The sequence below is a fragment of the Callorhinus ursinus genome, unplaced genomic scaffold (genome assembly GCF_003265705.2).
Source record: "Callorhinus ursinus isolate GAN/ISIS: 27379988/994484 unplaced genomic scaffold, GSC_fseal_2.0 scaffold3, whole genome shotgun sequence".
Classification (NCBI taxonomy): Eukaryota; Metazoa; Chordata; class Mammalia; order Carnivora; family Otariidae; genus Callorhinus; species Callorhinus ursinus.
The window spans coordinates 28,767,515-29,015,204 of record NW_027397065.1 but is presented as its reverse complement, the minus strand read 5'-3'; the positions used below and the strand labels follow the sequence as shown (position 1 = coordinate 29,015,204).

At 42.7% G+C, this 247,690-nt stretch overlaps 7 protein-coding genes, 2 long non-coding RNA genes and 1 other non-coding gene across 20 annotated transcripts in view; 5 read left to right on the top strand and 5 right to left on the bottom strand.

Moving 5' to 3' along the window:
- Positions 1–4,164: 4,164 nt before the first annotated feature.
- On the bottom strand, positions 4,165–50,536 carry LOC141371880 (uncharacterized). Of its 2 annotated transcripts, none has more exons than XR_012377170.1 (4): positions 50,308–50,536; positions 45,033–45,162; positions 18,451–18,595; positions 4,165–5,018 (listed from the first exon to the last, which is right to left on the bottom strand). It is a non-coding gene; the product is annotated as an uncharacterized lncRNA (long non-coding RNA). The 2 variants fall into 2 exon arrangements; XR_012377171.1 differs by having other exon boundaries at positions 4,165–4,593.
- Positions 50,537–50,722: 186 nt separating this feature from the next.
- SIMC1 (SUMO interacting motifs containing 1) lies at positions 50,723–139,037 on the top strand. 2 transcript variants are annotated; one of them, XM_025867007.2, is made up of 10 exons: positions 50,723–50,994; positions 89,673–91,127; positions 95,269–95,501; positions 96,235–96,304; positions 106,811–106,965; positions 114,063–114,215; positions 116,065–116,193; positions 129,283–129,439; positions 129,545–129,629; positions 138,219–139,037. In XM_025867007.2, the coding sequence occupies exons 1-10, from the start codon at positions 50,866–50,868 to the stop codon at positions 138,479–138,481; spliced, it is 2,829 nt and encodes a 942-aa protein (XP_025722792.1). In that variant the 5' UTR covers positions 50,723–50,865; the 3' UTR covers positions 138,482–139,037. The 2 variants fall into 2 exon arrangements, with proteins under 2 accessions (XP_025722792.1, XP_025722794.1); XM_025867009.2 differs by lacking the exons at positions 50,723–50,994; positions 89,673–91,127 and having other exon boundaries at positions 95,460–95,520.
- A 103-nt stretch (positions 139,038–139,140) lies between these two features.
- Positions 139,141–167,384, bottom strand: KIAA1191 (KIAA1191 ortholog). Of its 4 annotated transcripts, none has more exons than XM_073889730.1 (9): positions 167,169–167,384; positions 151,603–151,715; positions 151,257–151,343; positions 148,493–148,671; positions 145,196–145,322; positions 143,015–143,139; positions 141,023–141,129; positions 140,686–140,828; positions 139,141–140,566 (listed from the first exon to the last, which is right to left on the bottom strand). In XM_073889730.1, exons 3-9 carry the CDS (start codon positions 151,282–151,284, stop codon positions 140,358–140,360), a joined length of 918 nt encoding a protein of 305 aa, XP_073745831.1. In that variant the 5' UTR covers positions 151,285–151,343; positions 151,603–151,715; positions 167,169–167,384; the 3' UTR covers positions 139,141–140,357. The 4 variants fall into 4 exon arrangements, with proteins under 4 accessions (XP_073745831.1, XP_025722796.1, XP_025722795.1 ...); XM_025867011.2 differs by lacking the exon at positions 167,169–167,384 and adding an exon at positions 152,782–153,007 and having other exon boundaries at positions 148,493–148,687; XM_025867010.2 differs by lacking the exon at positions 167,169–167,384 and adding an exon at positions 152,782–153,007.
- LOC112820490 (U6 spliceosomal RNA) lies at positions 155,635–155,741 on the top strand. Its single transcript, XR_003207160.1, has one exon. It is a non-coding gene; the product is annotated as a U6 spliceosomal RNA (small nuclear RNA).
- A 166-nt stretch (positions 167,385–167,550) lies between the features above and the next one.
- On the top strand, positions 167,551–175,413 carry ARL10 (ARF like GTPase 10). Of its 2 annotated transcripts, none has more exons than XM_025867006.2 (4): positions 167,551–167,826; positions 168,487–168,688; positions 171,755–171,930; positions 173,293–175,413. In XM_025867006.2, the coding sequence occupies exons 1-4, from the start codon at positions 167,644–167,646 to the stop codon at positions 173,464–173,466; spliced, it is 735 nt and encodes a 244-aa protein (XP_025722791.1). In that variant the 5' UTR covers positions 167,551–167,643; the 3' UTR covers positions 173,467–175,413. The 2 variants fall into 2 exon arrangements, with proteins under 2 accessions (XP_025722791.1, XP_073745841.1); XM_073889740.1 differs by having other exon boundaries at positions 167,551–167,904.
- Positions 175,414–178,624: 3,211 nt separating this feature from the next.
- On the bottom strand, positions 178,625–182,689 carry NOP16 (NOP16 nucleolar protein). The gene is made up of 5 exons (XM_025867005.2): positions 182,443–182,689; positions 182,240–182,348; positions 180,893–180,962; positions 179,112–179,218; positions 178,625–178,903 (listed from the first exon to the last, which is right to left on the bottom strand). Exons 1-5 carry the CDS (start codon positions 182,547–182,549, stop codon positions 178,760–178,762), a joined length of 537 nt encoding a protein of 178 aa, XP_025722790.1. The 5' UTR covers positions 182,550–182,689; the 3' UTR covers positions 178,625–178,759.
- A 99-nt stretch (positions 182,690–182,788) lies between these two features.
- On the top strand, positions 182,789–183,764 carry HIGD2A (HIG1 hypoxia inducible domain family member 2A). Its single transcript, XM_025867004.2, has 2 exons — positions 182,789–182,990; positions 183,351–183,764. The coding sequence occupies exons 1-2, from the start codon at positions 182,837–182,839 to the stop codon at positions 183,515–183,517; spliced, it is 321 nt and encodes a 106-aa protein (XP_025722789.1). The 5' UTR covers positions 182,789–182,836; the 3' UTR covers positions 183,518–183,764.
- A 1,948-nt stretch (positions 183,765–185,712) lies between these two features.
- Positions 185,713–205,451, bottom strand: CLTB (clathrin light chain B). 2 transcript variants are annotated; one of them, XM_073889743.1, is made up of 6 exons: positions 205,061–205,451; positions 199,279–199,325; positions 191,152–191,269; positions 190,805–190,916; positions 189,013–189,066; positions 185,713–186,163 (listed from the first exon to the last, which is right to left on the bottom strand). In XM_073889743.1, exons 1-6 carry the CDS (start codon positions 205,245–205,247, stop codon positions 185,992–185,994), a joined length of 690 nt encoding a protein of 229 aa, XP_073745844.1. In that variant the 5' UTR covers positions 205,248–205,451; the 3' UTR covers positions 185,713–185,991. The 2 variants fall into 2 exon arrangements, with proteins under 2 accessions (XP_073745844.1, XP_025722787.1); XM_025867002.2 differs by lacking the exon at positions 189,013–189,066 and having other exon boundaries at positions 205,061–205,446.
- Positions 205,452–220,652: 15,201 nt separating this feature from the next.
- LOC141371877 (uncharacterized) lies at positions 220,653–228,504 on the bottom strand. Its single transcript, XR_012377167.1, has 3 exons — positions 228,378–228,504; positions 222,128–222,219; positions 220,653–221,182 (listed from the first exon to the last, which is right to left on the bottom strand). It is a non-coding gene; the product is annotated as an uncharacterized lncRNA (long non-coding RNA).
- Positions 228,505–228,601: 97 nt separating this feature from the next.
- FAF2 (Fas associated factor family member 2) overlaps positions 228,602–247,690 on the top strand; it is a 78,806-nt gene continuing 59,717 nt past the window's right edge. Inside the window, exons 1-2 of one of the 4 annotated variants that reach the window (XM_025867000.2) lie at positions 228,602–228,733; positions 232,338–232,449. In XM_025867000.2, the coding sequence (XP_025722785.1) occupies positions 232,369–232,449 (81 nt within the window). In that variant the 5' untranslated portion in view covers positions 228,602–228,733; positions 232,338–232,368. Of the gene's footprint in view, positions 228,734–232,337; positions 232,450–247,644 lie in introns of all 4 variants that reach the window. The other 3 variants (XM_073889700.1, XM_025867001.2, XM_073889695.1) reach the window with 3 other exon arrangements.

Sequence of the window (247,690 nt, the reverse complement as noted above, 5' to 3'; positions counted from 1 at the left end):
AGAAAGAAAGAAAGAAAGAAAGAAAGAAAGAAAGAAAGAAAGAAAGAAAGAAAAAGAAAGAAGAAAGAAAAGAAAAGAGAAAAAGAAAGAAAGGAAAAGAAAAGAAAGAGAAGGAAGGGAGGGAGGGAGGGAGGGAGGGAGGAAGGAAGGGCAGGCTTGAGTCTACACCAGGCACAAATTTATTATAAAGAAAGATCCATAACAGAACAGATTAACGAGTTGGACTTCATCAAATTTCATGCACTGTTCTTTGGAAAACACTATTAAACGAATGAAGAGACAAGCCACATATGGAGGAAAAATGTTTACCTGACAAAGTGTTTATCTGATTAAAAAAAACTTTAATCCAGAATTTATATTTAACTCTTAAAACCGAATAAGAAAATAATTCAATTTCTTAAATGGACAAAAGATTTGCACACATCTTCCCAGAAGGTTATATGGATAGCAAATGAGCACACGGAAGATGCTCGCCAGCATTTGTCATAGGGGAACAACAAATTAAAGCCAGACCTATTAGAATGGAAAAAATTAAAAAGAATGATCATGGGGCGCCTGGGTGGCTCAGTTGTTAAGTGTCTGCCTTCGGCTCAGGTCATGATCCCAGAGTCCTGGGATCAAGTCCCACATCGGGCTCCCTGCTCCGTGGGAAGCCTGCTTCTCCCTCTCTCACTCCCCCTGCTTATGTTCCTGCTGTCGCTGTCTCTCTCTGTCAAATAAATAAATAAAATCTTTAAAAAAAAATAAAAAGAATGATCATGCAAAAAGTTTGAAAGACTGTGGAGAAACTAGTAGAAATATAAAAGGGTAAAAACTCATTGGAAAACATTTTAGCAGTTTCCTAAAAAGTTAAACAAATATCTACTATACGATCAGCCATTCTACTCCATGGTGTTTAAAAAAAAGACAAGTAAGTATTCATACAAAGACTCGAATACAAACGCTTATTACTTCTCTCAGTCCTGAGCACCAACCAAAAACCTGGAGCCTATACTCAAGAAAATCTGGATAAATAAAGAGACCAATGGATGGATCAAAAGAGAAGTAGACTGGGGGTGCCTGGGTGGCACTGTCGGTTGAGTGTCCAGCTCTTGGTTTTGGCACTGGTCATAATCTCAGGGTTGTGGAATAAAGCCCCACATCAGGCTCCACACTCAATGGGGAGTCTGCTTGAGGATTCTCTCCCTCTCCCTTTGTGTCTCCCCGGCTCATGTGTGTTCACTCTCTCTCTCTCTAAAATAAATAAATATTTAAAAGAGAGAGGGAGAGAAGTAGACTGGATGGAATCAGGGACACATGATGGGTAGGCAGAAAAATAAACAGAAAGATGAATAAATTTGTGGACAAACAATGGTGAGTTGAATGGAGTAATGAATGGACATAACAAATGTACAAAAGGATGAAGATTAATGGGTGGACAAAAAGATGGACAAGAGAGGGCGCCTGGGTGGCTCAGTCGTTAAGCGTCTGCCTTCAGCTCAGGTCATGATCCCAGGGTCCTGGGATCAAGCCCTGCATCGGGCTCCCTGCTCAGCGGGAAGCCTGCTTCTCCCTCTCCCACTCCCCCTGCTTGTGTTCCTGCTCTCTCTGTCAAATAAATAAATAAAATCTTTAAAAAATAATAATAAAAAAAAAGATGGACAAGAGAAAGGTAGATGGAAACATGGAAAGATGAATGGATGAATGAAGAGATATGCATTGGATGAATGGAGAGACATATGCATTAGATGGATGGATGGACCAATGGACAAACAGTTCATAAGCACTTCAAGGGCAGACTGTTCCTTGATTATGTTTTTCCAGAGCCCACAAAAGGACAACGCATAAGTAGTTAGATACCCAGTACACATTTTTTGAATGAATGAATGAATGAATGAATGAGGTACTGGGTTATTATGGAAAACGTTTTGAACTAAGAGTCAGAAGATCTGATTTCCATCTCTGTATCCTCCAGTTGTCTATGTAAACACGAGCAACTTAACTAAACACCTTCAATCTACTCTTCTGTAAAATGGGTAGACTGGATTAAATGATTTCCAAGGTCTTTTCCAATCACTCTGTGTTCCCTGATTTGAAGCTGCCCAAATCTAAGACAAGGCTATGGGATAGGAGGAGGAGTCACAGTGAAGCAAATATGTGTTTATTTACAACTCATCCTAATGCAGAGCAGATTCCAGATCCCTGCCAACAATGGGGGAGAAAAGTTAACACACTCCAGATCAGATTCTGTGCAAACTGTCTGGCCGGGAGCCTTGTGATGGAAATGAAAGACAGGCTGATAGTAGAGCCTGAGGGGTAATTAAGAAGGTTACTGTGAGGGTGTACCCTCCCCCAAGTTGAAAGGAAGGAGGGAAGGGCCAGACCTCACAACACCTCCCAAGGCCCTTGGCTGATGGCCAAATGCACTCTATCCAGAAGGATGGTTGTTTGTTCACAGAGCACGTGGCCTGTCCTGCCAGAGTCACACCTGGACTCCTAACATGCTCTGGAGTACTAATTGTGCCAAGAGCACATCCATCATTAGTTACAGACTGGTCTGTGCCAGGCACTGTCTATGTATCACCTCATCACTTCTCCCAACAACCCAGGGCGGGGGGGCAAGAGCGATGATCCTCACCTCATGGAGGAGGACAGCGTGGCCAGTAAGTGGCAGGTGGAGAACCTGAACCCAGAGGACGTTGGCTGCCTGTCTGTGGACAGCCGCCCTGGAACTGGTCAGGTAACAATGCAGAGACTTCAGACTTCATGCCACACCAGATTGCAGTGACACCTGCTGGAGCTTGCCTGATCCCTCTGCAGTGTGCTTTCACACTCATTCAAGCCTACAGTGTGATCCATCACTCCCATTGTGTAGGTGGGGACCCTGAGACTCAGACTGACAGGTGAGTGAGCCAGCCACGGTCACACGACTTGTGAAGGGTGAATCTGGGATTCCCTCTCAGAGAACTGGAGTGAGGGCCAGGGCTCCTAACTAGTGGATTAATCTATTCCCATGGGGTAGCTGGAATGGACATCTGTGGATTTTGCCTAAACATCCATTCTACCTACCTCTGGTAACAGCATCTGAATTTTCTTGAGGAATCACATCCAGCACACTCCACCACCCGCCACCTCAGTCCACGTGATTTGGGTGGTACTGATAGGCCTGGCGGGGGTGGGGTGCAGGGGAGGAACGCAAAATGGAATAGTCCCCCTATTTTGAACTGGCAGAAGAACAACTGTGGTTCACCCTAGGCTCTCCTCAGCTGCAGGGCCCAGGTCCCCATGTTCTGCTCTGCCTGTGCCCTTGAGAAATAAACACAGCTGCCAGAAAACAGGACGCTTCAGCTATGGCTAATCCTCAGCCACAAGACAAGCAGGAACTCAGAGGTGCCCTGCGATGCAAAGTGTTTTCCAAAAACGTCAGCAAATACACAGAGCAAGGAGGGAGGGGAGAGCACACTGCAAATACACAATCAGGCTTCAGAGCATGAATAAAGGCTGAACACACAGACCAGCGCCAACCTTCTGGACGCCCACCTCCCACTTCCCTGCGGCCTTGCCTCCACTGCCCTCTAGTGGCCAGACAGGGACACGCCCGCGGGTTTAAACGGAGTTCCCAGGGCAGGAAGGAGGTAAAGGGGGGGCTCCTGTGAGGGAGGATCACAGGGCTTGGAGCCTCCCAAAGAAACCAGATCCCGTCCTCTCCATCCCTCAGCCACTGGCCTCGTTCAGCCTCTCCTTCACCTCTCCCTGGCACCTCTGCAACAACCTCTCCTCACTGGTTTTGATAAAAATAATAAACAGCCTAGCGAATGCTGTGCTGAGCGCTTACACACATTATCTCTGAATTCTTACAACACTCTCTGGAGGTGGGCAGTGTCCCGCCTAGAGATGAGGAAACACACAGAGGCTCACACGAGTTAGGAAACTTATCAAATGCTACATGGTACCTACAAGTGGAAAAGAGTACTGACCACTGATGGGTTGAGTTTTTTGAGGAAGAGAGGGATAAAACATTCTGAAATTGATTGTGGTGATGATTGTGCAGCTCTGTGAAAATACAAAAACCCACTGAATTGTATTGCATGTGTTAGCTTCCTATTGCGGCTGTAACAAATGACGCCTCAGCGGCTTCAAACAACACCAATTTATTCATTCATAGTCTGAAGGCCAAAAGTCTAAAATCAAGGTGTTGGCAGGTCTGTGTTCCTTCTGGAAGCCCAGTGAGGCATCTATTTCCTTGCCTTTTCCATCTTATTGAGGCTGCCTGTACTCCTTGGCAATTGGCCTCTTCCTGTATCTTCTGTGTATGTCACTTAAACCCCACCTCACATTCCACCTGACCACCTTCTCCACAGCCCAGAACACGGCCACCACCTCTGCTTTGTTCCAAGCTGCAGCACCCCTTCTCACAGGTCCTCCCCCCGACAATCACCCCCTCTGTATTCAAGACTTGCACTGAGTCCACCTCCTCTCCCTTCAATCCTTTCCCAGGCTTCTCTGCTAACAGGAGCTTTACCCTCCTCCTACTCTTACTTCCCCCGCTGGTGTGCACGGCTCTGAGGCTCCACGTGTCCACGTGCACACATAGCCATCACGGCCCCGAACAGACTGCAACAGAAAGCAGATGCAGTATTTCTCCTCTGAACCCCCCACCACGCCCGAGTGTGACAGAGAAGTCTCCTCTCTTCATTCCCATCATTGCAGAGTCCATGATGAACGGGGCTCGCTCAGCTCCGGCATTTAGAGCCAAGAAAGCTGACAGACCACTGCCACGTCTCCGCAGCCAGCCCGTGTTCTCCTTAGAAGCTGCTCCTCCTTGAGGAGAAGGGATGTGCTAAGCATCTCCTGCATGCCAGGGGCTGTGCCGGACCCTTTACAAACATGTCATGTCCTTTGATTCTCCAAACAACCCAAGGAGAGGAGGATTTGCCATCCGCACGTTATGGATGAGGAAAGTGGACTCTGAACCATCACTGCTGGAACCGGATTCAAAGCCCGTTCCGCTCACCCACGAAGCCAGCCTTCTTTTCACTCTATTGCAGGGTCAGAGGGAGCAAAGAAGGCAATACTTACCCACACATAGGTGTTTCTGAGTGTGCAAGGCACTTCTAGGTGTGCGATCTCTACTCCCCTTCTGAAAGATAGGACTTACCTTTTAACCCTGTGCATGGGCTTTTTCCCTTCCAAAGAAGGAAGACATTTCGAGGTCCCTTTTGTGATTAAAACCCTTAGGGAGTAAAATACATCTTTGAAACAGGAAAGGGAGTAAGGGCTTAAATAAAAGGCCACTGACACATCACACCCAACCAGCTCATAATACACACACACACACACACACACACACACACACACACACACACTCCTCTAGTACCGCCCAGAACTGGTCTCTCCTGCTTCTTCTGCTGGTATTCCACACTGCACTCTTCTACTGAGGAGAGCTTATCCTGCTCTCCTTGGAACTTACTGCTTCAGGCTCACTGAATGTCGCTGCCTCTGGCTAGGACTCTGCCTCTCTGCTCTGGTCTCCCAATTGCCCACACCAGGCCCTCTGCCAGGATCCCAGTGACTCAGCTTCATCCCCACACAGGTTAGCATGAAGGAACTAATCCACAAGGCACAGGCATATATCTCACACCTAATATTTGAGGTTTTATTCATTTATTTGAGAGAGAGTGAGAGCAAGAGAGGACACACACACAGAGGGAGAGAGAGAAGCAGACTCCCCACTGAGCAGGGAACCCAATGTGGGGCTCAATCCCAGTATCCTGGGATCATGACCTGAGCCAAAGGCAGATGCTTAACCAACTGAGCCACCCAGGCGCCCCCCTTACATCTAATATTTGTCATGATAAATGGGTTCATCCTTCCCTGGATTTTAGGCTACAAAGATACTTGGGTCTCAGCAAAAGACTAGGAATAACACCAAAAAACAAAGCAAAATAAAACAAAACAAAATGCCATCCTTCCTAGCTTACTAGCTAAAAATTTAGAGGAGAAATGATAGGATATGCCTAGGGTGACCAATCAATAAATAGCCAGATGTGGGGTACCTGGGTGGTTAAGCGTCTGACTCTTGATTTCAGCTCAGGTTGTGGTCTCAGGATCATGGGATTGAGCCCTTGTCGGACTCCATGTTCAGCAGGGAGCCTGCTTAAGAATCTCTCATCCGCCCCCTTCCTGGGCTCTTTCCCTCTGCTCCTCCCTCCTCCACCCCCCCCCCCCCCACTGCACACTCTCTCTCTAAAAATAAAATAAATGAATAAATAGCAATATGTGACTGTAAAGAAATTGGACAACTGACCAAACTGTAGAGTTCTGAGTCTGAGTCACTGTATAGCATTTCTCTGGCAGAGCCTCAAGCTCCAAACTCTTTCTTGGCTGCTCTCGAGGGCTGCATATCAAGCCACCTAGGATTCTGTAGGCAAAGAAAGAGGTGGTGGACCCTGACCCTGACAGCCACAAGCTGAGGCTTTCTTCACTGATGTGTGTATTAATAATTTTCCTGTTGGCGGATGCCTGGGTGGCTCAGTTGGTTAAGCAACTGCCTTCGGCTCAGGTTGTGATCCTGGAGTCCCAAGATTGAGTCCCACCTCGGGTTCCCGGCTCAGGGGGGAGTCTGCTTCTCCCTCTGACCCTCTCCCCTCTCATGCTCTCTCTCTCTCTCTCTCTCTCTCTCAAATAAATAAATAAAATCTTTTAAAAAATGTTTTTTCCTGTTGCTATAATTGCTCCTTTAGTTAAAGGTGATGGATCTCTTCTTAAGTGACAAGGGACAAGGTTTGCTACTTTTGCCAATTACACATCCAGAAAAAGAAAATAAAAGAATCCATATTGATGGGAAATTGCTGTTAATAGATCAAATAATACCTGGACCAAACCCTTGAAACCACCAACAGAATTAAGTCTGCAGAAAGCCACATAGCCCATAGTTAAAGATTATTGGGAAAAAACACAGGATGCTTTGCTTAAGAGAATGACAATGTAGCCCAAGGGAATAAGAAATAAAATAGGCTGCACAGTCATCATAGTCACAAAGGTGAAGGGCCTCTGTGCTTGCTAACAAAAATAGCACACATTGCTGAGATGTTTTGCCAACCCAACAGGGAAAGGAACCACTCACCACCCGACCACAATCTTGATGAAACAAAATACACTAGCACCAGAAAGACAAGTCAATCAATCTTGAAGTTTACCCAATCTCTGGCCAATCAGAAGAACCCATGACCCCAAGCCCTTACCCTTGACTTTTACCCTTAAAAATCCTCATTTGCAAGCCATTGGGGAGTTTGGGACTGTTCTGGGAGGTGCCACACCAATAAATAAGCCTATCTTTGTGTACTGCAAAAGCTCAGTGTCAGTTTGTTGTTGTTGTTGTTGTTGTTTTTTAAATTGGCTTGCTGCTCATCAGCAAGACAAACTCTCCTTTGGTTTGGTTACACCCTTTGCATCTCCCAGTGCCAAGGGGATATACACAGAAATGCAGCAACAGCAGGCATCAGAATGGTGGATAACTGCAAAAGCAAGAACAAAGGGGTGCCTGGGTGGCTCAGTCATTAAGCGTCTGCCTTAGGCTCAGGTCATGGTCCCAGGGTCCAGGGATCAAGCCCCACATCTGGCTCCCCGCTGAGCGGGGATCCTGCTTCTCCCTCTGCCTGCTGCTCCCCCTGCTTGTACGTGTTCCCTCTCTCCTGTCAAATAAATAAATAAAATCTTTAAAAAAAAAAAAAAAAGCAAGAACCAAAACATCTCAGTTTCCTTTCATTGACCTTTCACAGAAACATGAGAATAAGTGCTCCCCCAACATCTGAACAGCAATATCCTGCCAACATAAAGTGGTAGTGAGCTAGTTTACAACATTCTTCAGGAAAGGTGGGAAGGAGCTGTTCTCAGGGCAGGAGCAAAGTCAGTACTCAGCCTGGAGACATGGCTCCAGAGCTCACTAACCTGGGCCAATAGTCAACTTCTCAGAGCCATGGTTTACTCATCTGTAAAATGAGAATGGCCATACTTGCAGAGACAGCTTAGCGCATTGCAATAGAAGAATACAGACATTTGGGGGCACCTGTGTAGCTCAGTCAGTTAAGTGTCCAACTCTTGATTTTGGCTAAGGTCATGATCTCAGGGTCATGGGATCAAACCCCATGTTGAGCCCCACGTTGAGCCCTGCATCAAGCTCAGTGTTGGGCTCCATGCTCAGTGGGGAGTCTGCTTGAGACTCTTTCCCTCTACCTCTGCCCCTCCCCTCCATGCTCTCTCTCTCTCAAAAAAAAATAAATCTTTTTTTTAAGATTTTATTTATTTATTTGACAGAGAGAGAGAGACAGCGAGAAAGGGAACACAAGCAAGGGGAGTGGGAGAGGGAGAAACAGGCTTCCCACAGAGCAGGGAGCCCTATGCGGGACTCAATCCCAGAACCCTGGGATCATGACCTGAGCCGAAGGCAGCCACTTAACCAACTGAGCCACCCAGGGGTGCCCCAAAATAAATCTTTTTTTTTTAAAAAGAAGAAAATGATTTTAGAGAAACCTGATTCTGAATACTGTCACTTACAGTGTAACCTTGAGTTACTGAATTTCTCCAAAGCCATAAAATGGTGATAATAATTGAGTTTGAGCGAGATCTGTTGGGACAAATGGGTAGCAGCTTATATAAAGTGCTTATTACAGTCTGAGCACATAAGACATGCCCAATAAATGCAAATGATCTATTAACAGTTACTGGATTTTGCTTATATTTTGGCTACAATAATTGCTTACAATTGTATTGAATACTTCCCATGATTTATCTTATCATACTTGCTTTGTCTACCCCTCAAAAGATTTTTATGAAGATAAAACAAACCAATATATATTTTTATATGCAAATATGAGCACAGGAAAAGTCCTAAAAGGATATACACTAAAATGTAGTGGTTATCTCATAGAGCTATGATTTTTGTCTTATTTTTGCTTACCTTCCTTTTCAAACTTTTCTCAAGCTTCACTTATGCATATTTTGGTTTTGGTTTCTTTTATATGCCAAAATGCTAAAAAATAAACAAACCTACATGACCATTTCTTTTGGAGGTAAGAGATAACAAAAGCTTTGCTTTCTCTTAGGAACTGGTATGTGTTTTTCTTTTTATTTATTTATTTATTTTAAAGATTTTATTTTTAAGTAATCTCTCACCCAACATGGGGCTCAAACTCACAGCTCCAAGATCAAGAGTTGCATGTTCCACTGACTGAGCCAGCCAGGCACCCTGTATTTTTCTTTTTAATAGTAAGAGTTAGCTAACTGGCTTATACCCTCTTTGCTTTGCCAGGGGAACTCAAAGCCAAATTTTTATTATTTTTTTTCAGAGCCAATTTTTTAATTCAATCATTCAATTAGGTCCTTAACTCTTTGTATACTTCTCTTCAATTTCTCTGCCTGCCCCAGTTTTGACTTTCTATTCTAACTTGTATTTATCTTACCTTGATTTTATATTTCTTATTTATATTTTACTACTTTTCTCAGTGTTTATCATAAGCCACCATAAACCCCTTATAGAATGAGTCCTGGTATATATACACACACATAAACAACTGATAACTTTAAGGATTGCTATAGCCCATGTACTTCATTTCACATTTCATGCATTCCACAGAGTTCTTGGTTACAACATTAATGACAGAATTATAGTAATCTTTAAACTCTATTTCTGATATAAAAAAAAATGTAGGGGCATCTGCATGGCTCAGTTGGTTAAATATCTGACTTTGGCTCAGGTCATGATCTCAGGATCGTGAGACTGAGCCCTGCATGGAGCCCACTTAAGATTCTCTCTCTCTCTGCCTCTGCCCTTCCCCCTTGCCCCTCTCTCTCAGTAAATAAATAAATATAAAAATTTTTTTAAAAATGCAAAACCACGGGCACCTGGGTGGCTCAGTTGGTTGGGCGACTGTCTTCGGCTCCGGTAATGATCCTGGAGTTCCAGGATCGAGTCCCACATCAGGCTCCCTGCTCAGCAGGGAGTCTGCTTCTCCCTCTGACCCTCCCTCCTCTCATGTGCTCTCTCTCTCATTCTCTCTCAAATAAACAAATAAAATCTTTAAAAAAAATAAAAAATTAAAAAAATGCAAAACCACAAAATCTCCCTGTAATGACAAAATTTTAAAAAGCCTTAGAATTGGGTCAATTTTCCTCACTGATATGAGGAATTCTTAATCTCAGGAAACAAACTGAGGGTTGCTGGAGTGGTGGGGGTGGGAGGGAGGGAGTGGCTGGGTGATAGACATTGGGGAGGGTATGTGCTATGGTGAGCGCTGTGAATTGTGCAAGACTGTTGAATCACAGATCTGTACCTCTGAAACAAATAATGCAATATATGTTAAGAAAAAAAAAGAAGAAGAAGATAGCAGGAGGGGAAGAATGAAGCGGAGTAAGTTGGAGGGGGAGACGAACCATGAGAGACGATGGACTCTGAAAAACAAACTGAGGGTTCTAGAGGGGAGGGGGGTGGGGGAATGGGTTAGCCTGGTGATGGGTATTAAAGAGGGCACATTCTGCGTGGAGCACTGGGTGTTATGCACAAACAATGAATCATGGAACGCTACATCAAAAGCTAATGATGTAATGTATGGTGATTAACATAACAATAAAAAATTTTTTAAAAAAGAATTGGGTCAATTTTATTAAATGCTCAATTCTCAAAATTATATATATTATATATTTTATATTTCTATAATTATTAAATTTATATATAGTGTATATTTTATAACATATACAATTTTGAGTATATCTTTTTTAATTTTAAAAACTCCACACTTATGCCTCCCCTTACCTACCCACTCTACTAAACTTTGATACATGCAAGCAGTAGCAAGCCCAACAAAATCACTTCTGAGGAAAGACGTCAGAGGCACTAATAAAACCACTCTCTCAAAACCCCGGAATAGAATTTCAAGTGGTCCTCAATCAGAACCTAATGCTGCAGCCGGCCAATCATCCCACAGTAACTTTATGCCACCGTTCTCAAGCGAGGGGCCTCCCTCAGGCTGGGGAAACAGGAAGTTGGCAATTTCCTACTCCTGGAAAAGATATTCAGGCAGCTAATTTATAAATACTTAAGATGCCCACCAACTCCAAGAGAACAGATCAAATAACACAAAGGAAGGCCTCTACAAGCACCTTTTCTCTCTACATCAGGGCCTCCCATCAGGAGTCAATAGGAAGCCCAAACAGCTTCACAGTCCCTGCTGCCCGAATGCTGCCATATTTACTATCTTTGTCATCACTGGCAAACACCAGCAGAGGCCTTTTGGGGTGCCAACGGGCACCATGGTCAGAGACCCACACTACATTTCTCAGCTTGTCTCTATGGAAATCAACACAGAAAAACCAATAAATTATGTTAATAATAAAAATGTGCATTAAGTATTTGCCTACATTAACTGATTTAACCTGCTTAATAACTCTATAAGATAGAGACAACATTACTTCATTTTACAGAGAACACTGAGACAGAGAGAGAGCACAAGCCAGTAGGTGACAGAGCAAGACCTGAATGTAGGCCAGTTAACTTAAGAGCTTATGCTCTGAACCCCGATTCTCTATTTCCTGGGAAAACAGTAAGAGCAGCTGATGTTTGTGAAGCACCCCTTATGAATCACATTAATTCTATTTTATTGAATGCCAATGACAACCCAGAAAGGCAGTTTTCTTTTTAAATTTCTAACTGCAAACAGTAGAATTAGCTTTTTTTCATGTATAGTTCTATGAGATTTTAAACATGCATGTATTTTTATAACCACTGCCACAGATAGGATATAGAATAATCTCAACCAAGGAAAGAACTCCCTTGCAGATAACCCTTTGTATTCAAACCCCTAACCCTAACACCTGGTAACCACTCATCTGGTCCCTGTGCCTGTATTTTTTCCCTCTTCCAGAATGTCATACTCACAAAATATTATGTAACCTTTTGAGACAAGGTTTTTTCACTTAACTAACACACCAAAGATTCATCCATGTCATTGTGTGCCTCGATAGTTCATTCCTCTTCATTGCTAAGTAGTATTTCACTGTGTGAATATACCACAGCTAGTTTATCCATCCACTGACAGACATTTGGGTGGTTTCCAGTTTTTGACAACTGTAGAGTTACTCTGCTATAAACACACATACACACACACACACACACACGTGCGCGCGTGCACAGAGATGTTTGTGTAAACATAAGTTTTCATTTTTCTGGGATAAATCCCTAGAAGTAGAATTTCTAGGTCACACGATAAATATATGTTTAACTTGTTGAAACAACTGCCAAGCTGTTTTCCAAAATGGCAGTACCCTCTTGCATTCCTACGAGAAATGTGTCCCAGTTACTCAGCATCAGCACTTCGTGTTGTCAGTATTTTTTAATTTAGCCATTCTAATGAGTATGTAATATTTCATTGTAGTTTTAAACATTACTAATGATGTTGAGCACCTTTCAGTTGCTTATTTGCCATCTTTATATCCTCTATCCTGAAAAGTCTGTTCAAATCTTTTGCCCACTTTTTAAATTGGTTTGGTAAAGTTTTATTGAGTCTGAGAGTTGTTTTTTTTTTTTTAAGATTTTATTTATTTATTTAACAGAGAGAGACAAAGCAAGAGAGGGAACACAAGCAGGGGGAGTGGGAGAGGGAGAAGCAGGCTTCCCACTGAGCAGGGAGCCCAACACGGGGCTCAATCCCAGGACTCTGGGATCATGACCTGAGACGAAGGCAGACACTTAATGACTGAGCCACCCAAGCACCCCGACTTTTGAGAGTTCTTTATGTACTTTAAACAAATGATTTTTCTTATGTGTGTTTGCAAATATTTTCTCGCAATATGGGGCTGGTTTTCTACTCTCTTAACAGTGTTATTGCAAAGCAAGAGTTTTTCATTTTCACTAGGTCTAATATATCAACTCTTACTTTATGGATCAATAATTGTGTTACCCTATCTAAGAAATATTTACCTAACTCAACAGGAAAAAGATTTTCTGCTATATTTCTAAGAGCTTCATAGTTTTCTCTCCTACACTTATGTCTATCATCCATTTGGAGTTAATTTTTGTAGGCAACAGAGGTGTAGGTCAAGGCTCACCTTTTTGCATGTGGATAGTCCAGCACCATTTGCTAAAGACTGTCCTTTGTCCATTGGACTGCCATTGCACTTTTTTTTTTAATTTTTTTTATTGTTATGTTAATCACCATATATTACATCATTAGTTTTTGATGCAGTGTTCCATGATTCATTGTTTGTTCATAACACCCAGTGCACCATGCAAAACGTGCCCTCCTCAATACCCATCACCAGGCTAACCCATCCCCCCACCCCCCTACCCTCTAGAACCCTCAGTTTGTTTTTCAGAGTCCATCATCTCTCATGGTTCGTCTCCCCCTCTGACATACTCCCCTTTTCTTCCTCTGCTGTTATCCTCTTCTTTTCCTTTTTTCTTAAAATATGTTGCGTTATTTGTTTCAGAAGTACAGATCTGTGATTCAACAGTCTTGCACAATTCACAGCGCTCACCGTAGCACATACCCTCCCCAATGTCTATCACCCAGCCATCCCATCCCTCCCACCCCCAACCACTCCAGTAACACTCAGTTTGTTTCCTGAGATTAAGAATTCCTCATATCAGTGAGGTCATGTGATACATGTCTTTCTCTGATTGACTTATTTCACTCAGCATAACTCCCTCCAGTTCCATCCACGTCGTTGCAAATGGCAAGATCTCATTCCTTTTGATGGCTGCATAATACTCCATTGTGTATATATACCACATCTTCTTTATCCATTCATCTGTCGATGGGCATCTTGGCTCTTTCCACAGTTTGGCTATTGTGGACATTGCTGCTATAAACATTGGGGTACACGTACCCCTTCGGGTCCCTACGTTTGTATCTTTGTGGTAAATACCCAGTAGTGCAATTGCTGGATCGAACGGTAGCTCTAATTTCAACTGTTTGAGGAACCTCCATACTGTTTTCCAGAGGGGTTGCACCAGCTTGCATTCCCACCAACAGTGTAGGAGGGTTCCCCTTTCTCCACATCCCCGCCAACATCTGTCGTTCCCTGACTTGTTCATTTTAGCCATTCTGACGGGTGTGAGGTGGTATCTCATTGAAGTTTTGATTTGGATTTCCCTGATGCCGAGTGATGTTGAGCACTTTTTCATGTGCCTGTTGGCCATTTGGATGTCTTCTTTGGAGAAATGTCTGTTCATGTCTTCTGCCCATTTTTTGATTGGATTATTTGTTCTTTGGGTGTTGAGTTTGATAAGTTCTTTATAGATTTTGGATACTAGCCCTTTATCTGATATGTCGTTTGCAAATATTTTCTCCCATTCTGTCGGTTGTCTTTTGGTTTTGTGGACTGTTTCTTTTGCTGTGCAAAAGCTTTTTATCTTGATGAAATCCCAATAGTTCATTTTTGCCCTGGCTTCCCGTGCCTTTGGCGATGTTTCTAGGAAGAAGTTGCTGCGGCTAAGGTCGAAAAGGTTGCTACCTGTGTTCTCCTTTAGGATTTTGATGGACTCCTGTCTCACGTTTAGGTCTTTCAACCATGCCATTGCACTTTTGTCAAAAATCTGTTGATTCTATGATTTTATATTGTATATATATTTCACTTGTCTATATGACTTTCCTTTTACTAATATCATGCTGTGTTGACAACGTTGCTTTACAGTATATCCTAAAAACAGGTAGTGAAATCCTCCAACTGTTTGTTTTTCAAAACTCTTTTGGCTTTCTAGTTCCTTTCCATATAAATTTTAGAATCAGCTATATCTACAAAGAAGCTGTCTTAGTCCTTTCAGGCTGCTTTAACAGAATATCACAGACCGGGTGACTTACAAACAACAAAAATGTATTTCTCTCAGCTCTGGAGGCTGGGAAGTCCAATATCAAGAACCTGTAGATTCAGCGTCTGGTGAAAGCTGCTTCCAGTTTCATAGACGGCTGTCTCTTTGCCGTGTCCTCACGTGGCAGAAGAGGCAAAGGAGCTCTCTGGAGTGTCTTGTAAGGGCACTAATCCCATTCATGAGGGCTCCACACTAATGACCTAATCCCTTCCCAAAGGCCCCACCTCCAAATACCATCACACTGAGGATTAGGTTTCAACATATGAATTGTGGGAGAGTTGGGAGCATAAATATTCATTATATAGAAGAAGCTTTCTGGGACTTGGGATTGCTTTAAATCCTTAGGTCAGGGGCGCCTGGGTGGCTCAGTCGTTAAGCGTCTGCCTTTGGCTCAGGTCATGATCTCAGCATCCTGGGATCAAGCCATTGGGGCTCTCTGCTCAGCAACAAGTCTGCTTCTCCCTCTCCCTCTGTGATCTCTCTCACTTTTGCTCTCTCTCAAATAAATAAATAAAATCTTTTTAAATCAATCAATCAATCAATCAATCAATCAATCTTTAGATGAGTTTAGGGAGAATTAACAATATTGAGTCTTCCAACTCATGAACACAATATGTTTCCATATTTGTCCAGGCTTTCTTTAATTAGTGTTTGGTAAGGTTTTAATTTCAATCTCACTATATAAATAAATAGGTGATTTAACTAAGGTCATACTTTGTAGTGGAGCCAACATTCTGAAATAAGTTCCATCTGCCTCCAAGGACATACTTCTTTCCACTAAACCACACTGCCTTGCAAATAGATTGTTTTTTACCAATATTTTATTTCTTTGGTTCATTGAAATAATATATGATTTTTCCCCAAGCTATTACTCCTTCAGCTGTTTTTTATATCAGGTTTATGATTAAAATTAAAATAGAAAAATGTTTATAGTATGCTGTTAAGTTAAAAAATGCAGGATATAAAATTTTATCTACTATATGATCCCAACTACATCAAAAATACATATACAGAAAAAAATTAAAATATATTAAAATGTTTAATGCTTCTGACATAGGCAGGCCAGGTCGAAGGATCCAGAGCAGGTCCCACAGAACCAGCCAAGAGGATACTTGGTTTCCCATAGGATAGAATCAAATACAAGCCAGGAGGAAGTGAGAGCAGAGTTTATTGAATAGCTAAGTGATAGAATATAGCAGACAAAGTGGCTGGGAGACTCAGAAAGGGAGAAGTGAGTCTCCCTGTCACTTGGGGTTAGGGGTTTATATTGGAAAAGGATCCAGGGTATGTGTTCCTTCAGGAATCCAGGGTAGGGTCCAATCAAAGGCAAATGTCAGGTGAACAATAGTTGTTATTCCATAAATCACCGAAGTTAGGGGGTATTGACACCCATGTCAACTGAGGTTTGTTCAAAGCTAATGTCCTGGAACATGCTCAGGACCTGATTCTTCTTAGAAGTTATCAGGTGTATGGGGGCCTATGACAAAACTCAGAGAATGATTAACTTTCTTGCATCCACCTCAGAGTGGGAACATAGCTTCTTTGGTTTACTCAGATGCAAGATGAAATATAGAACATAAGTAAATGGGGCCTAGCAGAGAAACAGTAGAGATGGAGCCTTTCCAAAATGGAGTCCCTTCAGTTTCCCTATCTCAATTCTGAGTTATAGAGCGGTGGGTAATTGTTAATTTCTTCTTTATATCTATCAGCATATCTAAATGTGCTACAATGAGCAAATATAATTTTTTTTGCAAATATAATTTCTACTACTTAAAATAACATATGAAGACATGCTCACTGCACAAGATTGATACAAGAAAAATGCTTTATCTGAAACTACTGAGATGATCATGTGGGTTTTGACCTTGATTTTATTAATATGGTATTACAGTGATTGATTTTCATATGTTGAACAAACCTTGCATTCCTGGGATAAATCCCATTTAGTCATGGATATAATCCTTTTATACATTGCTATTTTCAGTTTGCTAGTATTTTGTTGAGGATTTTTGCATCTAGATTCACAGGAGAAATTGGTCAATAGTTTTCCTTTCTTGTGGTGTTTTTCTCTGGCTTTGGTATCATGTAATACTGGCCTCATAGAAAGAGTTGGGAAATATTCCCTTTGCTTCTATTTTTCAGAAGAGTTTGGGAAAAATTGATGTTAATTCCTAAATGTTTGGTAGAACTCACCAGTGAGGCCATTTGGAAGTAGGTTTCTCTTTATGGAAGGTTTTGATTATTAATTCAATGTTTTTGTTGTTATACGTCTATTCAAGGTTTCTATTTTTCCTTGAATCAATTTCAGTAGTTTGCATGTTTCTAAGAACTTATCATCTACGTTAGTTAATTTGTTGGCATACAGTTGTTTCATAGTATTCCTTGTAATTCTTTTTATTTCTATACTGTCAGTAGTAATGTCCGGAATTTCATTTCTGATGTTAGTAACTTGATCTTCTCTCATTTATGCTTGGTCATTCTAGCTAAAACTTTGTCAACTTTGTTTTGAAGAACAGACTTCTGTTTTCTTTGTTTTCTTTATTGTTTTTCTATTCTCTATTTCATTTACTCCTATTACTCATTAATATGTCCTCCCTTCTGCTTACTTTGGGTTTACTTTGCTCTTTTCCAGTTTTTTAAAGTAGATTAAGTTATTGACTTGAGATTGTTCTTCTTTTCAATATAGATATTTACAGCTATAGATTCGTCTCTAAGCAATGCATTAGCTGTATCCCAACAGTAATTAACCTTAAATATAAGAATTTCAAGTTTTTTATTATTAAAAATTTTTAAATATAGTTTGAAATTTTTTAAGAGTATAACATTCCCTAAAACAATAAAGCCGTATTGAAAAATAAAAGTCTGAGGGAATTCTTTTGTAAAATGAATACTCTTCTCTCAATTTTCCATTTTCAAGTTCTGTTTTGTTTTAGAGTTGTTTTTTTTAAGCAAAGCATAAGTATTTTGATAATTCCCTAAATTATGTGAGGAATATATTTGTTTAGGTTTATATATAGGAAAAAAATCAAACAAAATACACATTACTAGAGATGGTCTATAGATGATGATACCACAGGTAAGTCTTCATTTCTCCTACTCCTCTGTATTTAAAAAATGTCTTTATAATGGAAGAATTCAGTTATTAAAATATAAAATATTTTTCATAAATAACTTTCCTTGATACCTGATACTTTTCAAACTCTGCTCCCTTATTACTAGCAGTGACAGTCATAACATAAACCTGTCTTAAGGAGACAAATTCTTTCATGCTAATGCTGCTGAAGTAGCAATGTGCAGAGATGAAAACATATGACTCTTGGTAAGTCCTGATGACCAAGGATGAAAGATACAAAGTTCTCCTTAGGGTAGTGGGGGTTTCAGTCACCTGTCTCTATTCCAGCAACATCAATAAAATGATCTTCTGATGTTGATGCCTGAATTTTCCCATCATGGCTAAAATTGATGGTCCTCACAGACCAATCCGGCCCATAATACAGGGTGCAAAAAGGACACATTAGAATTCCTAAGGCATAAAGAATTAGAAGAAGGCATCCAGGATAGAATAAAACTAATTATCCAATAAATAAAGTACTAGCAGATTTGCTTACCTAGAAATGCTTTGTACCACACTGACTCATCCACATCCCAGAGGCTGACCAAAGTATCTGCACTTCCTGTAGCGAAATACTTCTCCATGGGTCAAACCACATAGGAAGAGCATTAATGGACTGCACAGGCTTTGGTGCTATGTAGCTGAAAAACAAGACAGACAGCAGTAAAAGGGCTGTGACACTAAGAAGATAATAAGAACCCCTGAAGAAAACCAAAGTAAAACCAAAGAACCCCTGAAGAAAACCAAAGTAAATAGAACAAATACCAAAAACCATAATTCAAGAAAGCTTTACCAAAAAAAAAAAAAAAAAAGATTTCAAGCTACATATTGAAAGAGCACACCACTTACCTGAGAATGTGAACCCAAAACAACCAACATCAAGGCATAAACTAATAAAATTACTAAACTTTAGGGACTCCTGGGTCGCTCAGTCAGTTTAGCGACTGACTTGACATCAGCTCAGGTCATGATCTCAGTGTTGTGAGATCAATTCCCATGTTGAGCCCTGTGTGGGGCTTCACACTGGGCGTGGAACCTGCCCAAGATTCTCTCCCTCTCCTTCTGCCCCTCCCCCTGTTCGTGTTCTCTCTCTCAAAAAAAAATTTACTAAACTTTAAAGGAAAGGCCTTTTAGCATCTAGGCAAAAAAAGCAGATGTTTTTGAGGGACAGTATTAAACTACCACCAGAATTTTTGACAGCAACACTTTATGCCCCGTATCTATGCAGGAAAAAAATTGAGAAACATGTTTAAGATATACAAGGCGAAAAATGTGAGTCAAGGACTTCTATATGCTGCAAAACTTATTTTCAAGTGTAAAGGGCACAAATGAACTTTATTAGCAATAAGGAAGAAGTCAGGGCGCCTGGGTGGCTCAGCTGTTAAGCATCTGCCTTCAGCTCAGGTCATGATCCCAGGGACCTGGGATAGAGCCCCACATCAGGCTCCCTGCTCAGCGGGGAGTCTGCTTCTCCCTCTCACACTCCCCTTGCTTGTGTTCCCTCTCTCGCTGTGTCTCTCTCTGTCAAATAAATAAATAAAATCTTAAAAAAAAATAATGAGGAAGAAGTCAGGGACTATGATCCCCATGAGGCCTTCCTGAGGAATCTTATCTGGAACTTAATTTGAGCCTCAATAAGATTAATAATTAAAATAGAATAAAACATGGGGCGCCTGGGTAGTTCAGTCCATTAAGTGTCTGCCTTCGGCTCAGGTCATGATCCTGAGGTCCCGGGATTGAGTACCATGTTGGGCTCCCTTCCCATGGGGGAGTCTGCTTCTCCCTCTGCCCCTCACCCAGTTTGTGGTCTCTCTCGCTCACACTCTCTTTCTCAAATAAATAAATAAAATCTTTTTAAAAAGATAAAATAGAATAAAACATATTAAATATGCTTAAAGACATGAGTTCATAATACATTTTTTTAAAGATTTTATTTATTTATTTGAGAGAGAGAGAATGAGAGTAGAAAGCACAAGAGGGAAGAGGGTCAGAGGGAGAAGCAGACTCCCTGCTGAGCAGGCAGCCCAATGCAGGACTTGATCCCGGGACTCCAGGATCATGACCTGAGCCGAAGGCAGTCGCTTAACCAACTGAGCCACCCAGGCGCCCCATAATACGTTTTTTAAAAACTACCCAATCATATTCGGAGGTGAGAGAGAGAAAATTTCTTACCTTGAGAACTGATAAAGAGAAAGAATCAAACATTTATCTAACCTTTCGAAACAAAATGCACCACTGAGTAACCAAATAGGAGGAAACATCTATATATAGAAGCATTCCTACAAATAAATTAAAAAGAAATTTAAAAATTATATAGATATAGCATGTCATTATTTTGCAACCCCAAATTAATGATCTAGGCGGTGAGCACTAACAATTGCAAGCATCACACACACAAAAAGAGACAACCGGACATAACAAGCCTCTGATAAAAGTAGATAACATCATCTATAGTTTGCCAAAGGGATTAAAACTAAGCCTGATCAAGCCTCTAGATATAGCTGCCAATGTTCAGAAAGCATCTAGGAGAGAGGAGCATGTCCGACCACACCAGAAGTATCGACTCTCTACAGGTCAAATGGTCTGGGTTTTTCCAAACGTAAATTATAAGGAAAATAAAGTGACAGAGGAGAAGCTTGTAGATTAAAAGAAGTTGACTTTGCTATCCTAGAGAAAAGGCCAGAGCTATCGCCTTCAAAGATTCATTCAAGATAGTCCTAGTCAGGGACGCCTGAGTGGCTCAGTTGGTTAAGCGTCTGCCTTTGGCTCAGGTCATGATCCCAGGGTACTGGAATCGAGTTCCACATCAGGCTCCTTGCTCAGTGGGGAGTGAGCTTCTCTTTCTCTCTCCCTCTGTGCTCGCTTGCGCTCTCTCTCTCTCAAATAAATAAGTAATATCTTTAAAAAAAGATGGTCTTTAGTCAGTAGAAGGGAACTACCATTTATGGATCACAAGTATGAGTTCAGCACATTCACCTACAAATTTCCCCTTTAGTCCTTACAATAACTGTCAGATACATTTTTAACCCCATTTTACAGATAGAGAAATGGAAGATAAGAGGGACTAGTCAAAGTTTCAAAGCTTTTAAGTGGAAGAGCAAAAATATGTCATGCAGTTTGACCCCAAAACCGCTTAATCTTTTACACAGGCATTAATCATTCACACATCGTATTCAGAATTTTTTTCTATCCACCATGAGCTATACTTTTCTTTATTCAATAATTTTTTTAAAGATTTTGTTTATTTATTTGACAGAGAGAGACACAGAGAGAGAGGGAACAAAAGCAGGGGGAGTGGGAGAGGGAGAAGCAGGCTTCCCACTGAGCAAGGAGCCTGATGCAGGGCTCGATCCCAGGACCCTAGGATCATGACCTGAGCTGAAGGCAGACGCTTAACCACTGAGCCACCCAGGCGCTCCATTCTATAATTTTTTTTAAAGTAGGCTCTACAACCAACATGGGCCTTGAACTTACGACCCCGAGATCAAGAGTCACATGCTCTACAACTAAGCCAGCCAGGCACCCCCCTTCATTCAATAATTTTTAAATGGACTCATTTCTTTTACTTAAATAAATTTAGCTAATCTTAAGTAATAAATTCAATGACTTGGGTATATGTTTTTTAGTAACCTTGAAAATACACCCCCAATCTAACAGCATTTGTCACACACTCCTCTATCCCTTCTCAGTCCTACCCTCTTATTCACCCCAACCTTCTCCTCACCACAGTCTCTACCCCTCCCCTCTCCCCATCCCTACACCCTCTCTCTCCTTACTCCTCCTACTCCCCCCTCCTCATTCCCACCCCCTCCTCACCCCACCCTCTTCTGCACCACCATTCTCTCCTCATCACCACACTACACTTCTCCATCACCCTTCTCCTTGGCCTAGGCTGAGCCCTGACAGCTCCCCCAAAAGGTCCTTGTCCCCCAAGAAGACACAGACCATTTTGTTCAAGGACTCCAAGGCAAGGCAGGGTCAGTGGCAGCATACACCCTATGCCAGGAACTCTCATGTCTTGCTGTGGATGCAGAACAGCTCAAATCTTGAGCACTTAGCAGGACAGGCTTGAGATCACTGAGTTCCAGGGGCCAGTGAATCTGGACTGCTCTGGCCCAGAGATAGGATCCCACTGCTGCCAGGACCACCACAAGGAGCACCTCGTCAACAAAATCACTGTGGACCATGGCCTGTTCTCTGGCTGCCTCCATGTGAATGCATGTGCCCAGAAGTGAGGCAGTGAGGCGCCCCTCTTTTCATTTTCTTACTTGTGTCTTCTGAAACACCAATGTTGCTGCAATTGGTTTTTCTGGATGTTATACCCTTATCAGATATAAATGAAGTCCAACATATCTAGTTTTCTTTAGTTGTTTGTGCTTTTAGTGTCATACCTAATAAGCCTAATCCAAGGTCATGAAGATATTTTCTTCTAAGAGTTATATAGTGTTAGCTATTATATCTAGGTCTTTGATCCATTTTGAGTTAATTTTTGTGTATGGTGTGAGATAGGGGTCCAAATCCATTCTTTTGCATGTGAATATCTGGTAAACACATTAAAATCAGTTACATCTTGGGGCATCTGGCTGGCTTATTCAGTAGAGCATGCAACTCTTCATCTCAGGGTTGTGAGTTTGAGCCCCATGTTGGGTGTAGAGGTTACTTTAAAAAAATAAATAAAATCAGTTATATCTTATATATTGGCAATAAAGAACTGGAAAATAAAAATTTTTAAATATCATTACAAAAGCTCACTGACATGAAATAATTAAGTATGAACTAACAAAACATGTTCAAGATAAAACTACAAAATGCTGATAAAAAAATTAAAAGGCTTACATAAATGGAGAGGCATACCATGTTCATGAATTGCAAAACTGAACATAATAAAGATATCAATTCTCCCAAATTGACCTATAAATTTAACAGAATTCCAATTAAAATCCCAGCAGGAATTTTTTCTGTAGATATAGACAAGTGATCCTAAAATTTAAATGGAAAGGCAAAGGAACTAGAAAAAGAACAAAATAATTTTAAAAAACAAGTACAAAGTTGGAAGAATCATATTATCCAATTTTAAGACTGATGATATAGCTACTGTAATCAAGACAATTGTACTGGCAAAGGAGTACACACATATTTCATGCAGCATATTTTCAGAAGTAGACCAACACAAATATGGCCAGCTGATTTTTGACAAAGACACAAAAGCTATTAACAATGAAATGATAGTTTTTTTTCAACAAATGGCATTAGAACAATTGGACATCCATATAAAAAAAAAGAATATCAACCTACACCTTACACCTTATACTAAACTAATTCAAAATGGATCATAGACCTAAAACCATACAACTTTCAGAATAAAACATAGGAGAAAATCTTCATGATGTGGAATTAAACACATAATTCTTGGTGATGACTCCAAAAACACAATTCACAAAAGAAAAAGTTGACAAATTGGACTTATTAAAATTAAAAGCATTGGGGCGCCTGGGTGGCTCAGTCATTAAGCGTCTGCCTTCAGCTCAGGTCATGATCCCAAAGTCCTGGGATCAAGCCCTGCATCGGGCTCCCTGCTCCACGGGAAGCCTGCTTCTCCCTCTCCCACTCCCCCTGCTGTGTTCCCTCTCTCACTGTCTCTCTCTCCATCAAATAAATAAAATCTTTTTTAAAAAAATTAAACTAAATTAAATTAAATTAAAAGCATTTGTTTTGTAAAAATACTGTTTAAAAATTAAAGACAAGCTATAGACTCAGAGAAAGTATTTGCAAATAACATACTCAAAAAGGATGGGCTTATCCCCAGAATATATAAAGAACTCCCAAGACAAAGCAAAAAGAAAACAACTCTATTTAAACATGGGCAAAAGACTTGAACACACACTTCACTAAATAGGATACACAAATAGAAAATAAACACATGAAAAAATACTCAACATTATATGCCATTAAGGGAAACATGATTTAAAACCATGATGTTTCATTGCATATCTATTTGAATGACTAAATGAAAAAGTAGTCTCCCTTCCTCTCCTGTTACCCAGTTCATCAGTTTTTCCCAGAGACAACATTGCTACCAAGCTTCTGGCAACCTTCCCAAGAAATTCTTTTACTACACGGTCACATATGTGTGGTGCATGCATGCACACACTCACGCACACACTCACACACATACAGATGGTGGGGTACTGTACACCTTGTGCTCTACCTCACTTTTTTCACAGTATAATAAATCCTGGAAATTGTTTCCTTTCACCACATATACATCTGCTTCCTGTTTTTAATGGATGCATAGTATCACAAAACATGAATACACTATAAAAATCTTTTTCACTTCATTCAACAAACTCTCATAACAGATATCAGATATTCAACATCTTGTAAGTAGAGTTTGGATTATTTTTCTCTGATATCATGAAATTGCCCTATTTTTCTTTTTTTTTAAGATTGTATATATTTATTTGACAGAGAGACAGAGAGCACAAGTAGGGGGAGCGGCAGGCAGACAGAGAGGGAGAAGCAGTTTCCCCGCTGAGCAGGAAGCCCAATGTGGGGCTCGATCCCAAGACCCTAGGATCATGATCTGAGCTGACACTTACCGACTGAGCCACCCAGGCAACCTTGCCCTATTTTTCTGCCCTCCGATACTCTTTTAAGCTATTCCTGCAAGTTATCCTTATATGATTTGAGACTGTCCCATCCAGCAAAATCTCTTGGTCCTGCAAATGTATACATTTCACAACCCATTCACTTGTAGGAATCATTTCTAAAGGTGTTCAATATTCACAGACTTGGCTGAAGATGGAAAGTTGGTCCATTTCTCCATGCTGTTCTCTAAGCAATTTGTTCCTATTCTCATTTCATAAAGAAGGCATTACTTTATGTTTGAATTAAAATGATACACATTGAAATGGTACCATAGTTAAAATAATAAAGTCTCACTATAGGCAGAAAATAGAAGCAATACAATCCCCACCTCACCTCCAATTTAAAACATCTGCCACGAATTACATAATTTCAAAACTAGCAGGCCAGGTCAATTGCATACTGTGCTTACATAGTTGCCAAATTGGGCATCCTTCCAGCTGGCAAAAAGAAAAACTATAGCTTTTATGTGCTTTGGAAAATTTCCCCAAGTTGAATTTTCACTTGTCCACTTTACATTCACTTGTTACTGTAATGTAATATCATCTCTATGTTCCATAACAGTGTCCTTTAAATACTTTGTTAGGTAATAATTCTGATTACAGAGCTATGAAAGGTGGCCCCCAAATGTGAGAGATGATAAAAAACCTTAAGAGGAAGACCAATCATCATAATATACTATACTGACAATTTAGAAGAGTACACTCTACTAAAGAATGTAAATCATGCTAAGAAATTTTTAGAAATCAGCGTTAAAACAAAAACAAGTGACATCAGTTATTAATTTAGAAATGGACAAGTTTTGAATTATATAAAAGTTTTAGATCTATGTCCCCCTCATAAAAAGAACCGGCCTTGAAATTCCTTTGAAATTTTCATCTCTGGTCTGGGTCTTAATAGCTGTGAGACACCCGGCAAGCAACTTAACCTCCCAAAGCCTCAGTTTTCTCATTGGGAAATGGGGATGATATAATAGGATTTGGTTCATGGAGCTCTCCTGAGAATTACATGAGATAATTCACATAAAGTGCTTTTTGAAGTGATAAAAAAAAAGAATAAATAACCAAGAAAGGCTCACAGTAACAGTAGTGGTAGTTTTGTTGTGGTTTATTTCAAAACATTAGTTGGATTATTGCTCCCTCAGACCTGATATAGCTACTTTATCTAGGAGCTAAAACCACCAGTTTCAATAAAAATCAGAATAGGGGTTTCCTATTGAGAGAAGTGGGTTGAATACTGACTATAATGAGGCATGAAAGAACTTTCTGGGGCAATGGAAATCTATATCTTTATTGGGGTGTTGGTTGTCAAATTTCATTGAATTATACCCTTAAGATTAACACATTTCACTGCACGTAAACTTTCAATTCAATTTTTAAAAATTAGCATCTTAAGTTAATGACTGCCTTATTGTGGGAACAAAGGCACCACTTCTTAGTGTTTAGCAGGTAAGAGAAATTATTTTTGAGGCCATGCAAACAGAAAACTGGTTTTTCTTCCTGGCCTAAGACTACAAAGTCCCACAGATGGGAGAGCTGCAGAAAACAAAGAAAAGTAGAAGCAATGTAGTAGCTTCAAGCTCCACACCAGCTTCCTTATATCTAGGTTTATGGCAGAGGGAGAAGGCAATGAAGTGCCAACTGAAATCTGGGGGACCCAAGAATAAGATACATGTACCACCTCCTGTCTGGCATTTGAGAGTAGTACCGTACAGATGCCCCCTGTACCAGTGGACAGGGGCATGCAGTCAGGGAGGTGGGCATGGAGTCAGGGAGACTGATCGGGTCTCTAGAGGCTCCCAGACTGGTCAAGGCAGAGATGACAACAACAGTAACAAAACATTTGAAGGCTTCCTATGTTCCAAGTACTTTTCTAAGGGCTTTATATGTATGTATCTCAGTTAATCCTCTCAGAAATCCTATGTAAGTAGATACTATTATTATTCCCTTTTTACTGATCAAGAAAGCAAGGCCAGGATGGCAAAGAAATTTGATCAAGGATGTATAGCTAATAACTGGTAAAACTTGGCTGCGTGTATGCAGATCCCTCTATCCTCCAACTTTTCTTTTCAAAATTGTTTTTGCTATTCTAAATCATATTAGAATCAGCTTGTCATTCTGCAAAAAAAAAAAAAAAAAAAAGCCTGCCAGGATTAGGGTTGCATTGATTCTATAAATCAATTTGAAGAGAACTGACATCGTAATAGTATTGAATCTTTGAATTCATGAATATAGTGTATTTCTCCATTTATTTATGTCTTCTTTAATTTCTCTGAAATTTTACACTGTAAACAGTGTTTTCAGTATACAGGTCTTGCACATATTTTGTTAAATTTATCCCTTAGTATTTCATATCTATTGATGTTACTATACATGATTTTTTTACTTTTTCAACTTCAATCATTTATTGCTACTATATAAAAATACAATTAAATGCTCTTGAGATATAATTCACATACAATAAAATTTGCCATTTTAATAGAATATAGCTCAGTGCTTTTAGTATATTCACAAGGTTGTGTAATCATCACCACTATCTAATTCCATAACATCTTCATCACCCCAAAGAGAAGCTCCACCCATTAGCAGTTGTTCCCCATTTCCCCCTCTCCCAGCCCCTGGCAACCACTAGTCTGTTTCTATTTCTATGGATTTATCTGTAGTATTAATTTTTATGTATTGACTTTATATCACAAGACCTTGCTAAACTCATTTATTATTTCTAGAGTTTTTGTAGATTTCTCTGGATTTTCTACATATATGTTCATGTTGTCTGAGTGACTGAATATACAGACAACAGCCAGACCATATATAACAACAGAACTCTGACCCACAACCCCTGCAGCAACAACTCTAAGAAGCCAAATTACAACCTCTAAAGCAATCAACCCAGAATAGTCAGAACTTGATCAGTGACTGCCAGCGTCCCTATTTTTTGACACTGTTTCCAACTCAAGACCAATCAGAAAAATACAAACATGCTCCCCAAACCATCACATAAGATGCCACTTCTAGTTAACCCACCTCTAGCTTCCCTATGATAATGCCTTCAATCAGTACAGACTTGAAGCTTTCCCTTTTAACTATAGGCTTTCATGCCCCCCTACCTGACTTTGAGCCTCTGCCAAAGGCAAGTGTTAGTGGCTGTCAGCTATAACAAACTCTGAATAAATCGCCTATTTTCACTTGGGTGCTCTTCATTTGTGAATAAAGACAGTTTTACTTCTTTCTTTCCAATTTGTGACCCTTTTATTCTTTGCCTCGCTTTATTACCCTGGATAGGACCTCAAGTATAATGCTTAATAAAAGTGGTGAGAGCATCTGGGTGGCTCAGTTGGTTAAGCGTCTGCCTTTGGCTCAGGTCATGATCCCAGGGTCCTGGGATCGAGTCCCGCATCAGGCTCCCTGCTCCTTGGGAGCCTGCTTCTCCCTCTGCCTCTCTCTCTCTCTCTCTGTCTCTCATGAATAAATAAATAAATAAATTTAAAAAAATAAAAAATAAAAGTGGTGAAAGCAGACATCCCTAGTTTGTTCATCTTGAAATATTAAGGTATTTTTAACGAAATTAAACTGCTAGAGTATTTAGACTTCTTTGGATATATTTAGAAGTATGGTATAATAGTTTTATTTTTAAATATCAATATATGCATGTTAATAAATCTTTTATAACCATTTAAACTTATGACGAAAAAGGTTAAATGTCAACTAAAAATTGGGCAAGGAGTTACTTAGATGTTCGAAATTCTTTTATAGGGCAGTGAGCAAAGCTTGAAGCAGGCTTCAGTAAAAGCCATCACTGAATCTGGGGGAGTGACACTGCCCAAGTTTGTCAGCAGAGACTGACCAAGAGGTCTGGGGTCCAACTTGGACTAGCAAGGAGTTGTCTACCATTATACAGAATGAGGGTGCAGAGTCAGAAATTAAAGAGGTATTAAAAATAAATAAAATTACACTTTATGCACACCTGAGATTGTGACTGAAATTTAAATTAACATTATAATTATAATAATTATTATGATAATTAGAGAGCATGGAGCCTTCTACAACAGATGCTGTGTTTTGAAAACCTCCCGCTGTGGGGGAAAATTACAAATAAGAAAGAACCTTTCCTTAGTTGGCACAATTCTTTCTCTCCCTGGGCATTACCTTACTAACTAGAACTGAAGAATCATATTTGCAATGCTAATACCTGGCCCTGGGGAAGGCCCACAGTTACCCATCTGGCCTATTTAAAATTTCTAACTTCCCAAACCAAAACTGCCCAAGTGTCAGCAACAGTTCCCGGTAACCAAAAAGCAAAGGTCCCCCAAAAAGAAAAGCAACCACTGTAGGCTGGCATCAACTTAGATGGGAGTCATGTCTGCCCACCAGTTGCAGAGATCCATCTGAAGAAATAGCCAGGGACAAGGCAGGAAAAGTGCCCAGCCCTCATCTTCCCCGAGGAAAACATATCTTACCAAAACAAGCCACATTCTGCACACTTGGAGTACTAGGTAGAGTCCCCCAGTCCCCAGGGAGCTGGAGTAGGGATTTGGAACAAAATCCAAGAACCCTCAGATCCCCAGGGGATCCAGATCCTGGGACTGCTCAAGTATGGAATTGGGCCAGAGGGGTTCCAGTTCAGTTTTAACCACTGACTCTTTCAGCATCTTAGTCCTTTCCCTGGTAGGAGGCATCCCAGACTGCATTTCCAACCCTGATGAAAAGCAGGATTAAAAGCGGGGAGATGGGGAGCTATACCCCCTAATGAACTCTGCATTGGCTCCTGATTAGGCTGAGTGGTCCGCAAACAACTGGAGGTTCATTACTGACAATAGAAATGGCACTGGAATTTGTCAGGACAAGAGCAGATGGGCTTTTCATGAACTAGCAATACCAGCACTAACAACAAGACTCAGTTAAATAAACAAATAGTGTGATACAAATAATTTCAGCAAGGTCACAGGTTATAAGATCGGTATGTAAGAATCAATGGTTTTTCTACTTAGTAACAATGAACAATCTGAAAATGAAATAAAGAAAATAATTCCAGGGACACCTGGGTGGCTCAGTCAGTTAAGCATCTGCTTTCAGCTCAGGTCATGATCCCAGGGTCCTGAGATCGAGTCCCATGTCAGGCTCCTTGCTCAGCAGGGAGCCTGATTCTCCCTCTGCCACTCCCCCTGCTTGTGCTCTCTCTCTCTGACTCTCTGACAAATATATAAAAATAATAAAATCTTAAAAAAATTTTTTTAAAAGAAAAGAATTCCATTCACAATAGTATCAATAAGATAAAATGCTTAGGGAATAAATTTAGCAAAAGAAATGTAAGATTTGTACACTGGAAACTACAAAATATTGCTAAGAGAAATTAAAGAAGATTTAAATAAATGGAGAGACATTCCATGTTCATGGATTGGAAGACCCAATCTTCCTAAAATGGCAATTCTCCCTCAGATTGATATATACATTTGATACAATCCTATCAAAATCTCAGCCGCTGTTTTTGCAGAAGCTGACAAGATGATCCTAAAATTGATATAAAAATTCAAAAGACCTAGCATAGTCAAAACAATTTTGAAAAAGAACAAAGTTGAAGGGTTTACAGTTCCCAATTTCAAAATGAATTCTAAATCTGTGGAAGTCGAGATCATGTACTGTCAAAAAGATAAACATATAGGTAAGTGGAACAGAGTTGAGAGTCCAAAAATAAACTCTTACATTTATGCTCAGTTGATTTTCAACAAAGGTGCCAGAAAAATTCAATAGGGGAAGAATTTTATTTTCAACAATAATGCTGGGGCACTAGAATATCCACATGCAAAAAGATGAATTTAGGTCCTTATGTCACACCATTCACAAAAAATAACTCAAAATGAATCATAGTTCTCAATGTAAGAGCTAAAACTACAAGATTTTTAGAAGAAAACATAGGAGAAAATCCTTATGACCTCGGACTAGACAAGTCCATAGATACAACACAAAAAGCACAATCCATGGAAAAGAAAAATTTTATAAACTGATAAACTGCATCAACATTACAACTTTTTTTTTTTTTTTTGCTTAAGAAGATATTATTTAGGAGTGCCTGGGTGGTTCAGTCCTTGAAAGTTGGCCTTCGGCTCAGGTCATGATCCCAGGGTCCTGGGATGGAGCTCCTCATCAGGCTCCCTGCTCAGCGGGAAGCCTGCTTCTCCCTCTCCCACTCGCCTTGCTTGTGTTCCTTCTCTCGCTGTCTCTCTCTGTCAAATAAATAAAAAAACCTTAAAAAAAAAAAAAGACACTATTTATTTATTTATTTATTTTAAATTTATTTTAATTCTTCAGGAGGGTATGAAAAAGAACTTGATGTAGCCAGGAAGTATGGCGGGGGGAGCTTCCCTGACCCAGGGATACTTGTGCTGAGATCTACCATCAAGGAAAGCATTTCAGAAAGACTCCTATAAAGACTGTGGGGCAAGAGGGAATGTGGCCCATTAGAAGGGCTGAAAGGTCATTATGGCTGAATTTCAGCAAGTAGGGAGTGGGCACAATGAGACTAAAGATGTATACTGTGATAAGTGGATGCAGCGACTGGTAGGTCATACTAAGAACTTGAGGGCTTCATCAAGTATCCATCAATTGATGAATGGATAAAGAAGTGAGATTAAATATATGTATGTACACACACACACACACACACACACACACATGCACACACACACATACATACACAGTGGAATATTACTCAGCCATAAAAAAGAATGAAATCTTGCCATTTGCAACCACATGGATGGAGCTAGAGAGTATTATGCTAAGCAAAATAAGTCAGTCAGAGAAAGACAAATACCATATGATTTCACTCATATGTGAATTTAAGAAACAAAACAAATGAACAAAGGAGAAAAAGAGAGATGAGCTGAGAAACAGACTCTTAACTATAGAGAACAAACTGATGGTTACCAGAGGGGAGGGAGTGGGGGGATGGGTGAGACAGGTGATGGGGATTAAGGAGGGCACTTGTTGTGATGAGCACCAGGTGATGTACAAAAGTGATGAAACACTATATTATACACCTGAAACTAATATAACACTATGTTAAATAACTGGAATTTAAATAAAAACTTAAAAAAAAAGAATTTGAGGTCTTCATTCAAAGATTGATAGGAGACCATTAAAGACTTTTAAGCAGAAAGGAAACATGACCGGATTTGTGTCATGTTTTTAAAAATACTGAAAATACCTCTCAGGCAATAATGTGGAGAACAGACTAGAGACAGGCCTACAGTACAAGTAACGAAATGGGTTTGGAAGCTACTGTAATAATCCTAGCAAGAAAGAATGACTTGGATGGCAGAGATTCACAAGATATTCAGAAGTTAAAAATAAACAGTCTTGGTAATTGATAAGTATGAGTAGGGAGAGGGAGGTACCTAGATGGCCAAAAGCAAGTGGACATGATAGTTATAGTGCTCTTCACTGAAATAGGAAACACGAAAAGAAAACCCAGTTTTGAGAGGAAAAATAGTTTGTTCTTGGAGTGCAGAGATTGAGGTGCTTTGGGGATAATCAAGAACAATGACGAGCAAATAGTTGGATATATAGGTGAATAGTTCTGTGGAAACGTCTGGGCTGGATGAAGAAATTTAGGTGTCAACGGCATATTTACTGAGAGGCTGGGTGAAAACCCTTGCAAAAAGAGAAGATTAAAAAGAGAAGAGAGCCTAGGACTGGATTTTAAAGAGCACAGTGTTTAATTGCTTGTAGAGGAGAAAGAGCCTGCAAAGGATTCTGGGAAGTTAGGTAGGAGACTTTGGAAATCAAAGGGAAGATGTTCCAGAGAGGGAGAGGTCAACAGTGTCAAATGCTGCTGAGAAGTCAAAGCATTCTTTAGACTTAACAAATGGAGGTTATATGAGCTATCTATTGCTGTGTAACAATACCCTAAACTTCAGCAGCTTACAACAACAAATGTTTATTAACTCATACTATTTCTGAAAGCCAGGAAACCAGGAGCTGCTTAGCTGGATGGTTTTGGCTCAGAGTTTCTCACAAGGCTGCAGTCAAGATGTCAGGCAGGACTGCAGTCATCTGAGGGGCTAATGGGGCTGGAGGATCCTCTTCTAGGATGGCCCACTCAGAGCTGGCTTCCTCAGAGCAAACAGTCCAAGAGAGAGAGGTTGAAGCTACAATGTGACTCAGCCCCAGAAGTCACACATCATCACTTCCAGCATATTTGATGCACCGGAAGCAAGTACAACCCACACTTAAGGAGAGGAGGATTAACTCTACCTTGTAAATGAGGAATAAAGAATTCGTGGCCATATTTTAAAACTACCACAGATGTCGGGTGACCTGAGTGAGCACTTTATCTGTGGAGTATTGAGGGACAGATTGGAGTGGGTTGAGAAGTCAATGTGAAGCCAGGAAATGGAAGCTGCTAATGTAGATGACTCTCTCTGGAAGTTTATGAAGGAGACAAAAGAAATGGGATGGAAGCTAGAGGAAAAAGTGAGTAGAGTGAAAAGAAAGTTCAGGTTGTGGCTGTTTTTAAGGTGGGACAGACTTACTCATGTTTAAGAGCATGGGAAGGACAGAGATGGAAAGGAGTAGCGGGATACACAGGTAAGGGAAAGAACATGTGAGAGTGTAAGGTTTGAGGACGATGGGAGGGAACTGCATGCAGAGCATAGCTGTAGAGCTCAGCCTTAGATGTGATGAGAAACAGCACATCTGGGGCACCTGGGCGGCTCAGTTGGTTAAGCGTCTGCCTTCGGCTCAGGTCATGATCTTGGGGTCCTGGGATTGAGCCCCACATCGGGCTCCCTGCTTGGCAGGAAGCCTGCTTCTCCCTCTCCCACTCCCCCTGCTTGTGTTCCTGCTCTCGCTGTCTCTCTCTCTCTCTCTGTCAAATAAATAAATAAAATCTAAAAAAAAAAAAAAGATAAGAAAAGAAACAGCACATCTAATGCCTCAGGAGGGCAGAAGGAGAGGATGGATGTAGTTGTGGGTGCACTGGAGTTTGGCTTGGGGAGGATGAGGGAGTTCCCATCTGATGGTTTCAATTTTCTTTGTGTGAAAAATAGCAAGGTCTTCTGACCTTGCTATTGAAGGGGGGTATGAAGGGGGCTAGAATAGTCAGAAGGTTAAGGAGAGTAGTAAATGTGACATAAATAACTGTAAAGAGTGGGAAATCAAATTGATTAGAAAAGTGGAGAATCACGCAGAAGTGTTGAGGGCTGATATGATGTTGCTAATCATATTAGTCTGCTGGAATTACAAGGAAATCTCTTAAAAGGGAGAGCAAATGGTATCAGATTAAAAGAGAAAATCATGCGGCACCCGGCTGGCTCAGTCTGTAGAATATACCACTCTTGATCTCAGGGTCATGAGTTCAAGCCCCATGTTGGGCATGGAGCTAACTAAAAAAAAGTAATGAATAAAAATAAATAAATAAATAAATAAATAATAAATTTGTTAAAAAAGAGAAAATCATAACCTCAAATTTCCAGAGGAAAAAAACTGAAACAAAAGGTGAGAGCAACTTAGAGTTTCTCCAGCCTAAGAGGCAGGGGATGTGCAGAAATACGAATGAGACATGGTCAACTAATAAGGTAAGTCTTCCCAGCTTTTGTCAAGCAACTGGCAGTAAGAGAAGTGAGTATCCGTATAAGAACCTAAGCCAAAGAGGCAAGGCATTGCCATGCCCATGATAATAATGTGGTTGTCCCCAGTTCCAGTTCTAGATATTAAAGAATATTCCCCACCCAGCATCAAGTCCAAATTCTTTCCCGAAATTACTGGCAACAAGATGTGATAAATAGATGCAGCACTCACATGTGGGCTAATAGGGAACTTCAAAAATTAAGATGAGCACCCAACCAAGAATGACAAAACATTTGAGGAATGTTTTAAGATCAAAAATGGGTGGACGCCTGGGTGGCTCAATCGTTAAGCATCTGCCTTCGGCTCAGGTCATGACCCCGGGGTCCTGGGATCTAGCCCTGCATCGGGCTCCCTGCTCCGTGGGGAGTCTGCTTCTCCTTCTCCCACTCCCCCTGCTTGTGTTCCCTCTCTCGCTCTATCTATCTCTGTCAAATGAATAGAAATCTTAAAAAAAAAAAATGAGAAACACCACACCCCACAAAAGAGAGAAGTAACACCTAAGGAAACAGAGTAGACCAAACAGAACATGACTTAGTTCTTCTCTTCTGTGAGCCAGGGGGAAGAAACTGGCTCAGGGTGTCTTACACCTGAAACCCAGCTTCAAAATTCACAAGTCAAGAATTTGCCTCTTTTGTATTCTGGTTCTATTGTGACAATCTTCCTTAAGGCAAAGGATGACTCAGAGTCTAATCATCTGAATAGAGAGTTACATACTGGATAAAAACACATGGGTTTAAATATCAAAATATTTTCCCAACACACCAAACAAAAGATTATGTTATATATGTTACAATGTTAATGTAACAAACAGTAGAATTCAAGATGGAAAGCACTAAAAGGAACAGTGATATTTCATATCAGTAAAAGAACAATTAACAACGAAGTACTGAATTTTTATGTATCTCAAATCAGAGCTTTTAAGTAAATAGACCAAAATCTAATATAAATGTCAGACTTCTGAGTTAAGAGGATGAATTTTCTCTCTTAATACCTAATGAAATGAGCAATAAATAGTACACACATGTTGTCAACATTAGCCAAACTGGACTGGTGGCCAAGAAAATAACCAGAAGAGTCTGGAGCAAATGGAGAGGTCCACCTTCACTTGGCTCCCAGTAGCATTACTGGTGAATTAATAAGATCCTGAAGATTCTTGCTAATGGCATCAAACCTGGAGTGATCCAACTCAAGTAAGATATTTTACCTCTTCTTTAAAAAAAAAAAATTTATTCATTTGAGAGAGAGCACATGTACATGAGCAGGGGTGGGGGCAGAGGGAGAGGGAGAAGCAGGCTCTCTGCTGCACAGGGAGCCCAAAGTGGGGCTCTAACCCAGAAGCCTGGGATCATGACCTGAGCAGATGCTTAACCGACTGAGCCACCTAGGCACCCCTCTTTTACCTCTTCTGACTAAGAAAGTAGTACATATGGCTCCTGGAGAAGAATGGGGAAGGTAAACAATGGGACTGACTCTTAAACAAAAGGGAAAATTTCAGAACTACCCACTGAACTGGAAGAATGTCCCAAAGAAGAAATAGACAATAAACATTAAAAAGATTGTTTAAAGCCCACTGACCAAAGGCCTCTAGGAAAATATCCATATAAAAAAGTTAGATTTACCCTCCTATAGCAAGGGACAAAGTACTCCAGAGGAACTGTAGAGGCCTCAGCAAGAGGACCTTGGAAGGGGCTTCTCACAGTATTGGGACTTGTGCTGGATTAGTCCCAGAAAAGTTAAAGAAGTAGGGACCAGTTATGGATTGAAGGTTGTCAAAAAGTTGGGGCAATTTAGTGGCTGGATATCTGAATAATTTTTATCTAGGAAGTATGAGGATTAAAGCAAAGCAAAAGCTGTCATTGGTAAAGGAGCAGCTGTGACTCAGTTTAGTCAGAAGTGGGGGATGTTTTATTGTTTCTATGGTTGCAAAGTGGTCTTTCTCTGTCTTGTTCCAGAAATGGTCACAGAGTAGCCTTGTGTACATTTTATTTATATTCTAAGTATTGGGTTTTTTTAAAAAGATTTTATTTTTTTATTTGAGAGAGAGAGATAGCATGTGAGAGACAGAGCATGAAAGCTGGGCGGGGGGGGGGAGGGGCAGAGGGGCAGAGGGGCAGAGGGAGAAGCAGGCTCCGCACTGAGCAGGCAGCCCAACTCCCAGGGATCATGACCTCAGCAGAAAGCAAACACTTAACTGACTGAGACACCCAGGGCCCCTTAGTATAATTTATGTTCATTTGGTAACATCATGGCCTGGCTGCTAGCTGCCAGCAAGGGAGCTTTACACTTTCTCAAGAAAATCAACCTCCCTAGTAGTAAAGTAAATACGAACTATCAACAAATATCTTTTTTCATACATCAGATTGACAAAAATAAAAAAGTAGTAATACCCAGTGCTAAGGGAAATGTAAGGAAATAGGTTTTCTCATACATTATATATAGTGTGAATTTTTATAGCTTTTATTATTATTATTATTACGGAGAATTTCAACCGCATATAAAAGAAGACAATGGTATAATGAATTCCCATTATATCAGCTTCAATCCACTTCTCTCCCTCCAGTACTTTTCTGAACCCAGTTACTTCATCCACAAATATTTCAGTATGAAATCTACCATTATCACATCTAAAAAAAAACCCCACTCCTTAATTTAATGAAATACCTAGTCAGTGTTCAAATATCCGATTGTTTTATAAATATACTTCTTAATTTTATAGTTTACTTGAATCAAGATCCAAATAAGGTCCACACGCAGCTTTTTAAAGTAATATGGCATAATACATTTAAAACAAAAAATATAGGGGCGCCTGGGTGGCTCAGTCAGTTAAGTGTCTGACTCTTGATTTCAGCTCAGGTCATGATCTCAGGATGGTGAGATAAAGCCCTGTGTCCGGGCTCTCTGCTGGGTGTGGAGCCTGCTTAAGATTCTCTCTTTTCCTTTCCCTCTGCCCTTCCTCCCACCCCGTTACCTCTCTCTCTCTCAAAAAAATAAAAAATAAATAAAAATTTAAAATATATATATGTACACACACACATACCCTCTGATCTAGTGATCCCAGTCCCAACAATCGAAGAACAAATCTATGAGAGTATTTATTGTGGCCTTGTTCGCAATAACAAAAAACTTGAGAACAACTTAAAAGTCCACCAGGGGAAGAATTCTCTATTGATGAATAATGTGGGTGTCTGTAGTATGGGTAACTATGTTGCTGTTAAAAAATCAACTTGGATCGGGCGCCTGGGTGGCTCAGATGGTTAAGCGTCTGCCTTCACCTCCGGTCATGATCCCAGGGTCCTGGGATCGAGTCCCGCATCGGGCTCCCTGCTCCTTGGGCGCCTGCTTCTCCCTCTGCCTCTCTCTCTCTCTGTCTCTCATGAATAAATAAATAAAAATTTAAAAAAAAATCAACTTGGATCTGTAGTTAATGATCCAGCAGGCTGCCCTGATGAATTAAGGAAGAAAGGGTGTAACTGAGAAATATATATAGTTTATGATCTTGCTTTTGTAAAAACAAATGACAACTCACAACCTTTGATGTATATTTCATACAGTTATTTCTATGTGTATATATGTATCTGTAGATCTTTTCCACTAGGCTTACATGGTTATGGAGAAAAATGTGTGGGCTCACATACTTGCACGAACATTGGGTACATGATGGTGGGCAAGGAAAGAGCTTGAAGCAAGGAAAAACAAGAATAAAAACAGATTAGGGGTGCCTGGGTGGCTCAGTCGGTTAAGCGTCTGCCTTCGGCTCGGGTCATGATCCCAGGGTCCTGGGATGGAGCCCCGCATCGGGCTCCCTGCTCAGCGGGGAGCCTGCTTCTCCCTCTCCCTCTCCCTCTGCTGCTCCCCCTGCTTGTGCGTGCTCGCTCTCTCTCCGATAAATAAATAAAAATAAAATCTTTAAAAAAGAAAAGAATAAAAACAGATTAGCAAAATGGGAAAATATTTATGGTATGGTATATGTTAACAAAGATAAAAGAAAACTTAATTTAAATGGTAGATTTTTATCTAGGATTTTTTTTTCACAAGAAAGTAACATTAGGAAAAAACCATTAACATTATTAACATTATATGTGTGTGCATATATATTCATAATAATCAAATAAATGCATGTTAGAACAAAAAAATGAGAGCAAACCAATTTTTGTCTATTTAATTTGTCTGTCAAAAATACTAATGCAGGGACGCCTGGGTGGCTCAGTCAGTTAAGCGGCTGCCTTCGGCTCAGGTCATGATCCCAGAGTCCTGGGATTCAGTCCCACATCAGGCTCCTTGCTCAGCAGGGAGCCTGCTTCTCCCTCTGCCTGCCGCTCCCCCCGCTTGTACTTTCACTCTCTCTAGCAAATAAATAAATAAAGTCTTTAAAAAAATACTAATGCAGAAAAGTTCTGTTCATATAATTATGTTGTACAAAGTGGTGTTGATGTAGTTTTGGAATGTTGGTGAGGTCCAGAGCCAACGGCCAAGAAAGAATTCTTGAGACGTCTTTGGTGCAAAAAAAGGTGATTTTAATTAAAGCATGGGGACAGGACCCGTGGGCAGAAAGAGACTGCTGCCCCAGGGTTATGAGGGGTGGCTGATTATATACTTGGGAGTTGGGGGAGGTAAGGAAAAGGGAGGTGTACAAAAGGACTTTCATATGCTAAAGAAGATTTACAGGATACTGGAGGCCTTGCTATTGTCAAGCTAAGGTTGTTTTTCCTTCTAGTAAGGCACTAACATTAGGATAGTTGAGAGCTTTCTGGAGGAATGTTATACTCCTTCTATTACAAGTCCTTGTTAATAGGCTGCAAGTCGTAAAGAAACTTAATTTTGTTTACTTTCCCTTCTGCCTCTGTTTCCCACAATACCCATAGAAGGGAGGGTGATGTTAGGGCTCCAGAAAATTGAGTTATATGGGTCTCTGGAAGTTAGGCTAATGATAAGAATGCTTTTTCCTTGTAAATCGCTAAGACTTTGGTAAACTGATGGAGACTCATGTCTTGCAGGACTGTGGTCTCTATCAGTTCACCATTCGTTTTTCCTTCCCTTAGCTTTAGGGCAGCCAGGAGGGCCTGAGGAATGTTAAACATATCCCACTCTTGGGGGGAGGAGGTTGCAGGGTGTCAGCTTGTGCTTTGTCCTCAGCTTGCCTTCTGCTCCCTCATCAGTGTGACTCACTTCATTTCCTTCTTAACTTTGCAGATACCAAGGCAGGCCTCATATTTGGTCAAAATTGCCCAAGCAATCCTGGAATGCCTAGTTTAATGCAGTGTCACCTAATAAACCCATAAAACTAAGGTTGGCATTGTGGTCATGAATGCAATTTGGTCTGACTTGGTGTACTAATCCAATTATTACTCTAATCAGAAATGTACATTTCTTCACTCTGTATTTTCTACTACACTAACTGTTAATGAACAAGTTGTTAGGTACAAAGACAAGATTTATGCAATTCATCCTCCCCCAAATCACTTCCTACGTTATTCTAATTTAATGGATTGCTTTGTTGCACAAGTTCTTTTGAACTCAGCTTCCGCAGGAGGCCACCAGTCCTATAGGTAAGCTGACTCAAGTCTCCCACTACTTCCCCCCATTCAATTTAAATTAATGAATTACCATAATGCCAAATGTTCCTTCAAACAGTATGCACCACTCAAATAATTGTAAACAGAAATGTAAAGCTAACATCAAAATTGCATGGCCATACAAGGATTCAAAATGTGCTTATAATTATGTTTTAATACTATTACTCACTTGAAAATTACAATTTTTTCCTTTTTTCCCTTCAGAGAATTTGCAGACTCCCAGGAGATCCAGACACCAAATGGAGAAGGAGATTTAGGATTTTAAGAAGCTTATTGATGAAAGCGGCTAGGATGATAACATCACCAATTAGTCTTTTCGTTCAATTCTAATTTAGAGCAGATTAGCCTTGCAATCAGGAGCCCCTGGTTTCTTTTTCTTTTCTCCCACTCCCCAAATTGGACCACTTCCCCATCAAGCAATGCTATTTTGAAATTTTTAACAAAGAATTTGGCTTTCAATCAGCAATTCTACTTCTAGAATCTAACTCAAAGAGATAATTGATTCAGAGCACAAAGATGCAAGTACAGAAGTTGGAAACTGTAACATGATGTTGTAAACATCCTAACTGTTCATTATTGGGTAACTAGTTGAATACATTATCCAAGCAATGTAATATTACCTTGCTCAATAATACCTTATCTATTCACACAAATTCTACTGATAGCTATTAAAAAGATGAACAGTCTAGGGGGAAAAAATAGTAAAGATGTATGAACATTTTCAAGGAAAAAACTACAAACAGTCAATGAACATTTGAAAAGTATCTCAACTTCATGCATAATAAATGCAAATCAGAACAAAATAACAATTTTAACTCATTTGATTGGCAACAACTAAAAAGTTTGATAACTAATGCTTGTGGAATTTTAGGAAACAAGCACTCTCGAACACTTCTGTCATAATGTTCTTTGGTGCAACCTTTCTGGATGATGATTTGGCAGTTTCTACCTACACGTAAAACACATACACCCTTTAACCCAGTCCCCAGTGCTTAAGACTTTCTCTATGGATATGCTGGCAAGCCTTGTTAAGGTAAGTACAAAGATGTTCTTGCAACATTACTGGTAATAGTAAAATCAAAACTGCATAATAAACAAACAAAACCCTGAAAACAACCAAAATATCCACCATGGGGAACTGGTTAAATAAATTGTGGCATATCCTAACAAATGACTTTTTTTATGCAGGTGTTAAAAAGATATATTTACCTTACAGTTAAGAAATGATCCCCAAAATGTATCAAATGAAAAAAGCAAAGTAAATAACTCTATATAATAATGTGATCTTTTTTGTGTTAAAAAACAAACAAAAAAGAGAAAGAAATACAGATATGTAAGTAATTTTGTATGTTTTGAAGGATTCACAAGAAACTAATAAAGGCATTTGGCCTTGGGAAGACTGAACTAGAAAAGGGAGGGTGGCTCTCAACTTGCACTCTTTATTTTGTAACTTTTTGTAGCATGAATTTGTTAATCTCATAGATATGTTTCTTTTAATTTTACAAACTGTTCAATGTAGGATATCAAGGTTGAGAGAATGTGATACACTTTTTTGTTTGCTTCTTTGTGCTTTTCTATTAAATAAGAAGAAACACGTCATACTATTTTAAAAATATTATTATGAGCCAATAAAATGGATACTGTAGATCTATAGTCACTGACACAGCCAACTGTAAGGATATATTTTTTGAACTAAGAAAGCCAATTGCCATACAATGTGCATAGTATGATCCTGTTTGTGTAAAATTGTGTGCACCTGTGAGTATTCACCATTCAGAGATGTCTAGAAAGATGTTATCCAAGTGGTGATGTGGTTACACATTCTGTTTTATAACCATTCTAAATTGCTTTAATTTTCTCAAAATGAGGATGTATCATCTTTGAACAGAGAGGATAAAACAAAATTTTTATGAAGATTTTGACATCTACTTGATTATCTCGGCAAATTAGAAACAAGGATGGGAACGGGGAAAGGATAAGAAAATTATTTAAGTTATGTACAACAAGAGGCTGCCTACTAAAGCAGTCCAGTGGAAAAGCTAAGAGTGATCCGAAACTGGGAGATTATACCTGGAATCCAGCAGGAAGGACAGAGTGTTCGCTAAGGCATGGGAGAAACCTGAGCTGGCTAGCTGTAGTATAAACAAAAGTGATCCATAGGCACTGACCCTGCCATATAATGAAAAAAAGAAAAATGACAGAAAATGACAACCTTTGAAAAATGTACATCCACCAAAAAGAAAAAAAAGTCCCCATTAATAAGGCAGAAAGCCCTACTGCTTAGAACATTTTTACTGCAAATGATGGTTTCAAATCTCCATGCTAAAGCAGACGTGCTCTCTGGATAAAGCTAAAAATATATGTCATTTTGCTAAGGACATATGAATATAAGCAAATATACATAAAAGCTCTAGAGAAGGAAACAGAACCAACAAAGAAGGGGAACTGGGATCAGGATGGAGGAGGTGGTCAAAGGAGCTTTTAACATAGTCCACAATGTTTTAATTTTTTGATAAAAGGAAAATATTCACATATTTTTATTGTAATAACATATAACTAAAATGTACTATCCTAAGCACTTTTTTTTCTTTTTTTTAGGTAGGCTTCACACCCAGCATGGAGCCCAACGCAGGACTTAAACTTACAACCCTGAGATCAAGACCTGAGCTGAGATTCAGAGTCGGACACTTAACTGAGGCACCCAGGCACCCCTTAAACCATTTTTAAGTGTAAAATACAATGGCATTAGGATATAGTAACAATATTGTGCAACCATCACCACTATCCATTTCCAGAACTTTCTCATCTTCCCAACAGAAACTCTGCACCTATTAAATAACGTCCCATTCTCCCTTCCCCTAGCCCCTGATAACTCTATTCTATTTTCTATTTCTATGAATTTGCCTTTTCCCGTTAGCTCATGTAAGTAGAATCATACAATACTTATCCTTTTGTGACTGGCTTTTTTCATTTAGCATGATGTCCTCAAGTTTCCTCCATGTTGTAGCATGGGTCATAATTTCCATTAAGGCTGAATAGAATTCTAAATTGTTTATCCCTTCACAGGTTATTTCCACCTCTTGGCTATTACAAATAACATTGCTATGAAGATAGGTGGGTAAGTATCTGTTTGCATCCCCACTTTTAAAGCTTTGGGGTAAATACCCAGGAGTAGAATTGCTGGATCATATGGTAATTCTATGTCTAACTTTTTGGGGAACTGCCAAACTGTTTTCCACAGCAGCTGCACCATTTTACATTCCCACCACCAATGAGCAACTGTTCCAATTTCTCCACATCCTTGCCAAAACTTGTTTTCCATTTTTTTAAATAATCGCCATCATAATGGGTGTGAAATGGTTTTGATTTACATTTTCATGTATTTTTTCATATGTAAGTTTTTAATTAAAAATTATTTTTAAAAAGAAAGGGATTGAGATTTGTTTTCTGCATTCACAAACTAGGGCTGCTAAGCTCTCTGAGAAAGAAGCAATGCCTAGCTTGCTCAGTTTCAGCCCCAGCCCCTAACAAGGTGCCTGGCACCCAGTAGGCACTCAGGACTACAAGTTTCTCCTGCCATCCAAAACTGGAGTGCTCTTGTGAAACCTTTCATAAGCTGAAGTGGCATAAAGCAAAGAAGCAATTACCATTAATTCATACGAAATTTTTTGAGTGTTCCCAGACCCAAAAAATAACCTCTCTTAGGCTTTTCCATTACCATAGGACACATCTCACTAAGAGTTAACAAAACAAATTGAGAGAAAGCACAGATGCTCACAGATACAGTTCAAAGCTACAGTGGCTTGATGCTGAGATACTGAGCCTAGTTGCTGGGGATGGAGCTTGGCAGGGCAACTCTCACTGCTGGGGGAGCATGCTGCCTCTATCATGGCTGGCAGCAAAACAAATACCGAACACTGTTTGCTTTTTGCCTTTTTTCATAAGAATGAAAATCCTCTTCAGATTTCTTTTGGTTAGCGAAAACAGATACTAATGTAGGTCTTCCATAAAAGCAAAGTGGTATAATGTGAAACTTCCAAAACGTGGGACTATTCATTGGATGAATAAGTGACTGCATTAGCCTCTCAATGTATATGGGATTGATGTATGAGTTAAGGGGAATAAGTCTATGAAGAAGTATCACCTTGAAAAACACACACAAATACTATTCAGCCATAAAAAAAGAAGGAAATCCTACCATTTGCAACAACATGGATGGACCTTGAGAGCATTATGCTACCTAAAGTAATTCAGGGAAAGACAAATACTCTATGATCTCACTTATGTGTGGAATCTAAAACATTAAACTTATAGAAACAAAAAGTAGAGTAGTGGTTGCCAGGTTTGGGGGTGTGTGGAAATGGGAAGCTATTAATCAAATGGAACAAAATTTCAGTTTTAAGATGAGTAAGTTCTGGGCATCTAATGTACAGCATGATGACAACAGTTAATACTGTATTGTGCTTGAAAGTTGCTATGATAGGAGAGCTCTACTGTTCTCACTATAACAACAACAACAAAATGATAATTATGTGAGGTAAAGGACGTGTTAACTAACTTTATTATGGTAAACATTTCATAATATATGTATCTATCAAAATATCACATTATACATCTTTTTTAAAAAGATTTTATTTATTGGGGCGCCTGGGTGGCTCAGATGGTTAAGCATCTGCCTTCGGCTCAGGTCATGATCCCAGGGTCCTGGCATCAGCCCCGCATCAGGCTTCCTGCTCAGCAGGGGGCCTGCTTCTCCCCCTCCCTCTGCTTCTCCCCTGCTCATATTCTCTCTCTTTCTGTATCTCTGTGTCTCGAATGAATAAATAAAAAAAACCTTTAAAAAAATTTTATTTATTCATTTGAGAGAGAGAGAGAAAGCCCAAACAGGGGGGAGGAGCAGAGGGAGAGGGAGAAGCAGACTCCCTGCTGAGCAGGAAGCCTGATGCAGGGCTCCATCCCAGCACCCTGGGATCTTGACCTGAACTGAAGTCAGAAGCTTAACTGGCTGAGCCACCCAGGTGCCCCAAAATATCACATTATACATCTTAAACTTATACAATGTTATACGTCACCTATAACTCAATAAATCTGGAAAAAATAAGACAAATCACCCAGAAAAAAAGAAAAGAAAAATACATACATATACTAGTTTTTGAAAAAGACACCATCATTTTGGAAGCCTTGGGTAAACAAAATATTTCAAGACAGATCCAGGATGACCAAGCAACACTACTTACAGTTTTAAGAAAAGCAGCTTCAGGGCCAGTATTCTTCATCTGGGTTGTCAGATAAGGACAGGGTACTTTTCAAGTATACTCTTATTACACAACCAGGGACTCTGTGTTTCCTGAGTTGCAGACAGGATGGCTGAGGAGAAAGATATATACAATCAGAACACTGTTGTACCCCTAAAGTCCGATCACTTTATTTATTTTTAGAGAGAGAGAGCATGTGCACTCAAGCTGGAAGGGAAGGGCAGAGGGAGGGAGAGAGAGAATCTTAAGCAGACTCCGTGTTCAGTGCAGAGCCCGATGCAGGGCTTGATCTCACACCCCTAAGATCATGACCTGAGCCAACATCAAGACTTGGAGGCATAACTAACTGAGATACCCAAGTGCCCCAGTCCTAATCACTATTTTTATGATCGAAAGTTAGTTACTAATATTAATCACTTACCATAAATTCTGTAACAAAAAGAACTAAAAATTTTTTCCAATTAGTTCATATATCCATGGATGAATATTACTTTTTATAGATGGCAACCACCCATTACTTCTCCCTAGCTGAAGAAGACAGGGCATTCAATTCGTTCCCCCGTTCCCTTCCCACAATTTGAAAGTGCAGCAAACTACCTCTTCCCATTCCCCAAGCTGAAAACTTGTCTGAAAATCTCTGAACCACTGACTTGAATGAGCCCCTATTGTCCTTGGGCATGAAGGAAGGGAGAAAAGAGCTAGTTGGTGCTGAGACAGGAGCCATAAGGATGAGAGCTACCTGCATTTCCTTCCTTCTTGCATTAAGCGTGTAAATTCACCATGTGAGTCAACTAGACAGCGCAGAAGATCCCTGAGGCTTGAGGCTCTTGCTGGCACTCCCCAAGAAGCCCTTCCAGGCAAGGATCCCCCCAAAACAAAAAGCTATATATTAGATTGCCGCTGGCAGGGACTGGTGGGGACCTGGGAGAAAGAGGTTGATAGTGACTTTTTCTAGGTTGGGAAGTGCATAGGGGAGGCCCCAGAGAGCAACTGTTCCCAGTCCAAGTAAGACTGCTGGCATCTGGGCTCCTGACACACTGAGAGAACTGTTACTGAAGTAGCAACAACCAGCAGAAAGAGAACAAACAACTCTTCCTGGACAGTCTTGCAGAGAACATTCTCTCTCCTCCTCCTCATCCCTACTTGGGAGGAAACAAGAGCCAAGGGGAGAGAAGGGGACATTACTACCCCCTCCACTAAGGGCTATTATAACCACAAGTCTACCTGCACAGAAGAATAGGAAGAGCTGTGAATTAAATATGAGATTAAAGATTTTAAATGGGTAAGCCTAAAACATAATACTTGGAAACAGTCTGTATTAGTTACTGAAAGTGACTTCATAGTTATGGGACCAAAGTAGGATATTCTTTTTTTTTTTGTTTAAGATTTTATTTATTTGAGAGAGAGACTACAGGGGTGGGGCAGAAGGGGAGGGAGAGGGATAAGCAGACCCTGAACTGAGTGCAGAGCCCCACGTGGGGTTAGATCCCATGACCCTGAGATCATGACCTAAGCCAAAATCAAGAGTTGGATGCTTAACCAACTGAGCCACCCAGGTGCCCCTAGAGTTGGATGTTCTTTTTTTTTTTTAAAGATTTTATTTTATTTGACAGAGAGAGACACAGAGAGAGAGGGGACACAAGCAGGGGGAGTGGGGAGAGGGAGAAGCAGGCTTCCCGCCGAGCAGGGAGCCCGATGTGGGGCTCAATCCCAGGACCCTGGGATCATGACCTGAGCCAAAGGCAGACACTTAACGACTGAGCCACCCAGGCGCCCCATAGAGTAGGATATTCTTAAGGGAATTCACTGTCAGAGACCAAGAGGATTTCTAGAGACAGTGGTAATGGTTATTGGAGAAACAATAAAATTGTTTCATATTTATATCTCACTAGTTAAGATTTCTCAAACTGGTTATTGTCATAATTTATAATTATTTATTAGTTTATTGTTTGTCTTCCTTATAAACTATAATCACCATAAACCAGAGACTATGTCTACCTTGTTCACTACTGTACCCCTTGAGTACAGCATATGTGCTTGACAAATCGTTAAATGAAGATTCCTTATCTTTTTTTTTTTTTTTAATTTCACTTGTTCATCTGACAGAGACACAGCAAGAGAGGGAACACAAGCAGGGGGAGTGGGAGAGGGAGAAGCAGGCCTCCCACGGAGCAGGGAGCCGGATGCAGGGCTCCATCCCAGGACCCTGGGATCATGACCTGAGCCGAAGGCAGACACTTAACGACTGAGCCACGCAGGCGCCCCAAAATTACTTATCTTTTAAAGACACAAACTGAAATATCTCTAGAATAAACAGTGTAATGTCTTGGATTTACTTTAAAATAATTCAGGAAGGTCGGGGTGAGAGAGTGGGTGAGAATATAAGTGGAATAAGATTGATCATTCTTGAAGCTGGACGATGGGCACACAGGTTTCATTATAATCTTCTCTCTCCTTTTTTAAAAATATTTTATTTATTTGATGGGGGGAGGGGAGAACAAGCAGAGCAAGCATTCTGAGACAGGAGCCATAGGGAGAGGGAGAACCAGGCTCTCCACTGTGCAGGGAGCCTGATGCGGGGCTCAATCCCAGGCAGGACCCTGGGATCATGACCTGAGCCGAAGGCAGATGCTTAACCAACTGAGCCAGCCAGATGCCCCTTCTCTCTCCCTTTTTGTTAAAAAACTTTTTAAAATTGTGGGAAAATCATAATTCACTCTCTTAATTTTAAATTTTTTCTCAACATAATATGAAAACATTCAAATTTACATTAAAGTTAAACATCTATATACTACCATGTAGATTTGACAATGTTAACATTATATTTGCTTTATCTATATCTATCCAATCCACACATTCACCTATCTTATTTTTGATGCATTTCAAAGTAACTTAAAAACATCAGTATACTTCATCCCTTCACTATAGCATACACATGATAGAGTTCAAAATTTTTTCCCTGTCTTTTTTTTTAGGGTAAAATTTACTTACAGTGAAATCATATATTTACTATATATAACACTTAACTTATATATATATGTATATATATAATCTTTATATTTAAAAGTTTATAGTGTTATGTTTGTGTTCCCCTAAAATTCTAACCCCCAATGTGATAGTATTTGGAGATGGGGTCTTCAAGAGGTAATTAAGGTTAGATTAGACATGTAGATGGGGCCCTCATGCTGGGATTAGTGGCCTTATAAAGAAGAGAGCTCTCTCTCTTTCTCCCCCTCTCTCCCTCCCTCCCTCCCCTCTTTCTCCCTGCATGCACCCACTGGGGAAAGACCATGTGAGGATATAACAAGAAATCTGCAACCTAAAGAGAGAGGAACCAAATTGGCCAGCACCTTGATCTTGGACTTCCCAGCCTCCAGAACTGTGAGAAAATAAATTTCTATTGTTTAACTAACCCGACTGTGTCATTTTGTTATGGCAGCCTAAGCCAACTAAGACATAGTGTTATTAGGAAGCCACTAAAGGCGGTTTGATTACATATTCTCTTAAAAATCACTTTGGCTGAATGTGGGAAAAGGAAGGAAAGAGGGCAAGAATAGATGCAGGAAGATGAGATAGGAGGCTGCTATAGTAGGCTGGGCCAGAGGTGGTCTTAGCTTGCCTAAAGTCATAACAGTAGAGGCCAAAATAAGTGAAGGGGTGCAAAAAATATTTAGGAGATAAAAAGAGACAGGACTTGTTGGTGAGAAAGAAGTAGAAATCAAGCATCATGCTCAGATTTCTCACTTGAGCATTTGCTGGCTGGGAGTACCACCATTCATTGAGATAAGGAACAGAGAAGAAGAAACAGGCTTTTATTTGAGGGGACAGGGATTTGGTTTTAGATGTATTCAACTTGAGATGCCTCTGAGGTTTGATACACATTTGGATACATATATCTGGAGCTTTGAGGACAGGGCTAGAGATAAACCTAGGGAGTCATCGGCATGAAAAATATCATTTAAAGCCACAGGAATAGTTGACATTGTGTAGGAAGAGGTGTGTGAAGGTGGCCTATGTCAGACCTCTGAGGAACATCAAGATTTAAGGAGTGAGTAGAGGATCAGGAGTCATCTAAGAAGACTGAAAAGTAAGAGAGGTGCGGAGTCACAGAAGCCTTGAGAAGACGGTGTTTCCAGAAACAGGGAGTTAGGGGCACCTGTGTGGCTCAGTTGGTTGAGCGGCTGCCTTCAGCTCAGGTCATGATCCCGGAGTCCCAGAATCAAGTCCCGAGTCAGGCTCCCCGCTTGGCGGGGAGTCTGCTTCTCCCTCTGACCCTCTCCCCCTCTCATGCTGTCTCTCACTCTCTCTCTCTCAAATAAATAAAACCTTGAGAAAAAAAAAAAAAAGAAACAGGGAGTTAAATAAACCAAATGCCTAATGGCATTTGGTGAAGACAACTTAATGAATCCCGTCACAACAGGGATGATTTTAGCAGTTTGACCAGAACTTCTGAAATCCATTGGCCGTAGACTCCTCGCCCACCAGACCAGTGGTTTTCAATGCATGGTCCCCAGAATAGCAGCATCAACATTACCTGGGAAATTTCAGAAATACAAATTCAGAGCCTCATACAGACCTACCCCATATTTAGAAACTCTGGGGTGGGGCCCAGCAATCGGTGTTTGAACAAGTCTTCTTGGTGATTGTGATGCTCTCTAAAGTTTGAGAATCACTGCACTAGACCCTGCTTAGGTAGCACCTGACAACCATTCCTTTGGGAAACAATCCCTCTTCGGATTAATACAATTTCCCATTGGACCTGTCAACACATATACCAAGTTGCTGGAGCATGAGCAACAGGATTTTTGTCAATAACCCACACTTATCATAACACAGATTCTATCTTGATTTTAATGTTCCTACACTACAACCAGCCAACTACACCTACCACTTCTCCCTCTATGGGGTATATCTTTCTGTTTACCTTTATAGCTTTGCTCATTCATAACATCTAATTATTCCTGGCGTGTGCTACCTCATGGCTTCTCATTGTGCATTTTTTCAAGTTTCTGATCCTGCTACCAACTGTACAAGTGTCTAAATCTCACAGTGTAAATTCCTGAGTGACACAGATTGTTGGTGAAACTGCCAATTGGTACAACTTAGGAGTAATTTGGCATCATTTATCGAAACAGCAGAAACATCACCTTTGACCCAGTAATTCCACTTCTAGGAATTTATCCTACAGACGTACTGCACATGTGCACAAGGAAGTGGGGCCTCTGTGCCCCACTTGGCCACAGGCCAGGCCACCTACCCTCAGTCAGTCGGGGGCTCCTCCACCCCGTCTGTCGGAGGCCAGGTCCCTCCCCTCAAGGGCAGTTAGTGGACGCGGGCTCAGTCAGAGGCCTGCTCACACCTCACTTCACACTTGGGTCGGTTGGAAACAGGTGGGGAAGCCCTCGCAGTCTCAGCGTCACACAAACACGCCCGCAACACAGGCCCAAGCCGGCTGCGACTTGATTTTTCTCTCTCCTTTTTTCCTCCCTAGGAAGGGAGGACGAGTGCCCCCTGGCCCCGCCTAGCACAGTGCCCGCGGCCCTGACCCGGCCGCCCGCTGCCCGCGGCCCGCCGCCCGCCGCCGGGGGGCAGGCTCAGGAGGAGCGAGGCGGGGCGGGGCGGGGCCGGCTGGAGGGGGCGGGGCTCGGGGCGGGAAGGGGCGGGGCCGGCGGGGTGATGGCTCCGGTTGTCGCCGCCGCCGCCGCCACCGTCGCCGGCGCCGCCTCAGCAGCAAGAACCGAAGTCGCCGCCGCTACCGCCGCCGCCGCCCGGGTCGCCGGCCGCCCGCGTGCTGCCTCGGCCGGGGCCCGCAGCCATGGAGGACTTCATCGTGATCTCGGACGACAGCGGCTCCGAGAGTTCCGGGGGGGCCCGCTCGGGCAGGGCGCGAAGGCTCCGCCGGGCCCTGTCCCGGACCCCCGGAGCGCTGCCCCGCCGGACTGTGGTGAGTGAGCGAGCCGCCGCTCGCCAAGCCCCGCCGCGACGGGAGTGCCGCCCGCATCTTCGCGCGCTCCCCCCCCCGCCCCGCCCCGGCTTGGCCCCCTGTCCCCTGCGCCCCCGCCTCCCGCCCCTTGGCGCCTCACAGCTGCAGCCGCTTCCCGCCTCGCCGTCCGCCGGCCTCTCCCGCCCTGAGGAGCGCCGCTGGCCCGGGCCACGGCCGCCGGGCCTCCCGGGCTCCCCGCTCCAGCCTCAGCTGGCCGGGGCTGGCGACTGCGGCCGAGCACATGGACGGCGTCTGGCGCGCCTGCGGCGGGGGGTGCGGGAGCCCGCTGCAGGCGGCGGCCTCAGGCCGGGCCGCGGGCTCCCTTGGACCCGGGGTGGGGGGCGGGGGACTGCAGGGACGCGCGGTCCTGGGGGCTGTCCCGGATCTCGAGGCAGGGCCGCGGGAGCGTGTAATTGTTTGGCCTGTGGTGGGTACAGATGTGTGCGGGGAGGTAACAGGAGCCTGGGCTGGGAAAGAGGGAAGCGCGGGCCTGAGCCTGAGCCAGATGGTGGCCGCGCTCCAGGGCCTGGCAGCCGAGCGAGGGGCCCGATTTTGGAGTTGTGCAGGAGGGCGATTTATTTCACTTAGCAAACATTTACCAAGCTCTAAAGGAATAGGAAGGGAAATATCTTGCTCTGTTTCTTTTTCCCTCGAGCCCCTTAGTCTTTGTCCTTCTTCCTGAGATGGTGAATGAAATATCTATTGTCCCTGCCTTTCTAGAATCCTCCACAGATATTTACTGAACCCCTAATGTGGGCTAAATGTGCTAGGCCCTGGAGATACTAAGGAGAACACAACATCCGTGGTCCCTCTCATGGAAGGTGATATATTCAACAAGTGACTATTGAATATTCAAGGGGTGGGAGGTGGACAGGCTTTCTCTCTATCAGAAGACTCTCAACATCAGACTTCAGCAGTCTTCCCAGCCTCCTATGGCCACACCCCAGAAATAAAAGCATTCTCATGCTGGTGTTATTTGTATAGATCTGTAACCAAGAATTTAAGGAAGACACCTTTCTTCATATGCAAATACTCCTTCAAGACAAATCTCCTAGCTTCTGCTCCTCCAATCCCAGCTAGTTTGCAGTCCCTGAGTCTCCACTGTGAGCCCCTTCTGTGTCCCAGGTATAATGCTAAATGCTAGGTGGTCATTACAAAATGAATGGCATGCAAAACCAATTAACTTATAGTCCTGTGTAGCCATGGTTCAAGCATGAAGGATTCTCAGTAAATCTCAGTTAAGAATTTAGATGAGATGGACAGAAGAGATTTTCAAAGTAGAAGTGAGCCAACTTGGTAAGTGAATAGCAGTGTGTAAGACATAATAGACCCACAGTAAGTGTTTGTTGGATGAAAGAAAGAAGGAAGAGAGGAGAGAGAACAGTTCAAATGGATGTTTGATTAAGTGAGAGCAAGTACAAGAGTAGGAGCAAGCTTGAGGCAGAAGGGATGCTGCATTCAGTTTGGACCTCAGAGGAGAGGACTCTGGGACTCTGGAGAAAAGTCAGGACTGGAGAGATTTGGTAATCATCCAAGTAGAACAGAGCGCTGAGGGCCGAATTGTGACTGAGATCAGCAAGGAAAAGACTAAAGGGAGAAAAAAGGTGGAAGGAAAACATACTGCAGAATAACTAACAACTGCCTTTCCTCCTAGTTCTTCCTCTTTCCTATTACTTCTTCTCTTCAATCCTCCTTAAACTTTGTCCATCTACCAGCTCCTTTTCCTCCCAGGTACTGTCCCAACTTCCCTCATCCTGGCCCGGCTCACTTCTTCAAGTGCATAAATGTCATCCTTATCCCAGTCTGTGGTGTCTCTTGTGGCCCTTCACACACATACAGGTGTGTGCTCAAACTGCTCCCCTCCCCTATGACTACCCAACCAAGCATTTTCATCTTGAGCCTTTTGATAGTACCCAGTGTAAATCTTGCTTTTCCATATATTTACTCCAATTTTCTTAAAAACTCCAGGCTCGTTCTCCTTTTATCATTCTTGCAAATTAAATAGGGCAGTAGGATAACCATGTAAAAGATCAGAGGCATTAAGAGACTTGCAAGGTTAAAGCCTAAAGCTCCTTTGTCTAGCTTTCCCTGAAGACCCTGCGGTCAGGGAGGCCTCTTCAAATCAGGATCTCCCGCATAGCAGCTGCAAGAGCTTTGACAAGTTCTGTCACCTCTCTCAGCTTTTGCACTTGAGAATGTTGATACCTGGCAGGACCATTAGAAGGTTTTTAATGAGGCAACGCAAGGAGAATGCCTAGTATCAATGATAGCTTTTGCTACACTTTGTGTTATTTTTCAATAAAGCCTGACCTTCTCAAGCTTGGCAGGCAATGAAATAAAAGAAACAAGTTCTATTTATTTTTTTTTCTTTTTTACAAATATTGACTGAGAAAACAACTTGCTTAATTCAAGAAATCAGAAAACCATCTACAATACTGTAGTTAACATTTCTGAACTCCTGATTTTAAACCTAAGCTCTAGTCTTCATTAAGTTTATGAGGTGTGTCTGTGTTTTTCATAATACTTAATTGCTTTTTGTTTCCCATTTATAGAAGCCGAACATGTTCAGATAGTTTTTGTTGACCTAATTACAAAAAAGTTTAGAAATATGTGTAGAAGAAAATTAAAATTCCCGTTAATCTCACCATCCAAAAAACACCAACCAGTGTTGACATTTTGAAGTATGTCTAAGATTTTATTTATTTATTTTTAGAGCGAGAGAGAGAGCTGGGGAAGGAGCAAAAGGGAGAGGGAGAGAATCCCAAGCTGACTCCATGTTGAACTAGGAGCCCAACACAGGGCTCGATCTTGGGACCCTGAGACCATGACCTGAGCCGAAATCAAGAGACGGTTGCTTAACCAACTGAGCCACCCAGGTGCCCCTACATGTGGGGTTTTTTAGCTTGCCTTTAATATACTTTTTATCTCTTGCTGCACCAATAAATACATGCTTCCCCAATATTTTTTTTAAAGATTTTATTTATTTATTTGACAGAGGGAGAGAGATAGCGAGAGCAGGAACACAAAACAGGGGGAGTGGGAGAGGGAGAAGCAGGCTTCCCGCCGAGCAGAGAGCCCAATGTGGAACTCGATCCCAGGACCCTGGGATCATGACCTGAGCCAAAGGCAGATGCTTAACGACTGAGTCACCCAGTCGCCCCCCAATATTTTTTTTTAATAAGGAGGAACTTTTTTTTTTTTAAAGATTTTACTTATTTATTTGAGAGAGAGAGAAAGAGCATGAGCAGGGAGGAGGGGCAGACGGACAAGTAGGCTCCCTGGAACGGGGGCTTGATGCCAGGACCCTGAGATCATAACCTGAGCCACCCAGGTGCCCCTCCTCCAAAATATTTTTAATATATTTCATTGAACAGATTTATAATTATATTTATAACTTCCTATTAAAGGATATCATGCTGACATTTCTAAATTTTCTTTGTCATAAACAACACAGTATAAAGTCCCTCATAAGTAATCTTTGTACCCTTGTTCATTTGCTTGTTTAAGATAAGTTCCTCTTAGAAGTGAGAGTGTGAAGTCAAGAGGTATGCCCCCTTTGATTGCTTTTGATATATATTGCCAAATTTCCTACAGAAATTGTGCGCCAATTATATTCTTACCATACTCTTTTCTCCACTACCTAGTCACTCCCAGATATTGTCAATTTTTTTTGGTAAATATTTACTGAACATTACTATATGCCAGGCACTTGTAGGTGCTAAGAATACAGCTGTGAATAAAACCAAGTCCCTGCCCTTATGGAGGTTCTGTTTTGGTTGGGGAGACAAACAGTAAACAATCACATAAATGTAATGTCAGACAATATACAGAGTGTTAGAAAGAAAAATAGGCATTTTTGTTCTTTTAATCTTTGCTGATATGTTAGTCAAATTCTGTGAGCTGTCCTGGTTTTAATTTTTTTCTTTGGTTGTGAGTCATTCTTTCAGTAAATACTTATTGAGCACATGCTCTGACCCTGGGGACCAGAGGTAAACAAGGTAACAACGGACCTACATTCTAGGGGGAAATAAAACTAATAAACAACTATTAAATAAGTGAACAATGTAATAGTAACTTGAGTGGAGTTGGGAACATTAGATGTGTTTTCAAAGAAGGCCTCTTTCTGAAGAGTTAATATTTGAGAACAAAATGACAGAACAGATTTGTTATGAGAAGATCTAAGGGAATTAGGTAGCAAAGGGTGCAGCAAAAGCAAAGACTTGGTAGTAGAAATGGCATGACTAATTGGAGGAATCGAAAGGCCAGTGGGGCTGGAATGTAATGAGTGGACAACAGAGTCCTAAAAGATTAGAAATAGGTGGGCTACATCATATAGGGTCTTGTAGACCACAATAAGGAGTTCAGATTTCATCCTTATGTAATAAATCTTTGAAGGGTTTCAGGCAGTGGAATGACATAATCTGATTTATATTTTAAAAGGTGACTTTAGCTACTGTGAGAAGATAGGACTGTAAGGAAGATGACCATATAATTCAGTATCCAAATGGGAATCCTTTTGCAAATGAAATGAGGCGCTGACTGGAGGGGATGTCAAGCAACAGGTAAAAACTGGAACTGTCCCAAACAAACCAGAAGTATAGCCACCTTCCTGTAAGAGGACCAAAGTAGAATCAGGGAGATCATTTTTTGAGGTTGCTGCAGTAGTCCAGACCAAAAATAATTGTAGCTTGGAATAGAGTGGGCTGGGATACTGGAAGGATTTGGTAGATATTTAGGAAGTAAAATCAAGTCCTGAGAACTTGGATGGGGATAGTGAGGGAAAGGGAGGAATCAAGAATGATGCCCTCGTTTTGGCCTGAGCCACTGGATGCATGTTGTTGTCATTCATTGAAATGAAGAAGACTTGAGGAGGAATGGGATTGGAAGAAAGATTCAAGAGTTCTGTTCTGAAGGTGTTTTAAGTTAAGATGCTCATGGAATAGCCAACTGGAGATGCAAGGTATATTGTTTGTATTGAGTTGGAGGCCAGGGGAGAAGTTCTGACTAGGGACACAGATTTGGTGTCATTGGCACATAGATTGTATTAAAATCATTGATCGGGATGAGATCATCTAGGCTAAGAATCTACAAGAGGAAGACCATCCTGAACCCAGGGATAGGGCACACTACAGTGTCTACCTCAGGCAAGGGAAGGAGGAGCAACTAGTGAGGTCGGAGATCAGAGTGTGAGCTGGACATCTCCATCACCAATAGATATGTTGGAGATAAATATATTTATATATATATATATAGAGAGAGAGAGAGATACTGTGTGCATGCCTGTAAAAATTACCTATTCTTCTATTGAGGTGTTATTTGTAAATTTTCCTTACATAGTAAAGACTTTATGGGTTGAACTGGGTCCTCCAAAAAGATATGTTGAAGTTCTAACCAGCACTACAGAAATGTAACCTTATTTGGAAATGAGGTCGTTGCAGATGTTATAATTCAAGATGAGGTCATACAGAGTAGGGTGGGCCCTTAATCCAATATGACTGCTGCCCCTATAAGAAGACATGAAGACAGAGGAAGAACACCATGTGACAGTGGAAACAAAGATGGGAGTTGCAGCTGCAAATCAAGGGATGCCAAGGATTGCTGGTGACACCAGAAGTTAAGAGAAAGGCTTGGAACAGATTCTCCCCTAGAGACTTCGAAGGAGCATGGCACTGCAGACAGCTTGATTTTGACTTTTAAGCCTCCAGAACTGTGAGAGGAAAAATTTCTGTTGTTTTAAGCTAGTTTGCAGTAATTTGTGCTAGGAAACTAATAGAGCCCCCTGTGCCATACACATTACTTTTTTCCCCCCACTTTTGACTTATTTTGGTTCCTTACAGAAGTTTTATTTTCTTTTTAAGATTTTATTTATTTATTTGTCAGAGAGAGAGAGTGAGCACAACCAGGGAGAGTGGCAGGCAGAGGGAGAAGCAGGCTCCCCGCTGAACAAGGAGCCCAATACGGACTCCATCCCAGGACCCTGGGATCATGACCTGAGCTGAAGGCAGACACTTAACAGACCGAGCCACCCAGGCATCCCTTTACGGAAGTTTTAAATTCTTATGTAGTCAGTCCTATCACTTTTTTCCTTAGAAAGGCTTTCCTCTTAAGATTATAAAAATATTTTTACATTTAATTTATTAATCCACCTGGAATTAGTTCCAAAAAAGGGATAAAACAGTAATCTAATATTTTTCTTTCCAGATGGTTAGCTATTTGTCCCAACATTGTTTATTGAATTTTTTACTCTTTCTACCCAGTGGTTTGAAATATTACCTTTATCAAATGGTAAATTTTATATATTTTTATGTCTATTGTGGACCTTCACTTATGGCCTTGGTACATGCTACTTTAATAATAAGCAGAAGAGGAGCTTAGAAGAGCCTGGCTAGCTCAATTGACAGAGCACATGACCCTTGATCTCAGGGTCATGAGTTCAAGCCCCATGTTGGGCATGGAGCCTACTTTAAAAATAAAAATAAATAATAATGATAATAAGAAGAAACTCCTCATTGCTCTTTTTAAATTTTTTTTTTTAAGATTTTATTTATTTATTTATTTGACACCGAGAAGCGAGAGAGAGACAGAGAGCAAGCACAAGCAGGGGGAATGGCAGGCAGGGGAAAAGCAGGCTCCTTCCTCAGTGGGACTCAATCCCAGGACCCCGGGATCATGACCTGAGCCAAAGACAGCCACTTAACCAACTAAGCCACCCAGGCGCCCCTCTTATTAGAATATTTTGACTAGTTTTTGTATATTTATTCTGTCAGATAATTTTAAAATCATTTTGTCAACTTCCAGGCAATTTCTACTTCTAAAATTGGGATTACACTAAATTTAGAAATCTATAGTTTGTGGTATTTTACTTAATGAAGTTTTATACTTTTATATATGTATTTGTGCATCTTTTATCTTTATGGGTTTTTTCTTTGTTTTATGTTTAGAGAGATATTTGCTGTCCTGAGATTACTCTCCTTTTATTTCCTTATTGTTCCTTTACCATCTCATTCTTAACATTTAGGTCTTTAATTCATCTAAAATGTTTTATATGGTGTGAAGTAAACTCACCATTTTCCATATACCATATTGGCATATTTCTAAGCATCAAATCTAAGATTTGCTTTCAACTTTTTTTTTAATGAGATTTTATTTATTTATTTGACAGAGAGAGACACAGCGAGAGAGGGAACACAAGCAGGGGGAGTGGGAGAGGGAGAAGCAGGCTTCCCACGGAGCTGGGAGCCCCATGTGGGGCTCGATCCCAGGACCCTGGGATCATGAGCCGAAGGCAGATGCTTAACTGACTGAGCCACCCAGGCGCCCTATATTTGCTGTCAACTTAAGATAAACAGCTTTTTAGGAAAAAAGAAACTAACACATGAAATGTGAGACCAACTATTAGATGCACCCTGATTCTAGATGTTAGAGTTTGTAATATATGATGTTAATCAATTGTCTGGGAATAATTTCTCAAATAATTATCTTTTCTCCACTATTTGAAACACATTTTTAAAAAAAGATTTATTTATTTTAGAGAGAGAGAGAGCATGCAAGCAAGCAGGGGATCGGGTGTGCAGGGGCGGGTTAGAGGGAGAGAGAGAATCCTGAAGCAGACTCAGTGCTGGGCATGGAGCCTAACTCGGGGCTCATCCCAGGACCCTGAGATCATAATCTGAGCTGAAACCAAGAGTCAGCCGCTCAACCAACTGCACCACCGAGGCACCCCTTGAAACACATTTTTAACACCAAATTATTTTACACACTTATGTCTGTTTTTGGGTTTTCTTTTGTGTTGCATTGATTTCTCTATTCTCAGTGACAGATTTTTACTGTTTTATTTTTTGCAGTTTGATAATAATTGTTGGTATCTAATAGAGCAATTACCTCTCCTTATTTTCTTGGTGACTGTGTCCATTTAGTCCTCCAAAAGAATTTCAGAATCATTCTGTCAAGGATTACATTAGATCAGGGTTTCTTTGGGTCGGATAATTATTTTCTGTGGGAGGTTGTCCTGTGCACTGTGGAGTGTTTAGTAGCATCTTTGGTCTCTGCCCACTAGATGCCAGCCAGTAGCAGCACTTCTCCTCTCCTGTGACTTGTGACAACCAAAAATGTCTCCAGACAATGCCAAATGTCTCCTGGAGGGTAAAATTGCCACTGGTTCAGAACCACTACATTAGATTTATAAGTTAATTTAAAAAGAATTAATATCTTTATAATACTGTCTTCCTAATTAGAAGCATGGTTTAACTTTCATTTTATGGGGTTTACTTTTTGGCAATCAGTAAAACTTTCTTTGAATCCTGTGCCTTTCTTATCCTGGAGCTAGTGTTTTGATTCTGAATAACTGGTTGCCACATAGGGTTGAGCATATTAATCATGGTGAGCCTCACAGAGTAAGAATAGCTGGCATTTATGCCAGGCAGCATGTTAATTAAGTACTTTGCATGGATTAACTCATGTAATCTTCACTGCAGCCCCATAAGGTTGATACTGTTATTATCCCTGTTTGATAGATGAAGAATCTGAGGTAGGGTCAACCACGTGCTAACTGGTAGAGCAAGTTTACCACCACTAGTCTCAGTCTTGAAAATCCTGGGGTGAACTTGCTAACCTCTTACCAGGTTTCCAAGGGCACATCCTCTGGAGATGCTGGAAATACATGGATAAGTTGAAAAAAGCAAGTTACAAAACATAATTCTATTCTTTAATGTGTCATTTTGTAAGAATAGACCCATTGGGGTTTTTTAATCCAAAAAATATTTTTTAAAACTCTATCATGTACTTTAAAATATTTTTTTAAAAATCATCTTCTCTTTCTCAGTCCCTTCCCCCAAATATAAGTTCACTTTTGGACACAGCCATATCCCCAGCAAGTAGCTTAATGCCTTGAACAGAATTAGGTGCTCAGTAGCTATTTATTCAAGGAGAAACAGAATTCTTAATTACTGGTTTTCTAAGGACTCTTTTTCTCCTGGTAAGTTTTGTTACGGTTATGTCAAAATAACCCTCTGTAATGGGAGAGCCAAGGGATAAATATGGCACCTATCCCAGGCTAAATTTTTTTTTCCAGACTAGTAAAGATTTTTGGAATGAAAAATATGTCTATGTCTAGAGTAAAAGGGAAAATTCACCTACATTTTGAATTTAAAACATCAAATGCCAAACTAATTCGAATCTTAAATCAAGGTCAGCTCCCATGTAAGCCTCCATTAACAGCTTTATTAAGATATAATTCCATACCTTACATAAAATTCACCCATGAAATTCCCTGAGTTGTTTAAGCCTTACCACTATCTAATTTTAGAACATTTTCCTTACTCCAGAGAGAAACCCTATACTCTCCAATGGGTTCTCTTTGTTTTTTGTTTGTTTTAAGGTACTCAATCATATCATTTCAAAAATAAAATTTCCTCATTTTAAATTATAAAAAGTATTTTAAAGTTTTAAATAGAGGTAAAAAAAAATTCAGGGCATCAGAAAAATAACCCACCCCTGTCCATTGCTACTCTAGAGATAACTAACAGTTTTTGTGTATTTTTCCAGAAGTTTCCTCTGTGTATACACAAAAATACATAAATATCTAATGGAGTTAAACTAATTTTTTTAACCAGTAAATATATTTTAGGCATTAAATACATAAATATATATATTTTTTAGTACCTTGGGGCACCTGGGTGGCTCAGTCAGTTAAGCATCTGACCGGCTCAAGTCATGATCTCAGCGTCCCGGGATAGAGCCCCGCATTGGGCTCCCTGCTGGGCAGGGAGTCTGCTAGTCCCTATCCCTCTGCCCTTCCCCCTGTTCGTACTCTTTCTCTCTCAAATAAATAAAATCTTTTTAAAAAAAAGAAGATGATAGCAGGAGGGGAAGAATGAAGGGGGGGAAATCGGAGGGGGAGACGATCCATGAGAGACTAAGGACTCTGAAAAACAAACTGAGGGTTCTAGAGGGGAGGGGCTGGGGGATGGGTTAGCCTGGTGATGGGTATTAAAGAGGGATGTTCTGCATGGAGCACTGGGTGTTATACGCAAACAATGAATCATGGAACATGAACATGGAACATGGAACTACATCAAAAACTAATGATGTATGGTGATTAACATAACATAATAAAAAAAAAATCTTTAAGCTGGGGTGCACCTAGGTGGCTCAGTTGGTAAAGTGGCTACCTTAGGTGCAGATCATGATCCCAGAGTCCTGGGATCCAGCCCCATATCAGGCTCCCTGCTGAGCAGGGAGTCTACTTATCCCTCTCTCTCTGCCCCCCGCCCTGCTTGTGCTCACTCTCTCTCTCTCAAATAAGTAAATAAATAAATAAAATTTAAAAAAAAATAAAATAAAGGGACGCCTGGGTGGCTCAGTCATTAAGCGTCTGCCTTTGGCTCAGGTCATGATCCCAGAGTCATGGGATCGAGTCCTGCATTGGGCTCCTTGCTCAGCAGGAGCCTGCTTCTCCCTCTGCCTGTAGCTCCCCCTGCTTGTGCTGTCTCTCTTTCTCTGACAAATAAATAAATAAAATCTTTAATAAATAAATAAAACTTAAAAAAATATATTAGTACCTCACTCAGACTATTGCCCATTTTGCCTACAATGTTATTCCTAGTGCATAGCATGATTCCTGACACATAGTATTCATTCAATAAATATATTATCAGCTGCATGTTATTCTAATAGTCTAAAAAATTACATAATTTATTGGACCAGCCCCTTACTGATTTTAATTTTTTTGCTATTACAGACTATGACGTGATGCGCTCTCTACATGTTTGTAAGACAAGTTCCTTACAGTGGAATTTTGGAGTTAAAGAGTAATATGTATTGAGAGACAATGGACTCTGAAAAACAAACTGAGGGTTCTAGAGGGGAGGGGGGTGGGGGGATGGGTTAGCCTGGTGATGGGTATTAAAGAGGGCACGTTCTGCATGGAGCACTGGGTGTTATGCACAAACAATGAATCATGGAACACTAAAAAAAAAGAGTAATACGTATTTATAATTTTAATATATACCATTTTTGTGGACATAGTGTCATTCTTTATGGGATTCTCGTATTGGAACCCCACAACTATGTTTGCAGAACTCCCACCTTTGGAGATACAATCTGTTTCTTCCTAAAGAAGCTGAAATGCCAGATACATTCTCAGTCTTCAGTCTCAGACACCAGTCAGATATACTTACTCCAAATTTTAAATTGGAAACTGGTCACGGGAAGAAGCAGAGTCGGTGCACTCCATTTTGGTGAGATGGCATCAGCAATGAATGACATGTGGCCATTAAAAGGTTCTGGTGGCAGGGCATAACACTGGTGCTGCTGGCCATACAAGCTGGGGTGTTTATGCCCAATGACCATGATACTGGGTTATTCAGTTGTGCAACATGGTTTGGAGCACCAGATTTTGGCTGTGTAGATTCCAAGCTTGGTTTTTAGGCTTTTGTCTGGATTCTAGGAACTATCCATTATCCTTTAATAAGTTCCTTTTGTGGTTAAATTAGAAGGGGTTTTGGGGGGTTTGTTTTGTTTTAGGCTTGCAGCTAAAATCACTGATTGATATATAGCCACCAGATTATACTTCCAAAAGGTTATAACATATATTCTAAGCAAACTGTATATGAGAATACCTGTTTTCTTATACTGTGGCCAACCTGGATATTACCAAACTTTTTAGATTTGTGCCAGATCTAATAGTTTAACATTTCAATTGTCTAGAATTTTGCAGAAAGGAAAAAGTCTTCTTGAATGGTTAGTTAGTTCATTTAATACTGTCGAATTATCTACCCAATTATATGAAAAACTACTTGTGTCATAAATTAAGCTTTCAGATAATTTGGACCTATTCTCTGTATATTTTATTTACTCTAGCTCTGTATTTTATCTTGATATTTGGTAGGGCAAAGCCTCCTGTGATATTGTGATTTGTAAGATATATATATGTTTGATTATTCAGGTGACAAAATATGTATTTCTCATATATATTTGGTTTTCATCCATGGTTCTTGGCTCAAGGCTCTCAAAACCCTTGGAACTCCTTAAGTGATGAGAGCTTAAAGGTGTTCTTTGTTGTTAATGAGATGACATTTGGAAAACACCTAAGGATGGGGCTGGTTACCAGTGAAGCCAACCATGTGATTAGAGGATTGGAACTTTCAGTCCCACCCCCAGACCTCCAGAGAATAGAGAGGGCCTAGAGATTGACATCAATCACCAATGACCAATGATTTAATCACTTGTGACTATACAATGAAGCCTTCATAAAGACCCAAAGGATAAGGTTTTGAAAGCTTCTTGGTTGGTGAACTCATAGAAGTGCTGGAAGAATGGCACACCTGGAGAGGGTTTGGAAGTTTGTGGAACTGAGCCCTATACCTGTGGAATCTGATTCTGTCTCCAGGTAAATAGTGTCAGAGTTGAGTTGAATTGTCTGATAATTGCTTGTTGGTGTGGGGAAGCCTTTACAGAATGCAGTAGAATTGGATCCAGGAACCCTTTTCACCTCCTCACTTATCTTTTGTTTTCCCTTATAGTTTTTTGTGTTATTCTTGACCCTTTTCTCTCTCAGATGAACTTTTGAGTCATCTCATCCATTCCTTTTAAAAATACCATTGGAATTTTGCTTGGTATTTATTGAATTTATAGATTAATTTGAGGAGAACAAACACTTTTTTTAAACTTTAAAATTTTTAGGGGCGCCTGGGTGGCTCAATCGTTAAGCATCTGCCTTCAGCTCAGGTCATGATCCCAGGGTCCTGGGATCAAACCCCACATTGGGTTCCTGCTCAACGGGAAGCCTGCTTCTTCCTCTCCCACTCCTCCTGCTTGTGTTCCCTCTCTCACTGTCTCTCTCTCTGTCAAATAAATAAATAAAATCTTTAAACAAAATAAACTTTAAAATTTTTGTTACAAAAGTTACATGAGCAGACAATCTGAGTAGACCTGTATCTATTAAATTGAATCAGTGATTAATAACCTTCCAAGTCAGAAAGCACCAGGCCCAGATGGGTTCATTGGTATATTGTACTAAACATTTAAGGAAGAAATTATACCAATTCTCCATAGAAGTTAGAAGCAGAAAATATACTTCCTAACTCATTCTGTGAGGCCAGCATTACCCTAAAACCAGATAGACATTACAAGAAAACTATAATATCTCTCACTGAACATATGCAAAAAACCTCAACAAAGAGGATGCCCGGGTGGCTCAGTCAGTTGGGCGTCTGCCTTTGGGTCAGGTCATGATCCCAGGATCCTGGGATTGAGTCCCGTATTGGGCTCCTTGCCGAGCGGGGAGCCTGCTTCTTCCTCTGCCTGCCGCTCCCCCTGCTTGTGCTCGCTCTCTCTCTGACATAAATAAATAAAAATCTTAAAAAATTAAAAATAAAACTCAACAAAGTATTAACAAACTGAAGCCAATAATGCCTAAAAAGAATTTACATCATGATCAAGAGGAATATATCCTAAGTACACAAGACTGGTTCAATATCTAAAAATCAATTAAGAGGGGGAGGAGTTAAGATGGCAGAGTAGTGGAGGGGACCCTGGGCTTGCCTCATCCCTTGAACACAGATTAGCTTCAAAATATCTTGAACAACTAGGAAGTCGATCTGAGGATTAAGAGAACAATCTGCACAATTAGAGAAAGAGAATGTGGTGGCTGCGAGGTTCAAGATGTGAATTGGGGGAGAGAAAAACCGAGGTGCCACAGAGGGTATGGGAGCCCTTTTCACAGAGGACAGGGAGAGAGGGGGAGAGAGAGAGCAGCCCATCAGGTTCGCAGAAGAAAAACACTCCTCTAGGACCATTAACTGGGGAATCGAGAGAAACTGACTATGACAAGTTTTTTGCAAACAGTAGAGCTCAAATTCAGAGGTTTAAGAAATCTGTGCCATTCACTGGAGTCAAGTTGGGCAGGCAGTGGTGCTCCTGGGGAGAGGAAGAACAGAGGCCCAAGAGCAGACAGCAGATAGTTTTGTTTGGGGATCTCCTGGGTCACACTGGGAGAGAATGTTCCCCTTCCTGGAGTACATTTGGAAGAGGGTATATTGCCTCTCCTAGTACAAGGGATCCAGCAGGTGCCATTGAGCAGCCATTCAACAGCAAGGGACAGAGGCACGTGCTGAGGGCAGATAACCTGGTCACAGCTTTTTGCTGTGCTTCACCATAGACTCCAGGCACCTGCATGGCTTTGCAACTGCTTTTCTGGGACGGTGCTGGGTGCATTGCTAGGAGGGTCTCCTCCCAGGGAGGGGAGTGGGTTTGCACCTTTGCCAGGTCCTTTAAGATTTGGAATTTTGAATCCCAGCCATGTGCCAGAGATAAAATACAGAATTGTGGCACCAGGCATGCCAGTGCCCCATCACAGACAGGTGGAGGGCAGGGATCAGAGGCTTGGGCCACAGGAGGAGAGATTGTTCACTTTTCTGTGAGGGCTTCCTGACCAGCAGCAGCCTCGAGTTCTCCTCCCCAGCTGAGAGGATGGGGTGAGACTATCTTCCATCCTCCCTTCCACCAGCACAGTTGGTCTTCAGTGAGCAACACAGCGCCCCTAGTGGAAGCTGGAGCTGCTTACATCAAACCCACCAAACCCTGCCCTTCTGTGCCCTGCAGGGACATCTTTACTAGGGCAGGTCTGACTGTGAGCCAGCACAGCAGACCTCTCCCCCAGAATACTAGAATGTGCCCCGCATGTACCAAGTCTACTGATCACAGAGTGCTCCAAAGAGTAGACTTTAGTTCTGGTGGAAACAGGACCAAGCTTTTCCTTTTTTTTTTTTTTAAGATTTTATTTATTCATTTGAGAGAAAGAGAGAGAGAGCAAGCACAACCAGGGGGAGCTACAGAGGGAGAGGGAGAAGCAGGCTCCCCACCAAGCAGGGAGCCCTACACAGGGCTTGATCCCAGGACCCTAGGATCACGACCTGAGCCAAAGGCAGACACTTAACCAACTGAGCCACCCAGGTGCCCCCCCACCTTTTTTTCTTTTTTCTTTGGAATCAGACTTAGAATATTGTGTTTGTTTGTTTATTCCCATTTTTCATTTTTTGGCTCAGTCATCTTTCTCTCTCTCTCTCTCCCTCTCTCCCCTTCCCCCTTCCCTCCCTCCTTCCCTCCCTCCCTCCTTTCTTTTTCTTTGGGATCAGGCTCATGGTTTTTTGTTTGTTTGCTTGTTTTGTTCCTTTTGCTTTTCTTTCTTTTATTTTTTGGACCAGGTTTGTTCGTTTTCTTTTCTTTTTTTTTTTCTTAATCGGGCTTATCTTAACAAATCAAAGCACACCTAGTTAAAGGCCCAAACACTCCCCACTGCAAGCAAGGAAGAACTCTGCAGATGACTGACCTGTGGGAAAGAGCAGCCAAACACAACAGCAGAGTTCATACAACATACACCAGAAACACTTCCTGAAGAGCCAGGCCCTGGACTGTGTATGACCCCTTTTAAATATAGCATTACTCACAGGAGGAGTATCAATACATAGCAAGCTTTCATAACATGCAAAAGACAGAAACTTAACCAAAATGACAGTATGAAGGAATTCTCCCCCAAAAGAAGGATCAAAAAAAAAAAATCACAGCCAGGGACTTGCTCAAAACAGATATAAGCAATATATCTGAACAAGAATTTCTAAATTCTTGTTTGTCAAGAGTCATAAGAATACTAGCTGGGCTTGAGAAAAGCATAGACACCAGAGAAACCCTTGCTACAGAGATAAAAGACCTAAAAACTAGTCAGGCCAAAATTTAAAAAAAAAAAAAAAAGTATAACTGAAATGCAAAACTGATCTAATCACAAAGAAGATGGAAGAATCAGAGGAATGAATAAGTGCTATAGAAGATAAAATTATGGAAAATAAGCTCAAAAGAAGGAAAGAAAACTATTAGATCATGAATATTAATATAGAATAGAGACTTAGGAAACTCATTGCAAAAAGTGCAACAATATCCATATGATAGAAGTCCCAGAGGAAGAGTGGGGGGAGGGGAAGGGGCAGAAGGTTTATTTAAACAAATTATAGCTGAGAACTTCCCTAATCTGGGGAAGGAAACAGGCATTCAAGAGAGGCACAGAGAACTCCCCTCAAAATCAACAAAAACAGGTCAACACCAAGACATATCATAGTGAAACTTGCAAAATACAAAGATAAAGAGAGAATTCTGAAAGCAGCTGGGGACATAAGGTCCTTAACCTACAAGTGTAGACACATAAGGTTATAGCAGCAGGTTTGTCCACAGAAACTTGCCAGGCCAGAAAGGAGTGGTTAATTGGAAAAAATGTGCAGCCAAGAATACTTTATCCAGCAAGGCTGTCATCCAGAATAGGAGAGATAAAGAGTTTCCAAGACAAAAACTAAAGGAGTTTGTGAACACTGAACCAGCTCTGCAAGAAATACTAAAGGGGACCCTTTGAGCAGGAGAGAGAGACCAAAAGCAACAAAGACTGGAAAAGAACAGAGACAATCTACAGGAACAGCAACTTTACAGGTAATACAGTGGCACTAAATTCATATCTATCAATAATTACTCTGAATGTAAATGGACTAAATGCTCCAATCAAAAGACATAGGGTATCAGAATGGATTAAAAAAAAAAAAAAGACCCATCAATATGCTGATTACAAGAGACTCATTTTATTTATTTTTTTAAAGATTTTATTTATTTATTTGACAGAGAGAGACACAGCAAGAGAGGGAACACAAGCAGGCTTCCCGCAGAGCAGGGAGCCCGACACAAGGCTCGATCCCAGGACCCTGGGATCATGACCCAAGTCGAAGGCAGATACCCAACGACTGAGCCACCCAGGTGCCCGAGACTCATTTTAGACCTAAAGACACCTCCAGATTTAAAGTGAGGGAGTGGAAAACCATTTATCATGCTAATGGACATCAAAAGAAACCTGGATTAGCCATACTTAGATTAGACAAACTAGATTTTAAACCAAAGACTGTAATAAGAAATAAGAAGGGTACTATATTATATAAAGGGGTCTATCCAACAAAAAGATCCAACAATTGGAAATATTTATGCCCCCAACTTGGGAGCAGCCAAATATATAAATCAATTAATAACAAACTTAAAGAAACTCATTGATAATAATACAATAATAGTAGGGGACTTTAATAACCCACTCACGACAATGGACAGATTATCAAAGCAGAAGATCAACAAGGAAACAGTGTCTTTGAATGACACACTGGACCAGAGGGACTTAACAGATATATTCAGAGCATTTCATTTTAAAACAGCAGACTACACATTCTTTTTGAGTGCACATGGAACATTCTCCAAATAGATCACATACTGGGTCACAAATCAGGCTTCAACTGGTACAAAAATATTGAGGTCAAAGCATGCATATTTTCAGAACCACAATGCTATGAAACTTGAAGTCAACCATAAAAAAATTTGGAAAGACCACAAATACGTGGAGGTTAAAGAACATTCTACTAAAGAATGAATGGGTTAGCCAAGAAATTAAAGAAGAAATTAAAAAATACTTGAGGGGCACCTGAGTGGCTCAGTCGGTTAAGCGTCTGCCTTCAACTCAGGTTATGATCCTGGGGTCCTGGGATCAAGTCCCACATTGGGCTCCCTGCCCAGAGGGAAGCCTGCTTCTCCCTCTCCCTCGGGCTGCTCCCTCTGCTTGTTCTCTCTCTCTCTCTGTCTGTCAAATAAATAAATAAATAAATATCTCTAAAACTAAAAAAATAAAAATAAATTTAAAAAAAATACATGAAACAAATGAATGTGAAAACACGACAGTCCAAAACTTTTGGGAATGCAGCAAAGGCAGTTATAAGAGGGAAGTGTATAGCAATACAGGCCTTCCTCAAGAAGCAAGAAAAGTCTCAAGCACACAACCTAACCTTACACCTATAGGGGCTGGGAAAGAAACAGCAAATAAACCCTAAAACCAGCAGAGGAAGGGATGTAATAGAGATTAGAGTAGAAATAAATGATATAGAAACCAAAAACAAACAAATAAAAACCACAGTAGAACAGATCAACGAAACTAGGAGTTGGTTCTTTGAAAGAATTAAAATTGATAAACCCCTAGCCAGACTTACCAAAAAGAAAACAGAAAGGACCCAAATAAATAAAATCATGAATGAAAGAGGAGAGATCACAACCAACACCACAGAAATACAATTATAAGAAAATATTCTGAACAATTATATGCCAATAAATCGGACAATCTGGAAGAAATGGATGAATTCCTAGAAACATATAAACCACCAAAACTGAAACAGGAAGAAATAGAAAATTTGAACAGACCCATAACCAGCAAAGAAATTGAATCAGGAACCAAAAATCACCCAACAAACAAGAGTCTAGGGCTAAACAGCTTCCCAGGGGAATTCTACCAAACATTTAAAGAAGAATTAATACCTATTCTTCTGAAACTGTTCCCAAAAAATAGAAGTGGAAGGAAAACTTCCAAACTCATTCCATGAGACCAGCATTACCTTGATTCCAAAACCAGACAAAGACCCCACTAAAAATGAGAATTACAGACCAATATCCCTGATGAACTTCAGTGCACTAATTCCCAAGAAGATACTAGCTAATCAAATCCCAACAGTACATTAAAAAGATTATTCACCACAATCAAGTGTGATTTATTCCTGGACTACAGGAGTGGTTCAATATCTGCAAATCAATCAAGGTGTTACACCACATTAATAAAAGAAAGGATAAGAACCATATGATCCTCTCAGATGCAGAAAAAGCATTTGACAAAATATAGCATCCTTTCTTGATAAAAACTCTCAAGAAAGTAGGGAGAGAAGGAACATACCTCAACGTCATAAGGCCAATATACGAAAGACTCACAGTGGGGAAAAACTGAGCTTTTCCCCTAAGGTCAGGAACATGACAGAGATGTCCACTCTCACTGCTGTTGTTCAACATCCTACTGAAAGTCTTAGCCTCAGCAATCAGACAACAAAAAGAAATAAAAGGCATCCAAAGTGGCAAGGAAGAAGTCAAACTTTCACTCTTCACAGACAACATGATACTCTATGTGGAAAACCTGGAAAACACCACCAAAAGATTGCTAGAACTGATACGTGAAATCAGCAAAATATACAATCAATGTATAGAAATCTGTTGCATTTGTATACACCAATAATGAAGCAACAGAAAGGGAGAAATTGAGGAATCCATCCCATTTACAATTACACCAAAACTATAGAATACCTAGGAATAAACCTAATAAAAGAAATAAAGATCTGTACTCTGAAAACTATAGAACAGTTATGAAAGAAATTGAAGAAGATGCAAAGAAATAGAAAAACATTCCATACTCATGGATTAGAGGAACAAATATTGTTAAAATGTCTACACTACCCAAAGCAATATACAAATTCAATGCAATCCCCATCAAAATAATGTGAGCATTTTTCACACAGCTAGAACAAACAAGTTTAAAATTTGTATGGAACCACAAAAGACCCCAAATAGCTAAAGTAATGTTAAAAGAAAACCAAAGCTGGATGCATCACAATTCTGAACTTCAAGCTATATTACAAAGTTGTAGTCATCAAGACAGTATGGTACTGACACAAAAATAGACACCTTAATCAATGGAACAGAATAGAGAACCCAGAAATGGACCCATAACTATATGGTCAACTAATCTTCAACATAGCAGGAAAGAATATCCAATGGAAAAAAAGACAGTCTCTTCAACAAATGGTGTTGGGAAAGTTGGACAGCAACATGCAGAAGAATGAAACTGGACTACTTTCTTACGCCATACACAAAAATAAATTCAAAGTGGATGAAAGACCTAAATGTGAGACAGGAATCCATCAAAATCCTAGAACAGAACACAGGCAGCAACCTCCTTGACCTTGGCTGTAGCAGCTTCTTACAAGACACGTCTCTGGAGGCAAGGGAAACATAAGCAAAAATGAACCATTGGGACTTCATCAATATAAAAAGCTTCTGCACAGAGAAGGAAACAGTCAACAAAACTGAAAGGCAACCTATGGAATGGGAGAAGAGATTTGCAATTGACATATCAGATATAGGGCTAGAATCCAAAATCTATAAGGACTTTATCACACTCAACACCCAAAAACCAAATAATCCAGTTTAAGAAATGGGCAGAGGACATGAATAGACATTTTTCCAAAGAAAATGTACAAATGGCTAACATACATGAAAAGATGCTTAATATCACTCATCACCTCACACCTGTCAGAATGGCTAAAATTAACACAGGAAACAACAGATGTTGGCAAGGATGTGGAGAAAGGGGAACCCTCCTACACTGTTGGTGGGAATGCAAACTGGTGCAGCCACTCTGGAAAACAGTATGGAGGTTCCTCAAAAAAAGTTAAAAATAGGGGCGCCTGGGTGGCTCACTCATTAAATGTCTGCCTTTGGCTCAGGTCATGATCCCAGGGTCCTGGGATCGAGCCCCGCATCGGGCTCCCTGCTCTGCAGGAAGCCTGCTTCTCCCTCTCCCACTCCCTCTGCTTGTGTTCCCTCTCTTGCTGTGTCTCTCTGTGTCAAATAAATAAGTAAAATCTTTTTTTAAAAAAAGTTAAAAATAGAATTATCTCATGACCTAGCAATTGCACTACTAGGTATCTGTCCAAGGGATACAAAAATATAGATTTGAAGGGGCACATGCACACCAGTGTTTATAGTCGCATTATCAACAATAGCCAAATTTTGGAAAGAGCCCAAATGTCCATCAACTGATGAATGAACAAAGAAGATGTGGTATATATTCAATGGAATATTACTCAGCCATCAAAAAGAATGAAATTTGTCATTTGTAACAACATGGATGGAACTAGAATGTATTATGTTAAGTGAGAAAAGTCAGTTGGAGAAAGACAAATACCATATGATTTCATCATATGTGGAATTTATGAAACAAAAGAAATGAACATAGGGGAAGGGAAAGAAAAATAAAATAAGATAAAAACAGAGAGGGAGGCAAACCATAAGAGACTCTTAACTCTAGAGAACAAACTGAAGGGTGCTGGAGGGGAGGTGGGGGGGCATGAGCTAAATGGGTGATGGTCATTAAGGAGGGCACTTGTGATGAGCACTGGGTATTATATGTAAGTGATGAATCACTAAATTCTACACCTGAAACTAATACTACACCATATTGTAACTAACTTAAACTTAAATAAAATCTTGGAAGAAAAAAAAATGTGGGGTGGGGAAGATGGCAGCAGAGTAGGAGGACCCTAGGCTCACTTCATCCCATGAATACAATTAGATAACTATCAAATGATTCTAAATACCTCAGAAACTGACTTGAAGACTGGCAGAACAAACTCCACAACTGAAAGTAGAGAAGAGGCCACATCGAAGAAGGTAGGAAGTACAGAGACATGGTTGGGACAGAAACAGATAGTGGCTGCTATAGTGGGGAGGGAGCCATGGTCACAGAGAAGGGTGAGCAACTGACTAGGACACCGGGGAGCACAGAGGGAAAACAAATCCCATAGCTAGCAATTGACTTAGAAAGTAAGAGGGTCCAAATTTCATGAGTTCTTGCAACCAGCTGGGCTTAAAGCCTGGAGTTTTAAAGGTCAGCAGGCTTGGCTGGGATAGAACCCAGAGGGCATTGCTCTGCTGTTGGAGAGAAGGCTGGCAAACAACCCACGGACAGCATGGAAACAGCCATCAGAAGAGTGCCTGGGGCATGCAGTGGGGAGTTACTAGCTCATCTTAGAGTGCATCCCAGAGAGACAGTGTCAGTGGAGAGAGCCCTCCAGAAACAACGGAACTGGCTGGTACCATTTACCTGCCCTGCCCCTCAACATAAACAAAGAGCCACATGCAAGAACCAGAGCAGTGTCAGCACTCACTACCTAACTTGCTTACACCAAGCCCCACCCCCCACACACACACCAGTGGAACCACCCCTTCCAGTCACGCTTGCCTCACTCCCAGCACAGTGGGCTCCCTTCCCGAGAAGACTGGCCCAAACCCCTGCTCACACTGTGTCTCCCAACTCAGGAGTTTTGAAGAGGATCAGTCCTGGTGCCAGTGGTGACGGTCTTATTTCACAAACAGGAAACAACAGAGCAAACCTAGCTAAAAAGAGCCATATTCAGGCCACAGACCAAACACTGCCCACAGTAGGCAAAGAGACCCTCTGCAGATAACTGGCCTGAAGGATAAAGTACCAGGATAAAACAGAAGAGCATGTACAGCACGCATTGGAGACACTCCCAGAAGCACCAGGCCCTGGGGAACAAGGGACACTACATGGCAGGGCACTACAGCACTTCTTCATAAACCCATTATCCTCAAAAACAGGAGAGATAGCTGCCTTACCTAACTCAGAGACACAGGCACAGAGACTTAGACAAAATGAGAAGACATTCATCCCAAATGAAAGAACAGGACAAGGCCATGGCCAGAGATCTAAGTGAAACAGATATGAGTAACATGCCTAATAGAGAATTTAAAGTAATGATCATAAGGATACTCACTGGACTTGAGAAGAGTGGAAGATGTGACTGAGACGCTTAACACAGAGATAAAGAATAACATAGAGATAAAGGGCTCAATAATTGAAATGAGAAACATGCATGATGGAATGAGCAGCAGGCTGGAAGAAGCAGAGGAACGAACTAATGACCTAGAAGATAGAGTAATGGAAAATAATCAAGCTGAACAAAAAAGAGAAGAAAGAATTATGCAAAATGAGAATAGACTTAGGAAACTCAGTGACTTCATCAAACATAATAACATTCATATTATAGGAGTCCTAGAAGAAGAGAGAGGAAAGGGGACAGGAAATTTTTTGAAGAAATAATAGCTGAAAAATTCCTTAATCTGAGAAAGGAAACAGATACCAGATCCAGGAGGCATAGAGAACTCCCATCAGAATCAACAAAAGCAGAATCACAGCAAGACAAATTGTAATTAAATTGGCAAAATATAGTGATAAAAAAATTTAAAAGCAGCAAGACAAAAGAAGACAGTAACTTACAGGGGGAAAACCCATAAGGCTAGTAGGGGATTTTTCAGCAGAAACTTTCCAAGCAAGAAAGGTGTGGCATGATAATATTCAAAGTGCTGAATGGGAAAAATGTGCAGTCAAGAATACTCTTATCTAGAAAGGCTATCAATCAGAATAGAAGGAGAGTTAAATCATTTCCCAGACAAGTAAAAACTAAAGGAGTTCATGACCACTAAGCCAGCCCTGCAAGAAATATAAAGGAGACTCGTTTGAGTAGAAAGGAGGGACCAAAAGTGACAGTGTAAAAACACAAAAGCAGTAAAAATGAACATTTCTGTAAAAAATGACAAAACTCACCCAACATAGGAGGATCCAAATACATAAAACAGTTAACAACAAACATAAAGGAACTAGTCAGTAATAATACAGTAATAGTAGGGGACTTTAACACCCCACTTAGATCACTGGGCAGATCATCTAGATGGAAAATCAACAAGGAAACAATGGCTTTGAATGACATACCTGAACAGATGCATTTAACAGGTATATTCAGAACATTCCATCCTAAAACAGCAGAATACACATTCTTTTCAAGTGCACACAGAACATTCTCCAGAATAGATCACATATTAGCCCACAAAACAAACCTCAACAAATTCAAGAAGACTGAAGTTATACTATGCATCTTTTCTCACCACAACAGTATGAAACTAGGAGTCAACCACAAGAAAAAAATCTGGAAAGACCACAAATACATGGAGGTTAAATAACATGCTACTAAACAATGAATGGGTCAACCAGGAAATCAAAGGAGAAATAAAAAATATATGGAAACAAATGAAAGTGAAAACACAGTGGTCCAAAACCTTCGGGATGCAGCAAAAGTGGTTCTAAGAGGGAAGTTTATAGCAATACAGGACTACATCAAGAAGCAAGAAAAAAATAAATAACCCAACTTTATACCTATAGGAGCTAGAAAAAGAACAAACAAAATCCAAAACCAGCAGAAGGAAAGAAATAATAAAGTTTAGAGCAGAAATAAGTGATACAGAAACTAAAATAAACAAAATAAAATACAACCAATAGAACAGATCAATGAAACCAGTAGCTGGTTCTTTAAAAAAAATTAAAATTGATAGACCTCTAGTGCCAGCTTATCAAGAAAAGAAGAGAAATGACTCAAACAAAATCACATCAGAGAGAAGTAGCAACCAACACCACAGAATTACAAGAGAATATTATGAAGAACTATATGCCAACAAATTAGACAACCTAGAAGAAATGGATAAATTCCTAGAAACATATAACCTACCAAAACTGAAGCAGAAAGAAAGAAAATTTGAACAGACTTGATAACCAGCAAAGAAATTGAATCAGTAATCAAAAAACTCCCAACAAACAAAAGTTCAGGACCAGATGGCTTCACAGGCCAAATCTACCAAACATTTAAAGACAAGTTAATACCTGTTCTTCTCAAATTATTCCAATGAACAGAAAAGGATGGAAAACCCAAATTCATCCTATGAGGTTAGCATTACCCTGATACCAAAACCAGATAAAGACACCACTAAAAAAGGGAACTACAGTCCAGTATCCCTGATGAACATAGATGCAAAAATCCTCTACAAAATACTAGCAAACTGAATTCAACAATACAGTAAAAAAAAAATCACTTCACAGTCAAGTGGGATTAATTCCTGGGTTGCAAGAGTGGTTCAAAATTTGCAAATCAACATGATACATCACATCAGTAAGGAAGGATAAGAACCATATGATCATTTCAATAAACACAGAAAAAGCATTTGACAAAGTACAGCGTTCATTCGTGATAAAAACCCTCAACAAAGTAGGTTTAGAGGGAACATAGCTCAACATAATAAGGCCATGTGTGAAAAACCCACAGCTAACTTCATCTTTAATGGGAGAAAACTGGGAGCCTTTCCTCTAAGGTAAGGAACAAGAAAAGGATGTCCACTCTCACCACTTTTATTCATCATAGTACTGGAAGTCCTAACCACAATCAGACAGACAGACAAAAGGAATGGGAAAGGGAGGGAGGGAGGGGGGAAGGAGGGAAGGGAAGGGAGGGGAGGGGAAGGGAAGGGAAGGAAGGGGAAAGGAAAAAAGAAAAAAAGGAAGGAAGGAGAGGGGAGAAAGAGAGGTGGGAGTGAGGAAGGAAATGCATCCAAATCAGTAAGGAAGAAGTAAAATTTTCACTATTTGCAGATGACATTATACTATATATAGAAAACCCAAAAATTACTCCACCAAAAAAACTGCTAGAAGTGATAAATCCAGTAAAGTTGCAGGATACAAAATTCATGTACAGAAATCTGTTGTGTGTCTATATACCAAAAATGGAGCAGCAGGAGGAAACTGTTAAGAAAACAGTCCCATTTATGGGGTGCCTGGCTGGCTCATTTGGGAAACCATCCCAGTCTTGATATTGCAGTCATGAGTTCAAGCCCCACGTAAAAGAAAAAAGAAAAAACAATCCCATTTACAGTTGCACCAAAAATAATAAGATACCTAGGAATATACCTAACCAAAGAGGTGAAAGACCTCTCTAGAAACTATAAAATAGTAATGAAAAAAAATTGAAGGTGAAACAAAGAAATAGAAAGACAGTCCATGCTCATGGATTGGAAGAACAGACATTGTTAAAATGTCTATACTACTCAAAGCAGTCTACACATTTAATGCAATCCCTATCAAAATACTAATAGCTTTTTACACAGAACGGGAACAAACAATTCTAAAATTTGTATGGAACCACCAAAAACCCTGAATAGCCAGAGAAATCTTAAGAAAGAAAAGCAAAGTTGGAGGCATCACAATTCCGGACTCCAAGTTATATTACAAAGCTCTAGTAATCTAAACGGTGTGGTACTGGCAGAAAAAAAGACACATTGATCAATGGAACAAAATAGAAAACCCAGAAATAAATCCACAACTATATGGTCAATCTCTTTTTTAAAGATTTATTTATTTATTTTAGAGAGAGCGCACATGCATGCAAGCATGGGAAGGGGCAGAGGGAGAGAGAATGTCCAGCAGACTCCCTGCTGCATCAGGAGCCCAATGTGGGGCTCAGTCCCAGGACCCTGAGATCATGATATGGTCAACTAATCTTTGACAAAGCAGGAAAGAATATGCATAGGGAAAAAGCCTCTTCAACAAATGGTGTTGGGAAAACTGAACAGCAACATGCAAAAGAAAGAAATTGGACCACTTTCTTACACCATACACTAAAATAAACTCAAAATGGATTGAGGACATAAATATGAGACCTGAAATCATAAAAATCCTAGAAGAGAACACAGGCAGTAGCAACTTTTACATTGGCTAAAGCAACTTTTTCTAGATATGTCTCCTGAGGCAAGGGAAACAAAAGCAAAAACACTGGGACTACATCAAAATAAAAACTTTTGCACAGCAAAGAAAACAATCACCAAAACTAAAAGGTAACCTACTGAATGGGAGAATATATTTGCAAATGACATATCTGAAAAAGAGTTTGTATCCAAAATACATAAAGAACTTCTAAAACTCAACACCTAAAAGCCAAATAATATAATTTAAAACTTTGCAGAAAACATTAACAGACATTTCTCCAAAGCTGACAATCCAGATGGCCAACAGACACATGAAAAGAGGCTCATCATCACTTACTATCAGGGAAATACAAATCAAAACTTCAATGAGATATGACCTCATACCTGTGAGAATAGCTAAAATCAACAACACAAACAGGTGTTGGCAAGGTTGTGGAGAAAGGGGAATACTCATGCACTGTTGGTGGGAATACAAAGAAGTACAGCCATTGTGGAAGACAGTATGGAGATTTCTCAGAAAGTTAAAAATGGAACTAGCCTATGCTCCAACAATTGTACTACTGGGTATTTACCCAAAGAATACAGAAACATTAATTCAAAGGTATGCATGCACCCTGATGTTTATAGCAGCATTGTTTACAATAGCCAAATTATTGAAGGAGCCCAAGTGTCCATTGATAGATGAATGGATATAAAAAAGAATGGAATCTTTCACTTTGCAATGATATGGATGGAGCTAGAGAGTATAATGCTAAGTGAAATAATTCAGAGAAAGACAAAAACTATATGATTTCACTCATATGTGGAATTTAAGAAACAAATGAGCAAAAGGGGAAAAAAGAGAGACAAATCAAGAAACAGACTCTTAATAGAGAACAAACTGATGGTTACCAAAGGGGTGGGGGTGGGGGGTTGGGTTAAATAGGTGATGGGGATTAAGGAGTGCACTTGTTATGAGGACTGGGTGTATATGGAATTGTTGAATTACTATATTGTACACCTGAAACTAATATAACTGTATGTTAACTAACTGGTATTAAAATAAAAACTGAAAAAGCCAAAAAAATAAAAACATTTATATCTAAAATTTTTTTAAATAAATAAACATACATTAACATCCATTCATGGTAAAAACTCTCATCATACTACAAATAGAGGGTGAACTTCCTCAATTTGATAAAAAAAATCTATAAAAATCCTACAGATGATGTCATACTCAGTGGTAAGAAACTTGAAACATCCCAAGATTAGGAACAAAGTGGGTCCCCTCTCACCACTGCTTTTCAATATCATAGTGAAAGTCCTAGCTAATGCAATAAGAGAAGAAGCAGAAGGAGAAGAAGGAAGAAGAAGGAGGAGGAGGAGGAGAAGGAGAAGAAATAAAAGGTATATAGATTAGGAAAGAATAAATAAAATCGTCTTTGTTCACAGATGTCATAATCCTCTATGTAGAAAAAAACTCCAAAGAATCAACAAAAAAATTCCTGCAACTAATAAGTGATAATAGCGAGATTGTCAATGCAAGGTCAATTTACAAAAGCCAGTCACCATCCTATGAACAGTGAACAAGTAGAATTTGAAATTTAAAACATATTACCATTTACATGAGAACATTAAAAAATGAAATACTTAGTGTAAATCTAACAAAAAGGGGGGGTAACTGGGTGGCTCATTAAGTTAAGCATCTGCCTTCAGCTCAGGTCATGATCTCAGGGTCCTGGGGTTGAGCCCCACATCAGGCTCCTCGCTCAGCAGGGAGTCTGCTTCTACCTCTCCCTCTGTCCCTCGCCACCACTCGTTCTCTCTCTCCCTCTCTGTCTCAAATAAATAAATAAATAATCTTTTAAAATAATAAATCTAACAAAATTTGTATAAGATCTATATGTGGAAAACTACAAAACTGATGAAAGGCATCGAAGAAGAACTAAATAAATGGAGGGTTATTCCATGTTTGTGGATAGGAAGACTCAATATTGTTAAGATGTTAGTTCTTATGAACTTGACCTGTAGATTCGAAATAATCTCAAAATCCTAGCAAGTTATTTTGTAGATATTAATAACATGATTGAAACTTATATGAAGAGGCAAAAGACTGTAAATAGCCAAGTCAATATCGAAGGAAAAGAACAGAGGAACTCCTACTACCTAACTTCAAGACTTGATACAAACTACAGTAGTCAAGACAGTGTAGAAAGAATAGACAAATAAGTTGATGGAACAAAATTGAAAGCCCAGAAATAGACTCACATTATATAGTTAAGTGATTTTTGACAATGGAGCAAAGATAGTCTTTTCAACAAATGGTGCTGGAACAACTGGACATTCACATGCAAAGAAATTAACCTAGACACAGATCTTACACCCTTAACAAAAATTAACTCAATGTGAAACTATAAAACTCCTAGAAGATAAAGTATAGAAAATCTACATGACTTTGGGCAATGACTTTTTAGATACAACACCAAAGACATGATCCATGAAATAGATAATTGCTAAACTGGACTTCATCAAAATTAAAAACTTCTGCTCTGCAAAAGACAGTATCAAGAGAATGAGAAGACAAGCCACAGACTGGGAGAAAATATTTGCAAGAGACGCATAAGAGAAAAGACTGTTATCAAAAATATACAAAGAACTCTTAAAACTCAACAATAAGAAAATGAACAACCCAATTTTAAAATGGACAAAATGCCTAAACAACACCTCACCCAAGAAGGTATACAGATGGCAAGTTAGCATATGAAAAGATGTTCAACATCATATATCATTAGGGATTGTAAGTTAAAACAACAATGAGATATTACTACATTTGGATTTTAGAATAGCCAAAATCCAGAATACTGATTATACCAAATGCTGGTGAAGATGTAGACTAATAGGAACTCTCATTAATTACTGGTGGGAATGCAAAATGGTACAGTCACTTTGGAAGACAGTTCAGCAGTTTCTTACAAAACTAAACACATTCTTACCGTTCAATCCAGTGATCATGCTCCTTAGTATTTATGTACTAAGTACCAAATGAATTGAAAACATTTGAAACAAAAAACCTGTACCCAGATGTTTATAGCAGCTTTATTTATAATTGCCAAAACTTGGAAGCAACTAAAAAAGATGTTTATCAGTAAGTGAATGGATAAGTAAACTGTGGTACATCCAGACATTGGAATATTATTCATTGCGAAAAAGAAATGAGCTATCAAGTCTTGAAAAGACATGGAGGAAACTTAAATGCTTATTACAAAGTGAAAGAAGCCAATCTGAAAAGATTACATACTCTATGATTCCAACAATATGGATCATATTTTTGGGATAATATATGATCAGTGATTGTTGGAGGTTAGTGGGAAGGGATAGCTGAATGGGCGGAGCATAGCAGATTTTTCAGGCAGTGAAACTATTCTGTATTCAGTAGATCCATGTCATTATACATTTGTCAAACCCCAGGGAATGTATAACACCAAGAGTGAACCATAATGTAAACTATGGACTTTGGGTGATAATAGTGTGTCAGTGTAGATTCATCAGTTGTAACAAATGTGCCGTGGTGGTGCTGGATGCTTATAATGAGGGAGATTGTATGTGGGGAGAGGAGTATATGGGAATGTTCTGAAGATTCTCAATTTTGCTGTGAACTTAAAACTGCCCTAAAAAGTAAATTTTATTAATTTATATGAAAGTTATATGTGCCAGTCCAAGAAATTCAAATACTTTTAAGGTAGTGTTAGTCCCCAACTCATTGTTTTTTTAAAGGTTTATTTATTTATTTATTTGAGAGCACAGAGTGAGGAGGGACAGAGGAAGAGAGAGAATCTCAAGCAGATTCCCCGCTGAGCACACAGCCTGATACAGGGCTCAGTCCCATGACCCAGAGATCACGACCTGAGCCAAAACCAAGAGTTGGGCCCCCAACTGACTGAACCACCCAGGCACCCCTCCAACTCATTATTTTCCGGTTTTTCTGGCTTTTGTCACATGTTTCTTTTTTTAAGTTATTTATTTTTAATTTTAGCTTTATAGAGGTATAACTGACAAAATTGTAAGATACTTAAATTATACATTGTGGTGATTTGATATACAGATGTATTGTGAAAGGCCTCCCTCCATCTAGTTAATTAGCAAAACTTTTATTCTATTAATCAAAATTTCACACATTATAAATGAACTTTAGTGTCACTTTGTCACATTTTCTAAAAATCCTCAGCATTTTAAATGAAGAGTTTAATGTAAAATGTAGAATGTTCACTATCCTACAATGCTGCATCTTCTAGTCAATAATGGTAGAATAGTACTTTCATGTATTTAGACTTTTGGGATCCTTACTTAAATGGGCTTTTAAAGTTTTCTTCATGTAGGTCCTCAAATTTCTCGGTAAGTTTATTACACAGACCTCTTTATTTTGTTAAAATATATGTATAGAGATAAATATCACTCACACACACATACATATACACACACGGGGGGGATGTATAAAGCAAACATACAGTAGAACAAACTAAGTTAAATACCATGCAGTCATATTGCCAGTATTATAAAAGTCATAGATATGTTTCTTGGTTCAATGTATATTCTACCTCCATGCCTTGCTAACCCTCCTTCTCCCAACTACTTCTGATTTTTATGGTGATCACTTGCTTTTCTCTACAGTTTTACTATCTGTATGTGTGTATCTAAACAATACAGTTTACTTTTGCTTGTTTTTGAACTTTATATGAATGGAATCTAAATGAAAACACTTTCTCTGTTCACATCACTTCTGACACCAAACGTGTGGGGAGTTTTTCCTTACACCACCTAATTCTCCAGCTCTCTTGACATCCACCTGGGTGTCCTACAATTTAACTCAATTCTGATACTACCTGGAGTTAGTGCAGAACCACCAGTTAAGGGCTCAGTCCCACATGACTGTCCCCACCACTGTAGATGGCAATTGCAAGTAGGTGGGTCCTGGTTACCCACCATTCTGTCCAACTTGGCTATAAATTGGGGGTTCCCATAACTCCCTTCCTATGTTTTGATAATAATGGCTCACAGAACTCAGGGAAACACTTTACTTACTATTACCACTTTATTATAAAGGATGCAAATGAACAGCCAGATGAAGAGATACATAGGGCAAGGTCCAGAGGGGTGCTGAGTGCAGGAGCTTCTGTCCCCCTGGAGTTTGGGGTACACCTCCCTACTGGTACATAGATGTATGCACCAACCTGGAAGCTTTCCAAACTGTTGTTTAGGATTTTTATGAATGCTCCATGACATGCATCAGATTGATTAAAATCATTAGCTGTTGGTGATTACCTCAATCTCCAGCTCCTCTCCCCTCCCCAGAGACTGAAGGAGTGGACCTGAAAATTCTAACCCTCTAAACACATGGTTAGTTACTGTAGCAACTAGCCCCAATCCTGAAGGTACACAGGGGCTTTCAGTCATCAATCAAGTCATTAGCAAACTAAGGTATGGTTGAAAGGGGTTTATGAATAACAAAAGACACTCCTCTTACCCTATCACCCAGCAAATTACAGGGGTTTACTGGAGTTCTGCCTGGAGCCAAGGATGAAGAGCAAGACAGTAGTCCCCTCTTAATCTGCGGTTTCAGTTTCCGAGGTTTCAGTGACCTAGAGTCAACTGCAGTTTCTAAGCAGATGACCCCCTTCTGACGTATCATTAGAAGGTTGACAGTAGCCTAACACTCCCATCACAATGCCTATGTCTGTCATTCACCTCCCTTCATCTTCATCACAGGCATTTTATCCTCTCACACCATCACAAGAAGGATGAGTATAGTACAAGAAGATATTTTGAGAGAGAAACCACATTCACATAACTTTTATTATAACATATTGTTATAATTGTTTCATTTTATTATTAGTTATGGTTGTTGATCGCTTACATTGCCTAATTTATAAATTAAATTTTATCATAGGTATGTATGTATAAAAAAAACAGTATTTATAGGATTCATTACCATCTGTGGTTTTAGACATTTACTGGGGGTCTTGTAATGTATCCCCTGCAGACAAAGTGGGGGGACTACTTTATATCACAATATCACAGAATCATATTGTATGTTACTCTCTTTTTTCTTTTGGCCTCAATATTATGTTTATAAAATTAATCAATGTTATTGCATGTGGCTTTAATTATTTTCATCTCTGTATAGTATTCCCAAATCAGACTACCAAGAACCTTCTAGTTTGTGGCTTGTTTTACAACTTTATGGTGTTTTTGATAAACAGAAATTCCTAATTTTAATGTAGTCACATATTCTTTTATGGTTTACACTTTGTATCTTAAGAAATTCTTCTTTAGGGGCACCTGGGTGGCTCAGTCGGTTAAGCGTCTGCCTTCCACTGAGGTCATGATCTCAGGGTCCTGGAATCAAGCCCCGCATCAGGCTCCCTGCTGGATGGGGAGTCTGCTTCTCCTTCTCCTTTGTCCCTTCCCCCTGCTTGTGCTCTCTCTCTCTCTCTCTCTCTCTCAAATAAATAAAATCTTTAAAAAAAAAAAAAATTCTGGGCGCCTGGGTGGCTCAGTCGTTAAGCATCTGCCTTCGGCTCAGGTCTTGATCCCAGGGTCCTGGGATTGAGTTCCACATCGGGCCCCGCTCGGCTGGAAGCCTGCTTCTCCCTCTCCCACTCCCCCTGCTTGTGTTCCCTCTCTTGCTATCTCTCTCTGTCAAAAAATAAAAATAAAATCTTTTAAAAAAATTATTAAAAAAAAAAAGAAAAACAAATCCTTCCTTACACAAAGATTATAAAGATATTCTCTCGGTTTTTTTTTTCTAAAAAAAATTTAGTTGGGTTTTTCATTTTAAGTCTTTAATAAATCTGAAATTGATTTATGATTTTGGCATGAAGTTAAGATCTGATTTTATTTTTCCCCCCAAATGGGTAACCAGTACCATTAATTGGGAAAGTTCCATCTTTTCCTCCTAATCTTTAATACCACCTCTGATGTAAATCAAATTTTCCTATATGTATGGGTCCATTTGTGAACTTGCTCTTCTGTGCCAATTATCTGTTTGTCTAGTACCAGTACCACACTGTCTTTTTCAGAAGTGTCTTGGCTGGGTGCCTGGGTGGCTCAGTTGGTTAAGCGACTGCCTTTGGCTCAGGTCATGATCCTGGAGTCCTGGGATCGAGTCCCGCATCAGGCTCCCTGCTCAGCGGGGAGTCTGCTTCTCCCTCTGACCCTCCCCCCTCTCATGCTCTCTCTCTCTCTCATTCTCTCTCTCTCAAATAAATAAATAAATAAAATCTTGAAAAAAAAAAGAAGTGTCTTGGCTATTTTTGGTCTTCTGTTTTTCCATTCAAATTTTAGAGTTAACTTCTCAAGTTCCTCAATAAAACCTGTTTAGACTTTGAAATTGTATTGAATTCATATATCAATTTGGAGAGAATTGGAATATTTATGACATTGAGTCTTCTAATTGATAAACAATCATATATACTTTCATTTATTTAGGCTTACTTTAGTGTTCTTCAGTACACTTCTATAATACTTTTTCACACAGGTCCTGCACATATCTTGTTAAATTTATTCCCAGGCACTGTGTTCGTCAGGATAAGCTAGGTTATACTGTGGCTTCAAACAAGGTTTATTTTCATTTACACTACCACATGTCCATTGCAGGTTGGGTAGAGGAAGAGGGATGTCTGCATATCATAGTCATAGGGGGACACAGGCTGACAGAGCTGCCACTATCTTAAACATGGCCAGGAGACACATCAGAGGGAAAAGAAAGTTTTTGCAGTGTCTGCATCCAGAAATTAAAGGGCCCAGCCCAGAAGTAATACACGTTACTTCCACTCATAATTTATTGGGCAGAATTAATCACATTACCCGACATAATCATAGGATTCAGGAAGTACAGTCTACCATGTACCATTAAGGAAATAACTGGAAATGTTTGGCAACCCACAAAAATAACTATCACATGTAGTGTGTGTGTGTATACATACATATATATACATACACATTTATAAATATATATATAGTATACATGTTGGGGCACCTGGGTGGCTTAGTAGGTTACACAACTGACTCTTGATTTTGGCTCAGGTGGTGATCTCAGGGTTGTGAGATCAAGTCCCATGTCAGGCTCCATGCACAGCATGGAGTTTGTTTAAGACTCTCTCTCTCTCTGCCCCTCCTTCCCACTCTCTCTCTCTCTCTCCTAAAACAAATAAATAAATCTTTAAAAAAGAAACAAATATATGGGATGCCTGGGTGGCTCAGATGGTTAAGTGTCTGCCTTTGGCTCAGGTCATGATCCCAGGGTCCTGGGATCAAGCCCCACATTGGGCTCCCTGCTCAGCGGGGAGCCTACTTCTCCCTCTGCCTCTGCCTCTCTACCTCTGTCTCTCTGTCTCTCATGAATAAATAAATAAAATCTTTAAAAAGAGGGGCGCCTGGGTGGCTCAGATAGTTAAGTGTCTGCCTTCCGCTCAGGTCATGATCCCAGGGTCCTGCATCGGGCTTCCTGCTCGGTGGGGAGCCTGCTTCTCCCTCTCTTTCTGCTACTCCCCCTGCTTGTGCTCTCTCACTCTCTGGCAAATGAATAAGTAAAATCTTTTTTTTTTTTTTAGATTTTATTTATTTATTTGACAGAGAAAGACACAGAGAGGGAACACAAGCAGGGGGAGTGGGACCCCAGGCACCCCAAGAATTTATTTTTTCTTCTTAAGACTGGATGTGGAATTTGTTATCAAATGTTTTTTGGCATCTTTACATGATCATATGATTTTCTCCTTTATGTGGCCAGTTCTATTAATTTTTTTAATGCTAAACTAAGTGTGGTTCCTAGGTAGACTCACCTTGGTTGTGCTGGACTTAGTTTATAGTATTTTTTTTTTGTAAAGATTTTATTTATTTTGAGAGAGAGCGAATGAGAGAGAGAAAGCACGAGAGGGAAGAGGGTCAGAGGGAGAAGCAGACTCCCTGCTGAGCAGGGAGCCCGATGTGGGACTCGATCCCGGGACTCCAGGATCATGACCCGAGCCGAAGGCAGTTGCCCAACCAACTGAGCCACCCAGGCACCCTAGTTTATAGTATTTTGTTTAAGATTTTTATGTCTGTGTACAGAAGTGATATTGACTTATAATATTTCCTTCTTGTACTTTCAGATTTTGGATCAAGTTTATGCTAAGTCATAATATGAGTTGGAGGTATCCCTTCATTTTTTAATTCTTCTAAATAGCTTATATAAAGTAGAATCATTTCTTTCTTTGAATTTTTAGCAGAACTCTCCTTTTAAAATCACCTTGGTCTGGAATTTTTTGAAGGAAAAAATTTCAACTACTGATTTCATTTCTTTATTGGTTAAAGGACTATTTTGATTTTTTCTTTTTTCTTAAGTCAACTTAAAAAATATCTTTTCATTATGGAAAATTTCAAACATGAAAAATAGAGCAAACTGTATAATGATCCCCCACATACCCATCACCCAGTTTCTTGAGTTAGTTTGGCTAAGCTTTATTTTTCCAGGGATTTATCTATTTCATCCAAGATCCCAAGTTTTTTTGACATAGAATTGTTCATAAGATCTTCTCATCTTTTTTATCTTAAAAACGTCTGTAATTTTCTCCCTTTTTCATTCTTAATATTGGTTATTTGTGCCTTTGTTGTCTTTTTTTTTTTTAAGATTTTATTTATTTATTTGACAAAGAGAAACACAACGAGAGAGGGAACACAAGCAGGGGGAGTGGGAGAGGGAGAAGCCGGCCTCCTGCCAAGCAGGGAGCCCAATGTGGGGCTCCATCCCAGGACCCTGGGATCATGACCTAAGCCAAAGGCAGACACTTAACAACTGAGCCACCCAGGTGCCCATTGCCTTTGTTGTCTTAATTTCCTTATCATGTTTGCTAATTTTAATAATCTTTTATTTTTTTACTTTTTTAGATTTTATTTATTTATTTGACAGAGAGAGACACAGCGAGAGAGGGAACACAAGCAGGAGGAGTGGGCTTCCCCCTGAGCAGGGAGCTCTATTCTAGGACCCTGGGATCATGCCCTGAGCCAAAAGCAGAAGACTGAGCCATCCAGGCACTCCTAATTTTAATAATCTTTTAAAAGAACAACCTGGGGGTGCCTGGGTGGTTCAGTCGTTAAGCATCTGCCTTCGGCTCAGGTAATGATCCCAGGGTCCTGGGATTGAGCCCCGCATCGGGCTCCCTGCTCCACCACTCCCCACTCCCCTGATTGTGTTTCCTCTCTCACTGTGTCTCTCCCTGTCAAATAAATAAATAAAATCTTTAAAATAAATAAATAAATAAAAATAAAAGAACAAACCTCTGACATTGTTGCACTTCTCTTCTGTGTTTGTTCTCTGTTTCATTCATTTCTGCTCTTGTTATTATTTCCTCTGTTCTGCTTTCTTTGGGCATATTCTGTCCTTTTTCTGCTATCTAAAGGTGTGTGCTCAGCACATTAATTTTCTTCCATTTTCCTTTTCTAATTAAATGTCTAAGTGTAATTTTTTCTACACAGTTATTTTGCTGCATGTCACATTTTAACACCTAGTATTTTGTTATTATTCAGTTCTAAAATTTTTCTAATTTCTATGATTTCTTCTTTGACCTATATCTTATATGGTCATACCTCTTAATTTTCAATATGGAGTTTGTCCTAGTTACTTTTTTGTATTGCTTCCTAACTTAATAGTATTTTGGTCTGAGTGATAATCTTTTGACATTGACTAAGATGTACTTTGACTCCTGGTCTGTGGTAAATTTTGTGAATATTTCATGTAATTATGAATTACTATTCTATCTAAGTCCTTTAGATGAATCTTGTTAAATGTGTTCAAATCTTCTGTATCCATAATAATTTTTTTGTTTGCATGATCTATCAGTCAAGAAAGACATGTAGAAATTTCTCACGATGACTGTGAATATTCCTTTTTCTCCTTGTACCTGTATCTATTTTTGCTTTATGAAGATTATGTTACTAGGCATTCAGTTTTAAAGATTTTTTATTTATTTATTTGACAGAGAGAGCAAGCACGAGCAGGGGGGAGCGACAGGCAGAGGGAGAGGGAGAAGCAGGTTCCCTGCTGAACAGAGAGCCCTACAAAAGGCTCGATCCCAGGACCCTGGGATCATGACCTGAGCTAAAGGCAGATGCTTAACTGACTGGGCCATCCTGGCGCCCCTAGGCATACAGTTTTGAAATTATTAAATCTCAATGAAATAAGTCTTGTTGTATAGTGGCCTCTTTATCTCTAGTAATGCTATTTTCATTGAAATCTATTTTGTCTGATATTAATATAGCTATACTGGCTTTCTTTTGGTTGTTTTTTCTTGTTATATCTCCTCCCATGTTCTTACATTTATATATCAATTCTAGCTTTTCTTAGGTTGGTTAATCAGAGTATCTAGCTAGCCCTTCTGATCAGAAATGGAACTTTTTTTTTGAATACTGGAATCAGTTTGCTAATACTTTATAGAGTATATTTACATTCATATTCATCAGTGAGACTGATCAATAATTAGGATGATATTATTTGTCATCCACACTGAGGAAGTTTTGAGAGTAAAAGGGAGTACAATATTTTTCCAGGCATATGGCATAGAGATTGATTATAGTACCATTCGCTGGCATCATCAGGATTTATGAACTGCCTAATCATTTTGTCAAGGAATGGAGGTAAAGATAGGTTTTCCAGTAATTAATCTAGTTAGGGCTCAGACTTACCCTGTTGGTTTTATAACTGTTATTGTATTACTCTATATATCTGACTATAAGCTGATTATATATTGAATGAAGTTGTACAGAGAAAGAAGGAAACAGACCTGGATTTGAATGTCTGTCTCTGTGACTTAATTGTATAATCCTTAGGTAATGACCAACTCCTCTGAACTCCATTTTCCCCATCTGTATAATGGAGATTATAATGCCTATCTGGTAAGGATATTGTGAAAATTAAAGATACGTGAAAGCACTCAATATGTTCTTAGTATGTAGTAGATTCTCTTATGTTAGCTTATCCCCTTCTTTAGTTTCTGTTGTAAATTATCCTGTGTATTTGCTTTTCGAAACAAAGGTTGCTTTTTCCCTTGTGACTTAAAGTTGAAATCTTCCCTTCTACTCCCCTGTTTACTTTGGATCAGAAAAAACTTCCCACTATGCCCTCAGTTATATGCATGTGGCATTTGGATAATTTAAGAAGGTATAGAAATTGACAGTATTGACAGTAGCAAAATTTTGACCAAAGAAAATAAATTAATGCTTATGTTATATAAAATGTATAAATTATCAGTGAAGCGAAAAAGTGTAAAATATGATTATCCTTAAAACTTCTTAGATATCTTCTATCTTCTTAGGTAAAACAGACTCCCTACTTGACCTCTTATATTCTCGTAATCCTTTAACAGGACTTCATTGACTTAACTAGAGAAACCAGACCAAGGCCAAAGGACCGCAATGGACTCTGTGTGATTGACCTGACAAGAACTGAGGAAGAAAATAGACCTATTGCCACTCTGGACTTGACTCTAGAACCTGTCGCTCCTTCCCAGAAAGAGCCAACCAGTCTTCAGACTTGTGCCAGCCTCTGCAGCAAAGAGGTGACGGAAGGGCGGGTAGACAGAAGCTCTTGGCCTGCAGCACGGAGAATCATTAACAGCGATCCTGTGGATTTGGACCTTTTGGAAGAAACCACATTTGAAGGTCCGCAACCCCCTACATCCATCAGGGGGGACTCTGTTTATCCAGCAGAGCCAAATTGTAGTTCAACTGCATTCAAAGGTGACCTTGGCTTCTTGGCAAGCCTCCAGCTATCTTCAGATATTCGCTCCCTCTCCCCAACAAGCAATAATGGTAACAGCAGCAATCAGAGGGCACCCTTGCCATGCCCACAGCAAGATGTGTCTGTGCCTTGCCCACCACAAGCCTTGCCATGCCCACTGCGAACCTTGCCGTGCCCACTGCGAGCCTCACCATGTCCACCACGAGCCTCCTCGTGCCCACCACGAGCCTTGTCATGCCCATCACAAACTGTGCAGTGCCAAGTACAAGTTTTGCCTCCCCTGCCTCAAGAAGTTCCATGCCCTCCTCAAGATATGCCATGCCCTCAGCAGAATGTGCCAAGCCCACCTCCAGACTCATCGTGGCAGCCTCAGCACTTACCCAACCCACCTCAAGACTCACTGTGCCCACCTCAAGACTCTCTGGGCCTACCTCAAGATGTACCAGGCCCACCTCAAAACATATCATATCCACGAGATGTGGCACACTTACAAGATATGCCTCAGTCATCAGGAGATGTGCCACAGTCACCACGACACGTGCCACAGTCACCAAGACACATGCCACAGTCACCAGCAAACGTGCCACAGTCACCAAGAGATGCACCACAGTCACCAGGAAGTGTGCCACATTCCCCTGGAGAAGTTCCAGACTTACCAGGAGATATTCTCCGTTCACCTGGAAACATGCCATGCTTGCCAGGAGACATGCCACACTCACTTGGAGACTTGCCTCATTTACCACGAGACAGGGCTTACTCTCTCCAAAATGATATACGTAACCGTGACACTCCTATGGAAGTCTCAGCTCCATCCTCTCCAAGGTTCTCTCCCAGCACACGGTCTCCCCAGTCTGAAACTTCCTTAGAGAAGGTTCCTTGGTTCTCTGTCACAGAAACTCCAGCCAGAAAAGAGAGATCACTGTCAGAGCCTGCTAACCCCGGGTCTGCCCAGGTACAAGCACGAACACCGCAAGGTGGGTTATACAACAGACCATGCCTGCATAGACTGAAGTACTTCTTACGACCTCCGGTGCATCACCTCTTCTTCCAGACACTAATACCAGATAAAGACACAAGAGAGGTGAGCTAACGTATCTTCCCCTACAGATTAGGTGTCCTCTGTATAGGCCTTGCATGAAGTTACTATGCTGTAAGGAGTCCATGCATGAGAGAACAGGCCCAGGATGAATTCGATATTTTTATCTTTCCTCCTCTTGTGAAATCATCTAGTGTAGAGTCAGACCTGGGTTCAGATTTCAGCCCCACAGTTAGCAGCTGGCACTGTAGAACTCACTATACCTTTCTGAGCCCTGCTTTCCTAGATGTAAAATGGAGATAAGAACATACCTCACAGGATCATTAAATGACATATGTAAAGTGCCTATTAGAGTGTCTGGCTCATTATAGGCCTTCATCAAATACTTCTCTTCAATTCCTATGCCTTTCCCTTCGTGATGCCCTTATTATCGCTCCCATAGCACAGAGATAGTGATACTCTGGACACTTCTGTGCCTCCAAAATTATTACTTTCTGACTTTTGGGGAGGAAATTCAATTTTAAGATTTTAATGGGACTGCTACTTCCCATTGGTATTTTTTAGTTATGCAAACTAAACCAGATGCTTTTCTTAGCAGATGTAAGGAAAAAAATCTGTGGCTGAGTCCTACAATAGGAAGCTATTTTTTCATTATCCATAACCATATTCTCAACATTAAGAAGACTGGCTTGAGGGCGCCTGGGTGGCTCAGTTGGTTAAGCGACTGCCTTCGGCTCAGGTCATGATCCTGGAGTCCCGGGATCGAGTCCCACATCGGGCTCCCTGCTCAGCAGGGAGTCTGCTTCTCCCTCTGGCCCTCTTCCGTCTCGTGCTCTCTATCTCTCATTCTCTCCCTCTCAAATAAATAAATAAAATCTTTAAAAAAAAAAAAAAGAAGACTGGCTTGAGGTAGGCCAGGAATTCAAAAGGTGCATTTTTGGAGCAATCAGCAATCCAGCGTAGTATGTATCAGGCATTCACATTGATTTGGCCTTGAAGAGTGCATTTTTTTCTCTCATTTTTATTGTTGTTATAGCTTCTGGTATGTTTTATCTCTTCTCCTTCTGAATGACTCTCTCCAACCACTAGCCCATTCTCTTTTTTCCTATGGGTTTGCCTGGTGATACAGCCATCATAAAGAGCCTTTGGGAGACGAGAGAGAGTCTGTGTTTCCCTGGTCAAGACTGTAGTGCTTTGTAGGTGCCGCACAACTAGAGAAGCACCAGTAGATGCAAATGCAGATACCACATTGCCTTCCTGTGTAAACATAGCTGAGGTTCAAAGATGGCAGTTAGGCCAAACAAAAGGGATTTTTCTTCTTAATTTCTTACTTTAAAGAACCTTGGCCATCTAGAGTTCATCTGTAAATCTTTTCTGTCTCTTCTGTGATTTCTTTTGGGCTTTTAATAAGTACTTCTTCACTAGGTCATTTTCCTCCCAGAACTTCTTAGCCAGTCCCCATGCTGCCACTTACCAGCCATAGGCCTTAAGTCTTCTGAGTCTCTCTTGATTTAGCTCTAAAATAAGTCATAATAACCATATCATAAAGTTGTTTGACTTAAAAGTAAACACATAAAGCACAGAGCCACCTTTCAAGGCCTAAAGAAATGTTTTATTAACTATTAGTTCCCCTTAAATAGATGGGCATCAAAAGAATTTGTAAACTTTATCTATTTGTAGATGTCCCCATTTGTAGGCAAGAAATGAATAATATAGGTTCAAATATAGGTAAAGTGTCTCACAAGTAAAATAGTCACCAAAGCAAGATATTTTGTCCTTCTCGTTGCTGGCTCTTAATTTTCATTACATGCCAGGTATAGTATTGGTCTTTGATCAGTAAGATCAGGGGTTACCCTCAGGTGATTTGAGACATAAGGAAAGCTCACTGGACTTCTCCAGATTTTCTGAAAGGACAATTCTAGTCATCATTGTTTTACTGTTACACATAAGCTGTCAAATCTTTGGTTGATGTTTTAAATTTAATACTTATTCTCAGATTTTTTTTTTTTAATAGAGAGAGAGAGAGAGAGACAGTAAGAGAGGGAACACAAGCAAGGGGACTAGGAAAGGGAGAAGCAGGCTTCCCGCGGAGCAGGGGGCTCGATCCCAGGACCCTGGGACCATGACCTGAGCTGAAGGCAGACGCTTAACGACTAAGCCACCCAGCCTCAGTCTCATCCAGAGAGAGCGAGAGGAGGAAAGAGAGAAAAATAGAAAAAGACTGGCAGAGAGACACAGTAAAAGAGGCTCAGAGAAAAGCAGTAAGGAGACCATGACCATAGAGGGTACTGTTAAGTGATATTGCACTAGGGATACTGAACAGCACTTTGTACTTCTTCACAACACTGAATTTTTAAATTTATAATTTAATATCTGATGGTTCTCCTCTTGTATACACACATACCCTGTAAGTTCCATTAGGGAAGATCTGTTTGCCTCTGCAATCCAACACCTGGTACTGGCAGAGTAAAAGTGCTGCCCTCGGGGCTTCTGGGTGGCTCAGATGGTTAAGCGTCTGCCTTTGGCTCAGGTCATGATCCCAGGGTCCTGAGATCGAGCCCCACAGCATTGGGCTCCCGGCTCCGCAGGGAGTCTGCTTCTCCCTCTCCCTCTCTCCCTACCTGTGCACTCTCTCTCTATTATTGCTCAGTCTTAAATGAATGAATAAAATCTTAAAAAAAAAAAAAGTGCTGCCCTAAAGTTTCCATGAATTGGGTGAGTGACCATTTGAGAACAGACAAGGGCACAACAGTCTTTGTCCTGAGCACCTCATATTTATGATGTTTTTGCCCTAACTTCCAAAACAGTATATGAGGCACCTGGGTGGCTCAGTCATTAAGCATCTGCCTTCAGCTCAGGTCATGATCCCAGGGTCCCGGGATCGAGCCCCGCATTGGGCTCCCTGCTCAGTGGGGAGCCTGCTTCTCCCTTTCCCACTCCCCCTGCTTGTGTTCCCTCTCTCACTGTGTCTCTCTCTGTCAAATAAATAAATAAAATCTTTAAAAAAAAATTACGGTGCTATCAGTCAGCATTTATTATTGTTAATAATTTTGGTGTATTTCCTGCTCGGTTGCCTTTTTATACATAGGCATTTTAAATTTTTTAATAATGGGGATTTTTAACAAAAATATATTTATTGTTGGTTTTAGTGTTTAGAAGTAGTGTGAATTTAGAGGGTAGATCTGGGGCTATACCACCCCATGTGGGAAATCAGCTTCTGCCATTTGTTACATGCCAAATGCTTTCTCTCTAAATCTGTTTCCTTATCTATAAAATAGGAATAATAATAGTATGTATCTATAGGTTGTTGTGAGAATTAAAGTGAGGATAAGATAAATGTTCAAAAATTATTCTTGTTGTTATATTACAATATCAAAAAATTCATGTTTTTTCTTCTGATTATGAAAGTAATATATATCTATTGTGGAAAAATACAAAAGAGCATATAGAAAAAAATCATACACAATTCCGTCCACCACCTGAATAATAGAAAACCACTTTTCACATATTCTCTCCCAGTCTTTTTACATACATACTTTTAGGGGGTGTAGGGGAGGCAACTTAACATTTACGGTTGATAGTAAATCAGCTACATGGGATTCTTTTTTTTTTTTAAGATTCTATTTATTTATTTGACAGAGAGAGACACAGCAAGAGAGGGAACACAAGCAAGGGGAGTGGGAGAGGGAGAAGCAGGCTTCCCGCCGAGCAGGGAGCCCAATGTGGGGCTCGATTCCAGGACCCTGGGATCACAACCCGAGCCAAAGGCAGACGCTTAACAACTGCACCACCCAAACGCCCCAACAATAAAACATATTTAAAACATATTTCTTCATCTCTTTATTTCAGAATCTGATATAGTATCATAACTACCCCTATCTTCTCACCTTCACTCAAATCAACTTAAGCTAGCTCTTGACTCTTTTGTAGTTTCTTTTCTGTACTATATTTTAGCACAGATGCAGTCATATTATGTGTACAACCTTGAATTCTTATTTTTTAACATAATTTAAGTATTTTCCCATGTCCTTAAAAGTTTTTTAGATAAGGCTTTTCAGTCCTTTTATTGTTTAATTATGAATATTTCAAATGCATGGAAAATTTTGCTGTCTTCAACCTATTTCAGAACCTCTTGTTTTTATGTCTGTAGAAACCTATCTTTATTTCTTTCTTTTTATCTCTACAGAGTAAGGGTCAAAAATTAGAACCCATTCCTCATCGAAGACTAAGAATGGTAACAAACACCATTGAAGAAAATTTTCCCCTGGGGACTGTGCAGTTTTTGATGGACTTTGTGTCACCGCAGCATTACCCACCTAGAGAAATTGTGGCTCACATCATCCAGAAAATCCTGCTCAGTGGCTCTGAGACCGTGGATGTCCTAAAGGAGGCCTATATGCTTCTCATGAAAATTCAACAGTATGAACCTTAGATGTTGGTGAATCTCCTAGGGAACCTGGACTCAGGGCACAGCTTTCTCTTGCCTAAGCTTGCTTCAGCTAACCATTAGAGAGGGTGATTAGTATGTCAGTGTTATTTGGGTTGCAAGTGACAAGAAACCCAATCCAAACTAGCTTTAACAGCTGATAACAGAGAATTTAATTATTCATGTTACTAGAAACCTAGGAATAAGACTTAATTCAGTTCAAAATGGTTACCAGGATCCATTTTTCAGCCCTGCTTTGCTCCTCTTTTCAGGATCTACATAGTAGTCTTCTCAGGCTCCAGCTTTTATGAGAGAGTCCACTTCCTTTATAATTACACAAGAGTTCTGAATTGAGTCTTGTAGGTTTTAATTGGTATAACATAGGACATGAGCTCATTTTTGAACCAATCACTGTGAACTGAAGGATAGAATATCATGATTGGCTAACTGCTTCACAGGCTTCATCCCAGGAATGTGGTAGATGAAGCTAATGGGCTAGAGGAATAAATAATTGATTTCTTCAAGGCAAAATTGGGGTACTAATGCCTTCCAAAAGAGAAGTGAATAGTGAAAGTTCCACTACCCTCAGATGACACGGTATCATGTCAAAGGATGGGCAAGAGCAGTGAGGATAAGAGGAGGTTTCTTGTTTCTGTCATTTTCCACATCACATCCCCTCTTCGACTGAACTCTCCAGAATTCTAACTGATGTCACTTGACTTTCAGGCTACATCCAGCTAATGCCAAGACAGTGGAGTGGGACTGGAAGCTGCTCACTTATGTCATGGAGGAAGAGGTAACATAACAATTATGAGGGTGTATCTTTTGCACAAGTTTTAATTAGAAACAAAAGTGACAGCAAATCTGATAGTAAAGTCTTTGCCCTTATTCCCTCCTTATACTCCCACCCCCACCAAAAAATTCCTATTGAAATGGTGTGTGCTGTCTTCCAATTCAAAATTAAGTATATTCGCTTATCCCTGTCCTTCTTGAGATCCCATTAAAAAGAATAGTAAATGAACAGAGAAAGATATAAATCCATGGCAGTGAAAATAAGGGGAAGGGCAATAGATCTGAATGAAAACTAGAAGAACTAAAGGAAATGTAGGATTGTTACTGGTGAGGCTAGGCAGAGAAAGCCACAGGCTATAATACATGCAGCCAAGGAGCAAGGAAATGTACCCTTTAGAGCAGAGAGTTTTCAACTCAGAAACACAATATATATAAGAGGGTTGGAGTCAGACATAGGCTGTAAATTTGTTGAAAGTCTGTAGATAGAACTGACAACCTCTCCATTCTTGAGTACAGAAAGTTCAGTCATCAGACTACCTAATTTCAGGCAAAAAGTCAGAGGATTTATTGTCTAAAAACATTGAATGAACCATCTGTCATAAACAAAGGCACCTAGTGTAGAGTTAGTATTCCAGAAAAAGTCTTTTGCATTCCGACTTTTAGGGATCCCTAAATTAAATTGCCAGCTTTCTGTCTGCTCACCCAAAGCACTTGGATGGAACAAATTATTTTCAACTTAGAATTCTAAACTCAGCCAAACTATTATTCAAGTGTGAGTGTAACATAAAGACATATAGGAACTTGAAAAAATATCCCTACACCCCATTTCTTTGGCTAAAGGTATATGTCAAAAGAATGGGGGATAATAAAGAGGGAGGCACAGGATCCAGGGAACACTAGATCTAATCCAAGAGAATAATAAAGAATTCTTAAAATCATGGTGAATAGTAGACCTAGAGAGCATTCAATCCAAATTGGAGCAAAATAATTTAGGGCTTTAAGAATGATCTGGGAGGGGCGCCTGTGTGGCTCAGTCATTAAGTGTCTGCCTTCGGCTCAGGTCATGATCCCAGGGTCCTGGGATTGAGACCCACATTGGGCTCCCTACTCCACGGGAAGTCTGCTTCTCCCTCTCCCACTCCCCCCTGCTTGTGTTCCCTCTCTCGCTGTGTCTCTCTCTGTCAAATAAATAAATAAAATCTTAAAAAAAAAAAAAAAGAATGATCTGGGAAACATCACCAAAATGATAGACAAGGAAGCTCCAGGCTATTGTTCTCCCATGGAGATGCCAAGTTAAGAAAAACATATGGACCAGAATACTTTTGTGAAAACTCTGGAGATCAGTTGAGAAGTTTCAGTACCCAAGAGAATGCATAATCAAGAAAGGACTCAATGAAAGGAATAGGAAATTTGGGGTTATTTTGTGTGTCCATGCCCCTCCCCTACCCAACATAGCATGGTGCAACTGGGAGGAAACCTCACATGCCTCAGCTCCTCCCTCAGGGTGGAAACAAAAGAGTGAACTTTGAGTCCAGTGCCCTGGCTTGTTAGGGAGCTGCCCAAAGGATAGTTTTTGTCTCACCTGACTCAGACCACTGATGGGAATATTGGTATAATTTGGAAGCTGCTGAAAAGAGAGATGAGCACTGCCACATGTTAGAGCTTCAGCGATTTTGTAGTTCCACGGGCAGGTACGAGGGGAGCAAGAAACTGCACTCCTGAGAAGAAACAAAGGCAAGCCATTTGGAAAATTTAAGACAGATAAAAGCACAGATACAAGCCCAGAGAATACACAACCCCTGAAAAGTTCTGAGAGAGTCCAGAACCTTTATCCAGGCTAATTGGTGAAGATCTTACCCTGCATGAACTCAGTGGATAGACTGGGAAGGGTGTTTGTTTTTTCAAATGCTTAAGCCTCAACAAAAGATTACAAGGCATATGAAGAAACTGGGAAATATGTCCCAGTCAAAGGAATAGAATAAAGCTCCAGAAACTAACCATAAAGAAAAACAGATTTCTCAGTTTCCTAACAAAGAATGTTTTTAAACTATCTTAAAAATGCACAAGGAGAAGTGCCAGGGTGGCTCAGTCAGTTAAGCATCCAGCTCTTGATTTTTGCTCAGGTTGTCATGAGATCGAGCCCTGCAACAGGTTCTGTGCTCAGCACAGAGTCGGCTTGGGATTCTCTCTCTCCCTCTGCTCTTGCACCTCCCTCCTGTTCATGTGTGCACAGGTGTGCACACACATGCTCTCTAAAATAAATAAATAAATCTTTTTTAAAAAATGCACAAGGAGCTATAAGAGAACAGAGAAACGACTAACTGAAGCATGAAAATGATGCATGAACAAAATGAGAATATTAAAAAACTATTAGGAAGAATCAAACATATTCTGGAGCTGAAAAGTATAATAACTGAATTGAAAAATTCACTAGAGGGATTCAACAGCAGACTTGACAGGCAGAAGAAAACAGTCTATGAACCTGAAGAAAGGTCATTTGAAGTCATTGAGACAGAGGAACAAAAAGAAAACATAATGAAGAAAATTGAAGAGAGCCTAAAGGACTATGGGACATCATTAAGTGGACCATATATGCAGTATGGGAGTCCAAAGAGAAGAGAGAAAGGGGCAGAGAGCTTATTTGAAAAAATAATGACCCTGAACTTCCCAAATCTGTGGAAAAAAATGGACATACAATTTTATGAAGCTCAACTCCAATGAAGTTAAACCAGAGACCCACACCAAGACATATTATACTCAAAGTGTCAAAAGTTAAAGACGGAATCTTGAAAACAGCAAGAAAAAAATGACTCACCATATACAAGAGAGCTTGTATAAGATTTTCAGCAGATTCTCAGCAGAACCTTGCAAGTCAGAAGGCAGTAGGTTGATATATTCAAAGTGCTGAAGGAAAAAAAAGCTATTAACCAAAAATACTATATCCGGCAAAACCATCCTTCAAAAATGAGGGAGAGCAGCAGGAGAGAAACAACACATCACATATAGGATCTCAGTAAGATAATCAGCAGATTTCTCATCAGGAATTTTGGAGGCCAGAAGGTAGTGGGCTGATATATTCAAAGTGCTAAAGAATAAAACTCAACCAAGATTCCTTTATTCAACAAAATTATTTTTCAAAAATGAGACAGAAATAAAGACATCCCCAGATAAACAAAAGCTGAAGGAGCTCATTTCCACCAGCCCTGCCCAGCGAGAAAACCTAAAGGGAGTCCTGCAGAGTAAAATGAAACACTGAATAGTAACTTGAAGCCATATGAAGAAATAAAGATGTCAGTAAAGGTAAATACATGGGCAATTATAAAAACTACTATTATTTTTAACAACATTTTATAACATTTGATTTTGTATATGGTTAAGTGACTAATTCTAATACTAGTCTAAAAGCTAGTGTTATTATAACGTTGAAACTCCACATTTTGCTTTCTATATAATTTAAGATACTAATGCATTTAAAAGAACTATTAATTTCTTTTGTATGAAGATGTGGTTATGTGACATCAACAACCAAAAGGGTGACAGAGCTGTAAAGGAACAGTTTTTATATGTTATTGAGGTTAAGCTTATATGAATTCAAATTAGAATATTATAACTTTAGAATATTAAATGCAATCACATGGTAACCACAAAGACAACAGCTATAGAAATACACAAAAGGAAATGACAAAAGAATTTAAACTTTCACTCTAAAAAGTCAACTAAAGACAAAAGACAATGATGCAGGAAATAGAGAACAAAAAAGCTGTAAGGCATTTAGAAAACAAATAGCACAATGACAGAAGTGCATCCTTCCTTATCAGTAATTGCTGTAAATGTAAATGGATTAAACTCTCCAATCAAAAGACATAGATTGGCAGAATAGATAAAAACACATGATCCAACTACATGCTATTTACAAGAAACTCAACTTTACATCCGAAGACACAAGTAGATTGAAAGTGAAAGAATGGGAACAGATATTCCATGAAAATAGTAACCAAAACAGCACAGGTGGCTGTATTAATATGAGACAAAAGAAACTTTAAATCAGAAAATGTTACAAGAGACAAAGGAGGACATTATATATTAATTAAAATGTTCAATACAGCTGTAAGATATAACAATCATAGATATTTATGTACCTAATGATAGACCATCAAGATATGAAGGAAAAACTGACAGAATTAAAGGGAAAAATACACAGTTCTATGTTAATAATTAGAGACTTCAATACCCCACTCTCAATAATGAATAGAATAGCCAGAATAGAAGATAGGTAAGGAAAGAGAAAAAATTAAACAATGTAATAAACCAACCAGATCTAACAGTTATATGCAGAATATTCTACCCCCAACAGCATGCACCTTCTTCTTAGTGCACATGGTGCATATTCCAGGATAAAACCATATGTTAGGCCACTAATTAAGTCCCACTAGATTTTAAAAGATAGATATCAAATAAAGTATCTTTATTCTATGAAACCAGCATCACCCTGATATTAAAGCCAGATACAGACACTAGAAGAAAACTGCAGACCAATATCCCTTATGAACACTGATGCAAAATCCCCAGCAAAATACTAGCAAACAAAATTCAACACCATATCATGTGGATTATACATCATAATCAAGTGGGATTTATCTGGGAATACAAGGATGTTTCAATATACAAAAATCAATCAATGAAATATACTACATTAACAGAATGAAGGACAAAAACCACATGATCATCTCAATTGATGCAAAAAAAAATGCACTTGACAAAATTCAACACATTTCATCATAAAAACTCTCAACAAACTAGGAAGAGAAAGAAACTATCTTATAAAAGCACTATATGGAAAAACCCACAGCAAACATCATATTCAGTGGTGAAATACTGAAACTTTTCCTCTAAGATCAGGAATAAGGTAAGGATACCTACTCTTGTCTCTTCTATTCAACATAGTATTAGAAGTTCTAACCAAAGCAGTTAGGCAAGGAAGGGAAATAAAAGACATCCACATTGAAAAGCAAGAAGCAGAATTATCTCTGTTCATAGATAACATGATCTTATATGAAGAAAACCCTAAAGATTCTACACAGAAAAATTGTTAGAGCTAATAAACAAGTTCAGCAAAGTTGCAGGATACAAAATCAAGACACAAAAATCAGTTGCATTTCTGTATACTAACAATCTGAAAAGGAAATTAGGAAAACAATTCTATTAACAAAAGTATCAAAAACAATAAAATACTTAGGGGTAGACCTAACTAAGGAGATGAACAATTTGTACACTGAAAACTACAAAACATTACTGGAAGAAAATAAAGAAGACATAAATAAATGATAAGATATCTCCTGCTCAGGGCGCCTGGGTGGCTCAGATGGTTAAGCGTCTGCCTTCGGCTCAGGTCATGATCCCAGGGTCCTGGAATCCAGTCCCACATCAGGCTCCCTGCTTGGCGGGAATCCTGCTTCTCCCTCTCCCACTCCAAGCCCTGCTTGTGTTCCTGTTCTCTCTGTCTCTGTCAAATAAATAAAATCTTAAAAAAAAAGATATCTCATGCTCATAGATTGAAAGAATTAATATTGTTAAGATATTAGTAGATATTAGTACCCAAAGTAATCCACAGAGTCAGCACAATCCCTATCAAAATCCCAGCAGCTCTTTTTGCAGAAATAGAAAAATCTGTCCTAAAATTCATATGGAATTTCAGAGGACCCTGAATAGCCAAAACAATCTTGAAAAAGAACAAATTTGCACTATTCAAACTTGTTGGTTTTAAATATATTATAAAGCTACAGTCATCAAAACAGTGTGGTAATCTCATAAAAACAGACATATAGACGTGCAATAAAATGGAGAACCCCCCCGCAAAATTTTGTGAGTATGGTCAAGTGATGTTCATCAAGGGTGCCAAGACCATTCAATGGGGAAAAGATAGTCTCTTCAACAAATAGTTTTGGGAAAACTGGATAGCCATATGCAAAAGAATGAAGTTGGACCCTTATCTAATACCGTATACAAAAATTAACTCTAAATGGAACAAAGATCTCTGACATCAGACCAAAAACTATAAAACTCTTAGGAGAAAATATAGGGGAAAACTTCATGACATTGAATTTGGCATTGTTTTCTCTGATATGACACCAAAGACATGAGCAAATAAAGCAAAAATAGACAAATGGAACTATATCAAAGTTGTTTAAAACTTCTGTGCATCAGAGAACACAGGAGTGAAAAGGCAGTCTATAGAATGGGAGAAAATATTTTTAAAATCACTTATCTGGGGGCACCTGAGTGGCTCAGTTGGTTAAGCATCTGCCTTCAGCTCAGGTCATGATCCCAGGGTCCTGGGATCCAGCCCTGCATCAGTCTCCTTGGACAGTGGGGAGCCTGCTTCTCTCTCTCCCTCTGCCTGCTGTTCCCCCTGATTGTGCTCTCTCGCTCTCTCTCTGTGTCCAATAGATAAATAAAATCTTTTTAAAAAATCACATATCTGATAAGGGGTTAATATCCAGAATATATAAAGAACTATAATTCAACAACATTTAAACATTTTACTACAAAACTGACAGAATTAAAGGAAAAATTGAACAACAAAATAACCCAATTTTTAAAAGGGCAAAGGACTTGAATAGACATTTTTCCAAAGATGATATACAAATGGCCAATAAGCATATGAAAGAATGCTCAACATCATTAATCACAGAGAGATGCAAATCAAAATCACAATGAGATATCATTTCACACCCATCAGGATGGGTACTATTAAAAGAAAAATTTTTAACAGAAAATAAGTAGTGGCAAGGATATAGAGAAATTAGATCACTTGCCCACTGTGGGTAGGATTATAAAATAGTATAGTCGCTATGAAGATTATATGGTGGTTCTTCAAAAAATTAAAAATAGAATTACCATATGATCCATCAATCCCACTTCATATACTCCCACAGGGGTATATATGTAAAAGAATTGAAAGAAGGGTCTTGAAAAGATATTTGCACACCCATGTTCATAGCAGCATATTCACAATAACCAAGGAGTGGAAGTAACTGAACTGTCCATCAACAGATAACTAGGTAAACAAAATGTGGTATATACAGATAAGATGAAATATTAATTCTGCTTTAAACAGGAAGGAAATCATCCCATATGCTACAACATGGATGGTAGCATAATGAAGACAAGATACTACGTGAAATAAACCAGTCACAAAAAAAGACAGTATATAATTTGATGCACCCAAAGTATCTATAGTAGTCATATTAATATAAAAAACAAATGGGAGCACCTGGGTGGCTCAGTCAGTTGGGCCTCCAACTCTTGATTTCAGTTCAGGTCTTGATCTCTGGGTCGTGGGTTCAGGCCCCCTGTTGGGCCCCACATTGAGCTCTGCGCTGGGCGTGGAGCCTACTTAAATTAAAAAAAAAATTTTTTTTTTTTAAAACAAATAGAATGTTGGTTACCAGGGGTTAGGGGGAGGGGGAAATTGGGTGTTATTGTTCAATGTGTATAGAGTCTCATATTGCAAGATGGAAAAGATCTGTTTGCAACTACGGATATATACTTAATAATACTAAACTGTACACTTAAAAATGGTTAAAATAATAAACTCTGTTACATGTTTTTTACCACAATTTTTAAAAATTTTAAAAAGAAAACAGGCTATAACAAATGTTGCCAAGAAAGTAGAGATACAGGGGGCGCCTGGGTGGCTCAGCTGGTTAAGCCACTGCCTTCGGCTCAGGTCATGATCCTGGAGTCCCCGGATCGAGTCCCGCATCGGACTCCCTGCTCGGCAGGGAGTCTGCTTCTCCCTCTGACCCTCCCCCCATCTCATGTGCTTTCTCTCTCTCTCTCTCAATCTCTCTCTCTCTCTCAAATAAAATAAATAAATAAATCTTTAAAAAAAAAAGAAAGAGATACAGGAAGTTTCATACATTGCTGGTGGGAATGTAAATGGTACAACCACTTTGGAAAACAGTTTGGCAGTTTCTTTAAAAAATTAAACATAAACTTATCATATGACCCAGCTGTTCCACTTCCAGGTACTGACTCCCCCAAAATGAAAATATATGTCTAATAAAGGCTTACATGTGAATGTTCATAGCAGCATTATTCATAATAGCCAAAAAGTGGAAACAGACCAAATGACCATCAGCAGTTGAATGGATAAGCAAAATGTGCTATATTTATATGTGGGAATACTATTAAAAAAAAAAAAAGAGCTCTTGATACATGCTAAGACATGGACAAACCTCAAAAAAATATTAAGCTAAGTAAAAGGAAGCCACATACACAAGATCACATATTGTATAATTCTGCATATATGAAATGTCCAGAAGGGCAAATCAGTAAAGCCAGAAAGTAGAGGAGTGTTTGCCTGGAGCTAGAGGTGGGGACAGGAATTAACTGTAAACAGGCATGAGCGATCTTATTTCAGTTATGAAGATGTTCTTTTTTTTTTTTTTAAGATTTATCTATTTTAGAATGAGATAGTGCTCATGAGTAGGGGGAGAGGGAGAGGGAGAGACTTTTCAAACACACTCTGCACTGAGCGTGAAGCCCATCATGGGGCTCAGTCTCATGACCCATGAGATCATGACCTAAGCTGAAACCAAGTGTTGGACACTTAACCAACTGAGTCACCCAGGCACCCCTATGAAGATGTTCTAAAAATTGATGGTCATAGTTGCCAAACTCAATAAATTTACAACAAATCATTGAACTGTACATTTAAAATGGGTGAATTTTTAAGGTTTTTCAATAATAAAAATGAAAAAAAATTGGAAAAGAAGGGTATTCTCAAGATTCAACACCATTCTTGAGTTGAAAGAAGTAAAGTGTTCACTGTAGGCAATGTAGGGAGGGTAAAAAAAGAAACTTCAGGAAAATCATAAAGCTTCACAAGAAAGGAATGATTTTCTTAGTATACTACTGTGTGGATTTCCACCATCAGTCCAAGGAAGGCTGCTAGTCCCCACAGAAAAGGCCTTGTAACCCAGCTGTTTCTCTCTCTCAAAAGCATAGCCAGCAGAATCTCTCTCCTGCGCCATAGTAAATAATTTTAACATAGTCCTCATACTGTAAACACTATTTAGTTATAATATTTAGAATCAGTTTATATACAAAGCACAGAAGACAAGTGTATTAGCCTTGACAGTGGAAAACAGAAAAGCGTAGAAGATAAAGATTAGGAGATGAAAAGGGATAGGATCTCTGAGGATAGTAGGGTTGCTGTAACATCTTTATCTTTATCCCAAGTGAGGAGTCAAGAGATACTATCTATAGATGATGGAACATAAATTGAGATAGTTATTTTAGGAAGAGAAGCAGGGAAATGGCACAAGTGAGTTAAATCCTTATCTAGCACAGCAAAGCCAATAGGTAATGTCTAAAGTTAATAAATCAAGAAATAGTGATAAGAGCAGCTTTTTAAAGATGTTTAGGGTAACTTTCAGAAGAAAGAGTTTAAAATTTCCCTCTAGGGTACTCGGGGCAAGCAGTAGAGGAGAGTGGTGTTAGTGGAAGACTTCCGTCATAAATCTAGCACAAGTACTTGGTTTTTAAAAAATCATTTGCACCAATTAACGAGCATTAGAGAAAAAAAATACACATTTGGAAGACAAAATTATCCATCCCCACCTCCTCTTTAAAAAGAAAGAAACTGTTTGTGCTTGCAATGGTCATTCTTTTTCCTGCTGACTAAACCATACCCTAGTCCATGAGTGTATATTCTCAGAGTATATGCCTACCCCCTAGTGTTTCCTAAAGAGTCCAGAAATGTTTTGGGGCCTTATTCTTCGAATTTTCAAAGCCTGAGCTCCTGGGCCTGGGTCCCAGCACTTGTCTCCCAGTAAAGGGAGACCAACAAATGGTACATGTCTGCCTGGTGTGTCACAGGTGCTTACACTGGTTTTGGTACCGTTACGGTTATCACCACGTAAATCACAAAGACACTGAGACTCAGAAGGGCAAGTTGAATAAGGTGTGGATCTGAGTTTAAAACATCAAACAAAATAAATACATAAGGTCTGTGTGCCATCAAAGCCCACATTCTTTACTGCATCGGTTGGGCTTTCTCAGTTAGGATCATTTCACCTGTAACAACCCAACTCAGACTTGCAAAAACAATAAGGATATGCATCAGCTCATGTTACTAGAGGTTTAGCAGTGGTATGGACATCATGGTTGCTTGATCCAGCAGCTCAACAGGGTCATTTAGGAGCCAGTTTTTGTCTCTCTCTTTTGATATCTACAGTTTGGGGTTTATCCTGAGACTGACTTCTCGGTTATCTATCTCTTAAAATTAGGAAGTCTATAGTCCTGAGCCTCCAGGCTCCGAGACTGCCCTATTTCCCCTCTTTTGTAATGACCTACGCTGCCTGCTCTCTCTCAGGAGCTGCTTTTAGGTACAGACACACTTGTTGACACATGGCCTTCCCTTGGACTTCATATTTATGAGAGCCCAATACTCACTGTCATCAGGAAATTGAAAGGAAATACTTCTCATTTTTTTCTCCCACAGGGACAGAATCTGCCTGGGCGAGTCCTTTTTATGCGTTATGTGGTACAGACTCTGGAAGATGACTTCCAGCAGATCCTGAGGAGGCAGCGACAGCACCTGCAGCAGTCCATTGCAAGCACTGTGCTGTCCTGTGACAAGCAGCCCCACAATGTCAGGTAACCAGCGCCTGAGCCTAGGGGTGAAGAGAGGTCAGGGCCGTAAGTTGGCAGGTCCTCAAGGCTCAAGAACACTGGATGAGACTATAGTCACTCGATAGTATAACAGGGATAGCTATTAAAACTATAGATCCCAAAAGAAAATCTGTCTGTACCAGCTATGTGTCAGGCACCACAGCCTTCGTGGTTTTTCTCAAGACCATCAGATGTTCTTTGGTGTATTTCAGAATTGTCCAGACAGCCTCAGGAGACGTAGGCGGGGAGACCTTAACTTATGTAAAACTTTTCACAGCTTTTATAAACCTCGGTTTATTTCCATCTCCCTGAATAACTCAAGAACTCTAATTTGTCACTACTAGTTTCTGTAAACTAATATATGATAATAGATCATGTGGCTAACAATAGAGTACAAAAATGGTAGCTAGCAAGCATGTGTTCTTTTTTGTAGAATCAGGGCAAGAGAGAGCTTCTGGAAGCTTCAGAGCAGGGAGATACCATATCCTTCTATCAGTGGGAGAAAATGTGATTTCTAGGGTGGTGATTTCAGGCTGGAATTTTCCTCCTGAAACTACAACCCTTGCTTTTTTTGGAAATGGTTCTCACCAGACTAAAGTACCAGCATCCTTTTTTTTACCAGCATCATTGAAACTCTTCCATTCATATTTATGTTCCCATATGTTCTTGCATGTTTGTTAAAAATAGTTTTCTATGGGCCAATATGGGCTACTGACTATTTTAACTACTTTAATAAAAAAAAGAAGCTTCATATTGTTTTGAGCATTAGCCAGCTTCCCTGCTTAGTTTGCATGGCCATATTCATTTTCCTAGATGTGGCATTTTATGTAGTTTACTTTTTTTATTTATTCATTTGAGACAGAGATACAGAGAGAGAGAGAGAGAGAGAGAGAGCATGAGCAGGGGGAGAGGCAGAGGGAGAAGCAGGCTCCCTGCTGAGCCAGGAGCCTGATGCGGGGCTCGATCCCAGGACCCTGGGATCACGAACTGAGCCTAAGGCAGATGCTTAACCATCTGAGCCACCCAGGCACCCCCATTTTATGTAGTTTAAATGTTAATGATTAGGGCGCCTGGGTGGCTCAGTTGGTGAAGCAACTGCCTTCGGCTCAGGTCGTGATCCCGGAGTCCTGGGATCAAGTCCCACATCGGACTCCCTGCTCAGCGGGGAGTCTGCTTCTCCCTCTGACCCTCTTCCCTCTCGTGCTCTCTATCTCTCATTCTCTCTCTCTCTCAAATAAATAAATAAAATCTTAAAAAAAAATAAATGTTAATGATTAGAAAATCAGTAAGTAGAGAATCTACAAAGAGCACAGGATAGTATAGTTGGGTTTTAAATAGAAAAATAACAATTTAATTAATGAGAGCAGCTCTAGCAACCATTCTGCTTTGTGAGCATAGGATTGGATTGAGTCCTTTCCCACTTCTCTCTTCAGAGAAACAGACCTACTTCATCCAGTCATGTCAGTTGCTTTCATTTCTCCTTTGTACCATGCAGAGTGTGATCTTGGGTTTAAGGTTTAAAGATAGGCATTTATGGGGCGGAACGATGTTACCTTAGTTTCAGGTGTACAACACAGTGATTTGACAAGTCTGTATATCATGCTGTGCTCACCACAAGTGTGGCTAACATCTGTCACCACACTACACTTCTATAATATCATTGATTACATTTTCTGTGCTGTACCTTTCATCCATGTGACTTATTCATTCCATAACTAGTAGCCTATACCCCCCAACCCCCTCCACCTGTTTTACTCATCCTTCTACCCCTTGTGCTCTGGCAACCACCAATTTGTTTTCTGTATTTATGAGTCTGTTTCTGTTTTCTTTGTTTGTTTTTTAGATTCCACAAATAAGTGAAATCATGTGGTATTTGTCTTTCTCTGACTTACTTCATCTATCATAATACCGTCTTGGTCCATTCATGTTCTCACAAATAGCAAGATTTCATTCTTTCTTGTGGCTGAGTATTATTCCATTGTGTGTGTGTGTGTGTGTGTGTGTGTAAATATAGCACATCTTCTTTATCCATTCATCTATTGATGGACACTTAGGTTGCTTCCATGTCTTAGCTGTTGTAAATAATGCTGCAATAAACATAGGGTTGCTGTTCTGAACAAAAGATTCTCAGCAGCCATGTTTCCATTTCGAAAAAGAAAGAAAGGTTTATTATTATTATAGAAACCTAATAGAAACAGAAGAGGAAAAGGATCTACATATAGATGAAGGTAATAATAGGCAATAAATGAGAATAAGGCAAAGTCACATCAAACCAGGTACTTACAACATCCAACCTCATCAGCTGGGGAAGCCCCATGGAAACTTCAGCAAGGCTGGAGTCCCAACCGAGAAGCCCTGGCAGAGCATCCTCCCCTCAGGCGAGACTTCCAACTGATCATTCCCATAAGGGCCATATTTATAGGGCAAATAATAAGGTTTGAAATTAAACATTTGTTTGCCTACATGCAGTTTGGAACAAGCTGTATTTCCATGTTATCATGTTTCTATATTTTCAAGGGCTTTGTGTGTCTGCCTCCCCTCCAGGATTCCATTTCAGGGAGCCAGCCCAGCATGGAGCAGGAGGGGATGAGCGACAAGATTTGTAGCCCTTGGCATCCAGAACAGAAGGGCCAGTTCTGACCTGGAGGCCAGATAATGTATTTCAAACAACCAGGCTCCCAAGGTTATTCACACAGCATGAGTCTCACAAACAACATTCCTTAGCCTGCCTGTGTACATGCAGGTCCAGGTGGTCGGTTATGCGGGACAAATCACAAAAACATCTATCCATACAGAACAGGTGCATATATCTTTTTGAATTAGCATTTTCATTTTCTTTAAATACCCAGTAGTGGGATTACTGGATCATAATGGTATTTCTATTTTTAAATTTTGAGGAACCTCCGTTCTGTTACCCTAGTGGGTGTACCAATTTACATTCCCAACAGTGCATGAGGATTCCTTTTTCTCCACATCCTCACCAGCATTTGTTATTTCTTGTCTCAAAGATGGGAATTTTTAAAAAGAGGGAGAGACAGCAAGTCATTCTCTATACTACCCTTTCTTATGGGGCTTTCTTTTCTTTTTAAACTCTTCATACAAAGAATAAACTAGTTCTATAAGATTTAAAAAATACACTAGTTCCCAAGTCCCTTCACCTGCATTTTCCTTTCCCACAAGGGTAATCACTTTATTCTTTTATGTGATTTTTTGGATATTTACCTCTGTATGACTAGATTGCAATACCTTGTATTGCTAATTCTTGATTTTTCTTTATTAGCTATTATTTGTTGACTTTCTACGTGAAGGATAAGAAGTTAGCTCTTTTTTCCTTCCTCCCTCCTTCCTGACACACACATTTCCCAGCCCCCATACTATTAATTTATTTATATCATAATTTTTTTCAGATCAGTATTCAATGTTTCTATTACTAGGATGATGTGTGCTAGTCGGAGTTGAGCCAAGTACTAAACTATGATTACTTCTCCTTTCATTCATACCTTTGTGTTTCCTTAGAGTTAATAATTGCCTTATTTTTAGTTCCCTTGCATTATTTGTGCATACTGGAAGTCAACCCCAAATTCTCTATTTGCTCTAAATCTCCCCTCAAGATGTTTATTTACACTGGGTAGTCTTCTTCTTAAAGACCTCCTTCAGTCTGGATTGGTTGTCTTCTTTGCCAGTTTTTATCATAAATGTGAGGATTTCCTTTACCTGTTTCCAAAGTTAGATCTTTTGTGTGTTTGTTTGCCCTAAATCTTCTCTTTCTTGGTTTACTCCCTCATTTTAATAGATTAGTCTCCAGTAGCTTCTTAGAAATGGATGTGGGAAGTAAAATTTTTGAAATCTTCAATATCTGAAAATTATCTTCCCATATGTTGATTGATAGCAGTATAGATATTTAGGTTACAAATAGCTTTTCTACAGAACATTCGAAGGAAATTTTCTTTTTTTTTTTTTAAAGATTTTATTTATTTGACAGAGATAGCGAGAGCAGGAACATAAGCAGGAGGAGTGGGAGAGGGAGAAGCAGGCTTCCCGCTGAGCAGGGAGCCCGATTAGGGCTCGACCCCAGGACCCTGGGACCATGACCTGAGCCGAAGGCAGACGCTTAACGACTGAACCACCCAGGTAGTCCCCGAAGGAAATTTTCCATTTTCTTCTAGCTTCCACAATTGCTGTTAAGAAGTCGTAAGTTACTTTGATTACTGATTCTTTGTATATGCCCTAAGTTTTTCCTCTGAAAATTTTTAGAGTCCTCTTTTTGCCCAGTATGCTTGTTGTAGGTCTGCATTCATCCATTGTTCTGGGCATTCAGTCTAGAAACATCCTTCATTCCTGAAAAGAGAGTTTTCATTTGTTATTATGTTTTTAATTTCCAAGGGCTTTTTTTACTTTGTCTCTAAATGTTCCTTTTTAAAATTAATAAATAGTATTTGTTCTTGTTTTCTTCTTTCATGGATCCATACATTCTCATATCTTTGGTGATACTGATGATGGCTTTTGTTTTTGTTTATTCTCCGCATAGTCTTATTTTCTCCCAAGTTACTTTTTTAGCAGGGAGGGGGAGCATTGGTTTTGGTTATTTTGGTCTTTATCTCTCATAGTGGAACATTTCCATAAATGTCTAGTAAACCTTGGTAGTCTATCCAAGTTTAAGGGTGACAGACTTGACTGCTGATGAACGCTCAAAGTACATGGGAGGACTTGTCATTTCTGTACTTCCCTGTAGGTGGAAATGACTGCCCATTTTTTAGAAAATACCTTGTCAGTGTCTTCAGGTCTTTCCTCTTGGTTGGGCTGGATGGGTTTTTCAAAGAAGACTTCCAATTTCCTACATAAAGGGTAAAGACTGGAATGCCAGGTTTTTGGAAGACAAGTGTGGGAAAATAGCAAGGATCTCTGCGTTCAGCATGCCTATGTTCACTTCGTGCCGCTGTTATGCTTTGATACCCTTGCCTCCCAGCTGTGCCTGGTATCCTAGTCCAAAGACCCTCAGTTTTATCTCTCCACAATGTTAACTTGTAGTTAAGAGTCTAAAACTTTCTTAAAGAGCTTTCAAACCAGGGGCACCTGGTGGCTCAGTTGTTAAGTGTCTGCCTTCGGCTCGGGTCGTGATCCCAGGGTCCTGGCATCGAGCCCCGCGTCAGGCTCCCTGCTTGGCAGGAGGTCTGCTTCTCCCTCTCCCACTCCCCCTGCTTGTGTTCCCTCTCTCTGTCAAAAAAAAAAAAAAAATTCTTAAAAGAGCTTATAAACCATTATGCTTACTTTCCCTTATATCCTTTCATTCTGCTTCAGAGAAGCTTTGCACTGCCATTTGCACAGCTTATTGAAGTTTTTTTTTCTTTTTTGGCAAATAGGATTAAATAGGATTACTCTTTATTGCTGGCTTAGGATTCGGCTTTCTCAATTCTGCTAAGTCAGTTAAAATCCATCCCTTTGCTAAAGTCATAGACTTAAATTAAGAATCATCCTTAAACATTGGGGAGGGTGGGGCGCCTGGGTGGCTCAGACGGTTGGGCGTCTGCCTTCGACTTGGGTCATGATCCCAGGGTCCTGGGATCGAGCCCCGCATCGGACTCCCTGCTCGGTGGGGAGCCTACTTCTCCCTCTCCCTCTGCCTGCTTCTTCCCCTGCTTGTACACTCTCCCTCTCTGTCAAAAATAAATAAAATCTTAAAAAAAAAAAAAAACATTGGGGAGGGTATGTGTTGTGGTGAGCACTGGGTGTTGTGTAAGACTGATGAATCACAGACCTGTACCCCTGAAACAAATAATACATTATATGTTAATTAAAAAAAAAATCATCCTTAAAGGGGCACCTGGGTGGCCAGGTCAGTTAAGCGTCTGACTCTTGATTTTCAGCTCAGGTCATGATCTCAGGGTTGTGAGATTGAGCCCCACCTAGGGCTCCATGCTGGGTGTGGAGCCCACTTAAGATTCTTTCTCTCCCTCTCCTTCTGCCCCCGCCCCACCTCTCTCCCTCTCTTAAAAAAAAAAAAAAAATCCTTAAAGCATGACATACTTGCCTTATCTAGTTAATTGGTTACTTTTGATTTTATAATCAGCATCTCTTAATCCACCCCCCAAATCAAAGGCTGGGACCTTGACAATTACCTGCATCTAACCATACATCCATCCCCCTATCACCTACTTTGCACCTTCCTGCACCCAAAGTGATCAGCATTCTGTATGTTCATCATTTCCTTCCCATTTTTATGTCATTTTATTATATCTAAATGTGTTCCTATAAAGTGTATGTTTATATTTTAGTTCCTTTCTACTGTATATTAAAGAATATCATGCTATACATAATCTCTTGGAACTTTTATTTTTCACTTTATATTATAGAGTACTAAGGTTTGTCCATACTGTCACTTACCACTGTAGCTTACTCATTTTCACTACTATGTAATATTCTATTTTGTGATTATACTTCATTTCCCTTCCATCTTCTAAAATTTCACTGTTATTGTCTCCCTTCCTTTTCTCCTCTTCCTTGTGGATTTTTAAAAGAATTATTTACTCTAGCATTAGTGGGATTTAGGAGGGAACAAAATTAGAAGTGTGTATTAAATCCACCATTTTTACCTGGGTTACCTAAGTGATCATCAAAAGTAATTTTGACTATATGAGATGTTTTTACCTTACTAACTTTTAAAGCCTTCACCCTGCATAAAGTATGACTCCATTGCACATACTCTAAACCTCAATTATTAGTATTAGTAGATGACACCTAATCATAGAAAGCCAGCAAGGATCTCTGTGGTCATCCAGTCAAACTTTCCATCTGCTCAATGCATGTTCCTAATCAGGAAGCCACGGATAGTACTCTTTGACCCCAGAGGTACCTTTCAATAACAACTCAGAAAAATGTCGATATTTCATTAGCTTTTGTAACCTTACTGCAATTAAATGTGGGGTTTCCATTAGACTTGTTTAAATATTGAAAATCACCTAAGAACCCTCTTTGTAACCTTTGGGGAAATCTAGGGGCCTCAGAGCCCAAGTTAAGGCTGTGGTTTTGAGCACCATACAATAAAACAGAAGTTTAAACTTTTTTTTATCTTTTTTCCATTGCAGGGATGTCATCAAGTGGTTGGTCAAAGTAGTAACTGAAGAAGGATTAACTCAGCCCCCAAATGGGAATCAAACCTCTTCAGGAACAGGAATCTTGAAGGCCAACAGTAGCCATCCTTCTCCCCAGCCCAACCTGACAAAGAACACCAATCAGCTGTAAGGGGCAGGCACAAGTTGTCTTTCCCAGGGCTGTCAGGATTTATTGCTTTAGAGAACAGCAGCATTCCTAAAAGAGGTTTCCACAGAATTAACAAGCTCTTGTAACATAGGCTGATTCTTACTAAAGACTGTCTTAGTTTGGCTACAGGCTAAATTCTAATGCCAAAGTTAAACAAAAGCAGATGCTTTCTCTCTCAGATGAATAGGACTTCACTAAGTGAACATAAGTTCACAAAATTGAAGTGAAACAAAAGCTAAGGGATCCATTTCCTGGATTCCAAGGGACAGTACAGGGTCACAGCTACTCATCACTTCAGCTGACCACTGATGGAAGAGAAGGAGTCATGGATAGTGGGTGTTCCAGCAGCCTCTAGTCCTCAAGGACCTTCATGTCTCCCCTCCAGTCCTGGGAGAAGAATAGCAGTTTAACCTGCAGATTCTAACAGGTTATAACAGCAATGGCTCAGACCAGGGAGGGTCCCATTACCTCAAACCACACTGAAAAGAGATTCCTAGCATTTCTTTTATGGGGTTGAGAGTGGTTTTGGTATTTTTTGAGGGATGCCAGGGTTTTAGGATCCAGAACTGTCCTTGCACAAGTAACCTATTCCATGTCAGTCATATTGTTAAAAGCCCGTCACACTTGACACTTCAAATACAGCATTTGTGCCTAAATTTACAACACTATTTTATAATCTAGTTGCACCAATCTGATTTTCATATAAGGCCTAAGGGTTTTAACTAATTTAAGAGACAATCTTTTATCTAAAGGGAGAAGGTTTAGAACAAAAAAGTATTTGCTTAACAGAGTGGGGGAGGCTGTAAAGTAGGGTTATCCTAGAACCCCAGTATATAGACCTAAGAGAGGGGCAGACACTCTTCCTTCAATGGAAGAAAATATTATAATCTAAATTATTATTGTTATTTATTATAATTAAATATTACTATAAATAAAAATAAGACCCTCTAAAAGTCAATTTATCACGATGTTAACAACAATAGGCACTACCATTTACCATGAATGAGTGCGTATCTACGAAATATCTTACACAGCACTCAAAACTTTATGAAATAGGTGGTATTATTCCCCCTTTTTTAGAGATGAGAAGACTTGGGCTCAGAGCAATTTAGTAATTTGTCAAAAGTTGACCAGCTTGTCATTGCAGAGCCAGAATCTGATGCCAAAGCCCCTAGGCCACCTATTATGTTACTGACTGCAGATTTTCTGAAAACAGAGCGCTTTCTTCCTTCACAAATAATAATGCTTGTTAAAAAAGGCTGACTTCAGGCCAGGCCCACCTTTCTGAGGGGTAGCCTAGATTCTTTCTGCCACATCAGCCTGGCTTTCTCCCACATTCAGGTCTGATAGGACAGAGGGTCACAGTCCACCAGTTGAAGTTCTGAAACTGAACTTAGTAAAAGATAATTGTAAAGAAACCAGTGACGGGAAAACCATATGGTAAATATGTATTTTCTCCTGTATCAAAGAAATTTGAATAACTGATATTCTGGACCTGTTTCTTCATCTGGAAAATAGAAAAGTTATGGGTTAGATGATCCTCAAAGTTCTCTAGATCCTTAAGATCACATGTTTCTATTTTGAATTTAAAAGTAGCTTGCTTTTACAGCTCAACCACAGGTTCTGAGAGGTTCAGATAGTATGATCTGGCAAGAGGGATTCAGGTAGGTGAAATTGCTAAATAAAAGCATGCTGAGAGCTTGAGTAGTTCTCTCTGACCTAGTATGTGCTTTACAAGATCCTTTACATGGGTGGGGATCTCCCAGCTAGCCGGGTGGCTCCTGACTAGATTCTCCCACTCACTTGTGTTCTATGTTCTGGACACAGGATTGTGTGTCAGCTGCAAAGGATGCTGTCCATAGCTGTAGAGGTAGACAGGACCCCCACGTGCAGCTCCAATAAAATTGCCGAGATGATGTTTGGGTTTGTGCTGGACATTCCTGAGAGGAGTCAGAGGTGAGTCTCAGTTTTGTTTCTGTTTTATGTTCTGGGAACAGAATTTCTGTTTTGTTTTGTTTTTTTAAGATTTATTTATTTTAGAGATCGAGCAGGGTGGGTGGGTGGGGGCAGAGTGAGAGGGAGTCTCAAGCAGACTCCATGCTAAGCGCAGAGCCCAACCTGGGTCTTGGCTTGATCCCATGACCCCAGGATCACAACCTAAGCCAAAACCAGGAGTCGGATACCCAACCGACTGCACCACCCGGGTGCCCCTGGGAACAGAATTTCAAAAGAAAATTCCAAACAGTAGTTAAATTGGGAAAAAAAGAGGTGGAGAGAGAGTTCCTGTCTCTTTAACCTTTTGAAAAAAAGAGGTTCTCAACAAATTATTTGCAACTAAGGCATAATTTCTTGAAACAGGCAGGATACCATAACTGGAGCCTACAGTTTCTTACTTTATTCATTTGGCTGAAAACTTTGTCATCCCTCAAGTTTCAGCTATTCCCTGATTCTCAACCATAGAGCCTGATATAAATGCTCGCTAAAGGCCTGATGGGTGAATGAAATAGGCATGTCCGATATTAGGGGAAGAAGAGGTGAGCCAAGAATGAAAACAGTTGGAGCTGTAGATTAAGCCCCTATGGTAAAAATAAGGAACTCAGTTTCTCTAAGCATGAATTAGTAAAGTATTCCCTTAGGAGATAAAGAAATAGAGTTCTTGGCTGGGACCAATGATTCCTCCTTTTAACCAGTAATTTTAGAATCTAGAGGAAAAAATAAATGAATGAATATGAATTCATGAATAGTTGCTAGCACAAGAAATAACTATGAGAGAACCATCATACAATAGTGATCCTTGGGGAGATTATCTCCATTGGCTCTATGTCTAACTTCTCATAACCATCCCCTAAACTCCCAGTTGGCAGCCAAGGCTATTATACAGTTTAGGTTCCTCTATTAGAAGAAAATATCAAATCAAATAGTACTGTAATAGGGATTTAATGAAAATACCCCACTAAGATTAAGAAAACCATTTATTGGGCCCCTGCAATGTGCCTGTCATTGTCATATTAACTCTCTCATATTTTCATGAAACTATGATGTTATTCCTGTTTAACAAATGAGAAAAATACTCAGAATAGTGAAATAATCCAAGTTTGCACAGCTAATTCAATTCAGAACCCAAATTTAAAGTCAGGACTTTTTAATCCCAAATTCAGTATTCAAAGGAGGCAATATGTTACAGTGGTCAGACCAAAAGAAGTGTACATAAATGTCATGCTTGCTCTGTCACCTTGTCAGGAGTATTTCATTTGGGTCCAAATCCCATACCATTCATTCAAGCCCAGATTCTTATGAAAGGTGGGAAATCTAAGGAATGGGTAACTATAAACACATTTAGACTTAACATTGACAAAAATAATTTAAATAAAGCCTGACCCTATTTTACAACTCAGAAGGGGCAAATCGGCAAGCACCTAAATTGTACTAGAATATACTTTATATAGCCTTTACGCTGGTTTATTTAATTTTTTAAAAAGTTTAGGTATAATTTACATGCAATTAAATTGTATGACTAATTTATATAAATATTCCATGGATTTTGACAAATGCATAACCCATGTGACCTATCATTTTCCAATGGCTCATTGATAGTATATAGAAATCCTGCAACTTTGCTAAATTCACTTATTGTATCTACTAAGAATTTTTTTGTGGTTTTCCTAGGATTTTCTATATACACAATCATATTGTCTGCAAATAAAAACAGTTTAACATCTTCCTTTCCAATCTATATGCCTTTTGCTTCTTTTTCCTGCCTTATTATATGGACTAGTAATCCAAGAGAATGTTGGAGAAGTGATAAGAGCAAACATCCTTACCTTATTCCTGATCTTAGGGAGGAAACATTCAGTCTGTAGACGTTTCATAGGGGTCCTCTGTCGGATTGAGGAAGCTTCCTTCTATTTCTAGTTTATTGAGTGGAGTGTTTTTATGAAGAATAGGTATTGAAATTTGTGAAATATATTTTCTGCACCTATTGAGATAATCATAATTTTTCTCCTTTTTCCATTGATGTGATGAATTACATTGATTAATTTCCTAATGTTAAACCAACCTTCCATTCCTGGAATAAAAAAACTGTACTTGGTTAGATTCCGTTTACTAATATTTTGTTAAGGGCTTTCACATCTGTGTTTACAGAAATATTGATCTGTAATTTCATTTTCTTACAATGTTCAACTTCACCCATATTTAAAGAAATGTAGATTAAAACTACAGTAAGATGCCATTTCTCACCTTTCCAAATAGTAAGAATTTTGAAGTACAATAAATACATTCCATTAGAGAGGTTTTAAGAAAGCAGATACACATTGCTGGTGGGAATGCCAAATGGTACAAACCTATCAGGAATTTTGCAATATGTAACAAAACTAAATGTACATTTACCTCTTGACCCAACAATCTTACTTCTAGGAATTTACCCTGAAGACAGCCTTCTAACAGTATGAATATACAATATGTAGGATATTCACTACACCATTGTTTATAATTGTAAAATATTAGAAACAACCCAGATGCCCATACATAGGGCAGTGGTTGAATATCTATAGTACACAATGGAGTATTATGCAGCTGTAAAAAAATTAAAATTAAAAATAGGAGCACAATTTCTGAGCTGATTTCCAAAATATATTGTTAAGTTAAAAAAGCAAAATACAAAAGAGTATGCATAGTAAATATATGTATCTTTTTGTAAGAAAGGAGAAATTTAAAAATGTACATAATTATGATCATTTGTCAAAAAAGAAACAAAGATAAATGGCAGACTAATCAAATTGCTTATGTACAAGGGGTGGATAGGAATGGGCTGGAAAGGAGAAAAGGTATTAAGCCAAAGTAGTGGTGGTGTTGGTGGCATAATACTTCTAAGTTTACTTCTTTGTATAGTTATAACTTTTAGGCTTTGGGAACCATATTAGTGTTTATATTCTAAAAGGAAAATAAATCAAGAAGTGAGTTGAAAGATATATCAACAAGAGAGGGCCTAACATGGAATACAGACACAAATTAACCTGTGTTTTAATAAATAACATAACTGGGGTGAGAGAAGGGGTTTGAGGGGGAACAAGCCCAAGTAACTTTTTTTTCAGTTTTTATTTTAAATAATTATGGATTCACAGGAGGCTGTCAAAACTAATACAGGGAGGTCCTATGTACCCTTCACCCTGTTTTCCCCCAGTGATTACATCTTATATATAACTATAGTACAATATCGCTAACAGGAAATTAACATTGGTACAATCCATAGAACATATACAGATTTCACCCATTTTATATGCATTCATTTGTGTGCAGTGTGAGCACATGTGTAGATTCATATAACTACCAGCACAATCCAGATATACAGAACTGTTCCATCACCACAAGGATCCCTCTCCTTTTATGGCCACACCATCTATCTTCCCCAATCCCTGGCAACCACTAATCTGTCCAAGTAACTTAAAACACAGTATTTGGACTAAGTATTCTCAGGCTAAAGAGAAAATGAACTGTGAATAAATATTAAACTCTAGTTAGTAAATTTCGTTTTCACAGAGGTATGAGTTAACAATTCAAAAACTATCTTATGTGTATTCTAGGATTAAACAAATAAATGTATTGTGGATAATGAGAGCCAAGTTTCTCACTGTCAGAGAAGAGAGTTACACATATGAAAAGGGGAAAGGTTAGAAGGAACCCTGTGGTGCTGAATTGGAATTGAAGGTATCAATATAAACTTGTGGTTTCTAATAAATATAGATAGATAAAGGAATAGATATAGATGTGTGAAGGTGGCATGTATGTGTGTATTCATACATCTTTTCCTACCACTACCCACTGAGTGTAGAAATAATTACCCCTTAGTAGCAATAAGCTCACCTTTGACCCAGATCTTAGAATACCAGTTTACACTAAAAGGAACCAGGGTTCCTTGAAGAAAAGGATAATTACAGAACTGAGGTAGGGAAAAGTACAAGATGAACCTGCAACATCTTGCGCCAGAAAGTAAGGAAATGTTCAAAGAACGTTCAGAACATGTCAAGTCAAAGGGCTTCTGCTGACCAAATCTGGGATAATTTGAGCATCAAAATAAATATTGACAATAAAACACTATAAACTATTAAATAAAATAAGAATCTACGATTCTAATACTGACAAGAAGGAAGGAAGAGAAGGGATGTTCTTCTTTACTGTTGAAAGCCAATTAATAAATGTAAGAAGAAACAATGAGTTGGGAAAAAAATGCCATTTGATAACCATCATAATAGTTAATTCAGGTATGAATGGATATTAAAATGGTGAAAGTTTGTGGAGTACCAAGGTATTTTCATAATTTCAAAATATATTGCCACAGGATACTCATTAATTATAGTGGGAAAAATAATAACTTTATAGTGAAGGCACTACCTTAGTCGCTAAGTGTTCAAAGTTAACACCAACAATGAGACAGTTGGCATCATATGCCTTTTGATATGATGCACTGAGAAAAACAAAATACAATTCTTGCAGTACTCTTGCCCCAAAATGTATAACCTCAATCTAATTGTGCAGAAATATCAGACAAGGGGTGCCTGGGTGGCTCAGTCATTAAGCGTCTGCCTTCGGCTCAGGTCATGGTCCCAGGGTCCTAGGTTCGAGCCCCACATCAGGCTCCCTGCTCAGCGGGAAGCCTGCCTCTCCCTCTCCCACTCCCCCTGCTTGTGTTCCTGCTCTCGATCTCTCTCTCTCTCTCTGTCAAATAAATAAATAAAATCTTTAAAAAAAAAAAAAGAAGTATCAGACAAATCCCAAATGAGAAATGTTCTGTGAAAAAAACTGACCTGCACTTTTTTTTTTAAGATTTTATTTATTTATTTGACAGAGACAGAGATAGTGAGAGCAGGAACATAAGCAGCTGGAGTGGGAGAGGGAGAAGCAGGCCTCCCCCTGAGAAGGGAGCCCGATGTGGGACTCAATCCCAGGACCCTGGGATCATGACCTAAGCCGAAGGCAGACGCTTAACGACTGAGCCACCCAGGCGCCCCTGACCTGCACTTTTTAAAAATGTCAGTGTCATGAAAGACAAAGTAAAGTTGAGGAGCTGTCCTAGATCAAAGGACTTAAAAAAAACCAACAGCTGAATGCAATGTGTAATCTGTGATTTTCTTTTGCTATAAATAGCATTATGAGGACAATGAAAAAATCTGATTAAAGTCTGTGGATAATAAAATAGTATTGTTAGTAAAGTTAATTTTCTGATTTTAATCATTGTATCTGGTTATCTAAGAGAATGTCCTTGTTTTTAGGAATTATACACTGAAGTATTTAGGGGTAAATGGGCATCATGTCTACAACTTTCAAGTAGTTCAGAGAAAAAAATTGAAAGACAGAGACAGAAGGATAAAGAAGATGTGATAGCATTTGGTGAAAAGTATTAAGGGTATTTGGGAATTCTTTGTACTATTCTTGCAACTCTTCTATGAGTCTAACAAAAAGTTAAAGGCTTTTAGAAAAAGGTTTGTTTAGGGGCGCCTGGGTGGCTCAGTTGGTTAAGCGACTACCTTCGGCTCAGGTCATGATCCTGGAGTCCCAGGATCGAGTCCCGCGTCGGGCTCCCTGCTCAGCAAGGAGTCTGCTTCTCCCTCTGACCCTCTTCCGTCTCATGCTCTCTATCTCTCATTCTCTCTCTCTGAAATAAGTAAATAAAATCTTTGGAAAAAAAAAGAAAAAGTTTTGTTTATTGTAAATATCATAGTCTGGGTTTTTTTAGTCAGCTGAGGGTCCCTGCCTTTTAATGGGAGTTATTTATTTCATTTACATTTAATTGTTGGTTTTATGTCTGTCATCTTGCTATTTGTTTCCTACTTGTCTCTTTTGTCCTTTGTTCATTTTTACCTCCTTTTCTGCCTTCTTTTGGATTATGTATTTTCTGTTATTCCATTTTACCTTTCCTATTGGCTCTTAGCTTTTTTTAATTAAAATTTTATTTTGATGTAATTATATATTTGCATCAGTTATAAGGAATAATACAGAGAGATCCCATGTAGTCTTTATGCAGCAATCTGATAACATATTGCAAAACTATAGTGCAATATCACAACCAGGATATGGAGATTGATACAAGCCAAGATACAGAGCATTTTCATCACTACAAGGATTATTCATGTTGCCATTTTATAGCCATACACACTTCCTCCCACCCCACCCCTTCTTAACCCCTGAAAACTAAACTGTTCTCCATTTTTATACTTTTATCATTTCAAGAAATGTTTTTAAGTTTTTATTTATTTATTTGAGAGAGCGAGAGAGAGAGAGAGCACAGGCAGGGTGAGGAGCAGAGGAAAAAGCAGACTCCCTGCTGAGCAGGAGCCCAACGCAGGGCTCGATCCCGGGACTCCAGGATCATGACCTGAGCTGAAGACAGACGCTTAACCGACTGAACCACCCAGGCGCCCCTCATTTCAAGAATATTTTATGAATGGGGGGCGCCTGGGTGGCTCAGTCATTAAGCGTCTGCCTTCGGCTCAGGTCATGATCCCAGGGTCCTGGGATCAAGCCCTGCATCGGGCTCCCTGCTCAGCGGGAAGCCTGCTTCTCCCTCTCCCACTCCCCGTGCTTGTGTTCCCTCTCTCGCTGTGTCTCTCTCTGTCAAATAAATAAATAAAGTCTTTTTAAAAAAAAAGACTATTTTATGGATGGGATTATACAGTACATAACCTTTTGGGGCTGACTTTTTTCATTCAGTATAATTCTTTAGAGATTCATTCAGGTTGTTATGTGTATCAATAGTTAATCCCTTTTTATTAGTGAATAGTATTCCATGGTGTGAGTGTACCATGGATTTTTTTTAACCATTTACCCAGAGGATATTACGGTTTGGGACTATTATGAATAAAGCTGCTATAAATATTCATATACAAATTTTCATGTGAACATAAGTCTTCATGTCGCTGGAATAATACCAAGGAGTATAATTTTTGCATCATATGTTAGTTTCATGTTTAGTTTTTAAGAAACTACCAAACTGACTGTACTATTTTATATACCCACCAACAACATATGTGTGATCTGGTTTCTCTGCATCCTGACCAGCATTTGGTGTTGCCACTGTTTTTTATTCTAACCATTCTAATAGGTGTGTGGTGATATCTCATGATTTTCATTTTCATTTCTCTAATGGCTATTGAATTTGAACATCTCATGTGTTTATTGCCATCTGTATATCTCTTTACTGAAATGTCTCTTTTTTTCATTTTCTAAATGGATTGTTTGCTTTTTTACTGTTGAGTTTTGAGAATCTTTCTGTATTCTAGATACTACTTTTCTGTGGTTTGCAAGTATTTTCTCCCACTTTGTAGTTTGCCTTTTCATCCTCTAAACAAGGTCTTTCACAGAGCAAAAGTTTTAAATGTTGATAAATACAACTTATCAACTTTTCCTTTTATGGATAATACTTTTGTGCCAAGATTCCTTGGGATTGTTTACATAGATGTGTGTCACCATGTCATCTGCAAATAGGGACAGTTTTATTTCTCCCAGTCTTTATGCCTTTTATTTCCTTTTCTTGCCTTACTGCACTGGCTAGAACTTCCACAACTATGTTGAATAGCAGTGGTAAAAGCAGACATCTTTGCATTTGTTAATGATTTATGGGAAAGCATTCAGTTCATTAATTAATTATTGATTAAAATATAAGTTCATCATTAATCATGACTCTGGCTGGCAGGCTTTTTGTGGATGTTCATTCACAAGTTGAAGAAGTTCCCTTTTACTCCTAGTTTTCATTATGAGTGGGTATTGAATTTTATCAAATACTCTTCAGTAAATGTTTTATTTTTAATGGTTGTTCTTAGAATTACAATATGCATCCTTAACTTACCACAGTCTGCCTTGAATTAATATTATATCGCTTAACATATAATGTCAGAATCTTAAAACTATATTTCCATTTACTCTGCTTTCATCCTTTGTGCTTTATCGTCATACATTTTACTTTTACATAGGTATAAATTCCAGAATGAAGTTATATTTTTGTTTTAAACACTTAGTTGTTTTTAAAATAAATTTAAGAGATGATGTGGAGAGGGTCTTTTATATTTACACACTGGGATACTGTGATTTATAATAAGAAATATATATTTGGTCTTCATCCCAAACCCTTGGAATTTCCTAAGTGAGGAAAGATAAAGGTGTCTTTTATCACGTTAATGAAGTGACTTTTGGAATGCCCCTAGGGTAAGAATCGGAACTGTGTCCCAACCCCCCAACCATTTCCCCCACCCCATCTTCAGCTACAGGATGGGGAGAGGGGCAGGGGATTGAGTTTAATTACAAATGGTCAGTGATTTAATCCATCACACCTATCTAATGAAGCCTCCATAAAAACCCAAGAGGACAGGGCTCAGAAAGCTTACAGGATGGTGAACACAGAAAGATACCAGGAGAATGACAGCCCCAGAGACCTTGGAAGCTTTTCACCCTTTCCCACATACCTTACCTTATGCATCTCTTCCATCTGGCTGTCCCTGAGTTATATCCCTTTATAAGAAACTGGTAAAGTAGTAAGTAAAATTTGTTTTTGAGTTTTGTGAGCCGCTCTAGCAAATTAATTGAACCTGAGGAGGGAGACCTGGGAACCTCTGATCTACAGCCAGTCATCCGGAAACAGGTGACAATCTGGACATGAGAGTGGCATCTGAAGTGAGGGTGGAGGGAGTCTCATAGGACCAAGCCCATAACCTGTGGGATCTGATGCAATCTTCAGGTGGAGAGTTCCAGAATTGAGTTAATTGCCTGGTGGTATCACAAAAAAACATACGCGGGGTGGGGCGCCCAGGTGGCTCAGTCGTCAAGCGTCTGCCTTCGGCTTGGGTCATGATCCTGGAGTCCTGGGATTGAGCCCCGCGTCAGGCTCCCTGCTCAGTGGGGAGCCTGCTTCTCCCTCTCCCACGCCCCCTGCTTGTGTTCCTGCTCTCGCTATCTCTCTCTGTCAAATAAATAAAATCTTAAAAAAAAAAAAATACGTGGGACCCACATAGTTACCATTTCTGGTGTTCCTTCTTTCTTGAAGATTCAAGTTCCATTTGGTGTCATTTCTTGTCCACCCAAAGAACTTACTTTTTAAAGTATTTTTTGTAGTGCAGGTCTACTTGTAATAAATTCTCTCAGCTTTTATCTGGAAATGTTTTTATGTCACCTTCATTTAGGAATGGTGTTTTTACTTGATGTAAATTCTAGGTTGATAGGGATTTTTTTCTTTATTTATTTTAAAGATGTTCCATTTTCTCCTGACTTGCTAATGAGAAGTTATTAGAATATCTTACTGTTGTTCCCCTATATGTCATATGTCTTTTTTCTCTGGCTGCTTTATTTTTTATTTTTAGCAATTTGATTATGATACCGACATGTAATTTTCTGTACATTTATCCTGCTTGGGGTTTATTGAGTTTCTTAAATCTGTGAGTTGATATTTTTCATCAAATTTTGGCCGGAGTTTTTTTGCCACAAACTCTTATTCTGGGGAATCAAGTTACATGTATGTTGGATTGCTTGACACTGTTCCACAGATCACTAAGATTCTGATGTTTTCTATTGTTGTTTTGCTTTGTTTTGTCTTGATTTTTTTTTTTCTCTGCTTCAGTGTGGATAGTCTTCAAGATTCCTGACCTTTTCTTTCAGAGCGCCCAAGGTGCTGTTAAGCCTATCAAGTGGTCTTTTTTTTTTTTTTCCATTTCAGATATTGTATTTTTCAGATCTGGGGTTTCCATATGGTTCATTTTTATAGTTTCCGTTTCTCTTTGCTTAATAGTCCCCACCTAGTCACTCATTATATACATCTTGGTCTGTTGGTTGGTTGGTTAATCATGAACATATTTATAATAGCTGTTCTAAAGGCCTTGTCTACTAATTCCAACATCTCTGGATGTTGTTTGTTTCTCTGGACATTTTGCTCCTGGCTGTGGGTCATATTTTCCTGCTTTTTCCCTTGACTAATAATTTTTTGTTGTATGCTGGACGTTATAAATGCTGTGTTGTTGAAGGTCTGGTCTGCTGCCTGTTTTATTAAAGAGTATTGAGTTTTATTCTGGCAGGCAATTGATTTACTGGTAGATTAGCTTTCTCCTGTTGAGGCTTGTTTCTAGGACTTATAAGGGTGGTTCTAAAGCAGCCCTTATTAAAGGGCTTGAGTCTTGAGGCTTAGTCCTTTTGGGGTCTCAACTGAAGGTCCAAGATGTTCAGTGAGGTCTCTCCACTGTGGCTCATTGAAACCCCAGTATCTCTCAGCGCTGGGAGATCTCCAGAATCTCTGCTCAGCTCATAGCCCTCCAGCTGGTTTTCTCTCTCAGGCTTTTGAGCTTCTTCCTGCACATGTGCCAGGGGCCCCTTTACACACATTTCTTGAGCTCCTCCTCCTCCAACACAAATTCCAGCCACTTCAGCTGTCTCAACCATCAGCCTCTTTTTGCTCTGCCCAGCAAGCCCACTGCTTTGTGTTTGGGTCCCACACTTTCCTCTGCCTTAGAAAGTACCGCCCATAAGAAATTTGGGATAAATGTGGGGTTTGTCACTTTTGTTTCCCTTCTTTTAAGAATAACAGTACTTTGAAGCAGCTTGTCCAGTGCCTGAAAATGATTATTGCATATGTTTCTCCAGTTTTGTAATTGTTTATGACAGGAGGATAAGTCCAATACCAGGTATTCTATGAATCTGGATGTTGGCCTTCCTCTATATCTTGTTTTTGAAATTCAAATTTGAATTGCTATAGATTTTGTACCTCCATTTCCCGCTATGGCCAATGCATTAAAATTACCTTTTTGTCCTTTTTATATCTCTGAGTATGCCACCTGTGGATTATAAAACCAAGACAAACACAGGCCCTGGAAACAAAATTAGAAGAGAAAATACAGTTTGAAATAGAAGGTTATTGAATAGAAAAACTGTCTTGTGAGAGAAATAGGCCAAATACAGAGTAGAAATTGGACTTTTTTTTAAGATTTTATTTATTCATTTGAGAGAGAGAGCACAAACAGCAGGGAGGGGGAGAGGGAGAAGCAGACTCCCCAGTGAGCAGGGAGCCCAATGTGGGACTAGATCCCAGGACCCCGGGATCATGACCTGAGCCAAAGGTAGACACTTAACTGACTGAGCCACCCAGGCATCCCTGAAATTGGACTTTTTTCAAAAGATTTTATTTATTTGGGAGAGAGAAAGAGAGCAAGAGCGCACAAGTAGGGAGAGAGGGAGAGAATCTCAAGCAGACTCCTCACTGAGCATGGAGCCAGATGCGGGGCTCGATCCCACAACCCACGAGATCGTGACCTGAGCTGAAACCAAGAGTCGGATGCTTAACTGACTGAGCCACCCATGTGCCCCTAGAAATTGGACTTTAAAAAGAATTTGGGGAATATCGTGCAAATGTAATCCTTCGGAGTTCCTTGCATCAAAGAAGAAAATTTGTGGGGTGCCTGTGTGGCTCAGTCGGTTAAGCATCTGACTCTTGATCTCAGTCCAGGGCTTAATCTTGGGGTTGTGAGTTCAAGCCCTGTGTTGGGCTCCACACTGGGCATGGAGCCTACTTAAAAAGAAAGAAAAAGAAAATTTGTCAGAGAAGGTATACAATGATTTTCAACTCATTAAAGAAATAAAATGGATTTTCATAAATACTTTAGACTTTTTAAAACTTTTGACTAGTAAGAGGGAAAGGTTAAAAATATTCATTTTGCTTTATAAACTTTGCTTTTCTACAAATAATATATGTGCCTGGTGCAAAAGCAAAGGGAAAGGGAAAATAAAAATGAATAGATACTTTATGATTTATCATTTTTATAAATGGCAGTGGCACAAAGAACCCCCTATTTTTCCAGATGTTGCAAAACTACAAAGGGGCAAGATGTAGGAGAAAAGCCTCTTGGATCAGGGCTAGCTGTGTTCCTCATTGCTGTACCTCCTTATGTGCTCACAAGGTGTCTGCTTCCGGAACTGCTATGACCAGCAGACCTGACAAGGACTGACAAACAGACCTTTAAGCTAACACCCTCAGGCAGTCCAGAGATGCACCCTGTGCATCTGAGATTTATAACACTCTTTTGGAAGCTGACATTGCTTTTAGAACAATGAGCCTGAGGGCCACCTGGGTGGCTCAGTCGGTTAGGCATCTGACTCTTGATCTCAGCTCTGGTGTTGATCTTGGGGTCAGGGGCTCAATCTCCAAGCTGGGCATGGAGCCTACTTCAAGAAAAAAAAATTAAAAGACCCTAGAACAATGATTAACCTTCCTGAAGCACAGCTGTTTTGTAGCTCTCCCTCTCTGAGATTCTGAATATGCTGCAGCCCACCTTTGCTAGTCAAGTCCTGCACTGGGTAAAGTGACAAAGTCCAGGGCAAGTCCCCCCAGAGGGACTCTCAAGTTCTAGACTTGAAGTTTAAGAAGCTGCAATGCCCACAGCTGTGTATTTTTTACTTCCTTCTTTTCGTCCAGGATTTTCCCCACTGGTGGAATGACTCCTGCCTTGAGCCTTTTTTGCTCTTCTTAGACTACTTTCCCGTGCCTCTTCCTCCGTTAGAAGGCCCCTTCTAGTCCCCTGACCAAGTGTGCTCTCTCCCGTGTGTATCCCTGGAGCACCACAGGCAGCCCACGTACACGTGCACTGGCCACACACTTTATTTTGGTTCCCATTGCATACCTTTTGCCTCTGGTCATCAGTCAGCTTTTTGAGAGAAATGCCTTCTTTTATTTATCTTAATATTCTTTGCTCTGCCAAACAGTGTCTGGCACATTGTGGGCATTTAGAAATATTTATTCCCAGTATTAATTCTCTTACAATATGAAGTTAATCTTTTTAACGTGTCCTAAACTTTTCTTTTCCAAATATCAAAGACTTTTCCCTCCTTCTGGCAGTTGTTAATTCATGAACAACCCCACCTCTGCCTCATTCACAAGCTTTGTGCATTTGTAGGCCTCTATCATATTCCTTCTTAGTCACCTCTGTTTTAGGGCAAAGGTTAGAGCTTTCAGAGGGAATTGTGGTATACATTCCTTGAAGTGATAGTGGTGATGGTTAACCCTCTCTCTTCTCCATGCAGGGAGATGTTCTTTACTACCATGGAAAGCCACCTTCTGCGCTGCAAAGTGTTAGAAATCATATTCCTCCACAGCTGCGAGACGCCCACCCGCCTGCCCTTGTCTCTGGCCCAGGCCCTCTACTTTCTGAACAATTCTACATCACTGCTCAAGTGTCAGGTACATGCTTCCCTGCCTCGGTCAGACCTAGAATACCTTTCCCCTCACCCTTGAGCATGTAACTGAAGAAGGCACCTCCTACCAACTGCTTTCACTTCTCTGCAGTCAGATAAAACCCAGTGGCAGACATGGGACGAACTGGTTGAGCACCTGCAGTTCCTGTTATCCAGTTATCAGCATGTGTTAAGAGGTAAGCAGCATTTGTTCACAAAGATGATTGTATGGGAGTCTCACAATCGCCATTGTTATGAATTGAAGTTACATGGGGGATTCTAATTTGTTAGCCTAAGTACAGCATTGTTCCTTGGTTATAACTACAAGGAACAAGGAATGACATCTTTGGAATCACTGCTATAAATCAGAAGAATTCACATATTTCCGTTATGGCAGATAATACAGTGGTCCTTGCAGTTATTACGTTGACAGGTAAGCAGCAGTCGTCATACCAGAAGTATTCTGTAATGACCTGATTAGCCCTGGCATCTTACCCTGCCCGTCACTGCAAGTCTTTGCTGGATCACTTGCTCATTGACTGTGGACACTGTAAACATCTGTCAGTAGGATACAAAGCCAGAGCAAATCAGTGGCAAGGTAAAAGCATACATCTTGCAGAAGTTGTAAGATGCTCTATAGTCTGTGAAAGTGACTTTGCTCAAGTCCCAGGCAAACCCAGTGATCAAGGAGGATCCAGGAGAGTTAAACTAATTAACACTCAGGAAGTGAATATTGACGAGGGTAATAATGGAATAGCTGCTTCAAGTGAGAATGATTTTTTTTTAAAGATTTATTTATTTATTTGACAGAGAGAGAGAAACACACACAGTGAGAGAGGGAACACAAGCAGGGGGAGTGGGAGAGAGAGAAGCAGGCTTCCCACAGAGCAGGGAGCCTGATGCGGGGCTCCATCCCAGGACCCTGGGATCATGACCCGAGCCGAAGGCAGACGCTTAACAACTGAGCCACCCAGGCGCCCCTCAAGTGAGAATGATTTTATTAGCCAAATATTAATAAGGCCCTTGTTCCCAATTAGTGACGTAATTATTAATTCCAAAAGGAAAGATAGTAACTTTTTTTAACAGATGTATTTATTTATTTATTTATTTGAGAGGGAGAGAGTGTGCACATGAGCAGGGGGGAAGGGGCAGCGGGAGAGGGAAAGAGAGAGAGAGAGAGAGAATCTTCAGCAGACTCCCTGCTGAGCACAGAGCCAAAGTGGGACTCCATCCCACACCCTGAGATCATGAGCTGGGCTGAAACCAAGAGTCATGTGCTTAACCAACTGAGCCACCCAGGTGCCCCAAAAGATAGTAACTTTTTAGGGGAGAAAACACATTCCTCTTAATGTGATGCCCTGAGAAGGACACGTCATCACTTGGGTAGTGTTCTTGCCAAAAATCCATGACCTGAATCTAATCACAAGGGAGCATCAGACAAATTCCCACGGAGAGACCTTTCACAAAATAATTGACTTGTACTCTTCAAAAGTGCCAATGTCTTAAAAACAAAGACCAAGAAACTGTTCCAGATTAGAAAGAAACTAAAGCACATTAATACTAAATGCAAGACATGATCCTGGATGGGCTCCTGAACCAGGGAAAAGAAGCTATGAAGTATGTTATTGGGATGATCGGTGAAATTTAAATAGATAAAATAATAGTATTATACTAATATTAAATTTCCTGTTTTTGATAACGATCCTGGCTTATGAAAATAATTGTCCTCAGTCTTATGAAGTCCAGATTGAAGTATTGAGGGGTAGAAGGGCACAATGTTCAACTTATCCTCAAACAGTGAGGAGGGACAGTACATATTTATGTGTAACTATATATAAATATATACATTTATATATAATATACATTTTATATTTACTTGCCATGATCATGTTGAGGTTGATTTTAGCTCAGTAATGTCACTGGGGAAGGTATAATAGCCCTTATACCCTCTCAGGCCTGGAATTGGGGAAGCTATTGTAGAGAAATAAAAGAACAGCACTGAATTTACAACAGAAGGTTTGGAGGGGCGCCTGGGTGGCTCAGTTGTTAAGCGTCTGCCTGCGGCTCAGGTCATGATCCCAGGATCCCGGGATCAAGCCCGGCATCGGACTCCCTGCTCTGCGAAAAGCCTGCTTCTCTCTCTCCCACTCCCCCTGCTTGTGTTCCCTCTCTCGCTTTGTCTCTCTCTGTCAAATAAATAAAATCTTCAAAAAAAAAACAAAAACAAAACAGAAGATCTGGGTTTGAATCCCAACTCCACCACTTAACTCTGCTAACTTTATGTCTCTAAACCTCATTTTCTTCTATGGAATGGAGATGGTAATATACACCTTTTCGAGACTGATTGTTAAAAGATGTGAGAAAAAATAGTGAGCACTCAATGTTAGTTGAATCTCAGCCTGCCTATTTGCACAGCCAGGAGTAGGCTACGAGATCTTTATGTTTCAGCCTCTTGTAACTAAAACTTAAAAGTGCATTGTCAAGGCCATGACATTTGTGGTTGTAGAGTTTGTGCATTTTTTAGCCCCCTCAAAGAAGGGTACATGTCCTTCTCAGAACAAAGCCTCAGAGGCAAATTCCATGTTGTACTTAGCCTCATCAAGGTTTACATAATTGTTCTTTTGGAGATCAAGCAGAAAGTTTAATATTAAAGCAGCCTGGTTTTATTTAAAGTTCACCTTTAACACCCCTTGTTTACTTCTGTTTTGCTTCCCAGGGAATACAGCTGGGCCTTGGGGGCAATAGTGACTTAAGATGGACATGGGATCCACTTTCATTCCAGAATATTTTTATGCTTCTAACAAGGGAGAGGAAAAACTTAGACCAGTGTATATTGACCAAGAATAAATGAGATGTGTTCCAGTGCTATTTTATCCTTAACATTTTCTCCACTTTCTTTGGAGACCAAGAGTTAAGAAGGAGAAAAAATATTTAGAACCAATAGTTCGGAAACAATGTCTTCCAAAGAAGGCAGCTAAATGGCACCCTGACATGGTCAGTATCCTTGTCAGTAGGCTTTTTACTGTGAGGGCTCCTTAGTCATCTCTGCCCTCTGCAAGTGATCTGAGGACATTGTGGAAGGCATTTGGGGTCAGCCTGAGTTGTCCAGCTCCACGGATAGGAGAAGAAGGGAAGAGGTTGGGGAGCCCAAGCTTGTCCTCTGTTTAGGGAAACATCTTAGCATGGGGGAAGAGAAGAAGAAAGACTAGGTAAATTCACACACCCTGGCATATATAATCCAATAACCTGGGGAAGGTGAGTATCATCCCCTTTTTATAGACGGGGAAACAAAGGCTGAGAGAAAAGTAAGTGAGGAGCCAGGATTCCAACTTAGGTCTGTTGCCAAAGTCTATGTGCAGTGAAAACACACTGGAAGGAATTATTGTTCTATGAAATCACTGGGTGAGATTAGGTGAGACTCTAAGGAATTTCCAGCTCCCTGTTTTCTAAACTCTCGGTACATGGTTAAATTACTTTTGTACAAACCCTTGACCTTGGGGAAAAGTATATCCTGAAGCCCCATACTTTGTAAATATTTCCAAAAAGGCAGAGCAGCCCCATGGAGGCATAGATGCTGGGCTGCCAGGTAAGCTCACATTCTCTGGCTAAGAGAATCAATCCCACCACACCCCAGTTCCATAGCCATGCAGCTCAAGTTTGAGCCTCAGCCAAACGGCAACTTGCTTTATGCCATGAGTTTTCCTGATACTTGTGAATTGTTAATACCTCTTATTTTGAAACTATGAATGCTAGGAATTTAAACATACAGTATTTAAAGGAAGAAAAACACCTGTTTTCCTGAATTCCACTTGGCTAGACAACTTAGGCAGGATGGCCCACGGAAGTCAGACCTCAGTTCCTTCTGAGGAGAGATACACACAGCCTTCCTACAAGGAGCCTGTCCAGAGACGGGAGAAAAGCAGATGCTGGCAAGATCAATTCAAGTCATATATTCATCCAGGCAACAAATATTTACAAAATGCCTTCTGTGTGCCTGGCTCATTGGGAAAACTTCAGTGAATAAGACCAATGTGGCCCCTGCACTCATAGAGCTTACTGTGAAGAGATTGACCCTGAACAAATAATCACATAAATAACATCTAATCACAATTAAAATAAATGCTCTGAAGGAAAGGAGAAGTGCACAAAATAGGAGCACCTATTCTATTTTTGGAGGGACCCACAAAGACCTCCCTGAAGAAGTGATACTTCAGCTGAGATAAGTACTGGTGGGGCACCTGGGTGGCTCAGTCCGTTAAGCATCTGCCTTCGGCTCAGGTCATGATCGCAGGGTCCTGGGATCGAGCTCCACATCGGGCTCCCTGCTCATCAGAGTCTGCTTCTCCCTCTCCCTCTGCCCCTACCCCCCACCTCCCACTCATGCTCTCTCTCTCAAATAAATAAATAAAATCCTTAAAACAAACAAAAAACCAGGACTGGTGTTAGCCAGGCAAATAGGGCAAACTTTTCCAGAAAAAATTAAAAATGGCATGTCCGGAGCGCCTGGGTGGCTCAGTCGGTTAACCAACTGCCTTCAGCTCAGGTCATGATCCCAGGATCCTGGGATCAAGCCCCACATCGGGCTGCCTGCTTCTCCCTCTCCCATTCCCCCTGCTTGTGAATCCCTCTCTCCACTGTCTCTCTCTCTGTCAATTAAATAAATAAAATCTTTAAAAAAAAATGGCATGTCCAAGGGCCCTGAGGCAAGAAGTTGTTTATCGAGTCCAAGGAACATAGAACAAGCTAGTAAGACTGGAATGTAGAGAGCAAGGGGAGACTAGCACAAGATGAGACTAGAATAGTAGATGGATAGGGCATGAAGGGACTTCTGGGCCCTGTTAAGAAATGTCAGCTTGATTCCAAGAGTGAAGAGAAGCCATCAAAGTGGTTTTGCATAAGGTTGCTCTGCCTGAGGTGTGGCAAGTAGTTTGGCGGAGGACCAGAGAGGTCCCAGGAGGGGTCATGGTGGCGAGGGTGTGGGTTGTGCAACGGGGAAGGCCGTGGATAGAACAGAAGCACTTTGAAGATCAGTTTGTCAGGGCTTGGGTAACTGAGTCGCAAGTAAGGCTCCAGGGTTCTGCCATTGCTGACACGGACATAAATGGAGAAAGATCTGCAGAGAAGATAAAAAGCGCAGTGTGACTGTTGAGTTGGAGATTCCTATGGTGATGATGATGAGGAGGAGGAGGAGGAAGATGATGATAAAAATAATAATAGTTACCCTAGGGGGAGCCTGGGTGGCTCAGTCAGTTGAGCATCTGACTCTTGGTTTCTGCTCAGGTCATGATCTCAGAGTTGTGAGATCAAGCCCCAGGTTGGGCTCGGTCCTCAGCATGGAGTCTGCTTGAGTTTCTCTCCTTCTCCCTCTGCCCCTCTCCCCCTGCTCTAAATAAATAAATAAATAAATAAATAAATAAATAAATTTTAATATAATAATAATAGTAGTTACCCTTAGTAACCTGATCCAGGAACCTAATAATAATACTATGAGCCAGAACATCTTGCATAAGGCATTGTGCTAAACTCTTTACATAAATCGCCTCACACAGTATTCCCAACAGCCTCTGATACAAGACCTCCCATGCCTACCGAAGCATAAAATCCAAGGCCTTGCCAACTGGACCAGAATGGCTGAAGTCCACTGGCCAAGAGTTCCTCTCCCTTGGACAGTGCTTGGATAGGAGCTGCCAACATTTACCTCTTTGAATGTCTGGTATTACTTTAATAAACTCCAAATTCTTCTTGCTCCCACTCCAAGTCATCCCTATTCCCCTCTGTTCAGCCAGTTCTTTCCATTCCTTCAAAATCATTTTCATATTTTTCAGAGTAGCATATGCCTTACAAAAACTACATTTTACTAAAAGACTTTTGTCCCCCTACAACCATTCTCCACCAGTAGCAGAGTAAAATAGAGCACATTCCCTGGCTTAAAACCCTCCAGATGCTTCCATTTGCTCTCAAAGGCCAAACTCCACATTGTTCTGTGGCCCAACCTACCTTCCAGTCTCCTCTACTACCGCTTTCCCTTACCACCCACATTTTACCTCTAGTTCTCAAAACAAGCTTTTCCTGCCTCAGGGCATTTACACTTACTGTTCTCACTACCTGAACTGCTTTTCCCCTAGACCTTTGCACAGTTGCCTCCTTCTCATCCTTCAGGACTCAGCTAAGAGGCCCTGAGTAGAGTGGGCTGCTTCCCTCATCCCCCCAATGCCACTGTTTCTCACAGCATCCGATTTATTTCTGTAATTGTACTCACCAAAACTATAATTGTTTTTGTTGGCTGGTTTACTGTTAGGCTTCCTGCAACTAGAATGTCAGTTCATGGGGGCTGGGCCCACGTCTCTAATTGCACTGTATCCCCAGAAAGCAGCCCACTTCCAGATGCATAATAGGTGCTCACTGGAATTTGTGTTGATTGAATGTTGAAAGGGCCCTGATAGGACATCTCAAGGCAGCTTTGCTTCCTGTTTCCTTTTTAGACACTCTGTAGTGTTTGTTGTACTTTTTTCACTTTACAGTTAGGCCCGGTGCTATAAATTTAGAGGGACTTTAGCTGAAAAGATACCTGAAGGTTGAAGAAAAACATATTGAGCATATTATTTGAAAGTGTAACCTAGTACATTGCTTAAAAACAAGTTTATTCTGTTTCCCAAATTTCTGGCTACAATGTAGCGCAGTTCTAAACACCCTGCTAGAAGAGGTGCGGTTATCCCCATCTTCTAAATGAGGAGATGGAGGAAGTGATGCCCTAGTGAATGCTGGTGCATCTGGGAGTCCGCAAGTCCTCCAAGCTCGCCACAGCCATGGTCCTTTGCCTGAACTCCATATATTTCCCGAATCCTGTTGGGGCTAATCTGTGGATTTGGATGAGAGACCTTTATAACTTCTTTTACTTTTCCTCAATATTTTTATTTTTGGAGCGTTGAAAGAGTGGTACAATGAACATCCATTTACCTTTTATGTTGATTTACTGGCTGTTAACATTTTGCCACATATTGGTTTATCTACTGATCCACCTGAATACTTTTTTTTTTGAGAGTTGAGAGTAAGTTGCACCATCATAATCCTTCATGCCTAAAAATACTTTGGCCTAAGAATAAGGATATTCCCGTACATACCACAATTCATTATCACACTCAACAAATTTATCCTTAATAGAATATTCTCTAACATGTCCCAGTAGTATCCTTTATAGGTGGCTGGGTCTGTTTTGAGCCAGGCTCCAAATATCACACATTGTGTTTGGTTGTTGTATACTCTTTGGTCTCCTTTTACACAGTTCCCACCCTTTCCTTGACTTTCATAATACAGACATTTTTGAAGAGCCCAGACCAGTTATTGTGTAGAATATCCCATAATTGGGGTTGTCTAATTATTTCCTCATGATCAGAGTTCTGTTAAATCCTACTGGCAAGAACACTGACTAGATGAAGATGTACACTCCTTCCCAGCACATGACAGCAAGAGGCAGTAATGTCAGTTTGGTCCCATTATTGGTGATGTTAAGTGTGATCATTTGGTTAAGGTAGTATCTATCAGATTTCCCCATTGCTCTGTTATTAGCTAAGTAATCCAGAGAGTAAAATTTTGAGACTGTGAATATCCTATTCAGCCTTCCACTCAAGGGTTTTAGCACCCACTGATGGTTCTTACCTGAATCAGTCATTACAATAGTAGATTGAAAAGTGGTTGCTTTCTAGTTATATGTTGCCTCTACATTTCTTAACTGGCCTTCTTCTGCAAAAAGGACCTTTCCCTTCTTCCTCCCCTCCTTTATTTACTATGGACTCTGCACTTTTTAAAATGTCATACATATAACCCATTTTTGTCATTTTTTTTTATGATCATGTCCAAAACGTAGCCAATAAGAGGACTCTTCACGCTGGCTTCTGTGTCCTTTTGACGTGTTCCCGTGTGTGTGCACACGCGCGTTTTCCCCCACTCTGTTTTTAAGCATTCCCTTACTTTCTTATAAAAGATGTTCCAGGTTCACCTTGTAATTTCCTTGCCATGGTCCTAGAATCGGCCTTTCCTCCAAAAAAATTCTGGTTTCTCTCAGTAGGGAGTGGGGAAAAGCATTAAGAAATCAAGATCTGGGTGTTAATATGCTGATTACTACTGGGGTACCTGCTTCTAGGTCCTCTGACAACAGAGCTAGAAAATTACATAATTTTTTTTTAGAAATACGAGTTCATAGCAATACCTCAATTTCCAATCCCTCAGAATTCTTCCTCTCCTCCTGTTCCATAACTGAATCACTCTTCTCCCACAGCAAGAACCCTTATTCTGAACATGGATATATTTATTTGGTCTATCATACACCATACACGAAATTGTTTCTTTTCAACAGAATTACTACAACAGACCAACACTACGACAAACTAAGATACTAATTCAGTATTTCTTTGCAATTCTTTTTATACTAGAAATCAGTCTCCCAGAAGATATTAAAAATTCACATGGGTCTTTTGCAAGTGTTATATTAACTTGTAGTTGCACTGTTTGATCTAGGCTCATTGCTTAAATCAACAAAGGGAAAAAACTAAGACAATTTTAATTTGTACAATTTTAATATGCAAAACCTGAGGACCAGAGAGAACCAAGAACAAAGGACCTTTTAGAAATTTGAGTGACCACAGATACTCAAATGACCTTTGACTTGTACTCCTGTAATCACCAGTCAAGTCTTTGCCCAGGCTCTACCTACTAAAATTGGACTTCTTAAGTCATAAAGGAATAAAAAGCCATTCAGAAGAGTTCAGCTGACTTTTTCCCTCTTGCAGAGCACTTGCGGAGTTCAGTGATTGATCGGAAAGACTTAATCATCAAGAGGATTAAGCCCAAGCCCCAGCAAGGGGATGACATCACGGCACTGGATGTGGAGAGACAGATTGAGGCCTTCCGCAGCCGCCTGACCCAGATGCTGGGGGAGCCGCTGGCGCCCCAGCTCCAAGACAAAGTGCACTTGTTGAAGCTCCTGCTCTTCTATGCCGCGGACTTGAACCCTGACACAGAGCCTTCTCCAAAGAACTGGAGCAGCCCCTGAGGTCCTTCTAAGCACTGAACACCAAAAATACCTCCTGAACTCTATCTCCAACTACTTGGAAGTTCTGAAAGTATCTGAAGTAGTTAAAAATCTTATAGGACCAAACCTCTCTTATTTATCTGTAGGTTATGACGACTTTCTCTTTAGTAAATTTTTTTGATATTCTATCCTAGCCTGTTCTCAAATATGGCTTAAATATACAAGGTGTATATATTTTTTAATAAATTATTTATCTATACTTTTTTTGAAGCAGGTAATACCATATGAACTGTACATTTAACATTTCCATTAAGCCCTCTGAACAAATTCTGGACATCGATGTATGTCATTCAAGGTACTGACAACCTGTTTCAGAAGAGAAAGATATACTCATTTCTCCCTGATGGATCTCAAACATCCTATATTAGAGCTGTTATATTGCCTATGAATTTGACTTTGTGGCCAGTCCGTTAAGATCTAATGTAATGGGGGTGGAGGGTAGAAACAAAAAGATTGAGCGTGTTACAAATAATTTGATGTTAAAAGGATACAATAAAAAGGCAATGGTTTTTCAAAATACCAAGTTTACCATGCTTAGGTTCTATGACCGTGAGTAGGCAGAATGTAAGAACAACTCTTACATACACACACACACACAAAGGCTATCCACATTTGAGAAAGCAGTTTAAGAAGTTTGTTTATTGTCAAAACAAATAAGAGATACAAGCATAACAGAAGACACAAATAAATTAATTATTGTGATCATTTTAGACTCCAGGGCTTCTCGATGGAAAAGTCAGCTCAGCTCCTTATGTAGACATGATAGTATCCAAAACAAAGAAACAGTGGGAATTTGAGACAGCGTTTAAGACAATGACTGAACACATACATGGTGAGGAGAAATAAAGTGGCTTCCTTAGTTCCTTTCCTCAGTAACATACATTTATAAAAGTATGCAGCTCTTTCTGGGGAGCAATGTTTTATGTAGAAAAATTTTAAATTCTTCCACTTCCCAGAAAAAAAAAAGTCTTATGCCTGGCCTGAACAAGAAAATCAAAAGAGAAAAAAAAAATCAAAATAGGGTTAACACTAGTTTCACATGAACCTCAAGACTATGATCTAAATGTAGGTACCACCTTCTGTACTTGAAAAAAGTGTAACATCCATTTATCTATACCGAACCAGTAGACTGAATTTTCTCCCTTGGCAAGTTTTCAACCGAATTGGAGGTAAATTAATTTCATTTTAAAAGTGCAAAATAGGATATGCAAGATGTTCTGTGACACATAAAAGCATCCCTCCAACAGCACTGGCCCAGAGGTGCTCTGGTAAGAAGTGGCTGCAGGACGAAGTGACCTATAAGGCCTACCAAACACAAGGACACTCCAGTTTTAGCACAGGAAGTAGGGGGGTCCCTGCCAAGTCCGGCTGCCAAACAGATCTCAGGTCCCCCAGTTGACAAGACTGGAGCACAGTCAAGAGGGTCAAAGTCTCAACTAGTTGGGCACACCTCTACTCCATGATTTGTCCATGCACATGTTTATAGTGGTAAAGAAATCACGAAGCCTCAGTTCTGGAACAACACAAACGTTATTTACCTAGTAAGCAATGATCAAAGATCTTGTCTAACGTAAATGATACAAAATGAATAATGAGGTCCCCCATACCTGACTGCTGGGATTATTTAAACTAAACCATACAAAATGGCTTCTTCCACACAAGGACAAGCTTTGCACTAACATTTCTCAAAAACCAATTACATCTCCAGCTCTAGCCTCAGTTTAAGAAGTTTAAAAAAAAAAAAAAAAAAAAAAACCTTTCCTATGTCAAAGCCAAGGTAAAAGGGGAGTTGGGTACAAGATACCCTCTATCCAGAGCCCCTGGAATACAAAGAGCTCTAGAAGCCAGTGGGTGTGAGCACATTTAAGTCACGGGGTTTGAGATTATGGGTCCGTGGTGGTGGTTTCTTCCCTTCCATCACTGGGATGTCCATCTTGGGTGGCTTGAAGGTTGCTGGATCTTCAGCTATTCGGGTGGCCTGAACACGGATCAGTTCCATTGGAGAAGGTTTCTGGGCTCCTCTGTAAGCTTGGGTGGCAAAACCTCCTACAGAAGTAAACCAAAAAACAAATTATTTCAAAATTAGTAGGCAGTCCCCAATAGACATGGTAAAATGCCACCCACATGCGTTTGTTTTTTGTTTTTTTTTGAAGGCGCGGTCTTACCTGAATCAGACTTCTGGAGGGATCTTGGTCCAAAGAGGCTCCATTTATCTGCCAAGTTTCTGTCCTTGTCCCCACTTGCAGAATCCATGGTCCCAGGATTTGGGCCAGGCAAGGCTGTGGAAGGACCAGAAGTGAACCAGCCTCTGGAAGGGAAAGAATAAAGCATATCCTTATACCCCCTTCCTATGCCTCTAGAAGTATCTCATGCCAAGAGACTGGGAACTGTCAACTTTCCTGGCTCCCTCTGAAACCACAGGCTTAAACTCCCAATTCTGTATGCAGCACTAACTTTTCTAGAAGCACACTGCAGCTCGGGAGGCTCACCGGAAGAGCTCACCTGGACTTTTGCTTAGGGGAGGAGTGGGGGGTGCTGCTTGGGGTGGACTGGGCTGAGGCCGGCTGCTTCTCTTCTCTAGTTCTCTCTCCACTCTGTAGCTTTAGTTTCTGTGCAGATGAGTAAGAAGAGAAACTTCTTTAAAACGAGAGCAAATATAAAACAGCTAGTTGGGTATAAATAACTTGATTCACACTTTAACAACAGGCAAAGGGAAACACATTAGTAGGTAGAATAATTTTGGATTATAGAACAGATATTCCTTTGATTTTGCCGTACTAGACAAAATTCCCATCTTTAAGAAAATCTATCCATTCTACAACATATCTCAAACAGCTCTGTACTAAATACCACACTAGAGCTTTTACTTTCGGAGAAGTAATTTTCCCACACTTGCCCAGTAAGTGGAAGAACCAGAACTCAAGCTGGAGGCCTTGTAGGCCTTTTAAGTAGGGCCTTGAACTCTTAGGCTGCTTCTCCCACCAGCTACAAGCCCTGCCCTTCCCAGTGTCTCAAAGCCAAGACTTAGGCATGCTATTCCTCTCCAGCTAAATGCTTTCTCTGTGGCACCTGTCCCCTTCTCTCCCTTTTCCCTCCCATGGCCAGTCACTCTGGGTGCCCTGGGCATTGTAAACACACCTCTAACATACAGACTAGCTCTCTAGGAGGGGAGAGACAAGTCTACTTCTCAGTTCTTCTAGGTCAAGGCCCCTCCACTGTCTCTGTGCTCCATGTGTAGTAAGCCCAAGCTACATTTCAAACAAATGAGCATGTCTAAATGTTCTCAAACACTCACCGTATCAATTTATGTAAGCTGGCATTTCAGCCATCCTCAATTCTACTCATGTGGCCAAGATGCAGAAAATGGGCCAAAGTCAACTCTACCATTATACAGAGTGAACTGCTCAGTTGAGGAATTCTGACTCACACCTATCCTGAGAAGTTCTCAAAGACTGACAGTGCCCCTCTCCGGAAGTATCTGTCTTGTCTGAGAGATTAAGCTGGTCACCAACCCAACCTTGATCCCCTACAGCAGTGGTTTTTACACTTAGGTTGCAAAGAATCATCATCTGGGATGCTCACTGTGAAATGCAAACACTCCACAATTTCTCATATCCTTGCCCACGGGCCACCAGATCTATATTATTGTATATCCTTCTATATATTGTGTATCATGATCCCCCTCGTGAGTCCCTTCAGGAGCCAGATTCTCAGACAACTTTCGCATATGGAGGAAAAAAAACACCAGGAAATAGGGAATCAGGAGACTTGAGTTCTAGTACTGTGACTGGTTAACTATACAACCTTGGACCTGTCTCTGCATTTATAAGATATAAAAAATAGTATCTCCCGCCAAGGATTAGTACAAAGATTAAGTGAATGCAAGTGCCTCATAGGTCATAAGGCACTATTAAGTACCAGCTGGTATTCCCCAACAGAAAATCCCTTGAAACTGTCATTCATACGACTGTTTAGTCGTCATTAACCTTATCAAAAATTAGTCTTCACTTGTTTACAATTTTAGAAATGAAAAGGTCAATTCTACATTTGATTTTAATTTTGTAAAAAGGAAACACAGAGCACGATGTTCCTTTCCTGCTAAAGTGTTACCTCTGTTAAGACTGCCCTATTCTCCTCTCCCTCAAAGTTGGTCACTCTGGTACACAGAGTACCCGCTTCGTTGTTCATAATGTGCTCACACACATCACATGTGTAAGCTCAGAGTCTCAGCTGCTCCTCCAAACCATACGGAAACAAGGCGGATACCCCCACTTTATAGATGGATAAGCAGAAACCACCAGGCTAACAGCTCTGGAGCTCTCGACCAGAAAGCACCACCAGGGTGGGACTAACCCAGTACTGAACTGCTCGCCCAGTTCTCTCCACCGCTCTCCACGACGCCCAGCTAAATGCGCTGGTAACATCTAAGCCACAGCCACGTCTCAAGCTATGAATGGAGAGGGCTTTTTTAAAGTTCCTAAGAAACAAGCTTACGTGGAGCGCTTCTGCCACTCGAAGGTACTTGGTCTCCTCGGTGGTAAGGCCCTTGTGGGGTGTGTAGCCAGCATCGCTCAGCCCTGCCTGTTGCTCAAAACGCTGAATGCTCTCCTGGGTCTGTTCTGGGAACAGAGGAGATGACAGTCATGCCCGTCCCCCTCCCCCCCCGCAAACTGGGGGGGGGTTCAACACGGACATCCACTCTTCTCCCCAGAAGTAAGAGACCACACTGACCATCTGAGGAAGAGGGGTCCCCCAAACAAACATTACTTGTACAAAAGTTCTCTAACAAGAAGGAAGCCTTCCCTCACACCGAGCTAAGAACAGGTTACTCCCAAAGGGAGTGTCAGATAACCTCCAGGGAACGTTTTTTTTGTATTTAGAAACGCAACATGGCGGAGGCAGCTGACATTCAGAAAAGTGCAAGTTCTCCAAGCGTAAAGGTTCCTCAGACAGACTCACCACCCTCGTCATCCACGCACAGACTTCCACCAAAGAGAAACAGGCCACTTTTAGGCTGGATGGCACCAACGTACCAATTAGACCCAAACCACAGAGAACATGCCTTGAACTAGCCAAGGCCTACAGACCCCACGTTTCCCATGTATGAGATCTGCCATCACGGTGCCTGGAGTAACAGATGGGCCGAACTCAATGGTAGGTCAGTCTGACCTGACATCTCCTCAGCCAGTCAGTTAAACTGTAGAATGACTGACAGCTTCAACTGCACCCCCACTACATACTACACCCCTTCATCCAGGAATGTGGCACCTGTGGACCAAAAGCCTAGACACCAGATGTCCTTTATGACTTATTCGTTCCCCTTCTAAGGAATGATTTTATTATCATTAGAAATAAAAGCAAAGAAAAAAAATGCATAAAGATGTTTTCCAGTCTTACCAGGTAGCCACCTGAAAATGTAAAAAGCAGGAAAGAATTTAATGAATACCAGGATTTTAAATGCAGTTATTGTTTATTTGTTTGTTTGTTTAATTTAAGACTAGAGCAACAAAGTTCGTGGCAGTATTAGTTAAGAAAAATAGAACGGTATGTCTACTCTACCTGTGATTATATAAAAATATGCTCAAAAGTGGAAGTGACTAGACCAGATACGGATGTGAGTGATGCGGCACACTAGGGCTGTTACAACATTCCGTACTGCTGATGAGCAGTCTTCTCCATGGACAAGTTAATGCTGGGCTAAGAGAGCACTGCTAAGCTCTCGAACACCGCCACAGTACGTTCTCAAGCTGGCAAACTACAAGCGGCATTTGCTGATTCAAACGGTGCCTTTATGTGTGAATAAAAACAGAGTCCAAGTAAGAGTTTGGACTTTTGGTTCTTAGGTGAATTTTCCAGAAACTGCCCAAGACAGGCTGATGCCCTCCCGGAGCAGATAAACAAGAGCTACCGACTTCAAAACTGAGCCAACCAAAGAACCTCTCTGTGCTCTGCAGAGCTCTGTATCTAATAGGTGGTGACTCCCCACAGCATCCTGAAGGGCCCTCCAGAACTGACAAGCTCATTTAACTTGTTACAAGGTTTTAAGAGAGGAAAAAAAGGAAAAAGAAAAGCCAGCTCTTGTTTTCTGGTCTCATTAGAACCGCAAACCACACCCTTAAGGCTAAAGATGCTTGAGACACCAAACTTGCCTCAGGTCCAGGAAGAGAAACAACTTTGAGCCTTTCAATTTAAAAAAAAGAAGAAGAAGAAGAAGAAAAGAAGAAGTGCAGGGCAGGTGGGAGATGCCTCAGTGTGTCACCTTCTCCAGGAGAGCCTGAGACAGTCACAGCAGCGGCTCCCAGCCACTGAGCACTGGGGCCATCTAAACCTCCCCTCAGCCTACCAGCCAGATTCCTCATTTCATGGACAGGGAAACAACCTCAAGAGTTAAGTCACCTGCCCGATGCCACACTGACACATGGGAAAATAAGACTGTCATCAACATAGCAGCAAGAGTGAACTTAAATTAAATGAGATGCTTCATATTTGGCAAATCTTCCACCTAAACGGATCTTTGACACCGGAGCGTCAGCAACCACGCTGACAAGTGCCAGGCAGTCAGGCCATGCCATGCTGAGGCATGGGAGGCTGCAGAATCCCACACAGCCAGCTTGCAGGAAGCCCAAACCTTTCCCACCCCTTCTGCATTCTATTCTGAGGATGCAAAGTGCTTACTTGTGATCAGAGAATTCATGATGACATGAGTCGCTTTAGCCTTCACCACAGGGGCTTTGTCCACACTGTCAGTGGCCGATGACAGGGTCATGGCAGGGGAGGAGACATTGGCCTCCCCTTCCTCCGTCTGTTCAAGAGAAGTAAGGAGGCGCTTGAGCAGGGCAGGGGAGTCACACAACCAGATTTACTCCTTTGGGGGAGAAGTTACTGAAATACCTTTCATCTGATAACGTAAGGAAATACCTGAAGGCGGGTTGGTTGTCTCCACTACCTTCCCAGCCCCTGTCTGTCCAATATCCCATACTACTGTGTCCCTAAGAATGCAGAAGAAACACTTATTACTAAGCCCCGACCATGTACCAGGCACTATGCTGGCTTTTGCTTCATCACTGCATTTGTTCAGTGGTTCTCGAACTTTGCTGAGCATCAGAATCCCACAGGAGGACTTGTTAAACAGATTGCAGGACGCACCCCAGAGCTAATTGGGGGGGGGGGGGGGGGGGGGGGGGGGTGGCGGCTCAAGAATTCATGTTTCTAACGAATTCCCAGGTGATGCTAATGCTGCCAGTGCCCAAAACCACACTGTGATGCCCATTACTCTACAGGTTCAAATAATGGTCTTAAAAAAAAAAAAAAATCCAAGTAGCTTCCAATCTTTCACATGAGAGCTGAAACACAGCACCTTCTGTAATCTAAACACCGGACACCATGCTCAGGAGCAACAGGGAGAAGAGAACTGTGTTCATTCTGTTCTCTGCTTCTCCAAAGGAACTTAGGAGAAAGATGGTCCAAAAGGAGGAGAGCAGAAGTAAGTACTGAAATGCCGCACCCCTGTTACAAAACAGGGTTTACATCTTGTAGCTATAACCCGCTCCAGTAAAAGGGATCTCTGATTTCTTACTTGGAGCGCGGCTGACGGTCTGGACCCCGATAGGACAAACAGGAGAATGCATGCAGGGAGTCAAGCCAAGCTTTCCTTTGAGAGAGCAGCTGTCCCAGACTGTCAACTGCTCCAGCTGGGGAGCGAGAGAAAACTGGAAGCTCGTCCCCTGCCCAGTGGAGTAAGCAGCAGCCTTTATGATGAAATGGGTGTGCCCCTTCAAAGCACTATCAGAAGCCATGCTTGGGGCGCCGGGGTAGCCGACTCATGTGACTCCTAGTTTTGGCTCAGGTCATGATCTCAGGGTCGTGAGACTGAACCCCAAGTCGAGCTCCATCAGCACTGAGTCTGCTTGAAGATGCTCTCCCTCTGCCCCTACCCCCACTTGAGCCCCCCTCACCCCCCCGCCTCTAAAATAAATAAAATCTTTAAAAAAAAGAAGCCATGCTTGTTTTCTGCTTTTGTCCCTGGAGTCCGCTGCTCTGGCCTCGCAGCCAGGCTGCTGGGCCCTTTCTCCCTAGCACTGCCTATACTTTCTACACTATATGTATTCTCTTCAACAAATGACTGGGTCAGATTTCAGGAGATAACTGACCAGGGAACTCCCCCCGCCCAGAGCTGTAGAGGATGCTTTCATAAAAGAAGCTCCCTATTTGAGAGCTTCATGGGGGGGGGGGGGCTCACTGAAAAGAAAGGAATAAATATAGTTCTACCAAGTGAAAGTTAAGCAAGGAGCCAGGAGTCACACTATCAGCTACACACCCAATGTGTCAAGCCTCTTAATGCTCTTTTATGTAATCCCCATAACACCTTCATGATATAAAATATTCTCATCTCTCAGATGGGAGATACTGTGACTCAGGAGTGAAGCTGTGTCCCCAAGGTCATTGCTAATACATAGTCCCTTAGGGGATTCACACCCAGGTCTGCTTCAGCAGCTGCTTGCAGTGCACTTCCTGCCCCACCCTAGGCTGTCACAGGGCTCAAGTTCAGTGAAACTAGCTGCAGGTTAAATGGCCTCACCCAAACTTGGCAGGCCTAGTTTATTTGGGCATGCTTGGCAGCTGGAGAGTCAGAGGCAAGGGAGACACAGCCCCTGCAGTCAGGAAGCATATCTGCTCCAAGCATGTGAGAACCTATGAAGCCAAACTGCACAAAAGGGCTGGAGAGCAGATCAAGGTGCAACTGGAGGAAGGTGTTAGTGGGTGGGTGGGTGCGTGTGCGCGCGCATGCGAATGCACGCACCTGTCTGTGTCTCTGTCAGGTGGGACTTAGGAAAGAGGCAGCTTTTTTTTTTTTTTAATATTTTACTTATTTATTTTTGAGAGACAGAGAACATAAGCAGAGGAGCGGCAAGCAGAGGGAGAAGCAGACTCCTCATTGAGCAAGGAGCCCGATGCGGGGCTCCATCCCAGGACCCTGGGATCATGACCTGAGTCAAAGGCAGACTCTTAACTGACTGAGCCACCCAGGCGCCGAAAGAGAAGCTTTTACATAGGATGGCAGTGGGAAGAGGCATTTGAGGCAGGAGAAACAGCATGAGGAAAAGCACAGTATGTGTTCAAAAAAGAGCCAATTTTTCCCCCAATCACTCAATGAACATTTTTTCTTTTGGAATCTACTTTATGCCAGGTCCTCTGCTAGATACTGCAGATGGGAGTACAAAATTGGCCATGGCCCCTGACCTCAAAAAGCTAATGGGAAGTGATAAAATAACATAGGGATTATGACAAGGGCCCGTGATACAGGGGAGAGCTCAAGGGAAAGGTAGTAGTCTTATCGAGAGGATGGAGGAAAATCCTCACAGAAGAGATGTCCGATCTAAGATTTAAAGGATACCATTTATCAGGAGTGGGGAGAGGGGTGAGAGAACAGGATGCGGACTATAAACATTCCAGGCAATGAGCAGTGTGACACAAAGACTTAGAGGCATAAGATACTCAGTAAGTGCATGAAATCTTAAATTTAATTCCCATGGTTGGATCACGGGGCAGGGGGATGACACAGAAGAGTCTCAGGTAGAAGACACAGCCATTCTATGGGGCGCCTGGGTGGCTCAGTCGGTTAAGCATCTGCCTTCAGCTCAGGTCATGATCCCAGGGTCGCAGGATCAAGCCTTGCATCAGGCTCCCTGCTCAGCGGAGAGCCCGCTTCTCCCTCTCCCTGCTCCTCTACCTACTTGTGCTCTCTCTCTCTGTCAAATAAATAAATAAAATCTTAAAAAAAAAAAGACACAGCCATTCTAGTTTGAATTCACAAGAAAAAAAAGGCCCACCAACTCCAGCTGAGGCACTGAAAACATACAGGGACTGGTGACTGCCCAATTCTACAGGCCAGGAGCCACTGAAGGCTTTTGGAGCAGAGGAAGGAAAACGAAGAGGTTGGGCTTGCCAGAAGCAGTCAGTGGAGTCAGATACCTTGGCGAGGTGCTGATACTTGCGCTCTGGAATCACTGGCTTCCAGGGGATGCTGCCCATGTCCGATGGAGGAGGAGTCATGGGTGTAGGGTCCTCGAGGGCATCATCATAGCTGAATGCCCGGCGGTACATCCCGATGGGCAGGGACATCTTGCCTAGAGGCCCACTAGGCTCAAGAGCTAAGAACAGAGATACCTGTCAGGATGGGTTCGGCAGTTGAACATGCTAGTATCTTTAAATTCATCTTTAGGCAGGAAAGCTCTCAAACATTCTTATTCTGGGACAGAGCAATAGCTCGTTCTGGAATAGCTAATCCACTCAAGGAAAAGTAATAGTACTTAGTCCTTTCTTTATGCCTGACACTTTGAATTCTCCATTTTACCCATTCAGAGCCCTAATCCACTTTTATGGAGTAGAAAAACAAAGTTCAATTTAAATTTACTTGAGCAAGCTCAAACAACTTCAAAGTACAGTTCGGAGTCAAAATCCAAACCTATCTGATTTCAAAGCTTATGTTCTTTGTGCCACAGAAGCCACCCCACAGTGATGCCACGGCTCTCAACTCATGCAGGACTGAAGATACGAAGTTCTTGCTCCCATTTTATAGATAAGGAAACTAAGGCCTAGAGGTAAAGTGATTTGCCAAAGCTCATTCAGAAAGTAGCCAGCTGGGGCTCAACTGCAAATCTTCTGCCTTCCTACCTAACTTTACCAAAAGAAAACCAAGAGTGCTATTACAAGAAATATTTAAAACAATTTGCTATCCAGTGTCACCTCTAGTTTCGAGCACTCTATATGACTTAAACAGCAGAGCCAATTTCCATCACGGAAACTGCTGACAACCACTCATAGAACACTGCCAGGCGATCCTGCCATTCCTGTTCACTGGAACGGACTGGTGGAATGGCCCACTGTGACGCAGGCACCCTATTTCAAGGGCACTCTCAGTTCTGCCAGACCAGGGAGCAAAGTTCATTTTAGTTTGTCGGCTAATCCTTTCACAGCAGAACTGATGCCCAGATCCTGCCTTCAGCAGGACGTTTTCCTGCTTAAAATTATATCGTAACTCTCTAAGACATCAACTTCAATGGCAATAAATCCCAAACCGGCAAAGAGACTTCATTTAAACAGAAAGGAGAACAAGCAGCTACCATTTTTATTACTATTAATAGTTACTAACAAATCCACAGAAATAAAGAATTGGTGGTTGCCAGAGACGGGGATGGGACAGAGGAGGAGTCACTGCTAATGGGTACAAGGTTTTCCTTTTGGGGTGATGCAACGTTCTGGAATTAGATGGTGGTGATGGCTGTACCACCATGTGAATATACTAAACACCACTAAATGGTTCACTTTAAATGGGAGTTTTATGGTATGTGTATTCTCTCAATTAAAACAAACATAGTTAACCGTCCACCTTGGGCTCAGGTCATGATCTCAGGGTCCTAGGATCGAGCCCCACGTCGGGCTCCCTGCTCAGTGGGGAGCCTGCTTCTCCCCTCCCCCTCTACTGCTCCCCCTATTTGTGCTTGCACTAAGTAAATAAAAAAATAATAATAAATAAAAATTAAAAAAAACAAATATATAAGCAAATAATGATTACCAAATACCCTTCCTTGCTGGGCAGCTACATCCCTCATCTTACCTGATCCTCATTAGGCAGATATTCTTCCCATTTTCCAGCTCAGGAAACTGAGGCATAGGTCTTAAGTGACACCCAGCTAGCAAGGTGGGGACTGCATAACAGATCTAAGCCAGTGTTCACACTCTACATGCAACACTCCATGCTCCCCACACTACAAAGCTTTAACCTTATGAGCACAACCCTATGACCCAGATGGTTACAGGGAGTTTATGGTAATCTCAGCAACAGTGAAAGACAAACTAAAACACAAACTGATGATGTTAGAGACCACAGATGGATACACATCAGGAGACATGGGGGAAACTCCTCTATTAATCAACTTAATTTGGGAGCAACTTCAAAACATCTTAAAGATTCCTCCCAGCAGCCATCCCGATAGCCCTCCTAAAAATAATAAAGTCAGCTAAAATTCAGTAGGAAATATACTCCTACAGATAGAGACCAAAAAATTGTCTGCGCAGTAAATATATATTCATCACTAACTTTTAACTCACATTTTCACATATGTTATGCTTAATCTTCACAGCAACCTTGAGAGAGAGGCACTATCTGACTGAGAATCAAAATCTGAGTGATTCAGATTTGATTAAAAATCACGGGCCCTTCCCACTAAAACAGTCCTGGGAGGGATCAATGACTTTAGTAACCCAGAAAGTACTGCCCTACACAGGCCCAGGATTCATTAAATGTTGCTGTGAGCATTTTCCTAACTGCCCAAGTTTAATCTACCTTTAAATCAGGCCGGTGCCTTTTTGCCCAGACCTCCATTCTGCCCACCCTCAATCCCCTCCAAAAAGGGGAATTAGTACAATCGTTTGGTACATATTACAAGAACCAAACAACTTATTCTGAATTCTTATTTGGTATCTGTAGGAAAGTGACAAATTTGGCATACCTTTAAGTATGAAATGACTGTTCTCTCTCAATTTAGGGTTTGGGTTCATACCCTGGCTGGGTGGTTAATAAGGTAATATTTAAATGATGCCAATCTATTAAGTTTAAATACTTGCCTGGTGGCAGAAAGTAACCATTAATATATGGTTGAGAAAAAAAGTGGTTTCTATTTAGCTTAAAACATTAAGGGCAAAGCAAGACTTTATCAAAAAGAATTAAGTTTACCAGGCACTTCTGGTTGTCTCGAAGCCATTGAAAGACTGGGATCCAGATGCTTTTTCTATATAGAATTCGGAGATGAGTCCCTGCCACCTAATAAAAATAACAAAGGGCATTTTCTTACAGTGAACACCAAAGAATTGCTCCAGTGCTGTTCTTCTGACAGGCACACAGAGTTTTATGGCTTGTTTACAAGGCTGAAGCACACATAAAAGAGCCAATGGGTGACAAACATGCCAAAGGAGGTTTAAAAAAATTTTTTTAAAGGAGAAAGTCAAAGGTCTCACCTGTGGCTGATCTTAACACCTGTGATATGACAAAGGCACTATATGTGGTGAAAAGGTCACCTTACCCGAGTGAAATGATGTGACGATTATGCTGACAGACAGGTATTAATGAGGAACATTGTCCAGCTGCTGCAAATTAGCAAATCTGCTTGGGAAGAGTCCATCCATTTCAGAGGTTCTAAGAATAACAAACAACCAGCATTGGTATAGCCCTTCAGAGTCTGCCAAACACCTCCCTGTACCTTCATGTATTCTCCACAACCTTGCAAGAGTGATTATACATATCATTTTTAAGTAAGTTAGGACTTACTTAACCAACAGCAAGGGGCTATTTACCATAATGGATAAACACATTCTTTGTTGCTAACACTAATACTCCTAAGGGTTTTTATACAACACTTATCTTGCGTTTTAACCCTGCAGCAACTCTGCAAAGCACTCATTTATCCCCTAAAATTTTAAAAGAAGGAAACTAAAAATCAGGAGACGTATTTATGTGATTTGTCCAAGGTCACAGGTAAGTGGCCGGATCTGCAAGGCAGGTAGTTTCACCCCCATTTTCAGGGGAATTAAAACAAAACCCTGAAAAGGCCAAGTTATTTGCTTTTCAACTTGCTACACTGCCCCTCTACCTGATTAAGTTCAGGGGACAAACTAGTTAGTTCTTCATTAAAGAGCATCGAAGAAACCAAAGTTCAGCCATCCTCCGGGTCCAGGAAGCATTCAGACCCACATACATCCTTTCCACTTCCCCTTCCCTTTCCCTGTTCCCACTCCCCGCAGAGTTCACGCAGCTCCTTCACAGGATACGGAACAAAGCCACCAGGATTTGAAAGGTCAGGTCTGACCCAACCCCCCTCCCACCCCGCGAGACTAAGAAAAAGGAGATTAAGGCCGGGGCCTGGCACAAGCCGAAGGTCCTCCGAGGGCCGAGCAAGCCGGAGGCATGAGGGTGAGGGCGTGGAATGGGGGTCACGGCCTAGGCCAGTCTGAAGAAGCCGAGGCGAGGCCTGGTGCGGGGGTTGCAGGGGGACCATCAGAGAGAAGTCCCACTGGGAGACCCCAGATGGTGCGGCAAGAGAGGCAAGGGGCGGTCGGGCCGAGCTCTGCGCCTGGGGAGGGGAGAAGGGAGAGGGACCCAGAGGCCCCGGGTCAGCGCCTCGGTGGAGGGGCCAGGGGCGCGCCCCTTCGGATGCGCGAAGGACGCAGCCCCAAGGAGGTCCAGGCTCGGTCAGTCTGGTTACCTGTTCTTTCGCCCCCGCGGGGCTGCCTGCGGCCCGAGCTCCGGCACTAAAGAGGCTCTGAGGACCCACGTCTCAGGAGGCGCTGTGACGCAGTAGGGACCCAAGCCATGGTGTGAGCGGCGTTATGCCCGTGGCGACACCGAAGGCCCCAGGCACCAACCAGGGAACACTGGACGCCGGGTCGGCCGGCAGCCTTCCCGTACAGCCCTCCGAGGTCTCGTCACAGCACGCGAGACTTGGCCCGAGAGGCCCTCGGGGCATGCTGGGAACTGTAGTCCAAGGTCGGGAAGGCTCCAGGACTTTACCCGCAGGGTGAGTTGGGGGACCACAGTTCCGAGTGTAGAACTAGCCATCTCCCTGAGGAAGAGCCCCCCTTTACCACCATCCTGTGCCTTGGTCTGTGACAGGCTGAGGAAGATGGAGATAGCACTGCAAAGTGACACCTTCAAACTCGTTTCGCGGAGGTGAAGTTGGGGCCCAGAGAGATGAGAAATCACTTGACTCATTAAGAGGTGAAGTGAGCAGGCACCCCCTTCCAGAAACAGCTGTGTTAGGCAGGGTTCATACTAACAGCACAACCGAAGAGCACCTGCTCTCCCCTCGGTCCTAATATCATTTCCCTTTTACACTAAGGAAAGTGACACTTGGAAAGGTGCCAGCTCAAATGTTACATCCTGAAGGAAGACTTCTTTTTTTTCCCCCTAATGGGTTTAGAAATATGACAAAACAGCAAAGTTGAGGAAGTAAAAGAAGATGAAAAAAGAAATCTATCCCCATTTCTACCCCACGTCCAAAGCTTGCCATCAAGGCTCATCTCAGGGGGCTCTGAGGACTGATCTCACATTTAGATTCTGCATGTGACATGTGCTGGGCCTACTGGCAGGCCCCACAGGCTTCACTCCTGCAACTTTAAACTTCGTGTGCCATTACCAAACCTCGGTGCTTGAGCGCGCCACGAATTCAAATCTTTTATGAATTCTAGAATTAGCTTCTGAAAAGCACAATTACACTGCAGTGTGATTTTTGTGTGTTAAAAAGTGTTACTTTGGGGGCGCCTGCGTGGCTCAGTGGGTTAAGCAGCCGAGTCTGGATTTGGATCAGGTCCTGATCTCAGGGTCGTGGGATGGAGCATCATATCTGCTCCGCCCTGAGCACAGAGTCTGCTTGTCTGTCTCCCTCTGTTCCTCCCACCTCCTTGCTGACACCTTGCCCTCCTCCACAAAAGGATAGGCTACCCCGCACATTTCAGTCAAGGGGGAGAAAGAGGACTTTGTACCCTTATATAAATGATAAACAGCAGCTTGTTTTTATCACCAAATAAAACTAAAGTCTTTCCTGACTCTCTGACTAAAACAACTTTATCTCTGACTTTAATAGTACAAATTTCTGAACCTATGGCATTATGTTGATCATCATCAGGTAAGAAAATTGCTGCTTCCCACAGAAAACAGACTAACCTTTTAACCTTCACGATCTTATGGGGTTTTCCCCTTTAAATGGGTGTTGTATTTTTTACTGAGGAGCAAATTATTTTAAAGCCTGGTGCCCCTTAGAAGGCTTCTTTGCAAGTAAACCACTTTTTGAAAGGGTCTGGTTGCATAGCCGAGGATTCAGTCAAAACTGAATCCAGAAGGCCCAGGAAGGGTACGTTTTGAACTGTTTGAACTCAGGCCATCTTTTGCAGCTCCTGGGGTGGATTTCTTGTAGCTTTTTTTCCTTGTGCTTTTTTCTGACTCTAGTTTTGGTTCACAGCCAAGCCTGCTTCCAGTTCTATGCACAGCCACTTTATTTCCCCAGGGGTGGCAGCATCATTGGGAAGTTGGTCCTTGAGGTCTGACTGTATAGTTAAGTGTCTGGGAGCAGACAATAGTCAAGGGTCCCTGTATGTGACCGAATCTGGTTGCCTTTTAATGTATGTTTGTAACATACAGTTACTATGAAACTAATATTCTAAGTGCTTTTGTCTCCGAATTGCCTTTGTGCACTTAACTTAGGCATTTCATACTTTAACAAATTTGGAGCCTCAAAAATTGGAATTGACCAGGATCTCTCTCTCTTGTATCCACCCTGGATGCCCCAAAGCATCCTACATTCCTACTTCATGGGGGAGGAGGCAGGCAGCAGGAAGGAATTCTGCCTGCCTGCCTGCCTGCCTGCCTGCCTGCCTGCCTGCCTGCCTTTGGACATCTGCCCTCTGTGGCCAATCCAAGCCGTCAGAAAGGCCCACTCCTTAGACAGACTTGCCAACATTCTCAACGACCCATCGGCAGACAGGAACTTGTTTACTGAGAAGGGAGCAAATGGGGCATTTGCATTTCTGGGGTTTCTAGACTGGGAGCTCAATCTGGAAGCCTGCCCCACATAGCATCATGGATGAGGCATTCTCATCGCCCACTCAGCAGCAGAGAAAACTAACACTCTCAAGGGGACCCTGGCAAAGATACCTCAGCCAGGAAAAGGCAGAGTTGAAATTCAAGCCCAGGGCTGAATGCCCTGCTGATAGTTTGGCTGCCGGCTGTCCTTGGCCTCAGCTCCTCCACTTTTAATGTCCCAGGGGCAAGAGAGTTGAAGGCACAGTCCCGCAGAGAAAAAAACTAGAAGTAACATCTCCCTCTAGTGGTGAGGGGGAAAGATTTCACTGAAGAGAGTAATTAAAGGATGTTGGGTCAACTGTCTGTCGTTCCTTAGAGACCAGCTTCTCCAGCCTGATATTACAGGTGGCACAACTAGGTACAGAGAATAGAAGGAACCAGGCCAATGTCACACAGTTAGTCTTGGGGCAGTTAATTAAATAGAAAATGTGTTCTTGTGTCTTGGCATGATGCTCAGGGCTTGGGACACACTGGGGAGGATGTGCTCCCTTTGGCAGCACATATATTAAAATTGGAACGATACGGGAGAGATTAGCATGGCCCCTGCACAAGGATACACTGGGAAGGAGGCCACAGTCCCTGATAGTTATAAGCTGAATTGTGCCCTCCCAAAAGTCGTATGTTGAAGTCCCAAACCCCAGTGACTCAGAACAGAACAGTACTTGGAGCTAAAGTCTTTAAAGGATAATTACATTAAAATAAGGCTGGTGTCCTTATAAGGAGAGGAAGAAACCCCAGGGTGGCACACACACATAGATGAAAGGCCCTGTGAGGACACAGTGAGAAGGCAATTAACTGCAAGCCTGAGAGAGAGGACTCAAAAGAAACCAAACCTACCACCATCTTGATCTTAGACTACTAGCCTCCAGAACTGGGAAAAAATACACTTCTGCTGTTTAAACCACCCAGTCTATGCTGCTTTTTATGGCAACTCTAGCAAACTAACATGAGGAGACAATGACTGATTATGAATAAGTACAAATCAAATGTCATGAAGCAATAGCACCAGGTGCTATGTAATAGAAGGACTGACTCTGGAAAGTCAGGGGAGGTTGCCCAGAGAAGTACAAGTTATGGCGGCAAATAAGTAGGTGGGAGAGGGTGCTCTGAGTGGGACACCAAGGTAAGAGCAAGACCCAAAGGTAGGAGAAAGCTTGTGTCTGAATAATTGCGAGGAAGTAGAGCTGGGGGAGGTATCTTTAAGGTTGGCAGAGCCCCCATTTGGTTGGGCTTTACAGGCCAAGGTACAGAGTTTGATCTTTGCCCTGAAAGCCAAGAGGGTAAGGGGCCATCTCAAAGTAGATATAGTGTAAATGACTCTGACGTCAGCCTTTGGTGACAAAGGGAAGGGACAGTTAGAAAGGTTAGTTGCAATGGGCCCTGGTGTGATTTTGCTGAGCTAGGTTTTGTTAGGCTAGAATGGTTTATCTGGATGGCAGAAATCAGTGCATCTAAATGCAGTTGGGAAGAATCAAGCAGAGATGGAGGTGTGGAAGATGTGAGTGAGGGAGGGGCTAAGAGCCCTGAGGGGCAGGAAGGGGCACCTGGCATTCAATAAGCTACCTAAGGCCTAGGAGCTTTTCAGGGACCTATAAAAAAATCTGAGCGCTAAAAGTAAAATCATTGCCTCCAAAAATTTTTTTAGACTGTGAATAATCAAAATTAATGTTTAATTAAGTGCCAGCACAACAGATTATTATGTCAACTTCCTTTATGACGCTATTTAATGTTCAAAATGGCATTTACATTTGAAAACAATTTGGGAGTTAGATTTCTCTTACCTTAAAATAAATCCCACGTAGGTGGCTCAGGCTTCTGCCTTTAGCTCGGGTCATAATCCCAGGGTCCTGGGAATCGAGCCTCATGTCAAGCCCCACCTCAGTCAGGCTCCCTGCTCAACGGGGAGTCTGCTACTCTCTCTCGCTCTGCCCCGTGCGCTCGCTCTCTTTCTCTCTCTCTAGCTTGCACTCCCTCTCTCAAATAAATAAATAAAATCCTTTAAAAAAAATAAATAAATCCCACGTAGCACCTTAGTGCTCCTAAAAAAAAAAAAAAAAACCCATAGCCAATCACAAATTAGGCAAACTACCTACAGCTAAATAATTAAAGCAATTTAAAAAAAATTATTTAATATTTTTACAGTAAAAATATATTATTTAATATAGGAAGTGAGTACATCTGAATATGTTTGGTATGGTACATGGTGGAGCCTTCTAAAGACAGACTAAGGCCAGAAGAGATCTAAAAACCACCATGGGGGCGGGCAGATTGTGTGACATACGAGGGACTGGCCCAGAAGAGGAAGAAGTTCTCAGGACATTTGGTGGAAGAAGATTGGCAAGCCCCGCTCTGATGGCTTTTTTGTGGTCTGTGAAGTAGGAGATGAGGTTGTTTCTTCTGTCTGTGAGCTGAGAGGGGGAGGCACGGTGGCGGGCAAAGAGAGAGGAGCATGAAGAAGCTTTGAAATTGCTGTTTCAGAGAGTGGAAGAGTAGAAACTACCTGGAAAGTGCGGACGACCCAGCTGAGGGTGGTCACCAAAAGTCAATGTTTGTGCTGATCTGCCTTGTTGTGTGTCTCCTGAAACTCAGTTTGGCAATCTGGAAGCAGGCCCCGAGAGAGGGGCTTGTTGGATTCACCCAGGGGTGGGGTTCAACAGAGTGAGCAGGATGAAGGGTCAAGGTATGGGAGGAAGTTGACATCTTTTGAGTGCCTACACCATGCACAGGGATAGACACTTTCACTCGCCCTACCTCAATCATAAGGATCATTGTATCAGTTAGGATGCATTTAACTACAAGCAAGAGAAAAACTCGACGATGGCATAAGGATATCTGTTTGCTTACCAGAGAGTCTGGAGGAAAGTATACCTAGGATTGGCTGGGAAGCTCCATGATATCAAGGATCCAGATTCTTTCCTTCCCCCACTCTGCCCTCTGTCAGCAAGTTAGGATTCCTTGCAGGCTTGCACCTCAGGTTTGCACTGTGGCCACCCCAGCTCACAAAGCATGGCTTCCTTGATGACAGCACTCACTATAAGAAGGGAGAAAAATCTTTCCCAGAAAACTGGCAGTCCTCTACCTATATCTCCTGGGCCAGAACTGAGCCAGATGCTTACACCTAAACTAACACTGACCAAGGGGAACTGGAAGGCCTCAGTTAGCTATTTATTTTTTAAAGTTTTATTTATTTAAGTAATCTCTACACCCCACGTGGGGCTTGAACTCATGACCCCAAGATCAAGAGTTGCATGCTCTTCCGACTGAGCCAGCCAGGTGCCCCTAGCTTAGTTTTAAATTATGACTCCTCCTGGGGGCTTGGCACATGCCAAACAAATACAACGGGGGTTCTGTTAACAAGAAAAACAGAGAAATGTGTGTTGGGTAGGCCACCAACAGTGTCCGCCACAACCATTATCTTCCATTTTACAGTTGAAGAAAGAGGTTCAGGAAGGTTATGTAACATGATAAAGGTCATAGACCTAATAAGCGGTGGGTCCAGAATCTGAGCCCAGATCTTTCCAATACCACTATGCTGACTCCAAGACCAGTTTTCTTTGCATATAACAATGGTTCCCAACCAGGATTTGAGGACATGAGGGGTCCCTGGAGACAGTAAAGAGGTGGGAGTAGGGAGAGGAGGGAACCTCCTGGGTATTCACCTATCTCCAGGAACTTTACAGAAGTCACATGTTCCTAATGAGACCACAGAAACAGTTCCCAAACTGAATTTAATATTAAGAATCCAAACATAAGCCAAGCAAGAATGATCAATAGTTGCTAACTTGGGAAACAGGCTATTCAAGCAATTTCAAGTATCATCTCATAGACTACTTATCGGTCAGAAAGGGGAAAGGGTATCTTGCAAATGGAGCAATCTGGTGGACACCACTTTTAACCAAGTGATCACATTAGCATCATCAATACTAAAACAGGCTGATATTTATGTGCCCTTGGTGTGATGCCCTTACACACCTCACTCAAGTAACATCCCTGCCAAAAACATTTATTTTATTTAATTTTTTAAATAATTTTTATTGTTATGTTAATCACCATACATTACATCATTAGTTTTTGATGTAGTGTTCCATGATTCATTGTTTGTGCATAACACCCAGTGCTCCACGCAGAATGCCCTCTTTAATACCCATCATCAGGCTAACCCACCCCCCTACCCCCCCTGCCAAAAACATTTTAACACAAGTCTAATCATAAGGAAACAATCAGACAAATCCAAATTATGAACTGTCCACAAATGACACAAATGACTAACCCAGACTCTTCCAAAATGTCAATGTCATAAAAGACCCACTCCCCCAAAAAAGACTAAAACTGTTCTAATTTCAGGTATACTAAAGTGTCATAGCAGCTAAAACCACACGTGGTATTTGATTGAATCACAGATTTTCTGTTTAAGAAAAGCTATATGGGGTACCTGGGTGGCTCAGTCAGTTGAGTGCAGACTCTTGGTTTCAGCCTGGGTCCTGTCTCAGAGTCATGTGATCTAGCCCCAGGACAGGGTCTGCACTCAGCTCAGGGTCTGCTTGTCCCTCTCCCTGTTCCCCGCCGCACCCCACCCTGCACAGGTGTACATGCACACACTCTCCTTTGCTCTCTAAAATAAATAAATAAAATCTTTGTTTAAAAAAAAAAGTTATAAAGGACAGTATTGAGGAAATTTGAATATTGGCTGTATATTAGACAATTGTATTATATCAACATTAAAATTCCCGTGTGTGATAGTGGTACTGTGGTTATGTAGGAGCATGTTCTTATTAGGAAACTTCTGACATGTTTGGAGCTAAAATGCCGTGATGTTTGCAACTAATTTTCAAAGACTGTGTGTTATCTGTGTGTTTATGTATGTGGGTGTATCTGAATATACATACGAAGAAAGAGATAGATAAGCCAATAAGGCAAAATGTTAACAGTTCGTGAATCTAGATTAAGGGTTTACAAGTGTTCACTAAACTATACTTCAATTTTCTTCTTAAGTTTGAAATTTTTTGAAAGAAAAAAATTGGGGAAAATCCAAATGTAAAGTGCTTCAGTCAGAATTCATTAGGTTAAAAGGAGAGAACTCAACTCCACCAGCTTGGCTCACAGAATCCTTCTTGAATACCTGAAACCAGAAGCTCAAATTTTCTCGTCTTTCACATTATCTTCATTCTCTTTGTGTCTGTAGGGAACATGAACGCTGATAGCTCTCCAGCTTTACGTCCGCCAAGAAGAGTATAGCTCTTTCTCAAATCTTGAAAGCCTCACACGCTTGCCCTGGCTTAGGTCAGTGCTCCCTCCCACTGCAATCAGTCATCTGTGCCCAGGGGCATGTTACGTTAGAAAATGTCAGCTTCTCTAGGAATCTCATGATTGGGATGGAAAAAGCATCCCATAGGAAAAAGGGGAGGTGACAGAAAGAACAGTAGATGTCCGCACACAGTAGATGCAATCAGTATCCACGCAACAAGGACTGATGAATATTGAAGGGACAGGAATTGTGCTAGGTGCTGGAGGCACAGCAATCACTCAGTCCCTGCCCTCAGGGACAGAGGAGACAGCCAATAACTGATACTCATCCAAATTGCTAACTAAACAAATGGGAAAAGGATATGACCAATCACAGAAAAAGAAAACTGAATGGTGACTATATAAAACGTATAAAAAGTTCCACATCCTCACTCCAAACGGGAAAAATACCAACAAACAAAGAGATATAAGTTCATTTCTGTCAGATTTACGAAAGATTTTAAGTTTGATAATACTATATGTTGGCAAAAATAGGGGGAAATAGAGACTCGATATGTTTTTAGAATGGATTATAAATTAGGACAACCATTTTGGAGAGCAAATTGGTAATATTAACTTTGAAGATGCACAAATAGAATGACTCAACAATTCCACTCCTCAGGATATACTTTATTTTATTTTGTTTAAAGACTTTTTAAAAAGATTTTATTTATTTATTGGAGAGAGAGAGAGAGAGCGAGAGAGAGAATGAGCAGGGGAAGGGTAGAGGAAGAGGGAGAAGCAGACTCCCTGCTGAGCAGGAAGCCCAGCACAGGGCTCTATCCCAGGACCCAGGGATCATGAGACAAAGGCAGATGCTTAACCAACTGAGCCACCCAGGCACCCCTCCCCAGGATGTACTTTAGAAAAGTTCTCACAAATGTGCTCAAGGAGATGCCTCTAACAACCTTCACTGCATCACTGTTGAGAGCAAAATGTGGTCAGCCTAAACATTTCAACAACAGAAGAATAAAAAAGTAAACTGTGATATATTCACCCAAGGGAATACTACACAACATTAGAAATGAATGAATTAGGTCTCCATGTATCAATATGGTTCAAAAACATCACGTTGGGTTAAAAAAAGATTAACTCAGTCGGTTAAGAGTCTGCCTTTGGCTCAGGTCATGATCCCAGGGTCCTGGGATCGAGCCCCGCATCGGGCTCCCTGCTCACTGGGAAGCCTGCTTCTCCCTCTCCCTCTCCCACTCCCCCTGCTTGTGTTCCCTCTCTCCCTGTGTGTCTCTCTGTGTCAAATAAATAAAATCTTAAAAAAAAAAAAAAAAAAAAGGAGTGCTTGGGTGGCTCAGTTAGTTAAGTGTCTGCCTTCAGCTCAGGTCATGATCCCAGGGTCCTGGGGTCGGGCTCCCTGCTCAGCGGGGAGCCTGCTTCTCCCTCTCCCTCTGCCTGCCGCTCCCCCTGCTTGTGCTCTCTCTCTGTCAAATGAATAAATAAAATCTAAAAATAAAAAATAAAAAAAAGATAACAACAGTATGTTACCTGTATTGGCCACTTTTTTTTTTAAAGATTTTATTTATTTATTTATTTTGAGAGATTGAGAGCACGCAAGCCCGAGTGCTGGGTGAGGGTCAGAGGGAGAGAGAGAATCTTAAGCAGATTCTGCACTGAGCATGGAGCCCTATGTGGGGCCAATCCCATGACGCTGAGATCATGACCTGAGCCAAAATCAAGAGTCGGTCACTCAACCTACTGAGCCACCCAGACACCCCTGTAGAGGCCACTTTTAGGCAACAGGTTTGAGCAATGGGAACATGAAGAAGGCAGAAGGGCCCACAGTGATCACCAAGCTGACACAAACAGGCTCATCAAGCGACCCACCTCAAAACAACCATAGGCCCTAACTGACCAATTACAACCAGGCACAGTCCCAAAGATTACCAAAAAAGGGAAAATTCCATACAGTCCCTTACTTCTTCACTCCTCCCTGTAACTCTAGCCCTTCATGACTGCCTCCTGGCAGTCTCTCCTTTGCTGTCCTGTATGCTGCTTGCTTGCTGTGTATTCAGTAAACTTTTATCTCTTTTGTTCTGCCTTGGGTGTATTCTTTCACTGCCTGCACCGGCCGCATCTGATCAGAATGTGCCACATTATCATTTATGTATATTATTAAACCAAAACAAAGTTTTGAGATGTATGAATGGGAATGATACACATCAACTTGAGGATAATGGTTATCTCTGGAGATAGGAATAGCATCTTAGTTATGCTTGAAATTTTTCTAATAAAAAAGAATATGGCAAAATGCTAATTCTCAAGTTTTGGTCAATACATGGATATCTGAACATGTTTGACATATTTAGTAATCGTAAAGATTTTTTATTTATTTATTTGACAGAGACAGACACAGAGAGAGAGGGAACACAAGCAGGGGGAGTGGGAGAGGGAGAAGCAGGCTTCCCGCTGAGCAGGGAGCCCGATGCAGGGCTTGATCCCAGGACCCTGGGATCATGACTTGAGCCGAAGGCAGACGCTTAATGACTGAGCCACCCAGGAACCCCGACATATTTAATAATTTTAAATTTAAAAACATTAAGAGCCGATTAATTAAAATGATGAACAACTCAAGAGCTCGTCTACGTCTGTGAAAAGGAAACCTCCTAAAATCCAACTGAAGGCACATGTGAGAGACTTCAAAGCCAATCCCTTGAGTTTCCCTTCTTTTTCAGAAGAAAAGTTTGATAAAATGAGTGGACCTAGATTCCAGGGTCTGTACAGGGAGATACAAGATACTAAGAGCATGGTTTTCAAGACACACAGACCTGGTTCAAATAGTAGCTGCCTCATTTATTCACTATATGATTTTGGAGAAACCACCTCCTCTCTCAAGTTTATTTTCTCTTTTATGAGACGGAGATAAGCTGACCAGATGGCAGAGAGCACAAGCCAGCTCCAGATCGGGGGATACCTGAGAATCAAAGGGAGGCTGGCAAATCAGAGAGACCAGCCCCGTGACCGTCAGCTTTGGTGTGGACAATGGCAAAACCCAGAGCAGATGACTGAGCTCCAAGAAGGGAATCAGGCTCTGTCAGGTTTCGGACAGAGGTAGTCTTTCTTCTTCCACGCCTTGCCCTGGGCAGACCTTGGCCAGTCCTATCACTGTTACCACAGGCTGAGAAGGCACTGGCGGGGGCGGGGGGGGGGGGGGCGGTCCCCTGGGGGGGGGGTGAACCGGCAGGCACCTTAGCAGCCTCTTCCATGGCTCCTTTTCCTTCTCCCTGGACGCTAAGCACCAAGTTATAGCAACGGGGGATGGGGGGGTGGCTTCTAAGTCTTACCCGGGAAGAGAGAGGAACAGAGGGGTTCTCCAGGGATGCAGCTGGCTGCTCAGGACAGCACCAACTAGAGGTGCAGACTGTACACCAGCGTCTCCCTCTTCCCAACTCACCAGGAATACACCACACTTGGGCTATGCCACCGCCCCCAGGCACTTAGTCCTGGCCCCAAGGAAAGAGGAACTCACAGGGGCAGATAAGAAATGCCTGAGGGACACACACCCAACGAGAGAACAGACAACATACAGGACTACCTTATCCAGACACACCAGAGTTAATGGACTTGACAGGACAATGAATGAAAATAAGCATTTTATTTTTTTTATTTGAAAATAAGCATTTTCAATATTACTCTAAAAAAGAAAAGAGAGGATTTTGGAAGGGGGAAACAAGAAATCATAAAGAACCAACTATAGAACCAGATATGAAATAAAGCCCTCAAAGGCTGTGAATAGCAGAGTGGATATAGCCAAGGACCAAATAAGCAAGTATGAAGATCAGGTTCAGAAAATTCCCTAAAAGGCATGACAAAGGTATAAATAACTGAAATGCAGAAGGCTTTTAGCCTTACTTATAAGCCAGTGTTCTCTGAAGCTGGCTACCCCTGGATAGTACAGTGCACGATTTAACCAGTGGACCCCTTGGTCAAGGAGCCACTCCTGCACCTCACTGTAAAGCGGATCCCCTCATTGGATGCTATGTTGTTTGCGGCTGCATCCTATGGATTGGGCATATTGTGATTCCCAGATAGTGATGAAAGAAACAAGAAGGAAGGAAGGAAGGAAGGAAGGAAGGAAGGAAGGAAGGAAGGAAGGAAGGAAGGAAGGAAGGAAGGGGAGGGAGGAAGTAAATAAGTTAGTTACAAAAGGGTTGAACACAAATATACCCTAGACTTTAGGAATAACTAGTACCCACGGATGCAAATGGCACCAGGATTCCAGCTCTGCCTTCTGTCTTTGCCTTTCCTGCTCTACCTCAGCCTCTTTGACCTCAAGCCTTCTTCTTTAAAGGTGGGGAAAATGGCTGCCTATAGGTGGTAAGTTTTACATCTTAATCCACCCAAGACAGATTGATCTCAAGACGTTGGGTACCAAATTTAAGAATCCCATGGAAGGGTCTCCTTGGTCCAGCCTGATCCAAGTCATTACCCTTGGACTAATTATTCATGCCAAGTGTCATATAAACATGGCAGGTTTTCAGTTAACGCAGTCATTAGGAAAACAATTCCCAGGAGATGAAGACAGACAAATGTTTGCACAGCAGTACATTTTACACCAGAACAAAGCCTGATGTATAGTAGATGATCATTAAATGCCAGTTCCTTGCTTCCCTTCTTGCTCCATCACCAGAGACACGTAGTACTTATCCTGGTGGAGATGGGAAGCCACTAAGGAATTTTAACCTGAAAATGACATTGCCAGCTTTTCTTTTGTAAAGACTGCTGTGTAGCAATATGGAAGCTGGACTGTATAAGTAAAGGTGGCAGTGGTTATCTTTATAATTTAATCTTTTTTTAAAAAGATTATATTTATTTATTTGACAGAGAGAGAGAGAAAGCATAAGCAGGGGAAGCAGCAGGCAGAGGGAGAGGGAGAAGCAGGCTCCCCGCTGAGCAGGGAGCCCGATGTGGGGCTCGATCCCAGGACCCTGGGATCATGACCTGAGCCGAAGGCAGACACTTAACCAACTGAGCCACCCAGGTGCCACTATAATTTAATCTTTAATTGTAGAATATCCAGATGGGGTTATGACTGAAGAGGAATTAACATCACCCAGAGATGGATATATTGACAGATGGGACTTTGCCTTCTCTTTTTTCAGAAGGTGGAGAGTGACTATTTTTCTGATGGATATTGCATCATGGTATGTGGAAGCACAAAGTTAAAAACGGGTATAAGAGTAAAACTGGATGCAAAGGGGTGGACTACGCTGGTCATGTGCCTGTTGACTCATGGCTCCATCCCTCACCCTTCACCTGCTCTGCTCTGTATGACAGGGGGCTAACTCCTGACAATTCCATTTCCAAAGTTGCCTTGCCAAACGGTCCAGTTAGTTTCAGCTAATGGCAGCCAATGCCAGGCAAAAGGAGAGTGAAAAGGATTGGTTAGAGAGGAGGGAGAAGATCAAGAAAAGAATGTGTCACAGAGGCTAAGGGAGGAGCACGTGCAACTGAGCCAATTCTCCAAATATTTAAGTGTGAACTCTGGGCCTCATTCTTTTTAAAGGGACTTTTTAAAAGATTTTATTTATGTATTTATTTGTCAGAGAAAGAGAGAGAGCTAGAAAGCGAGCACAAGCAGGGGGAGCGGCAGACAGAGGGGGAAGCAGGCTCTCCACTGAGCAGAGAGCCCCATGCTAGGACCCTGGGATCATGACCTGGACCAAAGGCAGACGCTTAACTGACTGAGCCACCCGGGCATCTCTCTGGGCCTCATTCTTATACTGAGCACATCAGACTCCAAGATGACAAAGGCCCAGTCAACATCCTCAAGTGGAATGACAGACAGTTTCAGGCAGAGACACCACCCAGGGTGACTGAACTCCAGCTGCGAGACAAGAGGATGATCACCCACTGTGTGTCAGGAGGCAGGAAAGGTAAGGTAAGGTAAGGCCAAATTAGACCTCCAGGAGCCTTTAGCTCTCAAGGGATTAAGGTGCTCTCTTTTGAAATGACATAAACCTTACATGAATGCCAAGAATAAATCCCTTAAAAAAATTTCTTTTTCAATGTTCTGACTGCAAAGTTCTGGATAAACTCACTGGTGCTTATTTTTCTCTTTGGGAATCTTGCACGCCTGTCTCACCAGGGAGGTGATCCCTCAAGGAGTGAGCGGGCACCCTGGCCAGGTTTTGACCTGCTAAGACCCCATTTAACAGTGTTAAATGGTGCAAGGAGGTCAAGCAAAATAAGAACTAAGATGTTACCAACGGATTTAACAAGGAAGCATTTGTTAGAGACCCGGGTGAAAGTCTCCTTGGGTGGGTTGGGTGAAAAATAGGAAACGCACATTACCCAGAAGTAGGACTGCAATGAAAAGGAGAGGTAGTAACCAGGGAGGGAGGGCAGTTTCCTGAAACGAGAGATCTGATCATTACCCGCAGATGACCAGAAAAGAACCCCGAGACGCTCCTGGTCAACAAGATGGCTTGGGGTTGCTTACAATAAAAACACCTATTCATTCTGCAGACCCTCATGGAGTCCTCTTTTAAAGTACCTCAGGCTGTTTCTCCTGCTACACCTGGAAACCCTGGCAGCCACTGGAAGTCGCGGAGGACTAGGTGATCAGAAGATCTAAACACGGACCCCTAATCCTGCCTGCTTCATTAGCACGATCTGGGAAGCAGCCAAGGGAGGGTAGAGTACTAAAAGTCAGGGACCCGGGTTCCAGTTCCACCTCTGCCATTCCATAACCTGCCACCCCATTGCCGTGTGACTTGCCTCAATTTGTTCCCCGAGGTCCTGAGATGCCCAGGAAACATCGCTTGGGGTTTGAGTGCCGACTGTACCAATGCACTACAGTGCGACCTGGGCCTCCGCTTTCCATTCTAGGAAACACTGTTTTACGGAGTAACCGAGAACACTGATCAGCTCTCCACTAAGCATACAGCAAGTGCTCGGGAGTTGCCAATATCACCGGCTCCCGTCCTGCCTAGGCACAGCCTCCAATTCCCCACCGCACGTAGCGGTGTCCCGGGATCCCCGCCGGGATGTCCCGGCGCTCGGGCCAGCGCCCCCGCTCCCGCCGCCGGGGCGTGGGCCGCCTGTCGCGACAGCAGCGGTGCATTGTGGGGCTTGTAGTGCGGGGTTGGGCTTGGGTGGGTGGGCGCGGCCACCGCAGTCACAGCGGGGCCATCTTCCGCGGGCTCGGTGGTTCGGCCCGTGCAGCCCGCACCCGTGCCCCTCGCCCGGCCTGATGGCTCCGCGGCCGCTGAGCCCCTTGGTGCTGGCGCTGGGCGGCGCCGCGGCCGTGCTGGGCTCAGTACTCTTCATCCTCTGGAAGGCCTACTTCGGGCGCGGACGGGAGCGGCGCTGGGACCGGGGCGAGGCCTGGTGGGGCGCGGAGCCTGCCTGCCTCCCTGAGTGGGACGAATGGGACGTGAGTGCCGGGCCGGGGTCTGGACCTCCGCACGTGCAGCTGAGGGGTGTGACGCCCCGCGAGGGCAGAAGCGCCTGGGTAGGGGACCTGGTGCCGCAGCCCGCAGGCCCCTGGCGAAAGGGAGGAGTCATGAGTCCCAGAACTGAAGGATGGGTGGGCGTTTCAGGGTGTGGGTGGCACCGCCCTGCGCGGCCGCGAGACCCGGACTTCCTCGTGGGCGCTGGAGCTCCGAGGGCGCGGCCCTGGAGCGCCGTCGGGACCGCGCCGGGTCCAGCCCGCGCTCGGCCGGCGCCTGTGCGGTGCGCACTGCCCGCGTCCCGGGGCATGCCGGGAGAGGCCTCCGCCCCCTTCCCCGGCCCCCGGGCGGGTTGCGAATTTTTCGCCTTCGGTGGACCCTGGGACGTGGAGATTGTCAGTCTAAGGAGGCTGAGGCTTCGCGAGGGGAAGAAATTTCACCGAGCTTACTCAGGAAAAGCCAGAAGAATGGGGTTTGAGATTCAGGACTCCAGAGGCAGCGCTGTTCCCACTGTACCAGACCGGGACTGCCTGCCTTCCGGTTGACGGGTGGAGGGCGGGGATGGGCGCTTTGGCGTCTTCGGTCTTCCCTTGGGAAGGCTCCGGCGGGAGGGTGCCGGCCCCAACCTGACCTGTGCCCCACAGCCTGAAGACGAGGACGACGAAGAGCCAGCGCTGGAGGAGTTGGAGCAGCGCGAGGTGCTGGTGCTGGGGCTGGATGGCTCGGGGAAGAGCACGTTCCTGCGCGTGCTGTCCGGGAAGCCTCCGCTGGAAGGCCACATCCCCACCTGGGGCTTCAACTCTGTGCGGCTGCCCACCAAGGACTTCGAGGTGGACCTGCTAGAGAGTGAGCAGACCCCCCCCACACACACACACACCGTCTTCCCATCACCTCAGTTGGACCCAAGCCGGGAATCTTTGCTTGGGGGTGGCTCCAGCATGTATATCTAAGCAGGACACGTCCCTCTATGACATTCTTCCCCTGCCTTTCTGGGGCACAGGATACAGTCCAAGCTCTGTATTCTGACATGATGGGCCATTCATGATTGGGCAGTTCCAGCTTGGTCACTGCCTGTCCCTCACCCCAACTGAAGCTCACATGCCTAATAGTGCGATACCAAAAGCTAAAGTTACCTCTGTGCCAAGCATCTGACAGGCATTACTTAATAAAATCCTCCCAACAACTCGGAAAAACTGGAAACAGTTATTACCCTTGTTACATACATGAGGAAAGGGAGGCCCAGCAAGTTAAATAATTTATCCTGGCTCACCCACCTTGCCAGTCTGCTAATGCACACTCTCTGACTGGAGGCTCTTAATGTTTTGTTTTAAGATTTTATTTATTCATGAGACAGAGAGAGAGGCAGAGGGAGAAGCAGGGTCCCCGCTGAGCAGGGACCCGATGTGGGACTCGATCCCAGGACCCCAGGATCCTGACCTGAGCCAAAGGCAGACGCTTAACCAACTGAGCCACCCAGGTGCCCCTGGAGGCTCTCAATGTTAAGCACCATGTTACATTGCTTGTTTCTGAAGGGTACTTGCTGTTTTCTTTCTTCTGTCCTGTGCTTGCACTGTTCCCTCAGTCTGGAAAGCCCTTCTTCCCTCAATAAACTGCTACACCTCCTTCAAGATTTAGGTCAGGAGCATGTGGGTGGCCCAGTCTGTAGAGCATCTCCTTGATCTCAGGGTCATGAGTTCATGCCCCACTTTGGGTGTGAAGCCTACTAAAAAATAAAAAAAATGAAGAATGCCTCTCTTAAAAGATTTAGGTCAAACATGATATCCTTATGAAACCTTATCTGACTCCTAAGCTAGGTTAAGGGCTCTTCCTCTGAGCTGGTATTTGGCACATACCAGCCTATGTTTCTGACTAGGCATCTGGGGCACAGATGAGTCTGATCCAGCTTTGGCCCCTAGGGCCCAGCCTCAAGCAGGTAACTGGGAGAGCTTGTTGAGTGAGTGATAAGAGAGGGTCTGGGCAGCCCCTGTCCTCAGGGGGATTCCAGAAGAGGTTGGCAGAGGGGCTGTTGAGAAGACAGCAGTACTTAGCCACCTGTGTCCCAACTACAGACTTGGTGGGAGAGATTAGTGGACTTCCTGCCAGCCAAAGGGCTCAGAGGATAAAGACTGGTTACGCACTAGGTGGTGGGATCAGACTCTGAGGGCCTGGCTATATCTTTCCTCCCTGATTGTGGCAAACATTGATATTCACCTGGAAATTGGTCCTTTAAACAATATTTTCCCCGTCTCCCTTTCTTGTGCCAGGGATGCAAAAGGCTCAAGTGGGATTCTGCACTTGACTCCCACTCTGGCAGAGAGAGTACCCCCCACCCCCGAACCCTGGGAGAAGGGGTTTGGTGTTTTCATATTACCCAAGAGTCTCAGGTTCAGTAGGTTTGCTCCTGGATTCAAACCCAGATCTCCCATTCAAGTCCTGGAACTGGAACTCTCCCTTCCCACAACACTCACTTGGCTATGGTCTACACCTGGAGCCCAGCCGAGATGAGCCCTTTGTGTATCTTTGATGACTCTTCCCTTCTCCCCCCTTCCCCCACTTCCCATATCCTGTCCATTTTATTAGCTAGTTCTTTCAGCTTTATTTTCCAATAGATTTTGCATCTGTCCACTTCTCCCCACTTTCACCACTGCCTGTTTGGTCTGAACCACCATCATCTCAGTACTATAATAGCCTCCTTGCTGGTCTTCCTGTTTTCACTTCTGTCCCCTACTGTCAGCCAGCAGTGTCTTTCAGAAACCCATGTTGCTCTTGCGTAAAACCTTTAAGGGGCTCCCCAACGGCCTCACTGTAGCCTGACAGCCCCTGTGTTGTCAAGCCCTGGCCAACCTCGCCGGCTGTGGCTTTTTCCCCTCTCCCGCTGGCACTGCCTTGGCCACACTGGCTGCCTTCTGTTTCTCAAACACATTGAGCTTCCTCTTCCCTCTGCCTGTAATGCCTTCCTCTGCCTCTTCCCTTAGCTAGCTCCTTCTCATTATCCCAGACTCAAGTCCCATGCTGTCTCCTCAGGGAGACCTTCTCAGACCACCCAGTCCAAAGCCACCCCCAGTCGTTTTCACTTTTTCTCTTTTATTTCCTTTCTGAAATGTGCTTACCTGCTATTGCTCTGTCTGTCTTGGTTACAGAGGGAGCTCCTTGAGATCAGGGCCCTGTCTGCCTTGCTCACCTCTGTATCCCCAGCACCCAGATCAGCGCTTGGCACCTAGTAAGCACTCAGTAAATATTTGTTGAGTGCCTGCTATGTGCCAGGCATTGTGCTGAGGGCTTTGGGGGGATCCAGATGTAAACAGCTCCTTAAAGAGCATAGAGTCCACAAGTGTCAGAAGTATATCCAGAAACACTAGGATGCAGTGTGGCTAATGGGGACTGTGCAGAGGGACAAGAAGGCAACCCAAGTTGGGGGTACTACGTGGGCGGCCATGTGGTGGTAGGACTGAGTATGGTATTTGCAAGGAAAGAAAATGGGATGACCAAACTGAACAAGAGACACTGAATGGAGAATGGCTGTGCACAGACTGGGCAGGGAGTCCTGGCTTCTGACCACACCATCACTGTCCGGGGAGAAAGCTAGGAATTGGCAGGAAGTAGCCCAGGAAATGAGCACCTTGTATGCCAGTCTATGAAAGGTGTGTTGCACATGGTACCTTTGGGTTTTGCTGCAACCTGTTAGTGGGTAAGTTCAGTGAGAGGGAGAACGCTGCTGCTCGAAGGTAGTGACTTGCCCAGGGAGCCCCAGCTGTCAGAGCCAAAGCTAAGCCAGATTGGCTCCAGAACCTGTGGTCTTCCTTGCCCCTGGCTGGTGGAACCTTGGGAAGCTGGAAGTGGGGTGGTCTTGGGGATATATGTAGAGAGCCAGGGCCCAGGGAGGCTCTGAGCTGGCCTCTGGCCTCTCCTCAGTCGGTGGCAGCCAGAACCTACGCTTCTACTGGAAGGAGTTTGTGAATGAAGTAGACGTGCTGGTGTTCATGGTGGACTCGGCTGACCGGCTGCGGCTGCCCTGGGCCCGGCAGGAACTGCACAAGCTACTGGACAAGGACCCTGACCTGCCTGTCGTTGTGGTGGCCAACAAGCAGGTGAGGGCCATGGGAGGCTGGCTTAGACCAGTTGGACTTGATCCACTGATCCCTGGGCAGGGGCAGGGAGCACAGGAGAGAGATGCAGGCCCAGGCCTATGATCTGGAGCACTTGGCTGAGATACTGTCCCCCACTCTTCTACCTGTGCTTTTTCCTCATCCCTGATCCTCATCCTGTCTGCCTTCCCCTTTGTCTCCCTGTTACCCATCATCCTGGAGAAATGAGAAAAATAATGATTAAGTATCCACTACATGTGAGGTATGAAATAACATTTCATATTATGCTTCTAATTGACCCTACCAGGTATGGGATACTATTCCCATTTTACAGACTGGAAATCTGAAGCTCAGAGAGGTTTTGTAATCTCCCCAAGGTTGTACACCTTGAAAACAGTGGAATTGGGATGTCTGACTCCAAAACTTGTGCCTTTTCTACTCTGCCATGTCCTTGTGACTTCCAGGTCTAGAGCAGAGAGCTAAAGCTGGGAAGTGATAAGTTGAGCAGGTTGAAATAACAATAATAAATAACATTTATAAGTGTGCTTATAGCGTGCCAGGCTAAGCACCTGACAATCATGACCTCACTTAAATACTACAAAACCCCATGACAGGCCTTGTTATTACCCCTCCGTGCCCAAAGTTAAGACTGGTGTGTGGCGAAGTCGGGACTTGAACTCAGATCTTCCTCAAAGATCTGGCTCTTAACCACACTATACTTCTCCTGGGCCTTTGGCCCAGCAACCCTCGGCATCACAGGCTCAAGGTGCCATTCTCAATAAATACCAGGTAAAACCTTGCCACATTATGGAGTTCTGTCATTTTTCCTGTGGCCTGGCCCACGTCCCTGAGCACCATGGCACTTGTTTCCAACCTGACTGGTAGAGAAACTATACGTCTTTGCCCCAGTTTCCCCTGTCGGGAAATCCTTGACAATCATTTATAAATATGTAACCATATGTCCTGGTCTGCCTGGGATGGTCCCCATTTATGCCTGTTGTTCTGGGATAATGATTAATAGTGCCCACTTTAAGTCTCAGAAGTACTCTGGGTTGGATGATGAATTACATCATCATCCTATTTATAAACTATAATAATAAGTCTGAGTGCCTCTCACAATGCCTGGCTTATAGAAGGTGCTGTTTTCTCACCACAGTGGTTAATGGTGGTATGAAAAGAGGTTGGTAACAAAGGAAAGTCAGAGATGAGGAAGAGAATTTCGACCAAGGGGCCCAGAGGGCACTTCTGGGAACTTAGGCCCCAGTGTTCCCCAGGATAGCCAAAAACAGTTCTTTGCATGGAGGACAGTGTGGGTGCTGGGAAACTGGGAGCTCTGTTCCAACTGGCTTCTCCGTCTCATCCCAGGACCTGAATGAGTCCATGAGTATGGTGGAGCTGCAGGAGGAGCTGGGCCTGCAGGCTGTCGATAGCCAGCGGGAGGTTTTCCTCTTGGCAGCCAGCATCGCCCCTGCAGGACCCGGCTTTGAAGACCCCGGCACCGTGCATATCTGGAGACTGCTCTTGGAGCTTCTCTCCTAGGCCGCCCCCGCCCCCTCACTCGCCAGCCAACCCTGGAGACCCCAGTCCTGCCGCTCCTGCTTCCCGCTGCCAGCGTGGGCCCGAGGCAGAAGCCATGTGGCAGCATGTCCTTTCTCTCCACCCGCCCTCCAGAGCGGGGCCTGGGCAAGGCCAGGAACCACACAGAAGCCTTCCTGGTGCGGTGGCCGTGAGGCCGAAGTGGGGAGTCAGGTGAGGCTCACTCCAGGCTGGAAGTGGATCCAACTTCCACCACTGAAGGCACCCCTCCTTCTCTGATGTGTGCAGTGAGGTGCTCAGCGGGCTCAGTTCTTCCCTCTGCCGGTCCTGGTGATTGAGAACCAGGGTCGTGTCAGAAGTACTGCCGGAACTGGTCCCTCCTGGTGACCCCCCGCCCTTCTCATGCAGTCCGGTTGTGGGCAGTACACAGTGAGCCTTGGCTCCAAGGCCCGAAGTGTCCTGCAGCCCCAGCTCTGGCCAGCTGGCTCGAGGCCCTGGGACCATCACTTTAAAGGGGTGATTTGCATGTTTTTTTCTAATTTGGAGATAGAGTTTCCAGCCATGAAGGTAAGAAGTGCTAGGACGAACCTGGAGATCCTAGCAGGGAGTTTTCTGAAACCTCCCTGCTTCTGCAAGCCAAGGCCTGCCCGCCAGATGATGACATCAAGCGGTATTCACCCCTCGCCAGAAAAACGAAAGGCTTTTCTCCCCCACACGTGGAGACAGAAGCTGCTGCTCTTGCATTAACTGTGCCAATGCCCATGTTTACAGAAGTCTGGGGAAGGAGCCTGTGTCCCTGGGGAGAAGACTGTCAACTGGAGCTGGGTGTTGGCCTCAGAACTGCGTTTTATTTATTTATTTATTTATACAAGGAACAGACCAAAGTTTCAGGTTCTGTGTCTAGGTGCTGTTATCAAAACCCCAGATGACTGTCATGGAAAATCTGTGTCTTTGACGAAAATAGCTGGGATTGTGAGATGTGTGATAACCTGCACACGTCAGTGGAGACAAAGCTCTAGCTCTCCCCCATCATTTACAGCTATAATCGGTATCCTACTCTACGTTGATCCACATTAAACTTAAACTCCACCACTTGGCCCAGTATGTCAAAAGGACACAACCCCCTTCCGTGTAGATGGTGACTCTAGGAGGGGAAATGTCAATCATGTAAATCCAGGTAAAAAGAAATGGGAATTAGCTGATCAGTCAACAGGGTACCTGGAGGCTTTGTGTACCGTAGCCTTTCTGGACCTGCTGATTCCCCAACTAAAAGTTGGACAGAATTTCTGTTCTCTCCAGTGCACACTCCATGATTCTCCTGTTTCTGGTGATCAGCCAGTTTATCTATATATTGACACTTTTTAGTGCAAAGGAAGGAGCCTTTTGTCGGCCAGGGGCCGTTGAGTAATCAGTAGCCACAGAGGGACTTTTTTTGAGGAGATACTCAACTCAGTTTGCTTTTTAATTGAGAATAGAGATGACGTGCCTTCATTTCACTTGACATTGACTCAGTGTGCCTCAGTTCCATGCTGTGGCCTACATGAGAAGAGGCACAGGGAGGGAAAGTGGGGTGGGACGCTTCTAAGTCCAGAAGTGTGACTGTAGTTAGTGGCCTGCTGTGCTCTTGGGCTGTGGGTGTATCAACAGAATCACTGTTCTTTGAAATTCTAATTACCTTCCTGCCGAAGAAAGATTTGTCTGCTTTTATTTTAAATATTTAAGGAATGACTTGGCTTTTAGAGTAGCCTTTGAAATTTTGCAGACAGCTTTTCATTTTGATATTGAAAGATTGTTCTGTAAACCCCACCTTGTTCTCTAGTGCTTGACATTTACCTCTGGAACCAGCATTGTTGTAGGGTACCCTTTTCTAATTAAGATCTGCCTTTGGTCTAATGAGTATCATTATGTAATACAATTTTCAAAGTCCCCAGTGAGGGGAGTGAACTTGAATAGTTTTATAACTGTACCTACTTGAGCAACTTCTGAAGACCACTCCCAGAACTGACAGGTCCCAGTGGTACACCAGAAGACGCACACCACTGGGGAGGGGGGTTGCTGAAGGTCCAGAGTACCACCCCTGATACTTGTCTAGAACATAGATGATCTCTTGACCTGTGGGTGTGCCTCATCACATCTGTGGCTGACCACTGTGCTCTAGTGGGACTACCGTCCTGTCCTCCAGGCAGAGCACCAAACAGCGCTCATCCGCTCTGGTTTCCGCCAGGACTAGACTGGGCAAAGTAGAGCAACGGGCCTCTCTTGTGAACAGCCGTAGGCCTGGCCTGTGGTGCTTTTACCCAGTTGCTCCTGAGTATGACTTTCTGACTCACCAGCCCAGATCACCTGCTCCTGGGAACCAGCCATTATCTGGAGTTCATCTCAAAGTGAGTTTTCTGAGCTAGCCTGGGTGACACTGCCCCCGCCAAGGCTGCCCCAACACTACAGCTCCCAAACTAGCTGAGCATGGCATAGGGGTCAGATGTCAGCCCCTCTCCTTTTCTAATGAAGGCAACTGGAAGGTAGGCTCTGGATCTGAGAGAGCAGGTGGGCACTCCACATCAAAGGGAAGCTTCTGCTTCTGCTTTGCTGTTGAACCGATGCCTGATCATTTACCCTGGCACTGACGGCTTCTGATCTTAAGAATTACTTAATGCAGTGTGGCTTCTGATTTTCCATTCTCTCATCTGCTGTCAACCCTCTGAGGAGAGGCCAACTTGGCCCAAAGCTTGGTCATGTGGATGGTCTAAGCAAAAAGGCTCCCAGACCACCAACTTGACTGGCTGCTAATCCCAAGGAGCCTCCTCGGGTACCTCTTGGTACCTCTTGCACTGACACACTGGTATCCAGCCATAAGGATGGGGGTTGGGTGGTGAAATCAGTCCATCACAGCGCTCCCAGTCCCCCACAGAGAGGTACTGATGAAAATCTGAGGACTCTTGCCTATCTGGCTGAATGAAACACTAGATACTGCAAAAAATGTTCCGACTGGTCTTGGGAAAAATTTTGTTCTTATGCTTGTTTAATAGCAGCTGCCAGCACTTTGAACTAGCTGCTGAAGCTCACCTGTGGTACCAGCCCACACCTCAGACCTGGAATAGTCTGAGCCGTCTTTCTGTCACATTTGTTGGCTCACACAGCTTCAGTCCTTCCTAGTAGCTATGAAAAGAACCTCCAACCTTTCCTCATTTGCTGCCTCTGTGAGGTGGGTCCATGAGGGGACAAGTCCCATCAGAGATCTGGAAGTAAAGAGGCCTTGCTGTCCCAGCCCAAGCCCGACGAATCCAGACCCACAGGGTTGCCAAGGACAAACTACATAAGGGAGAGCCAGTGGCTATATGAGGCACACAATAAATACCCAAACCTTGGATATGGTTTCGTTTGAATTCTAATTTGAGGAGTATATGCTGGGTGCTCACAGTTCTTTAGCAAGGGGCAGGTATGGAGGGTGATCCCAGAATACTTCCAGCGACACAATCATTTGTCAACAGCAAGTCCCAGTCCTCTGGCCCTTCAGCCCACATGGAAGTGGTAAGGAACTTGGGCTTTGGCCTAACTTCATACCTTTTGGGAAGTATCCAAACCTGGCTGCCATTCCTTGGAAGTTCTAGCTGACAGGACCAGAAGTCAGAATGGAGCATTCCCCCAGCACCCGCCTTGGGCTCAGCTCTGGATTCCCAGGGAAGGTGCCTGCACTCAAGCCCAGTCCGGCAGGGGATGTCAAGCAGATTACAAGGCAGTTATGACTGCTATGTATTGCTACAGGAAGTCTGGGACGTAGGGATGACAGGAGACTTAACACAGCCTAAGGATGGGGGACAGTGGCAGAAAAAGCTTTCCAAAATTGGCACCTGAATTGGGTAAAGAAACAAGGGGACAGCTGTCAAGGCCTGAATTTCGAATGCTGTGGAGGACGTTATGAGGCCAAATAAAAACCCTCACTAGTGGGGCGCCTGGCTGGCTCAGTCTGTAGAGCATGTAATTCTTTATCTCACGGTCATGAGTTCAAGCCCCACTTTGGGCATGGAGCCTACTTGAAAGAAAAAAGAAGTCCCCAGCTTCAGTCTAGATTCCAAAGGCTGTGTGCACACTGCTTACAAGGGCCAGTCACTGCTGGGGGCTAAGCCAGCTGGGTCCCATAGGAGGGGTTTCTGGGACCCTGTCCGTTTTCAGCCTGCCCTGATAGTATGGGACTGATGGGCTGCCTTCAAGAGCTGAAAGGGAGGATAGTGAAAGTCCAGGTTTAGCTGTTGGACTGACTTCAAACGTCACACTGGCCTCTCAAGCCTCAGTTTCCTTACCTGTAAAACAATAAAGCCACATACCTTACAGGGTTTTATGTGAAGTGATCTATGTAAAAACACCAAGTCCTTTTTAAGAGCAGTAAGAAGAACCAGATGTGAGGGGCCCTTCTAGGGGAAGCATTAGGAATGAGAGGGGTTTTGTATTATAATAGCTGACGATAAAGTATCAAAAGCAGAAAATGCCCAGTGCCCACCCCACAATGTGCCTGTGATCCTGCTATGTAAGTCATCACCCCACATCACCAAATTAGGTAGGCCTGCCCCAGAGAATGGCCACAGTGTGGCACACAGTACCTGGCACACAGTCGAGTGCTACTCAGCAGTCCAACAGTCTCAGCAGATTTGGGGGCCTCGGGTTCCTTTAAGGGCAAGCAATCGGAAGATGCGCAGCAAAGGCCAGTCATAAGGAGGCGGCAGTACAGCTACTTACCCTCTGGCCCTCGAGCCAATATTCTAGCCTCCAGCCTAGGAGAGGGGCTAGCGTTGGTGAGACACAGCCCTCCCAAGGAGCGCAGGGTTAGCAGCAGGCTTCTGTACAAGGGTTAATGCTGTGCAGGAAACCAAGGCAGAGCAATGGAACCAGAACACAGGACAAGAGGAAGGAGGCCACACCTAAGGGGGGGTGGGAATGTGGCACATAAGGGGCTGGATGGCCTCTCTGCCCCGGCTGAGTGGGTTTTCAGCCAGGGGCAGTCCCAGGGCTTGGTTGCAAAGGGAACACACAACCACCAGAGAAGTAAAATAATCTTGTTTTATTATGTACAGACTATATGTAAACAAACCACCCACTCTGAAAACAGTAGGTTCTGGCTTTTCTCAGGGCCCTCAGAAGCCTCTTGGAGACAGTTCCTTCCCCAGAAAGGGGAGTGTGAGTGTGTGTGTGCAACCTTCTGATTCCATGGGGTTTGGCCAGCCCCATCTGGCCACATGCCCCTCTTTGCCTTAAGGAGCCTCTCTGGTCCAGGAGGCTGAGGCCTGAGGCAGGCATAAGCCAATCATTCAACCTCCATCTTAATCTTCTGCAAAGAATCAATGAAGGTTTGCCACTCCGCTGGGTAAAAACGCTTATAGACATTGATCTTATTCCGAATCTGTTTCGGGGTATCCTGATAGTAATTCTTCTCATCCCGGGCCATAGCCTAAGAAGGGAGAAAGGCCACTTGAGGAGGGCTGGACAGAGGCAAAGGTTCGAGTCCTAGTACTGCCTGAGTTGGGCAAACCACTTCGTATCCCTGAAGTCCAGGTTCCTCACCTCAGGCAAGAGACAAGCAGATCAGACCCCAAATGGTCAAGGGTGCCTTCCCAACAGACCCAAGCGGTTCTTCCTGCCAGCCCCAAACCACTCACCTTATAGTCCTCCCCATGATTCTCCACCATGTAGTGCACATAGTCAATGAGGTCTCGAGACAGTGTGTTTCCTTTCTTTTCGGGAAGGCTAGCTTCTGCCTCCAGGTCTGCGGTGAGAGAAACCAGGATACAGAAAATGAGGTTTTGCCTCTTGCATTTTTGAGTTGCCCAGTCATCCTTTTACCCCACCCCAAACCATGGCCATCAGATGGGCTCTGCCTCTCCATCCCCAAATGCAGTGCTCTTCAGTCCCTGGGGTCCCAGGCCATGACACAATCACCTACGGGTGTCGCAACTACCTAAAAGGTAAGCCATCTCTCTTTGGGTCTCAGCTGGGTAAAGTGCAGGCACCAAACTACTAATCTCTACTTAGTCCGGGTCCTGGGGACAGAGAGGAAGACACACTGCCTACCACAGGTCGGGACTCCCTTCCATCTCTAAAACTTCCTGAGAATTTCTTTTCTTGAAATGTTACAATAATAACGTGAAATGGAAAGGTATGAATGAGAATGAATGCTATAGGAACCAGGGCCTGAGGCTGGGCCCCAGTGCCCCACTGCTCCAAGTGAGGGCAAAAGCGAAGCTGTGGAGCCAGTCATGGCTTCACTGTTAAAATAGTTAGGGGCGCCTGGGTGGCTCAGTCAGTTAGACATCCGACTTCTTGGTTTCGGCTCAAGTCATCATCTCATGGGTCATAAGATCGAGCCCCGTGTCAGAATCCGCCCTGAGCGTGGAGTCTGCTTGTCCTCCTCCCTCTGTTCCTGCCCCCACTATCGCTCTCTCCCTCGCTCTCTGGAATAAATAAATCTTTTAAATTAATTAATTAATCACCTAGGCAAATACTCCCCATTTCTCAACTAGGAGAAAAACAGCTCATGGAAACAAGGTGGTCAAATGTTATCCAGGGATTAAGTGCTAAATTGCTTATAGTCAAAATTATCTTTGACTTGGTTGCCAGGGGCTGGGGGTGGGGAGGGAGGGAAATGGGGAGTTGTTTAATGGGTAGAGTTCCACTTTTGAAGATGAAAAAGTTCTGGACATCTAATGCATGACAACATAAACATACTTAACACTACTGAGCTATATAGTTAAAAATGATTAAGAGAGTAAACTTTATGTGATATGTTTTTTACCACAATTTTTAAAAATTCTTTCAAGAATGACAGTTTAAAAATTTGACAATAAGTACACCTTACTTTATTTATGCAATCCTGTGTAGTAATTCTTACGAGAATCACTGATAGGAACACAAGGAATTCTCTATCAAATGTCTGGCCATGTAAAACCCTTTTAACTTCAGGAGAACCACTAAACATCTTGGACAGGTAAGAGAAGATGGGTGGGGAATTTCAGAGTATTCCTGCTTCCCTGCAGAATTTGCTCTGTTTTAATATTCAGTCTCTATAGCATTAATACACATGAAATTGATTTGTCCCTGAAAAGATTACATGAGATGATGGAATCTCTATAAAAATCTGTTCATCCTTAAATTCATGACAAGCTGAACATATGCCCGAGTCTCACTGGTGTCATTTCTATTCTCTCAAGCGCCTGGCTGCATCCTCCCTGAACATCCCTGACCTTACTTCAAACGCTTGAGTGTAGTAAGTAGACTGAAAATGTCCCAGTCAGAGACACAGTCTTAACCTTGTGAGCCCCAGACCAGCTCCCTTCTTCCCTCTGAGCCTGTTTTTTCCATCTGTAAAATGAAGACATCTGAGGGCCCTTTCTAGCCCTGACTGTGCAGGATGGTGACCTAGAGGAATGTGGCCAGCACCCACCATTTAGCACATAGGGCTTCCGCACAAGCTCCTTAGGCCTCTCCTCTACGTCCACCTCCATGGCCTTCACCTGCAGAGAACAGAGCATATGAGACCAGAAGACAAAGGAAGGATCCTGGATGAGGGGAAATTCTAGAGGGTCCTGCCCATCTCAACACAATTGCATTACCCATGAGAATCCCTACACATATGCAGGCAGGAATAGATGACAGAGAGAACCAATGCCCCAGAGGCTTTACAGTTTCCAAAAGGGACTCAAGGAAGCAATTCATCTTTCTGTGCCTATCTATAAAATGGGCATAATACTCCTTGCCTCCCTCACCCCATGTGTGCTAATCAAGTGAAACAATGCCCATGAAACCTCTTTATAGTTTACAATGAGGAGATATTAGATATCTTCTCTATGAAAAGGAGCAACCTGACAGTGCTTGGCTATAGCTTCACATTTGATCAAGAAACAGTAGTGCCATTTTCCCCTGGCATGAAGGGATAAAAAGAAACTTGTCTAAAAGCAATGGGACAGCGGTGCCTGGGTGGCCAAGTGGCTCAGTCAGTTAAGCATCTGCCTTCAGCCCAGGTCATGATCTCAGGGTCCTAGGATGGAGCCCCATGTCAGGCTCCCTACTCAGCAGGGAGTCTGCTTCTCCGTCTGCCCTCCCCCCCCCAAAAAAAATAAAATCTTAGTCCATTCATTAGGTTAACTATTGAGCACTAGTCACATCCTAAGCACCACTGGACAAAACACAAAATCCTTGTCCCCAAGATTATGTTGAGGGAAAGAGGCACAGACAATAAACAAATAAATATATAAAATACCATCAAGTATTTACAAGTGCTATGAATTAAAGCAGGGAAGAAATTCCTGAGTTAAAAAAAAGGTGCTATTTTTGAAAGCCTGGTGCAGAAAAAGACTTATTTGGAAGAAACTAAGGAAGCCTCAGACCAAGGATAACTAGATGACAGGGAAAGGTGTAAGGAAGAATAAGCAAAAATCCCAAACTCGGGGAGGGGGTCCTTATTAGGAGAGTTAAGGGCAGAAAAAGATAAATTCTGGGAAATACCATTGAGATGCCAAGGGACCCAAACAGGTTAATTTCGGAGGGGAAAAGAAATGAGTGGAGAAGAAAAGGGGGGAGCTCCAACCCAGGTCCACTGTGTGCTGGGGAGTAGGAGGGTGGTGGTAAAGAGCCTTTCAACCACAGTCGGTGCAGGCTGCCGGAGTTGCTGTGGGAAGGTCGCAAACCCAGGAAAAGCGTGAGCGTGGCAATGGACACGAAGAAGTTCTGAAACTCAGCTGAGTATGGTGGGAAACAGGGGTCAGGGGCCGGGACCCTGCCATGTCAGTACCTTTCTCTTACGGAGAGGCACCGCCTTGTTGGGGTCCATAGCCAACCCCATCTCGGCCAGGTTCTGCCGCACGGATTTGGCGTGGTCCCAGGCATGTCGGATGTGGGAGCTACAGGGAAAGAGAGAGAGAGAGATCACGGAACCGTCATCTCGCCGGCTGTCTCAGCCGAGGTCCCCTGTCTCCTAAACCCTTGTCCCCTCACCACTCGATTCGTGGCGCTGCTTTCCGTCGAGCATTCCGGTTCAGACGCTTCCGGTTAACATTGTAACCGAACTTCTGTCTCCTGGTCTTCCCCTTGGCCTTGGGCATTGGCTTGACCACCGAACCGGCAACCTATAACTAAAGTGGCTCGCACTCTCAGCACCTCGTGTCGCAGACTACTTCCGGCGGATGCGCGCGAGGGCTTTACAGGCTATTTGGGGAAATGTAGTCCTCCCCACAGCGACATCAGGCGGATTACCACGATTCCCAGAGTGCAATGAGCGGTTAGCGCCTGCGTACAAGCTCAGCAAATTCCTTTTCCCCGCCCCTTCCATGACCTCATCAGGAGGCGGAGTTTAGCGTCCGTATTTTCTCCCAAAGCAGTTCCCCGGAACATGGCGGCTCCTGGTCCTGTGACTCCCGGGGCACCCTTTGAACCAGCACAGCCCCCAGTCATTGAGGGCTTTAGCCCCAGTATCTACAGCACTCAAGAAAGCTTCAAGGAAAAATTTCTTCGCAAGACCCGCGAGAACCCAATGGTACCCATAGGTAAGCAGGTGTTGCAGGAACTGTAGACGGATAGGGTAGTGAGGTCTGACGGAATGAATTAGGGGAGGACCGGGAAAGCGAAGGGGGACGGGAGTGAGAGCGGACCGGAACTGTGGCGATGGGGCCGGGCGGTGAGAGGTCATCCTGATTGGAGCGGGAGCTGGGCGGGATTGGGGGGTGCTGAGATGGGGCGAGCCCTGTAACTGAGAGGACCCTACCTCGACCAAACCCACCCACTAGGCTCTACCCCCTTTCCCTCAGCCGTCGTTCAGAGCTCTGGACTCTGAGTACGGGAGGCCTACAGCGGGGAGGGGCCTCCGGGGCCGGAACGTGCCACTCCTCACTTTGTCCCCTCCTCAGGCTGCCTGGGCACGGCGGCCGCCCTAACCTACGGCCTCTACTGCTTCCATCGGGGTCAGAGCCACCGCTCTCAGCTCATGATGCGCACCCGGATCGCTGCCCAGGGCTTCACGGTCGCAGCCATCTTGCTGGGTCTGGCTGCATCTGCTATGAAGTCTCGATCCTGAGTGCGAGACCTGCCTTGAAAGTTACACAGAGACCATTCCCAGCCCCAGGAGCAACCACCGGTTCCGCTACCTGACATTCCCGCGACTCCCCTGACAAGCCCCTGTATCAGCGGGGGAAGAAGTGGCCGATTGTGTAACTGACAGATGTTTTTTCAGGAATCTCAGATTCGGTTCAGTTTGGGTGTTGCATAGTTCTATTTGTGCCCCACTTTCTTCACTTCCTACTTAATAAACTGATCCACTTGTAGTTTGGTGAATTCATTCTCAGTGTAGCCCCCCAGGGTTTTTGGTCTTTGGTTTTAGGAGGAGATTGTCTAAAGACTGTAGGGGCCCTTAGAAATCTTAAGAGTCTAATGATTCCCAAACTTCTCTGGTAACAGTCACCTGGGGAACTTGTTAAAAGTAGAGATTCCATAGAGTGGTGCTATTTGAAAAAAACTGATCTTTCCAACAATTTTCAAACTTTCAACAGGAAAACCTTCCTTGAGATGAGGCTGGCCAAAGCCCTGTCAGAGGCAGGGGGGCTCTGCCCTCCACTTTGCTTCTGCTCCTCACTCCACTCCCACCTCCTGAGAGTATCTAGGGCTCCACTGATGTAGACCATCCCTGCTTGGTTCTTGATGCGTCTTACAGAACAGGAAACAGGCTCAGAGGAGCAGCCTGGTGGAGTGGTAGCATAGTCACAAAGCTTGCCACTGGTCTGTGTACCTAGTGTTCAGGGTTAAGGAAGAAAAGAGGCTGGGGACCTTGAGGGAACTCTACAAGGGGCAACCTTGAGTTTCTCATTCGTGTAAAGTCTCAAGTATTCCTGGACTGTCGTCAGATCTAAAGTATTGATTCGGTGGGACCCAGGTTCCTTCCATGTGTGACTCCATCAATTTCAACACCAGCTGCAAGCTGCCAGAAAGGAAAGAGGAAGTAAAGAAGACACACCCACTTTTTGGGCCCCCTAACACAGTCTAACTTTCTAAGTGGAGGAGTGTATGAGAAGGGCCCCACTAAGTTTCTTGCTCCCATCATGGTCTCTCAGCTGTAAGGCAGAGATTATAATGTAAAGCAGTACCTCGTGGTGATTGATTCAAGAACATAAGAAGTGGTGAGGACTATGGCACTTCTAAAGAGGACGGCCACTATTTTTAGCTGCTGGCGTTATTGTGTTCTCCTAAAAAAGATATGTTGAAGTCCTAACCCAATATCTCAGAATGTGATCTTACTTGGAAATAGGGTCTTTACAGTGGTAATTAAGTTAAAATGAGGTCATTAGAGTAGACCTTAATCCATTCTGATGGTGTCCTTATAAAAAGGGGAAATTTGGACGCAAAGATCGACAATGCATAGATGATGTGAAGATCAGCTCAGGATTGTAGTGATGCACCTACAAGTCAAAGAATGCCTGAGGCTGCCAGAAGCTGGGAGAGAAGCCTGTACGACAGATCCTTCCCTAGTGCCTTCAGATGGACTGTGATTCTGCTGACACCTTGATTTTGGACTTCAGACCTCCAGAATGGTGAGACAATAAATATCTGTTGTTCTAAGCCAGACACTGTGGTACTTGGTTATGGCAGCTCTAGGAAAATAAAGACAGTTGGCAGTTACTCAAGTCTTTTTAAACATTGTGCAGGTCACAGTGGCTTAAACACAGCCTGTTTGCAACCTCTGCTGAATAAGATGAAGGTGTGGTCACTGAGTATTTATCCCAAATCTACAGGGTGGGAGACAGCTGAAGGAGGGAGAGCAGTGAGCCTTCCACATCCAGAGGGTACTGGCCAAACCCAAGGAAAGGAGTCTGGCAGCAGCTACCTTCACCAGCCTCGACCCGGACTTAGAGGGAGCTACCATTGGGAACCTCTGGTCTTGCCTCTTCTCTCCCACTTAAAGCTTCTTACTCTCTGGGAGCCTTGGTGTCCATGGCTATATGACGACAACAACAGAATCCTTATATCACAGGCTTATTGAAGGATCAGAAAGGATCAGGGTTGCAAAAGCATTCCATTAGAGATTGTCTTTCCTCCTGGAGAGGGGGGCAGCAGACATACACAGGTTGGGACACCTCCTTCCAGCTGGGACGGTTTCCAGGAGGATAGCCTCACCTCCCAGGGCCACGAAGCTGGGAAAATTCTAAGCACAAACTGAGCCCTGACACCAGTTATGGCTTCCAGAGAAATGAGAATGATAATAAATAAGTGTAAAAAGAGTTAACAACACACCCTTTAAGCCAAGAAAAAAAAATACATCAGGAGGGACAGTCACAATTTTGTGGACCGAGAGGAGGTGTGAGGGGCTGGGCCACAGGGCCAGGAGGGAATGGGGTGACGGGGGAGGGTTCCTCTTCCCAGCCCCAGGAGATGGGGAGGAACAGAACAGGCTGTGGGTAGCAGCTGCTGGAGGCACTGTGCCCCAATCCTGGCCAAAGCAGCGGCTCCTCCTGTGCCCAGGCCCAGCCCATGCTTTGTGGCCATGCTTGTGACAGGCACCTAGCGGGACAGCGGCGTCTGCTTCAGGGACATGAGCACCGAGCGCAGGCGGGACACGTCTTTGCACTGCTTGCTGCTCTTGGGGTTGAAGTCACACAGCTGAGCTACCTTCTCCCACTCTGTGCCTGGCGTCTCCTCCTTGGATTCCTTCACGAAAGCCTCCTCAGATGCCCTGCAGGTAGAGACAGGACAGAGGTTTCATTGCTGTCTTCCTTTCCCCTGAATCAGTGATGCTCTGCTCCCACTGAGAAAGGCTGCTTTGCCCGACCTACTCCAGGGTAGTCTATCCAGAGTTCTTAGCCCTGTGCCCTGTGACCTCAGGCCCCCAGGAACAGCCTTGGCATCGGAGGAAGCCTACTTTGGTCCTGCTTCAGGGCGCTTGCACTTGCTGTCACCTCTTCCTGGAATACTTTCCCTCAGACCTGCTCATAGGTTGTCACTTCTTTTCATTCAGGTTTGAATGTAGGTCTTTCCTCCTCAGAAAGGTTGTCCCTTGCCACCCTAGCTAAAGTAACCTCTTCCCCCTCCCCTACCCCTGCCCAGCCTAGCACTCTGTTCATTACCTTTCCAGCAAGCAACACCTAAAGACCCTTGGAGGAACTAATGCAGTACCTCAGCTATTCCAAAAACTTAGCAGAGGTAGGACATTAACTAACCACCTTATTAACTGAAGTACCTGATTCAGCATTGCCTCAGTGTTCTGTGGACTCTGTAAAGTGTTCTCCAGCAAAGGGTTGTGGTCAAATACACATGGAAAATCCAGTTAAGGAGGATCTTCAAAACAAAACTTTCACAGCCTTTAATGTGCTAATGTGCATCCTGAACTTCCCAGGTGGATTATAACATGCAGATAGAATCTACCACATTCCAAGTGTATTTGACTATAGAGCTCTTTTTAGCCCAGAATGACTTATCTCCATGGAGCCACAGCCTGGGAATACTCCATGGGAGTCTCTGCTTTTGGCTGGAATCAAGTTAGGCTGAAAACTGGTGGTTTCTTCATCAGAAGTTCTGGTGGACAGTTACAGAAGCCACTGATTAAGGAACAATGGAGAAAGACAGTGTAGAGGACAAACCCAAATGTGGGACTCATTAAGAGCAAAACAATAAAAGATCTTCAGTGGAGAGGGCTGGGTCTATGTCCTATTTGGCCAGCAAGGGTCCCTGGAAAGCCCCTTTCTCCTTGTGGCCCCTTCCATATCTCAAACAGGATCAGCTCTGCCACATGCCAGGCAGGGAGCTCCCCAAGTGATCCCCACAGGCTGTGCCAAGGATGAGCTGGCTCTGGGTCAGGTGACCTGGCTCTCCCTCTGTGTACTCATTTCCTAACCTATAAAGTGAGGAGCAGAGCCTCCACCTTGCTGATCCGTCTCAGCGGCCTGAGACTCTAACAAAGTGGCAAATGTGTGCAGGCTTGGGAAAGAATAAGGTGCTGTGTGGAGGTGGACGACCGGTGGGGCTGAGGGGTGCTGCCTTCGGAGCCGTCCCTTTTAGGTCAACAAGAGGCTGTCCTCCAACGTGGCTGTTCAGTGTGTGGCGTGTGGTCCAGCAGTATCGGCGTCGCCACAGAGCTTGCTGGAAATGCAGAATCACAGCCTCGCCTCAGCCCTACTGAATCCGAATCTCCTTTGAACAAGGTCCCCCGTGATTTTAAGGCACAGAAAAGTCTGAGAAGAACTGGTGTAGACTCTTCCCCTCTTCAGGACCCCCCCCAGTGCTGTTTCCTCAAGTGCAACAAGAGCACTGAACCCCCTACGTGGTATGTTCCCCAGCACCGATGCTCCTGTCATCCCCACTCTTCTGTTTGAAACCTCCTGTGGGTCTTTGCTGCTTTCAGGATCACGTCGCAACTTGTAGACCTGGCGCCACAGGCAATACTGCAACTAGCCCCATGCTGGCCTCCCGTCCTCAGCTCCCAGCCATCCCCGTGAGCCTGCGCCCCACTCACGGAGGCTGCCCTGGTCTTCTCGCCCTCGCCACCAAGCTCATCCCTTCTTACACTGTAAGGTCTAGCTGAAGGTCCCGCCTCTCCAAAGCCTGCCCTGGCTCCCCCAGCAGACAGCAGCTCCCAGGGCTCAGTGTCCCCTTCCACACGGCCCTTAGGACAACACTCTCCCGACCATGAGCAACCTGTGGGGCAGGCCGTGGCTTATTCCTATTCCCACAGACACTGGCATTGGGCAAGTCCCAGTAAGTACCGGACAGATGGGAGAGTGGACAGAAGGAAGGAACACAAGGCTGTTTCTTGGGTGGATCCTGTGCTCTGTGAGAGAAATGCCAGCCTAGACAGCATCAGAGGCCTGCGGAGGGTGACCCCAGAGTGAGGAACAGCAAATACCTGGCACACACGCTCGTGTCAGACATCACGCAGTCGTCACTGCTTTGCCTTCCCCTTCACCATGCCAACACCCCCCCCCCAGGCTGTCAACTGCCCATCAACGGGGGCACCATCTGCCATCTCCAATCCAGATTAGGCATAGTCCTGGCTAGCCCCCAAACAGGAACATGTGAGAGGCCCATGGTGCTCTAGGCAGGATCTGGTGGCCAAACTCGGGCTGAAGCTTTGAGGAGGAGCAGTGTGCTTGGGAGCAGGAGTAGAGGATGGGGGTATTTGTGGGAAGCATCTCTTCTTTATGCTTCTGGTACTCAATGTTTTGTTCAACAGAAGACTCCTTCATCCCACCTCCCAGCCCTAAGAGGCATCTCAGAAGGATGGAGTTGGGCTGTTTGCCATTTGCCCCTCCCACCTGGGATGGGCAGTGCATTCTTTTTCTGTGTTCTGCTTTGATTTAGCAAAGCTGCCTTCAGGCAGAATAGATGCTCAACAAACATTTGCTGCAGGAATAGAGGTGAAGGTGGGTGCCTGCGCTGCCTCCTGCTCTGGTCTTTGCCCTGCCACCCCCAGCCCCAGTCCCTGCCTGGCCACACTCATTTATACCCCACAAGCAGGACACCCAAGTCATACAGAGGGGCCCTCGCCCTCTCCCGCTCCCCCGACAGAGGAGGAAAGAAGACACCTACACATAGCCGATGATATCAGCATCTGGCTGCTGGTAGAATGCTTTGTCAGCGATCCTTGGGAAAAGGGTTAGGTGGGGGAAGACAGATGGCAAGACAGACAGGCAGAGGGTTAAAAAGAAAGGGAGACAGCATTAGTACCTCCAGTTGGAGAGCGTTAGGAAGCATAGTCCTGTAAGTCTTAGCAACTATCCACAGCCCAGAGAGGAGAGCAGGGATCCTTCACCGGCTTGAGTGCCTTTTCTGAAACTGCCCTGATCATACTACTGTTCACGAGCCTTCCAGGGCTCCTCACCGCCCCCGTCTGTCCAACCCTGTTATTGGAGACCCTCCACCTGTGACCCCTCCTTCCTGCCTTCTCCCTACCACTCCCTGGTGCCCAAGACATAACAGCCTTTCATGTTTTGCTGTTCCCTAGTCTAGAACACTCTCGCCCAACCCTGCCCTGATGAACTTTTAATCATCCTTCAAAGTCCAGGTCCTAGACACAGAGGTCCCTCCCCCACCCACACCCCTTGCTTCCACAGCCTTCCCCTAGAGAAGCCTACTGGTGAGTTCACCTGCACATGTGTGCTTCTCTCCTCTGAGCTCTTCCAAGATACAGACTGGGTCCTTCCCCATTCTGTCCCCCAGTGCCCAACCCGGAGCCTGGCCCACAGCAGCTTCCTGAACAGAAGTGCGGCAGCTTGCCAGGGCCAGCCTTGCCTTTCCGGGCCGGCCAGGTACCTTGAAGGACACAGCCTCAAAGGCAGAGCTGCCGGCCAGAGTCTCAGAAGTGGTCTGAGACCATATCCCTGAACGTGCTCGCTAGTGGGCATCCAGGGTCGGCCAGTCCAGCCTCCATTCCCCTTCTTCCCAGGAAGGGCACCCTGATTGTTGTTGGCAGGATCGGGCTGGCCCCACTTCAGTCCCTGTGGTTTGGGTGACACTGACCCCATGTACAACCCAAGGAATGGGACTATTGCCCAGGCTGGGTCCATCAGAGAGTCCCTCCCCTGGTACAGTCACTGGGCCAGGGCCAGGCACAGGACCCACACCAGGCCGGTAAGGGTCAGGTCGAGGATCTCAGCTGGAGCTATTGGGAAGGATGCTAGTTTCACAGAGGTTATGGAAAGACCATAGCAGAAGCCTGGAGCTGTCGGTGGCCGCCTCTCCCCCCACCCCCTGCCCCATTCCAGGACCAGAGGGGAGAGCAGCATCAAGAGACAGTAAACATGAATGCCAGTTGACTTTGTCTGAGCCCCTGAGCCTAGTATTACAGTCCCACCCCTGGCCTTCTCAGTTATACAGGCCACTAACTTCCGTTTATCCTTTAGCGTCTCTGGGCTGAGGTGTTGCCATTTCTACAAGCAGTAAAATCCTGTCCCCAGGTTGGTTCTTCATTCCCGGCCCGGCCTGTGCTTTCTGTGACACTAACCGCTGGGCCCCGGGCAGTCTGGCTCCCATGCCGGGGTCCTGAGACCTCTTCTGCTGCCCGCAGAACTTGCTTCTCTCTGTCTTGGTGAGGTGACAGCTCGACAGTGTTCCAGCCCTGACGGCTCTGAGTGCCACCAGCAACTGAGGAGGCAGCCCTGAGGGGTTCAGCTTCTCCTGCCTCTGCGTTCTTGCCACCAAATCATCCCTCCTCAAGACAGTCCCCATCCCCTAACTTCTCTCACTGTCCACATGGCCTCCTGTCCCCATAACTCCCCCCATGTCCCCATAACTCCCCCCATGACCCCATAACTCCCCCCATGACCCCATAACTCCCCCCGTGTCCCCATAACTCCCCCCGTGTCCCCATAGCTCCTCTCACCGGTTATTGATCTTGTTCTTCTCGACTTGTTCACTCTGACGCTGGTTCCACTCCTCCAGGTCCTTCTTGGCTTTCTCCCGCCACTCCTGTTCTGTCACCTTGGAGGCAGCATCTGTGACCCCAACAGGAGAGTAAGTGGCAGCTTCGCCGTAGGAATGTGAGGGCACAGCTGCCCTGGCTACTCCTCCCCCCACCCCCTGGCAAGCAGCCTCAGGGCCCATCCTCACCCAATACCCACATTAAGGCAGTGCGAGTGGGGGTCCTGTACCCTAAGGCTTCCCCACCCCCACATGTCCCAAACAGCCAACCCAGCTGGGAGCCGCTCCCAGCCTCAGCCCTGCCCTCACCCAGCTCCTGCAGCCGTTTCCTCTGCTCCTCTCTCCACTTGCGGATGCTCTCGGGTTCCTGAGTCAGTCTGTCAGCCTGGGCAATCGCCGCATAGCCATCTGCTGGACCGTTAGCCTCCTAGGGCGCAAACACACAGCAGTGTGCGCAGCCTGCATACCCGCCCTGTTGCCTCTGCTGCTGCCTGAGTACCAGGACCCCCCCACTCCCGCGCCGGCCACCACATGTGGCTACCTCAGCTGTCCCCAGCAGCCTCCCACCTGCTGCCTCCCGTGACTACACCCTGCCTTTATACTCGCTGTGCCCTTCACCAGCGACGCTCTCCCATGGGGGACCTGGGCGAGTGACACGGCCCCTGTGAGCCTCACCTTCCTGGTCACGAAGCAGGCTCAATAAGAGTAGCCACCCCTTCACACTGATGGAAGAAGGAAATGAATTTAAAAATGTACAGAGCCTTGAACACTTCCTGGCACACAGTGAGTCCCTTGTGTTCCTGTTATTAAAGTCTCTATTGCAGTCTTATTCACCCACTAACACTTACACAGTCCGAAATGACCTCACTTTCTGTCTGTCTTCGTGACAGCAGGGTCCTTGTCTAGCCTGCTCATCGCTCTGTCCCCTTTGCCCAGCACAGTGCTTGGCACACAGAAGATATTCAGTAAACCTCTGCTAGGTGGATTAGCAGCTCTGGGATGGGGCAGGATGGCGTGGCTGAGACTGCACGGTGGTGAGCCCGGGCTGTCTGGGTTCAGACCCCACTGCACTGCTTACTGGATGCATGTGTAGTGGAGGCAAGTTGCTCAACCTTGCTGGGCCTCAGTTTCCTCATCCAAAAATGAGAATAATAATAAAACTACCTCCAAGAGCTGTTGTGAGGACTTGACATGACAGTCTTTGTAGGACATCTAGAAGTGGGCCTGGTGTGGAGGGATGGCTCTGTGAGTGGTAGCTAGAATTATTATTCAGTCTTATCTTACAGGGAAGGAAACTGAGGCCAGGAGCGATGGCATGATGTAGTGGCGGGCGTCCAGGGCTCTGACTCCCAGGCCGAGGCTCTACGCACTTCCCCAGGCGGCCTGCCAGAGCTGGGGACTCCAAGCGCTGGGGGCTGAGAGCTCAACCCAGCAAGGCTGTGACCCCCTGTGGTCTCTCAAAGCCAAAGACCCTTTCCAGTCCAGCCCCATCTCCTGCCACGCCCCCTCCGACACTCGGCACCTACACATTCCCAGCAGCACACACCCTACACACTCCTGCTGCCCCGAGCGTCCGTCTCCTCCCCGGGCTAGCTGCAGTTGTTGCCCTCTCCTCCCTTCTTCAGCTGATGAAATCTTCTTCCATCCTCTAGAGTAGCCACCCCCTCGGCAGATTTCACACCCCTTCTTCTCTGTGCTCTGTTACAGCCTTCACCTTCTGCACGAGTCTCCCTGCTGGACCAGGAGCTCCCGGTGGGCAGAGCAGGACCTTATGTAGAGCCTCTGAACCCCTGCCCCATCCTTTCATCACTCCCTGTCTTTCAAGCATTCATCAAATCTGTCAGCAACAGGGGCGCCTGGCTGGCTCACTCAGCTAAGCGGCTGCCTTCGACTCAGGTCATGATCCTGGGGTCCTTGGATCGATCCCCGCATCGGGCTCCCCACTGAACGGGGAGTTTGCTTCTCCCTCTCCCTCTCTCTTTGCCCCCTCCCCCCAACTTGTGTTCTCTCCCAAATGAATAAATAAAATCTTTAAAAGAAAAAAAAAAACTTGGGCGCCTGGGTGGCTCAGTTGGTTAGGCGACTGCCTTCGGCTCAGGTCATGATCCTGGAGTCCCGGGATCGAGTCCCACATCGGGCTCCTGCTCAGCAGGGAGTCTGCTTCTCCCTCTGACCCTCCCCCACTCTCATGCTCTCTCTCTCTCTCAAATAAATAAATAAATAAAATCTTAAGAAAGAAAACAAAAGAAAAGAAAAAAAACCTCTCAGGAACACTGGTGTTTAATGTCCTGTCCCCACAAGACGATGTCCAGTGCCGCCCTCTGCCCAGGGGTGCTCGCCACTGTCCTTGGCACACATCAGTGCTCAGTAAGCAGTGGCTGCATGGATGCATATCCCCGGAGCCAGATGTGCTGGGTAAATGTTTGCCCAAAGGGGTGTGGGCAGCCCGGGTGAAGGAGCACGCAGCGGGAACATGAGGGATGCAGTCTCCCCCTGTCTGGGGGGGAGAGGGAAGGGCGGGCCCAGGGCAGGGTGTGTAGCCTGGCACCTCCCTGGGGTCAGGCCCACCCTTGGGTGGGACGGTTGGAGCACTGCCCTATTCTTTCTGGCACAGGATTACACTTCAATTTAGACAGCCTCTCACCACACCCGAGGGGCCCTTCCAGGGCTCTAATCTGGAGAACAGAAGTTGATCACTAATGTTGAGTGTGCCCCACCCTGCCCCCTTCCGGGAGCAACCCTGTCCTGAGGCCAGGCCACCAGGCCTCCCCCACCCAATCCTATAGGATGTGCCATGTGCAGACAACTGCAGTTACTTCTGTGTATACGTGCTTATTAAGGTGCTGTGTTTCCTTAGCCTCACGGCACTTCCGGCTATCTGAAATGATATGTTTACATGTTTACTCTCTGTCTCCACCCGCCCCCAGCCCCAATAAGTGAGCCCCATAAGGACTGAGACTCACTGTCTCTGTATAGTATCTAGAACAGGGAAGGCCTGGCTGGAGGAGGATCTCTAGAACACTTCTTGGATGAATGAGCATATGCTCAGGCTTAGGGATAGCGATGAAAAAGACGACCTGTCCCCTGGGAGTTTGGCAGAGCGAATCTCTCACAAATGAGGACCACGGCTGGGGTACGCACTATAACACAAGTCAGGTAAAGAGCGGAGACAAGGGCGGACACAGTCATTCTAGTCTGGGGGCAGAGACAGGGAAAGGCCATTTTAGACCAGAACTGGAAGCGTAAGGACCCTGTGGGGCCAGTGCCTCTGGGAAACTTGAGTACAGCGATGTTTCCAGGCATGGGAGGAGAAGGGGTGGGGGATATGGGCTGGAGAAGGGTCTCTTAGGCAGGAGTTTTGTCACACTGATGTCCTTCAGGCCCACCATACCCATAAAGCCTACCCTAAAATTAAGAGTCCCAGGTTTTAGTGCTTTAAAACTTGCAGAGGAATCACAATTAAACTGATCTCTTTGATCTTTAGAACCCTACATGATGGGTTTTATCATCTGTGTTTTACAGGTAGAGAAACTCTAGCTCCAGAGTCCCAAGGTCACCGGGCTGGGAACTGGCAGAGCTGAGATTCCAGCTGAATTCCTGGGTGTGAAACATGCTGGCCACATAGCTCAGCAGGGACAAAAGTCACTTCAGCGTCACGTGATTTGTGACACACTTACTCTCTGTCTCCCTAAGTCTACTTCCCCAAGATCAGAGACGGTGCCCGCTCCTCCAAGTGCCCCCTGCCCCATCCCCCATCTCTCACACGCACACACTACCACCCCTCAGCTCACTTAGTAGCATGGCCAGGAACTTACAAGAAGCTTCCCTGGGCTGCAGAGCACTTTTTCCCAACAGCCCTGTGGGACAGCAGGGCAGGAACTCTTATCCCCTTTTGACAAGTGAGAAATCAACTCAGAGCAGTCAAGAGAGTAGCCCAAGCCCATCTGGTTGGGAAGAGCCACAAAGGAAGCCCAGGCCTTACTGATTCCATCCAAACTCCTCTGCCGTAGCCCATCACAGCACCCCAGCCTGGGTGCAGGAGCAGCCTCGAGGAGCCACTTGGACTCCCATGGGTGCTTCTCATGGGCTCTGGAGCAGCCGCACCGCACATCCAAGGGCACCACACATCCAGGAGCACTGCTCAGTGTAGTTCCAAGCACACTGTGCCCAGGGGTGGCCGTGCCCGAGGCCCAGGGTGTGAAGTTCGGCCAAGCTAGACATGCCTCCTCCACCTGTGCATCCACAGCTCGGCCCACTAGCAGGCTCTGGCTGGGAGCTGTGCCCGGGGATGGGGGCAGGGGGCGCTCCCCTCCCATCACACCAGCCCTGTAGCTTTGGCGTCTCTGGGCTCCCCCAGCACACCATTGTCTGCAGCAGGCCCCAGGCTCCAGGCAAGGCCCACAGAGAGTGCCTTATGCTCTGTACCTTTGCACATGCTTTCCTATCAGCCAAGACCAGCCACGTGCCCCTGGGCAGCCTGGAAACCCACTTCCAGCAGCCCCTCCCTGTCGCACTCCTTGACCGAGTGCAGCACCTGGCGCCGGAGCCTGGTTCAAGTCCCAGCCCTTCCCAGCTGTGGAACTAGAGTGAGCTATTAAAGCTCCCTGTGCATCTTCCTCTTGGTCTGTGAAATGGGGATAAAGGCAGAATCTACATGACGGGGGTGTTGGGAGGATGAAGCGAGCTAACACGCTTAGAGCCCTTGGGTGATGCTTGACACATTGTTAAGAACTCGGACTCCTAGCGCCTGACACCACCCCTGTATCTGAGCCCTTACCATCCTGCGCTATCATCACTTCTTTCCAGGTCTCTGTCCTCTGTCAGAAGCCAGCTCTTTGAAGACAACAGTGGCGGATTTGCCGTCACATCCACTGCCCCGAGCACAGTGCGCGGCACTCACGGCATGGGAGCTGGCGGAATGAAGGGACGAGTGGCCGTCTGCAAAGCCACGGCACACAGCATCAGAGGGCCTGGGCTTTAAAGTCCCCTCCTGCCACTCACTGGATGTGTGACCTCTGAGAAGTCCCTTCCCTGGGCTCCTTGGGTCTCATCGCCTATTAAATGGGAGAGACAACATCCCACTCCACTCCGAGTGTGAAGTGGGGCCCCCTGTAAGCTGTGGAGGATATGCACAGGTGAGGGCCGGCGGGGCTGTGTGGTTCACAATCAGCCCGGCAGACCCCGCGGACACGGGCCTGTGTTGCGGCCCAACCAGGAAGCGCACAGCGGTGTTGCCGGCACGCTGAGTCCTGAGAAGCAGTTTGCTGGCTCCTCTTCTCTGGCCCTGCTGGACTAATTTTCCTGGCCTGGCCCCTGCCAGTGAGCAGTGAGGTTGGGGGTCAGCTACAGGCTGGCAGCCCAGGCAGGCTCCCCAGTGGCTGCAGGAATGCTCTGAGCACCGCCCCCCCACCCAAGCTCAACAGGGAAGGGGGCAGAAATGGCCAGGACCGAAAGGCTACAGTCAGGACAGGCTTATCTGGGTCTAGTTCCCTGGCACCCCTTTGCTGAGGGACCCCTCTGCTGGACATGACCATGAAAGCCTCCACGGGTCAGGCTGGCCAAGGATACGCTGTGACTCCAGAGACAGCCAGGAGGATGAGGCATATCCGTCTTTGGGATTGTCCAGCTAAAGCGGAGCTAAGCTGAGCTGCTGATCCCTCTAAGTAGCTCAGAGGGGGATGGTGGCAGTGCGTGGCGGGGGAGAGAGATTGTGCAGGAGGGGGGAAGTCTGCAGGGGCCTTCTATCCATGTCCCTGGCAGTGCCAGATGGGACTGGAATAAGTGTGGGCAGACTCATCCTTACGCCTTGAGGACCAGGTTTATAGCTGGACACCCTTGTGGCCCAGAGGTTGCCAGGAAAGAATAAGAAATGTAGCCAGAGAGCTCTGGCCAGGACCCTTGAAAGTGTTGGGCATGTCCAAGCAAGGCTTCCCCCCACCTTCCTCCTGCAGCATGAACCACACCCTGGTCTATGGTCAATCCTAAAAAAGTCTACAGGGGCTTTCTGCCTAAGATCCAGCCACTGTGGCAGGCCAGTTCCAGCACAAGGGATGGGACAGAGGGCACCAGATCAGGGGCAGGAGATCTAGGAGAACCTGAGCTTTGCCACTAAGTTCCCGAGTGACTCACCTCATTCATGACCCCTCCCCTGCCTGTAAGGATTCTAGGATGGCATGGAGTGAAATGATTTACAAATAAACATACATGGGTTATTAGTAGCAGTGAGAATAAGAGTTCCCACTAAGACTGGGAAGGAGGCCTGGGATTTCCTATATCCACCAAATAAAAAGTAAGGCTGGGGGGTTGAGGACAGAGAAGCCTCAAGATCCTAACCTACAGAAAGGGGAAATATTATCTTGCTCATAGTGTTCTAGATATTTCTGCAGTTCTAAGTGTATCTCCAGCTCCAGGTCCACTTTAGGACATAGACCTTTTGGGTCAAGTGAAGTCCTTTTGAGTGTGCCCAGGATAGGGGCAGGCCCAGGATAGCCTGGGTCTCCATGATCTACCGAATTGTACAGGAGTAAATGCTGTTTACTGGGTGCTCTCAGACCTAAGGAGACACAAAGTTCCTAAAGTCCTAAAGACTGACTTTTCTAGCTTGCTGATAGCTGAGTAATTTTCCAAAAACGGGACTTGGCTAGGTTCCCCACGTAAGGTACCAGCCTATCCTTCTTACATAAGAAAGTATTGTTTATTCCCCACTGAGGACTTGGGAGGCCAGCGCCTCAATAGGGTGGGGCTCAGGAGATCCTGAAGCTGCAGCCCCAGGGGTCAAGTGTCTCTATCCCACCCAAGTATGGGTGGGGGGGACTGTTCCATCTGCAGGGTCCTGGGGATGCCATCTGTGGGCCAAGTTCTCCCAGTGTAAGGACTCTTAAACCCATTTGTGTATAAATGTGGGGAAGGAGGAGGTGGGTACAGAAAGAAGTAGTCTAACCAGAAATATCCTTACTGGTGTTGTGGGGGGTGGGGTGGGTATAAGATCATTATGAGGATTTTTTTTTATTTTATTTTTTTAAAGATTTTATTTATTTATTTGACAGAGACACAGAGAGAGAGGGAACACAAGCGGGGGGAGTGGGAGAGGGAGAAGCAGGCTTCCCGCAGAGCAGGGAGCCCGATGCGGGGCTTGATCCCAGGACCCTGGGATCATGACTTGAGCGGAAGGCAGATGCTTAACCGATTGAGCCACCCAGGTGCCCCCATTATGAGGAATTTTAAAACAATCCAGGGAAAGTGAAAGCCTTTTCTTTTTCTTATCTCACCCCCATACCTCAGGGCTAACCACTCTTAACCATTGTTAACAGCTGGTGCACATCCTTTCAGATATTCTGCACAAATATATTTCTAAAATAAAAAAATAACTGGATCACACTGTGCATATTATTCTGCAAGGGGCTTTTCCACTTGATATATTGTGGGCATCTTTTCATGTCAATACAGAAAGCTCTGACTGCTCTTTTGAACAACAGCATGATTTTCCAATTTACCTACCCAGGCCCTTGATGCTGGACACTTAAGTCGTTTCAGTTTGTCTGTTATTTTTTTAACTTTCTGTTTGAATACAGTTGACATACAATGTTACATTAATTGTAGGTGTACAACATAGTGACTCAACTTCCTTCTATGTTATGCTGTGCTCACCACATAGTTTGTCTACTTTTGTAAATAATCCTGCAAAAATCTGGGAGGCCTTGTCCAATTCTTTCCTTAGGGAAGATTCAAAGCAGTGGAATCTCTGAATCAAAGACCTGCACTTAAAATGCTCGGACACGGGGGCACCTGGGTGGCTCAGATGGTTAAGCGTCTGCCTTTGGCTCAGGTCATGATCCCGGGGTCCTGGGATCGAGCCCCGCATCAGGCTCCCTGCTAGGCAGAGAGCCTGCTTCTCCCTCTGCCTCTGCCTCTCTCTCTCTCTGACTCTCATGAATAAATAAATAAAATATTTTTTAAAAATTAAAAAAATCTTAAAAAGAAATGCTCGGACACAGTCACTCAGTCCAGCTTTCCACCAGTGGCACAGATGCGTGCAGGGCCCAGTGTGCACTGTGCCACTGTGGGCCACTTTATTTCTCCTAGCTGGACATCACCATGGGCAACCTGAGGCCGCACACCATCAATCCCTGTCTATAGTGGTCCTTATTCTTCCTGCCCTTCCCCCACACGACAGAAAAGAAAGAAAGAGAGAGAGAGAAAGAAAGAAAGAGAGGAAGGAAGGGAGGAAGGAAGGAAGGAAGGGAGGGAGAGAGGGAGGGAGGGAGGGAGGAAGGAAGGAAGAAAACATGTCAAAACCCTTGTCTATGTTCCCATCCCAATGCATCAGACATAATGAATAGAATAACTTGGAGCCCTAATCCCACCGACGATGGGGCCATAAGTTATTGAGATCCAGGCTATCAGTTCCTACCGCTGTTATGACAGAATCTTGCTTACCTGAAACACATCTCCATTGACCGTGGTCCCCATGTCCTCAGAACCAGCTAGAAAGAGAACAAAGAAATGGCATTATTCGTTGCTCAGCTTAAAGCAAGCACAGATGGTCCTACATTAGCGCCCTGAGCCACCCTCTGTCTGTGTCCAGACACAACCCCCTCCCCATGGAGACATACTGGATACCTAAATAAGTTGGGCTCAAGCCGTGACTGTTCACAAAGCCTTCTCACAGCCATTGTCACGTGTGCTTTTCACCACAACTCTGTGATGAAGTTATCCACCCATTTTACAGATACTGGAACTAAGGCTCAGAAAGGCTATGTGATTGCCAACGGCCACCCAGCCAGTGACAGCCTCTCACCTACCTGAATGTAGTTTACACTCGGCCATGGCTAGCAATGGCCTGACTGTGTGTGGAGCCTGCGCCTGGTGAGCAGGCAGAGACGCTGTCGGCTCAGGGCGGTGTCTGCGAGCACTAAGAACAGGGGCCCAGCGCGTCACTGCCTGTCCCCGCGGTGCCTGGAGCAACTGCTCCACCTGGGAGAGCAGGAACTGCAGCCCCCACCAGGCAGCACCTGGCCTATTTTTCCTCCTTCCGCTCCTCCTAAAGGATTTTCTTTTGCCCTCAACAATGACTCCTTCCGGTCCCTTTCCCTGACAGCTGATTAGTCACAAATTCCTGTGGCTTTTGCTGCAACGGTGACCCTCAAAGTTGTCCCCTGCTCTCTGTCCCCTGTCCAGTCTGTCGGCCCTGTTGGTGACAAACACCTAGAAGACCTACCTGAGTCCTTGCTCCTCACCCCTGTCTTCCTCAGACGCGTGCACAGTACCCGCGGTACCCGCGACTTAGTAAGAGCTCAGAAACTTATGTGTCAGATAAACACCAATAAATGCATCAGAAAGGGGCGCCTGGGTGGCTCAGTCGTTAAGCGTCTGCCTTCGGCTCAGGTCATGATCCCAGGGTCCTGGGATCGAGTCCCACATCGGGCTCCCCTGCTCCGCGGGAAGCCTGCTTCTCCCTCTCCCACGCCCCCTGCTTGTGTTCCTGCTCTCGCTACCTCTCTCTCTGTGTCAAATAAATAAATAAATAAATAAAATCTTAAAAAAAAAAAAAAAAGCATCAGAAAAAGAACGGATGGCTTTTGTCCGCTCGCAGGCCTTTGACCTGACTCCGGCTTCACCCTCTCCCAACGCTCTTTCAAACCAAACGCCAAGGGCTCACATTCTGTAAGGCATACACTTACCTATGTCACTCCTCTGCTTACAAATATAATAAAAACAAACGAAAAAGAAACCCGCCTCCCATGGACCATGGTGGCCTATAGGGTCTGCTCCCGCCTTGGGGACCGGCAGGGACTTTCCCTCAGCCTGGAAGGCCTTCCTACCCATACCACATGGGCTGTTCCCTCCCCTCCCTTCAGCCTCTGCTCAAACGCTGTCCTAGCAGTGGCCTTCCCTGACCCCCGGGACACTTACTGCTCTCACAGCCCACCCTCCTGCCCCTGCAGTATTTCCCCATGGTACTTACCACAGCCTGACACGCTTATTTGTGTAGGTGCTTATTATCTATCTTCCCCACTTGAATGGCCCCTCGTGAGGGTAGGGACTTTGTCTTGCCCAATGCCAGCGCCCAGCATCTAAAACAGTGCCTGGCACATAACTGGGCTCAATAAATATCTGTTGAATGAGTACCTCAAACCTCAGACCATAGCACATGAGAACCTCTACACTCTGGCCTTGCCCGCTTTCCTGCCTCACTTCCCACCAGTCCCTCTCCCAGATATTCTGGGGACGCCTGGGTGGTGCAGTCGATTGAGCATCCGACTCTTAGTTTTGGCTGGGGTCGTGATCTCGGGATCGTGAGATCAAGCACGTCAAGACCCACATCAGGGGCGCCTAGGTGGCTCAGTCGGTTAGGCAACTGCCTTCGGCTCAGGTCATGATCCTGGAGTCCCAGGATCGAGTCCCGCGTCGGGCTCCCTGCTCAGCAGGGAGTCTGCTTCTCCCTCTGACCCTCCCCCCTCTCATGTGCTCTCTCTCTCTCTCTCTCATTCTCTCTCTCAAATAAATAAATAAAATCTTAAAAAAAAAAAAGACCCACATCAGGCTCTGTGCTCAGCGCAGAGCCTGTCTGTCTCTCCCTCTCCCTCTGCCACTCCCTGCTATGCGTGTGCTCTCTCTCTCTCTCTCTCTCTCTCTAATAAATAAATAAGCCTTAAAAAAAACTATTCTGGTTTCCTCCTTCCTCAAACACACCAGTCTGCAACCCATGCCTTTCTTCCTCCCTTTTCTCTCAAAAGAATACTCTTTTGGAATCAGTCATTCTCCAAGACCCAGTTCACAAGTCACCTCTTCTGGGAAGTCCTCCATTACTTCCCCTACTTCTCTAAGCACTGAAGAAAGGTTTCACCTCTGGGATATCCCACAATATTGTATAGCATTCCCCACTCTCTTATGCAATTACCTGTGACCTCCCAAGGGCCATGCACTCCCTGTCAAGCCAGGCTCTGTATCCTATTCAGTTCTTGAGGGCTCCTGCCCAGAACAGGTGAGCAGTGAGTACTGGCTAAATGCAAGATGAACTGCTCTCTGGAGGTCCACCATGACCTGCAAGGCCTGCCTAAGGCCTCTTGGAAACTGTGATGCCTCCCAGCAAAAAGCCACAGGAAGCCACACGAACTTCCCACAGATGGACGAGTACCCCTTTACCAGCCAGATAGGGCTGCAAGCAGGGACCACACTGATTTCAGCCTGGGGACTGAAGAGAGGGATACTTAATCTTATGGAAATAATCCCTGGTTGATATAAATTTTCAAACAGTGATTGATTCTGACCGACTATGTCTCCTGTCATCCCTACTCATTCCCTAGGGCTACTCCTCCATGGGTGGCCTGGTCCCTAAGTTGGGGGGAGGGGGCGATGGGGTTTTAGTGGCAACATCTTCTGCAAAGGGGCTTCTTCTCCTGGGGCCCCTCCTCAGGGCCTAACATTATCCGTGTCATTCACGATGACGCCAGGCTGGATGTTTGGCCTTTCTGGAGTGGAAGGAGCACCACCCCATCCCACTCTGACCAGACCCGTCTTGGGCCCCTGGTCCACAGTCCTGGTGCCTACCCTGGTCTTCAGAAAGTCTCTCTGCCTCAGTTTCTCAGTCCCATGAACATTCCTCTGGATTTGAAATTTCAGCCTCTTGGAGAATCCACACCCACCCACACATAGAACTGAGTATCTGTTCCCACAGTGCTTTCTAATTATTGCACATTTACAATCTTACGTCCGCAGTCAGAGGCCTGCAGAACAGGAGCACGGCAGATATGAGGCCCACGTCTAACCCCGTGGGCGTTGCTTCCCTCAGATTCCTGACCTCTTTTGGAACAAGGGCAGACAGGGTCCAGAACATTCCTGGGAGCTTACTGAGGCCCAGCAGGGGAAACAGGCTTGCCAGGAACTGACTGGGCAAGTCAGGGACAGAGCCAGGCTGGGGCTCAGAAATCTGGGTGTGAAAATGTAAACCTGCTAGGCCCTACCCAAGGCTGATGAATGGAAACAAAGTGTCCATTGCCCTGGCTGGTCCCAGATCCCGCCCCAGAGGAGAGACTCAATGCGGCTGGGCTCCGGCTCAGGCCTAGACCAGACACCTCTTTCCCCTGGGGTAGCAGGGAGCCCCACAACAGGGCACTCAGCACAGGGGCACCGTCTAGGAGAACAGACTCAGAGGTGTTGATTGGCCGCAGCTCCGGAAGCCAGCTTCTCCCAGCTCCCAGCAGGCCAAGGCACTTTTTCTCCACCCTGTCCGAGCTTCTGGTATTCATCACTGGTCAGGGAAGATTACTTGCTCAGCACCACCTAGGCCTAGGAAGGTCAGATCAATCCCATCCTGTCTGGCCACCTACTGAGCCACCATCCTATAATACCTCCCTGATCCTCAGGCCCTACTTAGGAGGGCAGCTGAACTTTTGCAGCTTCAGCAGGTATGAGTCTGGAAGACCTTCAGAGGGCCATGTCTCTCCTTCTCCCCCTGCCTTCTCCAGTCTGGGGTCAACCTGTGCCCCCACCCCTGCCACAGAGGGAACCTCCCATCCCGGCTGTGAGCCCCTGGAGCCCCACTGTCCTGGGAGAGGCCACAACCTGCTCAACTCCCAGGGCCTCTGGCTGCCCTCAACCTAAGCTCTACCTGCCCTTCTCTCTCAAGGGGTTCTGACATCAGCTCTTCTCAGCGGGGCCTCCTCCAGGCCAAGCCAGACTGAGAAAGCTGGTGGTTTCACAGAGGCGGTGTGGACTAGTGAATAATGAATAGAGGCAGGCATTTCCTACGAATTCCCTGGGATGTGTGAGGATCCATGCTGAGGTGACAGGAGCTGCTGCTTCAGAAGCCCTCCGCTACTGGCTTGCTTGGGTGGCAAAAGCCAGCCCTCCAGCCCATCACCTCCTAGGGCGACTGCTATAGCATTTGAAAGAGTGTGGAGGGCTAGCTAGGATCAAGTCCCAGATCGGCCACTCATGGCTGTGTGACTTTGGGCAAGACACTCAGGCTCTCTGGACCTCCAGTTTCTTAGATGTTACAAAAGCCTTGCTCATTTCTTATATCAAGGGGTACAGAGATGCTTCAAGCTCCTCAAGCCACAGAAATTGTCTTATTCATTTCTGTATCCCCAGTGGTCCTGGCACACAGGAGACCTTCAGTACAGGTTGAATAAATACAAATATGACTATAAGGAACCTAACCTGTAAACTTTTTTTAAAAAATATAAGCTATCACTTATTCCAACAGGCCCATAAGCCCCCACCAAAACACAACAACATTAACAAGAAGCATGGCATGTTCTGCATGCACCCATGAAGGTATCTACTCTTTAGCTAAGTATTTTAAGAAACTGTCCTTTCAAGCCAGAACCAGAACAGGAATATCCTTGATAAACATGCTATCACAGGGACCAGGCCCTGAATCCAGATCTAAAGCTAACCACAGTAGCCCTGAACCACCTTTAGAAAACCATTAATAGACAGTTGGAAACCCCAGGAGGGCAGGACCACATCTGACTGAAGCCTTCTGTGCCTTTGCCCCCACCTCGGTATCTAACCCAGAGCCAGACATATGGAAGACAGTGCGGTTAGGTGGAGACAGTTTCGAGTCTGACAGAAACAGGTTAAATCCTCACTGCCACTTACTAGTTGTTTCAGAAGGGTACCTTTTGAGTCTCAGTTTTGCCACCTCTGAAATAGGTTTGACAATGCATATGAAATGACTAAATGTAAGTAAAGTGCCTAGTCCAGTGGCTGCAGGATGCAGGTGGTCGGTCCCCCAGGGAAGGGTTTGTGAGTTCTTGGAGCACCCAGCGTTCCCTGCTTTGCCAGCTGTAGGGAAGAGCTAAGACTGAGGGGCCGGGAGGTCTGTGTTCTGCCCATGCCTGCAGGGCTTAGCTGGGGGCCTGGGACGACCAGGCAAGGGGGAGGCTCAGGAGAGACTCTGAGGGCTGGACTGTGTTGGATTTCAGGGCCAGGCAGTGGTGGAGCTGGCCCTGGGTTGAAATGTCCTGACAAATTCCTGTGGGCAGAGCCAGGTTCACAGCCCGGGGCAGGGCCTCAGATGAAGCTCTCCAAGAAGATTCCTCCCGGTCTCCACCAGGTCCCTCTCAAACACACACAGCCCCAGGCCTGCACCTGACCCGCCATACCAGGCCCTTGGTCACTCCCCTGCAGGGCCCCGAGGCCGGGTCTGCGCCGCCAGGTACCCGAGTGCGAGCCCCAGGCCCCCAGTTCCCAGGCCCCTGCACTGACTCACCCCCACTCGCGGGTCCCGGCTGCGCGAGGGCCCCATGGCTGCCGGCAGGTGCCCCAAAGCCCTCGTCATTCTCTATGCCCGCGATCTCACTCTCCTGCTGGGCCAGGAAGGCAGCCGCCGGGTCCTCCTCGACCGCCTCGGGGGCCCCGCTCTCCGACGACGAGAAGAAGCCAAAGTCATCAGCCATTTTCCCCGCGTCTCTGCTGAAGCGTCCGGCTGGCGCTCGGCTCTGCCCGGCGCGTGCCCGGTGCTGCGCCCGGCGGCCGCGACACTGTCACCCGAGCCGCCCGGGGAGCCGGCCTCGGCTGGGACGGGCTCGGCGCTGCGGCCCCACACTTCCTCTCCGCCACCGGGCCCGGCTCGCCTGTCACTGCAGCTGCAGGCGGGAGGAGCCGGGACGGGAATGCGGTGATGTCACCGGCGGAGGGAGGGGGCCCGCAGCGCGGCCGGAGGTCGCCTCGGAGCGGCCACAGGAGGGCGGCAGCAGGACGGCGGCGCAGCCCTGGGGACCCGGAGGCCGGGGCAGCTCTTTGCCAGGACACCAGGACGAGGCACAGTGCCCGCCGGGTCTGGAAGCAAGCGGACCAGGGCGAAGTGGCCGGGGCACGAACAGTTCAGACCGCCAGAGTTTGTATGAGCCGGCTGGGCCCCTACTGAGAGGCTGGGCCCCTTAAATGTCCCTTCAGTATTAAATGGCCTGAGAAAGACCTAATTTATCCACTGCGGGCAGGCAGCCCTGGCCTGTGGAGCATCAAGGGGGTGGTCGCAGCGCAGACCTTGCTCCTGAGTCATGCTACAAGTTTCCTTGCCTAAGCTGGGCAAATACTATGAATCTTATTATTGTGAGCCTCCCCCTCTATAAGAGGAGGAGAACTATGCTTGGAGAGGTGACACTATGTCCCACTGCCTCTTGCCTCCTTCCTGCAAGTCCAGGGCTGTGCCCACTAGGCCTTGTGGCTAAAGTACATTTCTTACACATTTCTCTTCATTTAGGGTGGCTTCAGCTCAGACCGCCAGAGTTCGGATGACCTGACTGGGCCTCTACCTTAGAGGCTGGGTCCCTTAAATATCCCTTAAGTATGAAACTGCTGGAGAAATGCAGACCTAATTTATCTAGGCAGCCGGCCACTCCACCCAGCCACCCTCAGTAAACAGTCTCTGCCTCCTCCCTGCCAGCACGCCACCAAGAACCAGGACAACAAAATGTAGTATTAAAGCTAGCTTGGTCAAGGAGAGATTACAGTCTGTGAGACCCATAGATGGTAAATGGACCATCACAGCATCGTGGGTGAGGTGCTCCGACATTTAAACATTAAACATTTAAACACATTAAAAAACTCTCCCTGGGAGACCCAGAGAACCATCAGATTTGGACGTCGGGATTTTTCTCTTTCTGATTTTGAGACTTGAAAGTCAACTATGAACTGGAAGAGAGAAGGAAAAGATGCGCCCTAAACTGTGAGTAGTGGTTTTCTTTTTCTTTTCTTTTTTTTAAAGATTTTATTTATTCATTTGAGACACAGATACAGAGAGAGAAAGCATGAGCAGGGAGAGAGGCAGAGGGAGAAGCAGGCTCCTCACTGAGCCAGGAGCCCAATGTGGGGCCCGATCCCATGACCCCGGGATCATGACCCGAGCCGAAGGCAGACGCTTAACCATCTGAGCCACCCAGGTGCCCCTGAGTAGTGGTTTTCTTAACGGGTGGGGAGTAGAAGCAGAGATGGGGTGAAGGGGAATTTCCCTTTTGCTCAGTAATACTTCGATGTCGGTCTAATCTTATGAGAATATAGTTGTTTATAAGGAGTGTAAAAAAGAAAAATACTTGGGGCGCCTGGGTGGCTCAGTCGTTAAGCCTCTGCCTTCGGCTCCTGAGCATGATCCCGGGGCCCTGGGATCGAGCCCTTCATCGGGCTCCCTGCTCCGCGGGAAGCCTGCTTCTCCCTCTCCCACTCCCCCTGCTTGTGTTCCTTCTCTTGCTGTGTCTCTCTCTGTCAAATAAATAAAATCTTTAAAAAGAAAAACACTTAAGCCCCTGCACAACCTGGTCCAAGCACACTACTCCACAATCATCACACACCTCTTGTTCCCCCCAACCACAGGCTCAGGGGCTGGAAAGACTAGAAAGTTTGCTAGTTTAACAAACCAGCCTTAAGTGTCAACTCCAGGTTTTGTGGAGACAGAAGGACTATGAACTCTGTGCCCACTGTGACCTCCATAGGTTGTTCTTATCTGATTCTTGGAGATTTCAGTCAGTAGCTTAGGCAACACAACACAGCATATCCACACGCAAATCCGCCATAGACCCTCTTCCCACTTCCTCCTTCCTTCTGGAGCCCAGCTAATTTAGCCAACAGCAGCATTGTACTCCATGCTTTAGTTATACAAGCGACTGGTCCAGATTATTCTGCAGCTGTGCTTTACATTGTACATTACCCTCACTTTTCTACATTAATATTAAAAATCATTATTAAAGTTATATTTTGGACCATGTAGCATTTCTATGTGCTGGAGATTCCCAGTACCTTGACAACTCCATCTTTGTAGACCTCTAAAGACAATCCTGGTTTTCTAATTCTCCATTTAATTGTGAAACTCAGTAATGGTCAAAAGACATCAATAAATAAATTTGAGTAAAACATATGGGGCAACCTCACAGAATCTGAATTTCAATTTATGAAGTTTAAAGTGGTGAAGTTTTTAAAACTTTTTTAAGGGAATTTTCAAGCATACATAAGAGAAGATCAAGAGTCACATGCTCTGCCAACTGAGCCAGCCAGGTACCCCTATTTTAATTTTTTGAGGAACTACCATCCTGGTTTCCCTAGTGGCTGCACCATTTTACATTCCCATTAATAATTTCCTTTTTGTTTTGTTTTTGATTGGTTGATTTTACTTTCAAGGGTTGGTGGGTTATTGTTTTTTGTTTTTGTTTTTCACTTTTTTCCCAACTTTTTAATTTGACGTAATTTTAGACTTACAGAAAATTGCGAAGCATTCCCATCTGCCTCTCATCGAATTCCCCAAATGATAACATTTCATCACATTGGCTTTATCCTTTTTTCTTCTCTCTTTCTATTTTTCCCATACTGTTGGAGAGTAAATTGCAGACATGATGCCCCTTTATCCCTAAATATTTCACAGTTTTCCTCAAAAATAAGGACATTCACTTATATAACCACTATACAATGATCAAAATCTAGATATTAATATTGATACAAAGCCATTATCTAATCGACATAACTTAGATTTCAGCAAATGCCCCAATAGAGGAAGAGAAAATCTTCAGATTACGCATTGCATTGTTATCTGCTTGATCTCTTTTAGTCTGGAGCAGGTCCTCTCTTGGTCTTTCATGACCATTGTTGTCTCAAAGATTACCAGCCAGTTATTTTGTCCCTCAGCTTGAGTTGTCTTACGTTTCCTCGTGGTTAGATTCAGCTTAAATATTTTTGGCAGGATTAGCCCGGATGAGATGCTGATTTCTCAGTGTGTTGTATCGGTAAGCACATCACGTCAATTTGTCCAGTTACTGGTGATGTTAACATTGATCATTTGGTTAAGGTGGTGTCTGTCAGGTTTCTCCATGGCAAAATCACTGTTTTTCCTTTTATAATTAACAAATATCCTGTGGAGAGGTACATTAAGACTATGTAAATTTTATGTCACTCCTCAGACTTTCACCTATTCGTTCATTAGCGCATCTTTGATTTTTGCATGATTCAGGTATTACAATGATAGTTGCCAAATGGTAATTTTCTAGCACTGTCATTCCTTATACATTTATTAGTTGGCTCTCTACTACAAGGAAAACATTTGTTTGTTTCAGTCTCCATGGGTTCACTGACTCTTATTTTATTCCATGGGCCGTAATACTTTGCTATCATGATTTCTTTTAGTGTTTAAATTGTCCAAGATCGGGTCAGGAGGGAGCCCCTTCAAGCTGACTCCTGGGTTTTGTTTTTCTTTTGTTTGTTTGTTTGTTTGTTTTAATGTCTTCATCATCTTTGAACACTTTCTTACTTTCTGGCACAACAAAATGTTCCAGGCTTAAGAATAAGCCATTTCTTCAAGGATTCCTGGTACCTCTGAGCAGAAAATGAAGAAACCAGGATCTGGATGCCAGGTGTGATCATTGCTGCAATTTCTTCTCTTCCTCCCCCATCTTCATCTTTACCTCCTTTTTTACACCACAGAATTACTATAACATCAAAAAGTTTCTCCCCCAAATTCCTCAATGTCAGCTGCTTGCTAGCCAGTATTCAAATTTCCCCAATTGTCCCTTAAATATCTTTTTATTATGAATTTGCTTATTTAAGACCCAAACAAGGTCAACACATTGCAAACAGGTATAGCACTATGTACAAATGTGGGGATGGTAATAAAGTTAGTACAATAATGAAATTTTAATTATAATAACATAATATAATGAATGCCATTGTGCCCATCCCCCAGCCTCAATAGTTATCGATATTTGGCCAAACTTATTTCATCCACACCCATTCCACTGCCCTGTGCTTTAATTCTTTTAAAGCATATCTCACATGTTCTATCAATTCATCTATGAGTACTTTTCTAAAAGAGAAGGACTTCTTTTTCTCTTTTTCAATATAACCACAATATGATTATCACTGATCAAAAAATGGTAACAATATCAGTATCAGCAAAAACCAGTCAGTTTTCATAATTGTCATTAATGTTTTTGCAGTTGGCTTGTTAGGATCCAAACAGTGTCTCCACATTGCATTTATTTATGCTTCTTGAGTGTGTTTGAAAAATCCATTTTATGAGGTAAAATTTATAATTGATACAGTGCACCCATGTTGAGTGTACAATTCTTTGAGTTTTGACAGATATGTATACCGATGTAACTACCTCCACACTCCAGATATGAAACATATCCATTACCTTAAGGAGTTCTTTGGTGCCCCGTCTCAGTCAACTCCCCCTGCTAAACACAACCCCTAGCCCCAGGCAACTACCACTTTCTGTTACCACAGATTACTTTTTGTTAGTTCATCCAAGTTATTGCATGTGTCAATATTTCACTGCTCTGTGGAATTCTGTAGTATGACTATGACATAAATTGTGTATCTTTTCACTTGTCGATGGACATTAGAATTATTTCCAAGTTTTTACTATGATGCTTAAAGCTGCTATGAAAGTTCATATACGATCTTTGTGTGGACATAATTTCAATTCTCTTGCATAAAAATCTAGGGATGGAATTGCCAGTTGTGTGAAAGAGTATGTTTGACTTTTTTTTTCTTAAAGATTTTATTTATTTATTTGAGAGAGAGAATGAGAGATAGAAAGCACAAGAGGGAAGAGGGTCAGAGGGAGAAGCTGACTCCCCGCTGAGCAGGGAGTCCGATGCGGGACTCGATCCCGGGACTCCAGGATCATGACCTGAGCCGAAGGCAGTCGCTTAACCAACTGAGCCACCCAGGCGCCCAGGGTATGTTTGACTTTAAGAAGAACAGCCAAACTGTTTTCCAAAGTGGTTGTACCATTTTACATTACTGGATTGTTTTCTTATTGGTTATGAGTTATGAAGCTTGAACAGGTGGACATCATACAGAAAAAAAATGAATCTCAATCCTTATCTCACACCATACACATAAATTATCTTGAAAGGGATCATAGACCCAAATATAAAAGCTAAAACTATAAAACTGTAACTGCATCTCACAAATGTTGATATTTTGTATTTTAATTTTAATTTAGTGAAAATAAGTTTTAATTTCCAGCATGAGTTTTCCTTTGACTTAGTCATTTAGAAGTGTGTTGTTTAATTTACAAAGACTTGGGAGTTTTACAGTGAATATATTTCACATGATTTCAATAATTTGAAATTTTATGAGGCGTGTTTTATGACCCAGCATAGAATCTATCATATGCTCTTGAAAAAAATATGTATTCTGCAGTTTTGGGGTGCAGCATCTGATATTACTTAAGTCAAGGTAGTGGGTTGTGCTGTTTGTCTTCCATATACCTACTGCTCTGCCTTATAGTTGTTTTATTGATTACTGAGACTGAAATGTTCATGGTTTTTGTTTTAAGTTTATTTATTTAAGTAATCTGTACTAAACCCAACATGGGGCTTGAACTCAAGACCCTGAGATCGAGAGTCACATGCTCCTCTGACTGACTGAACCAGCCAGGCACCCCCAAGAGAGACGTATTCAAATCTCCACCTGTAATTGTGGATTTGTCTTTTCCTTCTTTCAGTTCTATCAGTTTTTGCTTCTCAGTATTTTGAGACTCTGTTATTAGGGACATATACATTTTGGACTGTAAAATCTCCTGATGAGTTTAATCCTTTACCATGATGATAAGATCTTTTTTATCCTTGGTAATACTCCTTATTCCAAAATCTATTTGGTCTAATATTAATATAGCCATTCCAGCCACCTTTTTATGATTAGCATTTGCATGATATCTTTCCCCATGCATTAAATGTTTCTTTGCATTTAGAGTGATTTTTCCTCTCCGGTGTGCTAAAGCCTCTCCCAAGTGTGTTTTGGTGCTCTGCTCTAGATCTGGTTCAGTTTTTCCTGCTTTATCCTCACCTCTCCTGGGAAGCAGTGGCCACTAGCAGTTGTCTGGGCACCCTGGAGAGGAAAGGAGGAAGGTCAAGACCTGTGAGTTGGTGCAAACTCAGAGCATCTGCTGAGATGAGGCAGAGGTGGAAGGATTAGGTGAACGTAGATGCACTGGTTTGAATGGCTTAGCTATCTGGCAAAGGCACACCTTGGAGTCCACAATCTCGTACGCACACAGGCGTACCTAACAATTGGAAAGTAAGCCTGACCCTAAATCGGGAAACAAAGGCTGTGTCCAGTACTCAGGGGCACTCAGCCAAGTTGGCTGGCAAGCTACAAGATAGTAGTTTGCCTCGTGGGATAAACCCTTAGCAGAAATATGGGTTGATTTCGTCTGACTTGGATCTTGGAATTAACTGGAAATAGAGCACCCTCATTCTTTTCTTTTCCAATTATATGCTTAGTGCCCTGTAAATTAGGCCCATGCTGCCAGGTGGAAAAAAAGCAGAGTTCTTAAATTATGGCAGGAACATGGGCAAATGTGGGTAATGTGTTGATGTGGGTTTTTCCCCCCATTATTATTCTGTAAATTTAGACTTCTATATAAAACAAAGGAAACGTTTATATAAAATTTCACTGATGGGGCAGCTGGCTGGCTCTGTTGGTGGAGCATGTGACTCTTGATCTCGGGGTTGTGAGTTCAAGCCCGAGATTACTTAAAAATAAAATCTTTTTGGGGAGCCTGGGTAGTTCAGTCATTAAGCATCTGCCTTAGGCTCAGGTCATGATCCCAGGATCCTGGGATCGAGCCACACATTGGGCTCTCCATTCAGTGGGGAGCCTGCTTCTCCCTCACCCACTCCCCCTGCTTGTGTTCTCTCCCTCTGTCAAATAAATATATAAAATCTTTAAAAAAGAAATAAATAAAAATAAAATAAAATCTTTTTTTAAAAAATTGTCAGTCAACATTAATAAGGCTCAAAAATCAATCCCCCACCCAAAAAAAGCCAAACCCATAAACTGGAAAAAAAATTTTTTAAAGATTTTATTTACTCATTTGAGAGAGAGAGAGAGAGAGCACAAGCAGGGGGAGAAACAGAGGGAGAGGGAGAAGCAGGCTCCCCACTGAGCTGGGAGCCCGATGTGGGACTCAATCCCAGGACCCAGAGATCATGACCTGAGCAGAAGGCAAGATGCCCAACCATCTGAGCCAACCAGGCGCCCCTAAACTGGAAAATTTTTTAAATATAAAATAAAGTTATTTTCTTCTTGAAAGCCTGTAGTTGAGTCTTGCTTTATTTATCAAGTCTGATATTCTCTGCCTTTTAATTGAAGTATTTAAACATTTACATTTCATATAACTATTAATCTGACTAGGTTTAAATCTACCCCCTTGCTATTGGTTTTCTCTCTTTTCTCCTGCTCTTTGTTCTTTGTTTCCTTTTTATTGCCTGACTATTTTTTAGGGTTCAATTTTACCTTCACTATTGGCTTATTAACTATGCTTCTTTGTGTATTTTTTGTTGCTGTTGTTGCTTGCTCATTTGTTTGTCTATGATTGCTCTAGGTTTTATGATACAGATGGTTAGCTTATCAGAATTTATCTTTAAATAATGTAATATATTTCATTTATAAAAACTTGACAACAAATGGAAGTGTAGTTTCATTTCTTCCCTCCCATTTTTTGTGCAATTGTTATTCTACATCTTAACTCTACATATAGTTTAAACCATACAATATATTATTGACATTTTTATTTAAATAGCTTATCTTTTTTCAAATTTTTTTTAAAGATTTTATTTATTGACAGAGAGAGAGACAGCAAGAGAGGGAACACAAGCAGGGGGAGTGGGAGAGGGAGAAGCAGGCTCTCCACCGAGCAGGGAGCCTGATGCGGGGCTCGATCCCAGGACCCTGGTATCATTGACCTAAGCAGAAGGCAGATGCTTAACGACTGAACCACCCAGGCGCCCCTCTAATTTTTTGTTATGTTAAATACACATAACAAAATTTAGTATCTTAACCATTTTTGAGTGTGTGTCTCAGGGCATTAAGCACACTCATATTGTTGTGCAACCATCACCACAATTCATCTCTAGAACTCTTTTCATTTTATAAAATTGAAACTCTATACTCATTAAACAATAATTCCCCATTTTCCCCTTCCCCCAAGTCTTGGCAACCCCCATTCTACTGTCTGCATGATTTTGAATACTGTAAGTATTTTGTGTAAGTGGAATCATAAAGTATCTTCTTATGACTGGCTTATTTCATTTAGCATAGTGCCCTAAAGATTCATCCATATTGTATATATGTTGGAATTTCCTCCCTTTTTAAAGCTGAATAGTATTCCATTGTATGTATATACCACATTTTGCTTATCCATTTATCTGTTGATAGGCACTTGAGTTGTTTCCACTTCTTGGCTATTGTGAATAATGTTGCTATGCATATGGGTGTGCAAATATCTCTTCAAGACTCTGCTTTCAATTCTTTTGAGTATATACCCAGAAGTGGAATTGCCATAACATCTGCAGTTCCTCAGCATGCAGTTCCACAGCAGCTATACCATTTTACATTCTCATCAACACTGTACAAGGGTTCCAATTTCTTCATGTCCTTGACAGTGTGTTTTGTTTTGTTTTTATAGTAGCCATCATAATGGGTGTGAAGGGGTATCTCATTCTGCCTTGATTTGCATTTCTCTAATGTTTAGTGTCTTATGTGCTTATTAGCTATTTGTATATCTTCTTTGGAGAAATGTCTATTCAAGTTCTTTGATCATTTTTGAATTGGGTTTTTTTATTTTTGTTGTTGCATTTTAGGAGTTCTTTCTGTATTCTGGATATTAATCAGATATATGATTTGCAAATATTTTCTCCCATTCTGTGGGTTGCCTTTTTACTCTGTCAACAGTGTCTTTTGATGCACAAATTTTTTAAATTTTCATGAAGTCCAATTTGTCTGCCTTTTTTGTTGTTGCTTGTGCCTTTGGTGTCATATCCAAGAAACCATTGCCAAATCCAATGTCAGGAAGCTTTTATGCTATATTTTCCTCTAAGAGTTTTATTGTTTAGGTCTTAAATTGGGTCCATTTTGAGTTAATTTTTTGCATATGGTATTAGGTAAGGGTCACACTTTATTCTTTTGCATGGGAATGTCCAGTTTTCCCAGGACCATTTGTCAAAAGACTGTTTTTTCCCTATGGAATGGTCTTGGCACCCTTGTCAAAAATCATTTGAATCTATATGCAGAAGTTTTATTTCTGGGTTATCTATTCTATTCCATTTGTCTATATGTCTGTCTTTATGCTGGTATCACTCTATTTTAATTATTGTAATTTTGCTGTGAGTTTTGAAATCAGGAGGTGTGAGTCCTCCAGTTTTTTAAGATTGTTTTGGCTATATTAGATCCCTTGAAAGTCCATATCAATTTTGGAAATTTTTTTCTTGCCATGGTTCTTTTTTATCTGTGCCAAAAATACCATCAGGATTTTGATATGTACTGAATTTACCTTGAACCTGTAGATCACTTTCAGTGGTATTGACATCTTAACACTATTAAGTTTCCAATCTGTGAACACTGGATGTCTTTCCATTTATGTAGCACTTCTTTAATTTCTTCCATCAGTGTTTTGTATTTTTCATTGTACAAGTCTTTCTCTTCCTTGGTTAAGTTAATTCCCAAGTATTTTATTCTCTCTCTCTCTTTTTTTTTTTTTTTTTTTTTGGCAGGGGGAGAAGAGGCAGAGGGAGAGAGAATCTTAAACAGGCTCCATGCCCAGTGCAGAGCCCAACGCAGGGCTCAATCTCACAACTCTGAGATCACGACCTGAGCTGAAATCAAGAGTCAGATGTTTAACTGACTGAGCCACCCAGGTACCCCTTTTATTCTCTTTGATGTTAATATAAATGGAACTGTTCTCTTAATTTCTTTTTCAGATTGTTCATGGTTAGTATAAAGAAATACAAATGAAACTAGTGTGTTGACTTTGTATCCTTCTACCTTTTGAATTCATTTATTAGTTGTAACAGTGTGTGTGTGTGCGTGTGTGTGTGTGTGTGTGTGTGTGATCTTTAGGGTTTTCTACATATAAGATCACATCATCACAAGCAGATTGTTATTTAGCCAAAGATTCATGGGGACCTTCCATGCATATTCCTGAATACTTGCTCTGCCTAGCTCCCTCTTTCCAGTACCCTGCCCTGTAAACCCTAGGTACTTCAACCTTCCCAAGCTCTTATCTTTATCTCCATGACTCTTGAGACCACTGGGCTCTCTTTGAGTTCCCCTTTCTTACTCAACAGCTTAGAAATTCCTTCAGGGAGAAAGCCTGAAAAAATCACAGGGCTCATCTTGTTTGTTTCTCTTCTTGCAGGGATCACAGTTCTGTGCTATCTCTTGTCAATATCTTAAAAACAGTTCTAGCACATATTTTGTCCAGTTTTTCAGTTGTTTACAGTGGGAGGGTATTTTGAACCCTGTTATTCCTTCATGGTCAGTGTAGAAAAGTAGGTATCTCCTCTTAAGTCTGAAAAAAAAATGTGTCTGTAAAGGATTAACATCATTGCTTATGAAAAGCAGAGTTAATTCTCCTTAGAGGATGTGTGAGAGTTAATGGAGTTGCTGAAACTAGACAGAGACATTTTTTTGAACAAAATTTTCTTCTCCAAAGGAGTTGGAGGAGAACTTTCTGGTTGACAATGAAGCACACATCCCCCAAAATGGAGGAGACAGCATTCTGAAGTCCTGGTATTTTGGGTGCATTCTGTCTGGTTCTGGATGGGGCACGGGATCCCAAGGGGGCAGGGAAGGAGGATTCCTCCACCATAGTTGTTGATCTTGGAATTTCACAATTTTCCTGTGACATCCTTCTTTGTTTCTGAACTGTTTCTGCCCAGGAAATTCAGGCCCTCACAGGCCACATGAAGGCTGCAGGGACATCCAGCTAAAGGATCTGCCTGTGCTGGGACTCTCTCCTTATGCCTGAGCACTAAGTTGACATTTTCTTTTCTTTTTAAAAATTATTTATTTACTTATTTGAGAAAGAGAGCAGGAGCAGGGGATCAGAGGGAGAGGGAGAAGCAGGCTCCCCACTGAGCAGGGAGCCCGATGCAGGGCTCGATCCCAGGGTCCTGGGATCATGACCTGAGCTGAAGGCAGATGTTTAATGACTGAGCCACCCAGGCGCCCTGACATTTTCTTCTCTAAGATCTGCAACTGTCTTTCTTGTTCTCCCAACTTTCAGCTTCTTTACTGCCCCAAAATATAGTCCCCCCACTTAAAGCGAGTTTGATTTCTTCTTTGCCCCCCACCTCTCCCCACCTCCCAGGGACCATATGGCAATATCTAGAGACTTACCGTATTGTCAGAACTTGCAAAGTGCCACTGACTTCGTGAGTAGAGGCCATGGGTGCTGCCAGACACCTTACACTGCATGGAACAGCCCCTCACACAAAAAAAGAATTACCCAACTTAAAATGTCAGTAATACCCAAGTTGAAACCCTGATTTAGAAACTTGACTGGACTCCACATGATTTTTTTTTTTTTTTGCAAGACTATTTCATATGTAGTGTTGGGAAATCCAACTGCATCATGTCCTGTCTAATTATCTCATAGTGACATTAAGATTGATCAGCAGATTTAGGTGCTGTCAGCCTGATCCATCAATAATAAAGTTCCAGATCAGCTTTTCACCTCAGGTTTTAGCAGCCTTTGTGATCTTCATCTAAATCAATTACTTTGGGGCGCCTGGGTGGTTCAGTCGTTAAGTGTCTGCCTTCGGCTCAGGTCATGATCCCAGGGTCCTGGGATCGAGCCCTGCATTGGGCTCCCTGCTCGGTGGGAAGCCTGCTTCTCCCTCTCCCACTCCCCCTGCTTGTGTTCCCTCTCTCGCTGTGTCTCTCTCTGTCAACTAAATAAATCTTTAAAATAAATAAATAAATAAATAATAAATCAATTACTTTATTTGAGGTTTAAAAATTGGAGTGATCCTGTTTTTGTCAGTATCTCTGTTTTAGCTAGAAATTTTTTTATTAAGTTTCAGTTTTAATTCCAGGGTAGTGCACATACAGAGTTATATTAGTTTCAGGCATACAATAGAGTGATTCAATAATTCCATACATCACCTGGTGCTCATGGTAACAAGTGCCCTCCTTAATCCCCATCACCTATTTCACCCATCCCCCACACCCACCTCCCCTGGTAACTGTCAGTTTGTTCTCTATAGTTAAGAGTCTGTTTCTTGGTTTCTCTCTCTCTTTTCTTTTTCCTTTGCTCATTTGTTTTGTTTCTTAAATTCCACATGAGTGAAATCATGTGGTATTTTCTGTCTCTGACTGACTTGTTTTGCTTAGCATTTTCCTCTCTAGCTCCATCTATGTCATTGCAAATGGCAATATTTCATTTTTTATGGCTGAATAATATTCCATTATATATATATGTACCACATCTTCTTTATCCATTCATCTGTCAATGGACACTTGGACTGCTCCCATAATTTGGGTATTGTAAATAATGCTGCTATAAACGTAGGGGTGCATGTATCCATTTGAATTAGTGTTTTTGTATTTTTTTTTAAGATTTATTTATTGGGACACCTGGGTGGCTCAGTTGGTTAAATGGCTGCCTTCGGCTCAGTGCATGATCCCAGGTCTGGGATCAAGCCCTGCATCGGGCTCCCTGCTCCGCGGGAAGCCTGCTTCTCCCTCTGCCCCTCCCCCTGCTCGTGTTCTCTCTCTCTCTCTCTCTCTCTCTCAAATAAATAAATAAATAATCTTTTAAAAAGTAAAGATTTATTGATTTATTTATTTTAGAGGGAGGGAGGGAGAGAAAATGTAGTGGTGAGTGACAGAGGGAGAGGAAGAGAGAAACTCCAAGCCCACTCTGCGCTGAGTGTGGAGCCCCATGTGGGGCTCAATCCCAAGACTCTGAGATCACAACCTAAGCTGAAACCAAGAGTCGGTTGCCCAACAAACTGTGCTACCTAGGCCCCCTGTGTTTTTGTATTTTTTGGGTAGATACCCAGTAGTGTAATTACTGGATTGTAGGGTAGTTGCATTTTTAACTTTTTTAGGAAACTGCATACTGTTTTCCATGGTGGCTGTACCAGGTTGCATTCCCACCAACAGTGCAAGATGGTTCTTTTTTTCTCCACATCCTTGCCAACACTTGTTGTTTCTTGTGTATTTTATTTTATTCATTCTGACAGATGTGAGATGATATATCATTGACATTAGCTAGAACATTTTGAAGAACTTTCACTCATTATCAATTTGGTTACCCAGAGGTAGAGTTCATAGAGGATGAATAAATGCTTGATTACTTCTCTTAATTTGCCAGCTTTCAGAGAAAAATGAATTAATATGCTGACAATCTTCAAAAGTGATTAATGAGCTGTTTGTTTTTGGGTTGTTGTTGGTTTTTTGTTTGTTTGTTTTGATATTATAATGAACTCCTGTACATATTTGATGTGTTTCAATTCTTTGTAGGCATTACACTTTTTAAGTACCTTTATTTAGGTATAATTGACATGCAATAAACTTCACATATGTAAAGTTTCCAATTTGATAACTTTTGATATATGTGTGACTTAGGAAACCCTCACCACAATAAAGATAATAAACATATCCAATACCTTGACTTTTTGATGCTTAAATTTTCCCATCTTTGGCCCCTTGTAACAATCTGATAGCTTCTTTGATTTTTGGTACTCAAGGTGTTCCTGGCTCATCCTGTACATTTCCTGTCGCAGACCTGAATCAGTCATTTCTTCAAAAAGTTCTACAACCTTTTAGTGGGAAATGATATTTGGAAACTATTGTCAGGGCCCCTCAGTAGTTAAGTATTTCTTATAGGCCTCTTTGGTCAACAGAACTAGGAAATACATTTTTTTTTTTGAAAGAGAAAAATGCATTGTGTTCTTACTATTTCTTTAAAAAAAAAAAAGATTGTAGTTTTAAGTAATCTCTATACACAACAATGGGCTCAAACCCCCAACCCTGAGATCAAGAGTTGCATGTTCTACCAACTAAACCAGCTAGGTGCCCCAACTAATATTTCTAATTCAAATTTAATATTTCAATGTTTTCACTTAATCTCTTTGATTTTATTTTTTTCTTATTTGTTTGAGAGAGGAAGAGAGTGAGAGAGAGAGAGAGAGAATGCACACAAGCCAGGGGAGGGGCAGAGAAGCAGACTCCCTGCTGAACAGGAAGCCTGACATGGGACTTGATCCCAGGACCCTGGGATCATGACCTGAGCCAAAGGCAGACAGATGCTTAACTGACTGAGCCACCCAGGCACACTTAATCTCTTTGTTTTTAGATGTATTTTCCCTTTCACTGAAAAATCTTGGTTCTAATGCATAACATACTCTTTTAAAATATATTTACATGTATATATAGTTTTAAAATAACAATATCATTATTACTGACACTAGATTACTGAGTATCATTTAAGATTTCTTCACTGTTCTTTCTGTTCTTAGAATACAACCTATAGGGGTGCCTGGGTGGCTCAGTTGGTTGGGCGACTGCTTTCAGCTCAGGTCATGATCCTGGAGTCCCGGGATCGAGTCCCGCATCAGGCTCCCTGTTCAGCAGGGAGTCTGCTTCTCCCTCTGACCCTCTTCCCTCTCGTGCTCTCTATCTCTCATTCTCTCTCTCTCAGATAAATAAATAAATAAATAAATAAATAAATAAATAAATAAATAAAAAGAATACAACCTATAGGGAATATATAGGCAAATTATGTGTTTTAAATTCACCTGAAATTGTTATTTTTCTCTGTAGTCGAGCCACTAACTTAATATACGGTGTCACAACCTGGGTCCCGTGGATAACATAGCCTGAATAAAAGCTTACTTGTTTAAACTTTCCTGGGGAGTGCAATCCCAGGGAATCAGGCATGACAGAAGTGGGGAGTAGGGCAGGGAAAGACGATGCGCACATACAAGGGGCTGACTACTGCTTCGTAGCAAGTGCATTGCTCCACCCCAGAGAGACCATCTGAATGATTGCATCTCAAGAGAGCTCATCATGGGGCGGGAAATGGGCTTTTATTTGGTGGATCCCATTTCTTATTTGTCAGGGTCTTCCTCCCTGGGGACATTAATTCCCCTGTGCTCCTGAGTTATGCATGTATGGGCACTGTGCTGGTCTGTAGTGTCTTGTGCTTCAGTAACAATAGGCAGGCCATAGGAGGCAGGAGGCTTGTGGTACACGCGTGAGGTGAGGTGCTGTTGGATTGTGTCTGGGTAAGTTGGTCACCAGGGTGGTGGCCAGACAGAATCTACGTAGAGTTGGTCACCATAGAAGTGGCTGAGGTGAAGCAAGTGGCCAAGAGCCTTGGAGACAGTTGAGAGTGCAAAGATCTGAGGTCACATTTAAGAGGTGTTAGATACAGTCACCCTCCTTGTACTGCTCAGTGCTGCTCCTTCCCCTCATTATGTCCAGTCCCATACTACAATATAGATTCTCTGCCACTGTGGGGACAAAATGCCTTCACTCCTTCCAAGAGGGACTATGCAAGTCCAATCACTTACAGAAGTCCCTTTAATGTAGTAACCAGCCGCAGTCTCTGTAAAGACATAAGGCAGGTGAGTTAGGGAAATAAACTACAGTTCTCTGAAGCTACACCTGGTTCCAAGGCTGTAAGTGACAATCATAGCATCTCTTTCCTCCATTACTCATTCTAGATTCCCTCACTCTTGTCTTAATACTTCAGTTGGCCTGATTGCTTTCCAGTGTATTAACCCAGGCTTTCATTTCTGAAGGGTCTGAGCCTTTAGTTGCCTTTCCCTTGTCAAATCATAGTTGTTACAATTGTTTATTTTCTGTTATCACTGGGTATGGGAGTACCCAGAGATGTTCCAGTGAATCCCTTGGACTCCAGACATATTCCTCCTGATTCCATTGTGTGTACCAGGAACACTGGCCCCTCATTGTCATCAGGGGCATTCGCTGGCCAGTATGGTAGCTCCAATGTCTCCAGGTTCACAGGCATAAGGACCCCGAGGTGTCCAAATGGTAATCGTAGCGCCCAGTTCAGTGGAACCCACGCTCTGTCCCCTGAGAAACATGATCCTCCTCTCTGAATCAGACAGAGCCTAAGATTGTGGGGACAATTTAAATGCATCTGGGTTATTTAAACCATCTGTAAATAGGTCTCCCGCTTTTCTTCCCTTTTCCATTCTGCCAACTGAGGTGTTGTTTGAACTTGTTCACAGTTCGCAAATCATGTAATTTTTTTATGGGCATGGGGGTTTAAAAAGGGCAATAATATATCTCTGTTTTAAAGGTCACCGGTTATCAGCACTCTTTTCCCCCATCACCCAAAATTGATGTGGTCCTTCTTTTATCTTTTGATTTGAGATGCTCTAATTAAAGACCATCCCGCTATATCTCACAGACAGTCACTTAATTTTCCCATTTAGTCCCCATGGCTTTACTCCCATAAGCACCCCCCCATCACATCCATGAGGCCCTGCTCTAAGGATCTAGCCTGTGCCAAATATTTACAGACCTTGTACTCCATACCCAGTGCAGTTCTCAGCACTAAGGACGCAGTGGTGGCTCAAGCCAACTTGGCCTCTGTTACCCTCATGGAATGCAGAGCTGGGAAATAAAAAATAAACAGGTAAACAAGATAATAGCATCTAGTGATAAGTGCTTTGGAGAAAACATAATATATTTAGGTCTTCATTGAGGATACTTCATTGAGGATACATGTGCTGAGATCTGAATGTCAAAAGGAGCCAGCCATGTGAGGACTCAAGGAGACTGTTCCAGGCAGTGGGCCCTGCAAATGCAAAATCCCTGAGGTATAAATGAGAATAAGAGGTAGAAGTTTGAAAGTAATGAGTTCCCAGTAATGAGGTCAGAGAACCACTAGGGGCCAGATCACATAGGGCCTTATAGGCCACATTAAGGAGCTTGATTCCATTCCAAGGACAATGGGAAGCCAATAGGGGTTTTGAGTCGGGAAATGATAGGATCTGATTTACTTTTGTAAAAAGATTCTTGGGGCACCTGGGTGGCCCAGTTGGCTGAATGTCCAACTCTTGATCTCAGTTCAGGTCTTGATTTCATCATCGTGAATTCAAGCCCCACATTGGGCTTCATGCTGGGCATGGAGCCTACTTGAAAAAAAAAGAAAAGAAAAAAGAACACCTGGGTGGCTCAGTTGGTTAGGTGACTTCCTTTGGCTCGGGTCATGGTCTCAGCGTTCTGGGATAGAGTCCCATGTCAGGCTCCATGCTCGGCGGGGAGTCTACTTTTCCCTCTCCCTCTGTCACTCCCCCTCACTTGTGTGCTCTCACTCTTAATCTCTCTCTCAAATAAATGAAATCTTTTTTAAAATTATAAAAAAAAAGAAAAGAAAAGAAAAAAGAAAAAGATTCTCTGGCAGCTGTGATGAGACTGAATTAGAGAGGGGTAAGAGTAAAATCAAGGAGACAGGTTAGTTAATAGGTAACTACAGTGATCCAGGTGAGAGATGAGATTGGGAGCTAATAGGGCCTATGTTACTGATACAGTCTGCTACCAACTACATACTTTTGGGTCTCTATCACTTCTTGCCTGATACTGTAGTTTACTTCCTGCTAGACTAGGAGATTCCTAATGCCAGGTCATCCTGAGAACTAAGTAATTGTAAGACAGTAACAAATGTGTGTTGAATCAATCTACAGTAGTAATTTCTGCAAAGGACTTTAGCATTGACAAAGCCTTTCTTTTTCTTTTTTTTTTTTTTTTAAGGTTTGTTTATTTCACAGAGAGAGAGAGAGTACACATGCGTGTACAAGCGGGAGAAAGGCAGAGGGAAAGAGAGAGAAGCAGACTCCTCACTGAGTGCAGGGCTCCACACGGGGCTCTATCTCATGGCCCTGAGATCATGACCCTGAGACCATGACCTGAGCCAAAATCAAGAGTCCGATTGAGCCACCTAGGTGCTTGACAAAGCCTTTTCTTAATCCGTTATTTCATTTCATTCTTTTCTCAAGTCTGCAAGGTAGCTATGATTAGACCACGGACTAAAGAGGACATGTCCTCTTTGATTTAATACTTGCCATGAACTTGTGAGGTAGGGACTATTAGTTTGTTTAGAGCTGCGAGATAAACAAACTGCCAAAATCACACAGTCAATTAATGATGGCATCAGTTTGTACTCAGGCCTCCCTGGAGAGCATGAGATGGAGGTACTTGTGATTTTTGTAAGGCAAAACTTTGCCTCCAAGCCTAATTTGTTTCATCAGTCCAAATACCCCTAGCAGAAGCCTGAGGATCTGTAATATACTATGTGATGCAGGTATTACCTTTCTCATTAATTTGATGGAACAGGAGGCCAAACAAACAAAAAACTGTTGCTGGCATCTCAATGGTCTGCTTTACTCAGCAATCAAGATGCTGTGTCCCCAACTGATAGAAAATATCTTATGTTCCAGCCACTCTGAAACTGAGGGCTTATTCTAGGATTTCCATGACTCGGCAGGACAGAATTTGTCCTTTATCAGGAACAAAATGGTAAGGCATCAACAAAGCTCTATTACTAGGATTAGAGAAACAAATGTATTCATTAGATTCTCTAAAATAGCTCTCAGTCACAAATCCTAGTGTATGGCATAAAACTAGGACTCAAAAACCTACCACACACACATACACACACACACACACACACACACACATGATCCTTCCAGAGAGTGATGAAATTAATTTAGTTGACCATTAAACTGTGTGTAGCATGTGGTCCAGTCTGGCTCAGCATAAGTACTCAATAAATATTTGTTGAGTGAATTCCTAAAATCTATAGATTAGTATAATTAATAAGTCTATTAAAAGATCTTTATTTTTTTAAGATTTTATTTATTATTTATTTGTCAGACAGCACAAGCAGGGGGAGCGGCAGGCAGAGGGAGAGGGAGAAGCAGACTCCTTGCTGAGCAAGGAGCCCAATGTGGGATTTGATTCCAGGACCCTGGGATCATGACCTGAGCCGAAGGCACATGTTTAGCCAACTGAGCCATCCAGGCATCCCTAAAAAGATCTTTAGAATGTTTTAGAACTTCACTATCCAATACAGTAGTCACTGTCCACATGTGGCAATTGAATACTTGAAAAGTGACTAGTCCAAACAGAGATATGGGATAAGTACAAAATACACACTGGATTTTAAAGACTTAATTAATACAAAAAAAGAGTATTTTGGATATATTGTGTTAACTAAAATATATTACTAAACATAATTTCACCTGTGTTAAATGTGGCTACTAGAGTATTTAAAATTACACATGTGGCTCACATTATATTTTGATTGGACAGCACTGATCCAAAAGGCAGAATAAACTTCAGGGGGAAAAATTGTTCTTAAAGGAGAGGGTAAGCCATTAATCAATTATACTTTCCATACTTTTCACCTTGAATTTATCAAGAAATCATAGGTTTCTTCAAAGGCCAGCTTCTCCCACGGCAAACAAAGGGCATCAGGATTCTATCTAGGTCAGAGGGACAGATTGGCAGCTCATAGGCTAGAATGTGGCTTGCAATTATGGTTGACAGAGTAATTTTCTTAAAAACTGAATAAGTTATCACCATTGTATTTATTTTTATTTTTTAAGATTTTATTTATTTATTTGACAGAGAGAGACAGCAAGAGAGGGAACACAAGCAGGGGGAGTGGGAGAGGGAGAATCAGGCTCCCCGCCGAGCAGGGAGCCCGTTGCAGGGCTCGATCCCTGGACCCTGGGATCATGACCTGAGCCGAAGGCAGATGCCCAACGACTGAGCCACCGAGGCGCCCAGTTATCACCATTTTAAAATGAGGAGATTTCAGGGGCGCCTGGGTGGCTCAGTCGTTAAGTGTCTGCCTTCGGCTCAGGTCATGATCCCAGGGTCCTGGGGTCGAGCCCTGCAACCGGCTCCTTGCTCTGTGGGGAGCCTGCTTCTCCCTCTCCCACTCCCCCTGCTTGTGTCCCCTCTCTAGCTGTGTCTCTCCCTGTCAAATAAATAAAATCTTTAAAAAAATAAAATGAGATTTCATATGCAGCTCCAAATTTGTAGGTACTCTTTTTTTTTTTAATTTAAATTTTAGGTAGTTAACATAGAGTGCAATATTGATTTCTGGAGTAGAATTCAGTGATTCATCACTTAACATACAACACCCAGTGCTCATCACAGCAAGTGCCCTTCTTAATAACCATCACCCATCTAGCCCATCCCCCACCCACATCCCTCCATCAACCCTCAGTTTGTTCTCTATCGTTAAGTCTCTTATGGCGGGACGCCTGGGGGGTTCAGTTGGTTAAGTGTCTGCCTTGGACTCAGGTCAAGATCCCAGGGTCCTGGGATGGAGTTCTGCATGGGGATCCTTGCTCAGTGAGGAGCCTGCTTCTCCCTCTGCTTCTCCCCCTGCTTGTGCTCTCTCTCTCTCCGACAAATAAATAAAACCTTAAAAAAAAAAAAAAGAGTCTCTAATGGCTTGTTTCTCTCTCTCCTTTGGTTCTTCCCCCCCCCAACATGTTCCTTTGTTTTCTTTCTTAAATTCCAAATGAGTGAGATCATATGGTATTTGTCTTTCTGATTTGTATCACTTAGCATAATACATTCTAGCTCCATCCATGTCATTGCAAATGTCAAGGTTTCATTTTTTTATGGCTGAGTGATATTCCACTGTGTGTGTGCATGTGTATGTGTGTATATATATATCTCACATCTTTATTCATCAGTCGATGGACATTTGTAGGTTAAGTGTCTAACTCTTGGTTTTAGCTCAGGTTGTGATCTTGGGGTCGTGAGATGGAGCTCCACTCAGTGCAGAGTTTTTCTCTCCCTCTCCCACTGCCCCTCTCCACCGCACATGTTCTCTCTCTCTCAAATAAATAAATCTTTTACAAAAATTTTAAAAACAAAAATGAGAAGTTCTAGGGGCCTGGTCGGCTCTGTCAGTAGAGCATGTGACTCTTGATCTCAGGGTCATGAGCTCAAGCCCCAAGTTGGGTGAAGAGCTTACTTAAAAAAATAAAATAAAATAAAGGTATTACCTATGAAAAGCAATGGGAAGTTCTAGCAATACTAGTCTTACATGGAAGCCATCAGCTATAGCTAAAAAGCAGAAACTACCTTTGGACAGAGAATGGACTCTCCTGTTTGCCATACTGTATTCTCTACACTTAGGCAAATTCTTACTGGTAGAGTTAAAAAAAAAAGGTATATTTCTTGTAACCATGTCTTAATTCAAAGAAAACAGAAAAGTAGACTAAGAAGGTGTATATTTCTTTGAGGAAGTGAAGACCATTCCATGGTGTCTAATACAACTATGAAGTTTGTCTGTTGAAGGAATATATCTTAAATCAGAATTATGCAATAACTCCAGAGGGTGTATGATTTTGCAATCTCTCATCTAGTTTGGCTGGATCCAACATTATCCAAGATGTTGAATAGTACCAGGTCTCCTTTGGGGTTTGAATTGATGTAAAGTCACATCTGTTTGCTTCCAGATTTACCTTGAAGATCTAAGAAAAATTCCAAAGTATTGTTATGCAGCTTGTGCAGACCTCGTTAAGACCTGCAGGATACAGGCCTGAAAGTAGTGCCCTTCTATCCCTTAATGTAGTCCTCACGGAACTTCAGCTTTCAAAACACCTCCTGTCCTGTCTTGCCTGATCAACCCTGTGGGTAGGGGTGGAATTCCACAGATGGGAGAAGCAGAGTGACTTCCTAGGTACATAGGTAGTCTGCGAAAAGCATACACTAGACCCAGACCCCTCTGTCTTCTTGAGGCCTTCTGGTGGGTGATGACGGGAGAAAAAAGTGAAATTGAGAGAGATCTAAACAGAGGTGGCAGTTTGAAGGGACAAAGAAAGTGACAGGAAGTCAGACAGTGAAGGGTGGAAATAAGGCAGTGGAAAGGGTGAAGGCCTGCCTCCAAGGAGAATGAGCTGAGGCAGGGTGTCAGTGGCTTTGGGGGAACCTCATTCCACCAATGGCAAAATGGAGCCCAGAGAGGAAGTGGTTTGCCCAAGGACGTCCAGCACTTTGCCAGGTGGGCACTAGACCCTGAGGCCAAGTACCCGGATCCCAGTCCAGGCTCTTCCTTCAGTCTCTATCACAGGGAGGACGGGCCAATGGGCCTGAGGCAGGTAGGAGCAGAATTGCCACCTGGGTGGATGGAAAGCTCTGCCCAAGGCTGGTAGCGCCATTAACCGTCAAAGACTCAAGTAGCCAAGTCCAAACAATCCCAGCAAGCGACTGTGAAGCCCCGATTTTCACGTGGCTGAGGCCTTTCAGAACTTCTAGCTCAAGGCGGCACGAGAAATACCCGACCGCTATTCAGGGACTTTCCGAATCTCCTGAGAGATGATCAGGCGCTTCTGGAAACGTCATGGAAGGAATCAAACATCAAACAGCCGATATTTCGGAAGGGCCACAATCTCCTAAGAAATATTCTGGAATATTGGGGCGCTTGGGTGGCTCAGTCGGTTAAGGGTCTGCCTCTGGCTGGGGTCGTGATCCCAGTGATCCCAGGGTCCGGGGATCGAGTCCCCTATCGGGCTCCCTGCTCAGCAAGGGGTCTGCTTTCCCTGTCCCTCTGCTCCTCCCCCTGCTTGTGCTCCCTCTCTCTCTCTCTCAAATAAATAAATAAAATCTTAAAAAAAAAAAAGAAATAGAAATAATTCCGGAATATTGGAGACTATGGGAAAATGGTTAGGAAGCTGGCGAAATCGGCCAATTGGCATTCGGAAATTTCCGGAGCTTCTCCAGGAGCACTCGGGAGCTCTCGCCTCTTTGCGATCTATTGGCAGTCTAGGGTCTCTACAGATCCCTTCTTCGCCTAAATCTTTAAGGGCGACGGATAACACAGTCCCTCGGCAATTTCCGGAAGTGTTCGGGATTGGCCCGAGAGTGGCGCCCTCTGACGGCGGGAATTGTCACCACCAGCACCCCTCCGGGCTGCGCCAGCACGCGCAGACGCAGTTGCGCGCCGGCGGCCGTTCAGACCGGATGTGGTTGCTGCTGAGGTCACTTCCGGCGGGTGACGGTGCGGACGGGTCAGAAGCGTAGAGGCGGCGGCAAAATGGCGGCGCCTGAGGAGCGGGATCTAACCCAGGAGCAGACAGAGAAGCTGCTGCAGTTTCAGGTAGCAGCGAGTACTCGGTGCAGCAAATGCCGCCACGGGCTGGGGAGTGGGCCCTCGGAGGAGCCCAGAACCCTTCTCAGATTGGCCCGAGATTCTTCTCAGACCAGCGGCGGCCCCCTCCCCCCCAAACGCCAACTGCCCTGCTACTCCCAGCCCCCGAGCCTCTGTCGGTTCCCCGCCTTCCAGCCCGGGTTGCGGCCCTCTCCTCTCCCCTCAGCGGGTCAGCTTCCCTGGTTTTCCTTAGCCGCACCCGTCCTCAACCATTCTTCCCAGTCCAGTTACCCGTTGGACCCTCTCCGCCCTTCCACTCTAGATTTACCGAGATGCTTAATCCCCACCGCGGAGCTGGCGTAGTTTCGGGTCTCTGGAAAACCTACCAACATCCCATGCTGTTTCTACAAATATTTATTGAAGGCCTCTTGGGTGCCTGGTCCTGTATTGGGCGCTCTGGTGGGGGAGGGGGCAAACCTGGCCCCCACCCTAAAGGTGTGGGAGGACACCACATAAGGAAACGATGCAACAATTATAAGTGTCATCAGTGGCTTCTGACATTTTTTTTTTTTTTTTTTTTTTTTTTACCCTGGGCTTATTCCTGGACTCACGTTCTTGACAGTGCTTGAGGTGGGTGGTAACTTGCAGAAATCTGCCTCCTTTTAGTGGTTGTCGTGTTAAGAACTTTTGGCACTAAGCACTTATTTCTGAGTTGGAGAGTGATTGGAGGAAACCACTAGGGTGGGTAACCTTGACTCTTTATTACCCTAATGGGTACGTTTTCTTATTTCTAAAATACTTTTAAAAAATGTCTGCCCCCTAAGGATATTGTGGAGATCAAATGAGTTTATGGATGTATGAAGGGCTTGTAAACTGAAATGTTTATTCCTAAGCGCTATTGCTACTATTAATCATGATTTCATTTAGGATAGAATTAAAGTTAGTGGTACACTTATTTCCTAATATAAAATGTGCTAAACATTCATTAATTCAGCATTATTTACCAAGAACTTTAGTGTTCGGGCACTGCTAGTTCAAATGCCATTTATTGAGTACTTACCATGTTATAAGTACTTTGAAAACACATAGCAGACATGATCGCATTTAATACAACAACCCTATGAGACTCATGCTGTTACAATCCCTATTTTACAGATGAGGAATGTGAGGCTTAAGAAGTAACATACTTAGGTTACACAGCCAGTTACGTGGTGGTATCGGATTTAAAGCCAGATCCATCTTTCCAGAACCTTTCCTGAGCTCCTGACTTGTGTGCTATACCACCTGTGTAAATATCAGTATACAGCTGAGAGTGGAATGCAAATGTTGTGATACTAAGTCTTTTTTTTTTTTAACAAGTTACCACTTTTCTGTACTTCCCTTGATTAGATTTCACTATAATCTGAGGTGGGTCTTTCTTTAAATTGAGCAGTGGGTTGGAAGTGTATAAATGGAAAAATACTATTATAGAAATAGTTGACATTTGTTTGGAGTTGTGGGTAAAGAAATTGAGGACACAGCAACTTAGGATCAGAGTGAATAAACAGCAGACAACCAGCCTCCTCTTCCCGGTAGACCATTTATTTCAGAGTTTTGTTTAATTTGGCAGACCATTTTACCCCTTACAGCTCTTTAGGGGTAAGCTCCCAGGATAAGTATTATGAGGTGATGTGAGTTATATGTCGTGATGTACTTAGTTTGATACTGGGAAGACATGAATATGTGGTGGTATTTCTGAGGTAAAGTACATGGGTACCTCCATTTTTTCTTCCTTGGACGTTTATATCAGTTAAGAGGTGAGTGATAGGTTGTTATAAGATTGCTTTGTGAGGGGTGCCTGGCTGACTGAGTCAATAGAGCATGTGACTCTTGATCTTAGGGTTGTGAATTCAAGCCCCACGTTGAGCATAGAACTTAAAAAAACCCTAAAAAAGCAGATTGCTTTAGGAAATTGGATTTACCAAGGCAAATGCATTTTCCATTTATGTGTTCCTTAAGCAGTTGCTGGATCAAGTTCATCATTCAGTTGCCATTGAACATTCTTTGAAACTTAACTAGGTGTCAGGCGTTATACCAGGTATTTAATGTACCTTACCTCTTCTAAACCTCTTAATAACATTGTAAGGAATTAACTCTCATTCATTTTGTTAATGAAGAAACAGGTTCTGAGAGGTCACATCACTCACACGAGTAGTTAGGTGGCAGAGATTTAGAAATCCATACCCATAACCATCTTAGCTATAACCTATTGGAGAAGCAAGATACATACATACATAAATGAGTATCCTGCAATATATTATTGTTCATAGTGTAATATGGTATAAACAAAGTGCTGTGGGAATTTAGGGAAGGATAGGAGTATCCACGGAGGTGGGAAGAGGAGAGAAGAGAAGGATGACTTAGGGGTTAACCATTCATTAAGTATCTACTATGCCTTAGGCATGGTGCTAGATAGATTGTCTATAACTATCTTGCTTAATTTTCACAGAAGCCTTGTAAAGTGCCATAGATGATAATAGCCGCTCCTAAGTGAGGAAACCGATTTATTGAAGTATTTGCCTAAGTTCATTAAGTTACTAAATAGTGAGGATGGAATTGGAATTAGAAACCTAGTGGGTCTGGATCAGGCTTTAAGGCTGGGCTCTTTTCCACTGTACTTTGCTAGTTTTGAAGGAGGAATAGAATTTCAACAGGTGGTAGGCAGAAGGATGCTGAAAGCTGAGGAAATAAATGCTTGAGCAATGTATGAAGATGGAAGAGTGTGGAGTGTTTGTTTTGATGGATTTAGAGAATTTAGAGAACTGGTAAATAGGATTGGATAGGTAAATTAGAGCCAGATTTTGGAGGCCTTTCAAAGCTGTGCAGAATGGGGTTTAAATTTTAATCTGTACACGTGGGGAGCTATCAAAGGTTTTTTTCCACTAGAGAGTAGCATAACACTAGGTTTCAGGTTTGCTTCACTAACAGTATGGAGCATGTGCTTGGAATATCCATAGGAGTCAGGACAGAACTGGGTGGTATTGCTAGGAACTAGTTCTCAATATGTTGCTTCATTTGATACATTGAAATTAGCAAAGTAAAATATTTTAGAAATCTTAGGTTTCCTCAGTTTCACTTTTTTTGTGACATGTGATTTGACTGAAACTCCCTAGAGTATATTTATCATGCTTCTCAGTCCATTTGATGTTTTCTAAGACTTTTCTAGTTATCCTCTTCTCCTGTTTATTTTGGAACCAATTGAGTATGAATAGTGAATGCACAATTTGTTTTAAGCTGTTTCAAATGGAAGAGAATAGGTCTTAAAGAGTTAATGCCGAGATGCCTGGGTGACTCAGTTAAGTGTCTGCCTTCGGCTCAGGTCATGGTCCTGGGGTCCTGGGGTCCTGGGATCAAGCCCCACGTCAGGCTCCCTGCTCAGCAGGGAGGCTGCTTCTCTCTCTCTCCCTCGGCCCCTCTTGTGCTCTCTCTCTTGCTCTCTCTCTCTCAAGTAAATAAATAAAATCTAAAAAAAAAAAAGAATGCAGGTATGGGGAAGGTTACTTTTACTGAAGTCCATTTTCCCAAATTTCCAAATATAACAGACTCCCCTAGTGCCTTGGTTTACTGCTTCTAGGTTGCTGTTTGAACCCCTGGAGAAAGATGACATGGACAGAGAGAAGGGACTAAAGGAGCTATATGCATGGCCAGTGGAGGAAGAAATGATCCCTTTCTACTTTTGTACAGATGTAAGAAATTTCTTTCCTTTTAAATGAATATTAGGGTGTGTGATCTTTGTTCTTTTAAATTATAGAAAGTTAAGCCTGAACTCTGGGCTGTAGAATCAGGCTTATAATTCACTTTGAAAATCTCTCTTTTTGGCTTCATCTGACTCTTTATTACCGAAAAGGAAAAGAATAACACGATGCTCTTTGTTCATGTATTTTAAAAAAATCAGTGATCTGTTTGAATTTTTTGCCCAGGAATTTGGTATTGTAGGAAAACCATGAGCTTTGAAACTTGGGGCAAACCTGAATTAGCCTTTCAACTTAGCTTCTCATGAGTTCTGTGACCTTGGGCATGTTCCCACTTTCTTGAATCTTTCCTCCCCTATAAAATGGGGATACTATTACCTAATTCACAGTGGTTTTTGTTTTTTACTTAAAAAATCTACCAAGTAATGCATACTTTATGCAAGTCAGTAACGTAAAATTGTAAAAGTGTAATTAAATTTCATCTTATTCCCCCCTCCTCATTCCCAGTGTGTTGTGTGTCTTTGTATACTTTTTTCTTCTGCATATACAGATACACATACTTAATGTGTAAGCTCTCTTACCTTTCACTTGACTGATTACTTGGAGCAGATGGCTTCCAGTTCCTAAGATCTGCTCTGTAATATGTCCAAGTATTTTTGCTTTCACCAGTTGAGTTGTACTCTTGACAAAAGTCAGTTGTATTTTTTTTTAATTTTTTTAAGATTTTATTTGTTTGACACAGAGAGAGAGAGAGCAGGGGGAGCAACAGAGGGAGAGGGAGAAGCAGGCTCCCCGCTGAGCAGGGAGCCCGATGTGGGGCTCCATCCCAGGACCCCAGGATCATGACCTGAGCCGAAGGCAGATGCTTAACGAATGAGCCACCCAGGCACCTCAAAAGTCAGTTGTATTTGCTCCCAAACCATTGTGTGCTGGTTATATTTGTCATAAAAATATCAGTGCAAGAGTTTTTATCTGAAAAATTAAATGCTTTGGAAAAGGTCTTTAGGGTCAATTTGCTGGAAAATTGTTATTCAGTTAGGTGTGGGCAAGATAGGTGTAAAGATGACTTTGGAAAAAAATCATTAAGATTTAGTATTGTGCACTTAATGCTTGGCAAGTGCTTGGAGTTCTTGCACTCCAAGAAATTAAATCAGTGTCTTATGGATATGGTTTATGCTAGAAAGACTCCAAAGAATGTTGGTGGACCCATGCCCTAAAGAAAGGGGTAGGCTTTCATCAAAAGATTGATGCATAAATGTGTACACTTCATGCTTTAAATGAAATATGTAAGTAATGTATGGAATGTTTTTATTCTTCATCTTAAGTGACTTTTTAAATTAATTGACTAGTAAGTCTTATTCTCATTGGGTAAGAGCTTCTGCTGTCTTTGTCTTTAATAGAGGTAGGATCATATAATTATGAAAGTCAGCGTAGCATAGTAACTTGTCAAGAAGACTGGCTGTGAAGTAAGAGCCTGGTTTTGAATCCTAGCTTCTCCAGTTATTAACTTTGTGACCCTTGGGTGAGTTACTTAACCATTCTACTTCAGTTTCTTCATATGTGCAGTTTCTTTATTACCTACTTGAAGGGGTTGTTTCAGTAATTAAATGTTAATATATCTAAAGCACTGGCAAATATTAAGTGTTTGAATGTTAAACATTATTATAGTTACTACTTTTTGGTTTTTAAAAAATTGAGGGACAATCAGGTTTTCATTTTTTGGTTTCATACAACTAACGTCACAGTGAATATCCTGGTAATAAACATCCCATTCTCAATCAACTTTTTTCAGGACCTTTTATGTGTTAGTATAGTTCTAGGTACAGGGTACAGCAGAATATTAAATATAATTCTTACCATTGTGGAGCTCACATTCTAGTGGAAGAGACAGAGAAGAGTCAAAATAAATAAATGGAATATAGGCTATGTTAGGTGGTGATAAATGCTGTGGAGAGAAATAAATAGGGAATTTTGAGGAGGGGGGGTGTTTAAATTTTTTTTTTTTAAGATATATTTATTGGGCGCCTGGGTGACTCAGTCAGTTAAGTGTCTGCCTTGGGCTCAGGTCATTATCTCAGGTCCTGGGATCGAGCCCCGCATCAGGCTCCCTGCTCAGCGGCGAGTCGGCTTCTCCCTCTCCCTCTGTGATCTCTTTCACTCTCTCTCTCATATAAATAAATAAAATCTTAAAAAAAAAAGATTTATTTATTTATTTTAGAAAGAGGGAGGAAGAGAGAGAGATCACACTGCATGAGCAGGGGAGAGGCAGAGGGAGAGGGAAAGAGAAACTCAAGCAGACTCCCACTGAACCTGGAGCTAGAGGTGGGGCTCCATCCCAAGATCCTGAGATCTGACCTGAGCTGAAATCAACAGCCGGCCACTTAATCAACTGAACCACCCAAGGGCCTGGGGGTAGGGTGTTTAATTTTAAATAGGATTATCAAGGGAAGGCCTTGCTGAGAGTGTGTTAATTGTGTGAAAACCTAAAAGTTAAATACTAAACAAATCATGTGGGTACTTAGGGGAAGAGGATTCCAGATAGAGGAAATAAGGCATATAAGAGTCCTAAGGCATGGCCTCAAGGGACCTTGTCCAGGAATGGCAAGGAGGCCAGTGTGGCTAGAACTGAGGGAAGGAGGGAAGAAGAAAGTAGTAGGAGATAGGGTCAGAGAGTTAAAGCAGGGCTAGTTCACAAGTGGCCTTTGTAGGCTATTGTAAGAATTTTGGCTTTAACTCTGAAGCAAGGTGGATTTTGAGTGATTACAGGACTTATGATTTATTAGGGTCACTCTGGCTATTTTCTTGAGGATAGCCTGAAGGAAGGTAAGGGAGGAGTAGGGAGACCAAGTAGGAGATTTTTGCAGTGATGCAAGACTCCTTGAACCAGGATGAACTAGGAAAGTAATCATGAGGAGTAGTTGGATTCTGAATATATTTTGAAGGTAAAGTGGATGAGATTTTCTAAGGGATTGTGTGTGAAGTGAGAGAAAGGGAGAAAATAAGGATATCTCAGCTTTTTGACCTAAGTAACTGGAAATGGAAGAGTCATTAACTGGGATAAGGAAGGCTATGGGAGGAGCACATTTGGGTGTGGGGGTGAGATGAGTAGCTCAGTTTTGGTCATGTAAAGTTTGAAGTTTCTATCAGACATCCAAGTGAAGATGTCTAACTGGATATAGTAGTGTTGAGTGCAGGAGAATGATCCAGGCTAGCAATACAAATTTGGAAATCATCTGCATATAGATAATATTTAAAGCCTTGAAACTGTTTGAGATCATCTGTAGAGCAAGAATATATAAAGAAATTTTGAGATTTTTAAAGATTTTATTTATTTATTTATTTATTATTATTTTTTTAAGATTTTATTTATCCATTCATGAGAGATGGAATGGGAGAGAGAGAGAGAGGGAAGCAGAGGGAGAAGCAGGCTCCCAAGGAGCAGGGAGCCCGATGCGGGACTCCATCCCAGGACCCCGGAATCATGACCCGAGCCGAAGGCAGATGCCCAACCATCTGAGCCACCCAGGCGCCCTAAAGATTTTATTTATTTATCTGACAGAGACACAGCAAGAGAGGGAACACAAGCAGGGGGAGTGGGAGAGGGAGAAGCAGGAAGCCTGACATGGGGCTCGATCCCAGGACCCTGGGATCATGACCTGAGCCGAAGGCAGACACTCAACCAGCTGAGCCACCCAGGCGCCCCAAGAAATTTTGAGATTTGAAGGTGTTTTTGTTATCGATGTCACTTATACATTTATTGAGTGTTTACAGTTGACCCTTGAACAACATGGGTTTGAACTGCACAGGTCCATTTATAAGTGGATTTTTTTCAGTAAGTACAGTACTGTAAATCTATTTTCTCTTCTCATTTTAATAACATTTGCTTTCCACTAACTTACTTTAAGAGTACTGTATATAATACATACAAATGTACAAAATATGTGTTAATCAACTGTTATCAATAAGGCTTCTTTCTGTTCAGTAGGCTATTAGTAGATAAGTTTGGGGGAGTTGAAAGTCATACTTGATTTTCAACTGCATGGAGCTTGGTACTCGTGACTTCTATGTTGTTCAGGTGTTTACTGTATTCTACCCAAAGTGCTGTAGATTTATTATGTCATTGATTCCTCTCAAAAAATAAATGGTATAGGTTCTGGTGTTGGTGAGTAAACTAGGATCAGTACATAATTTACTGAAGGTTAGTAGTGACAAGCGTAGATGTGAATCCAGAACTCTGGATTCTTTCCTAGCACTGCTCCAGCACTAAGTGTTGATTTGTTTTCAACTACAGGTAAGTGAATAGGACCATTAACAATAGCTATTTGGTAGGTTTTTTTTTTTTTAAGACTTATTTATCTGAGAGAGAGAGAGCGTGCACATGGTGGGGAGGGGTAGAGGGAGATAGAAAAGCTCAAGCTGACTCCGAGCTGAGTCCGGGGCCGGATGTGGGGCTCAATCTCATGACCCTGAGATCGTGACCTAAGCTGACATCAGGAGCCACCCACTTAACTGACTGTACCACCCAGGCCCCCTGCTCTGTGGTAGTTTGAAGAAAGCAAACACAACGAAGGACATCAAAAGCCTGGTTCTAATTCCGGACATCATCACTCAGGATAATTCTCTTAACCTACTCTACATAAAAGTGGACTTTTTAAGCAGAAAGAAAGAAGAATCCTCAAAAGTGGGAATGAATAAAGAGGACAGGTCTCTCACTTCCAAACCCACAGATAGGAGAGGGAGTGGTAGAGAGAAGGCTTCAGAGGAAGGATCTTCAGAAAAAAGCCAAGTTTCAGTTAGAACATGAAAGTGAAGGAAATGTTTGGAGATGTAGTTATGGATATAGGGGATGTTGCTGATATAGCAGACCTTTTATTTCTGTAGAACAGAATCCTGGTGTTACTGGTTCAAAACAAATGTACTTTGTACGTTTTAGTATCTCCTGTTAGACTATTTTCCAGGGAGTTTTGGCAGCTCGCACTCCAACCAAGAGGATGTGAGAGGACCTGTTTCCCCATATCCTTGCCTGCATTGGATGATAGCTTTCTGAATTTTTGTCAATATGATTAAATTTTTACAGAGAGAGCAGAAGCAGGGGGAGCGGCAGAGGGAGAAGCAGGCTCCCTGCCTAGCAAGGAGCCTGATGTGGGACTCCACCCTGAGCCGAAGGCAGATGCTTAACTGACTGAGCCACCCAGGTGTCCCCCAGCCTCTAGTTTTTAAGAGAGAATGTCGGTGTCCCTGGGTGTATGGGAGGTTTGCTTTCTAGCCAAGTGGGTTGCAGGATAAAAGGGCTTATTTTAAGATTGAATCCTGTTGTTCCATGAACTTCTGATTACCGATAGCTTGAGCTTCTGGCTATTTAGTTTATGTGTAAATTGCCTGCCTATCCTTTGTTCATTTGCTGTTGGATTATTTGACATTTTATTATCAGTTTGTAGTTCTTTATATAAAAAGGGATATTGGTCATGTATAGCAAATATTTTTCATGATATCCTTTATCTTTGATTTTGTTATGTTTTCATTTACATTTGTTTAAATTGTTATCAAATTGGCATTTCTTTTCCTTCTGGTTTTTGGGTTTTCAGGGTTTTTTTGTTTTTTTTTAAGAATGCTTCTACTCAGTGAAGTTATACAGATGTTCTCTTTTGCTTTCTTTGAAATGTTTTATGGTTTTCTTTTTAACATCAGATCTTTAATCCATATGGAACTTTTTTATATGCATCAGCACCTAACTTCACTTTCTTCCACTGGAGATTATAGGTTAGCTGAATAATCCATCCCTTCCCCCACTGTGAGTAGTCCTCTTTATCATACTGTATTCTGTTCCCCTAATCTGTCTGCTGGTACCATTACTAGATTAATAACAATGGGTTTACACTAAGTTTTAATATCTGATAGGATTCCTTCCTTATTTATTTTTTGAAAAATTATTGGTCATTCTTACAAGCTTTTTTATATATTTATTTTTCTTTATAAATTTTTTTAAGATTTTATTTGAGAGAGCGAGAATAAGAGAGAGAGAGAGAGCATATGAGAGGGGGGAAGGTCAGAGGGAGAAGCAGACTCCCTGCTGAGCAGGGAGCCTGATGCCGAGCTTGATCCCGGGACTCCAGGATCATGACCTGAGCCGAAGGCAGTCGCTTAACCAACTGAGTCACACAGGCGCCCCTACATTTATTTTTTTTAAGATTTATTTATTTTAGAGAGAGAGCACGTGGAGGGGGGCAGAGGGAGAGAGAGTCTTAAGTAGACTCTGTGCTAAGCGTGGAGCCAGAATTGGAACTTGATCTCACAACCTGAGATCAGGACCTGAGCCAAAATCCAGAATCAGACGTTTAACTGACTGTGCCACCCATGTGCCCCTTTACATACATTTAAGAATCATTTTGTGCTGTTGTGGGATTATTGATGCATAAAATGTGTGTATTAATTTGGAACTGGTTGACATTCAGGAACATGTACATCTCTTTATTCAGGTGTGTCACATATCCTTAAAAATATTTTCTGTAACTTTCTTCATCTAGATTTTGTATGTTCCTTATTAAATTTATTCCTAAGTATTTTATAGTTTGGGTCACCCTTATGAATAGAACCATTTCTTTATTTCTAATGGTTACTAATAGAAAGAAATGCTGTTGAATTTTGTATGTTTATCTTAAGTTTTTGGTTCTTTAATTTCTTGTCATGTTTTCTGACCATTACTAATAGTTTTCTAGTTTGGTCTCTTGGGCTCTTTTTTTTTTTTAAAGATTGTATTTATTTGACAGAGACACAGCGAGAGAGGGAACACAAGCAGGGGGACTGGTAGAGGGAGAAGCAGGCTTCCCGCCGAGCAGGGAGCCCGATGCGGGGCTCAATCCCAGGACCCTGGGATCATGACCCGAGCCGAAGGCAGACGCTTAACGACTGAGCCGGGCTCTTTTTTTTTTTAATAAATAATTTTATTGAGCAGTAATTCACATACCATAAATTAACCCTTTAAAATATACAATTCAGGGGGCGCCTGGGTGTCTCAGTCGTTGGGCGTCTGCCTTCGGCTCAGGTCATGATCCCAGGGTCCTGGGATTGAGCCCCGCATTGGGCTCCCTGCTCCGCGGGAGGCCTGCTTCTCTCTCTCCCACTCCCCCTGCTTGTGTTCCCTCTCTTGTTGTGTCTCTCTCTGTCAGATAAATAAAATCTTTAAATATATATATAATTCAAATAAAAACAAATAAATTAAAAAATAAATTTAAAAAAATTCAGTGATTTTTAGTGTATTTACACAGTTGTGCAACCGTCACTACTATTTACTTCTAGATCATTTTTATCATCCCCAAAAGAAAACCGTGCCCGTTAGCAGTCACGAGGGTCATCAATATTGTTGTAGCTTATATCGGTACTTCATTCCTTTTAATAGCCAAATAATATTCCGTTGTGTGAGTAAACCACATTTTGTTTATCCATTCATTGGACTTTTTGGATTGCTTCCACTTTTCAGCTATTATTATTAATGCTTCTATGAATATTTGTATACAGATTTTTGTGTGGACATGTTTTCATTTCTCCTAGTAGCCAGTACAATATCTGAGTTACATGGTAACTCTGTTTAACTTTTTGAGAAATTGTCAGATTGTTTTTCCTAAGCAACTACATCATTTTCCCCACCAGCAGTATGTGAGGGTTACAGTTTCTCCATATCCTCACTAACATTTGTTTTAGTATATGTGCTGCCAAAGTGAGTGTGCTCACTATTTGTTAATCGTCCATCTTTGTAGCCATCCTGGTAAGAGTGAAGTGGTATCTCATTTTGATTTGCATTTCCCTAATGACTAAAATGATGTTGAGCATTTTTCATATGCTTATTGGCCATTTGTCAATCTTCTTTGGAGAAATATCTAATCAAATTCTTTGCCCATTTTTAAATTAGGTTACATGTCTTAACTGGGTTCTAAGAGTTCTTTATATATTCTGATATAAGTCCTGTATCAGATATATCATTGGCAAAAATACTCTCCCATTCTGTGGGTTGTCTTCACTCTCTTGATGGTGTTTATTGAAGTTTTAAATTTTGATGAAACCTAATTTATTTATCTTTTGTTGCTTGTGCATTTGGTGTCGTATCTCTATCTTTTGTTGTCTTACATAAAAAGTCTGATCTATTTTGAGTTAAGAGTTGTGAGGTAAGAGTTTGACTTCATTCTGTTGCGTGCGGGTATTCAGTTTTCCCAGCACCATTTATTTAAAAGATCATTCTTTCCCTGTTGAATGACCTTGGAACCTCTTTTGAAAATCAGTTGACCATAACTACGGATTTATTTCTGGACTCTCATTTCTATTCCATTGATTTGTATCCTTACGCTAGTACTACACTGTCTTGACTATTGCAGTTGTGCAAAAAGCATGAATTCAGGAAGTGTGAGTCCTCCAACTTTGTTCTTTTTCAGAAATATTTTGGCTATTCTGGGTCCCTTTCATTTCCACATGAATTTTAGAATCACCTTGTCAATTTCTGCAAAAAAGGCAGCTGGGATTATGACAGGGATTGCTGTTTACTCTATAGATCAATATGGAGATTATTGCCATCTTAACAAAATTAAGTCTTCCAGTCCATGAACATGGGAAGGCTTCCTTTCTTTAGTTTCTCTCAGTGATGTTTTATAGTCTTTTGTGTACAAGTCTTACACATTTTTGGTTAAATTTATTCATAAATATTTTTGATGGTACTGTGAAAGGAAATGTTTTCATTTTATTTTTAGATTGTTCGTTGAGAGTGTGTAGATTTTTGTATGTTGATCTTATATCCTTATTTAACTCATTATTAGTTCTATTAGTTTTTTGGTAGATTTCTTTTTTTTTTTTAAAGATTTTATTTATTTATTTGACAGAGAGACACAGCGAGAGGGAACACAAGCAGAGGGAGTGGGAGAGGGAGAAGCAGGCTTCCCGCCGAGCAGGGGGCCTGATGCGGGGCTAGATCCCAGATCATGACCTGAGCCGAAGGCAGACGCTTAACGACTGCGCCACCTAGGCGCCCCTTCTTGTAGATTTCTTAGGATTTCTTATATCTAAGATCATGTCATCTGTGAATAAAGTTTCATCACTTTCCGATCTGGATGCCTTTTTTTTTCTTGTTTAATTGCTCTTGTATAGTATTGAACATAAGTGGCAAGAGCAGACATCCTTGTCTTGTTCTACGTTAGGTCCTTCACCAGAGACCTAACAGGTCTCTGTTAGATAGAAGCTGGAAAAGTGGTCCCCATCCAAGACTCAGGGTCAGTGCCAACCAGTTACTTCAGTCTTCCAGTGGCCAGGACACCCTCAACACCCAGAGGAGGGAGAGCGCCCTTTAGCTACCCCTAGCTCTCCCCAGCTGTCTAGATCTCTCCCAACCCAAATGGGCTGTGATCCTGTTTTGTCTTGTCCCAAGACATAAAAGGGGCAGATAGGTGGTCCTGGAGAATGTTCAGTTGTATACATGTTACCTTATATTTCTTTATTTTTCTGGGGACTATTTAATAAAGGATGGAAATGAGAATTTGCAAAACTGTTGTCCTTTTTATTTTATAGATTTCTTTATTTTAGAGACAGTGAGAGAAAGCGTGCACTAAGGAGGGGGAAGAGCAGAAGAAGAGGGAGAGATCTCAAGCAGACTCCTTGCTGAGCAGGGGCCAGACTCAACTCATCTCGACCCTGAGATCACAAACCTGAGCTGAAACCAAGAGTCAGATGCTCAGCCGACTGAGGCACTCAGGCACCCCTGCCCTTTAGAAAAATTGGAATTTAGTAGATAAGAAAGATAAATAACCAAAAATATACTTGAAGGAGTACAAGTCCTTTCAAAAACGATATAGAAAAGATTTTACATACAGAAGACTTGTCTTATATTACTCAAATGTACAGAATCAAACCTATGATTTAGGAATTTAAAGTGTTGACAATTAAACTTTGTAGAATTTCTTCACTTAAAAATTCAAATTTAGCTTACAGTGTTAGTATCCTTAAACACATTTCCGCAGGCTTAGTATTAATATATTACATTTCATTAGCTTTTACCTAGCCTTTTTATATACAAAATAAGGACATTCTAATTCTCTTGATTTCTTCTTTATTAATAAGGATTTCTCTATAAAGATACAATTCCCCAGGGCTCCCGGGTGGCTCAGTTGGTTAAGCGTCTGCCTTCGGCTCAGGTCGTGATCCCTGGAGTCCTGGGGTTGAGCCCCGTGTGGGACTCCCTGCTTGGTGGGAGTCTGCTTCTCCCTCTCCCTCTGCTCCCCCTTGGTTTTGTGCTCTCTCGCTCACTCTCTCAAATAAATAAAATCTTAAAAAGATGTAATTCCCTCATCTGTTTACACTAAGTTATGTATGATAAAGGCAGGATAAACATTTAATTCCTTCAATTATTTACTAGTTTTTAAATAATGAGTTGATTTCCTAGCATCCTCTGAAAGTAACCAGTGAGTGAGTAACCAAATACTCTTTAAAAAGAGTATGGATATGAACTCATGAATTTAAACATACTTAACATATTGTAACTTATTGCCATTGTGCTTATTGAGGCTCAGATTGTGCCATCTTCGATAATTGTGAGTTTCTTTAGTTTGGCTCCTGATGACTTTTTTTAATCCTAATGTTTACACTGTTTATTTTTCCAGAGACACAGAAAAGATTTTCCTTTTGAATTTCTAAAAACCTTACATTATTGCTCCTAAATAATTTTGTCATATTGCCATGGACCCAGTAATCTTTGGTAGCTTTTTAGCTTTCTGACACGTTTCAGACTCATCTTGAGTAGATCTAGAATTTCTGCCTAGATTTAGAATCAGCCAGTTCTCCAAGAAAACTCACTTTTTGGTGGTAAGAAATAATATTTAGATGCCATCAGTCTTAGAGCTATGACTGCTTGTTGTTACTGGGTTGGTCTAGAACTTTTTAGTTGATAGAGCTAATTTGTGTAATATATATACAGACACAGAAGTCTATTTGTATTTATTTCATGATAAGACAATTTGATATTTCCAGATCAGATTCAGGACTACCAATTCAAATTCAGCACTACACCTTATCTCTCTGTCTTCTTTCTTGATGCCAAAAACTTGATTCTTAATGATACTACATGACTATTCCTTTGCTTTATCACATAATCAACACTTAACTGTTTCAAAATAACCACACTCATATACTAACAATATGATTATGTAAAACAATTTAACCCCTTTTTCTGCATGTTGTCAGTTTACTATGTTTTAAAGTCATTTGGGATAGTTTCTCTTTGTCATTTGTTAAGCCACCAACTCAGTACATTTATTTGATTTTTGCTTCTCATGTTTAGGGACTGCTGCTTTTAAAAATTTGTCTTATAAATATTTATATATTATAAATTTATGTTTATGAATACGTTTTATAAAGATACCTAGCTTCTATTCCTCTCTTTTTTTTTAAGAGATTTTTTTTATTTGAGAGAGAGTACAAGCAGGGGGAGGGAGAGGGACAAGCATACTCCACGCTGGGCATGGAACCCCACATGGGGATTGATCCCACAACCCCGAGATCACAACCTGAGCTGAACTCAAGAGTCAGTCACTTAACCAACTGAGCACCCAGGTGCCCCAAGATGTATGTATGTATGTATGTATTTATTTTTTAGAGATTTTATTTATTTATTTGACAGAGAGAAACACAGCAAGAAAGGGAACACAAACGGGGAGTGAGAGAGGGAGAAGCGGACTCCCCACTGAGCAGGGAGCCCGATGCGGGGCTCGATCCCAGGACCCTGGGATCATGACCTGAGCCGAAGGCAGACGCTTAACCATCTGAGCCACCCAGGCGCCCCTTTCTTCTCTATTTTAAAAACTATATATTAGGAGTATTAACTTTTTGTCTGTGAAATAAATTGTCAATATTATTCCTAGGTTTTTCATTTTGCGTATGGTATTTTATTGCCACACGCAAGATTTTGGGGCAGGGTTGGGGGGCTGTACTTTCAGTATTTCTGTAAACCTAAAACTGTTCTAAGAAATAATGTGTGTGGGGTGCCTGGGTGGCTCAGTCAGTTAAGTGTCTGTCTTAGGCTCAGGTCATGATCTCAGGGTCCTGGGATTGAACCCCCCACATCAGGCTCCCTGGTCAGCAGAGAGTCTGCTTCTCCCTCTCCCTCTGACCCTCCTCCCTTCTTGTGCGCACTTGCTCACTTGCTCGCTCTCTCTGCCTCAAATAAATAAATCTTTTAAAAAAATGCTTGTTTTGGGGGGCACCTGGGTGGCTCAGTCGTTAAGCGTCTGCCTTCGGCTCAGGTCATGATCCCAGGGTCCTGGAATCGAGCCCCGCATTGGGCTCCCTGCTCCACAGGAAGCCTGCTTCTTCCTCTCCCACTCCCCCTGCTTGTGTTCCCTCTCTCTCTATGTCTCTCTCTTTCTCTCAAATAAATAATAAATCTTTAAAAAAAAATGCTTGTTTTTAAAAAAACTGTTTTCCCTCTTTATTTGAGATGTTGCCTTTATCAGTACTAAATTTTTATATGCGGTTGGGTTTGTTTCTGGATTTTCTTTTCTGTTCCATTGGTCTTGCATGTGCCAGTACTGCTCATAATATATTTTAATCTGGAGGGCTAGTCTCCTTCGTTGCTTTTTTTCAGGGTTTTCCCAGATTTTCTTGCTTATTTGCTCTTCCAAAAGAACTTCGTAATCAACTTTTCTTTTATTAAATTTGTAAATGAATATGAGGGCATGTGATTGACATCTATGTTGAATCTTCCTATTGAAGAACACAGTTAATTAAGTCTTGGAAGTTTTTTGACAAACTGATTAGTAGTACTTACTGGCTTTTTTCCGCCCCCCCATCTTTACTTGGTAAGTACAGGTATATGTGAACAAGTTGGTTCAAGTTTGGGGTTATTTCTTCAGAAGTGTTATAAGGAAAATTTGTGTTATTAGCATAGTAGTGTAAATTCAAATTACTCTGAATGAGTACTGCAGATATTCTTTTGGAAGCTAATCTTTGAGGTGGATATTGATAAAGATTAATTTTGTCAATTTTCCTTTGGCTATTTGAGGGTCATTTCACATATTCAGGACCTCTAGTTGCCATTTCTACAATGTTTTTGCTTAAAATGAATAGCAAAAATATAGTAAAGTAATAAAATTGAAGGTTTGATGTTAACTGCTTCTAGTTGTGTGTGTATGTTCTTAAACCACCATTTGTGAGAGTGCCGGAAGTGATAGTAGAAATCATGGTGCTCGCTGAGGTGCCTGTTGGCTTTGGATTTTCCCACCAAGGAAATTTCGAAAATTTTCTCACTGTCCTGGAATATATTTAGAAGACAAGAGAAAATCGCTTCATGCTAAATATCTGGGGATTTTTTTTAAGTATTTAGTGTGTGTAAGTTCCTATTGGAATTAAAGAAATATCACAGGGATCAAAGCTACAGCTTTTTCTAACAAATTGTAATAGTGTTGTATGGTAGTATGGTGATGGATGGTAGCTACACTTGTGGGGAGCATAGGAGAATGTGTAGACTTGTTGAATCACTATGTTGTATACCTGAAACTAATACAACATTGTGTGTCAGCTATGCTTTAGAATAAATAAGTAAAAGGAATGAAGTACTGAAAAAAAAAGTTAAAGTCAAACAAAGAAATCCACTACCCTCAATTAACCCTCCAGTCTCTCTGCATTTCCACCACCCTAGTTTACACTTTGTTTTTCCTTTGGACTATTTCAGTAACCTTATACTAGTGCCCTTAATTTCAAGTCTCCTTTTCAACTTCAGCTTTCCTACTTTGTCCAGAATAATTTTTTTTTAAAGATTTTATTTATTTATTTGACAGAGAGAGACACAGCGAGAGAGGGAACACAAGCAGGGGGAGTGGGAGAGGGAGAAGCGGGCTTCCCGTGGAGCAGGGAGCCGGACGCAGGGCTCCATCCCAGGACCCTGGGATCATGACTTGAGCCGAAGGCAGATGCTTATCGACTGACCCACTCAGGCGCCCCTGTCTGGAATAATTTTTTAACAAACATTTCATGTCACTCTCTCAAGATTTTTTATTTGCTGTGCATTGATTAGAACTGCATAAATCTTTACATCTCATGATGTGACCCATACTTCACTGTCCAACCCCATAATTCTACTCTTCCCCCCGCCTTTTTAAAAGATTTTATTTTTAAGTAATCTCTACACCGAATGTGGGACTTAAATTTACAACCCTGACAAGAGTTGCATGCTCTACCCACTGAGTGGGCTAAGTGCTCCATGTCCTTTCCCTTTGTATTCTAATGACACTTTCTAGACTTTCTAGTTCCCCTAATGTAACATTCTTTTTTTTTTGCAATTAAATATTTATTGAACAAATGCAGAATAAATGAAGCAGGGGGCTTTATTTAACCTGAAGATACAATAAAGACCTCCAAATATTTAGAGGGCATCACACAAAAGCTGAAAGACTTGTTCAGTGTTTCTCCAAAAGGCAGACCTTGAACCAAAGGATAAATATAAGCAACCAGTAGGTTGCAGGATAGTTGTACAAAGTGGATCACTTATCTTAATAGCTTCTTTGCCAATAGAATGCATTCCACCCTAGGTTTCCCTTCTTCTGAAAGGAACATTACATCTAATACTTCTCCTGAAGGTCTTAAATAGTTGCATTTTCATGGCAAGCCCTCCACTGCCAGCAGTGGATGTAGTCACACTATCGGGAAAAAATCTGAAGTTCACAAACTGGTTTACTGAGGAAATGGTCTTTGGTTCCTCAGCTATCAGCATTCTGTAGGAGTGATGTTCAGGAGGTGAGGAGGAAGGAGAGCATATTCTCTGAAGGGGGTGCATCAGAAGCCCCGGCAGCTCAGATACTGGCTCTGGGGACGGTCCTCCTCAAACCCCAAATGAATCGCTCTAAGTATCAACCATCGGTGCAGATGGGAGTGTGCCGTGCGCTGGGGCAGGGACAAACAGCTGACAGCCACTGACCTCCACGAGGCAGGAGAGCTGTATTTAGAAGTCACTAGGAAATATAAACTGTGTAATACTGACGGGCTCCATCCAAACTGTCCAATATTATAAAATGAGAATTGTTTCAACAACTATTCAGCATAATGTTTAAGGACAAAATATATATAATATATTTATATGTATTTTATCACATACTCAGCAATGCTGAGGTGCTTCATCCATCCAATAAATTGAAAATAAAAATTTTACATTTCTCTATCTGTCAGTATACAGGATTCTGAAGGTGGATCTTGAACTCAGAATGATACATCA

Coding starts and splice junctions, on each gene's coding strand:
- SIMC1 (XM_025867007.2), top strand. CDS start 50,866: ATGGAGGACTTCATCGTGATCTCGGACGACAGCGGCTCCGAGAGTTCC. Junction 129,440..129,544: donor CATCACTGCTCAAGTGTCAG/GTACATGCTTCC, acceptor ACTTCTCTGCAG/TCAGATAAAACCCAGTGGCA. Junction 129,630..138,218: donor TTATCAGCATGTGTTAAGAG/GTAAGCAGCATT, acceptor TCCCTCTTGCAG/AGCACTTGCGGAGTTCAGTG.
- CLTB (XM_073889743.1), bottom strand. CDS start 205,247: ATGGCTGATGACTTTGGCTTCTTCTCGTCGTCGGAGAGCGGGGCCCCC. Junction 191,270..199,278: donor TCAATGGAGATGTGTTTCAG/GTAAGCAAGATT, acceptor TTTGCGCCCTAG/GAGGCTAACGGTCCAGCAGA. Junction 189,067..190,804: donor AAGAACAAGATCAATAACCG/GTGAGAGGAGCT, acceptor CCTTTTCCCAAG/GATCGCTGACAAAGCATTCT.
- KIAA1191 (XM_073889730.1), bottom strand. CDS start 151,284: ATGGCTTCGAGACAACCAGAAGTGCCTG. Junction 145,323..148,492: donor AGTATCAGCACCTCGCCAAG/GTATCTGACTCC, acceptor TCTCTTGAACAG/ACGGAGGAAGGGGAGGCCAA. Junction 143,140..145,195: donor CATGAATTCTCTGATCACAA/GTAAGCACTTTG, acceptor CTCTGTTCCCAG/AACAGACCCAGGAGAGCATT.
- NOP16 (XM_025867005.2), bottom strand. CDS start 182,549: ATGCCCAAGGCCAAGGGGAAGACCAGGAGACAGAAGTTCGGTTACAAT. Junction 180,963..182,239: donor TGCCTCTCCGTAAGAGAAAG/GTACTGACATGG, acceptor TGTTCTCTGCAG/GTGAAGGCCATGGAGGTGGA. Junction 179,219..180,892: donor GAAGCCCTATGTGCTAAATG/GTGGGTGCTGGC, acceptor CTCTCACCGCAG/ACCTGGAGGCAGAAGCTAGC.
- HIGD2A (XM_025867004.2), top strand. CDS start 182,837: ATGGCGGCTCCTGGTCCTGTGACTCCCGGGGCACCCTTTGAACCAGCA. Junction 182,991..183,350: donor GAACCCAATGGTACCCATAG/GTAAGCAGGTGT, acceptor TCCCCTCCTCAG/GCTGCCTGGGCACGGCGGCC.
- ARL10 (XM_073889740.1), top strand. CDS start 167,644: ATGGCTCCGCGGCCGCTGAGCCCCTTGGTGCTGGCGCTGGGCGGCGCC. Junction 168,689..171,754: donor CGAGGTGGACCTGCTAGAGA/GTGAGCAGACCC, acceptor GCCTCTCCTCAG/TCGGTGGCAGCCAGAACCTA. Junction 171,931..173,292: donor TTGTGGTGGCCAACAAGCAG/GTGAGGGCCATG, acceptor GTCTCATCCCAG/GACCTGAATGAGTCCATGAG.